The 246,319-nt window shown below is 43.8% G+C and overlaps 4 protein-coding genes and 1 pseudogene across 5 annotated transcripts; 1 reads left to right on the top strand and 4 right to left on the bottom strand.

Moving 5' to 3' along the window:
* Nucleotides 1-2,766: 2,766 nt before the first annotated feature.
* efl1 (elongation factor like GTPase 1) lies at nt 2,767-102,648 on the bottom strand. Its single transcript, XM_088991771.1, has 23 exons — nt 102,408-102,648; nt 102,201-102,299; nt 96,293-96,360; nt 93,747-93,831; nt 80,552-80,685; nt 77,907-78,044; nt 77,586-77,797; nt 72,128-72,251; nt 69,877-69,956; nt 68,823-68,959; nt 68,615-68,737; nt 66,781-66,880; nt 55,827-55,975; nt 52,446-52,600; nt 48,035-48,170; nt 34,005-34,136; nt 29,678-29,825; nt 18,406-18,535; nt 17,875-18,001; nt 13,412-13,616; nt 11,054-11,499; nt 10,763-10,947; nt 2,767-3,162 (listed from the first exon to the last, which is right to left on the bottom strand). The coding sequence occupies exons 2-23, from the start codon at nt 102,289-102,291 to the stop codon at nt 2,974-2,976; spliced, it is 3,294 nt and encodes a 1,097-aa protein (XP_088847897.1). The 5' UTR covers nt 102,292-102,299; nt 102,408-102,648; the 3' UTR covers nt 2,767-2,973.
* On the bottom strand, nt 82,113-85,120 carry LOC148900196 (uncharacterized). The gene is made up of 2 exons (XM_088993191.1): nt 83,471-85,120; nt 82,113-83,369 (listed from the first exon to the last, which is right to left on the bottom strand). The coding sequence occupies exons 1-2, from the start codon at nt 84,583-84,585 to the stop codon at nt 83,327-83,329; spliced, it is 1,158 nt and encodes a 385-aa protein (XP_088849317.1). The 5' UTR covers nt 84,586-85,120; the 3' UTR covers nt 82,113-83,326.
* Nucleotides 102,649-103,206: 558 nt separating the features above from the next.
* On the top strand, nt 103,207-133,573 carry spg21 (SPG21 abhydrolase domain containing, maspardin). Its single transcript, XM_088991767.1, has 9 exons — nt 103,207-103,329; nt 106,983-107,045; nt 109,992-110,153; nt 117,837-117,917; nt 118,354-118,499; nt 127,621-127,729; nt 127,795-127,902; nt 129,016-129,156; nt 133,034-133,573. Exons 1-9 carry the CDS (start codon nt 103,297-103,299, stop codon nt 133,139-133,141), a joined length of 951 nt encoding a protein of 316 aa, XP_088847893.1. The 5' UTR covers nt 103,207-103,296; the 3' UTR covers nt 133,142-133,573.
* Nucleotides 133,574-162,720: 29,147 nt separating this feature from the next.
* On the bottom strand, nt 162,721-223,523 carry shcbp1 (SHC SH2-domain binding protein 1). 2 transcript variants are annotated; one of them, XM_088991772.1, is made up of 13 exons: nt 222,827-223,518; nt 222,508-222,735; nt 200,443-200,558; nt 197,745-197,953; nt 194,052-194,147; nt 193,742-193,972; nt 193,479-193,656; nt 191,674-191,794; nt 190,226-190,357; nt 189,055-189,173; nt 182,447-182,548; nt 163,467-163,611; nt 162,721-163,055 (listed from the first exon to the last, which is right to left on the bottom strand). In XM_088991772.1, the coding sequence occupies exons 1-13, from the start codon at nt 222,981-222,983 to the stop codon at nt 162,739-162,741; spliced, it is 2,151 nt and encodes a 716-aa protein (XP_088847898.1). In that variant the 5' UTR covers nt 222,984-223,518; the 3' UTR covers nt 162,721-162,738. The 2 variants fall into 2 exon arrangements, with proteins under 2 accessions (XP_088847898.1, XP_088847899.1); XM_088991773.1 differs by lacking the exon at nt 182,447-182,548 and having other exon boundaries at nt 222,827-223,523.
* Nucleotides 223,524-225,521: 1,998 nt separating this feature from the next.
* Nucleotides 225,522-226,928, bottom strand: LOC148900199 (uncharacterized; annotated as a pseudogene).
* Nucleotides 226,929-246,319: the final 19,391 nt, after the last annotated feature.

Genomic DNA, 246,319 nt, shown 5'->3' on the forward strand with positions numbered 1-246,319 from the left:
ACGAGCGACTCTGTGCATCATTTGTCACGCTGAGGGGCATTACATTGGTGTCAGAAGCTCCGGATTTCCCCTAAAAAAAAATGTTCAGCAACTTTGCTACGGTAAAGGAGGAGGCCGTTCAGCACGGCGACCCGGCTGCTATAAAGGTAAAGAAAGAAGCAGCGCCATGCGTGATAGACATGCCAATGTCAAGTGGCACACAGCGAGGTCATGTTTATGATAATCATGTTGGCAATCCGTGCCGAAGTGAGCGCGAGCCCGCCATTACGGCACCACGCTGGGATGTAGCGGCCACAAGGGTTGACGAAAACATTGATGGCGGCGCCCTGGGGATGGCTTGGCCCCCCATGAAACCCCCCAAGTTCTCCGGGAAAGGAAGTTGGGAGGCTTATCGGGCCCAGTTCGCACTTTCATTAACTGACGAGGCTACTTCCTGTCTACTGCTGCTGAGCCCCGGAGAGAGACTCAATTACAGCGCGCTGGTGGGCACCTTACAGAGGCGTTTAATTTGAAGGACTCCTTGCGCTGCGAGCTAAAACAGCGTGATTGACATCCTGGGGAGCCGCTGCCTTGTCTTGCCCATGAGATCGAGAGCCTCGCCACTTCAAGTACTACCTGTGTGGCGTGCCCTTCACTATCAGAACAGATCACGCCGCACTGCAGTGGTTGATGTCGTTCAGGGAACCAGAAGGCCAAGTAGAACGGTGGCTCGAGGAGCTGCAAGCATTCCACTTCACTGTGGTGCATCGGGCTGGGGCTCAGCACGCTAATGCGGATGCCCTTTCCTGGCGGCCATGTTCCATTAGTGGCTGCAGCTATTGTGACCGGCGAGATGCTAGGGAGTTGGAGCTTTGCGGGGAAGTGGCTGCTGCTGTGCCGACATGCTGCACCCTAGAGGCTGTGGACACTGCAGAGTGGGCTTCAAAACAACAGGAGGACCACGATCTCAACCCCTTGCGGCAGTGGGTCCAGAGTGGCAGGAGGCCGCCCTGGGAAGGCGTGATGGGACTCTCTGTTGCTTCCAAAGGCCTTTGGAATAAGTTTGATGGGTTACGCATCAAGGACGGTGTGCTGCAGCGAGCCTGGAAAGAACCTGCCACCGGGGAAGAGAGATGGCAGGTGGTCGTGCCAAGAGCTCTCAGAGAGACGGTGCTGAGAGCATGTCATGGGGGCACCGGCTCGGGACACTTTGGCAGCACAAAGACCCTCCGACGGCTACGCCAAGGGTTCTATTGGGGGCAGCACCGACAGGACACAGACGACTTCTGTCGGCGCTGTGATGAGTGCGTGGCCTACAAAGGACCTCAAGCCCAATCGCACGCACCACTTCAGCAACAAAGGGTTGGTGCGCCCATGGAGAGAGTTGCTGTGGACATCATGGGCCCTTTCCCTGTGACAGACAGAGGGAATCGCTACGTGCTGTGTGCAATGGACTATTTTGAAGTGGCCAGAGGCATACGCACTGCCAGACCAAGAGGCGGAAACAGTAGCTGATGCGCCACTGGAGGGCATGTTCTGCCGGTTTGGAACTGCAGATATCATCCACAGTGACCAAGGCAGAAATTTTGAATCCAGGGTGTTCGCTGCTCTGTGTGAACGCCTTGACATGCAGAAGACCACCCCCTTGCATCCGCAGAGTGATGGACTTGTGGAACGATTCAACCGCACCATGCAACAGCAGCTCGCCATCCTCACCTCCACACACCAACGTGACTGGGACAGGCACATCCCACAGGTGCTGATGGCTTATCGATCAGCGGTTCAGAGTTCCACCAGCTGTACGCCTGCTCTGCTGATGCTGGGCCGGGAAATATGGACACCGGCAGAAATGGCGTTTGGAAGACCACCAGGCGGCCCAGAGGACCAGCCGGGGTTGGAGTATGCCCGTCGACTGCAGGATCGGCTGGAGGCAGCGCACGCATTCGCACTGGACCAGCTGGAGAAAGCCGGAGCACGCCAAAAGCGGAATTATGACGTGCGGAGCAAGGGCCGAGACTTCCGGGCCGGGGAACTAGTTTGGGTGTATACGCCCAAACTAGACAGCCACTGGGATGGCCCTTGTCGGGTACTTGAGCGGGTGGGGGAGGTTGTTCATCGGGTAGCGGTCCCCCCCAGGGGCAGGAAAGTTGCCCTACATCGGGACAGGTTGCCCCCCTACCGGGGCAGCGGTATTCCTGTATTTGAGGTGGGGTCTGCTTTGTCCACGTCAGGTAATCTGGTTAGCCCAGGTTCCCATCCCTCCTCCAGTTTTGCCCCAAGTCAGCCAGCGCAGGTGGGAACCGAGCCACAGCCAGGTTGACCACAGAGACGCAGACGAAGGCCACAGCGACTTGAGGACTTTTTTTGTTGACCCCTTGGGGCGAGGGTTTCATAAAGGGGAGGGTAGTGTAACGTTCAGTGCTTTGCTGTGCATGCTGTTATGCATGTTTGGGGGCTGGGCTTGTTGGAGTCGCGTGACGACACACACGGAGAGAAGGGAGGACCCGAGAACGGGGGTTGGACAGTATGCCTGAGCGAATGTCTGCGCGTGAGTTGTGGCGTAACAACAGCTGTTTACCTATTTCAACATCAACGGCACGTAAGTCAAGATCATCCAATCAAAATCGTACTTTCCAATACAAGCCAAAGCAGGAAATGAACAGCAATAAAGCTAGAATACATATATAGTTTCATCTGGTCATTTGGTCTGAAAAAGTCGGAAATCCGTCTTTCGGCGGAAAATTCTCATCCCTGAAAAAAACCACAAAAACGAAGAAATTGAAATTTAAAATAGTGAATGTATTTTTTATTCTATATTAGACAAAAACTAGTTGTTCAATAAAAAAAATACTGCTTCACTCAGGTGAAATCCAACATTTGTAATGTCATGCCTGACAACAGATTGGACAGGAACAGAACTCAAGTCAGACATATTTAGCATTTTGCTTCCTGTTGAATCTCATCTGTTGCAGCAGAAAGGACCATTTGCTTGGTCTATTTGTTTTTGCTTAGCGTTCGTTGTTTTTCTGCATGTTCAACTATCTTTTCCTCAACGTACAGGCCCTTTCGGCGGCGGACACCATTCATGTATTTGAGTGACTGGTTAGTGGAGTCGGCCTTTTCTCCGAAGTGCAGATATTCTTCCTCAGTGGTAGGAACCCAGTATGGATCGCTGCTGATCACCTGAGGAAGGCAGACAGATTGTGTGATTCTTCAAATACTTTTGGACGTGATCAGAATGTGATTCTTAAAAACAAAACAACAGAGCTTCCCAAACATAAATGAAGAGGTTTCTTCATTAATGTACTCGATCAATATGATGGCCTTCAGCAGAAAAAGAAAATCAGAATGCTAATTACAAGTTAAACGATTTCTCCGACAAGAGGTATTTGTCGCTTCCCAGCGTACATTCATACTTGCTGCGGTAAAGTCAAAAATATCCTGTTACCGTAAAGTGTCCTTGAGAGTTTTGAAAGGCGCTATACATGAAATGTATTGTTATTATTATTATTTCTCAAAGAAACACTTTCAAGCATGGGCTAGACCAGACATGGGCAAACTACGGCCCGCGGGCCACATACGGCCCGGTAGGCTTTTTAAGCCGAACTTGCCCAAATTATAGTAAAAACAGTGTCTGAAACTCATGACAAAAAGTTAGCAGACAAGAGGGCAGATAACTGAGTTATTATAGTTGCCTGCCCCATTTTTCACAACTTGAAGCACAACGAGACAACTAATCACATTAAAAAACATTGGCACAAAGAATAAAGTTTTTTTTAAAATCTAGAATGTACCTACGACAAATGCTACCTTGCTTAATTTACACGGTAAATGTGCATGGCTGTAGATTTTGCTGCAGTAGTCGATTGTCATTGTGGTGCACAATGCAACATTTGTATTGCTTCCTACGAGCCACTAAACCCCTTTCATAAGTCTCACGTACACTTTACAGTCACGGTTTAATGTAAATTTACGTTTTGTAGCGTCACATATGTTGTTAGCTTCTTTTGAATCTTTCTTCTGGGCTGAGGTTCTGTGCATCTATTTTGGAAAATGACATGCAATTGCACGACTTTATAACGCTTGCGAAAGTCCGGAAGAAAGAAGCAGGCTTCTGATTGGCCGCCGTGCCATGTATGCAAATTTCAAATGCAGGTAGCCTCTGTCTGTGTGCTCGGCGACGGTACACGTGTATTGTTTGCGCGTGAAGGTGAGGGCGTCAGTGGAGAGTTTGTTGAGCGCGCGTCAGGACAAACCATCTATGATTTGGCGGAATTTAACAGGAATTTAAAGTAGGTAATATTGAGCTTGAATATTTCGTTGTGTAATATGTTGTGAATGTTGAAAGTGATTCCATTTTTCAATAAATGTTGATTTCTTTAACTTTGTCCCTTCAATGAAAACTTATTTAAAACAGACGCAATCTTGATAAATCACAGTGCATATGTTATTTTAATCTATTTCCATTTCCTCCTCCAAGTATCTGCGAAATTGTATGTAAACGCCATATTCCTTGAGACAAATTTATTAACTGATCAGGGATATTTTTCACATTTGAAAGACAGTTAATACAGTTAAGACAGTTAGTTTGATCCTCTCCTCTTTCATCTAGAACTGCTTCATGTCATCACAAAGAGGGTACAGCAAGTATATATATATATATATATTGCGTGGCTGCCTCTCCCGGCCGCCCTCCACCTGCTGTGTCATTCTCTAATCACGGACACGGGGCATTTATACGGTTCGCGATCACCTTGCCAATGCCGGATGATTGACTCAACTCGCCACCGTGCCTTCCTTCGATATTTTCCCCGCGTCATCTTCCGGGATTGCGTAATTTTGCACCCTAGTGTGCCATTTGCTTTTTGGCGTAGTAAGTGGGTCGGATCACCGCCTTCTTACTCGCTGTGGTTTCTTTGATTTGTGAATAAACATCCTGCTTGGGTAGTACGTGTCTGCTTTGGGATCCCAAACATTCCACTCCGTTCCGACGAGTTAGCTGCCGTCACTCTCGCTCGGAACGTGACAGCTACGGATGACTGGCTACAGGATGTTCTTTTCTCTTAAAATATCTATCCAATAACACTTGCTCTCACGCCCACGGTCACATCACTTGATTTCACAGCCTCCTTATTCTTTAATATCGTACTGATCGTAGATTTCGCCATGCTGTATTCCCTCGCCAGATCAGACACTCGCGCACCTCCTTCATATTTTACAATTATTTCTTTCTTAAATGCAATAGTTGTATGCACTACTTTCTTTTGTCACTTTAAGCAGCACTTACTTTCTTTGGAGGCATGATTAGGGGATAAAACTCTTCGTACACCTATATTAAACACTAGAGCAAAACGCAGCACGTCCGCAAGCGACAACAGTTGGTCACGGAGAGAGCGATACACCCGTGCGCCGCTCAGCTCCCCACCCTCGCGTACGCACTCACGCGTCGTATTGGCCTTCGAACACCGATTGATGTTCGAACGCCGAAGCAAGAATATCTCGAATATTTTTGTTCGAACACCGATTTGTTCGAACAGTGAGGCGTTCGAGAACCGAGGTACCACTGTGTGTGTATATATATATATATATATATATATATATATATATATATATATATATATATATATATATATATATATATATATATATATATATCATCTCATCTTCCGTACCGCTTATTCCTCATTAGGGTCGCGGGGGTTGCTGGAGCCTATCTCAGCTGTCTTCGGGCACGAGGCAGGGGACACCCTGAATTGGTTGCCAGCCAATCGCAGGGCACACAAAGACATACAACAGTCACTCTGACACTCACACCTAGGGACAATTTGGAGTGGTCAATCTGCCTGCCATGCATGTTTTTTGGAGTGTGGGAGTAAACCGGAGGACCCGGAGAAAACCCACGCGGGTCCGGGGAGAACATGCAAACTCAACACAGGGAGGCCGGACCGGGATGTGAACCGGCGACCTCTGCACTGTGAAGCTGGTGTGCTAACCACTCGGCTACCGGGCTACCTTCATATATATATATATATATATATATATATATATATATATATATATATATATATATATATATATATATATATATATTCATATATATATATATATATATATATATATATATATATATATATATATATATTCCATATATATATACGCCATTCCAACAAGCCATCAACTACCAACACAAAGGTAAATAAAATGACTTTATTGTATAGTAGTTTATTCCTCATTACAAAACAATAGCACATTTATTATACATAAAATAAGGTATATTTTTGTGTATTTTTAAGGCTTATTTAGTAGAAAATTATTTTTCATGGGGACCTGAGAATGAATTATACTCATTCTAATGGCTTCCTATGGGAAATAAATGTTTGGAAGAAGAAGAAGAAGAGGTTCCGCCTAACACACTTTCTGGGAACCAATTGTGCTCGTGACCTCAGGTATCACTGTATATATATATATATATATATATATATATATATATATATATATATATATATGACCTCGTCAGATCAAAATGGCGCTTTCCGCATATATATATATATATATATATATATATATATATATATATATATATATATATATATATATATATATATATATATATATATATATATTGACCTCGTCAGATCAAAATGGCGCTTTCCGCCAACCGGCGTCAGGATTATCCAATCAACATGGCGCTTTCCGCCAACACATGCCGAAACAGGAAATGAAGAGCGAAGAAGCAAGAATACATACAGTGGGGCCTTGTTTTACGAACTTAATAGGTTCCCAGACAGAGTGTGTAAGGCGAAAAGTGTGTATCCCAAAAATTAATTTCCCATAGGAAACCATTAAAATGAGAATAATCCGTTCCAGGGTCTCCATAAAATATAATTTTCAACTAAATAAGCCTTAAAACTGCACACAACATACCTTAATCTATGTAAAATAAATGTGCTATTGTATTGAAATATATTGTAATGATAGAATGATAGAATATTGTAATGAAAGAAATACACGGCACTATATTATAAAGTCACTTTATTTACATTTGTGATGGTCGTTTATGGCTCTTAATTGACACCTGTTGCTTTCCGACCTGTAAGGTCTTACAAAACGGAGGAATCACATTTTCATTCATCATGTTGATGATTCTCATAGCCACAGTCTTTTCTGGATGGAACTGTTCAATAAAAGCCTGCACATCATTCCACTTAGCCAACATTGCCTTGATGCTCTCACTTGATGATGCAGCCATCTCCTTCTCCTCGCCCTCAGATGACAACTCCTGAATGGCTTGCTTCTGCTTGTCCTCTTGAAGGCAAATCAAATCCTCTGTGTTGAGGCCCTCATTATGGTCAGCAACAAGCTCCTTGATGTCATCTGCATCCACTTTGAGTCCAATGTTTTGTAAAATGGAAGCAATGCCGTCCAAAACAACAGTCATGAGGATCAAATCCTTCAAAGTCCCTCTCAAGGATGCATGCGGGCCACAAATTCTTCCATGCTGCTTTTAAGGATCGAAGGGTAACATCATGCCAAGCCTTTAGTCACGTGAAAGCATCGAGTAAATAATGCCTTTGTGTAAAGCTTTGTTGCGAAGGATGGTAGCAATGGTGGACTTAGCATATCAGTACCGGGCCGCTAAATCAAACAAACGCACACCTCGTTCGTGTTTCTCAATGATTGCCTTCTTCTCCTCGACTGTAATTTTGATTTGTGTTTTCTTTGGCTGAACACGAGCCTGTGGTGGGGTCTTTTTCGGTCCCATAACAGCAAAAGTATCTGTAAAAGACTCCTTGGAGGCGATCAACGTGTGTATTCAGAGAAAGGGGGTGTGGAAAGGTACGCCGGCTGGGGCGCTGTTCGGTCGTGTGCATTGGTGTTCTTCCACTGAAGATTACGCCGGTGGCGCGGCGCTCCGTGTGTATCCTGAAAAGTAGTGCTTAATCCAAGTCTGTGTAAGCTCTCAGTCGTACAGGAGTGGTCCATCGATGAGAAGGTTTATTCAGCCGTCATTTCTTCAGCTGTACATTTGTACAGATGACGGCTGAAGAAACCTTCTCATCGATGCTTAATCCAAGGTTGAATTTTCATATATTTCACGTTTGTAAACTGAAAATTTCGTAAGGTAAGGTGTTCGTAAACTGAGACCCCACTGTATTTAGATTAATCTGTTCATTTTGGTCTGAAAAAGACAGAAATCCACTGATCGGCGGAAAATTCTCATCCCTGTTATCACGTCCTAGATGCATCGCTTTCTTTTTTTTCCTGAAAAGTACTGCGGTCAGGGAAAAAAAATGCCAACATTGATCTATCCCATGATTTACAGAGATGTTGATTAGCTGTGTATCTTCTAAGCCCCACCCAGCACCCCCACGCCTCTGTATTATCACATGGGTTAATATTTGATCAGTCTTATCAAGTGCTTGCCTAGTTAGCAGACAACAACTAGGGCAGACAACTCTGAAAAGTTGCCTGCCCCATTTTTCACTACTTGAAACACAATAAGACGACTAATAGCAAAAAAAAAACTCCAAACATTGTTGTGAAGTATGAAGGATTTTTTTAATTAAGGAAGTACCTAACACAAATGCGCCTTTGCTTAATTTATGGTAAAGATCCCTTGTTGAAGATTTTGCTCCAGTTGTCGCTTGTCGTCATGGTGCACAATGCAATGTTTGCGTTGCGTTGTCTGCTAAAAGCCACGTGGACTCCTCTTCCTAAGTGCCTTTCAAAACTCTCAAGTACACTTTACAGTCACGGTATAATGTATGTTAACGTTTTGTAGCGTCATAAATTTTCTTAGCTTCTTTTGAAGCTTTCATCTGGGGCTGGGGTTCTGTGCATTTACTTTGGAAAATGATATTCAAATTCACGACCTTATAACGAACGTTTATTTGGCAATTTGCATACTCGGCACGGCAGCCAATCAGAAGCCTGTTTCATGCTTCGGACTATACCATGACAGTAAAATGTACTTGATAGTTTTAAAAGGCGCATAGAAAGAGGAGTCCACATGGCTTGTAGTGGTTTGCTTGTAGCTTTTGCTTCATTGAATAGTTTTGAAAGTTGTACGCCCGACGTAAAAGTTGTACGCCCCGGGCCTCCGGGCAGACGTTATTTCAAACACTGGTAATATATAAGAGAGCTATTCTAAACATTTGTTACCAAACCTCTCATTACAGTAACTTGAACTATAGTTAAATAAACAATAATTCCTTACTTTTTCATATGGTTTCGACAGTCATCACAGCCCTTCGAGGGAATGGTCAGGGCAGTGTGGCCCATGACAAAAATTACTTTTGACACTACAATTTTATAATAATAATACATTTCATTCAAGGTCACTTTACAGTCACAAGATAACGATTTTTCTGTGGGTGAGCAGCGGCAGCCACACAATCCAGCGTTCACTCAACCCGAAAGGAACTCAAATAGATAGAAAGCTTGCTAGCTAATAGATCGCAAATAATAACAACAATGATACATTGCCACATGCGCCAGCGTTTACAAATACAATATAATACATCCCTATTAGTTTACATAGCGCTTCAACAACAGCTAAAGCTGGAACAAAGCACAAACAAGGAAAAAAGGGAAATGCTGGACATCGCCAGAGGCCATGGCCAGCACTTTATCGGCACCCAAACAACCCAAAAAACAAACCCGAACAAATTTGAGAATGGTGCTCTAAATCATATTTTCAATTCCCGAATCAATTCGTCAATGGCAGTTGGCAGTGAATGAGTTAATGTTTTTTTTACACCTATGGAGTCAGAAATCAAGATCAATTCACAGGTTTCAAACCTATATGGGTTATACAACAGGTCAGACTGGGAAATATATCATCCACAACACGAACCACGAGCACTGGAGCCCCGCAGGGATGCATCCTCTCTCCATTGCTCTTCTCTCTCTACACGAATGACTGCACCTCAACGCACCCAGCTGTCAAATTCATAAAGTTCGCAGAGGACACCACGGTCATCGGTCTCATCAAAGACGGCGACGAGTCTGCGTACTGACAACAAGTGGAGCAGCTGGAGCTCTGGTGAAGCCGTCACAACCTGGAGCTGAACACGCTCAAGACAGTTGAGATGATCGTGGACTTCAGGAAACATCCATCACCACAGCTACCCCTCACACTATCCAACTGCCTTGTGTCAACCGTTGAGACCTTCAAGTTCTCCCAGGTCTCCCAGGACATGAAGTGGGAGGTCAACACCAACTCTGTCTTGAGAAAGGCCCAACAGAGAATGTACTTCCTGAGGCTGCTAAAGAAGCATGGCCTACCACAGGAGGTGCTGCAACATTTCTACACGGCTGTCATCGAATCCATCCTGTGTTCTTCCATCACTGTCTGGTTCGGGGCCGCCACAAAAATGGACAAAATCCGACTTCAACTGACAGTTAGGACGGCGGAAAAAATCATTGGCACCGCCCTACCCACTCTCAAGGACTTGCACACTGCAAGAATCCAAACTAGGGCGCGGAAAATCCTACTGGACCCTCCGCACCCTGCCCACCACCTTTTCCAGCTACTCCCCTCAGGCAGGCGCTACCGATCCATGCGCACCAAATCCAGCAGACATTTAAACAGCTTCTTCCCCCATTAACTCTTTGAACTCTTTCAACAGTAGCCAAAATGAAACTGTATAGTGCCACTTAGTAGTTTTGTTGACGACGATACTAGTGCAGCGTGTTCTACCGGAAACAAATTCCTTGTGTGTTCTACATACTTGGCAATAAAGATGATTCTGATTCTGTTATGGAGTTATTGAGTAATTACCTCCCAGTGACTGAAGACCATTTGTGGACTGGCAAGCCCACTGGTCCTCTTGCGAATTTCATCTGCAAAGCCAAAACTCTCAGCGACAGGCAGAACAGCCTTGACAATAAATATTTCCGTTCCTTCTTTCATTTCTTCATTGAGAATGCGGCCTTCTCGCTTTCCAAGAACACCATATACTCTGCCTGCATGTGGAGAAAACACAATAAAAAATGGTCTCAATACTTTTTGGTGTTTTTGTTTTAGGAGATCTCAGAGATCTTCAGGATTAAAGATTTACCAGTCTCTTACCCAGAACCTCTGCAGTGGTCATTATTTCACAGGTGTACATTGCAGCCATCAGTCTTTGGGGCTGAGCCTGGAAAGCGTGGCGGCATGCCTCTTTCATGGCAGCAATCAGCTGACCTGCAACAGGCCCGGAGCAGTCTGCAGAGGTGGCCTCAGCTCCCGAAGCCTCATGAAAACTGCCACTTTCCTCAAATATATTTTTACATGGTGAGTTTGAAGATGGTACATCCCATCTTTCAATGGAGAAGCAGACACCCATGAGCGGCTCTTCACACATCGGCCCTGACAGAGTTGCTAACTGGAAGCCACTGATGATGCTGTTGTCAAACTCTCGTGTCATTTTCGCCTGAGCTCCCTCTTGTCCAGGTGTATCTTCTTGACATAGACACTGCCAAAGAGATGGGCGATCATATTCCTCTATCTTGTTAAGCAGAATATTTGGCCCGCACCTGCAGCAAAAACACAATTCATAAGTTGAAAGCAACAAATGATTGCACGTGCACGTGTCAATCAGGCCTTCTTGAAGTTCTTTTCATCTCACTGAAGTTGTTTTGGAAAAATTATTTTGAAAAAAAATGTTAAAACAGTTTTTCTTTTTATGAATGACTGTGTTCATCTTATGCATTTTTCTTGAAATCAAGAAAGGGGCAAAGTATTTTTCATGGCACTGTATGTGCACATGTGCATGAAAATTAAGGTGACATTCAAGAGGGATGATTTCAAGTGTCCTTGTAAAAGTGCTTGAGTGACGGCGCACTTAACTAGTTCACTGCCATTCCTGAATTTATTCGGGAATTGATATATTCACAATATATCCACAAACGGCAATTGAGATCACAACTTGAGATTGATGAGGTACAACACAAATTCCAAGGTGAAGGGCCCCAGGTTGCCACATCAGAGGAAGAGGTTAGACCACAGATTGGGAGGCAAGCCCCAATGAATGACGAGATTGGGAAGCCAGCCGCCCCAATGAATGAAATGCTGAGCGAAGTAGCAACTGGCCTGAGAAATAAGATCATGGCAAGAATGAAAAATGGGCAACCAAGAAACCGATTACAAGGGCTATGTGAAGTACCACCTGAAAGTCTCATGGAAACTGTGAATGCAGCACTGAGAGCGATCCCGACCGGAACGATCACGGAAGCCAACAAAATAGTGCTTATTCTAAGTTTTAATTTTAAATCATAAATTTGACGGTCGTAAGGTGTTCGTAAGTAAGTAAGGAAACCATTGAAATGAGAATAATCCGTTCCCAAGACCCCATAATACAATTTTCTCCTTTCTAATACTCTAAGCCTTAAAACTACACAAAATATACCCTATTTTATGTATAATAAATGTGCTATGGTATTATAATTGAATAAATAAACTGTACTATATAATAAAGTCGTTTTATTTACCTTTGTGATGGTCGTTGATGGCTTGATGGAATGGAGTGGCCGGTTTCATCAGCATTAAACACTTGATGAGGAACGTAGCTTTCTTCTTTGACCATCTTGAGGAATGATCCCATGTAGGTGCTTTCTCTGCGATAATTTTACCTTGTTCCTCATTTTTGCTTTTTGCATTAAGTGTACAGTTGGATTGTGCGGGTTATTTATGGAGCCTGATTGATGGGATATTTTAACCTTGCAGTCGACACTCTGCCTTTGAACTATCAAAGTTGAAACAAGTCCAAATTTCACAGTTTTTTTATCCATTTTCTCACTCTCTCTCTGTCGTCCGCCTTTCTCTTTAATGTTTAACCCCACCCTTCACTGCTGCGTTCTTGACCAATCACATGACTCTAACCAAAGACTGGGGGCGGGGAATAGAGGTAAAAAAAAGTCAGCTGCCATATTCTTTTTGGAGAACGGCTTCTCTCTCTTTGTGCTTCACTCTGTCTCTGTCTGTAAACCCCAACTCCCCTCACTGCTGCATTCTTGACCAATGACGTGGCTTTAACAGAAGACTGGGGGCGGGGAATAGAGGACAAAACAGTTGGCTGCCATTTTCTGGTTAGGAGAACGGGCTCGTTCGCGAACGACACATCACACGTTGTGGCGCTCAGTGTGTATCCCGAAAAATAGTTCGTATGCCAAGGTAAAATATTCATAAATTTAACGTTCGTAAACCTAAAAGTCCGTAAGCCAAGGTGTTCGTAAACCGAGGTATCACTGTACTTGAATCGGAGTGAGATGTGTCATGTTTCTCTCTCTCACACACACTTCACCCAGCCACACACAGGCGCGCGCGCGCGCACACACACACACACACACACACACACACACACACACACACACACACACACACACACACACACACACACACACACACACACACACACACACGCACACACACACACACACACTTCCCAACCTGCGAGGGCCGAAAGCCCATATCTGCTCCACAGCATTCCTCCACTTCCTTCCTTTGAGCATGCTTTCCAGTTGGGTCTTGAGGTCAGCAATGGCTTCCAAGGTCTGAACACTAATGTCTAAATTCCTCCCCTCCCTCAAGGACATATTGACTTGTTCGAGAGTTCGAATGAGTGCTGAGCTTTTTTCCAGGAGACAAGTCACTTCTGAAAGAAATGATTTGTGTTAGTACTGCTTACTTAATGAGCTATGCAGCAGTGATGATCATGACAAAAAGTACCAGTACACTTAACTCTGTGTATGTTTTAGATTAGATGAGCCTTAATTTGTCTCACAGTGGAGAAATTTACATTCCACAGCAGCAAAAACAAAATACAGAAGCTGCTGTAAAGGCGGCCCCTCTCAAGGCGCAATCTTGAAAGTCAAAAACAAAAAACAAAATGACAAATAATGTGACACAACACAAAAGACAGACCGTCATTATATCTAAAGCACTTTCTGCACCTTCTTTGTTGCATGAAGAAGTTGTTAATCAAAGAGGAGAGTATCAAAGCCTCCTTTTCACCAGTGGATGAGGGAGCAAACATGAAGCTGTAGCATCCATTGATGAAAAGAGACTGTGGCGTCACACATGCACACCGCGGCGCTGTGGTGTGTATGCTTTTGAAGTGAGCCTTTCAACCCTTTCATGTTGATCTCCTTGATTTGCGTCTCAGCCTGACGCATTTCCTACGCATGAAAATGGTTAGAAAAGTAGCCGTTGCGGGACAGAAAGAATCAGAATCACAAAGACTGCCAAGGAATCACAGAGACTCGCAGAGACCTGCACAGGCAGGCCCGGCCCACGCCGGGTGTCGGAAGAAAGTTCACAGCACGACTTGCTCGACTCCACACCACGATCAAGCTGGGATACATCGGCGTGTCACCTGCCTGGGAGATCTGACAACGAACCTACTTACAAATTAAAGAGAAACATCAAACTCTAAGACTGTCTCACATCTCCCGTCCCACTTAAATCCACTTCAATTCCAAGTCGCGACAGTTCCACATACGCATCAGCGGACGGTTTGTGTGAACGCTGGCGTGTGTTGCTGCCGCTGCTCAGCCGCAGAAAAAAATATTCTGTGACTGTAAAGTGTCCTTGAGAGATTTGAAAGGCGCTTATAAATGAAATGTATTTTTATTATTATTATTATTATTACACAAAACAGCAATTAATTTAAATAAATCACATTGAACTCTTTAAAAACAGCCACTGTGTCTTTACAAATGAGGCAGGCGCCGTTGTTACGTATTTCAGACAAGAAATAGTCCCATTTTCATTGATCCTTTCATCCATTTTGTTGATTGTCGCCATTTTAGAAAATTAGGGGGCTTGTTCAGTCAATGGGTCATGTAATAATTTGCTGTTCTTAACACCTCGGACTTCAATTACAACACCCCAACCTGCCACCTTCAGAAGTTCTCTGACAACTCAGCTATTGTCAGCCTCATTACAGAGGGAGACGATAGGGAGTACAGGGGAATGACAAAGGACTTTGTGGACTGGTACCAGCAGAATCACCTCCAGATCAAAACCGGGAAAACCAAGGAGCTGGTAATCGATTTCTGCAGGAAACAAACCTCACCTGCACCGTTGAACATCCAGGGTTCGGACATTGAGAGGGTGACCTCCTCCAAGTACCTGGGTGTTAATCTCAACAATAAACTGGACTGGATAGCAAAAACGGATGCCATAATCAAAAAGGGGCAGAGTCTCCTCTTCCTACTCAGGAAACTGAAGACCTAAAGACTTTCTATGACTCGGTGGTCGCTTCAGTCATCCACTGACAGGAACAGGGACAGGGACAGGAAAAGACTAATGCGCCTGGTCAAGAGGGCCAGTTCTGTCCTGGGCTGCTCGCTGGACTCTCTGGAGGAAGTGGGCAACAGACGGACGCTTGCTAAACTAAAAGCTATGATGGACAGCCACTCCCACCCACCCAGACAGCACTGGGTAGTTCCTTCAGCCAGATACTGTTACACCCGCGCTGCAAGGATAGGTTACCGGCGGTCGTCCTACCGAGTGCTGTCAGGCTTCTCAATTCGCAATAATCACACTTGTACTGTAAATATGGGTTGATGCAATACAGCTACATATATCAATATTGCTCTCTTGATACTTGCACTATGCACAGTTTTTGTATGAAACGGTTTTGCACATTTACAGTATACATCTCAGTCTGCTGACATGTTCATTTTACTATGCTTAGAATATGTTGTTTTTCTATCCTTTCACCCCCTCCCCCCTTTCGAATTGCTGCTGTGGACTACAAATGTCCCCATTGTGGGACGAATAAAGGTTTTTTGATTTTGATTAATAGAGCTTGTATATGGGAGCGCTGAGCACACACGGGTAACAGTGCGATTGCCCAATGTATTATTAATGTTATTGAGTTTATGAGAGGCTGTGGGCCGGGAGAAAATTGACCACGGGCCGTATTTGGCCCCTGGGCCGGACTTTGGACACACATGACTGGGATTTGTAAAATATTGTGTTGTTTTGTTTTTTTACTGTTGTATTCTGTTTTCATATAGTTAAGACAAGCACTGACAGAGAGACAAAGACGGTAAGGACCTGCAGCAGGTTAGGGTGATTAAGGATAGAGATGGCAATGCATCACCAGGTGCCAGTCGTGTGATGGCAAGATGGAAACGAGTACTTTGAAGAACTGATGAATGAGAAAAATGAGAAGGAACAAAGAGTAGAATATGTGACTGTTGTGGAAAAATCGGGCATTCGGCATGAAACCGCCTGATTTTAACAGACGATATCTTCAGAACAAAATCACATAGAAATGAACTTTTTTGTTCTGATGAAAGAAGAGGGTCTAAAGGTTCGTAACGCAGCCTTAGGGGCGGTGCCGCACGCCCAAGCGCTGATGCCCACCCACCTTGGCTCTCGTCCTCTCCGGTGAACACCCCCCCTCCGATGCCATCACATGGTCGATTGGTGTCAGAGATTGAGATAGTGGCTGGCCGGTCAAACTTGTTCTATGTCTTGCTGGGCTGCTAGCGCGTTGCGGTGTCAGGCGTAGAATTAAGAGGGAAAAAAGGGTCTGGAGTCGTGGTCATTAGTACAGGTGGTCGTAAGTCACACTAATCGTAAGTTGAATGTGACCTGTAACTAATTTTCAAAGCGAAAGTCAAGAATATTGACCATTATTGTGGTTTGCATACGACACTTTCATACTTTCACTTTTACATACGACAATTTCGGTTCGGACTTTATATGGCACTTGACATGGTTGATTTCCTTTCACGGGGTGAATAAAATGATGTGGCAGGCCAGATTTGGCCCCCGTGCCTTGACTTTAGACACCTGTGGTGTACTCGCACATCACTAATGATAACCAATTTGTCAACCACAATGCCCAGGTACGAAATAGACAAAGAAACATGCAATTGGAATCTGGAACTTTGACGTGGGAGAAGCTGACTAAGTTAGAGATGAGCTATTCCAGGCGTGCCCATGACTTCGATCACAAGCAATCGTTAGGTCAATTTTGGGTCCCAAGTCAATCCAGAAGGGGATCGTGTTAACCTTAGGAAATACGGACGGGTGCCAAAAGGGTTGATCGCGGGAAGATGGTTGGGCTAAAAGTAGATCTTCGGCCCGAAAAGTTTGGGCATTGCTGGTCTATTCAAAAATTACATTTACAGGGCACAACACAAATGTAGTCAACATGTCTTTTGGGGTTCAGAGGTCACTCCTAAAGACTTTCTATGACTCTGTGGTGGCTTCAGCCATCCACTATGGAATTGTCTGCTGGTCAGGCAGCATCACCACCCGGGACAGGAAAAGACTGGAGCGCCTTGTCAAGAGGGCCAGTTCTGTCCTGGGATGATCGCTGGACTCTCTGGAGGAGGTGGGTAACAGACGGACGCTAGCTAAACTAAAATCTATGATGGACGGCCCCTCCCACTCCCTCCTGACAGCACTGGGTAGCTCCTTCAGCCAGAGACTATTACACCCGCGCTGCAAGAAGGAGAGGTATCGCCGCTCGTTCCTACCGACTGCTGTCAGGCTTTGCAATGCTCAATGATCACATGTGGAAGAAAAAAAAAACAGGACACTTGTAAATATGAGTTGATGCAATACAGCTACATATATCAGTATGCCTTTCTTGATATTTGCACTATGTACCCTTTTTTTACGAAACGATTTTGCACATTTACAGTCTACAGTTGACATTTTTATTTTACTATGCTTAGATTCCTTTCACCCCCCCCACCCCATCCCCTTTGAAATTGCTGCTGTGGACTGCAAATTTCCCCATTGTGGGACAAATAAAGGTTTTCTGATTCTGATTACAACAATTTGCTTCAGCATACTCTATGCGAAAAAGAAATCATGGTCTCCACTTTTTTGCCAATTCGTGAGGACTATGGAAAGTCAATAATTGGTGCACATTTCGGTCTTACCCTGTGGCAATGGGATAGCACGGACGCTGACAGTGGCAAGTTTATTTGGAGTGGTGAGTGTGACCAAACGGCCGCTGTCAACTTGAAGGGTCTCTGAAGAACGTCCATGAGAAGATTCATCTTTTACCTAACAAACATGGAAATGAAAACACACATGATGATTTGTGCATTTTTGATGCTGTCAGCACAACTTGTCTACAATTCTGATAATTATGGAATCACACTTTCATGAAAAAGCAAAAACTGTTCATGAGAAAATATAACACATGTAAGCAGGGTAGTTCCTTGTAATATTTCTCTGAGAATAGATTTGAATCAAATCCCCCTTTTCAATATTTTAAACATTTTTATAAACGGTTAGTTGTGAAAATGTCTAGTTTGAAAATCAACCGCAGATTGAATTGAGTTGATCAGTTTTCAACACTAGATGTCTGGCCCAAATAGTTAAAAGAAAAAACAATACCATGCCTCTTGGCAAGGTATCAAATGAGCCACGGCTCAGATCATGTCGAAGACCAGAGGTTCACCCACCTGGTGAATGACGGCCACTTTTTGCTGCTTGCCCAGATCTTCATTCACCATGTCTACTTTTGGAGGCCGCACGACTGTCTCCCGGAAAGGAATGATGGGCTCAGACGCGCTGATCTCAATTTTAGCAAACCTTTGAAAAACAAGTTCAAATCTTGTGATATCAATAGGCTAATTAACGCCAATCATGAAAGGTGATTATTTATTGCTGCATATGATTAGCCACCCAGATGAAAAGAGGAATGGCATTGTCAACTGATCAGCCCCAATTGTTAATTACGGAGGCAGGTAATGGGGGTGATGTGGCCACATAAAAAAAATATATGTAGTCCCAGTTTCTTTCATAACTTTGCTGCTGTGAAATGTAAATTTCTCCACTGCGAGACTAATAAAGGCAAATCCAATCCAATCCAATCCAGTTAAGACCCTCCCAGCGTTGTATTTGACATTTTAGATATATTTTTTATTAATTGAATAAAGTTCACAAAAATTACACAAGTAGCCATTTTGTTCAGATCCCCAGTTTTGAGTTTGCGCTGTACCCATACCGAGTGTATGTTTGGGAGGTGAGGGACTATGGGGTGCTCTTTAATGTACCTTATTTTCCGCACTATAAGGCGGAAAAAAGTCTTATTTTCTCAAAAGCTCACAGCGTACCTTAAAATCCCGTGCATCTTATGGATGGTCTTTACAGTAATATGTTGACCCCAAAATGGCTCCTACCTGGAGACATTGTTATACTGAGCTTTTGGCTCCGTGAACTTTGTCGCTGCTTTATTATAACTATATATACATGTTTTCTTGCAGTTCTGACTAAGGGGAGCTGTGATGTTGTTAATTAAAATGCACACTTTATTAATAGGTTCCACAGTCTTAATAAATACTGGGATTTCTTTGTCCGTCTCCGTGCCTTCTCTTGTTATGTTGGACTCGAGCAACGTTCAAAACAACTCAGAAAAACGTAAATTAACGATTACTTCATTGAAACGACGAAAACTGAAAAAAAAAAACCTACAAACAGAAAATCAAGTGATCACCTCAACTTGGTAGACATCAACATTAAATTTACTCGTGAGGACATTAAAGAGAACCAACTAGCCTTTTTGGATTGTAAAGTAATTATAAAAGAGGACAGAGCGCTCACAAACTGTGGGTACCCTCAGTGGTCATTTAACAAATGTCAGAAAGAAAGAATAGGGAATGAAACAAAAAATTCTGAAGATACAAAAATGAGTAGCAGTACCTTACATTGTAGGAGTTCTGAAAAACTACAAAGAGTCCTTTGGCAACAAAATGCCTACTTATTTCAAACCGATAAACACTTTAAGGCAAAAATTAGTGCATCCAAAAGATAGGCTGCCTAATGAAAAACAAAGTAATGTATTTTATTCAATACATTGTAAGAATGAAAATTGTAAAGAGCAGTACATTGGGGAGACTAAACACATTCTCAAAAAAAGACTATCAACATCGCAGGGATAATACTAGTGGGCCTCAATAGGCAGTACATATGCACCTAAAAGCTAGCAACCACTCATTTGACGACAATGAGGTTAAAATCTTAGCGAAAGAACATAGATGGTTTGAAAGGGGAGTAAAATAAGCGATATTCATAAAACAACTAAATGCTTCATTAAACCGGTTTGGTGGGGTGAGGTTCAATTTGGATCGTGGATACAATAGCCTGCTTAGGCAAAGTAATACTGATGAGGTGATACCGGTCGAAGTGGGGCAATCAGGCCAGTCGTTAGTCAGAATGACAGGAACTATCAGTGGAGCAGATGCAGGGAGTAGTCCTCTGCTCCCCCCAACCTGAGAGCAGGGACCTATCATAGCAGAGTACGGCACAACCATGTCTGGACAGTACGGATATATATATTTATATAGGGCTTAAACTACCAGTAAGACTTTAGTTTGCTGACGAAGTTTTTTGGATAAGAAGCGAAACGTCCGACACCTTCAAAGAAGTACAGATGACCACTGAAGAAACCTTTTCATCGATGAGGATTTCAGTAAAATGTATTCGACTGAACTGTCTCAAAAGTATTAGTTATTCCTTTGTTGTGCATTCACAACCGAGGAAATCATTAAATAAATTATGTATGTGGGGTGTAGAATTTCTTTTATGATTTCTTGGCTTGGGTTTCTGTTTTAATGCATTATTTTCAATTTTTGTTTCATTGAAGTAATAGTTAATTTAGGAATTGCATCACCGCAAATTTACTATTTATAAAAAGACCAAAGACTTCAGTGAGGCAATGGAAACAGACTTCCGGGGAGCTTCAAGCAAATTCTGGGGACCGCGCAGCCAGAGAACGCAGTGTTCTTGTCTCTCTCTTTCTCAAAGTGCCGCGCTTCTTAAGGACATACAATCGCTGCTGTGATTTATGGCACCACCCAAAATGACGGGTTGTGCCAAATCTTATGATATTCTTCCAACCAAATTTCCTCCAATGTCTCAAAATGGTTGTTTATTGTTGTATCCTGCACATATTTGACCATTCTCCTTGATGTTATGTTGGTTTGAAGTTCCTTTTCCCATTTTTCTTTTATGTACAGATTTGGAGAAGGGGCTCGTTGGCCTGGTGGCCGGGCTGACACTCATGGGGCCCGGCAAGGCTCAGCCCGAATAGATTACGTTCCCCTCCTTGAGGGGTCACCACCCATGGGAGGGGCCAAAGGGGTCGGGTGCATTGTCAGAATCAGAATCCTCTTTATTGCCAAGTATGTAGAACACACAAGGAATTTGTTTCCGGTAGAACACGCTGCACTAGTATCGTCGTCAAAAAAACAAACAAAAAAAAACTATACAGTTCCATTTTGGCTACTGTTGAAAGAGTTCAAAGAGTTAATGGCTTGGGGGAAGAAGCTGTTTAAATGTCTGCTGGATTTGGTGCGCATGGATCGGTAGCGCCTGCCTGAGGGGAGTAGCTGGAAGGGCGGTTCCAATGATTTTTTCCGCCGTCCTAACTGTCCGTTGAAGTCGGATTTTGTCCATTTTTGTGGCGGCCCCGAACCAGACAGTGATGGAAGAACACAGGATGGATTCGATGACAGCCGTGTAGAAATGTTGCAGCACATCCTGTGGTAGGCCATGCTTCTTTAGCAGCCTCAGGAAGTACATTCTCTGTTGGGCCTTTTTCAGGATAGAGTTGGTGTTGACCTCCCACTTCATGTCCTTGGAGACTGCGATTCCCAGGAACTTGAAGGTCTCAACGGTGACACAAGGCAGTTGGATAGTGTGAGGGGCAGCTGTGGTGATGGATGTTTCCTGAAGTCCATGATCATCTCAACTGTCTTGAGCGTGTTCAGCTCCAGGTTGTGACGGCTGCACCAGAGCTCCAGCTGCTCCACTTGTTGTCGGTACGCAGACTCGTCGCCGTCTTTGATGAGACCGATGACCGTGGTGTCGTCTGCGAACTTTATGAATTTGACAGCTGCGTGCGTTGAGGTGCAGTCGTTCGTGTAGAGAGAGAAGAGCAATGGAGAGAGGACGCCTCCCTGCGGGGCTCCAGTGCTCGTGGTTCGTGTTGTGGATGATATATTTCCCAGTCTGACCTGTTGTGTCCGTCCTGTCAGGAAGCTGAGGGTCCACTGGCAGATCGTGGGGGACACACCAAGCTGGAGAAGTTTGGGGATGAGGAGTTCTGGGATGATGGTGTTGAACGCAGAGCTGTAGTCCACAAACAGGATCCTTGCGTAGGTTCCTGTGTTGTCAAGGTGGTCGAGGATGTGGTGCAGTCCGATGTTGACTGCATCCTCCACAGACTTGTTTGCCCGGTAGGCAAACTGAAGAGGATCTAGCAGAGGTCCGGTGATGTTCTTTAGGTGGTTCAGCACGAGGCGTTCAAAGGACTTCATGACCACAGACGTCAGAGCAACAGGTCTATAGTCGTTCAATCTCGAGGGTGCTGGTTTCTTTGGAACTGGGACGATAGTAGACTGTTTGAAGCAGGATGGGACTTCACACTGCTGCAGGGATCTGTTGAAGATTTGTGTGAAGACCGGAGCCAGCTGGTCAGCGCAGACTCTCAGGCAGGATGGGGACACTCTGTCAGGTCCTGCAGCTTTCTTGATCTTCTGCTGCTTGAAGAGCCGTCTAACGTCCAGTTCGTGGATCTGTAGGGCAGAGGGCGGAGATACGGTAGTTTCTGGTATTGGTGGGCAGACCAGGGAAATGGGGGTGTCCTTTTCAAATCGGCAGAAGTATGTATTTAACTCATCAGCCATACCCTTGTTGTACACTGCTTGGGGGGAAGGTAAACGATAATTTGTTATTGCTTTCAGGCCATTCCACACCGATGCAGAGTCGTTAGCGGAGAACTGTTTGTTAAGCCTCTCCGCATAACTTTTCTTTGCGATGTTAATTTCCTTCGTCAGCCTGTTTCGGGCGAGTTTGTAAACTGCTCGATCGCCGCTTTTAAATGCGGACTCTTTCTCTTTCCTAATCTGCCTGAGTTTGGGAGTGAACCATGGCTTGTTGTTGTTGAATGAGCGGAAGGACTTTGTTGGTACACACATGTCCTCACAGAAACTGATGTATGATGTTACAGTGTCTGTGTATTCATCCAATGTGCCCGTTGAAGTTTCAAAGACGCTCCAATCAGTGCAGTCTAAGCATTCTTGTCACGATAACTTTGCTTCATCTGTCCATGTTTTAACTGTCTTGACTACCGGTTTTACACATTTGAGTTTCTGTTTGTATGTGGGAATTAAATGGGTTAAATAGTGGTCAGAAAGACCCAATGCTTCATGCGCAACAGACCTGTATGCGCCTTTGAGTGCTGTGTAACAATGATCTAGAATGTTTTCTCCTCTGGTGAAACAGTCAATATGCTGCTTATATTTGGGAAGTTCGCGGTTTAAACGTGTTTGATTAAAATCAGGGGTGATTCTGGATATTTTAGTTCGAGATGGTTTACATGGTCCGCTAGCGTTTGTATACACGCGTTAGCATTAGCTTGTGGCGCGATGTACACGGCAACGAGAATAAAGGAAGCGAACTCACGTGGCGAGTAGAATGGCTTGCAGTTGAGAGACAGCGATTCCAAACCAGGGCTGCAGTGTGCGTCGAGCATCGTGACATCGGTGCACCATTCTTCGTTGATGTAGAAGCATAGTCCACCGCCTTTGGATTTCCCCGATTGCTCCGTGTCACGGTCGGCCCGAAGGAGACAGAATCCGGGTAGGTGTAGCGCGGAATCCGGGTGGCGGTCACTGAGCCAGGTCTCAGTGAAGCACAGCGCAGCAGAGCGGGCAAACGTTTTATTGGTCTTTGTGAGAAGCAGAAGTCCGTCCATCTTGTTTGGTAGTGAGCGTAGATTAGCGAGGTGGATCGATGGGAGCGGTGTTCGAAATCCACGCTGCCGTAGCTTGACGAGCACGCCGGCTCGCTTCCCCCTCCGACGCCGGCGTCTCAAAGCTCCGTACAGAGCTGCTACGCCGCTCGCGAGCAGCCCCGAAAAACCTTGTAGATTTTGGTGGGTCGGTGAAAATAGTCCAAGAGTGGATTCCCCAATGCTCAGTAACTCTTCCCTCGTGTAACTGAGTCGCGTAGGATCGCAAAAAACAAATGCAAATGACAAAACCAGGAACAATACTAGGGAGCGTGTGACCGAGGCTGCCATCCGCGGCGCCATCTTGGAATGTCCAATGTGAGCTGGCGGCAGCCGAAAGCGGGGAGCCTGGTGGGCTGATCCTCGGCTGCAGAAGCCAGCTCTTGGGACGTGGAATGTCACCTCTCTTGCAGGGAAGGTGGTGTCCGAGGTAGAAAAGGTCCGACTAGATATAGTTGGACCTGCCTCCAGACATAGCCTAGGTTCTGGTACCAGCCCTCTCAAGAGGGGTTGGACACTCTTCCACACTGAAGTTGCCCACGGTGAGAGCCATAGAGCAGGTGTGGGCATTTTCATTGCACCCCGGCTCGCAGCCTGTACGTTGGGATTCACTCCGGTAGATGAGAGGGTTGCTTCCTCCCTGCCTTCGGGTGCGGTGGACGGGTCCTGACTGTTGTTTGTGCATATTTACCAAACAGCAGTTCAGTGATCCCATCCTTTTTGAGTCCTTAGAGGGTGTGCTGGAGAGCACTCCTACTGAGGACTCCCTTGTTCGGCTGGCTGATTTCAATGCTCATGTGGGCAATGACAGTGGGACCTGGAGGGGCGTGATTGGGAGGAACGGTCCACCCGATCAGAACCAGAGTGGTGTTCTGTTATTGGACTTCTGTGCATGACACGGACTGCCTGGAACAAACACTTTGTTCCGCATTTAGAATCGGAGATCGAGCACTTTACAAACACGCCCGAAACCGACTGACAAAGGAAATTAAAATCGCAAAGAAAAGTTATGCGGTCAGGCTTATCAAACACTTCTCTGCTAACGACTCCGTATCAGTGTGGAATGGCCTGAAAGCAATAACAAATTATCGTTTACCATCGACCCAAGTAGTGAACAACAAGGGTCTGGCTGATGAGCTAAACACATTGCTTTGCCGATTTGAAAAATACAGTAAAGTCTCGTTATATCGATATCGGTTATATCGATAGTACCGCTTATTACGATACTATTTTCATTTCCCTTGCACATTTCTAGTCTTTTTATGTATAATTAGTACCGTTTAGTACGATACCCGGTTATGACGATAATCCGGTTATTACGGTGCTCCTTTTCATCCCCCGCCGGCCATTTTTGTTGTTTATATCGATATATCCGTCGCGCCATTGGTCAACTTGGTCACGTGTCTTGTTACGTGAGCCGCCATCGGTCGCGCCATTGGTCGACTTGGTCACATGAGCCGCCATCGGTCGCGCTATTGGTCGACTTGGCCGTGTGACTTTGTCACGTGACACGCCATTGGTCGCGCCATTGGTCAACTTGGTCACGTGTCTTGGTTACGTGTCACGCCATCAGTCGCGCCATTGGTCGACTTGGTCAGGTGACTTGGTTACGTGCCCAGCACCCGTGTAGCAGAGCCATTTTCATTTTCAGACGCTAGCTCGTGTGTAGCAGACGAGATTGAAGTGTTTGTGTTAAAAGGTAAAAATGGGAAGCAGAAGAAGATTGATGACTTTTTTAAATTGTATACATAATACAGTAAGATGTAAGCGTTGCAGTTTCCCTGTTGTGTTATGTACATGCCCACTGTACTGTATATGAATGCAATCGTTTTTTGCAACAATGTTTCTTGTTTTGTCTGCTGAAGCGCGATGATTTTGAAAATTATTAACATTCCATACTGTGTATTAAAGGACAGCCGATGTCACTTTTTATTCAAATGCAAATAAAAATGACTTCACGCCAAGACGTCTTGCATTGCTTGTGAATCCAAACAATGGCTTCAGATTCGGATAATATGCTTTCTTGTTACACATCCAGTTATGAATATGTTTCAAATACACTGTAGTTCTGAAGATTAAAGCATACATGTTTACAATCATTAAAGAATTATATGTGCCATTTTGAGGCAACATTGGGGGAACATCTCCCAAAAAAAGGGAGCTAATGGCCAGCTCCGTTTCTTATATGGCGCTTGGCTGCCCTCTTTTGGCGGCTTTTGTTTAATGCAGTTCGGCGCAGGATCGGATATATCGATAGTCCCGGTTATATCGATATTTTTTTGGACTCCCTTGAATATCGATATAACGAGACTTTAGTGCACATCCTCATTTCCCACGCTTCCCAACATTACCACAAAATACCGTATCTCCGCCCTCTGCCCTACAGATCCACAAACTGGACGTGAGACGGCTCTTCAAGCAGCAGAAGATCAAGAAAGCTGCTAGACCTGACAGACTGTCCCCCTCCTGCCTGAAAAAGTATGTGCTGACCAGCTGGCTTCACACGAATCTTCAACATATCCCTGGAGCAGTGTGAAGTCCAATTCTGCTTCAAACAGTCTACCATCATCCCAGTTTCATAGAAACCAGCGCCATCAGGATGGAATGACTATAGACCTGTTGCTCTGACGTCTGTGGTCATGAAGTCCTTGAACGCCTCGTCCTGAACCACCTAAAGAACATCACCGGACCTCTTCTGGACCCTCTCTTCAGTTGCCTACCGGGCAAACAGGTCTGTGGAGGATGCAGTAAACGTCGGGCTGCACCACATCCTCGAGAACACAGGAACCCACGCAAGGATACTTTTGTGGATTTAAACTCTGCGTTCAACACCACCATCCCGGAACTCCTCATCCCCAAACTTCTCCAGCTTGGTGTGTGCCCTATGATCTGCCAGTGAATCCTCAGCTTCCTGACAGGAAGGACAGACCAGGTCAGGCTGGGGAAAATATCATCCTCCACACGCACCACGAGCACTGGAGCCCCACAGGGATGCATCCTCTCTCCATTGCTCTACTCTCTGTACACAAACAACTGGACCTCAACGCACCCAGCTGTCAAATTCATGAAGTTGACACCACGGTCATCAGTCTCATCAAAGATGGCGACTAGTCTGCGTACCGACAACAAGTGGAGCAGCGGGAGCTCTGGTGCTATCGTCACAACCTAGAGCTGAACACGCTCAAGACTTTAGAGATGATCGTGGACTTCAGGAAACATCCATCACCACGGCTGCCCCTCACACGATCCAACTGCCTCGTGTCAACTGTCAAGACCTTCAAGTTCCTGGGAATCAGTCTCCCAGGGCATGATGTGGGAGGTCAACACCAACTCCCTCCTGAAAAGGTCCAACAGAGGACGTACTTCCTGAGGTTGCTAAAAAGGCATTGGCCTGCCGCAGGAGATGCTACGACATTTCTACACGGCTGTCATCAAACCCATCCTGTGTTCTTCCATCACCGTTTGGTTCGGAGTCGCCACAACAATTGGCAAAATCCGACTTCAACGAACAATGGGGATGGCGGAAAAAAAATTTATTGGCACTGCCCTCCCCACTCTCAAGGACTTGCACACTGCAAGAATACAAACAAGGGCGGGGAAAATCCTACTGGACCCTACGCACCCTGCCCACCACCTTTTCCAGCTACTCCCCTTAGGCAGGCGATCCATGCGCATCAAATCCAGCAGACATTTAAACAGCTTCTTCTCCCAAGCCATAAAATCTCTCAACAGTAACTTAAATAGAACTGTATAGTGCCTCTATTTTTCTTACGATGATACTAGTGCAGCATTACGTCTGTGTAAGCTCTCAGTCGTACAGGAGTGGTCCATCGATGAGAAGGTTTCTTCAGCCGTCATCTGTACAAAAGTGAAGGTTTCGGACGTTTCGCCTCCTATCCAAGAGGCTTCGTCAGCGAACTAAAATCTGACTGGTCGTATATAAATGGGGCCGATACGACCAGTCAGACTTTAGTTCGCTGACGAAGCCTCTTGGATAGGAGGCGAAACGTCCGAAACCTTCACTTTTGTACAGATGACGGCTGAAGAAACCTTCTCATCGACTAGTGCAGCATGTTCTACCGGAGACAAATTCCTTGTGTGTTCTACATACTTTCCAATAAAGATGATTCTGATTCTGATTGCATGTCAATACAGAGAAACTGCTAACCTTTATGTGAAAAACCACAAAGGTAAATGAGAAAAGTGCGAAAAGACATTTACCTAGTATTTTCACACTGAGTATAAATAGAGAAATTATATTGTAATTAAATATACTGTTGAGATTGTCATTTTATAACATTTTTGGTCAGTGGTGCGCCGCAAAAAAAAAATCCAATGTAAAAAATGTGCCCTGGCTCAAAAAAGGTTGAAAAACACTGTTATAGAAAAATTATTTTAAATATATGTGCTCAGTGTTATTGTCCTAACTGCCATGGTCTGGCTCCACTGGTTTCTCCCAGAGCATGTCATCCTCGCTGACGTCCAGGGCAGTTGAGTTTATCGCGGGAGATACGTTCCAAAAATAGCAATAGGTGAAATCCGCGAAGTACAATGTAGTCAAAAAACCTTATTATTATTTTTTTCAGGAGTCTTTCTCGGAGAGAAGAACGTTGTTATCGGTAGTTGTTGGCACTCTCTTTTTTTGTCTTTCTTTTTTTGAGAATAGAGAACAGCTCATGGATCATTGTGCTCCATGAGCTGTTCTCTATTCTCATGGTGCTCATGGGAAAAATGTTTTTTTCTCCATTCTCAAAAACAAAAAAAAGACGAAAAAGAAAGAGTGACAACAACTACCGATGATAATACGTCTGTGTAAGCTCTCAGTCGTACAGGAGTGGTCCATCGATGAGAAGGTTTCTTCAGCCGTCATCTGTACAAAAGTGAAGGTTTCGGACGTTTCGCCTCCTATCCAAGAGGCTTCGTCAGCGAACTAAAGTCTGACTGGTCGTATCGGCCCCATTTATATATCCCTAATGTCCAGACATGGTGGCGCCGGACACAGCTATGATAGGTCCCTACTCTCAGGTTGGGAGGGGCGGGGGACCCCTCCCTGTGGACCCACTGATTGTACCTACATTCCTGACTAACGATTGGCCTATTACCCCCACTGCCCCCGGTATCACCTCATCAGCATAACGACCCTCATCAGCATTGCTGATGAGGTGATACCGGGGGCAGTGGGGGTAATAGGCCAATCGTTAGTCAGGAATGTAGGTACAATCAGTGGGTCCACAGGGAGGGGTCCCCCGCCCCTCCCAACCTGAGAGTAGGGACCTATCATAGCTGTGTCCGGCGCCACCATGTCTGGACATTAGGGATATATAAATGGGGCCGATACGACCAGTCAGACTTTAGTTCGCTGACGAAGCCTCTTGGATAGGAGGCGAAACGTCCGAAACCTTCACTTTTGTACAGATGACGGCTGAAGAAACCTTCTTACCGATGACAATGTTCTCTCGGAGAAACACTGCAAAAATAAAAACGAAAACAAAGTTTTTCCCCTGAAAAAAAATCTGTGATGCACTGAAGCCGTGATAAGTGAACCGCAAAGTCGCAAGGGATCACTGTATCACATTTTTAAAACCCGTGAACGATGCTCTTTGGGGAAACTGCCGGTTCACCTGGCCGATCTTCAATCCACTTCGCCCCAGATTGTTGGTACGTTTCTCAATGTTCTGTTAACTGTTCTATTATTTTCTTTTTTTTCTTGTCATTACTGTTTCATTTTTCTTCGTCGTGCTACCACTATTTAGATTTTTAGTTTTTTGTGACAGAGGTTTGCTTTGGCCTGGGGATATAAATTCAGATTTCGCTTCAATGATATCTGACAACATCTAGTGTCGTGAATGGGTATAACGTGTTATTTCAATGTGAAAATTAGTCTAACAGTCAGGCCAAGAAGATACTTTCTGATGACACCCAAACATTCTGACACTGACCGGTCTTTGAGGTCATCCAGGCAGCGTTGGAGATGAACTTCTCCAGCAGTGACCAAAACATGTTCGCCAGTCTCCTGGATAAGCACTTCGGCACACGGGTCTGCTTGGTTCAACAGACGCATCCCACGGACCAGTTTTGGCATCTCACCTGAGGCATAAATGGAATGTATTTATTTTATTTATTCTTCAAATATATATCAATATCTATATATCTATCTATATTTACATATCTATATATCTATATCTATATTATTCTCTATATATTGGGATTGGATTTGCCTTTATTAGTTTCGCAGTGGAAACATTTACACTTCACAGCAGCAAAGTTATGAAAGGAATCAAAGTAGAAAAACAAAATACATGAGCTGCTGGAAAGACAGCCACTCTCACGGCGCCGTCTTGAAGTCAAAAGAAAAAAAAAACTAAATAACAAATAACATGACAACACAAATCTCTCTCTCTCTCTCTCTCTCTCTCTATGTATATATATATATATATATATATATATATATATATATATATATATATATATATATATATATATATATATATATATATAAAATCTGCGTCTCACCCACCATGGGTGGTGTCTGTCCCTCATTTTAGCTCGGGTCCTCTACCAGAGGCCAGGAAGCTTGAGGGTTCTGCGCAGTATCCGTGCTGTTCCCAGCACTGCGCTTTTCTGGACCGAGATATTCGATGTTGTTCCTGGGATCTGTTGCAACCACTCGTCGAGTTTGGGGGTCACTGCCCCGAGTGCTCCGACCACCACAGGCACGACTGTCACCTTTACCTTCCAGGCTCTCTCCAGCTCCTCTCTGAGCCCTTGGTATTTCTCGATTTTCTCATGTTCCTTCTTTCTGATATTTCCATCACTCGGGACCGCTACATCCACGACAACGGCTTTCTTTTCCCCTTTATCTGTGACCACGATATCTGGTTGGTTGGCCATTACCATCTTGTCGGTCTGTATCTGGAAGTCCCACAGGATCTTTGCTCGGTCATTCTCCACCACCTTGGGAGGTGTTTCCCATTTTGACCTTGGGGTTTCCAGTCCATACTCCGCGCAGATGTTTCGGTAGACTATGCCAGCCACCTGGTTATGACGCTCCATGTAGGCCTTCCCTGCCAGCATCATACACCCTGCAGTTCCTGTGGGACTTCCAGATACAGACCGACAAGATGGTAATGGCCAACCAACCAGATATCGTGGTCATAGATAAAGGGGAAAAGAAAGCCGTTGTCGTGGATGTAGCGGTCCCGAGTGATGGAAACATCAGAAAGAAGGAACCTGAGAAAATCGAGAAATACCAAGGGCTTAGAGAGGAGCTGGAGAGAGCCTGGAAGGTAAAGGTGACAGTCGTGCCTGTGATGGTCGGAACACTCGGGGCAGTGACACACAAACTCGACGAGTGGTCGCAACAGATCCCGGGAACAACATCGGATATCTCGGTCCAGAAAAGTGCAGTGCTGGGAACAGCACGGATACTGCGCAGAATCCTCAAGCTTCCTGGCCTCTGGTAGAGGACCCGAGCTAAAGATGGGGGACAGACACCACCCATGATGGGTGAGACGAGGATTTTTGTTTTTTTGTTTTTATATACAGTAAAGTCTCGTTATATCGATATCGGATATATCGATAGTCCCGGTTATATCGATACTATGCACGCACGGAGAAAATTACATGCAAACAGGGTCGGATATATCGATAGTGCCGGTTATATCGATATTTTTTCGGACTCCCTTGAATATCGATATAACGAGACTTTACTGTATATATATATATATATATATATATATATATATATATATATATATATATATATATATATATATAAATAGAGAGAGCGAGAGAAAGAGACAGAGAGACAGAGAGAGACAGAATTCTTTTAGTACACATGAATTGAACATACGTACTTGGGTGTTTTGGTTCTATGGCGACTCTTACAATGGGGCATGCCTCAAAGTTGAGTGGGGTGAAGGGTGGGCAAGCAGGAGTTGTGGAAATCGTAGCTGACTTCAAAATAAAGTCTTCTAGACCTTTAATACCTAAAAAAAGCATGGGGTTAATTCTGAAACAAAGACATTAAAAAAAATGAATCCAGGAAAAACATTGCACTGGTGACTCATCTCGGAAACAATTGCCAGAAAGGGTTTCAAAATGTTAGAGATAGTTCTGCAGACCACGGGTGTCAAATTCATTGGTGTCAAATTTGTTAAGGGCCACATTGTAGTACTATTATGAATTTTGGGAAACATGATAAATATGTAATCCCCTCTCCATCTTACATACACAGCATACAACAATGAAAAATTAGTTTTCAAATCACAAGTCAAGAATCATTACTTTTATTGTGGTAATATTGGTTCCGATACCAGCAAGCATCATGTAACTTGATATGCTTCATTTGCTTATGCGGACCACAAGAAATTATCGGCGGAAGAAGAAATCCTGTAGATACTTGCAGACATTTAAAGTATTAAACTTTCCATCACAACGAGATTTTGTGTGTATGAATATTATATATACTGTTTATTTATCAGAATCATCTTTATTGGCCAAGTGTGTAGAACACACAAGGAATATGTCTTCAATAGAAGACCCTGCACTAGTATCAAGATCACAACCACATGACAAATAAGTATGGAGGGCACTAATAAAGGCTAATACAATATAATGTAATTACTTAATGTAAGTGGTACCTCTCAGGAAGAACTGAAGCAATGTGCAAGGTATCAAGCAGAGCTAAAGTAATAGCTGTACAGTAAGTGCAGAAAATCAGTGAAACATTTTAAAGTGATCAGTTGCCGTATTTGTAGTAAAACAAGTGTGCAATTATGCAGATGTCTATGAGCGCTTCAGAGTATCTAGTTCTGGAGATTATATAGGTAGATTTCAGATTGACATCATATACTATTCTGTCGTATAAACCTTGTGTCGGCCATTTTGAATGATTTTTGGTTTACAAAATTTTGGTGCACATTCCACCATGATGTCCCTGATCCACTGGTGAAGACGCTTTGATCCTCTCATCTTTCATTTGGGACTGCTTCGTGTAACAAAGAGGGTACAGAAAGTGCTTAAGAATGAATGACTCTCTGTGTCTTTGTGTTGTCTTGTTATTTGTTATGTAGTTTTTTTTTTTTGTTTTGTCTTTTGACTTCAAGACGGAGCTGCGAGAGTGGCTGCCTTTCCAGCAGCTCATGTATTTTGTTTTTCTACTTTCAATCCTTTCATCACTTTGCTGCTGTGAAATGTAAATTTCTCCACTGCGAGATTAATAAAGGCAAATCCAATCCAATTATATCCAATTGATGACCGTTTGATTTACGACCGTTTTGTCAGTCGGAAACCCGGTCGGAACTCAGATTTTACCTTTGTGTGTGTATATATATATATAAAAAAATCCTCGTCTAACCCCACATGGGTGGTGTCTGTCCCCCATTTTAGCTCGGGTCATCTACCAGAGGACAGAAATTGAGGATTCTGCGCAGTATCCGTGCTGATCCCAGCACAGCGTTTTTCTGGACCGAGATATCTGATGTTGTTCCCGGGATCTGTTGAGACCACTTGTCTAGTTTGGGGGTCACTGCCCCGAGTGCTACGACCACCACAAGAACGACTGTCACCTTTACCTTCCAGGCTCTCTCCAGCTCCTCTCTGAGCCCTTAGTATTTCTCGAGTTTCTCATGTTCCTTCTTTTTGATGTTTCCATCACAACGACTTTTCTTTACCCTTTATCGTTGACTATGATATCTGGTCGGTTGGCCATTACAATCTTGTCAGTCTATCTGGAAGTCCCACATGATTTTTGCTCGGTCATTCTCTACTACCTTCGGAGGTGTTTCCCATTTTGACCATGGGGTTTCCAGTCCATACTCCGCACATATGTTTCGGTAGACTATGCCACCCACCTGGTTATGGCGCTCCATGTAGGCTTTCCCTGCCAGCATCTTACACCCTGCAGTTACCCATGAAGGGTGAGACGAGGATTTTTGTTTTTTTGTTTTTATATACAGTAAAGTCTCGTTATATCGATATCGGATATATCGATAGTCCCGGTTATATCGATACTATTTCTATGCACGCACGGAGAAAATTACATGCAAACAGGGTCGGATATATCGATAGTGCCGGTTATATCGATATTTTTTCGGACTCCCTTGAATATCGATATAACGAGACTTTACTGTATATATATATATATATATATATATATATATATATATATATATAAATATATATAAATAGAGAGAGCGAGAGAAAGAGACAGAGAGACAGAGAGAGACAGAATTCTTTTAGTACACATGAATTGAACATACGTACTTGGGTGTTTTGGTTCTATGGCGACTCTTACAATGGGGCATGCCTCAAAGTTGAGTGGGGTGAAGGGTGGGCAAGCAGGAGTTGTGGAAATCGTAGCTGACTTCAAAATAAAGTCTTCTAGACCTTTAATACCTAAAAAAAGCATGGGGTTAATTCTGAAACAAAGACATTTAAAAAAATGAATCCAGGAAAAACATTGCACTGGTGACTCATCTCGGAAACAATTGCCAGAAAGGGTTTCAAAATGTTAGAGATAGTTCTGCAGACCACGGGTGTCAAATTCATTGGTGTCAAATTTGTTAAGGGCCACATTGTAGTACTATTATGAATTTTGGGAAACATGATAAATATGTAATCCCCTCTCCATCTTACATACACAGCATACAACAATGAAAAATTAGTTTTCAAATCACAAGTCAAGAATCATTACTTTTATTGTGGTAATATTGGTTCCGATACCAGCAAGCATCATGTAACTTGATATGCTTCATTTGCTTATGCGGACCACAAGAAATTATCGGGGGAAGAAGAAATCCTGTAGATACTTGCAGACATTTAAAGTATTAAACTTTCCATCACAACGAGATTTTGTGTGTATGAATATTATATATACTGTTTATTTATCAGAATCATCTTTATTGGCCAAGTGTGTAGAACACACAAGGAATATGTCTTCAATAGAAGACCCTGCACTAGTATCAAGATCACAACCACATGACAAATAAGTATGGAGGGCACTAATAAAGGCTAATACAATATAATGTAATTACTTAATGTAAGTGGTACCTCTCAGGAAGAACTGAAGCAATGTGCAAGGTATCAAGCAGAGCTAAAGTAATAGCTGTACAGTAAGTGCAGAAAATCAGTGAAACATTTTAAAGTGATCAGTTGCCGTATTTGTAGTAAAACAAGTGTGCAATTATGCAGATGTCTATGAGCGCTTCAGAGTATCTAGTTCTGGAGATTATATAGGTAGATTTCAGATTGACATCATATACTATTCTGTCGTATAAACCTTGTGTCGGCCATTTTGAATGATTTTTGGTTTACAAAATTTTGGTGCACATTCCACCATGATGTCCCTGATCCACTGGTGAAGACGCTTTGATCCTCTCATCTTTCATTTGGGACTGCTTCGTGTAACAAAGAGGGTACAGAAAGTGCTTAAGAATGAATGACTCTCTGTGTCTTTGTGTTGTCTTGTTATTTGTTATGTAGTTTTTTTTTTTGTTTTGTCTTTTGACTTCAAGACGGAGCTGCGAGAGTGGCTGCCTTTCCAGCAGCTCATGTATTTTGTTTTTCTACTTTCAATCCTTTCATCACTTTGCTGCTGTGAAATGTAAATTTCTCCACTGCGAGATTAATAAAGGCAAATCCAATCCAATTATATCCAATTGATGACCGTTTGATTTACGACCGTTTTGTCAGTCGGAAACCCGGTCGGAACTCAGATTTTACCTTTGTGTGTGTATATATATATATATAAAAATCCTCGTCTAACCCCACATGGGTGGTGTCTGTCCCCCATTTTAGCTCGGGTCATCTACCAGAGGACAGAAATTGAGGATTCTGCGCAGTATCCGTGCTGATCCCAGCACAGCGTTTTTCTGGACCGAGATATCTGATGTTGTTCCCGGGATCTGTTGAGACCACTTGTCTAGTTTGGGGGTCACTGCCCCGAGTGCTCCGACCACCACAAGAACGACTGTCACCTTTACCTTCCAGGCTCTCTCCAGCTCCTCTCTGAGCCCTTAGTATTTCTCGAGTTTCTCATGTTCCTTCTTTTTGATGTTTCCATCACAACGACTTTTCTTTACCCTTTATCGTTGACTATGATATCTGGTCGGTTGGCCATTACAATCTTGTCAGTCTATCTGGAAGTCCCACATGATTTTTGCTCGGTCATTCTCTACTACCTTCGGAGGTGTTTCCCATTTTGACCATGGGGTTTCCAGTCCATACTCCGCACATATGTTTCGGTAGACTATGCCACCCACCTGGTTATGGCGCTCCATGTAGGCTTTCCCTGCCAGCATCTTACACCCTGCAGTTATGTGTTGGATTGTCTCAGCTGCCTCTTTGCACAACCTACACCTTGGGTCTTGCCTGGTGTGGTATATCCGTGCCTCTATGGCTCTGGTGTTCAGGGCCTGCTCATGAGCAGCCAGGATTAGTGCCTCCGTGCTGTCCTTTAGGCCAGGCCCTGATAGGGCTTCTTGAGATCAGCAACTTCAGTTATGGTTCGGTGGTACATCCCGTGTAGGGTCTTTTCCTCCCATTATTGTCCCTCTTCCAGCACCTCATCCTCTGTTCCCCATTTTCTGAGACATTCTCTGAGTACATCATCCGTTGGAGCCTTCTCTTTGGTGTATTAATGGAGCTTGGATGTTTCATCCTGGACAGTGGATGTCACACTCACTAGTCCCCGGCCTTCTTCCTTACGGCTTGTGTACAGTCTCAGGGTGCTGGACTTGGGATGGAACCCTCCATGCATGGTGAGGAGTTTTCGGGTCTTAACATCCATGGTCTGAATCTCTTCCTTTGGCCACCTTATTATTCCTGCAGGGTATCTGATCACTGGCAGGGCATAGCTGTTTATTGCCCAGGTTTTGTTCTTGTCATTGAGCTTTGCTTCTCAGGACTTGCCTCACCCGCTGGAGGTATTTGGTCATAGCCGCTTTCCTTGTTGCTAGTTCGAGGTTGCCATTGGCCTGTGGTATACCGAGGTACTTGTAGCTGTTTTATATATCTACTATTGTTCCTTCAGGGAGTGAGACCCCTTCAGTGTCGACTACCTTGCCCCTCTTAGTCACCATCCGACTACATTTCTCCAGCCCGAAGTCACTGCTGTAGATCCTGTTTGTATGGATCAGGGAGTCTATGTCCCTTTCGCTCTTAGCATACAGCTTTATGTCATCCATGTAGAGGAGGTGACTGATTGTAGCTCCATTTCTGAGGTGGTATCCATAGCATGTCTTGGCGATTATTTGGCTGAGGGGGTTCAGTCCTATGCAGAACAGCAGTGGTGAGAGTGCATCACCTTGGTATATGCCACATTTGACTGGCTTGCCATTTGCTTCAAGTGTGGTTTCCCACATCATCATCGAGTTTGCAACGAAGGCTCTCAGGGTCCTGTTGACCTTATACAACTCCAAGCATTCAGTGATCCATGTGTGTGGCATCGAGGTATATGCTTTATTGCAATCAATCAATCAATCAATCAATCAATCAATCAATCAATCAATCAACATTCGACTGTCATCGCTGGACACCACAGGGGCCATTGTGCTTTTTTGCGCCTGTAATGGGCAGCATCTTCACAGCCCCGCTTTGTTCAGCGGAAGGTCGGTGCTGTTGGACAATCTGCGGCTGGATGGATAAATGGCTTGAGGAGCCCGCGATAAGAAGGAGCGCCGATGCGTATGTGGAACTGTCGCGGCTTGGAATGAAAGTGGATTTATGTGGGACAGGAGATGTGAAACAATCTCTTCGTCAATGGATGCTACAGCTGCGTGTTTGCTTTCAACATTTAGCTTGTAGTCGACGTGCACATTCCACCATGATGTCCCTGATCCACTGGTGAAGATACGCTTTGATCCTCTCCTCTTTCACGTGGAACTGCTTTGTGTAACAAATAGGGTACAGAAAGTGCTTTAGAATGAATGACTCTCTGTGTCTTTGTGTTGTCATGTTATTTGTTATTTAGTTTTTTTTTGTTCTTTTGACATCAAGACGGCGCCGCGAGAGTGGCTGCCTTTCCAGGAGCTCATGTATTTTGTTTTTCTATTTTCATTCCTTTCATAACTTTGCTGCTGTGAAATGTAAATTTCTCCATTGCGAGACTAATAAAGGCAAATCCAATCTAATCAATCAATCAATCAATCAATCAATCAATCCAATCTGGCAACCTGGGGGCCTTCACTTTGTAATTTGTGTTATGCCTCATCAATCTCAAGTTGTGATAGCAATTGCCGTTCGTGGATATTGGAACACTGAGCTACTAGTTGTTTCGTGGTGAACCATGACTGTGGGTTTTGAAGTAACCATTCAGCCCCCATTCTCTGCATGTAACCCCTCTGGACGGGGTTGCTTGAGTAGTAGCAGTAGCAGTAGCATTCCAACAGAGCCATGTTATCGCATCTCGTCCATCTCCGCTTTGATCCAGTAGCCCATTTTCATCAAGGTGCTCTGGTTCCCCAGCACCGGACGCAGACCTTATATATATATATATATATATAATAATAATAATAATAATACATTTAATTTACAAGCGCCTTTCTGAACACTCAAGGACACTTTACAACAAAGACAACACACAAAACAGTAAAATCATGCATAAAGCAATAAATAATAAAACAGCATAATAAATTAGACCATGTAAGCAAGTTTAAAGAGGTGGGTTTTCAGGTGAGATTTGAAAGTAGGAAGGGAGTCAATGTTGCGGATGTTGGGTGGAAGTGAGTTCCAGAGTTTAGGAGCGGAGCGGCTGAAAGCTCTGCACCCCATCGTTGTGAGACGGGCAGAGGGCGTGTAGAGGTGGAGGGAGGAAGAGGATCTGAGGGCCCGAGTAGGAACGGAGATTTGAATTAGGTCAGACAGATAGGGAGGGGCAAGGTTATGGATGGCTTTAAATGTAAACAGAAGTATCTTGAATTCAATACGGAGTTTAACAGGGAGCCAGTGGAGCTGTTGGAGGACAGGAGTGATGTGGTGAAATGAGGGGGTTTTTGTGATGATCCGGGCTGAGGAATTTTGGACTAGTTGGAGTTTATGGAGACATTTTTGATTGACCCCGAAAAGAAGTGAATTACAATAATCGATACTATATATATATATATATATAATTATCATATCATATCATATATATCTCATTTATGTGTGCCATTTCTGTATTTAACACACACATTGGGCGCACCGGCTGAAAGGACGCAAGTTTTATATACCGGTACATATCCTCTACTGCTATACGTACATCCGCCTCACAACAACACACAGGCATACAAGTATGCGTATTTAAAAAAACAGATCGGGAGCAAAACTGAGTTTGGTAGTGCTTTATTTATTAATTAAAAAGGAATAACATTTTGTAATCATCACTCAATATGCGTCGGCATGGTAAAAAGGAGCACATTACCGGTACCGACTTTTCCGAAAGTTCAAACCACCGTGCTAGCAGACACGTTAGCCCAAGCATCCACAATCCATTGGCAAACTGTGGCGCTTTTTGTTTGCCTTAAGAATGACGTCTGCTGGAAATGTCTCTTTAGGCAAAGTCTTTCTTTTAAAAAAATCACAATCGCCGCGAGTTTCCCTCCGTTAGCATGGCAGCCTTTTCGCCAGCTTTTCAGCATAATTCGCCGGCCGTCGCTACGGACCTCCTTGGAAATGTTCAATTTTGCTCTGCTCTGAGTGGGACGGTGACTGTCGAAACGCTCCTTCTGCTCGCTCTTAGCTCGCCGATCGATTGCTTGAAGCTTTCCTCCAACTCCAGCCACCTTGCCTTATGTCCGCGTATTATGTCACGGCGGCTCCATTCCCATGTTCCTCGGCGTAGTTGATAGCCTTCAGTTTAAATAAACTGAGCTTCATAATCATGTCTCATTGCCATTTTCAGGGTTGTTAAAACAGCAATGTTCTACATAAAGCACATACCTGTTCGTTTATACACAAACCATGCCCGCACACCCCCCTCGTTTTCTCTACACGTCCTCCTCATGGTGGTCTCTAACACGTCCGCACTACAGGGCGCACCGCACAGTTTGATAAAAATCTGAGACGTTTATATGCGCCTTATGGTCGTGAAAATACAGTATATAGGGAGGCGGGGAAGAAAAGAAGAGAGGACAGAGAGACATCTCAGTGTTTAAGTCCCCTGTATTTTCAGTCAACAATAAGTGATACATTGGCCACTTCCTGAGACAGATAAGAGTGATTTTTTGTCAAGAATCAACAAGTGGGACACAATCATGAAGTGGAACACAATTTATTGGATAATTTAAACTTTTTTTAACAAATAAAAAACTGATAAGTGGGGCGTGCAATATCAGAATATTATTCGCCCCCCTTGCGTTCATACTTTGTAGCGCCACATTTTGCTCCAATTACAGCTGCAAGTCGCTTGGGTTATGTTTCTATAAGTTTTGCATATCGAGAGACTGACACTCATGTCCATTCTTCCTTGTAAAACAGCTCGAGCTCAGTGAGGTTGGATGGAGAGTGTTTGTGAACAGCAGTCTTCAGCTCTTTCCACAGATTCTCAATTGGATTAAGGTCTGGACTTTGACTTGGCCATTTTAACACGGATGTGTTTATTTTTGAAACATTCCATTGTAGATTTAGCTCTATGTTTTGGATCATTGTCCTGTTGGAAAATATATCTCCGTCCCAGTCTCAGGTCTTGTGCAGATACCAACAGGTTTTCTTCCAGAATGTTCCTGTATTTGGCTCCATCCAACTTCCCGTCAATTTTAATCATCTTCCCAAACCATGATGCTGGCACCACCAAGTTTGACAGTGGGGATGGTGTGTTCAGGGTAATGAGCTATGTTGCTTTCACACCAAACATATCGTTTTGCATTGTGGCCAAAAAGTTCAATTTTGGTTTTATCTGACTAGAGTACCTTCGTCCACATGTTTGGTATGTCTCCCAGGTGGTTTGTGGCAAACTTTAAACGAGACTTATTGTGGATATCTTTGAGAAATGCCTTTCTTCTTGCCACTCTTCCATAAAGGCCAGATTTGTGCAGTGTACGACTGATTGTTGTCCTATGGATAGACTTTCCCACCTCAGCTGTAGATCTCGTCAGTTCATCCACAGCAGTCATTGGCCTCTTGGCTGCATATCTGATCAGTTCTTTTCCTTGTCTGAGAAGAAAGTTTGGAGGGACGGCCGTCTTGGTCGATTTGCTGTGGTCTGATGCTCCTTCCATTTCAATATGATGGCTTGCACAGTGCTCCTTGAAATGTTTAAAGCTTGGGAAATCTTTTTGTATCCAAATCCGGCTTTAAACTTCTCCACAACAGTATTTAGGATTTAGGAGCTGCCTGGTGTGTTCCTTGGTTTTCATGATGCTCTCTGCACGTCAGACAGAACTTTGAGACTATCACAGAGCAGGTGCATTTATAGAGACTTGGTTACACACACCGTCGCTACGGACCTCCTTGGAAATGTTCAATTTTGCTCTGCTCTGAGTGGGACGGTGACTGTCGAAACGCTCCTTCTGCTCGCTCTTAGCTCGCCGATCGATTGCTTGAAGCTTTCCTCCAACTCCGGCCACCTTGCCTTATGTCCGCGTATTATGTCACGGCGGCTCCATTCCCATGTTCCTCGGCGTAGTTGATAGCCTTCAGTTTAAATAAACTGAGCTTCATAATCATGTCTCATTGCCATTTTCAGGGTTGTTAAAACAGCAATGTTCTACATAAAGCACATACCTGTTCGTTTATACACAAACCACGCCCGCACACCCCCCTCGTTTTCTCTACACGTCCTCCTCATGGTGGTCTCTAACACGTCCGCACTACAGGGCGCACCGCACAGTTTGATAAAAATCTGAGACGTTTATATGCGCCTTATGGTCGTGAAAATACGGTATATAGGGAGGCGGGGAAGAAAAGAAGAGAGGACAGAGAGACATCTCAGTGTTTAAGTCCCCTGTATTTTCAGTCAACAATAAGTGATACATTGGCCACTTCCTGAGACAGATAAGAGTGTTTTATTTACTTTCCATCAACGCAACATTCATCATAACACTATGTTTCGAAGACTGGAGGCAAATAGATCATACTCTAAAAAACTTTTTCTGACCATTGCTGTCATGTAAAAACAGCTTGACTGTCATTTCACCACACTTGTTTGTTACATAAATATACAGTGCCTTGCAAAAGTATTCGGCCCCCTTGAGACTTGCAACCTTTCGCCACATTTCAGGCTTCAAAAAAAGATATATATATATTTTTTGTCAAGAATCAACAAGTGGGACACAATCATGAAGTGGAACACAATTTATTGGATAATTTAAACTTTTTTTAACAAATAAAAAACTGATATGTGGGGCGTGCAATATCAGAATATTATTCGCCCCCCTTGCGTTCATACTTTGTAGCGCCACATTTTGCTCCAATTACAGCTGCAAGTCGCTTGGGTTATGTTTCTATAAGTTTTGCATATCGAGAGACTGACACTCATGTCCATTCTTCCTTGTAAAACAGCTCGAGCTCAGTGAGGTTGGATGGAGAGTGTTTGTGAACAGCAGTCTTCAGCTCTTTCCACAGATTCTCAATTGGATTAAGGTCTGGACTTTGACTTGGCCATTTTAACACGGATGTGTTTATTTTTGAAACATTCCATTGTAGATTTAGCTCTATGTTTTGGATCATTGTCCTGTTGGAAAATATATCTCCGTCCCAGTCTCAGGTCTTGTGCAGATACCAACAGGTTTTCTTCCAGAATGTTCCTGTATTTGGCTCCATCCAACTTCCCGTCAATTTTAATCATCTTCCCAAACCATGATGCTGGCACCACCAAGTTTGACAGTGGGGATGGTGTGTTCAGGGTAATGAGCTATGTTGCTTTCACACCAAACATATCGTTTTGCATTGTGGCCAAAAAGTTCAATTTTGGTTTTATCTGACTAGAGTACCTTCGTCCACATGTTTGGTATGTCTCCCAGGTGGTTTGTGGCAAACTTTAAACGAGACTTATTGTGGATATCTTTGAGAAATGCCTTTCTTCTTGCCACTCTTCCATAAAGGCCAGATTTGTGCAGTGTACGACTGATTGTTGTCCTATGGATAGACTTTCCCACCTCAGCTGTAGATCTCGTCAGTTCATCCACAGCAGTCATTGGCCTCTTGGCTGCATATCTGATCAGTTCTTTTCCTTGTCTGAGAAGAAAGTTTGGAGGGACGGCCGTCTTGGTCGATTTGCTGTGGTCTGATGCTCCTTCCATTTCAATATGATGGCTTGCACAGTGCTCCTTGAAATGTTTAAAGCTTGGGAAATCTTTTTGTATCCAAATCCGGCTTTAAACTTCTCCACAACAGTATTTAGGATTTAGGAGCTGCCTGGTGTGTTCCTTGGTTTTCATGATGCTCTCTGCACGTCAGACAGAACTTTGAGACTATCACAGAGCAGGTGCATTTATAGAGACTTGGTTACACACAGGTGGAATCTTTTTATCATCACCAGTCACTTAGTACAACATTGGATCATTCAGAGATCCTAACTGAACTTCTGGAGTGAGTTTGCGGCACTGAAAGTACTTCCGGGTCAGTGACGTGCCGTCAGGGGGGACACAAGTGAGGCCGTGCCTCAACTGTCATCATGGAAATCTCAAATGAAAAAATAAATTAAACAGTTATAGTTATTTAGTGATTTGTACTTTAACGTTGTTTTCCATTTAACTTCTCCATTTTTTGATTTTTTTTTCAAAATTGCTGAATTTTCACATTTACCGTTGAAATACTAAGTAGAGACGAGCGGTGAGGCAGCAGCCGGCTGAGCCTCACCATGGATTGCACAATGACTATGCTAACTGCTAGCTTGCTCTGCCGTGACACCGCATTGCTGTCCCTCTGCATATCGCTATTAAAGTGTTCAAACACTTTTAGTATATGAACTAAATTTCTGCAGTTTAGCTGGTGTATATAATGTAGAGTCACTTTACATTATAAACACTACTACAGTGTTTATTTTATTTTCATCAAAACTGTGTGCATAGGTGAGGCACACAGTTCTCCTGCCTCATGACAGGGGACGCTGGTAATTACAGTCTTCTTGCGCCTCCTTGGCTGCAGAGTAATAGAATTAGTGAGAGCAAGCTACAGTAAACAGTTAGCAAATTAAGTGCAACCATCCCGTCATTTTTTCGTGTTGCTTGGCCTTATTTTCAGAATCGAGGATTACATCTCTAAATTGAATAAATAGAGAGACTTTTAAAGTTATCAATGCCTTTCTTCAGAAGGAGTGGCGCATGGACTTCATTTATAAGTAAAGGTAACACGATAATAAGGTTTTTTTTAATTCTTTTTTCTATGCTACAGTTTATAGAAAGAATGCTGACATGACATTTTAAACAAAACACGTTAACCGTTGCCAATCAAATGGTGGATAAGCTACTCTGTAGAGTTCATGTTTGTAAATCTGACTGTGATGACGTCAGTGCCTCACCAGCCATGAACATCACCTCGCGTCACTGTTCCAGGTTGAGTGAACGCTGGCGCGTGTGGCTGCCGCTGCTCACCCGCAGAAAAAATATCCTGTGACCGTAAAGTGTCCTTGAGAGTTTTGAAGGGTGCTTCTAATAATAATAATACATTTAATTTCAAGCGCCTTTGAAAGCACCCAAGGACACTTTACAATAAAAACAATAAAACAAAGCACATAACAATAAAACCATAATTAAAATGATACATAATAAAATAGCAGAATGAACTAGACATTGAAAGCAATTTTAAACAAATGGGTCTTGAGGTGGGACTTGAAAATAGGGAGGGAGTCAATATTACGGATGTTGGGTGGAAGTGAATTCCAGAGTTTGGGAGCAGAGCGGCTGAAAGCTCTGCATCCCATCGTGGTGAGACGGGCAGAGGGCACATAGAGGTGAAGGAAGAGGATCTGAGGGACCAAGAGGGAACAGAGATTTGAAGCAGGTCAGAAAGATAAGGAGGGGCAAGGTTATGGATGGCTTTGAATGTAAACAGAAGTATTTTGAATTCGATACGATGTTTAACAGGTAGCCAGTGGAGTTGCTGGAGGACAGGGGTGATGTGGTGAGAGGAGGGGGTTCTAGATGATACGGGTTGAAGAATTTTGGACAAGTTGGAGTTTATGGAGAAATTTCTGAGTGATACCGAAGAGAAGTGAGTTGCAATAATCGATGCGGGAGGTGACAAGACTGTGGATAAGGATAGCAGCGGAGTGAGGGGTGAGCGAGGGACGGAGACGGTCAATATGACGGAGGTGGAAATAAGCAGACCGAGTTATGTTATTAATATGGGACTGAAAAGATAGTGAGCTATCGAGGATGACACCCAGGCTCTTGACCTGAGGGGAGGGGGACACGGTTGATCTGTCAATGGTGAGAGAGAAGCTGTTAGTTTTGTGGAGGGTGGATTTGGTACAGACAAGGAGAAGTTCAGTTTTTTCACTGTTAAGCTTGAGAAAGGTGGAAGAGAGACGTCGGGTTTGCTGGAGAGGTAGAGTTGGGTGTCATCCGCGAAGCAGTGAAAGTGAATGCCAAACTTACGGAAAATATTGCCAAGAGGAAGTAGATAGATAATAAAGAGAAGTGGCCCCAGGACAGACCCTTGAGGCACACCAGAGGTCACAGGAGAGGACCGTGAGGTGAACGAGTTGATTTGGATGAATTGTGAGCGATCAGAGAGATAGGAATGAAACCAGCGGAGTGGGGTGTGGGTGATGCCTAGGGTGGAAAGTCTGTCGAGCAGGATATGGTGGGAAATGGTGTCAAAAGCTGAGGTCAGGTCGAGAAAGATGAGGATGGAGAGTGAACCGGCATCGGCTGCCATAAAAAGATCATTCGTGATTTTTATGAGAGCCGATTCAGTACTGTGGCGGGGGCGGAAACCAGACTGGAATTGTTCGTAGAGGTTATTGTGAGTGAGGTGTGAGTGAAGCTGGGACACAACTGTCTTTTCAAGAATTTTGGCGATGAATGGAAGGTGGGAAATTGGACGTAAGTTATTGAAATCGTTTGGGTCTGAGCCAGGTTTTTTCAGGATAGGAGTGACAGCTGCGGTTTTGAGTGGGATAGGAACAATTCCAGTTGATAATGAGGAGTGAATAATGGTAGAAATAAATGGGAGAAGAGAGGGTAGGCAGGACTTGATGAGGATAGTAGGGAGGGGGTCGAGTTGACAGGAGGAGTTATTGGATTTGATGATAATGTCGGAGATTATAGAGGGATTGGGGAGTTCAAAAGCGGAAAGTAGTTGGGAAGGAGTAGAAAGGCTGGGAGAGGGGGGGGGGGGGTACGGAGGACCCGAGGTGCTGATGGATGTTGTTGATCTTTTCACTAAAAAACACAAGGAGAGTGTTGCATGTCTCAGAGGAATAAAAGTGTGAGGGGAGAGAGATAGGAGGTTGTGTGATTTTGTGATAGAGGGAAAAGAGGACCCGTGAGTTTCCAGGATTAGAGTCAATGAGTCCAGAGTAATATTGCGATTTTGCACGTGCGATAGAGTCCTTGTAATGGGTGAGGTGAGTTGCGTACATGTCCTTGTGAGTAGTGAGCCCGGACTTCCTGTAAAGTCTTTCAAGTTGGCGAGTTTTTGTCTTGATGGAGCAGAGATGGGCGGTGAACTAGGGTGCGGACCGGGTAAATTGGACAGACCGGGACTTTACAGGAGCAAGGGCTTTGAGGATGTTCGTGAGGTCCGCGTTGTACCGGGAAACAAGTTCATCAGGGGATGCGTTGTAGTCCGGAGTCAGGGTGGCAACGTTGATGTCCTTGATGTTGCGATATGTGATGACACGGGGGGGAAGAGGGTGATGGAAACATTGAACGAAACCAGGAAATGGTCTGTTATAGGAAGTTCATTAGCCGTGCATTTTTTTGGGATAAGGCCAGACATGCAAATGAGGTCCTTTTATGTGGGTAGGAAAGTCCGAGAATTGATGCAGACCAAAGCTGTCAAGTGAGGAGGTGAAGTCTTTAGTGAGGGGAAGAGTGGAATTGTCCATGTGGATGTTGAAGTCGCCGAGAATAATTACATTAGGTGACAGGGTGGAGAGGTGTGTGAAGACATCAGAGAATTCTTTTAGAAAGTCACAATGTGGTTTTGGTGCACGGTATACAGTGGCAATGACAGTGGGTGAGGGTCCAGAAATTTTACATGCAAGGCATTCAAAAGATAGGGTTTCCTGGAGTGAAACTTGAAGGATTTTCCAGTTCTTGCGGTAAATTATCGCGAGACCACCTCCGCGGCCTGAGAGGCGGGGCTTAAAAATGTAAACAAAGCCTGGCGGAGTCGCGTCATTGAGCTCGGAGAAGTCTCCCGCCATTTGCCAAGTCTCATTTAAACAAAAAAAGTCAAGCTTACGGTCAATGAGAATGTCTTGGATAAGACACCCCTTTCCCGTAAGCGAGCGGACGTTGAGGAGGCCGAAGTTGACGCTGGTGGCGTCCCCACTACGAGGCGCATTAGCCGACCTAGCCAGGCCGACTAACATACGGTGATCGACCGAGCGGCTGCTCCTTCTGCGCGGCTGGCGGACGGATGACCACAGGGAGGTGATATCCTTGGAGCCATCGAGGTGAAAGCCTCGACGTGATCCGCGGTGGATATACCTCCGGGAAGGGCGACGAGCGATTTCCGGGAACCGGAGAATCGCTAGTGGCACGCTCGTCCATCGGGAGCGGAACTTCAGCAGCTCCGCCGCCGAGTACTGTAGCCGTCCAACAGGTCGATGGAGAAGCGACATGATATTCACCAGCAACACCGAGAGAGAGGCAACGGCCAGGTTAGCCCTCGACAGCGGGAACAGGTAGGTGGAGATGATAACGCGGCTTCGTCTGTGATCCGGATAAGCGACCGGAATCATGAGATGGATCGATGGCCAATGTTCGTTTGGTGATTGTCTGGCATTCCCAGAGGTTCGTGAACCATAAAAAAAGCTAAACAGAGGTTAAAAAGGCTAAAAGAAGGTAAAAACATTTGGCGGGAAAGCAGAAGCAGCCAAAGCGCGCCAGCGTACGCTCGTCCAAATTATAAATTAAATGTATTATTATTAATATTGCACGTCCCACTTTTCAGTTTTTTATTTGTTAAAAAAGTTTAAATAATCCAATAAATCTTCCACTTCATGATTGTGTCGCACTTGTTGATTCTTGACAAAAAAAATAATTGCATATCTTTATGTTTGAAGCCTGAACTGTGGTGAAAGGTATCACGACTCAAGAGGACCGAATACTTATGCAAGGCACTGTAAATAAGATGGTGTTTGCAATGTTTTGTACATGCATCATTAAACAGGTGATAAAAAGTAAAAGATTTGTCTACTGTACCAAGCACATTGCCAGAGGGCACTTCTTCTAGCTCTTCCAGTTCTCTGCCCATGAGCAGGTAAATGTTTTCAATGAAACAACAGGACAGATGAGGCACTTCGGGTAAACTGTCAGAAGGACTGCATTGCTCAGGCAGCTGAAAGACACAAGAGAAGGAAACAAGTACACAAACATGAGTTGTCAAGCAAAATCACTTGTCACTTCAGATTGTTTTTTTTTCCGCTGTGATTTTGTGTCTGTTTCCAAGTCGTTAAATGAATCATGTAAATGTATCCACTGCGAGACTAATAAAGGTAAATCCAATCCAATCATGACACACTTAGTTTTCTTTTCGACATTGCTGTAAAAAAAAAATTACAGTAAAGTCTCGTTATATCGATATTCAAAGGAGTCCGAAAAAATATCGATATAACCGGGACTATCGATATATCCGACCCTGTTTGCATGTAAATTTCTCCGTGCGTGCATAGAAATAGTATCGATATAACCGGGACTATCGATATATCCGATATCGATATAACGAGACTTTACTGTATCTAAATTTGGTTTAATTTTCCAAAGACAATCATCAGGTGTCTATCTCCTTTATCGACGGTTGTTCCAATGGTAACTTTTTACTCTTGTGTAGCTGCCCCAAGTAAAGCATTCACATGCACAGTTATTCCGGTGTAGCCCCTAAAAACAGTTTAAACCTGTGCGAATGTAATCCTGTTCAGGATGTGGCTTAAAAATTTGCCCCGGAGTAAATGTTTGTTTGCGGGGCAACAGCAATATAAAATGGTGAACGCTCCACGAGTCGACTCGCCACATGACAGGGTGCTACAGTTAGATAAAGTGGTTAATCGGCGTGCTAACCACTCAACTACCGGCGTGCATAATAATAATAATAATGACAATGATAATGATAATAATGATAATGATAATAAAGTAATCTCTTGCAACTTTGCGGTTCGATTATCGCGTCCCAGATATTTTTCGAACCTAAAAAAAAAAATAGCCCGCAAATGGCATCGAAAGTCACTACAGTACTTTAAAACTACAACAGTTCACAGCGAGTAGCATACAACATTCATTAGATTTACTGTTGTTATTTTGTCATTTATTCATCCAGTTTCAGGCGTTACTGTGCTGTAAATGCACAAAACTCAACATTAGTTCCGCAACCAAAACCAGCGGTTTAATTTGGCCTAACCTGACAATGAGTCGACGATAAATGTACCGCATTTTCTGCACAAAAGGCGCACCTAAGAGCTTTCAATTTTTTCAAAAGCTGACCATGCGCCTTATAATCAAGTGTGCCTTATATATGGATCAATATTGCAACAGGCCTCACAACTACGGCAAGCAGCCGATATTCCATTTTCCCCGTAGAAGTAGTGTGCAGTGCATGCTAGGATATATAAAACGGCATCAATAGATCATCCAAAGCTAAACTGCAAACTGCGTGGGAGCGGTGGATGCAGAAGGTGAACACACGTTCATCAAGACGGGGAGACAGCGCCGGATGATATACGCCACTATCGGCCAGTGGATCGTAAATGCCTGGGCTGGTAGGAAGGCAGGAATTGTCACTGAACTGCCAGACAACAACAGCGACACTGACTCCACGAATGACGACTTGGATGAGACGGAGCCAGGCGTGTTGGATGCTGCATTCGCTGAGCTGTTCATTTCGGACATGGAAGAATTCCAGGGATTCGTCGATGAGGATTGAATTGATCTTTACATGTTTCCTTTGTGTGTTTACAGTTCAACAAGTTTGGTCATATTGTGAATATGGACATTAACGCATGAACAACAGTTATTATGCTATTGCTTTAGAGTTATTATTGTTACTGCTTTGCACTATTAAGAGTGTTAGTATATAGTGATTGCGCTTACATTTAATTTACCGTAAGAGCATCAGAATGTTTTTTATGCTTACTGAATGGAGGAAAAGTTACCCTCCACTATGTGATATAAATGTTGCACTACATGTTAGTTTGCTGTTGTTAAAAGATAAACTGTGTCACGAAAATATGAGTACTTTACCTCGGAGAAAATAATAAAACAGTTGTTTATTCATTTTGGGAGTGAATGGAGTTGTCAGAAAGCTGATTTGTAATCTATTAATAAAGTTTGACTGACCTATCTGACTGTTTTGTTGACATTCCCTTTAGCGCAGCACGTCAAAGCAGCGTCTAGCACGGGATGCATAACGTAATGCGGTGTGCCTTATACAGTGATAGCTTGGCTTACGAACTTAATTGGTACCCAGACAGAGTGTGCAAGGCGAAAAGTGTGTATCCCAAAATTTAATTTGCCATACGCAACCATTAAAATGAGAATAATCCGTTCCCAGTTCCCCATAAAACAATTTTCTACTTTCTTATTTTCTAAGCTTTAAAACTACACAAAAGATACAGTATTGCATGTATAATAAACGTGGTATGGTATTATAATTAAATAAATAAACAGTACTGTATAATAAAGTTGTTTTATTTACCTTTGTGATGGTCATTGATGGCTTGATAAAATGAAGTGGCCGATTTCCTCAGCATTAAACGCTTGATGAGGAACGTCACCTTCTTCTTTTACCATCTTGAGGAATGATCCCTTGTAGGTGCTTTCTCTGCGATAATTTTATCTAGTTCCTTATCAATTGTGTTCTGTTTAGCTGGGTTGATAGCTTTTTGCATCAAGTGTACAGATGGCTTGTGCGGGTTGTTTGCGGAGCTTGATTGATGGCATATTTTAGCCTAGCAGCCTACACTCTGCCTTTGAACTATCAAAGTTGAAACTCTCTCAATGTTGTCTGCCTGTCTCTTTAATGTTTATACCAACTCCCCTCACTGCTGCGTTCTTGACCAATCACGTGGCTTTAACAGAAGACTGGGGGCGGAGAATAGAGGATTAAAAAAAGTCGGCAGCCATTTTCTTTTTGGAGAACGGCTTCTCTCTCTTTGTGCTTCACTCTGTCTCTGTCTGTAAACCCCAACTCCCCTCACTGCTGCAGTCTTGACCAATCACGTGGCTTTAACCGAAGACTGGGGGCGGGGAATAGAGGACAAAAACAGTTGGTTGCCATTTTATTGTTGGAACGGGCTCGTTCGCGAACGACACATCACGCATTGTGGCAGCTCCGTGTGTATCCCGAAAAATAGTTTGTATGCCAAGGTAATATTTTCATAAATTTAACGTTCGTAAGCCGAAAAGTTCATAAACCAAGGAGTTCGTAAACCGAGGTACCACTGTATATGGAAAAAAATGTATAATATGTTATTCATTGAAGGTGCGCCTTATAGTGCGGAAAATACAGTAAATACAATTTTCATTATTTTGCTTACTGTACATTAATTGCTTTGACTTTGTTTACATTGATGTGATGCCGCGCTGTCGAGCATCCTTCTCCAATATATTCACTCTCCTCTGGACATGTAAAGAACACTTTTGAAAAACCAGCTTAAGTTCCACATACTGTATGTCAGATATAAATCTTTTTGAAGAGTTTGATAAAATATGGCCTTGAGGAAAATGCGACACATTTTGAAAGTAAATTGAGAGTAACGGCCTTCTTGGTTGGTTCCATGTATGGCTCCAAGAGACTATTATTTGTTGTGGTGTTGTGGCTCCCAGCTTTCATCGACTCAGATGAAAAAAGAACTGCTTTGTTTAATATTTATTTGGGTCGTCAGTGAGGTTTTTCTTTTATTTTTGCACAGTGAATGCAAAATGATAACAACAACAACAATAATAATAATAATAATAATAATAATAATAATAATAATAATAATAATAATAATAATAATAATAATAATAATAATAATAATAATAATAATAGGGCGGCCCGGTAGCCGAGTGGTTAGCACACCGGCTTCACAGTGCAGAGGTCGCCGGTTCGCGTCCCGGTCCGGCCTTCCTGTGTGGAGTTTGCATGTTCTCCGCGGGCCCGTGTGGGTTTTCTCCGGGTCCTCCGGTTTCCTCCCACACTCCAAAAACATGCATGGCAGGCAGATTGACCACTCCAAATTGTCCCTAGGTGTGAGTGTGAGAGTGACTGTTGTATGTCTTTGTGTGCCCTGCGATTGGCTGGCAACCAACTCAGGGTGTCCCCCGCCTCGTGCCCGAAGACAGCTGAGATAGGCTTCAGCAACCCCCGCGACCCTAATGAGGAATAAGCGGTACGGAAAATGAGATGAGATAAAAATAATAATAATAACAACAATAATTAAAGTATTTTTTGCTATGTAAATTTCTCTACTGCGAGACTACTGCAAATCCAATCCAAATCCAATCCAATCCATGCCTGATGTGTGCGCACATTAAACATGCAAATCAAACCTGTGAAAATGGAGGACACTGATTTGTTGTGGTGACCCCTGAAGGGAAAAGCTGAAAGGAAAATGAGTTTTTTTATTAATATTTCGTTTACCATGCTCAGGCCCTGGGCAGGATCATACTTCGGTCCGAGGATGAATATTCTTTGTCCTTTCTTCACGACTCCACTGTATACCCTGGCAAATGCGATGAAGGTCTCTCCTTGCTCCTCTGCCTTGGAGTCTTTCAGGACCTGAGGTTCCATCTCGCCTGGTAAAAATTAGAAAACATATTCAAGGTTTTCCTCTGAAAGGATATATAACATTACTTTTTTTGTAAAATCAATCTTCAATCAGTGTGCGCAAATAAAATTCTGCAATACAAATCATGATGTTCCAGAAATCTGCTGAAGATGCTCGTCAGGCTGACAGAGAAAACACTTTTCGGCCGCTTGTATCCGAGATCTCGTTCTTTCGGTCATAACCCACAGCCCCCGACCATAGATGAGTGTTGGGACATAGATTAACCATTATATTGACAGTGTCGCCTTTTGGCTGAACTCCTTCTTCAGTCCGCATCACAGCAGACGCACGTCGATCGGTGCGACAGCTCCGCCCCTCCCTTCACGGAGTGTCCAAAACATGCGGCCGCAAATCTGATGATACAACAATGATCACACTGCGGCCAAGGGTGTCAAGGGTGCTAAGTGCTCATGTGCCTTTATGTTTGAACAAGGTGTTTGCTATAGACAATGAGTGTCGCGCACAGAAGTCCAATAACAAATCACCACTCGGCTTCTGATCGGGGGGGGGGGCGTTCGACCCAATCACGCCACTCCAAGTGTCAGTGTCATTGCCCACATGAGCAGTGAAATCACCCAGCAGAACAAGGGAGCTCCCAGCAGGATTACTCTCCAGCACACCCTACAAGGACTCCAAAAAGAATGGGTACACCGAACTGCTGTTTGGTGCATACGCACAAACAGTCAGAACCCGTTCCCCCAACCAAGGCCAAAGAGAAGAAACCCTCTCGTCTACCGGAGTGAATCCCAATGTACAAGTAGTGAGTCGGGGGGCAATGAGTATGCACACACATGCTCTACGCCTCACTCTGAGTACACGCTGTACTATATTCCTGAACTCATTTTTTTTTCTGCATGACCTCACTTCAACCTTTTTTGCATTACTACACTACGTCACTTTACACACGACACTACCTCACTTTACATTCACAATCTAAATGTATTGTCTGCTGTCAATTGTCTGTCTTTTTTAGTCACGTTATAAGTATATTGCACGATGGGTCCGAGAGGACAGTAATTTCATTTGTGCTGTATGTCATGCATATTAGCATATTTGACAATAAAGCTGACTTTAATAATATGACAATATAATGACAATAAAGCTGACAACTCCAGAGTGGAAGAGAGGCGAACCCCTCTTGAGAGGGGTGGTACCAGAAATCAGGCTGTGAGTGGAGGCAAGTCCGACTATATCTTGTCGGAGCTTTTGTACCTTGAATACCAGCTCGGGCTACTTCTCTGCAAAAGAGGTAACATTCCACGTCCCAAGAGGTTGCATCAGTAGCCGAGGATTGGACAGCCAGGGTCTCCACATTTGTCTGCCATCCAGCTCACATCGCACCCAACCCCTTTGGCCCCTTCCTTGGGTGGTGAGCCCTTGAGATGTGGCACCCACATTGCATCTTCAGACTAAGCCCGGCCGGGCCCCATGGGTGTAGGCCTGGCCACCAGGCGCTCGCCAATGAGCCCCATCTACGGGCCAGGCTCCAGGGAGGGATCCCGTCTAGGCAAGGGAAACTCGGTTCCATTTGTAGTTGTATTAATTTCATCCTGTCTACTAATATTGTAATGTCATGAGAGGCTAGCTCTCAGCGGGCAGGACAAAGAGCACAATGGGCGACAGGTTGAATGCAAACAAAGGTTTTAATAAAGGGTTTCAGGGGGAATTCACAAGCAACAAAGGCAACAATAGCGTCCTTTCCAATTCTTAAATCATAATAAAGTCTCTTCTGAGGTGAAACTGAAGACGGAGTTATTTTCCATGTGTTTCTAGGCCTCACCCCTCTTGATGTCCTTCCTAGGTAGCCTAGCCACCATTAGCAAGGTTCCAAATCCGGTGTTCCGTGCTCTGGTCCCAGCTGGCGACGAGTTTCATGCAGCAATCAGTTTCTCTGTGTTTCTCCACAGAGGACAACAATGGAGCTTGTCTCCCCGGCCGCACACTCAGAGGCTCTCTGGCCTTAAAGGCCATGCATGCCAATCAAGCCACGATCAGCCACAGGTGAGGGGTTTGGATTGCTGCCTTCCACCAGATGGGGCCAAAACTCTCTCTAGGTAAAGCCATCTTCGTGGAATGCATTTCCCCTCCAGGACGCAGACTCTCGTGACATCACAGTATCTAATTTAGAACAGATTCTTTACTGTTAAATAATCTGTTCTAAATTAAAATCGGTTCCATTTATGTTCGTTGTCACGAGGGCCCGTCTGAGCCACGGTTTGTCTGGGCCCCCATCTAGGATTTGTTTGCTATGAGTGACCCTGCAAGAGGCTTAAAGCCCCAGACTCCTAGTATCATCTGCGGTAAAGTGACGGTAATTTGAAAATACATTTCCGGCATCCGGAACCACTTTTGGTCACCAATGTGTTTCCACATGGACATCTGTAGCTTTAGATGGTCTTCTCCTGCATTAAAATGTTGATGAAGATGGATAGAGTTATTAAAATACGGTTTTAGATATTTCTGCCAAGATTGTAGATTTGAACCTAAGAATGTGCCCCACATGTTAAAACACAGGCAGGTACTTTGGTGGCCATATGCTACAGTTAACAACACCAGAGCTTTAAATTAATGTTTTTCAGTGAATGCATGCATTTGCAGGGGGCACACGTGTTCTACTGGATTGTCGTGACTGCTCATTGCGTCTTCAAGGCTCTACGGCTAATTTAGATTAGCACAACTTTCTGCTTGCGTCTCATTGCAAATTCATGAGCAGTGATCGGAATGAGTGTAAAGTCATGTGATTATTATGGCCACCTGTAGGCCATGACACTTGACCCAGAGAGAAACCGAACAGAGCACCATATTGGTTTGTATGAAAAGGTATTTGAAATAATTGTGAACTTTAAAAAGAGAATCATGTGACCAGACATCAACCATGGCAAAATTAAATGTTAAGTATGTATTAAATGTTATGTGTGTTATTAAACATATGTGTGTAGATATGTTCTTATCACTGTCAAACTATTTAATGGAGGGAAATACAATTTGAATTCTGTAAGTATGGGTAGATTGCTAAGGTAGTCGAGGGGATAATCAATTAATAAAAGTCAATTTCTAAAAATCTTGCATTTTCAAAATAATTATCAACAAACACCTGCATGGTCAACAATCATGAGAATGGTATGGACATTCCGAAAAAAAGTATACCACAGTAAGTGAAATGGAAAAGAATATAGATAAAGTGTCCAACTTGCCTTTGTATAGTGCTGCCTGAATATCCACAGGATTGTTCACTGAGTGGTTTTCCCGTCCTATGGTTGCAGTTTGTTCAGCTGCCTTCCTTTCAACATATCTTTGCTTTGCAAGTTCCCTGCGCTGGGAAATCTCTGCCTGAGTCAAGGGGCTAAATGGAGACAGAAACGGAGCATTCAAAGCCAAGTATAACAACAGTAAATATATTGTAATGTTCATTGCACCCATGTGTGTAAACTGCTTTTCCAATACATTGGAACCTCGATGAAACAGACGGAAGGAGGGGAGGATATGTCTATGAAAGCCATTTGATCTGTTTTTTTTTTTGAAGCGCATCTTTTCATAGCTGAGGTTCACTTTGTACAGTTTAACATTTTTGAGAAGATAAGAAAACCTTTGTCTCACAATGGACTCATTTGGAATATTGAGAGCAAAAAAATTGAGATAATTAATAACTCTTCTTTTCCTTTCGGCTTTTGCCCTCAGGGGTCGCCACAGCGAATCAATGTCCTCCATCTATCCCGGTTTTGTGCATCCTCTTCTCTCACACCAGCTACCTTCATGTCCTCTTTGACCACATCCATAAACCTCCTCTTCGGTCTTCCTCTCGGTCTCCTGCTTGGCAGTTCAAGGCTCAGCATCCTTTTCCCTATATAGTCTCTCTCCTCTGGACATGTCCAAACCATCTCAGTCTGGCCTCTCTGACTTTCTCTCCAAAGCCTCTAATATGAGTTGTCCCTCTAATGTACTCATTCCTGATCCTATCCAACCTGGTCACTCCCAAAGAAAACCTCAACATCTTCAGCTCTGCTACCTCCAGCTCTGCTTCCTGTCTTTTCTTGAGCGGCACTGTCTCCAGTCCAAAAATCATGGCTGTATACACTTGTATACACTCTGACCATGGTTGTATACACTTTTCGTTTCATCCTAGCTAAAACCCTCACAAGGGGTCCTCACTGCCAGCGTCATCCTACACACCACCAACCTATGCTGTCTGGCTACACTCTCACCAACCACTACTTTGCAGTCACTGATTTCCTTTAAATGGCGCCGTTGACACAAAATGTAGTCTACCTGTGTACTTCTGCCTCCACTCTTATAGGTCACCCTATGTTCCTGTCTCTTCTGAAAGAAAGTATTCACAATAGCCATTTGCATTCTCTTAGCAAAGTCAACCACCATCTGTCCTTCAGCGTTCCTCATCTGGAGTCCAAACCTGCCCATCACCTCCTCATCATCTTTGTTTCCTGCGCCAACATGTCCATTGAAGTCTCCACCAATTACAACTCTCTCACTTCTCGGGATGTTCTGTATGACTTCATCAAAGTCCAACCAAAACGTCTCCTTCTCTGCCAGCTCACATCCTACTTGTGGGGCATACCCACAAACAACATTGAACATCACACCTTCAATTTCTAGCTTCAGACTCATCATTCTATCTGATACTCTTTTTACTTCTAAGACATTCCTAACAAACTCCTTTAAGACAACCCCAACTCCATTTCTCTTTCTGTCTTCACCATGATAGAACAAATTAAACCCTGACCCTAAGCTTCTAGCCTTGCTCCCTTTCCACCTGGTCTCCTGGATACACAGTATGTCTACCTTCCTTCTCTGCATCATGTCAACCAGCTCTCGACCTTTACCTGTCATTGTTCATACATTCAAAGTTCCTACCTTAGTACTATACTCTTGGCGTTCCATTTCTCCCTTTTCCTCCGGGCACACCTCCCTCCTCTCCTTCTTCGACCAACAGTAGTCCATTCTCCACTGGCACCCTGAAGGTCAACAGTACCAATGGCGGCCGTTGTTAACCCGGGCCTCGACCGATCCAGTATGGGATTCATAGGTTGATTCGCATATTTGTTTTGGCAAAGTTTTTTACGTCGGATGCCCTTCCTGACACAACCCTCTGTATTTATCCGGGCTTGGCACCGGCACAATAACACACTGGCTTGTGCCCCCTTGTGGCTACATTGGAGATAATTAATAACTATAATACCTAAATAATGGAGTAGTCACAGCCAGTACAGAAAGAAAATAATCATAAATTCCTCTCAAAAATGCATTTTCGTGGGGGCTGCATATCACCCTATTCAGTCATGCTATGTCTGAATTAATCCAAGCTGTGACTGTAAATAAAAAGTGTGGTGTGATTTACTAGAGGGTCCCGTTAGCCAGGAAATAACTTGTGAAGAAAGAAATAATGTCATTAAACTGTCAAGTTTGTACCATGAATGTGTGGATTAATGATATCGGGTCAGAAATCGCTCTTTCACACCGCAGAGAAGATTGAAGAAAAGGATTGGGAAGCAATTCCGACCATTCGTAATTATGTAAATGTTTTCTTGAAAAGTTCGTCTTGTAAATAATAATAACACATTTCATTTATAAGCGCCTTTCAAAACTCTCAAGGACACTTTACTGTCACACAATAATTTTTATGCGGGTGAGCAGTGGCTGCCACACGCGCCAGCGTTCACTCAAACCGGAAGTAATATAAATACGAATAAAACTAAGTAAATAAACTGATGGAGAAATAATTAAATAAACAGTAAATACATAAATAAATACATAAAAATAATGAAAATAAACTAATAAACATAAATAAAAACTGCAGGTGAGCAGGGGAAGCCAGAGGGACCAGCGTTCACTCAACCCAGGAGTAACACACACACACACACACACACACACACACACACACACACACACACACACACACACACACACACACACACACACACACACACACACACACACACACACACACACACGCACACATGAGCGCACACGCACATGTGCACAAACACAGACACACATACACGCACGCACACGCACACACACACACACACACACACACACACACACACACACACACACACACACACACACACACACACACACACACACACACACACACACACACAACTGCCATAGATGGCTTTCACAGTAAATCTGCAACCAAATCCATTTCTTCTCCTCCTTCAGCTATTGTGGGTTGGCAAAACCACAATTAAATCAACACAACAATGTGTTTGCTAATGCAGCTGCAAATACAGTGAATTTGCAAATACATGTACAGTGAACTAGCTGTGGCCAGTATGCTCTTGTCTCGAGTGCTGGTAATACTATGATTGACTGGTGACTAGCCAATCATAGTTTGTGAAAACTCAAAATCTGATTGGTTAAAGAAACATACATTCATACAGTGGTTCTTAAACTAGGTTCGAAATGAACCCTAGGGGTTCGGTGAGTCAGTCTCAGGGGTTCGGTGGATCCTCCGCTCAATCGAGTTTGCATTGAAAGTGTCCTGCTCTGAAATTTCCTACCGGTTTGCTTTAAGGTCGCTGGTTTATGCTGTAGAGTGAGACCTCCCTAACAGACTGCTCCAACAGGGCTGTATAGGTGTCTGAGTGAGACTCCCTTCCTAAGATTTTAATCCATGCTAACTATGAGAGGCAAAAAAGAAAGTTGTCGGACAAATATGTAAAATATGGTGCAACAGCAACTCTTTCGAACAAAAACACTCAACATTTTGGATTCAACAAATGGAAAAGTATCGTTATTGCCAAGAAAACCCTGGATTTTTTGTTGCCACATAACTTTGCGAGCAATTATTTTCGAGGATGCGGGACATAAAAACTAAGAAAAGGAACAGACTTTACTCTAAAAATGACATGAGACACTTTGAAGCCACGCATATCTGAACTGGTCTCTCAAAGGCAACAGCATAAGTCACACTGATGTAAGTTGTTTTGAGTTCACGGACTATGTTGGTTTTGTTATTTGAACAAAGTGATATTAATGCACAATTCTTTTGGAGCACCGGTTAAAAAAAAAACAACAACATTTTATTTTTTTATTTAAGATGGGTTCGGTGAATGAACATGTGAAACTGGTGGGGTTTGGCGCCTCCAACAAGATTAAGAACCATTGCATTAGTTAAAGCAACAGAGTCATTGACACGGCATTTAATGCTCCAAGGCCCTCAGAACTGATTAAGAAGGCATCCAGGTAGATTTCTGAAAATGGTAACAAATGATGGCTGAAATGTGATTGGTTAAATATAAATATAAAATATGAAATATAATTAATCCGTCTGTGATTCCGATATATTTAGGCCAGCAGAGAAGGATTTAATGGCTCTGACGGCCCGCCACTGGCATTAAACAACAAAGCATTAAATTAAACAACAAAGCATTAAATCCATAGTTTTTCTGGTAATGGTGGTGGTGGGTGGGGGGGAGGTGACGTTTTTACAGAGACCCAATTAAGTTCAGGGACACCTTTTCACACTTCAAGAGTGGGAGATAAAAACGGTTTCAGGTTAAATATGAAACAATCTTGTATTGATTATGTTTGCTTTTATATGTTGTGATGTCACGAGAGACTCTTGGAAAAGAACTCCGTCTTCAGTTTTACCTCAGAAGAGACTTTATTTGGATTTAAGTATCAGAAGAGACTTTATTTGGATTTAAGTGTCAGAAGAGACTTTATTTTTGATGGGTATTGGAAGAGACACTATTCAAACCTTTGTTGCTTGTGAATTCCCCCTGGAACCCTTGATTAAAACCTTTTGTTTGTATCCAAACATGTCGTCCATTGCACTTCTTGTCCTGTCCCGATGAGAGCTAGCATCTCATGATACAACATATGGTGGAGGATGCGGGCACTGGACAAGCGTTAGTAAGTGCATGGACATTGATGGTTTGTGTGATGTTTTTTCTCAATTGAAAATATCCTCAATTACAAAAATGGAAGACATTTTGAAAACCCTGCTTGCAAGCCAGGAAGCCCAATATCGGGCCAATTTGGCTCTCCTGGAGGAGCAAAAGAGAGCCAATGAACTGAAGGCAGAGGAATTGCTCTTGCAGAAACAAATGGCCGCCAAGAATATTCCCCGGGTGAAGGCGGGTGATTTTTTAGCCAAGATGGGGGGGACGGATGATATTGAGGCGTACCTGCATACGTTTGAAGCAACCACCACTCGAGAAAAGTGGCCCAAGCAGCAGTGGGTGGGATTGCTTGCACCCTTCCTGACAGGGGAATCGCTGAATGCTGTCCTGGACTTGACCGCAGACAGAGCAGAAGACTACGACTATTTAAAAGCTGAAATTCTCAGCAGACATGGGCTCACCAAGTTCGGGATGGCCCAGCGCTTCCACACCTGGACTTTCCAGCCAGACCAACCTCCACGGGCACAGATGCACGAATTGGCCCGCATCGCACGGAAGTGGCTGGAACCGGAAAGGAGCACGGCAGCTGAGGTGGTCGAGGCCATTGTCGTGGATCGCTACTTACGAGCCCTGCCCTATGAGGCAAAAAGGATAATCAGTCAGCAGTCGCTGACTATTGCGTGTCAAACAGTGGCAGCGGTGGAGCAGTACCAGGCCACAGCGGAGATGCTGCGAACGACCAAGAGGGAAACCGGCAACACATCCCCATCCCGGACTGAAATGGCCCCCCCAAAGTTGCCCAAGCCCGCCAACACAGCCAAGATCGCTCCAGGTAGTGTCAGAAGTCCACCCAGGCAGTGGCGGACGCCCAGTGGCACCGAAACCAGACGATGCTACAGATGCGGAGAGACGGGACACATCTCATGGCAGTGTGGAAAACCAGCGGAAGAGTCCATGCCGACCGCTGACTCTTCCAGTGCCCACCCTGCTCACTGTGCCTCCCTCCTGGGGGGTAGTGAAAGCTCACTAACAAGACCCCCCACCTGTCCAGTGACGGTGAATCAACAGGATGTTGAAGCCCTGCTGGACTCCGAAAGCCTGGTCACCTTGGTGCGCCAAACGCTGGTGGATCCAACCAGTTTGTCTCCAGAGAAAACCCTTCCAGTCTCCTGCGTCCACAGAGACACCAGGGAGTACCACACTACTGAACTCACCATGACCACAACCAAGGGAATCATCCGCACGGTAGCCGGTGTGGTGGACTCTCTCCCTGTCCCCCTCCTGATTGGACGCGACTGCCCGGCCTTTCACCCACAGTGGAGAGAAACACAGGAAAGACTGGCCCGACTACCTCGGAAGGCGAGAGGTAAGACGCGTGTGGTGAATACCCAAGCCTACCCCTCTGATTCACTCTCCCCAGCCTGTGCCCTCCTAGGGACAGCACATGCACCACCAGAGACGGAGTCTGGCCCAGAGACCGCCGAGGAAACTCCAGCCCCAGAAAATCTCCCGGCTTCCAGTGGTGATGAGAACCCAGCGGCCCAGGAGCTGCCGCCTCTAACAGGCCGGTATGATACAGCCCAGTTACAGGATCCTACCCTTGCCAACGCCATGAAGAATGTGCAGGTCTTACAGGGTGTAGTACTGGGGGAAAGGACAAGCCCCACATACCCCCATTTTGCGGTTGACCGGGGGTTGTTATACCAGGTGACGAAGCAAAAGGATGAAGTACGTGAACAACTTCTTGTGCCACAACCACACCGAGCCACAGTACTGGACTTGGCACACACACCTGCTAGGGGGACACCTAGGGGTCGAAAAGACAAAAGAGAGAATCTTGCAACAGTTCTTCTGGCCAGGGGTGCACAAGGATGTGGAGAACTATTGTCGTTCTTGCCCCGAGTGCCAACAGGTGGCGCCAAAGCCCACATACAGAAACCCGCTCATTCCCTTACCCATCATTGAGACCCCTTTTCAGAGGCTTGGGCTGGACATAGTCGGACCTCTACCAAAAAGTGCTAGGGGACACCAGTATATTTTGGTGATGATGGATTATGCCACTCGGTTCCCAGAGGCTGTTCCCTTCAGAAAGGCTACCACAAAGCAGATTGCAAAGGAACTGTTTGCTCTCGCCAGCCGGGTAGGGATCCCGAAGGAGATACTGACCGACCAGGGAAGCCCCTTTATGTCTAAGGTCATGAAAGACCTGTGTGCCCTGCTCAAGGTCAAGCAACTGAGAACCTCCATCTACCACCCGCAGACAGATGGATTGGTAGAGCGATTCAACAAAACACTCAAGGCCATGATGAGGAAAGTTATCAAAGAAGATGGCCGAAACTGGGATCAACTGCTCCCATACTTGCTGTTTGCCGTGAGGGAGGTACCACAATCTTCTACCGGTTTCTCACCCTTTGAGTTGTTGTACTCTTACAGACCCCGGGGACTGCTGGATATCGCCAAAGAGGCTTGGGAAGAGCAGCCGTGCCGACAACGTACCCTCATCGAGCATGTGGGGGACATGCGGGAAAGGATGAAGGCCATGTATCCGATGTGCGAGAACACATGGAAGCGGCCCAACGACAGCAGCAAGCCTCCTACAATAGACCTGCCCAGCCTCGAGAGTTCAAGCCAGGGGACAGAGTGCTGGTCTTGGTACCAACCGTGGAGTGCAAGTTCCTGGCATCCTGGCAGGGGCCCTTTGAGGTCATCGAACGCGTGGGGGAGGTAAACTACAAGGTGAGGCAACCTGGTAAGAGGAAACCTGAGCAGATTTATCACGTTAACCTCCTAAAGAAATGGCATGCCAGAGAAGCGCTGTTTAGTTGCCTACCCCCCAGCAAGGCGAAGGAACCGGCCAGAGAAGACGTCCAGATGGGTCCAAATTTGTCCCCACACCAACGCCAGATGACCCTCGAATTGGTTGAGCGTAACCAAGACGTCTTCTCCTCCATACCTGGACACACTGACGTGGTGCAACACGAGATACGCACCACACCTGGAAAAACAGTCCACCAACGTCCATACCGGGTGCCGGAGGCCCGTAGGGCAGCTATTCAGGAGGAGATACGGAAGATGCTGGAACTTGGAGTAATTGAGGAGTCCCAAAGTGCCTGGGCACGTCCGATCGTGTTGGTTCCCAAGCCAGACGGGTCAATACGATTCTGCAATGACTATCGGAAGTTGAATGAGGTGTCTGAATTTGATGCGTATCCGATGCCTCGTGTTGACTCCCTGGGACAGGCACGCTTCATCACCACTCTCGACCTCACAAAGGGTTATTGGCAGGTGCCCCTGACCCCGGCATCAAAGGAGAAGACAGCCTTCGGCACACATGAGGGGCTCTACCAATACACCAGGCTCCCGTTTGGTCTCCATGGAGCACCCGCCACGTTTCAGCGCCTAATGGACCGGATTCTCACGATTCTCACAAGAAGCAGGTGAGGTCGTTCTTAGGAATGGCTGGCTACTATAGGCGCTTTATCGCTGACTTTGCTACTATAGCAGCCCCCATGACAGAATTGACAACAAAAAAACACTCCCGATTGGTGAAATGGAGCCCAGAGGCCGAAATGGCCTTCACCAATCTAAAACAGGCACTGTGTTCCAGTCCGATCCTGGTGGCACCAGACTTCAGCAAGGACTTCACGGTGCAAGCGGATGCATCAGAAGTTGGTCTGGGAGCTGTACTCTCGCAAGTACATGGAGGAGAGGAACATCCCATCCTGTACCTTAGCAGGAAGCTGTTGCCCAGGGAAAATAATTATTCCACAGTGGAGAAGGAGTGACTTGCCATTACATGGGCGCTGGAGTCATTGCGCTTCTATCTCCTGGGAAGACGTTTCACAGTGGTCTCTGATCATGCTCCTCTCTAATGGATGGCCAGGAACAAGGAGACCAACAGCAGAGTAACCAGGTGGTTCTTGAGTCTGCAGGCCTTTAACTTCTCTGCTGTCCACAGGGCTGGCAAGCGCCAAGGCAATGCGGATGCCCTCTCCCGAAGGGAGGCCTTCCTGGCCTGTTTCGCATCCTTCACCCCGCCGAGGACGTCGGTCTCAAGGGGGGGATGTGTGATGTCACGAGAGGCTGTGTCCTGGAGGGCAAATCCATCCCCCTAAGATGGCTCCACCCAGAGAGTCTTGGCCCCATCTGGTGGAAGGCAGCAATTAAAACCACACACCTGCAGCTGATCAGGGCTTGATTGGCAAGCAAGGCTCTTAAGGCAGAGAGCCTCTGAGTGTGGAGCTTGGGGAAAGACAAGCTCGATTGCTGTGCTCTGTGAAGAAGTTGATTGCTGCGTGGAACTCATTGCCAGTTGGGACCACACGACTGGACACTGGATTTGAACCTAGCTAAGGTGGCTAGGCTACATGAGGAGGACGTCAAGAGGGGTGAGGCCTAGAGACTCTTGGAAAAGAACTCCGTCTTCAGTTTTACCTCAGAAGAGACTTTATTTGGATTTAAGTATCAGAAGAGTTTTTATTTGGATTTAAATATCAGAAGATACTTTATTTGGTAAGTATTGGAAGAGACACTCTCTCATGATATCACAATGTAAAAGAAAATGCTTAAGTTACGGCACATTCTCCCTGTCATTTTTTTTCTCCCTGTCCCTCCTGGATGACCAAATTTCACACCGTAGCTCTAAGGGAGAGCCCGGACACCCAACGTGTGTAATTTCAGCCACTTGTGTACTGGATCTTGTTCTTTCAGTCACAAACCACAGCTTGTGACCATAGTGAAAGAATAAGAATAAGAATAAGAATAAGAATAAGAAATATATTACGAATAAGAATAAGAATACATTACATTTTAAGCGCCTTGCAAAGCTCTCAAGGACACATTGGACACATTACAGTCAGACAAGCATAGGTACTATAATAAATAAAATATAATCACAAATACAGTGCAATAAATAAAATACACTTATACATAGAAACAAGAGAGAGAGCTACACAGAAAATTAAATTTTAAATAGGTATATTTTGGGATGGGACTTGAAGGTGGGAAGAGAATCGATGTTACGAATGTTGGTAGGAAGTGAATTCCAAGGTTTGGGGGCAGAGGAGCTGAGGGAGGAAGAGGATCTGAGGGAACGAGAGCGAATAGAAATTTGAAGAAGGCCAGATAAGTATGGAGGGGGGGCAAGGTTATGGATACCTTTAAATGTATAGAGAAGACTTTTAAAGTTGATTCTACATTTGACCGGGAGCCAGTGGAGCTCTCGGAACGACGGGGGTGATGTGGTGAAAGAATGAGGTTGTGTAAATGATCCGAGCTGAAGAATTCTGGACGAGTTGATGTTTGTGGAGAAGTTTCTGAGGGACACCAAAGAGAAGCGAATTGCAATAGTCAATCCGGGAGGTGACAAGACTATGAACGAGAGTAGCAGTCGTGTGAGGAGTGAGAGACGGGCGAAGACGATTGATATTGCGGAAGTGGAAGTACGGAAACCTGTGCTTTGGGATTATGAAATGCCTTCTCCAAGTACTCAAAACATGTGTAACTGATTGGGTTAAGTGTCATAAACCCTCAAACACCCTGTCGAGGGTGGAGAGCTGTACCACTGCTCTATGGCCAGTGCAAAGGCCACATTGGCCCTCGTGAATCTGAGATTAGACTTTCTAATGGACCTCAACTACAGCACCTGGAGACATACCTTAGCGGTGAAGAGGAGAGGGTGTGATCCTCTCTACTTGGAACACAATGTCTGGTTTCCCTTATTAAAAAGGGAGACCACCATCACATATAGCATATAGCACAGTCACCATCCCTGATGACTACGTGATCTTGAGGTCTCTCAGCAAGGACAGCTACAGAAGATTCAGAGCCACCCAGAGCTCATCCACCTTCTTGGAGTTGCCACAGAGAAGCTTTTCAAACACCGTGGTAACCCCTCTTGACGTCCTCCTCATGTAGCCTAGCCACCTTAGCTAGGTTCAAATCCAGTGTCCAGTCGTGTGGTCCCAACTGGCAATGAGTTCCACGTGGTAACCCCACCGATTCGCACCAGGCCGAATGAAGGTCAGCAGCACTGCCTCCTCACAAAACCGAATTTTGAAGGTGCATTGGTCTCCTGAGATGCTGGATGATTGATTATATTCTTTTAAAGCCATCTACAATTTGTTTCCTTTTTTCATATTTCTTCACTTTTGGGTGGTGATTGTTGTCAGGTGATAGAAATTTGAAGGTTTAAAAAAGCAAAACTGTTTTCTTTTCCACATTGCATTGAAATGTGTTTGATAAAACAAAAATACAACTTCATATGCCAATTCAAACTTACCTTTGCTTGTTTTCTGGCAAAGCTTTTGTGTCCACAGCAAACATCTTGGATACAAAAACTATCACCGGAGCATTTTCATTGCTTGAGCACTGGAGAAACGCTGAAAAACACCCAAAGCATAAAAAATAAATATAAACAAATATACATACAGAGGCTTCAACAGAGGCCTGGTGAGAGGGTCGGGTTCACTAATTGGATTAGATTGGATTTACCTTTACTAGTCTCGAGGTGGAGAAATGTAAATTTCACAGCAGCAAAGTTATGAAAGGAAGATGAAAGTCATCTTTGTGAAATTTGTAATCCTAAAAGTTTCAGATATAAATTATAAAATCAACACGTTTTTCTCATTTCAATTCCTAGGATGACTTCAAACCATCTAAAATGATAAACCATCTTATCCAGGGCTTTTCAAGGACTTGAGTGGGGCTTTTCCAATTTACCACAAGTAAAGTTATCACAGCATATACTAGTAAATTACAGCCCCAGGCTTTGGAGAAGTGATATTTTCACATTTAAGCAGATAGCTTCAACAGTACAGATGGGCTCCATAAAAAGTCTCTCTCACAGCTGCAAATTAATTGTCATCATTCACAGCAGTCATTCAAGACATGGATTTGTGTGTGAATGTCACATGATTTTACTCGGATGTTGATATTTAAATGGGTTTCAGAATCAGAATCAGAAAACCTTTATTCGTCCCATTATGGGGAAATTTGTTAAACAAATAATAATAATCATAATACATTTCATTTATAAGCGCCTTTCAAAACTCCCAAGGACACCTTACAGTCACAGGGTATTTTATCTGTGGGTGAGCAGCGGCAGCCAGCCGCACGCGCCAGGGTTTACTCAACCCGGAAGTAACATAAATATGAATAAAACCAAGTAAATAAACTGATGGAGAAATAATTAAATAAATAGCAAATACATAAATAAATACATAAAAAAAAATAATGAAAATAAATAACATAAATAAAAACAAATGAATAAGTGGATACAATGAAGGAAAAATACATTAAAATAAATAAACTAATTGACAAATAAATAAATAAACAATAAATAAACAAATAGCAAAAAAAATACATAAACATAATGAATCAAGACAATAGAATACAGAGATGAAAATGGAAATTCTGGAAAAGGCTTGCACGTGAACGCATGTTCGCGGTGACACATGCGGAGTAGAGAGCAGCAAAGAAACGAGTGCGGAGGCGTGTTTCGCTCGAATGGTGTCGCTACAAGCAAAACAACTAACTCAAATGCATGTTTGTACAATGTTGTCAACTTACATCTGAATTAATTTTCATCAATGTTTCCTCAATTTTCCAGAGGCCCTTTCATGAAAATTTGATCAATCCAGAATTCCGTGAAAATCTGGATGAGTTTCATCACTGAATACAGCTGATTGAGTAATGTGTTGTTGATGGGATGGAGAAAGGCCTAAGACCATGCTTGCACCAATGGCATTCACAGCCAAATTGATGAGCACAGGGGGATGACACCAACTAAAAAAATGCATGAAAAGTCATGACTGTAGTTTCAATGTATCTATGCAGGGTTTCAATTGAGCTGAATTACTCATGATTTTTTTCACCGTCACATACTTTCTGTTCTGCGGTCAAACAATGGATCGACTATGAAATATAAAGGAAAACATGGCAAAGAGTACCAATGACCAATCACTTTCTTCAAGAAAATATCGTGCTGACTGCTGCTAATCTAAAACAGCCCCAAACAGACCCACCCACAAGCCCCAATAAAACTTTCTAGCAACACGGATGAGTAACACCTTGAGTGTGATGTTAAAAAAAAGAATAATAATGATGATCCATACCATTTTTCAGTTCCTGTGTCTGCTCAGGCAAGGTGTCAAATCGACGCACTCCAACACTCATCAACTTCTCCACTCGCCCTGCTGCTATGTGCAGTGGACTTGGAAGCTTATTACAGACCATTGCTACAGCAAATGTCAAAGAAAATCTCAACTAATATAATTTACAGGCTGAACACCAATGAGATCAATTATTCAGTACAAAGGATACATAGGACAGCCCGAGACACTGGTAACCACTGTCTGCATATAGCAGACAGAAGGACTTTAGGGTCAGAGTGCCGAGACTCCCTGCCCATCACCTTGACGTTGAGAGATGCCAGCACTTTCCCAACCTTCTCATTGTCTCTGTTCAAGAAAAGACTGAAAGCTAGGCATGGATAACATAATCTGTATAAAATGCAAATCCAAAGTAATTCAGGCCGGTTGATTTTAACTACAGTCAGCGTTTGAAATAACGTCTGCCCGAATGCCCGAGGCGTATAACTTTTACGCTGGGCAGAACCTCTCTGCTTGGGTGGCCGACAACTTTTTTCGGATGTTTTTTTTTTTTTTTTTTCAAATCAAATGTTTGCTTTATTCCGATTTCTAAATATTTGTTTGGTTTGAAATTTCAGAATTTTGGTTCGTTTGGCAATTTTTAATTTCGGTTTCGATAATTGACATACTCTGCAGCCAATCAGAAGCCTGCATCGAATAACTTTGTGTCCGGACTTTCCCAAGTGTTATCCGATCGTGTATTTGCATATCATTTCTAAAAGTAGAGGCACAGAGAACACAAGATAAGTGGTTAGGAATCAAGCCAAAACCTAAGCCCCAGAAGAGAGACTCAAAAGAAGCTCACAAAATTTATGACGCTACAAAACATAAACATACATTGAGAGCATCGTGGAAAGAGGAGTTTATGTGGCTTGCAGCAGACGACGCAATGCAAATATTGCACTGTGCAACCTGCCGGGAAATGTATGGACAAACGACAACTGGAGCAAAATCATCAGCAAGGGACAAATTAAGCAAGGGAGCATTTGTGGTAGGTACATCAATTACTTAATGTTAGTGTTGTTCTGTTATATATTCTGATGATCAATCCTTAATACTTTGCAACAATGTTTTTTGTTTTTTTTTTTAATTGGGATTAGTCGTTTATTGTGTTTCAAGTTGTGAAAAATCGGGCAGGCAACTTTTCAGAGTTGTCTGCCCTGCTGTCCTGTAACTTTTTGTCATGAGTTTCAGACACTGCTACAGTGTATATTTTTATGACGCACCTGTGAGTCACAACAGCATCATATAAATTCCAAATGTTGTCGAGGACAAGCTGCACAAAAAGTGGCTTCTTGCCTTTAACCTGCAAAAAAACAAGGGGATAGAAAATACATAAGGGCAATCATTCCCAACCGTTTTTTTCTGCCACAGACCGGTTTATAGTACTGCATGTTTTTGGAGACCAGCAACCATTTCGCAAATGGGTGGAGATGTACAGTATGTTACACTTTGAAATGTTATCACAATGGTATATTGCTGACATACATGACCCAAGTGTTTTCCATACCCCCTTTCCCTGAGTGCATACGTGGCATACGTGGTTGGCTATCAAGTGGATACTTTTGCTTTTTTGTGAGTGAAAAAGACCCCACCACAGGCTAGTGTTCAGCCGAAGAGGACAAAAAACAATTCCGGTCGAGCAGAAGAAGGAGATCATCGAGAAACACGAACGAGGTGTGCATTTGTGTGACTTAGTGTCACAGTACCAGGATGCTAAGTCGACCATTGCTACGTGTGGCTAAGGGTGTTTCTGTGTTGCCTAAGCAACGGTCTCAGGCAACAGAAGAGGTTGAAAAACTTCTGTTGATTTGGATTAACGAAAAGCAGCTTGCAGGGGGGACTGTGTTATTATCACCGAGCATTTTACTATGCTTTGAATATCTTGTTTTCTATCCTTTCACCGCCCCCGCCCCGTCCCCTTTCAAATTTCTGCTGTGGACTACAAATTTCCCCATTGTGGGACGAATAAAGGTTTTCTGATTCTGAGAAAGCACGGAATTATTACTCGGATATCATCAAGGGGCAACTACATCAACGTCCATCACAAAAGTAACTAAAATGACTTTATTATACGGGACAGTTTATTTCTTTAATTACAATACAATAGCACATTTATTATACATAAAATAAGGTATAGTTTGTGTAGTTTTAAGGCTTATTTCGTAGAAAATTCTGTTTTATGGTGACCTGGGAACAGATTATTCTAATTTGTAATGGTTTCTTATGGGAAATACATGTTTGGCAGACAAACTTTTTGTCTTACACACACTTCCTGGGAACAAATTAACTTCGTAACCTGAGGTATCACTGTACCTTCCTCTTGTGTGACCAACTCAGACCCTTCACATGCGAATGCAAAGATTGTGCGGGAGTGTTTGCATTTTTTAATATACTGTGATACCTTGGCTTACAAACTTAATTGGTTCCCAGAAAGTGTGTAAGGCTAAACAAGTGTATTCCAAACATTAATTTCGCATAGGAAACCATTAAAATGAGAATAATCTGTTCCCATGTCCCAATAAAACGCAGGGAGAGTCACATTCCATAAGGACTGTAGGAAGGAGGGTTAGCCTATGTTTCATCGGCTCGTGCCCAGGGACGGACTTCTCTTCCTGTGTAATGAAAGTCCGGTTCGGCATCTTTTTCTAAAAAAAGGCCGGCCGGTTTCATCAGCATTAAACACTTATGAGGAATGTAGCCTTCTTTTTCCACCATCTTGAGGAATTATTCCTTGTAAGATTTGGCAGCTTTATCATCAGAACTGGCTGCCTCACCATGACGAATGACACTGAATCCCTGTACGATGCTTAAAGTTCTTGAACCATCCGTGGCTAGCCTTGAAATCATCAATGGATGATGAGCCCTGGGTTGTACATCTGCGAAGTTGTGATATTACAACAGTAACAGATGCAGGCAAACACACTACAACTTCATTAATAGCTAGTTCCCTTGCTTGTCTTTTCTCTTCAAATTGTACAAATGGCATGTGCGGGTTATTTGTTGAGCCTGATTGGTGGTATATTTTAACCATGCAGTCTACACTCTGCCTTTGAACTTTCAATAAAGTTGAAACGAGTCCAAATTTCACTGTGCTTTCTATCAGTTTTCTCACCTTTTCAGATTTGTTTTTTCTTTGTATCAAGCTCTGTCATCTCCCTTTCCTGTTTCATGCGCTCAACCCCTATTTCTTCTTCTCACTGCTGCGTGTGTCCTGCTGTGTGTGTCCCCTCCCTCCTCTACCACAGATCTAGCCCTGTGATTGGCTAGCAACCAATTCAGGGTGTCCCCCGCCTAGTGCCCGAAGACGGCTGCGATGGATGGGCATCCCCCGCGACCCTAATGAGGATAAGCGGTCGGGAAAATTGATGGATGTTGTAAACCCATTTAAACCCATTTAAGAAGGAATATTTAATTGCCATTTTATAAATAATTGAAACTAAATAATAATTGAATGTTGTACCATCATTACATTACCTGAGCTCCCTTCATGATCTTCTTAGCTTTTGCATTGAGGTAGAAATCCCCCCAAAGGGTTTTGAGAAGCACCTGTGGATTAATTCCCATCCTCTCACTGTACATGTAGGCAAAATGTTGGATGCTGCAAAAACACAAAGAAATATTTGCAAGTCTCAAGTTAAAAGGGCCCTGGCTTATATACTCAGCAACAATATAGATATATACTCAACAACGATATGTAATATATTTTGAGTAGGGTCACTAATCTTCAGCACGTAAACGGTTACAGAGTATGTCTAAAATTTCATCTGTGAATAATGATAGGTATTAAACAGTAGAATGTAGAACTGTACATGTTTCTTAAATAGGACTTTTGACATTCATTGTGACTTAACATATCTTGGGAAATATTTATCATGTTTATTTGTTAGTTTTATGAATCTTGACTGAACAAATGACAGTTTTACATTTGAAGTGTAATCATTTACATCCCACAGCAGCAACGTACGACCTGAGATCAGGGCTCCAAATCTTTTTTGACGATGAGCGGAGTGGCCCCTCATGCGAAATTTAAGGGGCGTAAGTAGAAAATATAGGAACACAAACATTAAGTTGACTTCTTTTACTTTCGGATTTTCCGTTCAGGTTGCCACAGTGAATCAGTGTCCTCCATTTAACCCTGTTTTGTGCATCCTCTTCTCTCACACCAGCTACCATCATGTCATCAACATCCATAAACCTCCTCTTTAGTCTTCCTCTTGGTCTTCTGCCTAGCAGTTCAAAACTCAGCATCCTTCTCCCAATATATTCACTTTCTATATGTCACGATAAAAAATAGCCACCACCAGGAGTTTGTCACGTTTCGTCTAGGCCAGGGGTGGCCAACCAGTTAGAGACTAAGAGCCACATTTTTTACTATGTTACTGCAAAGAGCCACATCAAGATGGCGGTGCGTGAACACGCAGTGGCTCCCGTCTCTCTCCCGTCAAATTGGCGTTTTTGTGTTTATTATGTTTGTTAAAGTCATTATAAGTGCTTTGCACGCTGGGTCCGATTGCACAGTAATTTCATCTGTGCTGTATGCCATGCATATGAGCATATTCGACAACAACGCTGACTTTGATAAACATGGGCACACATGAACACTCCATCGCCCCATCCCTCACACACACAGACCTATGCTCAGACAGATTTATTATAAGTATCACCTTTTAAATACAAAATCAGCAAATATATTGGAAATTGACTCAGAGAGTACTAAAACCATAGGCAACAAAGAACACTGTCTTTCCACACACAAACTCAGTAAAACCAAGTCCACAAACAAAAATGTAATAATTGACAATAGTTTGCATGTTGCTTAGTGGGACTTCTGGCATTCTTTGTCTTGAACAATCCTCATTAAATCTGGCTTGCATTCTGTTGTTGCCACTCGAAGCAATTCTTTTACATGAGTGTCAGTCAGAACCGATCGATGCTTTGATTTCACATGTTTCAGGGTAGAAAACACAGACTCGCAGACGTATGTTGACCCAAACATTGACAGTATCTTAAGCGCAGCCGGTTTGACATTGGGGTATTTTTCCATTGGCACGCGTTTCCAGAACTCAACGGTCCCTTCCCTTAAAGCATATGTCAATTGATCTTCCTCACAAAGATCGATCATCTCTAACTCAGCCGCAGCTTCATCTGTGACTAGCGGGGCTTTCAAACAGTCCGTCTCCGCATTAAACGGGTCGACAAGGAACGTAATCTGCGGCCTTTTCAGTTGTAGATCACGGAATCGGGTCACAAAGTTTTCGTGCAATTTTCAACCAGTGTTGCATATCTGGCTCTTTTCTTATCCAGGGTATCGGTGGTGACTTGCCCGCTGGCTTTTAGCAGAGTGGAAAAATGTGTTAAATCTCCCTTTTGAATATGCGCCCTGAACAGCTTCAGTTTGTTGATAAACGCAAACACACTTTGCACCAAGTCAGGCATATTTTTTGACTTACCCTGCAGGGTAAGGTTCAGTTTGTCCAAGTGACACAGCATGTCGACCAAAAAAACCAGATCCATAATCCACTGGTGGTTGCTTTGTAAATTTTCGGGAAAAAATTATCTGCTTTTCAGTCTGAGTTTTTAAAGTGACCAACTTGTGCTTGCGAAGTTCAGTCCGTTTGGGGAATTATTGGTCGATGTTCGCGTGGAGTGAGCTGAAGTGGCGCTGAAGATTTGACGCTTTGAAATGCGCCAATGACGCCTGAAATATAAGGCAGAATGGCTTGCCCTTACGCTCAACAAAAAAATATAAACTCTCCCACTCTGTTAAAAACGTCCTGTGTTCGTCTTCATATTTTCGTTTTGCGGTGAATTTTTTCCCTGCCATTTTGAGAGCGAACTTGACGCAAATGAATTGTTTACGTCGTGAACAATTTGTGTAGAGTCTATGATTGGTTGGCTACCCGTGGTTTACGACATAAATGATTGATTTTCATCACACGCACATGCGTGTTAACGTCACATGGTCAGCTTGATACCGTAATTTCACGACTATCAGGTGCACTTAAAAGTCTTCACGATTCTCAGGTGCCCTTAAAAGTTGTACATTTTCTCCAAAATGTGCAGCGCGCGCTATGGTCATGAAATTACGGTACATAGAGGATGAATGGCAGCGCCAGAGCCTAACTTTTTTTACGCTTGTCATGTGGATGCCCCTTACGAGTCGGCCCCTTAAGAGCCGCATGAAATCAGCCAAAGAGCCGCATAAGGCTCGGGAGCCGCGGGTTGGCCGGGCCTGGTCTAGGCAAAGAAAGTCAAGCTTACGGTCTTTGAGGATGTCCTGGATTAGTTCCCCCTTCCCAGTAAGCGAGCGGATGTTTAGTAGGCCAAAGATGACAGCGGGGCCGTCCATCGTGGTGTAGCAGTTGTGAGAATTAGCCAACCTAGCAAGGCTGGCTAACGCGCTGTGATCCACAGATCGGCAGTTATTCCTGCGAGGCCAGCGGCGGGTTGACCGAAGGGAGGTGAAGTCCTTGGAGTAATCGAGGGGGAATCTCCAACGAGACCGATGATGGAATAAAATAAAAGCTTAGCAGAGCCTACAGAGGGTGGGTGACGATCGAAGAAGCGCACACGAAGTGGCTTCATGAAAACTATGCCCCCTGCCGGCAGTAAAACACAGTTCAAAGCGTCCAAGCGAACATCTCTGACACACTATCTCCAGTACAATCATCATTTCTGGTATAACCACAGTTTTATACAGCTTTTTGTTCATCCCAGCTGAACCTCTTCTAACACACGTCACACCAGGCATTTTTCTCCAGCCGTTCTAGCCTGTCTGTACACGCTTCTTCATCTCTTTTCCACACTCTCCATTGTTCTGGACAGTTGGAATGGATCTACCTTTATTAGTCTCGCAGTGGAGAAATTTACATTTCACAGCAGCAAAGTTATGAAAGGAAAATGAATGGAAAGAAGGAAGTCGAAAAACAAAATAGTTTCTCCTCCATCTGTTCCCTGCTCTCGCTACAGATCACAATGTCATCTGCAAACATCGTCCAAGGAGGTTCCTGTCTAACATTGTCTGTCAGCCTGTCCATCATCATAGCGAATAAGAAGGGGCTCAGAGTTGGGGCCCTGGTGAAGTCCCACCTCCACCTTGAATTCCTCCATCACCTCGACCCACACCTCACAATTGTCTTACAGTCATCATGCTTGTCCTGCACTGCTCTGAGATATTTCTCTGTCATTCCAGACTTCCTCATGCAATACCGCAGTTCTTCTCTGGGCACCCCATGATACGCTTTCTCCAGGTCTACAAAAACAATGCATTTCCCTCTGACCTTCTCTCTACTTCTTGGTCAGCATCCTTAAAGCAACCACCGCATCTGTTGTAATATTTTTGGGCATGAAACCAGACTGTTTTTCACAAATGCTCACTTCTGTTTTTAGTCTAGCTTCAACTACTCTTTCCCATAGCATTGTATGGCTCATCAACATTATTCCGCTGTAGTTACTACAACTCTGCACACCTCCCTTCTTAAAAATATTAAATTGACATGACAAGTAAATACTTACTCCCTTCCATTTTCACTACATTACAGATATATTTAGTCAAATAAATAAGGTAAAATGAATAAATTAATAAATCAACGTCAATGAAAAATGTACACATTTTAGGAGTAAACTGTAGTTCAAAAAGGTTGTGCACCAAGGTGCTGCCCCAAGACAAGTCTAATGTTGCAAGGCACAGGTTGGCAATTAATTTTTCAATGGGGCCAGGCGATAGACTAACTGATAAACTTGACAAGAGCCACACGAACTCAATAGTGAGTGATATTTATGAATTTCTAAAAAATGCATAAAACAATAAATTGTATTGTTTTAATGAGATGACACTAAAAATAAATTTTAAAAAATGAACAAAAGGTGAAATGTCTTTCCAAAGTCTCAGATGTTTTTAAGAACTGTATGTTTTTAAAGATTTTGAAAGCATACTTTACATTCAACACCTTTCCCCAAAACACATTTAGATGCTGCAGTGGCTCATAAAAACAAAGAAGGGTGCATTTCCGGAATAAAAACTCTACCTCCCTTTTATGAAAACGTTGGCCTTTAAGCAACTGTATTTTGATGATGCTGACTATGACAGTACTTGAAGATTTTTTTTTTTTATTTGGGGGGGGGGGGTGATACTTCCTCTAAATGGCTTCAGAACCACTAAGTTCTTTGAACGTGTCATGTAGTATCTATTAATTGCATGCTACATCACTAGTTCAGACATACTTCATGATATGATTGTCATGATTACTGCATTGTTACAGAGCGTACAACTGTCACATGCCATATAATGTAGTATATACTATTACCACCCAGGTGGAAAGAAGCATGATTTGAGAGGGCTTACTGTATGCTATACACATCATGTCCATCAACATTGACACATAAAAAACTGTTGTTGTGTGTCAATGTTTGAATAAAATCAAATTAAACTGTGTAGAAAATGCAGACCTGTGGGCTTCAGTATTTTTGTTGTTTTGGTAAATCAGCCACGGGATGGGGGGATTCAAAAGTTGTTTTGCACGACTTGCAGCGACTAACCGTTGCCAGCATATGTACACATTGCATCAGAAATGCCTTTTTTTTAAACATCAATTGTAATCAGTATTAGTAACCCAATTTAAATTGGCATTGGCGATGTAACAAACGAAGAGCACAGACACTGGTGGCGGCCTACACCATGGGCTATTAAGCACTGGTGTAAACCTGCAATTCAATCAGACCACAATATCGGACTCAATAAAGACCCAGTGGATCGGAGCATCCCTAATCATTATGCATCATACATTGACGATATGTGTTCAGATGACTTCTGATGAATTGAGCTGCTTCTTGATTTTTGCACAGGATAAAAAAATTAGGTCATGTAATTGCCACCCAAATATCCAAAATATATAATATACAAAAGGTTTTGTTGAAAATAGATCATCCTCACCTGAAGCCCCAACCATCAAGGGCACTGGCAAAGATCACATTTCCCTGGTCAGGAGAGAAGTACAGATGAGAGTCATCAACCTCCTCGAGGCCTGCACTCCAATCATAAACTTGCTCTCCATGTTGTGTCTCACTCCCTTGGTCCTCTTTCGTTTGCTCTACTTTCTCCTCCATTACACTGGATGTGAACAAAGTTCCTGTGACAGCATTCACCTAAAACAAAGAAATAAGCAAAAAAGTTGCATCATGGCATCACCGTTCTTAAACAAACATGATTTGAAAGGCCACAAAGGTATGGGTTAGAATATTGTTTGATCTTCACCTGTTCCAAGATCTTTTGTAAATGGTCATAAGCCTCCTGAGGGGTAAACTTCAGTTCCATGATGAGTCGGTCTATTTTATTAATAACCAGAACTACCCTGATGTTCTCCAACCAAGCTTGTCGAAGCACAACCTGTGTCTATTATGATAAACAGACGACACAAACACATTTTGAGAACTAGAAAAGTAAACACAAGCAATATATAAACAGTATCACATACCATACATTTTCATTTTTAAAAACCTTGTTTCTTTATTGTCCCACAATGGGGGATTTATTAATCTAAAGCAGAAAAATTTTAAGGGAAAAAAAGTACATGTGTATTTGCATGCACAAATATATTGCTGTTCATTACACCCACATTTTAAAAGTTTGCTGACTAATGTATAAAATGAAAAAAAAAATCATCATCTCACCCCTTACCCATTTCTCAAGCCCGAATGACATCCCGATGTCACTGCTGTAGATCCTGGCTGTGTGGATATGGGAGTCTATGTCCCTTGCGCTCTTTGCATATAGCTTTTGGTCATCCTACCATAGCTGTGTCCGGCGCCACCATGTCTGGACATTAGGAATATATAAATGGGGCCGATACGACCAGTCAGACTTTAGTTCGCTGACGAAGCCTCTTGGATAGGAGGCGAAACGTCCGAAACCTTCACTTTTGTACAGATGACGGCTGAAGAAACCTTCTCATCGATCACCTGGTTAATGTGATTTCTGCTCCTGCACCTCAGCGCATTTTTATGGTTTTGTCTTTGACAGTCTTCGCAGAGAGGGGCATGTCCCTGATTTTCTGCACAATTTCACTCTTGTTTTTAAAGTCTGTGAATAGATGTTCTGACATCTTAATGAATGATTCTTTTATATATTCTCCGTCTGTGAATGGCTTCCCGTGCCTGACTATTTCCTGAGCGGCCACAAAACTAGCATATGTAGCTGAATTTGTAGATTTCATCCACTTCATAAAATGATTTTTGCTCTGATCAGCCTTCCGCATCAGTTCCGAAACGGCTCTTTTTCTCTCATCTCCATCCGGATATTTTTGAGCAAAGGCTGTGTGTTTGTTCTGGAAATGACTTGCGACATTTGACGTTTTGTTGTTTGCTTCTCATTACATATTAAGCATACCGGTAAACCCGTCTCGTCAGCAGTGAAGGCGAACGAATCTGCCAACGTATCATTAAACGTTCTGTTTTCTTCTTCATCCAAAGTTGGCCTATCTGGGGGTCGAAAAATTCAAGAAATCATGCGCAATTTGGCGGTTGTAACCATACGTCCACTGTCGATGGCTATGACGTATATTATGAGCGACAAAAACATTGAATATGTTTTATTTTGTATTATTTATAATCACCATAATCTTCAAATTTAGAATTACATTTTAAAAACGAACAAACTAAAATAATATACATGAAATTAAATACTCAATATTTATTTTCTAAAGCCGCAGGGAGCCGCAGCAGGGGGGTGAAAGAGCCACATGCGGCTCCGGAGTCGCGGGTTGCTGACCCCTGGTATACACTGTACAGCACAGGTGTCAAAGTCAAGGCCCGCATCCTTTTTTTTGGCCCGCGAAAGCAAATCAAACTTGTTAAATTCCATGATGATTGCTAAAATCTGAGCCAAAATTTCATATTTTTGGATGTCAACCACAATAAAAGTCATTATTCTTGACTTCAGATTTGAAAACGAGTTATTCATTAATTTGCTGTGTGCTCTATATGTAATATTTGAAGGGATTTAAATATTCTAATGGGTTCCCCAAATTCATAACGGCCCTCGAGAGGAAACCATAACTACAATGTGGCCCGCGGCAAAAAATGACTTTGACACCCCTGCTGTACAGTGATCCCTCCCTACTTTGCGGTTCACTTATTGCGGCTTCAGTGCATCGCGTATTATTATTTTTTTTATTAATGGCATGCAAATGTGAAAACAAAGTAAAAGAAACAACACTGCAAACAAAGCAGAATAAAATCAAACACACTGGCTTTGAACAGCTCATGGCAGATTCTGCTTCTAGAAATCGGGCCATGTCGGTTTATAAAAAACGCTCAGTAGAAGTCATTTGAAGCCATTTTACAAATTATGGACACAACTTGTCCGGAGACGTCTTTTGTCCTTTAAACATACATTACATACAAAATGTAGCACTGAAGCAACTTATGAACGAATTCACCTCATGAACGTATCTAGTATGTATGGTGGGGAGCCTCTGTAAATTTGTATATTGAGCACTAAGAAAATGGATCCATTATTCCCTGTTGATGAGAGCATTAAATGGGAAAACATCCCTGATCCACCATCTCTTTCATTTAGAACTGCTTCATACACAAATAGGCTTCAGAACATGCTTAAGATTGAATGACTGCTTTTTGTGTTGTGTGTCATTATTTGTTATTTAGTTTTTGTTGTTGTTTTGACTTCAAGATGGCGGTGCGAGAGTGGCTGCCTTCTGTTACATTTCTCTTACTTTCATTACTTTGCTGTGAAAAGTACATTACTCCACTGTGAGACTAATAAAGGCTAATCCTAATCCTTAAAGGACAAAAAAAATAAAAGGAAATCTAGAACAGATAAAAAACCACTCCTTCCAAATCATCAAGGCCAAAAGTGAAAAAGGCAGATACCACAAAACATACCTGTGGGCAGACTCCCTCCACAGCATCAACAACAACAATGGCACCATCACACAAACGGACAGCAGTGGAAACCTCAGAGGAGAAGTCGACGTGCCCCGGTGAGTCAATCAAATTCAGTAAGAATTTTTTATCACCTGGAGAGGTGTGGGGGGAAAAGGCATTACAATCCAGTCACACACAATAAGATTTCAGTTTCAGGCAGTGTTTTATCCAAACGCAACGTGACTTTATTGGGGTGATGAGCCATAGACACATTTTTGTGTCTATTTGGATTTTTGTGGGACGAATAAAGGTTTTCTGATTCTGAAATAATGTGGAGACGTAGACATTTTTGTTGAAATAAAACTGGATGAAAATAGTGGGTTATTGTCAACAGACACCCCTCAATTTACGAACATTTGAGTTACCTATAACGGTATGTACGAACATTTCATGTCGAAAAATATTCGGACAGAGATGATTTAAGTTATAAGTTGATATAAGCTTTTTCCAGCTCTAGGTAAAATTAGCACAGAGAAAGCACGGCAACTTCACTTCGATATCGTCAAGAGGCAACCTGGAAGTTCGTCATCCATTGATGATTTCAAGGCTAGCCACGGATGGTTTGAGAACTTTAAGCGATTACATAGTATCATCCGTCATGGTGAGGCAGCCGGTTCTGACGATAAAGCTGCCGAAGCTTACAAGAAATCATTCCTTAAGATGGTGGAAGAAGAAGGCTACAATCCTCATCAAGTGTTTAATGCTGATGAAAGGCTTTTTTGTAAAAAGATGCCGAGCTGGACTTTCATTACATAGGAAGTAAAGTCCGTGCTTGGGCATAAGCCTATGAAAGATAGGCTAACCCTCCTTCCTACAGTCCTTATGGAATGTAACTTTCCCTCCCACCTCCGCCCACTCCATTCCATCAAGCCATCAACGACCGTCACAAAGGTAAATAAAAAGACTTTTTTATACACTACAGATTATTTTTCTAATTACAATACCATAACACATTTATTATACATAAAATAAGGTATATTTTGTGTAGTTTGAACGGATTATTCTCATTTTAATGGTTTCCTATGGGAAATTAATGTTTGGAATACACACCTTTCACCTTACACACACTTTATGGGAACCAATTAAGTTCGTAAGCCAATGTATTACTGTGTGTAGATATATATATATATATATATATATATATATATATATATATATATATATATATATATATATATATATATATATATATATATATATCCGCACCCTGCCCACCACCTTTTCCAGCTACTCCCCTCAGGCAGGCGCTACCGATCCATGCGCACCAAATCCAGCAGACATTTAAACAGCTTCTTCCCCCAAGCCATTAACTCTTTGAACTCTTTCAACAGTAGCCAAAATGGAACTGTATAGTGCCACTTAGCAGTTTTTTTTGACGACGATACTAGTGCAGCGTGTTCTACCGGAAACAAATTCCTTGTGTGTTCTACATACTTGGCAATAAAGATGATTCTGATTCTGATATATATATATATTGTGATATCATGAGAGGCTGGCTCTCATCGGGACAGGACAAGAAGTGCAATGGACGACAGGTTTGGATACAAACAAAGGTTTTAATCAAAGGTTTCAGGGGGGATTCACAAGCAACAAAGGTTTGAATAGTGTCTCTTCCAATACTTAAATCAAAATAAAGTCTCTTCTGAGGTAAAACTGAAGACGGAGTTCTTTTCCAAGAGTCTCTAGGCCTCACCCCTCTTGACGTCCTCCTCATGTAGCCTAGCCACCTTAGCAAGGTCCAAATCCAGTGTCCTGTCGTGTGGTCCCAACTGGCAATGAGTTCCACGCAGCAATCAACTTCTTCACAGAGCACAGCAATCGAGCTTGTCTTTCCCCAAGCTGCACACTCAGAGGCTCTCTGCCTTAAGAGCCTTGCCTGCCAATCCCGCCCTGATCAGCTGCAGGTGTGTGGTTTTAATTGCTGCCTTCCACCAGATGGGGCCAAGAATCTCTCTGGGTGGAGCCATCTTAGGGGGATGTATTTGCCCACACACAGCCTCTCGTGACATCACACATCCCCCCCTTGAGACCGACGTCCTCGGCGGGGTGAAGGATGTGAAACAGGCCAGGAAGGCCTCCCTTCGGGAGAGGGCATCCGCATTGCCAGTCCTGTGGACAACAGAGAAGTTAAAGGCCTGCAGACTCAAGAACCACCTGGTTACTCTGCTGTTGGTCTCCTTGTTCCGGGCCATCCATTGGAGAGGAGCATGATCAGAGACCACTGTGAAACGTCTTCCCAGGAGATAGAAGCGCAATGACTCCAGCGCCCATGTGATGGCAAGGCACTCCTTCTCTACTGTGGAATAGTTCTTTTCCCTGGGCAACAGCTTCCTGCTAAGGTACAGGATGGGATATTCCTCTCCTCCATGTACTTGCGAGAGTACAGCCCCCAGACCAACTTCTGATGCATCCGCTTGCACCATGAAGTCCTTGCTGAAGTCTGGTGCCACCAGGATCGGACTAAAACACAGTGCCTGTTTTAGATTGGCGAAGGCCATTTCGGCCTCTGGGCTCCATTTCGCCAATCGGGAGTGTTTTTTGGTCATCAATTCTGTCATGGGGGCTGCTATAGTAGCGAAGTCAGCGATAAAGCGTCTTTAGCAGCCAGCCATGCCTAAGAACGACCTCACCTGCTTCTTGGTAAGGGGTTGGGGCCAATCTTGTATAGCCCGTCGTTTTGCTTCTTGAGGCTTCACCAGCCCCCGTCCTATCGTGCAGCCCAGGTAGTTGGTTTCACCAAATGCCAACCTGCACTTTTTCGGGTTTGCTGTGGGACCTGCTTTTCAGAGGGTGTCAATCACAGTGTGCACTCGGGGTAAATGACTCTCCCAGTCAGGACTCTCTATGACAACATCATCCAAGTATGCTGCTGCGTACCTCTTGTGTGGGGTGAGAATCCAATCCATTAGGCGCTGAAACGTGGCTGGTGCTCCATGGAGACCAAACGGGAGCCTGGTGTATTGGTAGAGTCCCTCAGGTGTGGCGAAGGCTGTCTTCTCTTTTGATGTCGGGGTCAGGGGCACCTGCCAATATCCCTTTGTGAGGTCGAGAGTGGTGATGAAGCGTGCCTGTCCCAGGGAGTCAATGAGATCGTCAACACGAGGCATTGGATAAGCATCAAATTCGGACACCTCATTCAACTTCCGATAGTCATTACAGAATCGTATTGACCCGTCTGGCTTGGGGACCAACACGATCGGACTCGCCCACGCACTTTGGGACGCCTCGATTACTTCAAGTTCCAGCATCTTCCTGATCTCCTCCTTTATAGCTGTCTTACGGGCCTCTGGCACACGGTATGGACGCTGGTGTACTTTTTTTCCAGGCATGGTGCGTATCTCGTGTTGCACCACGTCTGTGTGTCCAGGTATGGAGGAGAAGACGTCTTGGTTACGCTCAACCAATTCGAGGGTCATCTGGCGTTGGTGTGGGGACAAATTTGGACCCATCTGGACGTCTTCTCTGGCCGGTTCCTTCGCCTCGCTGGGGGGTAGGCAACTAAACAGCGCCTCTCTGGCATGCCACTTCTTTAGGAGGTTAACGTGATAAATCTGCTCAAGTTTCCTCTTACCAGGTTGCCTCACCTTGTAGTTTACCTCCCCCACGCGTTCGATGACCTCAGAGGGCCCCTGCCAGGATGCCAGGAACTTGCACTCCACGGTTGGCACCAAGACCAGCACTCTGTCCCCTGGCTTGAACTCTCGAGGCTGGGCAGGTCTATTGTAGAAGGCTTGCTGCTGTCGTTGGGCCGCTTCCATGTGTTCTCGCACTATCGGGTAAATGGCCCTCATCCATTCCCGCATGTCCCCCACATGCTCGATGAGGGTACGTTGTCGGCACGGCTGCTCTTCCCAAGCCTCTTTGGCGATATCCAGCAGTCCCCGGGGTCTGTAAGAGTACAACAACTCAAAGGGTGAGTAACCGGCAAACAGCAAGTACGGGAGCAGTTGATCCCAGTTTCGGCCATCTTCTTTGATAACTTTCCTCATCATGGCCTAGAGTGTCTTGTTGAATCGTTCTACCAATCCATCTGTCTGTGGGTGGTAGATGGAGGTTCTCAGTTGCTTGACCTTGAGCAGGGCACACAGGTCCTTCATGACCTTGGACATACAGGGGCTTCCCTGATCGGTCAGTATCTCCTTTGGGATCCCTACCCGGCTGGCGAGAGTTCCTTTGCGATCTGCTTTGTGGTAGCCTTTCTGAGGGGAACAGCTTCTGGGAACCGAGTGGCATAATCCATCATAACAAAATATACTGGTGTCCCCTAGCACTTTTTGGTAGAGGTCCGACTATGTCCAGCCCAAGCCTGTGAAAAGGGGTCTCAATGATGGGTAAGGGAATGAGCGGGTTTCTGTATGTGGGCTTGGGCGCCACCTGTTGGCACTCGGGGCAAGAACGACAATAGTTCTCCACATCCTTGTGCACCCCTGGCCAGAAGAACCGTTGCAAGATTCTCTCTTTTGTCTTTTCGACCCCTAGGTGTCCCCCTAGCAGGTGTGTGTGTGCCAAGTCCAGTACTGTAGCTCGGTGTGGTTGTGGTACAAGAAGTTGTTCACGTACTTCATCATTTTGCTTCGTCATCTTGTATAATAGCCCCCGATCAACTGCAAAATGGGGGTATGTGGGGCTTGTCTTTTCCCCCAGTACTACACCCTGTAAAACCTGCACATTCTTCATGGCGTTGGCAAGGGTAGGATCCTGTAACTGGGCTGTACCATACCGGCCTGTTAGAGGAGGGAGCTTCTGAGTCCCTGGGTTCTCATCACTACTGGAAGCCGGGAGATTTTCTGGGGCTGGAGTTTCCTCGGCGGTCTCTGAGCCAGACTCCGTCTCCGGTGGTGCATCTGCTGTCCCTAGGAGAGCACAGGCTGGGGAGAGTGAATCAGAGGGGTAGGCTTGGGTATTCACTACACGCGTCTTACCTCTCCCCTTCCGAGGTAGTCGGGCCAGTCTTTCCTGTGTTTCTCTCCACAGTGGGTGAAAGGCCGGGCAGTCGCGTCCAATCAGGAGGGGGACAGGGAGAGAGTCAACCACACCGGCTACCGTGCGGATGATTCCCTTGGTTGTGGTCATGGTGAGTTCCGTAGTGTGGTACTCTCTGGTGTCTCCGTGGACGGAGGAGACTGGAAGGGTTTTCTCGGGAGACAACCTGGTTGGATCGACCAGCGTTTGGTGCACCAAGGTGACCAGGCTTCCGGAGTCCAGCAGGGCTTCAACATTCTGTTGATTCACTGTCACCGGACAGGTGGGGGGCCTTGTTAGTGAGCTGTCACTCCCCCCAGGAGGGAGGCATAATGAGCAGGGTGGGCATTGGAAGAGTCAACGGACGGCATGGACTCTTCCGTTGGTTTTCCACACTGCCATGAGATGTGTCCCGTCTCTCCGCATCTGTAGCATCCTCTGGTTTCTGTGCCACTGGGCGTCCGCCACTGCCTGGGTGGACCTCTGACACCACCTGGAGCAATCTTGGCTGTGTTGGCGGGCTTGGGCAACTTTGGGCGGGCCATTTCAGTCCGGGGTGGGGATGTGTTGCCGGTTTCCCTCTTGGTCGTTCGCAGCATCTTCGCTGTGGCCTGGTACTGCTCCACCGCTGCCACTGTTAGACACGCAGTAGTCAGCGACTGCTGACTGATTATCCTTTTCGCCTCATAGGGCAGGGCTCGTAAGTAGCGATCCACGACAATGGCCTCGACCACCTCAGCTGCCGTGCTCCTTTCCGGTTCCAGCCACTTCCGTGCGATGCGGGCCAATTCGTGCATCTGTGCCCGTGGAGGTTGGTCTGGCTGGAAAGTCCAGGTGTGGAAGCGCTGTGCCATCCCGAACTTGGTGAGCCCATGTCTGCTGAGAATTTCAGCTTTTAAATAGTCGTAGTCTTCTGCTCTGTCTGCGGTCAAGTCCAGGACAGCATTCAGCGATTCCCCTCTCAGGAAGGGTGCAAGCAATCCCATCCACTGCTGCTTGGGCCACGTTTCTCGAGTGGCTGTTGCTTCAAATGTATGCAGGTACGCCTCAATATCATCCGTCACCCCCATATTGGCTAAAAAATCCCCCGCCTTCACCCGGGGCATGTTCTTGGCGGCCATTTGTTTTTGCAAGAGAAATTCCTCTGCCTTCAGTTCATTGGCTCTCCTTTGCTCCTCCAGGAGAGCAAAACTGGCCTGATATTGGGCTTCTTGACTTGCAAGCAGGGTTTTCAAAATGTCCTTCATTTTTATTTTTTTGTTTTTTTTGTAATTGAGGATATTTTCAATTTAGAAAAACCATAACACAAACCATCGATGTCCATGCACTTACTAACGCTTGTCCAGTGCCCGCATCCTCCACCATATGTGATATATATCGCATCTCGTCCATCTCCGCTTTAGTTAGAAGACGGATGTTAAGACCCGAAAACTCCTCACCATGCACGGAGGGTTCCATCCCACGTCCAGCACCCTGAGACTGTACACAAGCCGTAAGGAAGGAGGCCGGGGACTAGTCAGTGTGAGAGCCACTGTCCAGGATGAAACATCCAAGCTCCATGAATACATCAAAGAGAAGGCTCCAATGGATGATGTACTCAGAGAATGTCTCAGACAATGGGGAACAGAGGATGAGGTGCTGGAAGAGGGACAATCATGGGAGGAAAAGCCCCTACACGGGATGTACCACCGAACCATAGCAGAAGTGGCTGATCTAAAGAAGTCCTATCAGTGGCTAGAGAGGGCTGGCCTAAAGGAGAGCACAGAGGCACTCATCCTCGCTGCCCAAGAGCAGGCCCTGAACACCAGAGCCATAGAGGCAGGGATATACCACACCAGACAAGACCGAAGGTGTAGTTTGTGCAAAGAGGCACCTGAGACAATCCAACACATAACTGCAGAGTGTAAGATGCTGGCAGGGAAAGCCTAGATGGAGCGCCATAACCAGGTGGCTGGCATAGTCTACCGAAACATCTGATTTTTTTTCACACTAGTCCACGTTGTCAGGATCTGTCTGTCAGTTTTGGTAAACAATTTCTCGCCGCTGGTCATGCAAACCTCCACTTTAAATGCAGGATTCACACGCAAAGTTAAATTCAACTTGCCTCTTACTTTGCACATATAGTCGCCCTGTCTCACTCTTACCTTTCCTAATCGAGCGCCTCTGGCGGCCATTAGGAAAAAAATGCATAAATTAGGCGCATCATTGCATAAACCGCAGGGTTGAAAGCTTGTGACAAAAGTCGCAATTTATAGTCCAGAAATTATAGTCCAGAAATTATAGTAGATCCAGACGACCATATCTAAAGCACTCGAAACTGCCAAACAAAGACTCCAGGCCATGTCCAGCCACCTACAGAGGTACACGAAAGAGAATCAGGCCAAACGAATAAATCGGTGTTCGCAGCAAAGCCTGCAAAAGTGTATGCTTAGTAACAGGGCTTAAAAATGTATTTGAATGGTGACGAAGAGATCAACGTCATCAAGGGGTCTCACTCCCCGAAGGAATAATAGCAGACTTTGAGAACAGCTACGAGTACCTCACCATACCACAATGGAAACCTCGAGCTGCAATAAGGAAAGCGGCAATGGCCAAATACCTCTAGCTGGTAAGGCAAGTCCAAAGAAGCCAGCTCAATGACAAGAACAAGAGGTGGGCAATAGACAGTGATGCCCTGCCAATGGGATTCAGACCACAGATGTTAAATCTCCTAACCATGCATGGAGGGTTCCATTCCAAATACAGCACCATGAAACTCTACACGAGCTGTAAGGAAGTAGGTCACGGACTCGTGAGTGTGAAAGCCACTGTCCAGGATGAAACATCCAACCTCCATGATTACGTCAAGGAGAAGGCTCCAACGGATGATGCACTCAGAGAATGTCTCAGACAATGGGTAATAAAGGATGAGGTGTTGGAAGATGGAGTCATGGAAGAACAAGCCCTTAACCCGTTTTTTTCCTCGATTATTTTTTTTCCAATTATCATGAAATTGAAATAATAGCCTCATTAGGATGTAATTAAACTAGTTATGAAGAAAAAACAATTTTATTCCGCGTCATTTCTGAGAAATACGGTGGTACCATATGGTACCACTAGGACAATATGAATACAAAAGTAATAGTTCTTAAAACAATATTAAATCCGTTGCAACCTTTAGTACAGTACAAAACATGAATAAAACATCTCAAAATACAAAATAAATAACATTATGATTATACTCCCAGCCTAAATATAAAAATGTTAAGGAATGTCATAATTTTTGAAACATTGGATGCACAATCCAACATCGCATTTGGAGCATTGTGAACGCACCCGTGACCCACATAATTCTCCCTGACATCTTCGTCTTACACCATCACAGGTCGGCTGTATGAAATGCGCTACTTGATCATAACGAGCCTCATTTGCACCAGGTTGAGAGGCAGACTTCTTGCCCGCAGATTTTGGGGTCTCTTGAAGTCATAATATACAGTAAAGTCTTGTTATATCGATATCGGTTATATCGATAGTACCGCTTATTACGATACTATTTTCATTTCCCTTGCACATTTCTAGTCTTTTTATGTATAATTAGTACCGTTTAGTACGATACCCGGTTATTACGATAATCCGGTTATTACGGTGCTCCTTTTCATCCCCCGCCGGCCATTTTTGTTGTTTATATCGATATATCCGTCGCGCCATTGGTCAACTTGGTCACGTGTCTTGTTACGTGAGCCGCCATCGGTCGCGCCATTGGTCGACTTGGTCACATGAGCCGCCATCGGTCGCGCTATTGGTCGACTTGGCCGTGTGAGTTTGTCACGTGACACGCCATCGGTCGCGCCATTGGTCAACTTGGTCACGTGTCTTGGTTACGTGTCACGCCATCAGTCGCGCCATTGGTCGACTTGGTCAGGTGACTTGGTTACGTGCCCAGCACCCGTGTAGCAGAGCCATTTTCATTTTCAGACGCTAGCTCGTGTGTAGCAGACGAGATTGAAGTGTTTGTGTTAAAAGGTAAAAATGGGAAGCAGAAGAAGATTGATGACTTTTTTAAATTGTATACATAATACAGTAAGATGTAAGCGTTGCAGTTTCCCTGTTGTGTTATGTACATGCCCACTGCACGGTATATGAATGCAATCGTTTTTTGCAACAATGTTTCTTGTTTTGTCTGCTGAAGCGCGATGATTTTGAAAATTATTAACATTCCATACTGTGTATTAAAGGACAGCCGATGTCACTTTTTATTCAAATGCAAATAAAAATGACTTCACGCCAAGACGTCTTGCATTGCTTGTGAATCCAAACAATGGCTTCAGATTCGGATAATATGCTTTCTTGTTACACATCCAGTTATGAATATGTTTCAAATACACTGTAGTTCTGAAGATTAAAGCATACATGTTTACAATCATTAAAGAATTATATGTGCCATTTTGAGGCAACATTGGGGGAACATCTCTCACCCAAAAAAGAGGGAGCTAATGGCCAGCTCCGTTTCTTATATGGCGCTTGGCTGCCCTCTTTTGGCGGCTTTTGTTTAATGCAGTTCGGCGCAGGATCGGATATATCGATAGTCCCGGTTATATCGATATTTTTTCGGACTCCCTTGAATATCGATATAACGAGACTTTACTGTATATATATATATATATATATATGATTTCAACAAAATTTCAGAATGTATTTAAAATAATTTGTGATAATACTCACTCTTAACATGAATGGTTTTCTGTTCCTCATGATTGGTAAAAATCCAGCCAATTATAATTACAAACAATTGTTTGCACAGTTGCTCTTGAGAGCTGCATGCTTTGAAATGGCTCCAAGTGACTTTGCTGACTTGTTCAAGTCAATGATTCGCTTTTTCAGAACCATGCTGAGCTCCTTTGACTTTCCCATTGTAGCGTTAGTGGGCGTTTGCATCCAATGAGCCCTATTTAAATGGCCTCAGAGAAGTCACCAGCCGGAGTCACTCATCATCACGCTCAAGAGGTTAAGAGGCCATGCTATGAAGCTCATTTTGCTGACACAACTTCATAAGTCACCAAAATTGATAATTCATGTTGCTGTATGTATATTTTCGACCCAGCAGATGTGATCACTTTTTCTGTAAAACCCATAATAAAGTCATAAAAGAACCAAACTTCATGAATGTTTTTGTGACAACAAAGTATCTGTACCAAATACTCTATGAGGGAAAAATCAGAGTTGTAGAAATAACTGGAAACTCTGAGAGAGTCATGACATTTTGTTCTTCACAAGTGTATGTAAAATTTTGACAAAAACTGTACCATATTTTCCTGTGTATAAACAGTGTCTGAAACTCATGACAAAAAAATAGTGGACACCCGGGCAGACAAGTCTGAAAAGTTGCCATTTTTCACAACTTAAAACACAAAGACGTCTAATGGCCAAAAACATTATACAAACAGTATGCAAATTTCTAAACGAATGTTTGTTTGCCAATTTGCATACTCGGCCCCGGCAGCCAATCAGAAGCCTGCTTCGGACTACACCATCACTGAAAACTGTACTTCAGAGTTTTGAAAGCCGCTGAGAAAGTGGAGTCTACGTGGCTTGTAGCGCTTTGTTTGTGACTTTTGCATTATTGAATAAAACAAACGGTTGCTTTGAAAAAAGTCACTTATTTTTTCTTGAAGAACTTGTCGGCCATCCGGGCCGAGAAGTTTTGAAAGTTGTCTGCCCAAATTAAAAGTTGTACGCCCCGGGCCACCGGGCAGACGCTATTTCAAACACTGGTATAAGGCGCACCCAAAAGCCTTGATTTTCTTCAAAAGATGACCCTGAGCCTGTAGAAGTAGTGCGTAACCTCAGCTTCTATTGTAGCGCCTTATAATGTGCATGGATGTCCATCCATCCATTTTCTGTGCCACTTGTTCCTAATTAGGGCCGCAGGGGGTGCTGGAGCCTATCCTAGCCGTCTTCGGGCACTAGGCGGGGGACACCCTGTATTGGTTGCCAGCCAATCGCAGGGCACACAAAGACAAACAACCTTATACACTAGAAAATACAGTATTTCAAAAGTATTTAAAAAGATAAAATAAAATAATACAATTAAAAAAGAAGGCAACTTTAAACCTAGGGTGGTGTGTGACATTTCATTACTGGAAATTGTTAGCAGTCTGCCATTGCAGCTTGTGATTAGAGCTTCTGGCGATAATATTTTGCAAAATTACTGTCATTATTAAAATTCTCATTTAATGTTTGCTTCATCTGCAGTTCATCAAGGGAACTGAGAAAGAATGGTAATGATGAATGCCTGAAAAACATTTTAAGCTGCGATAGTGATGTTCTTACACATAAGATGCGGCAGAATTACATCCCAAGCCTCCAAGTCACGTCTTTGTGATTTTGTTTTCACAAAGTTTGTATCAACTTGATTTTGCTGTTTTGTTAACGATCACGGGAGGTAGGTAGATTGAAAAGTAGACTTTCTGTCAATATAGATCAGGCACCACTTTTGTATGTTATGTAGCAAAGGGAAGAAGAACTGTGATAGTAATTAGACAAAGGCCAGCGGATTTTAAGTGGCTTTTAATCAGCCTAGCATTTTTTCTGAGCCCCTTCTTATTCGCTATGGTGATAGACAGGCTGACAGACGATGTTAGACAAGAATCTCCTTGGACCATGATGTTTGCAGATGACATTGTGATCTGTTGCGAGAAGACGGAATATATGTGTGTCAATGAGAGGGATCCAAGTGCAAGAGTGATGCTACAGGGAGAAGAGATAAAGAAGGTGGAGGATTTTAAGTACTTGGGGTCAACTGTCCAGAGCAATGGAGAGTGTGGAAAACAGGTGAAGAAGCGTGTCCAGGCAGGCTGGAACGGCTGGAGAAAAATGTCAGGTGTGATGTGTGATAGAAGGGTTTCAGCGAGGATGAAAGGAAAAGTGTATAAAATTGTGGTGAAACTAGCCATCATGTTTGGACTGGAGCCACTGAAGAAAAGAGAGGAAGCAGAGCTGGAGGTAGCAGAGCTGAAGATGTTGAGGTTCACTTTGGGAGTGACCAGGTTGGATAGGATCAGGAATGAGTACATCAGATGGACAACTCATATTAGAAGCTTTGGAGAGAAAGTCAGAGAGGCCAGACTGAGATGGTTTGGACATGTCCAGAGGAGAGAGTGTGACTAAATCGGAAGAAGGATGATGAGCTTTGAACTGCCAGGGAGGAGACCGAGGGGAAGACCGAAGAGGAGGTTTCTGGATGTTGTCAAAGAGGACATGGTGTGAGAGAAGAGGATGCACAAAACCACGTTAGATGGAGGACACTGATTCGCTCTGGCAACCCCTGAAGGGAAAAGCCGAAAGGAAAAGAAGAAGAATAATCAGCCTAGCGTTATCAGACCGATGAAAGTGATGTCACAGATAATTATTGGATATACCAAACAAGTGGCAGGGATGCCCATTTGCAAAATTGTTGTGCTCGCGGATTTTAAGTGGCGCTTAATCACCCCAGCTTTGTTTATCAGACCGATGAAAGTAATGTCACAGACAATTATTGGACATACCAAACAAGTGGCAGGGATACCCATTTGCAAAATTGTTGTTTTTAGCGACATAAAAGAGATTCTTGTAAACCCTTGCTTATGAAATCATTGAGAAAAGCCTGAGACCAGTCTCTATTTTTACTTGAATTTTAACTTCCTGAACAATGGCTGCATTGTTTAGAAGTGTTTGCTCATTTAATAGAAACTATTTAAGCAAATGTAAGAGAGAATATGACAGATGGATGGAAGGACTATTAATGGTAAAGATCCCGGAAAGAAACAAAATCTGAACCAGAAATCACTTAATTTCCACTGCATTTTATTTTTCTGTCCTTCAAAATTGGTTAGCAGCTTGTGAATAAAAGCCAAGTTGCATTTGCCTACCTAGAGATGATTTAAAAATGACTGATTGATTATTTATAGCCCATAGATGAGAATAATCAACAGTTGTTTTATTAGATTATTTGGGAGTATGTCTGCATTTTGAAGGTAATTAAGGTAATGTAGAATGAAGGTTACTTAAAATTTGACATTTGTTGTGTGAGATATAGATATAAGTATACAAGTGTGCGAAGTGAAAAATGAAGTCAGTGTGGTCAAGGTGCCAGAATTAAAACAATTCTCATAATTCGTCTACAATACTGGCACGATTTTTCACACCAGACTGATGTTGAATCCCTCTATCTTACCCTCTTGGAAATGGAGCGATATGGCGCTGGACTTCATGGTAATTCCTCTGATCTGTTCATCCTCTCTGCTGTCCAGATACCTTAGCTGCAAGATTAGCACCAGCCAGAACATGAAGAAACAGAAAGTCCATCAGTTTAAAGGCAACTGACATCCCTTTTTTGTTTCCTAACTGACATCAGAAAAAACGTTTTATAGCATCTAAAATACCCAAAACACGCAGGCTGATATGTTTAGTCAAATGCAAGGAAGTGGCCAGTTTCAGAAGGACCCGCCCCCTTGTTCGTGGCGTCACCCCAAGACATCTTGCCTTGCTGGAGAATCAAAAGAATGGCTTCAGATTCGGAGAATATGCTTTCTTGTTACTCATCCAGTTATGAATAGGATTCAAATAGTTCTGAAGAGGAAAGCATACATGTTTGCAATCAATTAAAGAATGTATTCTGTGCCATTTTGAGGCAATAGGGGGGGAAATGTAGCTCTAAAAAAAGAGGCAGAAAATGGCGACAAAGCTCCGTGTAAGGCAGGGGTCGGGAACCTATGGCTCGCGAGCCATATATGGCTCTTTTGATGATTGCATGTGGCTCGCCGATAAATATTACATATTATAATACATATTGTCGTTTTTTTCGTCGTTCATTTCCCGTTGGGGCTGCAGTTGGCGGAAAGTGCAATTTTGATTGGATGACACTGACCTAGAATGGCCGAAAGCGCCATGTTGATTGGATGATAGTGGCCGTCATGTTGAAATAGGTAAACGCTCCTTTAAATGAGCCCAACTTGTGCACTTCAGCGCGAATGCACCGGAGCATTAGAGGAGAGAAAATGTTCTGATTCTAATTTGCAATGAAACAATACCATTGATGAAACAGTCAAATGTCAGTGATATTTTAACAAACCCCATGTTAACGTTAGCATCGACATACTTCTTCGAGAAGTAGATTGCAGATAGCAAGTGTGGAAGCTTATGAGCCATGTGTAGGCTAGCTAGCAGTAACTTTGCCTCAGGACCGGCAAATTGAATTTCATTCCGATCGTTTTCTTGGATTTTTACCAAACACGAGGAACGGAAAAGCATCCATGTTAACGGTGAGTACTATCACAAAGTTATTTTAAATAATACATTCTGATATTTTGTAGCCGCGCGTGTGTGTGCGCGCGCGTGTGTGTGCGCGCGCGTGCGTGCGGCTCTCGCTGAAAAACATTTCTAAATATTTTACTTTTATGGCTCTCTTAGTCAAAAAGATTCCCGACCCATGGTGTAAGGACTTAATCAGCCCGTTTCCACAGGCTGATTAATTCCTTACACTGAGCTTTGTCGCCCTCTTCTGCCTCTTTTTGGTGCAACATGAAGTTTTCAGACCAAACAAGTACAGCAAAATGCATTGACGTGATGGAAGGACTGCGACAATGTGTCCTTTTTTCGGTCAGGGTCGTTCCTTCAGTTACGTAGGGTGAGGACTCGTCACCAACTCAAAAACAAGACTTCCGGAATATTCAGTGCTGGTCTTAAAACGTAATATATAGCTCTCGGCGGTGGGATCTATAAGTCAACTAATAAACAATATTTTTTTAAAAAGACTCCCATTTTTTGTCTTGAATGTTTACGCACACTGACCAACTGTACCATGTCAAAAAAGCTTCTCTTTGCATCATCTGGGGTGAAATCATTTGCTGGTGTATGAGAGATAATTGCCCAGAAGACCTGTGCAATATCATGAGGATTAAAATCAAGAGCTATTGCTATGAGTTTTCATAATAATAATAACTGAAACAAATTGAAGCATTAACACCCCCTCAATTTTTACATGAGTTTAAAAAGAATGTGATCTTTTTTAAAGAGTAAGCCTTGAGCTGATATTTTTGCTTAGTCCTTTGGAGTGTGGCTCTCAAGTGCAGCGAATACTTGTTTACTTCCTTTTTGAACCTTATATTTTATGAAACCGATCAACAGAGACCATATTACAGAGATTGTTTAAAAAGTCATATTATTTGCCATTTTGGGTTTTTTCCCAAGATGGTGGTGCGTGACCACGCAGCGACTCCTCTCGCTCCCTGCAAATTGCTGTTTTCGTGTTTATTATGTTTGTAAAAGTCATTATAGGTATAGAGGACAGTAATTTCATCTGTGCTGTATGTCATGCATATTAGCATATTTGACAATAAAGCTCACTTTGACTTTACATTGACTAACATGATACAGAGGCGAAAGTGAGAGAAGTCGATAAAATGGGAGCTTAACCGCACTTCACATTTTCAAATTCATGTTAACACGCCAAATTTTGGAAGAAGTGTAAGTCCCTACCACAGAAACCACCATGCTTGAAATTCAACATTTTGAGGGTAGTACGTAGTTGTAACAGATAGTGATTGTCAAAATTGATGATAGTTTTCCAGATATTTATGATTTTTTTAAAAAGTATTTAAAAAAAAATATCCGCACGAAGATGTTTTTGTCTTCATTGGAATTCCCCTCAGTATATGTTAATGAGAAAGTTACTGGAAGTAGAAATATAATATTTTAGAGTATATGCAGACAAAAACTTACCTTCCCTGCTTGGCGACTTGATATGATACCATTGCTTGCCACTAAGCAATCTGCAAGAGTAGTTTTACCTGCACAAACAAAAAATATTTTTAATACCACAACAATCTTAACATAGTTGGGTATTTCTTTTCCTTATCAAACCACTATTTCAGATTATGCCAAGAACATCTTTGGGAAAAGGTGGCGAGTTGACATTTTGCAAATGTATGACATATCATAATTGAGGATGTTATTTTAATTTTTTAAATCTCAGGAAATTGATAATCTTACAGTGCAATTATGCAAATAACTCTAGTCCTGATTTTGGGTCAACATATTTTGAGGAGGGCGGCCCGGTAGTCGAATGGACAGCACGTTGAGGCCGTGGGTTCAATCCCTGCTCTGGCCTCCCTGTGTGAAGTTTTCTCCGGGGTCTCCAGCTTCCTCCCACATTCCAAAAACATGCATGGCAGGCTTACTGACCCCTGGGTGAGAATGAATGGTTGTTTCTGTGCGCCCTGCAATTGGCACACAACCGATTCAGGGTGTCCCACGCCTACTGCCCGAAGACAGCTGGAGTGTATGCCAGCTGTCTTCAGGCAGTAGGCCCCCCTCGACCCTCGGAAGGAATATGTGGTTTGGAGATTAATAAATGAAGGACTGAAAGGATGGATGAATGGAGGAATGAAAATTAAAGAACTCTTGTGTGTGTGTGTGTGTGTGTGTGTGTGTGTGTGTGTGTGTGTGTGTGTGTGTGTGTGTGTGTGTGTGTGTGTGTGTGTGTGTGTGTGTGTGTGCGTGTTGTGATGTCACGAGAGGCTGGGTCCTGGAGGGGAAATATATTCCCCTAAGATGGCTTCACCCAGAGAGAGTTTTGGCCCCATCTGGTAGAAGGCAGCCACACCTGTGGCTGATCACGGCTTGATTGGCATGCAAGGATTTAAGGCCAGAGAGCCTCTGAGTGTGTGGCTGGGGGAGACAAGCTCCAATGTTGTCCTCTGTGGAGAAACACTGAGAAACTGATTGCTGCACGCAAGGCATTCAAATGAGAGAGTTTCCGTGACTGGCACTTGAATGACTTTCCAGATCTCGCGGTAAAATATCGCGAGACCGCCTCCACGGCCCGAGAGGCGGGGTTTTGAAAGGTAAACAAACCCTGGTGGTGTTGTGTCGTTCAACTCGGAAAAGTCACCCGCCGTTTGCCAGGTCTCATTCAAGCAGAAGAAGTCCAACTTACGGTCAGTAAGGATGTCTTGGATAAGACAACCCTTCCCCGTAAGCGAGCGGATGTTCAGGAGGCCGAAGGTGACGCTGATGGTGTCATTTTGAGGGGCATTGGCCGACCTAGCCAGGCCGGCTAACACACGGTGTTGCACGGAGCGGCTGTAACCTCTGCGTGGCCGGCGGAAAGATGACCACAGGGAGGTGAATCCTTGGAGGTCATCGAACGCATGGGGGAGGTAAACCACAAGGTGATGTAACCTGGTAAGAGGAAACCTGAGCAGATTTATCACGTTAACCTCCAAAAGAAATGGCATGCCAGAGAGGCGCTGTTCAATTGTCTCCCGCCCAGCGAGGCTAAGGAACCGGCAAGAGAAGAAGTTCAGATGGGTCCAAGTTTGTCCCCACACCAACGCCAGCTGACCCTCGAATTGGTCGAGCGTAACCGAGACGTCTTCTCCTCCATACCTGGGCACACAGAGGTGGTGCAACACGAGATACGCACCACAGCTGGAAAAACGGTACACCAGCGTCCATACCGTGTGCCGGAGGCCCGTAAGGCAGCTATTCAGGAGGGGATAAGTAAGATGCTGGAATTGGGGGTAATTGCGGAGTCCCAAAGCACCTGGGCAAGTCTGATTATGTTGGTTCCCAAGCCAGACGGGTCAATACGATTCTGTAATGACTATCGGAAGTTGAATGAGGTATCTGAATTTGATGCATATCCAATGCCTCATGTTAATGATCTTATCGACTCCCTGGGACAGGCCCGCTTCATAACCACTCTCGACCTCACAAAGTGTTATTGGTAGGTTACCCTGACACCGGCATCAAAGGAGAAGACAGCCTTCGCCACACCAGAGGGACTCTACCAGTACACAAGGCTCCCGTTTGGTCTCCATGGAGCACCCGCCACGTTTCAGCGCCTAATGGATCGGATTCTCACTCCCCACAAGAGGTACGCAGCAGCATACTTGGATGATGTTGTCATACAGAGTCCCAACTGGGAGAGTCACTTACCCCGAGTGCAAGCTGTGATTGACTCCCTCAGAAAAGCAGGTCTCACAGCAAACCCGAAAAACTGCAGGTTGGCAATTGGCAAGACCAACGACCTTGGCTAAACTATAGGTTCGGGGCCTGGTGAAGCCTCAAGAAGCAAAACTACGGGCCATACAAGATTGGCCCCAGCCCCTTTCCAAAAAGCAGGTGCGGTAGTTCTTAGGCCTGGCTGGCTACTATAGGCGATTTATCAGAATCAGAATCAGAATCATCTTTATTGCCAAGTATGTAGAACACACAAGGAATTTGTTTCCTTAGCAGAAAGCTGTTGCCCAGGGAAAAGAACTATTCCACAGTGGAAAAGGAGTATCTTGCCATTACATGGGCTTTGGAGTCATTGCGCTTCTATCTCCATGGAAGACGTTTTACGGTGGTCTCTGATCATGCTCCTCTACAATGGATGGCCAGAAACAGGGAGACCAACAGCAGAGTAACCAGGTGGTTTTTAAGTCTGCAGGCCTTTAACTTTTCTGTGGTCCACAGGGCTGGCAAGCGCCAAGGCAATGCGGATGCCTGTTTCGCATCCTTCACCCCGCCGAGGACGTCGGTCTCAAGGGGGGGGGGGGGGTGATGTCACGAGAGGCTGGGTCCTGGAGAGGAAATACATTCCCCTAAGATGGCTCCACCCAGAGAGAGTTTTGGCCCCATCTGGTAGAAGGTAGCAATCCACACACCACACCTGTGGCTGATCACGGCTTGATTGGCATGCAAGGCTTTAAGGCCAGAGATCTTCTGAGTGTGTGAGGCTGTGTTAGGGAGACAAGAACCATTGTTGTCCTCTGTGCAGAAACACTGAAAAACTGATTGGCCCCAGCCCCTTTCCAAAAAGCAGGTGCGGTAGTTCTTAGGCCTGGCTGGCTACTATAGGCGATTTATCAGAATCAGAATCAGAATCATCTTTATTGCCAAGTATGTAGAACACACAAGGAATTTCTTTCCTTAGCAGAAAGCTGTTGCCCAGGGAAAAGAACTATTCCACAGTGGAAAAGGAGTATCTTGCCATTACATGGGCTTTGGAGTCATTGCGCTTCTATCTCCATGGAAGACGTTTTACGGTGGTCTCTGATCATGCTCCTCTACAATGGATGGCCAGAAACAGGGAGACCAACAGCAGAGTAACCAGGTGGTTTTTAAGTCTGCAGGCCTTTAACTTTTCTGTGGTCCACAGGGCTGGCAAGCGCCAAGGCAATGCGGATGCCTGTTTCGCATCCTTCACCCCGCCGAGGACGTCGGTCTCAAGGGGGGGGGGGGGGGGGGGGTGTGATGTCACGAGAGGCTGGGTCCTGGAGAGGAAATACATTCCCCTAAGATGGCTCCACCCAGAGAGAGTTTTGGCCCCATCTGGTAGAAGGTAGCAATCCACACACCACACCTGTGGCTGATCACGGCTTGATTGGCATGCAAGGCTTTAAGGCCAGAGATCTTCTGAGTGTGTGAGGCTGTGTTAGGGAGACAAGAACCATTGTTGTCCTCTGTGCAGAAACACTGAAAAACTGATTGCGCCATTTCTAAATTTGTTCGGGTTTTGTTTTTTTCTTGCAAGGGGGTGCGTTTGAAGCTTTGGTCTGGCCTCTGGCAATGTTTTTCCCTCCCACAAGGGGGCAGGATTTGTCTTTTGCACAGGCAGCCCCACTTTAAATGCAGATAACTCTACAATCAACTCAGCTTGAAATATTTTTTCTTCTTCTGATGAAAGAAGAGTCTAAGGTTTCCTACAATACATTGAATGTTTATGTAGTCCTAAAACTCAATATTCTATGGGTCCTGTAATTTGAGTGAAAATGAAAAAAAAATCCCTGGCACTGGAGTGGAAACATTTGCACATCATCTGGCAGTGAATGAGTTAAATATCACAATATCATAGAAATTGCCCATGGAAAACCCATATCACATTTCGGATGTTTTCAACGGCGCAAGTGGAGACTAATGTAATAGTATGCCCACTTGTTATCTGTATGTTTTTCACTGAGCCGAAGAAAGGCCTTTGAGTTGAACACACATCACTTATGGTAACGAGACACATTCATCAATTAGTGGCAATAAGTACCTGTTTACTGCCAGAAGAGACCTAGGATGGGCTCCAGCAACCCTGGAAAACCCCATTGATGAATAAGCGGTTCTGAATATGAAATAATGTATTAATATTTTTTTAATTAATAGTGTAATGTGTCTTTGAGAGTTCGGAAAGGCGCTTGGAAGTTAAATGTATTATTATTTTTATTCATGTCTATGGTTGTTATTCACGTCTTTGAAGGCTGTGTTAGTTGAAAGAGCGTGACGTCACATAGAGAACGGAGCAAACGACAAGAACACTCTGGTACTCACGTCCTCCCAACATTTGTAACATAGATTCTCTTCCCACCTTTAAATCCCATCTCAAAACCCACCTATTTAAAATTGCATTTTCTGTGTAGCTCTTTCTCTTGTTCTACGTATAATTGTATTGATGGCGCCCGAGTAGGCAGCCTCAGCAAGTGCTCTCATGAGCCTTGCTTTTTTTGGTTGTTTTTGTCTTGTTTTGTGTTTTCTTTTGTCACTTTGTGTTGTTGTGCGTCGTGTGGAATGGATACAGATTGTTTTTCAGCATTTTTGACCACGACATTCATCAAGGAGGAGACTGTGTTGAGCGGTTGCGCCTTTTCGGCAGCATGGATATGCCAGTACTGTTTTTGAATGGGAGGAATGTCGGAGCCATTGTGCTTTTTTGCGCCTGTAATGGGCAGCATCTTCACAGCCCCGCTTTGTTCAGTGGAAGGTCAGTGCTGTTGGACAGTCTGCGGCTGGATGGATGCATGGCTTGAGGAACCCGCGATAAGAAGAAAGGAGCGTCAGCGGAACTGTTGCGGCTTGGAATTGAAGCAGATTTATGTGGAACAGGAGATGTGAGACAATCTCTTTTCGTCAATGGATGCTATAGCTGCGTGTTTGCTTTCAACATTTAGCTTGTAGTCGATGTGCACATTCCACCATGATGTCCCTGATCCACTGGTGGAAAGACGCTTTGATCCTCTCCTCTTTCATCTAGAACTGCTTCATGTCATCACAAAGAGGGTACAGCAAGTCCTGAAGAATGAATGTCTCTCTGTGTCTTTGTTTTGTCATATTGTCTCTATGCTGTCATATTATTTGTTATTTAGTTTTTTTTTGTTCTTTTGACATCAAGACGGCGCCCCGAGAGTGGCTGCCTTTCCAGCAGCTCATGTATTTTGTTTTTCTACTTTCATTCCTTTCATCACTTTGCTGCTGTGAAATGTAAATTTCTCCACTGTGAGACTAATAAAGGCAAATCCAATCCAATCCAATCCAATGCATATTATCATATTTGACAATAAAGCTGACTTTGACTTATTATAGTACCTATGCTTGTCTGTGACTGAAAAGTGTCCTTGAGAAATTTGAAAGGCGCTTAGAATAAAATGTATTCTGATTAATGACATGAACTTGGGCGTGAGTTGTGGCAAACAACAAATCCTGTATGTATGTGCTAACTGCAACGTTTTTTGTTTATTAAAAAACTGACCCTATATAACAGTGAATGTGCGTATGCTTCATCACGCTGAGTGGCATTACGATATTTTGATAATTCATTTGCTTAGTTCCCATTGTCAAACTCATTAAAATGCATGAAAATGCCAAGGAATAAACTGACCGTGGTCAACATGTGCCAAAATGCAAATGTTTCTAATATTGGCTGGATTTTTCTGCAGTTCAATGATCAAATCCAGACTGGGATGTCCCATTGCGAACCCTAAAACAAAAGATAATAACACAATGAGACCGACAATGACAATAGAGTACACCGAAGACACTACAGTGTTAAGAGAAAGGAAGCTGCCAATGTAGCACTTAAACACACCTTTGATTCTCCTCTGAATTGCCAGGCGCTGTAAAGTAAAATCGCGATCCGAGTAGATATATCAACGAGAAACAATCTAAAATTATCAAAAGACTTCAAATGATTCCTCACACCATTTCATGGATACACAGCAACATGCAGTAAATAATTTAGATAGCTGTAAAATAAGGCGAGACTGTATTGAAATTCACGTGGAGCGCCAGAATCCATGTTGATGTTCCGGGGGTAAAGACCTGGATGACGTTTGAGTTCATATTCTTCTTCTGTCTCATTTTAGGCAGCGTCAACTGTTCACGGCGCATTACTGCTCTGCCTGGTAATTTGCTTCAACTATGAGTCTAAAATGATCTTGAAATTGCAACACTGCCTTTGTCATCAGATGGTGGATCTCATTGTCAACGTATTATTTATTATTATGTATGTAATTATATTTATAATTAATTAATGCATTTAATAATTGTTTATTACTTATTAATTATTTATTTTATTCTATTTGTAATTCTATTTTATTTATTATAGTATCTATCCTGTCTCTGTCTGACTGTAAAGTGTCATTGAGAGCTTTGACAGGCGCTTAAAATAAAAGGTATTATTATTATTATTATTATTATTATTATTATTATTATTATTATTATTATTATTATTATTATTATTATATATTCTGAGAGAGAGAAAGAGAAAGAGAAGGGTGAGAGAGAAAGACAGCGAGAGAGGAGACAGACGTTCATGCTACACTTACATTGCAGGCCAAAAGGTGACGGTATTGTGAGTTTACCGTGGTTGGCAAGCGTCATTTACCTAAACGAAGAAAAGAGACACATTACGATATTGTTTGCGGAAGCTTTCGAATGTATGTCATGTGACGAAGTTGGCGACTAAATTGTTTAAAATGGATGCGTTCGCCAACACCCGCAACCAAATGGTAAATCAAGATACGTACAGTCGATACCCTTGTATTCCTGCATGTCACATTTGTTCAAGAGTAAATAAGTAACGATGTATAATGCTGTTAGTTAGCACAAAACTTAACTTATAAGAGTCGCTTTTTTGTATCTCTCATACCACGTATTCCACTTATTTTACATTAAGTAGCACAATTATTGTGAAGGGTGACTATATCTTTGCTCAACGAGAACATAAAGGCATCAAACGAGCGCATGTGATTTTTACCACATTTTAACACATGAAGTAAATTAATGCATGATCCCAGGCCTAATGATTTCACATTTTAACAAACCGTTTTGGGGATGGGAAACCACTGTTTTTTTTCATTTTGATAAATATTCCTAATCGAGAAGTCTAATACTGAAGTGAAAAACGTTTCAAGGGTAAATGTATGCAAACTGTCCATAAAAAATGAACATTACATCGGCAGCTATGTACTCCGGGTTTGCTCACAAAATAAATGGATCAACATATGTTGTTTAACACACATTGTACTTCAATTTACAATTCACACTTATTGTATTCAGTTTATTTTTGAGATACACAAATTGTGTCAAATGTTTATTCAATATCAATAAAATACTATGCCCACCAGGAACAGATACGGCCATCAGTAGCAGACACGTTACTTCAATCCTGAAATTCGAACAAAACTGAAAAGAAACCAAACGAATAAAATAGTTCCATAAATGCACCACATCATGAATTTGGCGTCATGCACTTAATTCAGAAACCACGCCATCAACTTGCCACATAGCATTTCTCTTGATTGAGTTGTCCAGTCTGAGACAGCTCACTTTTTCTCCCTTTTGATGTCCTTTGTTGTGTTGGCAGTGTTTTTTGGGGATCATTCTTGGATGATGACATTTTTCCAGATACGTTTTGATAAATTCTTCTGGAATTCTCAACTTCACTGTGATATTCATCTTTTGATACGAACCATCAAATTTTGTGCCATCTTTTAATGCTATGCAATAGATCCTTCTGAACAGGGAAAAAAAGGAATATTATGGTATGTCGTTATTTGGGTGTACGCTTCAAACCCATTGTTATTGTGTTAGGTCAGGCATGGGCAAACTACGGCCCGCGGGCCACATACGGCCCGTTAGGCTTTTTAATCCGGCCCGCCGAACTTGTCCAAATTATAGTAAAAACAGTGTCTGAAACTCGTGACAAAAAGGTAGCGGACAAAAGGGCAGACAACTCTGAAAAGTTGACTGCCCTGCTTTTCACAACTTAAAACACGATTAGACCAGCAATCACAAAAAAACAAACGTCACAAAGTATTAAGTTTTTTACATTAATTAAGGCTGTACCTAACACTAATGTTACCTTGCTCAATTTACGGTAAATGTACAAGGCTGCAGATTTCGCCGCCGTAGTCATTTGTCACCGTGGTTCACAATGCAATGTTTGCATCGCTTGCTACGAGCCACTAAGCCCCTTACATAACTCTCACGTACACTTTACAGTCACGGTTTGATATAAATGTACGTTTTGTGGCGTCACACATGTTGTTAGCTTCTTTTGAATCTTTCTTCTGGGCTGACTTTCTGTGCATCTATTTTGGAAAATGATATGCAAATGCACAACCTTAGAACGCTTGCGAAAGTCCGGAAGAAAGAAGCAGACTTCTGATTGGCTGCCGTGCCGAGTATGCAAATTTCAACTGCAGGTAGCCTATGTCTGTGTGCTTGGCCACGGCACACGTGTACTGTTTGCGCGTGAAGGTGACGGCGTCAGTGGAGAGTTTGTAGAGGCGCGGTCAAGACAAACCATCTATGATTTGGCGGAATTTAACACAAGTAGGTATTATTGAAGCTTGAAGATTTCGTTGTGTAATAATATGTTTTGAATGTTGAAAGTGATTCCATTTTTCAATAAATGTTGATTTCTTAACTTTGCCCCTTCGATTGAAACTGATGCAATCTTGATAAATCACAGTGCATATGTTATTTTAATCTATTTCCATTTCCTCCTCCCAGTATCTGCGAAATAGTCTGTAAATGCCATATCTTCCATATTGCTTGAGACAAATTTATTAATTGATCAGGGATATTTTTCACATTTGAAAGACAGTTAATAAATTGGGTTGTAGTGTTCTTACTGTGCTATGAGGTTTGTACACACTCCGTTTAAAGGACAACCGGCACCATTTTTTTTGTTTCCTACTGACATCAGAAAAACGTTTTATAGCATCTAAAATACCCAAAACACACAGGCTGATGTTTTTAGTCAAATGAAAAACACCAATAAAAATGACTTCAAAATGAATCCGGAAATGGCCAGTTTCAGAAGGTCCCACCCCCTTGTTCGTGATGTCACGCCAAGATGTCTTGCCTTGCTCGAGAATCAAAACAATGGCTTCAGATTCGGAGAAGATGCTTTCTTGTTACTCATCCAGTTATGAATAGGATTCAAATCGTTCTGAAGAGGAAAGCATAAATGTTTGCAATTGAATCAAGGAGTCCTCCCATTTCAATTCGAGCCGTCAATGACAGCAATGTAGCACCCAGAAAATGCAGAAGATGGCGCCCAAGCTCCGTTGGAAATGGGCTGATTTGTGTGCTGGGAATTTGTGTCAACTAGTATCAAATAGTAGTCTTGGTGCAACACACAATGATTCACCATCACGTTATTTATGTGTTTTCCTTCTAATTTTACCATCAACACGGATCAACATGAAGTACCGCAAAATGCATTGTGTGTCGCTTTCTCGGTCAGAGGCGTTCCAAACGTGACGTCACATGGGGATCGTCATCAACTCGAAAACAAGACTTCATGAATATTCAGCGCGCGTCTTAAAACGTAAACGATAGCTATATGCGGTGGAATCTTATTAAAATACGCTCAGTCGAAGTCATTTGAAGTGATTTTACAAATTATGGACATAACTTGTCCAGAGGCGTCGGTTGTCCTTTAATGCTTCAGGTTTAGTATTTCCGGCCCAAACACTCCCTCCAAATGCTCCTGGCCCGGCCGGCCCCTCTGTCAAATTTTAGAACCCATTGCGGCCCGCGAGTCAAAAAGTTTGCCCACCCCTGGGTTAGGTGCATTGTACACATGCATTGAAAAATGTGTTCATTTTCCATTGTGTAGACCTGGAATGCGGTTGTAGTTTTGCAATTTGTAGTTTTCAAGTTTTCATTTCTCAGGACACTCTGGAGGAGATAGGCAATTGGAGAACACAAGCTCAGATAGCAGCGATGATGGACTTATCCAAACTCCCCCCTTTTTAATATGGTTATTTTTAGATTTTGTATTTATTCATATACTTTTTGTCTTCTATCAGTGAAAAGGTTTCTTCAGCCGTCACATCATCTGTACTTCTTTGTCTATCTATCTATCTATCTATCTATCTATCTATCTATCTATCTATCTATCTATCTATCTATCTATCTATCTATCTATCTATCTATCTATCTATCTATCTATTTAGCTCTCTAGATCTCTAGCTCTCTAGCTCTCTCGCACTCTCGTTACCCCCTACCCCTATCTATCTCTCTCTTTCTCTCTATCTACCGTCTTCTACTTTATCCCTTTCATATTTTTGCTGCTAAAATTTGGAAATTTCTCTCATCTAAATCAAATAATGTTTTCTTATTTATTTCTCCTTAATATGTTCAACAGATGGAAGAAATCAAAGATTCTCCAGACTATAACTGGTTCAGAAGCACTGTTCCCCTAAAAAAAGTAAGTGTATACCTGTACTGCGTTTCAAATTATAATGCATATATGAATTATTCACCAAACACTGGAGTTTTTATAGATCTACAATTTTTTTTTTGTATTTCTTCTCTGTTTTAGTGAAATCAATCTCACATTTTTGACAGTTCATTTCCCAACCGTGGTTTATTAAAATGGAGTCATTCAAGGATTATAATCCACATGATTTAGCAAATCAGTTATTTTGCGTGATTAAGGAAAAAAAGATGAACTGTTAAGTGTCTGAATAGTTCAATGGCGTGTAAAATTGAAAATCATTATCTCTTGGTTGTCCATCAAGCCATTGATCAGAATCAGAATATGATGGTTCTTTATTCGTTTTATTCTTTTCTTATGTTTGCCCAATCCTCAAACATGACTGCACTGAATATGGGTAAACTTCCCAGGGGATGATTTTTTTTCTGTGCTTCAATGCTTTCATCATTTCTAATTACCTCTTTGTCTTAAAGTTGTTTCAGCACACGGGTTGACCGTGTGCTGGTCCTTTTGTTTTTGAAAGTTTTTTTCCTTTGTCTGGTGTATGGTAACTGCCACGAGACCTGAGACTTTCTCGTTGAGTAATTGTCTTAACTCATTCCTCCCGGCAAACGCCTACAGTCGTTGTGTTTTTACTTCTGCGTATCCCGAGTCACGCCTCCAGTCGGGTTGGACCAATAACAAATAATGCAGGATGCCGACGACTGGCAGGCTGTGAGTAGATGTTAAAAACACTGATTGGTCTTGGAAAGAATTTGGGTGAAAGAACATTGTCAATTTTTTTAGAGTTCCGGCTCAAGGGCATGCGCAAGGATTGGCAACAACAAAGCGTCACATTATCATGTTTTTTTGGGAATGCCCGGTCATCTCCAAATACTAGAAAGAAACAAGAATGACAGTGGGTAGGATTGTGGGAAAAGTGGTTCCTCCAACCTTTGAAGCCCTGTATCTGGGACTGGAATCTAATTTAATTATTAATTCTGCCCAGAAATACATATACAACATCGTGCTGTTAGCAAGCAGGAAAGCAATCACGAGGAGATGGCTAACAAAAGAACCCCCAACAGTCAAAGACTGGATTAAGGTGGGAGGTGAAATTTATGAAATGGAAAAGATTACATTCATTGTCCGAGGCAAGCGAGATAAATTTGAGAGACTATGGGATACCTGGGAAAATTTTACAGCAACCTAAGTGCTTATAACGATATTTAAGTTAACCTATGAACCCCAACTCAAGACCAAAATTGTTAATGATTGCTATTATAATTACTATTATTCATTATTTTCATTTGTATTGCTGTTATTTTTTTTCTTCTTTTCATTATTTGTTTACTTTTCTTTCTTATATGGCACAGTGAACAGGACATTGCATCAGCAGAATTGCAAGAAATGTAAAATGTCTATTGAGATGGTTATGTGATCTGTTTTGTTTTGATGTCTTGACCAGATGATGCTCAATGTGACCATGTTCTCCCTTTTCTAACTGTTCTAAAAAAATCAATTTAAAAAAAACTTGGTCGAGACTCATTCGTTTCCGGTCTTTCCCGAACATTTCAGCCAATAGAAACATAGTTTACACGTGTCTTGACCTTTGTATCTTCGGCAAAGTTCAGTGGTATAAATAGTACGAACGTCTGCAAATCGAACCAGATTTGGTAAGACCTGGAAACATTGCGTCCCATTTCTCGAGCGATAACGAGTCTGACTTTGATGGATTTACAGTGGATGATGTTCGAAAAGCTGAGGAAAACTGTGCTAAAATCAATATAGAACAGTCATTAAATGATTCTGATTTAGATATTAGCGAGTTGAGCAGTGAAGAAGACTATAACGACTCGTTGGAAAGCAATGGTGACGGCGATGTTGCAATAGAGTCCCGCAGAGGAGATGTGAGACAATCTCTTTTCGTCAATGGATGCTGCAGCTGCGTGTTTGCTTTCAACATTTAGCTTGTAGTGGACGTGCACATTCCACCATGATGTCCCTGATCCACTGGTGGAAAGACGCTTTGATCCCTCCTCTTTCATCTAGAACTGCTTCATGTCATCACAAAGAGGGTACAGCAAGTTTTGAAGGATGAATGTCTCTCTGTGTCTTTGTTTTGTCATAGTGTCTCTATGCTGTCATATTATTTGTTATTTAGTTTTTTTTTGTTCTTTTGACTTCAAGACGGCACCGCGAGAGTGGCTGCCTTTCCAGCAGCTCATGTATTTTGTTTTTCTACTTTCATCACTTTCATCACTTTGCTGCTGTGAAATGTAAATTTCTCCACTGTGAGACGAATAAAGGCATATCCAATCCAATCCAAACAGCTGACGGACGTAAACAAAAATGAGTTTGTACAAAGTGTTGGGCCTACTAGTGAATTAGGTAGTGATAAAATAGAATTACATTTTTTGAACAACTGTTTCCTGAAGAACTGTTTGACTACATCGCCACAGAAACGAACAATTACGCAAAGAGGATACAGGAGCAGAAGGGTTGCATGGATCCATACTGGACCGACACAACAGCACAGGAGATACGTGCATATTTCGCAGTGCAAATTATTATGGGGATAATTGTTGTACCCGACCAGGATACATTTTTCACCAAAGATCCATTACTCAAATCCACTGGAATAAGTGAACGCTTTACGCACAATCGGCTGGATGAATTAAATAGGTATTTCCACGTCGACGACATCAGCAACAATCCTGCGCGCGGACAGCTGTACTGGTCACTTGTATGAATGAAGAATATTTTCTTTACTGAACAGCAATTGTCATATCAGCAAAATAACATTTTATTTACTATATTAGGCTTCATTATATTATACTATATTTTATATTAGGCAATGTCGAAGATGAATATGGAACTGTTTCACACATTCAAGCATCATGCATCCGCAGATAATGATTTTTCTTCACTACCTTGTTGCTCTTTTTGTCTTTCCAGATTATTGTTGATGATGATGATAGCAAAGTGTGGTCCTTATATGACGCCGGCCCCAAGAGCATCAGGTGTCCCATCATGTTCCTTCCGCCTGTCAGTGGAACCGCAGAGGTGTTCTTCCAACAGATGTTGGCTTTGACGGGATGGGGCTACAGAGTTATATCTGTGAGTCAATTGTATTGAATTCGACAGAAATGTTTTACTCATGCTGTAATCACCTATTGAGAATGATTTTTTCCCCTTTGATTCATGAATGAGTGCACATATCAATACAGCGATACCTTGTCTTACGAACGCTTTAGCTAACGAACCTTTTGCCTTACGAACGTTACATTCACGAGAATATAATCTTGGCATATGAACTATTTTTCGGGAGACACGGAGCATCACAATGAGTGATGTGCCGTTCGCGAACGAGCCCGTTCTCCTAACAAGGAGCTAGAAATGGCAGCCGATTTTTTTTTTTTTTTTTTTTTTTTTTTGTCCTCTATTCCCCGCCCCCAGTCTTTGGTTAAAGCTGCATGTGATTGGTCAAGATCCGTGGTAGAGGAGGGAGGGGACACACGCAGCACTGAGGGCACAGAGCAGCACATAAAACAGGATAGGCAGAAAGACAGAGTAGCCAGAGACAGAGAGTGAGAAAATTGATAGAAAACACAGTCAAATTTGGACTTGTTTCAACTTTATTGATCATTCAAAGGCAGTGTATAGACTGCAAGGTTAAAATATCCCATCAATCAAGCTCCACAAATAACTCGAACAAGCCATCTGTACAATTTGAACAGAAAAGACAAGAGAACCAGCTATTAATGAAGTTTCTAGTGTGTCAGCCTGCATCTGTTACTGTTGCTGTTGCAATATCACAACTTCCAAGATGTACAACCTGGACCTCCTTGAGACATGTTATGCAAAAAGCTATCAACCCAGCTAAACAGAACACAATTGATGAGGAACTCGGTAAAAGTATCGCAGAGAAAGCATGGCAACTTCACTTGGATATCATCAAGAGGTAACCTGGAAGTGCGTCATCCATTGATGATTTCAAGGCTCGCCACGGACGGTTCGAGAACTTTAAGTGTCGTCGAGGCAGCCAGTTCTGACGATAAAGCTGCCAAAGCTTACAAGGAATCATTCCTCAAGATGGTGGAAGAAGAAGGCTACGTTCCTCATCAAATGTTTAATGCTGATGAAACCGGTCACTCCATTCCATCAAGCCATCAACGACCATCACAAAGGTAAATAAAACGACTTTATTACAAAGTGAAGTTTATTTCTTTAATATCATAGCACATTACATAGTGCATTCTGTGTAGTTTTAAGGCTTATTTAGTCAAACATTATGTTTTATGGGGACCTGGGAACAGATTATTCTCATTTTAATGGTTTCCTATGGGAAATTAATGTTTGGAATACACACCTTTTGCCTTACTCCCTCTTTCTGGGAACCAATTAAGTTCATAAGCCAAGGTATCACCGTATTCTGTTTAAAACATAATGACTCCTGGAATGATGGATTGTTCTTTCTCCTTCATGTTAATGCGAAAATCGAGCGCATGGTTCAGATTGTCTTTCTTCCTTCCATCTATTTCCTCTCTATCGCTCTCTCTCTCTCTCTCTCTCTCTTTCTCTCTCTCTCTCTCTCTCTCTCTCTCTCTCTCTCTCTCTCTCTCTCTCTCTCTCTCTCTCTCTCTCTCTCTCCCTATCTATCGCTCTCTATCTCTCTCTCTATCTCTCTCTATCTCTCTATATCTCTCTCTCTATATATATGTATATCTCTCTCACTACTGATGATGGGTCCCAAATTCACAACCTCCCATCCCTGAGGCACAGCTCCCAGACCACTCTCAACATCAAGGCTAATCTCATGTGAGGACCATCCATTGGCACAAATGGACAGAATAACATCACGTCCAGTGTTTCGTGATTCTTAGTATCTGGATGTTATCCAATGACTGCTGTGAAAGGACAGCTGACAACATAGGAAAGTCTGTGTGACAGCTTGGAAAGACCGCTGACAGGAAGGAATAGACCCCACTGGGGATGTCATGGGCTAGCTACCCATGGTGGCAGTCACCAACGCTGGTTCAGTTTGTTGGACCCGTTAAATGCTACAGAAAGAATACAGAGAAAGATACCCCTCGAGCCTGCGAGAGCGGGAGCGCAAGATGGCTCAACGACTGACAACACGGTTACCGACCCAGGAACGAACTTGAGTACGAGCAAGAACATGGCACATGAGACAACGGCATTAGGATACTCGCTCAAGGTGTGCGTCTGTGGCTGGGCAAAAGTAACATCAGCTATCGGGTTAAAGATCCACCAAGGGAAGAGACAGTGCTTGGGAAAGCAGAGACAAGGGCCTCGCATTGACCAATATTTCTTACGAAGTCAGACGTCAAATAAGTCGAGTGAAGCACAGCGACGGGACGACAACCAAAGTTCGCAGAGCGTCTACACCCCTGTCAAGGACGATGGTAATGCACTTACAGAACGAAAGGTGGAAGAGCCCACCCAACCACACAGTCCTCCCAAGGAGGACAAGATCAAAGGGCACAGACCAAGTGGCCAAAAGCTATCGAGTGGGAAACCGTCAATAACGATCTGACCAAAATCTTGGAACAACAAGTGGGCACAGCAGAGAAAAAGCTGGAAAATATTGGTGACATCATCTATCACTACGGGGAGGAGCGCTTTGGAGTGTACATCCGGAAAACCGCCAAAGCAAGATCACCACCAACCAAATCCAGGAGGCAGCAAGAGATAGACAGACTGGTCAGAGAAAGAAGGGACCTGCGAAAACAGTGGAAGAAGGCCTCTGATGCAGAGAAAGAAGGTCTCATACTGCTCCAAGGGGACATCAAATGCCGGTTGGCAACCTTACGAAGGGCAGAAAACTTCGCAAGAACAAGGAACACACAAGAACACGGTTCTATAAAAAAACCCTTCAAGTTTGTCAAAGACCTCTTCGCGAAGGACAAAAGCGGAATCCTGAAAACCTCCAAGCAGGAACTTGAAAAGCATCTGGAAAAGGTCCACCAGGACACAAAAAGGCAGGAAAAACTAGCTATCCCACATGACATCCCCCCTATTGAACCACCAGAATTCAACCTCAAGACTGGCCCTCCAAAATGGAAGGGAGTGGACAATACAGTACGGCGTGCAAGATCAGCCCCGGGGCAATATGGAGTTCCATATAAGCTCTACAAGAACGCACCAGATGTTCTGCGTTATCTTTGGAGACTCATGAGGATTGTGTGGCAGAAAGGGATAATACCAAAGGCATGGCGGAGGGCCGGAGGCGTACTAATTCCCAAGAAGAAGGATGCGGTAGACATCAGTCAATTCCGGCCAACTAGCCTTCTCAACGTTGAGGGGAAAATCTTCTTCAATGTTTTAGCACGGAGACTTTCCACCTACCTGGAGAAGAACAAGTACGTCGATACATCTGTACAGAAGGCTGGCATCCCTGGGTTCTCTGGTTGCTTGGAGCACACTAGTATGATCACCACCAAATCCAAGCGGCAAAGAAAGACAAGAGAGATGTTCATGTCATCTTCCTCGACCTGGCCAATGCCTTTGGCTCAGTTCCCCATAACCTTCTCTGGGAATCCTTCAACTTCTTCCATGTTAATGTAAGCAGTAATGGGTACATGTTCCATGTACCCATTACTGCCTTGGTAAAAGCCTACTTCGAAGACCTGCAACTCTGCTTCACAAAACCTGACTTCACAACATCATGGCAGCGTGTAGAAGTCGGCATCATGGCAGGTTGTACGATTTCACCCCTGGCCTTCACAATGGCCATGGAGGTCATCATCAGGGCCTCAAGGTGGGTGGTGGGAGGTGAGCGAACAAGGAATGGGATCCATCTCCCACCTATCCGGGCATACATAGATGACATGACCACCTTGACCACTACCGCAGCTTGCACCAGGCGGCTACTTGGAAAACGAATGGGCCCGGATGAAAATCAAGCCGAACAAGTCACGCAGCATCTCAATCGTCAAGGGACAGCTAAAAAATGTGAAGTTCTGCATTGGTGATGACACAATACCAACGGTGTCTGAGGAACCGGTCAAAAGCCTGGGCAGGTGGTACAATGCAAGCCTCAGAGACAAAGATCAAGTACAGCAACTAAAGCAGGACATCACCAATAGTCTTGAAAACATCAACAAGACTCAGCTGCCTGGAAAGCTCAAGTTCTGGTGTCTGCAGTTTGGACTTCTCCCTCGGGTAATGTGGCCACTCACAGTCTATGAGGTCCCACTCTAAACTGTGGAGAAGCTGGAGCGAGCCATCACTAGATATGTGAAAAACTGGCTTGGTGTTCCACGCTGTCTGTCCAACATCGGCCTTCATGGCAAAGGGGTCCTTGAGCTTCCAATCACAAGCCTCACCGAAGAGTACAGGTGCGCTAAAGTGAGACTTCAGATCACCCTCACAGACTCCAGAGACCGGAAGATCAGTCAAGCTCCCCCCCCCCCCCCCCAACTGGACGGAAATGGACGCCATCCATTGCAGTGCAGCAGGCCACAGCAGCCCTGGGGCACAGCGACATTGTGGGAAACGTTCAGCTTGGAAGAGGGGGGTTTGGCCTTACAAACAAACCTTCTTGGCGTAAGGCTTCAACATCGGAAAGAAGAAAAATGGCGACGGCAGAGGTGCACCACCAAGAGGAAGCTGAAAGAACTGCACAGGCTGTCTCTCTTTCCAAGCAGGGACAATGGATGAGGTAGGAAGGCCTGGAGAAGAGAAAGCTCAGCTGGAGGGATCTCTGGGAAATGGAGGCAAGCAACATCAGCTTCATCATCAGAGCTATCAATGATGTGCTCCCATCTCCAAAAAACCTCCACCAATGGTATGGCGAAGATCCAACCTGTGACCTCTGTCGAACTCCAGGAACTCTCAAACACATCCTGACCGGTTGTCAGACCAGCCTGACACAAGGCCGCTACACCTGGAGGCACAACCAGGTCCTGAAGAGTTTGGCAATTATCCTTGAGAGCAAGAGGAATACCATCAACTCCTTGTCCAACACAGCACCATTTGTTTTCATCCGAGAGGGACAGGAAAAGCCCAACCAACCTACTGCCAAACCAGAAGTTGGACAGCTATCCAGGGCCCGCGATTGGGAGATGCGGTTGACATTGGCCAGCAATTGGTTTTCCCAGCTGAGATTGCAGCCACCACCCTCAGACCAGACTTGGTGCTCTGGTCCCCTTCACTCAAGGCTGTCTACAGAACTCACAGTCCCGTGGGAGAACTCTGTTGAAGAGGCCTATGAGCGCAAGAAGCTGCGCTACACAGAACTCACAGTGGATGCGCAACAGCGGGGATTGCAAAACCAAGGCATATCCAATGGAAGTTGGATGCAGAGGGTTTGTGGCTTCCTCCACCATCAGGCTGCTAAAAGACCTGGGTATCCACGGACAGGCTCGGCGGCACACAGTTAGATCAGTCTCTGAAGCCGCAGAAAGAAGCAGCCAGTGGATCTGGATGAAGAGGAAGGACCCTTGTTGGGCTCATAGAACAGCAACCTAAGACACAACACCCCTCCCCCCCACCAGCTTCTCAACATCTGATTGGGCATGGGACACAAGCGCGGGCGTGATCAACCTGTCGCTGGCCACCATCGATGAGGGTGTCTAGTGATTAAAAGGCCGAAACACCCAATGATTCTTTGGCACACTACTGACGATGTGTCCCAAATCCACAAACTCCCATCCCTGAGGCACAGCTCCCACACCACTCTCAACATCGAGGCTAATCTCATGTGAGGACCATCCATTGGCACAAATGGACAGAATAACATCACGTCCAGTGTTTCATGATTCTCTTCTCTCTATCTCTCTCTATCTCCCTATCGATCTCTCTCTCTCTCTCTCTCTCTCTCTCTCTCTCTCTCTCTCTCTCTCTCTCTCTCTCTCTCTCTCTCTCTCTCTCTCTCTCTCTCTCTCTCTCTCTCTCTCTCTCTCTCTCTCTCTCTCTCTCTCTCTCTCTCTCTCTCTCTCTCTCTCTCTCTCTCTCTCTCTCTCTCTCTTTGTCTATCTCTCTCTATCTCTATCTCTCTATATATATATCTCTATCTATCTATCTATCTATCTATCTATCTATCTATCTATCTATCTATCTATCTATCTCTATCTATCTCTCTCCCTGTCTATCTCTCGATCTCTCTATCTCTATCTCTCTATCTCTCTCTATCTATCTCTATCTGTATCTCTCTCTCTCTCTCTCTCTCTCTCTCTCTCTCTCTCTCTCTCTCTATCTATCTCTCTCTCCCTAACTCTCTCTCTATCTCTATCTCTACCTCTCTACCTACCTATCTACCTCTCTACCTACCTATCTACCTCTCTATCTCTCTACCTCTCTAGCTCGCTACCTCTTTATCTCTATCTCTACCTCTATCTCTACCTCTTTCTATCTATCTATCTATCTATCTATCTATCTATCTATCTATCTATCTATCTATCTATCTATCTATCTATCTATCTATCTATCTATCTATCTATCTATCTATCTATCTATCTCTCTCTCTCTCTCTCTCTCTCTCTATTTCTCTATCTCTATCTCTCTCTATCAACCTCCCATCCCTGAGGCACAGCTCCCACACCACTCTCAACATCAAGGCTAATCTCATGTGAGGACCATCCATTGGCACAAATGGACAGAATAACATCACGTCCAGTGTTTCGTGATTCTCATTCTGATCCACCTATCCTCACATGGGTTGCGGGGATGCTGGAGCCTATCCCAGCCATCTTCATGCATTGACGGTGGACGCCTTGAACCGGTTGCCATCACACACAAATGATCAACCATCCATGCTCACACTTACACCTAGGGACAATTTGGTGTGTTCAAACACCAAACACAAGGACAACCGACATCACTTTTTTGTTTCCTTACTGAGATCAGAAAAATGTTTTATAGCATCTAAAATACCCAAAACACGCAGTATGATATTTTTAGTCAAATGCAAAACACCAATAAAAATGACTTAGAGTGTCTAAAAACAACTTCAATTTGAAACCGGAAGTGACCAGTTTCAAAAGGTCCCGCCCCCTTGTTCATGGTGTAATGCCAAGACGTCTTGCCTTGCTCGAGAATCAAAAAAATGGCTTCAGATTCAGAGAATATGCTTTCTTGTTACTGATCTATTTATGAATATGATTCAAATAGTTCTGAAGAGGAAGGCATACATGTTTGCAATCGATTAAAGAATTTATTCCGTGTCATTTTGAGGTATCTGGGGGGGAAATGTAGCACCCAAAAGAGGCAGAAGATGGCGACAAAGCTCAGTGGAAACGGGCTGATATTTCCTTAGAATTTTTGTCAGTGAATATCAAATAGATGCTCGGTGCAACACACAACGATTCACCAAAGCGTTATTTATGTTTTCCTTCTAATTTCGCCATCAACACGGATCAACACTCAGTCTTCAGACCAAACAAAGTACCGCAAAATGCATTGACGTGATGAAAGGACTGCTACAATGTGTCCTTTCTACGTCAGGGGCGTTCCTTCCGTGACGTGAGGACTCGTCACCAACTCAAAAACAAGACTTCCGGAATATTCAGCGCGAGTCTTAAAACGTAAAACATAGCTATATGCGGTGGAATCTTTGTAAAATACGCTCAGTAGAAGTCATTTGAAGCGATTTTACAAATTATGGACACAACTTGACCGGAGGCGTCGGTTGTCCTTTAAAGGACCGACGCCTCCGAACAAGTATATGTATATGATACTTGTCCATATTAAGCACTTTGTTTTAGTTTCTGTTGTTGTTAAATCATTGTATAAACTAATATATATATATATATATATATATATATATCTGTGTTTCAGCTTCAGTATCCGGTGTACTGGGATCTCATGGAGTTCTGTGATGGATTTCGGAAACTTCTCGATCATCTGCAGTTAGATAAAGTAAGATTCTGTTTCTTTCTTGGGCCCTTTAATCACGTTGTCTCCCACCAATGTGTATACTGTCATGAACCTTTTTTCCATGTTTACTTATTTGTGAGCTCTGCCATTTTTAAATTTTTGGTTAAAATGGGCGATTATGAATATGTTACTTTTTAGTTGCCTGTATATGCAAATACTTTTGTTTCATAGAGCGCCTGCCAAACCCCTGCCTGCAAATGAAATTATTGCGTTATTTGTGAGTTGACAAAAATTCCAGTAATCGAATCATGTACTACTTTCAATAAATCTGACCAAGTTCACAAATTGTAAAACCATGCAAACTTTTTAATGAAAAGTCAGTAAAAACCATAGCAAGATATAACCATTTGTATTTTGATTATTAAATACATACTTTTCTTTTTTAATCGAATGATAATTCTGTCTTGACCTGATCAAGGTTCATCTTTTTGGTGCATCCTTGGGTGGCTTCCTGGCCCAGAAGTTTGCAGAGGTCTCATGCATGTCCCCCAGGGTGCACTCTTTGATACTGTGTAATTCATTCAGCGATACTTCCATCTTCAACCAGACGTGGACCGCAAACAGGTTTTCCCTCAATATCTCTTGCTGATTGATAATGTAACATGTGATTCAGGGCGTACTCGCACTGGGCAAGCCGTGTAATAATTGAGACCTAGGTCAGCGCTCCCCAACATGTTTTTCCCCATAGACCGCTTAAATGTCTGACAATATTTTTAGGGACCGGATAAATACAAAAAAAATAATATGATATGACTTGGATGAAAACCATGCTCGTTTATGAATATAATAATAAACATGAATTCCGATTTATTTTCACCTAGTTTCAAACCACACAGTTGAAATTATAGAGTACCGTATTTTCCGCACTATAAGGCAGACTAAAAGCAAATTTCTCAAAAGCCGACCTCTGTGCGCCTTATATTCCAATGCAATTTATGAATAACTAGGGATCAATATTCAAATGTCTTCATGTAGTCTATGAAATGTTCTGTCACACCTGCTGCATTTGCAAACATGTTGCGCTCTCCACTATGGTAAGGGAGATACGATGTTGTGGGATCCAGAAAAAAAACCACAAGACAAGCGGTGAAATACGTCTTGACTCAACAGTGGTTTACTTCGAATGCCCAGATGTAATGCAAACGTATGCACACAACAACTTCCTGTCCAACAATCTAAATCGGTCCGACACGAAACACTAACCGAAGCAGGCGTTCCTTGTTTAAATAAAATTTTTCGATATATATCATTTGGAGCGGCCCGGTAGTCGAGTGGTTAGCACACCGGCTTGACAGTGCAGAGGTCGCCGGTTCGCGTCCCGGTAGTCGAGTGGTTAGCACACCGGCTTGACAGTGCAGAGGTCGCCGGTTCGCGTCCCGGTCCGGCCTCCCTGTGTGGAGTTTGCATGTTCTCCCCGGACCCGCGTTGGTTTTCTCCGGGTCCTCCGGTTTCCTCCCACACTCCAAAAACATGCATGGCAGGCAGATTGACCACTCCAAATTGTCCCTAGGTGTGAGTGTGAGAGTGACTGTTGTATGTCTTTGTGTGCCCTGCGATTGGCTGGCAACCAATTCAGGGTGTCCCCCGCCTTGTGCCCGAAGACAGCTGAGATAGGCTCCAGCAACCCCCACGACCCTAATGAGGAATAAGCGGTACGGAAAATGAGATGAGATATATATCATTTGTAAACCAATATAACTATGCGAATGTAACCAGAATACGAAATAAGATACTTTACAACCTGTCACATACTCCCCCTCAAAATAGATGTTGTCCCCAACATATATACTAGTAAATACCTAAATGGACGACATGCCCAAAACAATTACCCACGGTATTATGAACTGCATCCAAATATGAACTATAATAATGAACAGTTTACAGACTGGAACTCTTTTTATACATTCTGTTTACATTATAACAATCAACAGTTCACAGACTGGAACTCTTTTCATACATTCCGTTTTAATTATACTCATCAGGGCTCATCAGGGGTCTTCTTGCTTCCATCTCACTGTGCTATCAAACAGAAGTGTCGATTAACCATCTCTGTAGTACTCCGTGGCTTAATAGGGGTGTGCACCATGCATCCAAGGCATTGTCTGTTCACCATAACATGGTACTGTCCCTACATTGTAACAAGATGGCGAACCAAGGCTATCATATGTGCACACCTTGGGTCTCCTGTGTTCTCGTTGTGGCCGTTAATTTCCCCCAATATCAGAATTACTGGGGGGTGGCTGGGGAAAAGGGGGACACACCGTCACAGGTGGATCATTTTTCGGACCAATGTTGCCCTCTTGAGGTTGGTCAACTTCCGCAGCTCCCGGCTCTGTCCCCGGCTGTTCATTCCCCAGTTGATTGTCATCATGGTGGGTTGTCTCCACGAAGCTCACGTCCTGCAGTTCTGGTGAGTCTGGTCGGGCGCTCTGGCGATGCAACACTGGATAATACTCATCCTCCTCATCATCCTCTTCTGAATCCATCTCTGGCATCTTGTTCGGTCTTTGCCGAGTGGACTTTTTCTTTGACTGTGGCTGTAGTGAAGTCTCTAATGGCAAATGATCACATGGCATCAAGAGATTGCGGTGGAGTATCCTAGATCGGCCTTTCCCCCTCTCAGGTTCTAGCTCATAAACTGGAATGTCTTTGCTGACTTGACGAACCACTGTATGAACAACATCCTCCCAGTGGTTTCTCAGTTTGCCTGAACCTCCACGTGGGGTTAAGTTTCGAACTAGAACACGATCACCGGGCAACAGGGTAGAATACTTTAGTTTACTGTCATGTAGTCTCTTACTCCTGGCAGCAGCTTTGTTGTTATTTTCTTGCGTGAGGGCGCGGAAAATCCTACTGGACCCTCCGCACCCTGCCCACCACCTTTTCCAGCTACTCCTCTCAGGCAGGCGCGACCGATCCATGCGCACCAAATCCAGCAGACATTTAAACAGCTTCTTCCCCCAAGCCATTAACTCTTTGAACTCTTTGAACTCTTTCAACAGTAGCCAAAATGGAACTGTATAGTGCCACTTAGCAGTTTTTTTGATGACGATACTAGTGCAGCGTGTTCTACCGGAAACAAATTCCTTGTGTGTTCTACATACTTGGCAATAAAGATGATTCTGATTCTGATTCTGATCACATACGCTTCCTCCATACCCTGTTTCCATTTCTTCACATAGTCCTTCTGGTTGGTGTCACCCTGGTTAGAGTCTGGATTCAAACTAAACAATATATCACGTGGTGAACGTCCATAAAGTAAGTAAAAAGGTGAAAACCTTGTCACCTCACTTTTGGTACAGCTGTAAGCATAAACTAGTTTGTTTAGTGAGTCTTTCCAGTTACTCTTTTGTTTCTCTGTCAGTGTCTTTAACATCTGGATCAGTGTTCGATTAAATCGTTCAACCTGTCCATTTCCCTGTGGGTGGTAGGGGGTTGTCCTTGAACCCGCAACCATAGCATAGTCATTAAAGATTTTGTTTGCCATTGTTTTGACAGATTTGGACGTTGTAGCATAAACTTGAGCAAAACGTGTAAAATGGTCGACTAGCACAAGCACGTATTCATAACCACCCTTACATTTGTCAAAATGCAAAAAGTCAACAGAGACAAGTTCAAAAGGCTGAATAGTCACAATATTAGTGAGAGGGGCTCTGGTCTCACGGTTGGTCTTTTTGTGTTTTAGACACACACACACTCTCAGTACATAGTCCTCTATTTATTTTTGCATAAAGGGCCAGTAAAAACGATCCCTTACAAGGGAAAGAGTCCTTTCTACACCATGGTGGCCCATTTCATCATGCAGCTCTTTTAACACTGTCACCTTGTTTTTTTCAGGAAGCAGTAGTTGGGTTCTGTTTGCTGTTTTTCTGTACAAAACACCTCTGTCATTAAAGTGTAGCTTGTCCCATTCCCTCACAAGACAAACAACTTGAGGACAATGTGTTCTTAGTTCAGTACCTAGCGGTTTTGTCTCTGCCAGTTTGTATCTAATAATATGTCCTATAATGGGGTCAGTCTCTTGATCGAGCTTGATCTGTCCAACAGTCAATGGGGCTATCGGTGTGTTTAGTGACACCTCGGCACACGTAGCTGAGATTCCCATATACCAAGCTGCACTAGACTCGTTCTGTTGGTCAACTGCTTGGACGGCAGCACTCACAGCATCATATGACATTTCTTTTGTACATCCTTCCATATATGTTACCATATCAAGGGGCATCCTAGATAAACTGTCTGCATCAACATTTTCCTTACCAGGACCATATTTAACAGTAAAATGAAAATCAGAAAGTTCTGCGACCCACCTGCACCCAGTTGCATTTAACTTAGCTGTCGACAGTACATAAGTGAGTGGATTATTGTCACTAAACACAGTGAAGAATGGTGCACAGTACAAATAATCACGAAACTTGTCTGTGATCGCCCACTTAAGCGCCAAAAATTCCAACATGCCCGAATGCAAGTTATAATTCTTCTCAGCTGCAGTTAAAGTCCGAGAGCCATAGGCTATCACGCCATTTTGTCTTTGGTACGACACAGCACCTAAAGTTGGAGGCATCTGTTTGCAAAATGATAGGATGCGCGAAGTCAGGAAAACCTAAAACTGGTGGTTGAACTAAACAGTCTATTAGCTGCTCTAACACTGACTGATGCTCATCACTCCACTCAATACGTGTGTTGGAAGACACACTGTTATGTCTCACTTTCCATTTTATTCTTTGGTGCTGCTGAGTCTCAACATTCAGAGGGGCTTGAAGCAAATCATACAAGGGACTAGCAATACAAGAGAAATCTTTGATGTATTGCCTATAATAGCTTAATAGTCCCAAAATGGCTCAAAGCTCACCGACAGTGCCTGGCTGCCTGTTTTTCAGGGCACGCACTGCTGCTGTATCTCCCGGGTCCATTCTGCTCCCCTCAGCAGAGACAATCCTGCCGAGGTACCTCACTTCCGGCTTGAAGAGGTCACACTTTCTGGCTTTGAGTTTTATTCCATTTTCTCTGAGACGTCGCAAAACTCACCACGTCCTGTACCTGTGGGATGGGGTGCCGGTCAGGGTGTGTTTTCCGATTCAGCTCTCTGTAGTCAATACATCAGCGCAGTGTACCATCTTTTTTTCCTGACACAGACGACAGGGGATGAGTAGGAGGAAGTGGACTTTTCCACCCACCCCTGCGCTCTCAAGTCCTGTAAATAGTCTTTCACCTCTCCGTACAGTGGCTTTGGGACAGACATATGTCTTTGAAACGGGCTCAGTGTCTTTTAACAAAATGTCCATTTGTAGGTTTTCCACACACCCTATGTCGTCGTCCGATTTTGAAAATGATGCCGATTCCTCTCTCAACATCTGCTGAATGGTCTTTCTTTTATCTTCGTCCAGATGAGAAAGGTCAATTGGGGGGTCCCACTGCTCACTGAGAGGGATGGTGGTATCCTGGACATGGACCTCATTGACAACCGCTGAAGGAAGGTCTCTTTTAAATATGTTAGCTGGGTAGACAGACCCTACTGACTGCACTGTACCAATAATAGTCTTTATTGGCAACCTAATGTCATGGTTAGTAGGGTTCTGGACACTAACAACTATCCTAGGGATAGAACCTGCCTTTACTGAGACCAACGAGTCACAAAACTCGAGGCCATCTGGCCACTGTGGATTTTCACTTGGCTCAAAAACCAATGTAACACCTTCCTTAAAGGGCTTCGCCTGTACTTTGCATGGAATAAGAAGTGAGCTATGCCTAGCTATTATGAATCTCTCATTTGTTGTTTTTACACGGTACTCATGCGCTTGTCCCACACTAACTGCTTTTATGAAAGTGGCAGCTTTATTGCGCTTAAGGTGGGGAAAAGCTAGTCTAACCGATTTCAAGAGCTTTTCTGTATCCCGTGTTTGTGTCTCATTAGAGAGGCTATCTAACACAAGACGCTCAATGACATTAAACCCTATGATAGGACACTGTTGCTGGTCACCTTTTAGTACTAAAACTGGTACAAGTAGCCCTGGATCATTAGCACCAAGTTTAAATGGTATCTCAAGCCATCCTACATAAGGCATATCCGTTCCATTAGCTGCCACAATATTGAGAGTATTATCAGGGTCAATAAGCTCATTCACATTTTTCAATGACACGTCAGGTAAGTTCGTTTGTTTCCATAACTCATCTACAGCACACACCTGGGACCCCGAGTCCCAGAGTTCTTCAACCCTTTTGTTACCCAAAAAGCACCGAAAAAGACATTTCTTTCCCACTAACTCCCTGACCGAATGTAATTTGCCACAGTGTTTGTTATCTGTACGCTCGACAAATAACTGCTTATGTCTCTTCTGAACGGGGCCACATGTGTGGGGCTTATATTCCATTTTCATAGCACCACTGTAACACTGGGACCTATCTGTCTCTGTGGTCACATCATGTCCCACTGATGTAACCCTTTCTAGTTTAAAGCATGGTTCCTGGTTGAGTTCTGTGCTTTGCAGTCTGCTCTGAAATGTTTACTACTTCTATTACTTACTTGCTCTCTATTAGCTATTTATTAGCTATCCTTTAGCTAGCTGGCTAGCTATTAGCTGTCTAGCTAGTAGCTATCTGGCTAGCTATTGACTGTCTAGCTGGCTGGCTGTAAGCTGCCAAGCTTGCTAGCTGTTGGCTATTTGGCTATCTATTACCTATTTATTAGGTATCCATTAGCTAGCTAGCTAGCTTTCTATCTATTTGAGTTACTTCAGGGTTGAGTGAACTCTGGCGTCTGTGGCTGCCGCTGCTCACCCACAGAGAAACTTTATCCTGTGACTGTAAAGTTACCTTGAGCGTTTAAAAGGCGCTTAGAAACGAAATGTATTATTATTATTATTATTATTATATTTATTATTATTATTATTATTATTATTATTATTATTATTATTATGTGTACGCTCTCAGTCGTACAGGAGTGGTCCATCGATGAAAAGGTTTCTTCAGCCGTCCGTCATCTGTACTTCTTTGAAGGTGTCGGACGTTTCACTTCATATCCAAGACGCTTCGTCCGACACCTTCAAAGAAGTACAGATGACGGCTTAAGAAACCTTATTATTATAATGACACGAACAACATCTGATGTGTCCGCAACACTTTCTGGTCACTATGGTAGTGTTTATATGTCTGTGTAAGCTCTCAGTCGTACAGGAGTGGTCCATCGATGAGAAGGTTTCTTCAGCTGTCATCTGTACAAATTTGAAGGTTTCGGACGTTTCGCATCCTATCCAAGAGGCTTCGTCAGCGAACTAAAGTCTGACTGGTTGTATCGGCCCTGTTTATATATCCCTAATGTCCAGACATGGCGGCGCCGGACACAGCTATGATAGGTCCCTACTCTCAGGTTGTTGAGTCTCCCCAATCTACTGCTCTTTACAATTTTCATTCTTACAATGTATGGAACAAACTACATTACTTTGTTTTTCATTTGGTAGCCTATCTTTAGGATGCACTAATTTTAATCTATTGTAGGTATTGTTTTAGGAGTCACTGAGACATTTAAACCTTTGGTTAGTACCGCCTTTTCTGTCTCTGAGAGATCTCTGTCTGACAAATTTTTGATCCAATTCTCCCTTGAAATCTGCTCATTCCTAATTTTTCGCGTATTTACCAGTAGCTGAGATTGTTTCAGTAAAAGTAATTTTTGATACCTACAATACCTACAATAGATTAAAATTAGTGCATCCTAAAGATAGGCTACCAAATGAAAAACAAAGTAATGTAGTTTATTCCATACATTGTAAGAATGAAAATTGTACAGAGCAGTACATTGGGGAGACTCAACAAATTCTCAAAAAAATACTTTATCAACATCGCAGGGATAATACAAGTGGGCCTCAATCGGCAGTACATTTGCACCTAAAAGCTAGCAACCACTCATTTGACGACAATGAGGTTAAAATCTTAGCGAAAGAACATAGCTGGTTTGAAAGGGAGGTAAAAGAAGCGATTCTTATAAAACAACAAAATCCTTCATTAAACCGTTCTGGTGGGGTGAGGTTCAATTTGGATCGTTAATAGAATAGCCTGCTTAGGCAAAACAGGTTAGGCAACATTCGTAATGCTGATGAGGTGATACCGGTGGGAGTGGGGGAAATGGGCAAGTCGTTAGTCAGGAATGTAGGAACAATCAGTGGGGCCACAGGGAGTGGTCCTCTGCTCCCCCCAACCTCAGAGTAGGGACCTATCATAGCTGTGTCCGGCGCCGCCATGTCTGGACATTAGGGATATATAAACAGGGCCGATACGACCAGTCAGACTTTAGTTCGCTGACGAAGCCTCTTGGAAAGGAGGCGAAACGTCCGAAACCTTCAAATTTGTACAGATGACAGCTGAAGAAACCTTCTCATCGATAGTGTTTATATGTGCCTTCAAAATAAGATACACCGCAAATACAGAGTGCATGAAAAATAAGACTCATCATCGCCGCAAATTATGCGGAATGTGCGTGAAGCATGGAAATGTCCCTCTGAAATTAATCCACATTTTAGGGGGGCCTCCTGATACTGTCTATTAAATGCAGCCTTCTTTTTCTTGAAAGTTGAAGCCTCCTCTTCTGTCTCCTTTTCGCCTTCCCAAAGATTATTTGTTTGATACTCATTTTGCTAGGTTTAATTTTAGCAGTAACATGACAGAGAAGCGCGCCTTGACCTGCGTCAAGAGTGACACACTGTAGACCAGTTGTTCTTAACATGGGTGAGTCGGTCTCAGTGGTTCGGTGGATCCTCTGCCACAGAGGTCCACCCCTCAGTCTAGACTGCAGTTAGTAGGCAGAGTCATTGGAAGAAGGGTTCGGTAAATGAGTATATGAAACTGGTGGGGTTCGGTGCCTCCAACAAGATTAAGAACCACTGCTGTAGACCGATGTAACAAGGGAATATTTCCGATTCCAAAATAAATAAAATGTAAGTACTGTAATTGTTTTATTCTTCCTGTGCGGCTGCATACCCATGATCCTGGTATGGGTCTGCGGCCCAGGGGTTGTGGACGATTGCTTTAGGTGGCATTTCTAGAATCCACCTCATGCGAGGGCGGCCCAGTGGTTTATTGAATAGCACGGTGGACTCACAGTGCAGAGGTTCAGAGTTCAATTCTGGCTCCAATCTTTCTGTGTGGAGTCTGTTTGTTTCTCCCCACCTCTACATGGGATTTACCCATGTATTCTGGTTTCTTCGCACATTCTAAAACCATGTGTGGCAGGTTAATGGGACACTCTAAATTGTCCTTCGGTATGAGAGTGGGCACGGAGGGCTAGAAACCAAGTTTCAGTGTACTCACCTATTTCCCAAAGCCAGCTTGGATGGAGGGGAGCCCCGAAATCGGAACACTTCCAGAGCTCAGGCATTGTTGCGTGTGGTGAAACAGTGACAGCTGCACTGCACATGTGCACAGTGGGAATGTGTCCTAGAGTTGCTGCTAATTGTTGATTCGAGATTTGATGTAGCATACATAATGCCAAGTGGTGTGACACGGGGCCACGTGCCTTCACAGTGCACATTTTCCATGATTAGCACATCAACTTGTCTGCAAATGGGCAAAGGTTTAGACCGCAATGTGACGAACAGACTGGAGAGCTAGGCGGAATCTTGGCCAAATCCGACACGGCTCAAATATCCCGGTGCGAGTGTGCCATTAAAAACAAATTAATTTGATTGTTTTTGCTTAGTTTTTGGTTGATTCCAGCTTTCATGTTGAAGAAGATTGTTCTAGGGAACTTTGCAAAAGGACCCGTTGACCCGGAAATGGCTGGTGCGATTGACTTCATGGTTGATAGGGTAAGATACAATCTTTGGGCCTCGCTGATCTTCAATAAAAGTAATGTGTATTTTATGTACTGTAGCTGGAGAGCCTAAACCAAAGAGAGCTGGCATCCAGGTTAACACTAAATTGTCAGAACGCTTACGTGGAGCCACACAAGATCAAGGATGTTGCTGTGACGCTTATTGATGTAAGTGGGAATGCATGTGAATATGAAATACAGTGATACCTCGGCTCACGAATACCTTGGCTAACGAACTTATCAGCTTACAAACGTTAAATTCACGAGAATTTAATCTTGGTACACAAACGATTTTTCGGGATACACACGGAGCGGGACAATAAGTGGTGTGTCGTTCGCGAATGAGCCCCGTTCTAACAAGGAAATGGCAACCGACTTTTTTGTGTCCTCTATTCCCTGCCCCCAGTCTTCGATTACAGCCGCACGTGATTGGTCAAGAACACAGCAGTGAGGAGGGGAGGTTACAGAAACACAGAGCTGCAAATCAAAATAGAGAGGCAGACGACAGAGAGAGTGAGAAAATGGGTAGAAAACACAGTGAAATTTGGACTCGTTTCAACTTTATTGATAGTTCAAAGGCAGACTGCAAAGTTAAAATATCCCATCAATCAGGCTCCACAAATAACCCGCACAAGCCATCTGTACACTTGATGCAAAAAGCTATCACCCCAGCTAAATAGAACACAATTGATGAGGAACTAAGTAAAATTATCGAAGAGAAAGTACAGCAACTTCACTCGGATATCGTCAAGAGGCAACCTGGAAGTTTGTCATCCATTGATGATTTCAAGTCTGGCCAGGGATGGTTCGAGAACTTTAAGCGTTGTACAGGGATTCAGTGTCATTCGTCATGGTGAGGCAGCCAGTTCTGACAATAAAGCTGCCAAAGCTTACAAGGAATCATTCCTCAAGATGGCCACTCCATTCCATCAACCCATCAACGACCATCACAAAGGTAAATAAAATTACTTTATTATATAGTACAGTATATTTCGTTAATTACAATACCATAGCACATTTATTATACATCAAATAATGTATATTGTGTGTAGTTTTAAGGCTTAGAAAATTAGAAAGTAGAAAATTGTTTTATGGGGACCTGGGAATGGATTATTCTCATTTTAATAGTTTCCTATGGGAAATTAATGTTTGGGATACACACTTTTCGCCTTACACACACTCTGGGAACCAATTAAGTTCGTAAGCCAAGGTATCAGTGTACTGGACAATCCATATTAATTCCGACTGACAAGGTAAAGTGTTTCTTTTTCCACCACTTAGGTTTTTGATCACAGTGCGTTGTCTTTAGAAGCAAAGGAAGAGATGTATAAATTGTTTCCAAATGCTAAACGAGCTCATCTGAAAACTGGTGGAAACTTCCCTTACCTTTGCCGGAGTGCTGATGTGAACCTCTACATCCAGGTGCGGCGGCGTGAAAAGATGCCTTGTCGACACTTGATCATAATGTTGGTGGGACTGCCTGTCATTTGTAAACCAAACTGCGATGTGTCATTTGAATCTTTTTTTTTATTCCCCTTTCGGCGTTTCACTTCAGGGGTTGCTACAGCTAAACGGTGTCCTCCATCTAATCTGGTTTTGTGTGTCCTCTTCTCTCACACCAGCTACCTTCATGTCCTCTTTGACAGTATCCATAAATCTTCTCTTTGGTCTTCCTCTCGGTCTCCTGCCTGGCAGTCCAAGCCTAAGCATCCCTCTCCTGATATAGTCACTCTCTCCTCTGGACATGTCCAAACCATCCCAGTCTGGCTTCTCGGACTTTCTCTCCAAAGCCTCGAATATGAGTTGTCCCTCTGATATACTCATTCTGATCCTATCCAACCTGGTCACTTTCAAAGACAACCTCAACCTCTTCATTTCTGCTACCTTCAGCTCTGTTTCCTGTCTTTTCTTCAATGGCACTGTCTCCAGTCAAAATTTGATGGCTAGTCTCACCACGATTTTATACACCTTTCCTTTCATCCTAGCTGAAACCCTTCTATCACACATCACACCTGACATTTTTTTCCAGCCGTTCCAGCCTGCCTGGACACGCTTCTTCACCTCTTTTCCATACTCTCCATTTCTCTGGACAGTTGAGTACTTAAAGTACTTAAAATCTTCCGCCTTCTTCATCTCTTCTCCCTGTAGGCTGTACTAACCAAAGGTATACATTTCTCAGTGACTCCTAAAACGATATCTACAATAGACTACATCACAGCTACTGAATTAGAAACAACAAACTTCCGTATGCAGAGGAAGAGGATCGATGAAAAGGTTTCTTCAGCCGTCATCTGTAGTTCTTTGAAGGTGTCGGATGTTTCGCTTCTTATCCAAGATGCTTCGTCAGCGAACTAAAGTGATGAAGCATCTTGGATAAGAAGCGAAATGTCCGACACCTTCAAAGAAATACAGATGACGTAGAGTCAGAGGATCTACGCATAAAAATATCAGCCCTTCTCAGTCGTGCCAAACCACCTCCGTCCAACATAACATTGGAATAGAGAAAGGCGTTAACTACTCTACATATAGATAAAAATATTACTCTTTTGCCAGCAGACAAGGGTAAGTGCACAGTGCTTCTCAAAACATTGGATCATTGGATTATGAAGACAAAATAAATAGGTTAATCAGTGATTGTAACACTCATGAGCAACTAAAAAGGGACCCTTCCAATAGATACAAGAAAGAAATGATAGTCTCCAAAAGTTACAGAAAGGAAAACAGATGTATTTTAGATTATACCCGGGAGAATCCACGCCATGTATCTAAGGTTTCCCACTCAGACCCATTGTTTGTAGCATTGACTCCTCAACAGACAATGTAGCCAAATATTTTAAAACTATCTTAGCTTTGTTGGTTGGTAACACAGAATATCACGTAGAGAACACCACAGGGTTTGCAGAGAATATCAAAGACCTCAAATTGGAGCCTGAGGAAACATTGGCATCTTACGATGTGACTTCTCCCTTGACATCTGTCCCAACCCCAGCACGTCCTCACCACTGAGAATGCTGCCCAGCAGCATTCTCAGTGGTGAGGACGAGACTGCTGGCAGACTCTTCTCTGCATGAAACAACCAAATTTAAACCGGACCACATCTGCCAATTATTGGAAATTTGCCTTAATACTACATATTTTCAATTGAGGGAAACATTTTACAAACAAATTCATGGTTGTGCTATGGGCTCACCAATTTCACCCATAGTGGCTACTCTGTACATGGAAGAGATGGAGAAACAGGCCCTCACATCCTTCCCGGGGACAAAACCTTGGCACTGGTTTAGATATGTGGACGACACTTTCGTCATAATTAAAAAACAAGAAATTCAATCCTTCACAGATCACCTCAACTCGGTACACATCAATATTAAATTTACTCGCGTGGACATTAAGGAGAACCAACTCGCCTTTTTGGATTGTAAAGTAATTCTAAAAGAGGACAAAGCGCTAAAAACAGAAGTCTTTAGGAAGGCCATGCACACCAACCAATACTTACTTTTAGAATCTAACCACCCTCTACAACACAAACTAACGAGTTATCAGAACCCACCAGCATAAGGCTAAACTAATACCAACAGGCTTCGAAAGTAGAGAAATGGAGTTAAAACATATCAGGAGAGCACTCACAAACTGCGGTTACCCTCAGTGGTCTTTTAACAAATGTCAAAAGGAAATAATAGGGAATGAAACCAAAAATTCGGAAGATACTAAAAGGAGGGGAGTAGCAGTACTTTACATTGCAGGAGTTTCTGAAAAACTACATAGAGTCCTTTGGCAACACAAAATTCCTACTTATTTCAACCCGATAAACACTTTAAGGCAAAAATTAGTGCATCCAAAAGATAGGCTGCCAAATGAAAAACAAAGTCATGTTATTGAATACATTGTCAAAATGAAAATTGTAAAGAGCAATACATTGGGGAGACTAAACAAATTCTCAAAAAAAGACTATCAACATTGCAGGGATAATACTAGTGGGCCTTAATCGGCAGTACATATGCACCTAAAAGCTAGCAACCGGCCATTCGACGACAATGAGGTTAAAATTTTAGCGAAAGAAAATAGATGGTTTGAAAGGGGAGTAAAAGAAGCTCTTTTCATAAAACAGCAAAATCATTCACTAAATCGCCATGGTGAGGTTAAATTTGGATCGTTCGTACAACAGACTTCTTAGACAACCTAGGCTTAGTTATGCTGATAATGTGATACCGGAGCAAATGGGGCAATCAGGCCAGTCGTAGACCTCATACTCAGGCAGGACAATAGAAGTAATCAGTCAGGACAATAGAAGTAATCAGTGTAGCCGCAGGGAGTAGTCCTCTGCTCCCCCAACCTGAGAGCAGGGACCAATCATAGCAGAGTCTGGCACTGCCACATCTGGAGAGTAGGGATATGGGGCAGAAATTACCAGCAAAATACTTGTGTTCGCTGACGAAGCCTCTTGGATAAGAAGCAACATGCCCGACACCTTCAAAGAAGTACAGATGACGGCGGAAGAAACCTTTTCATCTTCTCCCTGTAGCATCACTCTTGTACTTGGGTCCTTCTCATTCATACATATATTCCGTCTTGCTGCGACTGATCTTCATTCCTCTCCTTTCCAGTGCATACCTCCACATCTGTAGTTTCTCCCCCACCTTTTCCCTGCTCTCACTACAGATCACTATGTCATCTGCAAACATCATGGTCCAAGGAGATTTGTGTCTAATATCGTCTGTCAGCCTGTCCATTACCATAGCGAATAAGAAGGGGCTCAGAGCTGACCCCTGGTGGAGTCCCACCTCCAACTTGAATTCCTCCGTCACACCGACAGCACACCTCACAACTGTCTTACAATCATGATACATGCACCACTCTGGCATCGTTTGAATCTAAAAGCCCCAAATCTAAAAACTCCCAAACAAACGCAGTGTCAAACAAAATAAAAACTGCCCTCAGAGCGAACAAAATAATTATTTGTTCCTCTGCCTAAAATCAATAGCCAATATAGAAATGCTGCTTGGAAACACATAGCTGCACCCGATTGCAACATTTGTTTGATGTTTGGAGTCTGACCGGGCCACTTTGTTACTTCATCGGATCAAATTTCTAGAAGCTGAAAATTGGCTTTGCACAACGTGGTAATGTACATTATTTGTAAACAGGATTTTATTTCACATGCCCACATTATTAGCCCTCCACATCAAGTCAATGAATGATGACATGGCATTATTACATCATTGTGGTTAGAAGAGCTTTTTTTCTTCTGGATCATTTTGATACTCATAATCATTACTGCCTATCATTCCTCGATTGATAGATTCATTTGCGGCAGTTCCACGGAACACGGTATGCTGCCATCAACCCGGAAATTGTGAGTGCTGAAGAGCTGGAGGTTCTGGAGTGCCACCTGAAAACGTGCCAATAATCGTTCAAGGAGCAGTGATGAACATTTTGAAGCTCTGCCAAAATATCACTGAAGCTTTTTTGACAAAAAATACCTTGATATAGTATTGTTTATTTTGTCTGTATAAAATGTCAGTTATCAAGAGCATTGAAATCCACAAATGTTAATTTGTGTGACTGGACTCTTTTTGGCTGTTGATGTTTCCTTTCACCCTGTATCCAAATGCTATAATTCAATTTGTTTGCTGCTAAGTTGCCACATGTACAATGCTATGAATGTGTTCCCCACTTGCTGGTGTTTATTTTTTGCAGACAGCTCTCCAAATCCTCACACATGTAGTCACAACCCCCACCCCAAAGTCAAGACAATTGTTCACTGCGCATTTTTTTTTTACAATTACTTATCTTTAGTTTTGATTTAATGATACACTGTCATATAAAATGGTTGAACAAACATGCCGTTTTCGGAGTCTTCTGAAATTTTGGAGGTCTGAGCACTCACAAAGACATTTGTCACACTTTGTTTAATTTATCGATTGGGGTAATTCATTTTCCTCCCAACACAATCCAATTAAACACAACATTTCTAATGGACGAGTTTAAATCAGGAGTTAGCCATACGTTATCACCGTTTTGGAAAACAGACTTCAATTTCACTCTTCACTCTCTGGCCTGATGACCAAAGCATTTGTTTGGAATTGCTTTGCTCCCACGACACGGTTGATGTACCGCGGGACAGGTTCAGGGAGTGGCTTGTGCGTGAAGTTCAGTTGGAAAAATATCTATTTTGAAATTTAAAAAATACGAGAAAATGTTTTGTGTAACTACTTTTTTGTCTCCATGACAATAAATACTGTGTTTTATTCCACATTTATGAGGGTGTACCAGTAGGTAAGGAGCTCACATGACTGACTCTACACAGGTCTATTTCAACTGCTAACAAGTGGATCTGAACTAGTGATGCGTCGTTCACGAACAAGCCGTTTCTTAAAAGTGAACTCTGAAGTGAACAAAGAAAGCCAGCTCCTAACAATGAGCCGGAAATGGGAGCCGACTTTTGTTTCCTCTATACCCCGCCCCTAGTCTTCGGTTAAAGCCGCACATGATGGGTCGGGATCTGTGGCAGAGGAGGGGCGGATTACAGACACGCAGCAGTGAGGAGAAGGAGGTGTTAGAGGAACAGCAGCACACAAAGTAGCACATGAAACAGGAAAGGGAGACGACAGAGCATGATAACAAAGAAAAAAAAGTGAAAAGGTAAAACGGACAGAGAACACAGTCAAATTTGGACTCGTGTCAACTTTATTGATAGTTCAAAGGCAGAGTGTAGACTGCAAGGCTAAAATATCCCATTAATCAGGCTCCACAAAACCTGCACAGGCACATAACCGCCCACCCATCAATACAATTTGAAGAGAAAAGACAAGCATGGGAACCAGCTAGTAATGAAGATTCTAGTGCAGACATGGGCAAACTACGGCCCGCGGGCCACATACGGCCCGTTAGGCTTTTTAATCCGGCCCGCCGAATTTGTCAATCCGGCCTGCCGAATTTGTCGAAATTATAGTAAAAACAGTGTCTGAAACTCGTGACAAAAAGGTAGCGGACAAAAGGGCAGACAACTCAGAAAAGTTAACTGCCCAGCTTTTCACAACTTCAAACACGATAAGACCAGCAATCACAAAAAAACAAATGTCACAAAGTAATAAGCTTTTTATATTAATTAAAGCTGTACCTACCACTAATGTTACCTTGCTTAATTTACGGTAAATGTCCAAGGCTGCAGATTGCGCTGCAGTAGTCATTTGTCACCATGGTGCACAATGCAATGTTTGCATTGCTTGCTATGAGCCACTAAGCCCCTTTCATAACTCTCACGTACACTTTACAGTCACGGTTTAATATAAATTTACGTTTTGTAGCGTCACACATGTTGTTAGCTTCTTTTGAATCTTTCTTCTGGGCTGAGGTTCTGTGCATCTAGTTTGGAAAATGAGATGCAAATGCACAACCTTATAACGCTTGCGAAAGTCCGGAAGAAAGAAGCAGACTTCTGATTGGCTGCCGTGCCGAGTATGCAAATTTCAACTGCAGGTAGCCTGTCTGTGTGCTTGGCGACGGTACACGTGTACTGTTTGTGCGTGAAGGCGAGGGCGTCCGTGGAGGGTTTGTAGAGGCGCGGTCAGGACAATCATCCACGATTTTGCGGAATTTAACAGAAGTAGGTATTATTGAGCTTGAATATTTCGTTGTGTAATAATATGTTTTGAATGTTGAAAGTGATTCCATTTTTCAATAAATGTTGATTTCTTAACTTTGCCCCTTCGATTGAAACTGATGCAATCTTGATAAATCACAGTGCATATGTTATTTTAATCTATTTCCATTTCCTCCTCCCAGTATCTGCGAAATAGTCTGAAAATGCCATATCTTGCATATTCCTTGAGACAAATTTATTAATTGATCAGGGATATTTTTCAAATTTGAAAGACAGTTAATAAATTGAGTTTTAGTGTTCTTACTGTGCTATGAGGTTTGTACACACTACGTTTAAAGGACAACCGGCACCATTTTTTTTGTTTCCTACTGACATCAGAAAAACGTTTTATAGCATCTAAAATACCGAAAACACGCAGGCTGATATTTTTAGTCAAATGAAAAACACCAATAAAAATGACTTCAAAATGAATCCGGAAATGGCCAGTTTCAGAAGGTCCCACCCACTTATTCGTGACGTCACGCCAAGATGTCTTGCCTTGCTCGAGAATCAAAACAATGGCTTCAGATTCGGAAAAGATCACTCATCCAGTTATGAATATGATTCAAATAGTGAAGTAATAAATGTTTGCAATTGATTCAAGGAGTCCTCCCATTTCAATTCGAGCCGTCAATGACAGCAATGTAGTACATGCAGAAGATGCGTTTGGAAATGGGCTGATTTGTGTCAACTAGTATCAAATAGTAGTCTTGGTGCAACACACAACGATTCACCATCACGTTATTTATGTGTTTTCCTTCTAATTTTGCCATCAACACGGATCAACACGAAGTTTTCAGACCAAACAAAGTACCGCAAAATGCACTGTGTGTCGCTTTCTCGGTCAGGGGCGGTCCAAACGTGACGTCACATGGGGATCGTCAACTCGAAAACAAGACTTCATGAATATTCAGTGCAAGTCTTAGAACGTAAACTATAGCTATATGCTGTGGAATCTTTGTAAAATACGCTCAGTCGAAGTCATTTGAAGTGATTTTACAAATTATGGACATAACTTGTCCGGAGGCGTCGGTTGTCCTTTAATGCTTTAGGTTTAGTATTTCTGGCCCAAACACTCCCTCCAAATGCTCCAAAATGCTGGCCCGGCCCCTCTGTCAAATTTTAGAACCCATTGCGGCCCGCGAGTCAAAAAGTTTGCCCACCCCTGTTCGAGTGTGTCTGCCTGCATCTGTTGGATTGGATTTGCCTTTATTAGTGTCGCAGTGGAGATATTTACATTTCACAGCAGCAAAGTGATGAAAGGAATGAAAGTAGAAAAACAATACATGAGCTGCTGGAAAGGCAGCCACTCTTGCGGCGCCGTCTTGTTGCTCCTGCAATATCACAACTTCCAAGATGTACAACCCAGAGCTCCACTTTATGCAAAAATCTATCAACCCAGCTACACAGAACACAATTGATGAAGAACTGGGTAAATTGATTGCAAGTGATTTTTCAGCCATTTTCAATTGTGGATGACAAAGAATTCAGAAAATATATTCATGCACTCAACCCAATGTATGCAATTCCAAGCAGGAAATGTCCCCATTGTTGGGCTATTAAAGGCTTTCTGATTCTGAAAACACTTTCTCAATACCAGAATTATATATGACAAAGAACATGCTGCAGTCCAAGAATGGGTCAAAAAAGCCACAGTAGTTTGTCTAACAACTGACTGCTGGACATCCCGAACCACGACATCCTACATGTCAGTTGCATGCCACTTTATTGAAAATTGCGTGGGTACCTGTCTTCTGGATTGTTTTCAATTTGATGAAAGACACATTTATTAGCAGATGAGCTGGGGAAGTACTGCAGGACCCATGCACGGTTTTGGAGCAGCATTTGAGCAGGTCACTGGAGCTCAGTGTAGACAGTCGTGATGGGTAGATGAGGCATCCTGTATCGTTTCGACACAGTGTTGACACTGTGTTTCTGAATACTGACACCTGGTGGACTTGCAGGAATCATTTGACAGGGTCATCTGACACTAATCTGTCAAACCAATGTTATCCAATTCCAGCGATTAGGCATTTGCATTCACATTATTTTTACATATACGTAATTTCATATCTTTCCCCCCGCCTTTGAGAAGATCCTCTCACAAGGCACTGAACAGGCCGGTGTGCACAACACTTGTGTGGCCAATATAAACAGGTGAGAGAACGTTGCCTCCCTCCAATGACTTCCAGTATAAGAGCGGATCTTCCGTGCGTGCAACGTGTCCTGCTGACATAGCGCTGCACCTCTGAGTGCGCATAAATAAATAAAAAATAAAGCAGTTGCTCTCGAAATGAAAATTGAATATTCTACACGTTATGATACGCATCGTGCATTATGGGCTTATTATGTTTAAATGTAGATCTACTTTTGGTTATTCAGCAGTCCTTAGTCTCTATTTCTTTTTCAATAGAGACTGTGCTTCACCAAACGTTGGGTGTGAGCACTGGTTTTGAAGTGATCCCCTGGATTGCTTTTTGGTTTTTCTATATATAGTTATTAAAAATATATATTTTTATTTTTTACTTTTCATAGCTTAATTTTTCACTTATTCTATCTTCCTTGTCTATTTGTTACTGTTCTCATCCCTATGTCCCTTTCCCTTCTCTCCCTAAATGCCAGGGGTTTAAGGAACACCTTGAAACGCAAAGGTGTATTTTTGTTTCTCAGAAAATTTAAGTGTGATTTCTTGTTTTTGCAAAAAGCTCATAGTACAACAAATGACGTCCGTCTCTGGAAAAGTCAATGGGGAAGAGACTTATGGGGCGCACACAGGTCGGAAAAAGCAGTCGGTGTCACAGTTCTACAAGAAAATTTCTCTGGGGAAATTATTGGTCTTCACAGTGACCCGGAAGGTCACTATATCATACTTATGTTGCCAATCTCTGATAAAAATGTTATCATGATTAATATATATGGGTACAATTCACATCCTAAAATATATTATTGTTAGAAGAAATTGATAAAAAATTTGAGTACTGGTTAAACAAATATCCAACTGCCTATTTAATTCTGGGTGCTGATTTTAATGTAGTTATGAATAACAAACTAGATCGACTTCCACCACCAAGTCAAGCAGTCTAATATATACCTCATCACCTTCATGGAGAAATACAACATATATGATGTTTTCAGAGAAAGGTTTCCCTCTCTAAAAACATATACTTGGCACTCTAAGGACCTTTCAAAACAGTCTAGACTGGATTACTGGTTGATATCTAAAACAATCTCTGCGGACCTCGTTGAAGTAGACTACCACCCAGCACCACTGTCTGATCATAAAATAATTACACTTAAGGTTACCTTGACACCAGTTATGAATATTCCTAAGGCTTTATGTTGGAAGCTGAACAATAGTTTGTTGATGAGGTAAAGGAAAATATAAACAGGTTAATAAAGTCTCATTGGGACAAAGCTTTTCTTCAAAACTCTTCTAAAGTACGAAATCGGTAAATACATGAGGAAATATAGCAGCAATTTAGCGAAACACAAAAGAGCGGAAGAGGACGATTTATGTGCTCAAATAATTTATCTTTCCAGTCCATCAGCAACCCTATCTGAGGATGATCACGCCAAGTTAGCAGACTACCAAAATAAACTTAATGGTATATACAGACGACGACCACAGGGTGCATTTATCAGATCCGGGAGGCGTTGGCTGGAAGAAGGGGAAAAATGCTCATCGTACTTCTTTAACTTGGAAAAATGTAAATCTAAAAAACAAACCATGGACACATTAAAAATGGAGAACAAAATTGTTTCAGACTACCACAAAATCTCTTTCTGGTCAAAATTCTATGGTAACCTATACACTTCTAACCATATGCAAGCAGAGCCAGAGCCAATTTTAGAATCCATTACGCCCAATAAAACTATTAACATTAATGACAAAAAAACGATGTGATCAACCAATCAATCTAATTGAAGTGCAGGATGCAATTAAGCAGCTCAAGATGAATAAATCTGGAAATGATGGGCTTACTTCAGAATTGTATAAAACCTTTTCTGACCTTTTGGCTCCTTTCCTGCTCAATGTTTTTTCTGAAAGCATCTCAAAAGGCTCCCTCCCCTGTTCACTCTCTCATTCCAAAACCAAAAAAAAAGACACATAATCTCTTGAAAACAGGCGCCCTATCTGCCTACTATATACAGACTATAAAGTTTTATCCTCCATCCTTGCAAACCGAATTAGAAAATCCTTACCGCATATAATTAGTGATTATTATCACTAAACGGAAGAATACTGCTAGCAAAAATTGAGGGAATCTCTCAGTTTGTATATCCTACAATGGCTTTAAATGTGGATCCATGTACATGTAAGACAATGGACAAAATAATGTATAACTTTGTATGGAAAAATAACACTCATTATATAAGAAACTCTCATATCCAGGACGCTAAAGGAGGGAGGCCTAAATTTTTTGGACTTTACTTCTCTAAACTAAACGTTTAAGATTAACTGGCTGCGTAATTATCTGTGTAGCCCCGATGCAATCTGGAATTTCATTCCAAAATCCATGTTTTCCCGACTTGGTGGTCTGTCTTTCTTGCTGAAATGTAATTATAAAGTTGAAAAATTGCCTGTTAACCTATCAAAATTCCATAAACAAGTTGTATTGGCCTGGTGCCTAATGTATAAGCATTCTTTCTCTCCACATTCATGTATGATCTGGAATAACATATTTTGTACAAAAACAAATCACTGTTTTTGTCGAGATGGATTGACTTGGGTATCATTTATGTGAAGCAACTTTTTAACACAAACAATGATTTAATGAACTATGCTGAGTTTCTCAATACGCATCAAATCCCTGTGACCCCTAAGGACTTTGCCATCGTTATGGATGCCATCCCAAGTGGTATCATAAGCCTGTTCAAGGGTCACTACGCTACTCCTGACAGACCAGCGCCAATTCCAGTGACAGAAACCGCCCTGGGGAAACTCTATTTCTCATCAATTGCTCGAAATCGGAACCGTGCAATTAGACATTTGTTTCAAAAATCTTTTGTGACGGTTCCCTGCATTGTTCATCACTGGGAAAAGATTTGGACCATTCCATATACATTTTTCATCACAAACAAACAAAGAGAAATAACCTACAAAGTTTTGCACCGTTGCTATCCTGTTAAACATAAGATACAGTCCTTACAGGATATATCTTGTACATTTTGTGAAGCTGAGCCTGAAACTGCAACTCACCTCTTCTGGGATTGTCCCGAACCTACTCGCTTCTGCAAACACTGTCAAATATGTTCAATGTAAAATCACTTCTCCGTTCATATTTCATTACAAAGACATGCTGTTCGGATATTACAACAAGACCAAATATAAATATTTTATTATTAATTTATTAGTTTTTCTTGCCAAACATAATATTCATAAATCTAAATTTTGTGGGAGGAAACCCCTATTTTTAATATTTCAAAATGAAATGAAACTATATCAGAAAACAATTCAGCCATCTGCCGACCCAAACGCAACATGATTTGTTGATGAAATATGGCACAGGATCAGAATCAGAATCAGAATCATCTTTATTGCCAAGTATGTAGAACACACAAGGAATTTGTTTCAGGTAGAACACGCTGCACTAGTATCGTTGTCAAAAAAAACTGCTAAGTGGCACTATACAGTTCCATTTGATGATGTGCTTGCCGAATCATCTGGTGTTCCCCCTCTCTTTTTTGTCAATTTCACTATGTTGTGCAGACTCAATAAAATGTTAAACCCCCTGGGACCCCCCCACTCTTCTATTTTTTACTTCTCTCCTCTTTTTTCTTTTTGGATAATGATTATCTGTCAGGAACTCTTATTTCCTGTGCGATCAGGTACTGTCTCTTATGCGATTATGTCAACTAATATATGTTACTGTCTCTTACGCGATTATGTCACCTAATGTATGTTGCCAACTGTTTACAAAATCTTAAGTATGCAGGAAGATTTGTTGAGACACACCTCTGATTTACTTCTAGAAGCTCCACGAGCTATTCAAAACCAGTGGTTTTGTTTACTTTTGTTGTGTTTTGTTTGCAGTGTTTGTTTGTTTGTTTCTATTATTTTGTTTGTTCTCATGCCATTTGAATTAAAAAAAAAAAAAACAGTGGTTCCGGTAGTGGTCACGTGACTTTCTTAGAGCGGTACGTGCACCGACACGGGATATTACCCTGGAAGCTCGGCACACGCATCGACGCCTGAGTGTCGCTGGACCCATCACTAGTAGACAGGTACAGTGGACAAATGTTATCACATTATGCTGTTATTATTATTCAATTACTATAATTTTTACTAGTTGGTATTATATTAGTTTTGAAAGGCGCTTATAAATGAAATGTATTATTATTATGGCATCACGAAAAGCAAATTAGTGACAGCTAATTAGTGACACCACAGGGAAAGTGAAAGTGGATACTCACTGTGCACAAATAAATGAAGCCATATAAATACAAATACATTATTTGATATAGTGTTTTTTTTTTTTACATGAGTAATTCAGTTGTTTTTTTTCTTAAATTAACTACCTAAAATTGTGTGAAAAACGAATATCCATTTGGGAGCCAAAAGAGCCAGATCTTTTTATTGAGCCGAGCCAAATGAACCGGCTCACTGAAAAGAGCCGAATTCCCATTACTAATCTGAACAAGCATTGGAAAGTGCGATTAGACAACCTGAAAGGACAACCGACGCCTGCGGACAAGTTGTGTCCATAATTTGTAACATCACTTCTAATGACTTCTACTGAGCGTATTTTACAGAGATTCCAGCTTGCTATATTTAGCTATATTTTACGTTTTAAGACTTGCGCTGAATATTCGGGAAGTCTTATTTTTGAGTTGGTTACAATTCCTGACGTCACATCACAGAGGGAACTGTCATGATCTGGTTGGCGACCAACGGGGGGGGCGCTGTCGGCCCCGCCTGCACCTGCACAGGTACTGGTTGTCCCGATCAGTGGCGGACTGCCACGTTCGGATTGGCGACCAACGGGTAGCGACGTCAGCCCTGCCTGCAGCCTCGCAGGTGCTGGTCGTTTTAATCAGTGACACTTAAAAGGACTCCCGGCACAACCGTCCGGTGTCGGTTCATTGTTTGTTGCATGCTTTGTCTGCAATTGCATGCATTGTATGCTGTGCATGTGTTTGTTTAACCTTGGCGGACTTTCACACTTGGTTTTCTTTTGATACTTTAGATTACAAAAAAAAGCACCAATTCACCACCAGATTTATATTGGCTAAAGAAAAGCAAGTGTTTGAGTAGAGGGAAAGAGGTATATTCTCATTTGGGAGTTACAGAGCAGATGTTGGAAAAATAAAAAGGACAACCGACGTCACTTTTTTGCTTCTCAACTGACACCAGAAAAACGTTTTATAGCATCTAAAATACCCAAAACACGTACTATGATATTTTTAGTCAAATGCAAAACACCAATAAAAATGACTTAAAGTGTCCAAAATCTGCAAAAAATTGAGCTGTGAATTGGGCATTTTCAGAAAGTCCCGCCCCCAGTTCGTGACGTCACGCCAAGACGTCTTGCATTGCTGGAGAATAAAAACAATGGCTTCAGATTCGGATAATGTGCTTTATTGTTACACATCCAGTTATGAATATGATTCAAATATTTCTGAAGAGGAAAGCATACATGTTTGCAATCGATTAAAGAATTTATTCCGTGTCATTTTGACGCAAACGGGCGGGGGGGAATGTCTCACGCAAAGAGAGGCAATAAAATGGGCACCGAGCTGTGAGGAATGTATGCGTCTTTTTTACGGTCAGGAGGCGGTCCTTTTCTGACGTCACGTGATGACTCGTCACCAACTCAAAAACAAGACTTCCTGAATGTTCAGAGTGAGTCTTAAAATGTAAAATCTAGGTATATGCCGTGGAATCTTATTAAAATACGCCCAGTAGAAGTCATTTGAAGCCATTTTACAAATTATGGACACAACTTGTCCAGAGGTTGTCCTTTAAAGCGTCCAAAATCTGCAAAGAATTGAGCTGCGCATTAGGGATTTTCAGAAAGTCCCGCCCCCAACATTGATTGGATTTGGATTGGATTGCAACATCGTTATCTCTCCTATTATTGTCAAGGCGTGTTTTTTTACAAGATGGCTTACCTTTGAACCTTCCTCCCTGATACTTAATTCTCAAATTGTAATCTATCTATCTATGCATCTCTCTCTCTCTCTCTGTGTGTGTGTGTGTGTGTGTGTGTGTGTGTGTATATATATATATATATATATATATATATATATATATATATATATATATATATATATATATATATATATATATATATAGCGGCTGGATAGCTCAGTTGATAAGGCATCGGTTTGGCATATGGGAGACGAGGGTTCGAATCCCACTTGTGGCAGAGAAAATGAGCAGAAATGAGCACAATGACATAATCCAGTGTGGGTCCTTGGGCAAGACCCTTCACGCTAATGGCTACCTCATACAATGATGAGAGACAATAAATGGAATGACATGCCGGCTCAGACGTCGCCCGGCCAAACAAGGTCTGCGTCAGGTGCTGGGGAACCAGAGCACCCTGATGAAAAATGGGCTACTGGATCAAAGCGGAGATGGGCGAGATGCGATAACATGGCTCTGTTGGAATGCTACTACTCAAGCAACCCTACTCAGAGGGGCTACATGCGGAGAATGGGGGCTGAATGGTTACTTCGAAACCCACAGTCACGGTTGACCACGAAACAACTAGTAGCTCAGTGTTCCAATATCCACAAACGGCAATTGCTATCACAACTTGAGATTGATGAGGTACAACACAAATTCCGAGGTGAAGGGCCCCAGGCTGCCACATCACAGGAAGAGGTTCAACCAGAGATTGGGAGGCAAGCCCCAATGAATAATGAGATTGGGAAGCCAGCCCCAATAAATGAAATGCTGAGCGAGGCAGCAAATGACCTGAGAGATAAGATCATGGCAAGAATGAAAACTGGGCAACGAAGGCACCGATTACAACGGCTATGTGAAGTACCACCCGAAAGTCTCATGGAAACTGTGAATGCAGCACTGAGAACGATCCCGACCGGAACAATCACGGAAACCAATGAGCTGATATACACCTCAGCATCAGTGATCCTAGACATGCTTGGCTACAAGAGCAACCATGAGAGCCACGAGATTCATTACCCACCATGGAAAAGACGGTTGGAGGCCAAGATCAAGGCGGCTCGGAAAGATGTGAGTCAATTGACGGAGACCCAGAGAGGTGTGAATAAAAGGCCAATACCTGATAACCATACCTGAAGCACTCGAAACTGCCAAACAAAGGCTCCAGGCCTTGGCCAGTCGCTTAAAGAGGTACACGAAAGAGAATGAGGCCAGAAGAATAAACAGGCTGTTCGCAACACAACCTGCGAAAGTGTACGCTCAGTGGCAGGGTTCTAACAGCAGAGCAGACCCTCCAAGGCTGGAAACTGAAAGATACTGGAAAGGCATATGGGAGAAGGAGGTCGCACATAACAGCAGTGCACAATGGCTGGTGACTCTGAAAGAGGAGCACAGCAACCTCCCTGAACAGAACCCAGTTACCATCACAGCGGCAGATATACAAGGAAGAGTCTCAGGTATGAAAAACTGGACGGCACCAGGCCCGGATATGGTCCACACCTACTGGCTAAAGAAACTCACAGCTCTCCACGAGCGCCTAGCAGCACAAATGAACCAGCTGCTGATGGATGGGACTCACCCAGGATGGCTAACCGAAGGGCGAACAATCCTGATCATGAAGGATTCCTCAAAGGGTGCAGTTCCTTCCAACTATCGGCCAATAACCTGTCTCTCCACAACATGGAAGCTCATGTCAGGCATCATTGCGGCTAAGATAAGTGGACACATGGATCAATACATGAGCAAAGCACAGAAAGGCATTAGTAGAGATACTAGAGGTGCCAAACATCAGCTGCTGGTTGACAGAACAGTCGCTCAAGACTGCAGGTCCCGACATACCAACCTGTGCACAGCCTGGATTGATTACAAGAAAGCATATGACTCGATGCCACACACATGGATCAATGAATGCTTGGGGTTGTATAAGGTCAACAGGACCCTGAGAGCCTTCGTTGCAAACTCGATGAGGATGTGGAAAACCACACTTGAAGCCAATGGCAAGCCACTAACGCAAGTGTCCATCAAATGTGGCATATACCAAGGTGATGCACTCTCCCCACTGCTGTTCTGCATAGGACTGAACCCCCTCAGCCAGATAATCGCCAAGACAGGCTATGGATTCCGCCTCAGAAATGGAGCTACGATCAGTCACCTCCTCTACATGGATGACATCAAGCTGTATACTAAGAGCGAACGGGACATAGACTCCCTGATCCACACAACCAGGATCTACAGCAGTGATATCGGAATGTCATTCGGGCTGGAGAAATGTAGTCGGATGGTGACTAAGAGGGGCAAGTTAGTCCACACTGAAGGGGTCTCACTCACTGAAGGAACAATAGCAGACATTGAAAACAGCTACAAGTACCTCGGTATACCACAGGCCAATGGCAACCTCGAATTAGCAACAAGGAAAGCGGCTACGACCAAATACCTCCAGCGGGTGAGGCAAGTCCTCAGAAGCCAGCTCAATGGCAAGAACAAGACCCGGGCAATAAACAGCTATGCCCTGCCAGTGATCAGATACCCTTCAGGAATAATAAGGTGGCCAAAGGAAGAGATTCAGACCACGGATGTTAAGACCCGAAAACTCCTCACCATGCACGGAGGGTTCCATCCCAAGTCCAGCACCCTGAGACTGTACACAAGCCGTAAGGAAGGAGGCCGGGGACGAGTGAGTGTGAGAGCCACTGTCCAGGATGAAACATCCAAGCTCCATGAATACATCAAAGAGAAGGCTGCAACGGATGATGTACTCAGAGAATGTCTCAGTCAATGGGGAACAGAGGATGAGGTGCTGGAAGAGGGACAATCATGGGAGGAAAAGCCCCTACACGGGATGTACCACCGAACCATAGCAGAAGTGGCTGATCTCAAGAAGTCCTATCAGTGGCTAGAGAGGGCTGGCCTAAAGGACAGCACAGAGGCACTCATCCTGGCTGCCCAAGAGCAGGCCCTGAACACCAGAGCCATAGAGGCAGGGATATACCACACCAGACAAGACCCAAGGTGTAGGTTGTGCAAAGAGGCACCTGAGACAATCCAACACGTAACTGCAGGGTGTAAGATGCTGGCAGGGAAAGCCTACATGGAGCGCCATAACCAGGTGGCTGGCATAGTCTACCGAAACATCTGTGCGGAGTATGGACTGGAAACCCCAAGGTCAAAATGGGAAACACCTCCCAAGGTGGTGGAGAATGACCGAGCAAAAATCCTGTGGGACTTCCAGATACAGACTGACAAGATGGTAATGGCCAACCAACCAGATATCGTGGTCATAGATAAAGGGCAAAGGAAAGCCGTTGTCGTGGATGTAGCGGTCCAGAGTGATGGGAACATCAGAAAGAAGGAACATGAGAAAATCGAGAAATACCAAGGGCTCAGAGAGGAGCTGGAGAGAGCCTGGAAGGTAAAGGTGACAGTCGTGCCTGTGGTGGTCGGAACACTTGGGGCAGTGACCCCCAAACTCGACGAGTGGTTGCAACAGATCCCGGGAACAACATCGGATATCTCGGTCCAGAAAAGCGCAGTGCTGGGAACAGCACGGATACTGCGCAGAACCCTCAAGCTTCCTGGCCTCTGGTAGAGGACCCGAGCTGAAATGGGGACAGACACCACCCAAGGTGGGTGAGACGAGGATTTTTTATTTTTATTTTTTATATATATATATATATATATATATATATACACACAAACACACACACACACACACTTTGATCCCTCGCTACTTCGCGGTTCACTTATCGCAGCTTTAGTGCATCGCAGATTATTTTCAGGGGAAACAAAACTTTTTTTATTAATGGCATGCAAATGTGCAAACAAACAAAGTAAAAGAAACAACACTACAAACAAAGCAGAATAAAATCAAACACACTGGCTTTGAACAGCTCATGGAGCATTCTGTTCTCTATTCTCAAATAAAAGAGAGTGCCAACAACTACCGATAATGATATTATCTCGGCTAAAGACTCCTTCAGTCGAAAAAGACGCTACAGCCAGGAGTCAGGACGAATAGGCGCGGCAGCAAAATATTGTTTTACAACACCGTTCCTTAAAAAAGAGGTTTTTATGTAGTTTTGCATTGTAAAAAAAAAAAAGATGACTACATTGTACCTCGCGGATTTGACCTATCGCGGGCTATCTTTGGAACGTATCTCCCGCAATAAACGAGGGTTCACTGAATATATATATATATATATATATATATATATATATATATATATATATATATATATAGAGAGAGAGAGAGAGAGAGAGAGAGAGAGAGAGAGAGAGAGAGAGAGAGAGAGAGAGAGAGAGAGAGAGAGAGCTGCTGTATAGCTCACCTGATAAGGCTTCAAGTCCTTGGGCAAGACCCTTCACGCTAATGCCTACCTCATACAATGATGAGAGACAATAAATCGAATGACATGCCGGCTCAGACGTCGCCCGGCCGAACAAGGTCTGTGTCAGGTGCTGGGGGATGCGATAACATGGCTCTGTTGGAATGCTATTACCCAAGCAACCCTCGTCAGAGGGGTTACATGCGGAGAATGGGGGCTGAATGGTTACTTCGAAACCCACAGTCACGGTTGACCACGAAACAACTAGTAGCTCAGTGTTCCAATATCCACAAACTGCAATTGCTATCACAACTTGAGATTGATGAGGTACAACACAAATTCCAAGGTGAAGGGCCCCAGGCTGCCACAGCAGAGGAAAAGGTTAGACCAGAGGTTGGGAGGCAAGCCCCAATGAATGATGAGATTGGGAAGCCAGCCACAATGAATGAAATGCTGAGCGAAGCAGCAACTGACCTGAGAGGCAAGAATCATGGCAAGAATGAAAACTGGGCAACCAAGAAATCGATTACAACGGCTATGTGAAGTACCACCTGAAAGTCTCATTGAAAATGTGAATGCAGCACTGAGAGCGATCCCGACCAGAACGATCACGGAAACCAATGAGCTTCAGCATCAGTGATCCTAGAGATGCTTGGCTACAAGAACAACCGTGAGAGCCAGGAGATTAGTTACCCACCGTGGACAAGACGTTTGGAGTCTCAGATCAAGGCGGCTCAGAAACATGTGAGTCAATTGATGGAGACAGAGAGAGGTGTGAATAAAAGGCCAATACCCAAGAGGTACATGCAGAACCATACCTGAAGCACTCGAAACTGCCAAACAAAGGCTCCAGGCCTTGTACAGTCACCTAAAGAGGTACACAAAAGAGAATGAGGCCAGAAGAATAAACAGGCTGTTCGCAACACAACCTGCAAAAGTGTACGCTCAGTGGCAAGGTTCTAACAGCAGAGCAGACCCTCCAAGGCTGAAAACTGAAAGATACTGGAAAGGCATATGGGAGAAGGAGGTCGCACATAACAGCAGTGCACAATCGCTGGTGACTGTGAAAGAGGAGCACAGCAACCTCCCTGAACAGAACCCAGTTACCATCACAGCGGCAGACATACAAGAAAGAGTCTCAGGTATGAAAAACTGGATGGCACCAGGCCCGGATATGGTCCACGCCTACTGGCAAAAGAAACTCACAGCACTCCACGAGCGCCGAGCAGCACAAATGAACCAGTTGCTGATGGATGGGACTCAGCCAGGATGGCCAACCAAAGGGCGAACAATCCTGATCATGAAGGATTCCTCAAAGGGTTCCTGTCTACCTGGCTCTCCACAACATGGAAGCTCATGTCAACTCCCTCAGCCAAATAATCGCCAAGACAGGCTATGGATACCGCCTCAGAAATGGAGCTACAATCAGTCACTTTTTCTACATGGATGACATAAAGCTGTATGCTAAGAGCGAAAGGGGCATAGACTCCCTGATCCACACAACCAGGATCTACAGCAGGGACATCGGGATGTCATTCGGGCTGGAGAAGTGTAGAAAAAAAAAAACAGTCGGATGGTGACTAAGTGGGGCAAGGTAGTCCACACTGAAGGGGTCTCACTCCCTGAAGGAACAATAGCAGACATTGGCAACCTCGAACTCGCAACAAGGAAAGCGGGTACGACCAAATACCTCCAGCGGGTGAGGCAAGTCCTGAGAAGCCAGCTCAATGGCAAGAAAAAGACCCGGGCAATAAACAGCTATGCCCTGCCAGTGATCAGATACCCTGCAAGAATAATAGGGTGGCCAAAGGAAGAGAATCAGACCACAGATGTTAAGACCCAAAAACTCCTCACCATGCATGGAGGGTTCCATCCCAAGTCCAGCACCCTGAGACTGTACACAAGCCGTAAGGAAGGAGGCCGGGGACTAGTGAGTGTGAGAGCCACTGTCCAGGATGAAACATCCAAGCTCAATGAATACATCAAAGAGAAGGCTCCAACGGATGATGTACTCAGAGAATTTCTCAGACAATGGGAAACAGAGGATGGGGTGCTGGAAGAGGGACAATCATGGGAGGAAAAGCCCCTACACGGGATGTACCACTGAACGATAACTGAAGTGGCTAATCTCAAGAAGTCCTATCAGTGGCAAGAGAGGGCTGGCCTATAGGACAGCACAGAGGCACTCATCCTGGCTGCTCAAGAGCAGGCCATGAACACTAGAGCCATAGAAGCAGGGATATACCACAACGGGCAAGACCCAAGGTGTAGGTTGTGCAAAGAGGCACCTGAGACAATCCAACACATAACTGCAGGGTGTAAGATGCTGGCAGGGAAAGCCTACATGGAGCGGCATAACCAGGTGGATGGCATAGTCTACCAAAACATCTGCGCGGAGTATGGACTGGAAACCCCAAGGTCAAAATGGGAAACACCTCCCAAGGTAGTAGAGAATGACCGAGCAAAGATCCTGTGGGACTTCCAGATACAGACTGACAAGATGGTAATGGCCAACCAACCAGATATCGTGGTAATAGATAAAGGGCAAAGGAAAGCCGTTGTCGTGGTTGTAGCGGCCCCGAGTGATGGAAACATCAGAAAGAAGGAACATGAGAAAAACGAGAAATACCAAGGGCTCAGAAAGGAGCTGGAGAGAGCCGGGAAGGTAAAGGTGACAGTCGTGCCTGTGGTGGTCGAGGCACTTGGGGCAGTGACCCCCAAACTAGACGAGTGGTTACAACAGATCCCGGGAACAACATCAGATATCTCGGTCCAGAAAAGCGCAATGCTGGGAACAGCACGGATACTGCGCAGAACCCTCAAGCTTCCTGGCCCGAGCTAAAAAAATGGGGGACAGACACCACCCATGGTGGGTGAGACGAGGATTATATATATATATATATATATATATATATATATATATATATATATATATATATATATATATATATATATATATATATACAGTAAAGTCTCGTTATATCGATATCGGTTATATCGATAGTACCGCTTATTACGATACTATTTTCATTTCCCTTGCACATTTCTAGTCTTTTTATGTATAATTAGTACCGTTTAGTACGATACCCGGTTATTACGATAATCCGGTTATTACGGTGCTCCTTTTCATCCCCCGCCGGCCATTTTGCTGTTTATATCGATACATCGGTCGCGCCATTGGTCGACTTGGTCACGTGTCTTGGTCACGTTGCACGCCATCGGTCGCGCCATTGGTTGACTTGGTCATGTGTCTTGGTTACGTGACACGCCATCGGTCGCGCCATTGGTCGACTTGGTCACGTGAGTTTGTTACGTGACCACCTCCCGTGTAGCAGAGCCATTTTCATTTTCAGACGCTAGCTCGTGTGTAGCAGACGAGATTGAAGTGTTTGTGTTAAAAGGTAAAAATGAGAGGCAGAAGAAGATTGATGACTTTTTAAAATTGTATACATAATACAGTAAGATGTAAGCGTTGCCGTTTCCCTGTTGTGTTATGTACATGCCCACTGTACTGTATATGAATGCAATCGTTTTTTGCAACAATGTTTCTTGTTTTGTCTGCTGAAGCGTGATTTTGAAAATTATTAACATTCCATACTGTGTATTAAAGGAAATCCGATGTCACTTTTTATTCAAATGCAAAACACCAATAAAAATGACTTCACGCCAAGACATCTTGCATTGCTTGTGAATCCAAACAATGGCTTCAGATTCGGTTAATATGCTTTCTTGTTACACATCCAGTTATGAATATGATTCAAATACACTGTAGTTCTGAAGATGATCTGATGATGTTTGCAATCATTGAAGAATTATATGTGCCATTTTGAGGCAACATTGGGGGAACATCTCTCACCCCCCCAAAAAAAGAGGCACAAAATGGGAGCTCATGCTCCGTTTCTTATATGGCGCTTGGCTGCCCTCTTTTGGCGGCTTTTGTTAATGCAGTTCGGCGCAGGATCGGATATATCGATAGTCCGGTTATATCGACATTTTTTTCCAACTCCCAAGAATATCGATATAACGAGACTTATATATATATATATATATATATATATATATATATATATATATATATATATATTCTAATCTTTGTTTACATTTAGGACTTCCTGATACGTCATATTCTCCCTTCCTTTACATGATGTCGCATCTACATTACATCACATCCTATAGCGTCACACCCTGTGCGCCATAAAAATGCTCTCCCATTCCATCTCTCGCGCTCTCTCCATGCTCTGCTGTCATCTGTTAAAATAATGTATTCCACACCTGGCTTCCCGCTGATTTTACCATCATCTGCCATCAATCCCGTAGATGCAATGAACCAGGGACGAACGATCAAAATAAACCCATTATTATTGTTGCCGAAAGACTTCGGGTCCTAGCTGATTGCTTCGGAAGGGGGGGAAGGAGTGGGCCCTGTGTTTCTCTTTTTCCTTCGAGTGGGCCGCCCCTTCCTTCTTGGTGTCCATCGCTCAGGATTGTTTTCACGGGTGAGTGGCACCGCTAGTATGCAGCTATGTTGAGTGAATCTGCTTTTCCTTTCGGCTTTTCCCTACAAGGGGTCGCCACAGCAAATCAGTGTCCTTCATCTTTAGAGGTTTGATCCGCATGTTTGTTTTGGCCAAGCTTTTGCGTCGGATGCCCTTCCTTACACAACCCTCAGCTATGTTGAGTGAATGTATTGTGGAATTCTTTCGGCCAAAAGTAGTTCTATTTACGGTTAATCTGCGTATCTTCGGCTAGTAATACGAATTACGTTGGCGTCAAAGCGGACCATCCTAATTCGAATCGATGCGTCGAGTTTTCACGCATGACTGATTGACGCCATTTCGGGTCAAGACAAAATCTGCTGCTGTACGCCCGGCTTCCGAACTGTAAGACCGCGGAAATTCCCGGGGGTGATTCTTCAGAAGGGATGAACTCCTGGAATTTTGCGTGCGAGGGCTGGTGAAAAGTGGATTTATTAATTTTGAACCGGACGATTGTGTTCTTTTTTTTAATTGCAGCTGCAATAGAGCGTGGATTACCGTAACATTAATGCATTCATCAACACTAATGCGTTGTCAGGACGGCTAGCCGTTGCTACGGGGCTTCCCAGGGAGTTTCATTGTCCGAGGACAGTTCGTGGGCAGGGGGGGTCGGCTGAAGGGGAGGGGGGGGGCATTTTGTAGGAGCTGTGTGTCTTTTGTGTATGTCCTTTTGTCTTCCCTTTTTGTGTGTGTCATTGTGTGTGTATGTGCGCGTTGTTTGAGCGTATACGTTGACAGCTGGGTGCCCTGGTGTACGATTTGCTGTAAAAAAGGGGCAGCGGGGAGAAGTGGGGGGCTGCCCAGAGAGAGCGGGCAGCCCAGCCCTCCTCCTCTTTCTCTGCCCTAAAGGAGTGGGGGCCATCCCCCCATTGTGGTGACTCCAGCTGTGCTTTGTACAATCTAGCAACATGGAGCACTCTGGGGAGACAGTCATTGCAACTTGAGTCAGCAAATCAATTCACCAAGTAATATTGACAGCGTCGGTTCAAGATTCACAAGAGCAAATCAGGACCTTCTGTACATTGTATCAATCTGATAATTTTCTGGGACGCCTGTAAATATGACCAACATGATGGAGTTGAAAACATTTTTTGGGGACATCTGGAAAATATGTTTTCAAGATTCACAGCCGCATTCTGGGATCGGCAAATTGATTCGTTCGCCGACTAGGTAAATCAGGGGTGTCCAAAGTCGGTCCTCGAGGGCCGCTGTCCTGCCTGTTTTCCAGCTCACCCAGGAGCAACGCACCTGATTCAAATGATCAGCTCATCAGCCAGCTCGGAAGCAGCATCAAAATGGTCCTGATGATTTGAATCAGGTGCATTGCTCCTGGGTGAGCTGGAAAACAGGCAGGACAGCGGTCCTCAAGGACCGACTTTGGACACCCCTGAGGTAAATAAACGGAAATAAAATTAATTTGGCAGTTGCGTTAACATTCACAAACGTACTATGCAAAAAAACATTGTTCCTGCCGCATGTAATTCTGCCGCCCAATTATCTTCTTTCACAAGATGAGAGGCTGCCTTGTCATTACAAGAGGACTTGACGGGGGTGCCATGCAGACAATTATCCTGTCCTATCGGGAAACCTGTCCAACCATGCCAGCTTGAAGTCTTCACGAATGACATACCACTGTTTTTCCCCATAGCACTTTGATGAATACCGTCCACTTGAAACAAAACCTAAATTAAATAGGCAGGCAAATTAGACTGAGTGAATAAATAAATAAGCCAACAATCAAATGAATAAATAGAGGCCGAACTTGAGTGAATTTGAAGGCAAAAGTAAAGTATTTTTGTTAGATTGGATAAAGTGTTCTCACTAAGAGAATTGACCACCTTGAAGTCAAGATTCCAATATTTTTGTCTGCGATCGGGACAAGTAATTTTGTGATGTGACTTCGGTCGACTACAAAATTAAATGAAAATGTGCGCTTGTATATGTCCATGTTTAGACCTTAGTGACCTTTTGATTAAAGCATTGCTGAATCAGGATTCAGGTTTATAATTATAGTTGAAAGAGTTATGTGCGATAAATGGACATGAACAGATTTTGATGTATAATTCCCCAAAAACTAAGGTCCTTTTATTGATAAGACAATTAAGGATATATATATATATATAATAAAATGTTCTAGGTTGATTTTGCTGGCCAGCTTAGAGAATAAGAATATATAAAATGGTTACCCGCAAGGTTAAAATGGAATTATATGTAATTGTGATGATGATTGCTGAATCATCAGATAGGGATGTTTTTAATTGTATAAAATGACAAAGTCGAAGAGACTTTATAAAATTATAGGATTAGTTTTGTTAGATTGAGCTAAATTTTGCTTCGTATATGGCTTGATTAAGCCATTTGAAAGAAGCCAGAGTTATTTACGATGCCTCTTATCAAGGTTTTTGTCAGCACAAAACTTCAAAGAGGGGTTTCACACCCGGAGGCAATTCTGGGGCCCCCGCCACATTCCACTGTTGACCTCTCGTAAATGACAGTTCAATTGGAAAAAGTAAATAGTCAGTAAATTAGGCTAAATGACAGGAACATTTATCTCGAATTGGATGAAATTGGTGAGGCAAATGTAACTAGATTCGCTGGTGATTAATTACTTAAGAGTTTCACCAGTTGATATCGTTGGACTTTTCATAAAAGGAAGGTTTATAGATTTATTAAAATAATGATTGTGACATGATCATTACACTTGTTTTGACCTGACAATTGTCATCCCCCTGAAGTCAAAGAACAGATGATTTGATTCATATAGACGATAAATTGAATTTGATCGGATTCACTTTTATTAGTTTCTAAGCGGAGAAATTAATTTGAGGAGGACAAGATTGATTTGCAAAATATGACTAAACTTTTTTTTTCATTATGCTTTTCATGCAGAAGATGTGAACCGCAACAATTCGCAAACAGAGCTGGGATGGTGGTTGAGAGATTGTTCAATTTGCAGGACGAATTGATGTACTGTGAGATGCACAAGCAACCACCCATCCTGTGATTTTCTAGGCGCAGATGCTGCTGAATAACAATTGTAGCATCCGAACTGCATTTTGATTCTTGATGTTTTTGGAAACAAAATTTAATCTCTGTTTTGTCATAGGAGATCCGACAAAGGAAAGCCGCAACGGCTGGTGTGATTGCACCTGCACATCTAGAGTTTGGCACACCCAACTGATGATTTGGGATCGATGACAAAGCCCCTATTGATAATGGTTTTGATTTCCAAAAGTATAATGTGTGGCATTTATTCAAATGCGTGACAATTTTTATTTCACACATATTTCTCATATAAATAAATAAATATTCAACGTTGGTGATGCGATGGCGGAAATCCAACGCTTATTAACACAGCCGCAAATGCTAAATTATATTCTGGCTGCCTTTGCGTACAGTGATGACATTTGTCAGTTCGAAAAGTAGTTTATAGTTACAACTAAAAAGGCAGGGTAACCTGTGAGATTAATTTGATTACGAATTACAATAATTATTATGAATTGAATGCAGTGCACATTAAAGTAATTGACTGCAGTGCACATTAAAGGAATTTATCACCGTTCATGTTGGTAAGAATAAAATTGACGGATAAGTAGAGTGGGTGCTGGTGTCAGTCAGAGATTCAGGCGGAATCAGATATTTATTGTATAGGGCTTTGACGCTAACCAGCTTCTTTCAGAATTGGGAGAAGGAGATTCTTCAGAAGAACTCCTTGTGCATCCGTGCCAGGGTGACCGGAGCTGGGTTGCGCGAATGGATGTCCGATGCAGAAGCGAAACTGACTGTCAACTGGTGCCCTTCGACTGAATGACAAAAGGCGAGTATGATGACCATTTACGCAGATTGCCATGTTTGCTGACCATGTGAACTCGTGCTAAAGACTTGTAGAAGGCTGTCCACCACCCATACAATTTGGCGACATGCGAGGACATCGTTCATCAAGAAGATTCCCGATGCACGTTACTGGAGCCGCGTCAACAGATCACACCCTCTTTCCCAGTCACCACCTCATCTGTATCACACCCTGGGGCCTGCTTGCGACAAATGCTACAAACAATTCCGTTCCTCCTCGTCGTCCTGGTGATCACCATCCAGGATGCCTTGAATATTTGGCTGTTGTAGCGAATGACATGACTTTAATTTGAGATTGTTTCCATTGCGATTGTTTTATTTCATGATTTTCTTTTTTTTCCTTTCTTCTTTCTGTTCACCTCCACCGATGTTAGATATGTTCGTCAGGGGGGGACATGTTGGGGTAATTCACTATACGAACATCTTTAAACATTGCTTTCTAATCTTTGTTTACGTTTTGGACTTCCTGATACGTCATATCCTGCCTTCTTTACATGATGTCAGATCTACATTACGTCACATCCTATCGCGCCACACCCTGTGCACCATAAAAATGCTCTCCCATTCCATCTCTCGCGCTCTCTCCATGCTCCCTCCTTAGCCGACACCGCAATGTCTCTGCTGTCATCAAGATTAAACTACCTTAATCTGTCCCACACCTGGCTTCCTGCTGATTTAACCATCATCTGCCATCAATGGCCGTAGAAGCAATGAACCAGGGATGAACAATCAAAATAAACCCATTTTATATATATATATATATATATATATATATATATATATATATATATATATATATAGAACTGCAGGGTGTAAGATGCTGGCAGGGAAAGCCTACATGGAGCGCCATAACCAGGTGGCTGGCATAGGCTACCGAAACATCTGTGCGGAGTATGGACTGGAAACCCCAAGGTCAAAATGGGAAACACCTCCCAAGGTGGTGGAAAATGACCGAGCAAAAATCCTGTGGGACTTCCAGATACAGACTGACAAGATGGTAATGGTCAACCAACCAGATATCGTGGTCATAGATAAAGGGGAAAGGAAAGCCGTAGTCGTGGATGTAGCGGTCCCGAGTGATGGGAACATCAGAAAGAAGGAACATGAGAAAATCGAGAAATACCAAGGGCTCAGAGAGGAGCTGGAGAGAGCCTGGAAGGTAAAGGTGACAGTCGTGCCTGTGGTGGTCGGAGCACTTGGGGCAGTGACCCCCAAACTCGACGAGTGGTTGCAACAGATCCCGGGAACAACATCGGATATCTCGGTCCAGAAAAGCGCAGTGCTGGGAACAGCACGGATACTGCGCAGAACCCTCAAGCTTCCTGGCCTCTGGTAGAGGACCCGAGCTGAAATGGGGACAGACACCACCCATGGTGGGTGAGACGAGGATTTTTTATTTTATATATATATATATATATATATATATATATATATATATATATATATATATATATATATATATATATATACACAGTAAAGTCTCGTTATATCGATATTCAAGGGAGTCCGAAAAAATATCGATATAACTGGGACTATCGATATATCCGACCCTGTTTGCATGTAATTTTTTCCGTGCGTGCATAGAAATAGTATCGATATAACCGGGACTATCGATATATCCGATATCGATATAACGAGACTTTACTGTATATATAATATGTCCAAAAAGTGCATGAAAGTATTAAACACATTTGTAGTTCAGAGTATGGAGTATGTGAACACAGTAGTCATCTATTTGCCTTTATTAGTATAAAAAAGTGCCAAAGTCACCCCTGCCATTACGTTTGAACTGGTTTCCCTCAAGTGAAACAAATATTTTGTGGGCAATCAGGTCTTGCATTGCAAGTGTACAGGATGTGTGTTTGTTCACACTTGGCTGACGGCAAAACTGCCAGTTCCTTCCAGAGTTTGCGTTACGGTCTTGGTCTGTATTCTCAGTCAACTTGGATGGAGCATCGTCTAAATTGCTCCCCGTTTCGCTTGGCGTGGTGACGGGCTCTCCGGCAACATCGCTTCGGATTCCGTCTCCGGTCATCTGTTCAACATTATTTGCAAGCTCATCTAGAAGAAACAGCAGCTTGATTAAAAATATGACGTTTCTGGCACCTCAATACTATAAACCACATATGTCAAATTGAAGGTCAGGGGGACAGATCCGGCCCACCACAAAACTGTGTGTGGCCCACAAAGGTAAATGTGTGTAGACTTCATGTTTATTGCTAAATTGTCTTCACTTAACATTGAAATGGTCAGTAAAAAATATTAGTTTTTCCTGGTTTCGTTCTAGTTTTAATGTATACCATACATATTTATTTCTGTATGTGATCAAACTGAGGCTATCATACACATATAGGGGTTCACAGTCACCTCAGAAGAAAAACAATGTGGCCTCAAACAAAAGTGAGTTTGACACTGATAAAAGTAAAAAAAAATGCTAATAGATGATAATAAAAAGTGCTTCAAATGCTTCACCTTTGAGAACACCTTTGTCAAGATGAATGTTCCTGTCTTGAGTCGGAGTGGGTTTCACAAGAATTACCCCATAACCTTCATTATTATGAATCACGTTGTTGTCCATTGTGATTGAAGGGATCCCCTCCCTCTCACCAATCAAGTCCTACAATCATGAACAGAGACATTAAAGAACTAAAGTTAGTGCGTGAAACCTATTTGGGCCTGCCTCTGAAAAGACAACCAACACCTCCAGACAAGTTGCGTCCATAATTTGTAAAATCACTTCAAATGACTTCTACTGACCGCATTTTACAAAGATTTTTTTTACAAAGATTCCACAAAGATTACACCTATTTATGAAGTCTTGTTTTCGAGTTGATGCAGATGCCAGAAGTGACGTTGCAGAGGGAACGCCCGTGACCGAGAAAGCGACACACAATGTATTTTGGTACTTTTTTGTGTCTGAAAACAATGTGTTGATCACAAAAGTAGAAGTAAAACTACCTAAATAAATACATACATTTCATTTTTTTTTTGTTCTTTTGACTTCAAGACGGCGCCGCGAGAGTGGCTGCCTTTCCAGCAGCTCCTGTATTTTGTTTTTCTACTTTGATTCCTTTCATCACTTTGCTGATGTGAAATGTAAATTTCTCCACTGTGAGACTACTAAAGGCAAATCCAATCAATAATGCGATGGCGAATCGTTGTGTGGCAGCCAATTACGGTAACACGCATAAAGAAGGTGTAAGTTTAAACAAATTCCCAGCGGATGTGACAGGTTGTAAAGTATCTTGTTTCATATTTTGGTTACATTCGCGTAGTTCTATTGGTTTACAAATGATATATATCGAAAATGTTTATTTAAACAAGGAATGCCTGCTTCGGTTAGTGTTTCGTGTCGGACCGATTTAGATCGTTGGACAGGAAATTGTTGTGCGCATACGTTTGCATTACATCTGGGCATTCTAAGTAAACCACTGTTGAGTCAAGACGTATCGCACTGCTTGTCTTGTGGTTTTTTTTCTGGATCCCACAACACCGTATCTCCCTTACCATAGTGGAGAGCGCAACATTTTGGAGGCACCGCTGGGATATTTGCGTTCGAGTGTTGTCGACTCGCCGTGGGTAGTAGCTTGCGCCGAATATCCCCAATCAATGAATTGTACAAGCAGCTCTCATCGGAAGTGCAGACTAATAAAGAGTCCCCGCAGAATTTTCTACTCCGTGCAATGGATCTCCGTCAAAGGATTCTTTTTGCATCTCAAGAGGCCGAATCAGGTTTGAAGTATGACCCTACATTGGTCCAGAGTTTATTCCTGCACACAGTTCTGACAGGGTTACAGAGTGACATGCAACCTTTCCTCCTGCTAACCACCACATCAGATGAAGTACTGTTAGAAAAATTAAACATAGCATTTGCAAATGAAAAGGAGCGACAGGAAAAAAAGAAAAATGCTGCTGCACGGGTGACAACGGTGAACACTGTCCAGTTAGATGACACACCAGCCCCGATTGGGAAGAAGACAGTATTAAAGCAGAATACTGTTACTGTGCCGAATGAACTCCTTTCAGAGATCAAAGAGATGAGGTCAGAGATGATGCTCTTAAAGGAGCTGCGAGCAGAAGTGTCCCAGATCAAAGAGACTATTCAGAAACCAACAGCCACTTCTCAGCCCACCAGTGGAGGACCTGAACGCCTGCCTGACCACTACCCTGAACAGATCGTCTCCACTCCACCTTCACCATATCAGTACCACCCAGCACCAAGTCCCAGGCCGATGAGGGGGGCAGCATAGTTCCAGCAGCGGTTCGCCCCTCAGCAGTACTTCATGCCCCATCGCAATCGGTTAGACTAGCTTTTCCCCACCTTAAGCGCAATGAAGCTGCCACTTTCATAAAAGCAGTTAGTGTGGGACAAGCGCATGAGTACCGTGTAAGAACAACAAATGAGAGATTCACCATAGCTAGGCATAGCTCACTTCTTATTCCATGCAAAGTACAGACTAAGCCCTTTAAGGAAGATGTTACATTGGTTTTTGAGCCAAGTGAAAACCCACAGTGGCCAGATGGCCTCGAGTTTTGTGACTCGTTGGTCTCAGTAAAGGCAGGTTCTATCCCTAGGATAGTTGTTAGTGTCCAGAACCCTACTAACCATGACATCAGGTTTCCAGTAAAGACTATTATTGGTACAGTGCAGTGAGTAGGGTCTGTCTACCCAGCTAACATATTTAAAAGAGACCTTCCTTCAGCGGTTGTGAATGAGGTCCATGTCCAGGATACCACCATCCCTCTCAGTGAGCAGTGGGACCCCCCAATTGACCTTTCTCACCTGGACGAAGATAAAAGAAAGACCGTTCAGCAGATGTTGAGACAGGAATCGGCATCATTTTGAAAATCGGACGACGACATAGGGTGTGTGGAAAACCTACAAATGGACATTTTGTTAAAAGACACTGAGCCCGTTTCAAAGACATGTATGTCTGTACCAAAGCCACTGTAGAGAGAGGTGAAAGACTATTTACAGGACTTGATAGCGCAGGGGTGGGTGGAAAAGTCCACTTCCTCCTACTCATCCCCTGTCGTCTGTGTCAGAAAAAAAGATGGTACACTGCGCTTATGTATTGACTACAGAGAGCTGATCTGAAAACACACCCTGACCGGCACCCCATCCCACGGGTACAGGACGTGGTGGGCAGCCTTGCGGGTAACACCATCTTCTCGCTGTTGGACCAAGGCAAAGCATTCCACCAGGGTATCATGTCCAAAGGGAGCCGACATCTGACCGCCTTCGTGACCCCTTGGGGCCTTTATGAATGGATTTGAAGCCCTTTTGGTCTCATGAATGCACCAGCAGCGTTCCAGCGGTGTATGGAACAATGTCTGGAGGGGTTACGGGACGAAATATGTGTCCCCTATCATGATGACATTCTTGTTTTCAGCGGGACATTTGACAACCACGTTGAGGACGTCAGGCGAGTGTTGCGACGTCTCAGGGAAAATGGAATAAAACTCAAATCCCGAAAGTGTGACCTCTTCAAGCCTGGAGTGAGGTACCTCGGCTGGATTGTCTCTGCTGAGGGGAGCAGAATGGACCTGGCAGATACAGCAGCAGTGCGTGCCCTGAAAAACAAGCAGCCAGGCACTGTCGGTGAGCTTCGAGCCATTTTGGGACTATTAAGCTATTATAGGCAATACATCAAAGATTTCTCTTGTATTGCTAGTCCCTTGTATGATTTGCTTAAAGACTCAGCAGCACCAAAGGGAAAGATAGAAAGTGAGACATAACAGTGTGTCTTCCAACACACGTATTGAGTGGAGTGATGAGCATCAGTCAGTGTTAGAGCAGCTAATAGACTGTTTAGTTCAACCAAAGGGGAAAGGAAAGCCGTAGTCGTGGATGTAGCGGTCCCGAGTGATGGGAACATCAGAAAGAAGGAACATGAGAAAATCGAGAAATACCAAGGGCTCAGAGAGGAGCTGGAGAGAGCCTGGAAGGTAAAGGTGACAGTCGTGCCTGTGGTGGTCGGAGCACTTGGGGCAGTGACCCCCAAACTCGACGAGTGGTTGCAACAGATCCCGGGAACAACATCGGATATCTCGGTCCAGAAAAGCGCAGTGCTGGGAACAGCACGGATACTGCGCAGAACCCTCAAGCTTCCTGGCCTCTGGTAGAGGACCCGAGCTGAAATGGGGACAGACACCACCCATGGTGGGTGAGACGAGGATTTTTTATTTTATATATATATATATATATATATATATATATATATATATATATATATATATATATATACACAGTAAAGTCTCGTTATATCGATATTCAAGGGAGTCCGAAAAAATATCGATATAACTGGGACTATCGATATATCCGACCCTGTTTGCATGTAATTTTTTCCGTGCGTGCATAGAAATAGTATCGATATAACCGGGACTATCGATATATCCGATATCGATATAACGAGACTTTACTGTATATATAATATGTCCAAAAAGTGCATGAAAGTATTAAACACATTTGTAGTTCAGAGTATGGAGTATGTGAACACAGTAGTCATCTATTTGCCTTTATTAGTATAAAAAAGTGCCAAAGTCACCCCTGCCATTACGTTTGAACTGGTTTCCCTCAAGTGAAACAAATATTTTGTGGGCAATCAGGTCTTGCATTGCAAGTGTACAGGATGTGTGTTTGTTCACACTTGGCTGACGGCAAAACTGCCAGTTCCTTCCAGAGTTTGCGTTACGGTCTTGGTCTGTATTCTCAGTCAACTTGGATGGAGCATCGTCTAAATTGCTCCCCGTTTCGCTTGGCGTGGTGACGGGCTCTCCGGCAACATCGCTTCGGATTCCGTCTCCGGTCATCTGTTCAACATTATTTGCAAGCTCATCTAGAAGAAACAGCAGCTTGATTAAAAATATGACGTTTCTGGCACCTCAATACTATAAACCACATATGTCAAATTGAAGGTCAGGGGGACAGATCCGGCCCACCACAAAACTGTGTGTGGCCCACAAAGGTAAATGTGTGTAGACTTCATGTTTATTGCTAAATTGTCTTCACTTAACATTGAAATGGTCAGTAAAAAATATTAGTTTTTCCTGGTTTCGTTCTAGTTTTAATGTATACCATACATATTTATTTCTGTATGTGATCAAACTGAGGCTATCATACACATATAGGGGTTCACAGTCACCTCAGAAGAAAAACAATGTGGCCTCAAACAAAAGTGAGTTTGACACTGATAAAAGTAAAAAAAAATGCTAATAGATGATAATAAAAAGTGCTTCAAATGCTTCACCTTTGAGAACACCTTTGTCAAGATGAATGTTCCTGTCTTGAGTCGGAGTGGGTTTCACAAGAATTACCCCATAACCTTCATTATTATGAATCACGTTGTTGTCCATTGTGATTGAAGGGATCCCCTCCCTCTCACCAATCAAGTCCTACAATCATGAACAGAGACATTAAAGAACTAAAGTTAGTGCGTGAAACCTATTTGGGCCTGCCTCTTAAAAGACAACCAACACCTCCAGACAAGTTGCGTCCATAATTTGTAAAATCACTTCAAATGACTTCTACTGACCGCATTTTACAAAGATTTTTTTTACAAAGATTTTTTTTACAAAGATTCCACAAAGATTACACCTATTTATGAAGTCTTGTTTTCGAGTTGATGCAGATGCCAGAAGTGACGTTGCAGAGGGAACGCCCGTGACCGAGAAAGCGACACACAATGTATTTTGGTACTTTTTTGTGTCTGAAAACAATGTGTTGATCACAAAAGTAGAAGTAAAACTACCTAAATAAATACATACATTTCATTTTTTTTTTGTTCTTTTGACTTCAAGACGGCGCCACGAGAGTGGCTGCCTTTCCAGCAGCTCCTGTATTTTGTTTTTCTACTTTGATTCCTTTCATCACTTTGCTGATGTGAAATGTAAATTTCTCCACTGTGAGACTACTAAAGGCAAATCCAATCAATAATGCGATGGCGAATCGTTGTGTGGCAGCCAATTACGGTAACACGCATAAAGAAGGTGTAAGTTTAAACAAATTCCCAGCGGATGTGACAGGTTGTAAAGTATCTTGTTTCATATTTTGGTTACATTCGCGTAGTTCTATTGGTTTACAAATGATATATATCGAAAATGTTTATTTAAACAAGGAATGCCTGCTTCGGTTAGTGTTTCGTGTCGGACCGATTTAGATCGTTGGACAGGAAATTGTTGTGCGCATACGTTTGCATTACATCTGGGCATTCTAAGTAAACCACTGTTGAGTCAAGACGTATCGCACTGCTTGTCTTGTGGTTTTTTTTCTGGATCCCACAACACCGTATCTCCCTTACCATAGTGGAGAGCGCAACATTTTGGAGGCACCGCTGGGATATTTGCGTTCGAGTGTTGTCGACTCGCCGTGGGTAGTAGCTTGCGCCGAATATCCCCAATCAATGAATTGTACAAGCAGCTCTCATCGGAAGTGCAGACTAATAAAGAGTCCCCGCAGAATTTTCTACTCCGTGCAATGGATCTCCGTCAAAGGATTCTTTTTGCATCTCAAGAGGCCGAATCAGGTTTGAAGTATGACCCTACATTGGTCCAGAGTTTATTCCTGCACACAGTTCTGACAGGGTTACAGAGTGACATGCAACCTTTCCTCCTGCTAACCACCACATCAGATGAAGTACTGTTAGAAAAATTAAACATAGCATTTGCAAATGAAAAGGAGCGACAGGAAAAAAAGAAAAATGCTGCTGCACGGGTGACAACGGTGAACACTGTCCAGTTAGATGACACACCAGCCCCGATTGGGAAGAAGACAGTATTAAAGCAGAATACTGTTACTGTGCCGAATGAACTCCTTTCAGAGATCAAAGAGATGAGGTCAGAGATGATGCTCTTAAAGGAGCTGCGAGCAGAAGTGTCCCAGATCAAAGAGACTATTCAGAAACCAACAGCCACTTCTCAGCCCACCAGCGGAGGACCTGAACGCCTGCCTGACCACTACCCTGAACAGATCGTCTCCACTCCACCTTCACCATATCAGTACCACCCAGCACCAAGTCCCAGGCCGATGAGGGGGGCAGCATAGTTCCAGCAGCGGTTCGCCCCTCAGCAGTACTTCATGCCCCATCGCAATCGGTTAGACTAGCTTTTCCCCACCTTAAGCGCAATGAAGCTGCCACTTTCATAAAAGCAGTTAGTGTGGGACAAGCGCATGAGTACCGTGTAAGAACAACAAATGAGAGATTCACCATAGCTAGGCATAGCTCACTTCTTATTCCATGCAAAGTACAGACTAAGCCCTTTAAGGAAGATGTTACATTGGTTTTTGAGCCAAGTGAAAACCCACAGTGGCCAGATGGCCTCGAGTTTTGTGACTCGTTGGTCTCAGTAAAGACAGGTTCTATCCCTAGGATAGTTGTTAGTGTCCAGAACCCTACTAACCATGACATGAGGTTTCCAGTAAAGACTATTATTGGTACAGTGCAGTGAGTAGGGTCTGTCTACCCAGCTAACATATTTAAAAGAGACCTTCCTTCAGCGGTTGTGAATGAGGTCCATGTCCAGGATACCACCATCCCTCTCAGTGAGCAGTGGGACCCCCCAATTGACCTTTCTCACCTGGACGAAGATAAAAGAAAGACCGTTCAGCAGATGTTGAGACAGGAATCGGCATCATTTTGAAAATCGGACGACGACATAGGGTGTGTGGAAAACCTACAAATGGACATTTTGTTAAAAGACACTGAGCCCGTTTCAAAGACATGTATGTCTGTACCAAAGCCACTGTAGAGAGAGGTGAAAGACTATTTACAGGACTTGATAGCGCAGGGGTGGGTGGAAAAGTCCACTTCCTCCTACTCATCCCACCAGTCTTAGGTTTTCCTGACTTCGCGCATCCATTCATTTTGCATACAGATGCCTCCAACCGGGGTTTAGGTGCTGTGTTGTACCAAAGACAAAATGGCAAACTTCGGGTGACAGCCTATGGCTCTCGGACTTTAACTGCAGCTGAGAAGAATTATTACTTACACTCGGGCAAGTTGGAATTTTTGGCGCTGAAGTGGGCGATCACAGACAAGTTCTGTGATTATTTGTACTATGCACCATTCTTCACTGTGTTTAGTGACAATAATCCACTCACCTATGTACTGTCGACTGCTAAGTTAAATGCAACTGGGTGCAGGTGGGTCGCAGAACTTTCTGACTTTAATTTTACTGTTAAATATCGTCCTGGTAAGGAAAATGTTGATGCAGACAGTTTATCTAGGATGCCCCTTGATACGGTAACATATATGGAAGGATGTACAAAAGAAATGTCATATGATGCTTTGAGTGCTGCCGTACAAGCAGTTGCCCAACAGAACGAGTCTAGTGCAGCTTGGTCTATGGGAATCTCAGCTACGTGTGCCGAGGTGTCACTAAACACACCGATCGCCCCATTGACTGTTGGACAGATCAAGCTAGATCAAGAGACTGTGCCTCGACTGGGATCACCACCTTATCGTGGTGAGGCACTTTGCGCGTCTCGGTGACCCCGAGAGCTATGTCGGCTGGAGTCTTGTACTCCTGGCAGGGTCACCCAAGCCGAACAGGTCGGAGGGTAGAGGCCAGACAAAGAGTGATCCCAAATCCGCACCCAGGGGTAGGCGTAGGCGGAGTCCAACAGATCGGACCACCGGCAGCCCCATGCAACCGCACTCACCTGAAGGTCGTCTCGAGTCTTCACTCTTGCCACTGGAATACAGTGAGTGCGGCCAAGTATGTGGGGGAAGGAATTGCGCGCCCCGTCCCTCACACTAAATCCACTAGTAGCGCAGGTTTCCGCTTCCACCATATAAGTCCACTGGCGATAGGATAAAGTGACGGGGGCAGGTCATGGATGTGACTGGAAGCTTCTAGCTTGAATCCTACACAGCGGCGGTACAGGATTGATGGTCGTTGCGAAGATGGGATGGAGCAACATTATCCTTCGGCAGCATCCTGTGCGTCTGAGCAGCCCTATTCAGGGTCCGCACTGCTCACCCCTTATAGGGGAAGGGTCTAGAAAAGGTGACCTAAACATTGCTTGTTCCACCACACCTGGGTGGCCCACCGCAGCCACCAAGGCATCCCCCCTCTGCGGTCGAAAACGAAATATAATCAAACCCATGACTATGAACCTGGCTTCCTGGAATGTTCGCACCCTCCTCGATGCTCGAGACGGGATGGAGAGACCTCGAAGACGAACTGCCCTCATCGCACATGAGCTAAGGAGGTACAACATCGATATTGGCGCACTCAGTGAGACTCGGTTCTCAGGCGAGGATTCACTCACAGAAGTTGGTGAAGGTTACACCTTCTTCTGGAAGGGTCTCCCAGAGAATGAGCGAAGACTCCATGGAGTTGGCTTTGCTGTGAAAAGCAGCTTACTCAGTAACATCCCCGAGTCCCCCCAAGGCATCAGTGAACGGCTTATGACCTGGCGTATTCCCCTGGTAAAAGGTCGCTTCGCAACTTTAATCAGCGCCTATGCTCCCACCTTGGATGCTGACGATAACACCAAAGATGCCTTCTACGAGTCCCTGGATGCTACCATATCCAAAATCCCTGCCTCTGATAAACTTGTTCTGATGGGTGACTTCAATGCCCGAGTAGGTACTGATGCCAGGCTCTGGAAACAAGTAATCGGAAGGCACGGGACGGGGAAAATAAACAGCAATGGCCTCCGACTCCTCACTCTGTGCTCTGAGCATCAGTTGATTGTAACTAACACCATCTTTCAGCTGAAAAAGAAATACATCACATCATGGATGCACCCCAGGTCCAAACATTGGCACTTACTGGACTACATCATCACAAGGCAACGAGACCAAAATGATGTCTGCATCACGCGGGCCATGCGTGGGGCTGAATGCTGGACTGATCATCGACTGATCAAGTCCAGGCTCAAGCTGAGAATTCGACCTCCTCGTAAGAAACAGCAGCCCCAAAGGCGTCTTAACACCAGGGCCCTGGAGTCCCCAGAATGTGCAGCCAGCTACCGCCACAAGCTGGCAGAGGGACTTGCCAGCCTGGACAACGACACCAGTAACGGTGACCTTGATGTTGAAAGCAGGTGGAAAAAATTGAGGACAACAATTCATCAAGCTGCCTCTGAGACCATCGGCTTCACTCAGAAACGTCATCAAGACTGGTTCGATAACAGCTCAGCTGCCATACAGGAGCTTCTGGAAGCCAAGCGCAAAGCCCATACCACACTTCTCTCCAACCCTCATTCTCCACTTCTCCTCTCTCACTACAAGGCCATCCGTGGTGAAACACAGAAACAGCTGAGGATGATGGAGAACAAGTGGTGGCTCAGCAAGGCCCAAGAAATCCAGAGGCATGCAGACAACAACAACACACACGCCTTCTATGATGCTGTAAAATCCCTGCACGGCCCACGAAGACAACACATTGTCCCAGTTAAATCTGCAGACGGTTCTGTACTACTGAAGGACAAACAGCTAATACTTGAGCGCTGGGCAGAGCACTTTGACTCCCTGCTCAACCAAGTAAACCCTTCAGACACATCTGTCCTTGACTCCCTCCCAGAGCTTCCAACAGTTCCCTCCCTTGATGAACCTCCTCAGTTCACAGAGGTCCTCTCTGCAATCCGGAGCCTTAAAAACAACAAAAGCCCTGGCCCTGATGGACTTCCAGCTGAGGTCTTCAAGAGCGGCGGTTATCTCCTGACACGGAAGCTTTACCACCTCATCTGCAACATCTGGCAAAACGGGACACTTCCTCAGGAATGGAAAGACAGCAACATTGTCACCATTTACAAAAGGAAGGGGGACAAGTCAGTCTGTGGCAACAGCCGTGGCATCTCCCTACTTTCTGTTGCTGGCAAGATTCTTGCAAAAGTAATGCTGTTCCGTCTTACATCGCACATTACCGAAGACATCCTCCCAGAGACACAATGCGGCTTCAGGAAGGATCGAAGCACTCTGGACATGATCTTCGCTGCGCGCCAAGTTCAGGAGAAATGCAAGGAACAAAATAAGGACCTCTATATCACCTTCATTGACCTTACAAAGGCATTTGACACAGTTAACCGTGACATTCTCTGGACCATACTGCAGAAATTTGGCGTCCCCTCCAAATTTCTTGGCATCCTAAAACAGTTCCACAGCGGCATGCAAGCAACTGTACTTGTTGGTGGCCAGCAATCTTCCCCGTTCCCTGTGGAAGTCGGGGTGAAGCAGGGCTGTGTACTGGCCCCTGCTATATTCAACCTGTTCCTGATGGCAGCTACGCTCCTCTTCCATAAGTCCATCCAGGAAGGTGGCGGCGTACAAATCCAATTCCGCCTGGATGGTAACCTGTTTAACATCAGACGCCTACAGGCCAAGACCAAGACCCTGATCAGCGGCATCCACGAGCTACAGTATGCAGATGATTGTGCTCTGCTGGCCCACAGCCCAGCTGCCATGCAAAATGCCCTTGATACCATGTCCTCCGTCTACCGATCACTCGGTCTCGTGATCAATGTAACCAAAACGGAGGTCATGGCAAAAGAGAGTTCTCCAACCCCAGCGTTCACCCTCAGTGGCACACCCCTCAAGGTTGTCCAACAATTCAGCTACCTCGGCAGCATTCTAACACCCTCCTGTCTAATTGATGATGACGTCCAGGCCCGCATCCATCAAGCCTCCAAAGCTTTTGGCAGATTGCGTACTCGTGTGTTCGAAAACAACCACTTAAGAACTCCAACAAAAGTCGCAGTCTACCAAGCAGTGTGTGTGTCCACGCTGCTATATGGCGCAGAAGCCTGGACCGTCTATCGACGCCATGTGAGACGCCTTGATGCATTCCACATCAGGTGCCTCACCTCATTATAGGACATATTATTAGATACAAACTGGCAGACGAAACCGCTAGGTACTGAACTAAGAAAGCATTGTCCTCAAGTTGTTTCTCTTGTGAGGGAATGGGACAAGCTACACTTTAATGACAGAGGTGTTTTGTACAGAAAAACGGCAAACAGAACCCAACTACTGCTTCCTGAAAAACACAAGATGACAGTGTTAAAAGAGCTGCATGATGAAATAGGCCACCATGGTGTAGAAAGGACTCTTTCCCTTGTAAGGGATCGTTTTTACTGGAATGTCTTTGCTGACTTGACGAACCACTGTCTAAACAACATTCTCCCAGTGGTTTCTCAGTTTGCCTGAACCTCCGCGTGGGGTTAAGTTTCGAACTAGAACACGATCACCGGGCAAAAGGGTAGAATACTTTAGTTTACTGTCATATAGTCTCTTACTCCTGGCAGCAGCTTTGTTGTTATTTTCTTGCGTGATCACATACGCCTCCTCCATACCCTGTTTCCACTTCTTCACATAGTCCTTCTGGTTGGTGTCACCCTGGTTAGAGTCTGGATTCAAACTAAACAACATATCAACTGGTAAACGTGGTGAACGTCCATAAAGTAAGTAAAAAGGTGAAAACCCTGTCACCTCACTTTTGGTACAGTTGTAAGCATAAACTAGTTTGTTTAGTGAGTCTTTCCAGTTACTCTTTTGTTTCTCTGTCAGTGTCGTTAACATCTAGATCAGTGTTCGATTAAATCGTTCAACCTGTCCATTTCCCTGTGGGTCGTAGGGGGTTGTCCTTGAACCCACAACCCCACAATATTCCTTCAGTTGAGCAAAAAGTTGATTTTCAAATTCACCACCCTGATCATGGTGAATTCGAAGGGGGAACCCAAACTTTAAAGCATCGTCATTAAAGATTTTGTTTGCCGCAGTTTTGCCAGATTTGGACGTTGTAGCATAAACTTGAGCGAAACGTGTAAAATGGTCTACTAGCACAAGCACGTATTCATAACCACCCTTACATTTGTCAAGATGCAAAAAGTCAACAGAGACAAGTTCAAAAGGCTGAGTAGTCACAATATTAGTGAGAGGGGCTCTGGTCTCACGGTTGGGCTTTTTGTGTTTTAGGCACACACACACTCTCAGTACATAGTACTCTATTTCTTTTTGCATAAAGCGCCAGTAAAAACGATCCCTTACAAGGGAAAGAGTCCTTTCTACACCATGGTGGCCCATTTCATCATGCAGCTCTTTTAACACTGTCACAGTGTGTTTTTCAGGAAGCAGTAGTTGGGTTCTGTTTGCCGTTTTCTGTACAAAACACCTCTGTCATTAAAGTGTAGCTTGTCCCATTCCCTCACAAGACAAACAATTTGAGGACAATGCTTTCTTAGTTCAGTACCTAGCGGTTTCGTCTCTGCCAGTTTGTATCTAATATGTCCTATAATGGGGTCAGTCTCTTGATCAAGCTTGATCTGTCCAACAGTCAATGGGGCTATCGGTGTGTTTAGTGACACCTCGGCACACGTAGCTGAGATTCCCATAGACCAAGCTGCACTAGACTCGTTCTGTTGGTCAACCGCTTGTACGGCAGCACTCACAGCATCATATGACATTTCTTTTGTACATCCTTCAATATATGTTACCATATCAAGGGGCATCCTAGATAAACTGTCTGCATCAACATCTTCCTTACCAGGACGATATTTGACAGTAAAATTAAAATCAGAAAGTTATGCGACCGACCTGCACCCAGTTGCATTTAACTTAGCAGTCGACAATACATAAGTGAGTGGATTATTGTCACTAAACACAGTGAAGAATGGTGCATAGTACAAATAATCATGAAACTTGTCTGTGATCGCCCACTTAAGCGCCAAAAATTCCAACTTGCCCGAGTGTAAATTATAATTCCTCTCAGCTGCTGTTAAAGTCTGAGAGCCATAGGCTATCACGCTAAGTTTGCCATTTTGTCTTTGGTACAACACGCACCTAAACCCCGGTTGGAGGCATCTCTAAGCAAAAGGAAAGGATGCGCGAAGTCAGGAAAACCTAAAACTGGTGGTTGAACTAAACAGTCTATTAGCTGCTCTAACACTGACTGATGCTCATCACTCCACTCAATACGTGTGTTGGAAGACACACTGTTATGTCTCACTTTCCATTTTTTTCTTTGGTGCTGCTGAGTCTCAACATTCAGAGGGGCTTTAAGCAAATCATACAAGGGACTAGCAATACAAGAGAAATCTTTGATGTATTGCCTATAATAGCTTAATAGTCCCAAAATGGCTCGAAGCTCACCGACAGTGCCTGGCTGCTGCTGTATCTGCCGGGTCCATTCTGCTCCCCTCAGCAGAGACAATCCTGCCGAGGTACCTCACTTCCGGCTTGAAGAGGTCACACTTTCGGGATTTGAGTTTTATTCCATTTTCCCTGAGACGTCGCAACACTCGCCTCACGTCCTCAACGTGGTTGTCAAATGTCCCGCTGAAAACAAGAATGTCATCAAGATAGGGGACACATATTTCGTCCCGTAACCCCTCCAGACATTGTTCCATACACCGCTGGAACGCTGCTGGTGCATTCATGAGTCCAAAAGGGATTCGAATCCATTCATAAAGGCCCCAAGGGGTCACGAAGGCGGTCAGGTGTTGGCTCCCTTTGGACATGAACCCCTGGTGGTATGCTCTGCCTTGGTCCAGCAGCGAGAAGATGGTGTTACCCCCAAGGCTGTTCACCACGTCCTGTACCCGTGGGATGGGGTGCCGGTCAGGGTGTGTTTTCCGATTCAGCTCTCTGTAGTCAATACATAAGCGCAGTGTACCATCCTTTTTCCTGACACAGACGACAGGGGATGAGTAGGAGGAAGTGGACTTTTCCACCCACCCCTGCGCTATCAAGTCCTGTAAATAGTCTTTCACCTCTCTGTACAGTGGCTTTGGGACAGACATATATGTCTTTGAAACGGGCTCAGTGTCTTTTAACAAAATGTCCATTTGTAGGTTTTCCACACACCGTATGTCGTCGTCCGATTTTGAAAATGATGCTGATTCCTCTCTCAACATCTGCTGAACGGTCTTTCTTTTATCTTCGTCCAGATGAGAAAGGTCAATTGGGGGGTCCCACTGCTCACTGAGAGGGATGGTGGTATCCTGGACATGGACCTCATTGACAACCGCTGAAGGAAGGTCTCTTTTAAATATGTTAGCTGGGTAGACAGACCCTACTGACTGCACTGTACCAATAATAGTCTTTACTGGAAACCTGATGTCATGGTTAGTAGGGTTCTGGACACTAACAACTATCCTAGGGATAGAACCTGCCTTTACTGAGACCAACGAGTCACAAAACTCGAGGCCATCTGGCCACTGTGGGTTTTCACTTGGCTCAAAAACCAATGTAACATCTTCCTTAAAGGGCTTAGTCTGTACTTTGCATGGAATAAGAAGTGAGCTATGCCTAGCTATGGTGAATCTCTCATTTGTTGTTCTTACATGGTACTCATGCGCTTGTCCCACACTAACTGCTTTTATGAAAGTGGCAGCTTCATTGCGCTTAAGGTGGGGAAAAGCTAGTCTAACCGATTTCAAGAGCTTTTCTGTATCCCGTGTTTGTGTCTCATTAGAGAGGCTATCTCACACAAGACGCTCAATGACATTAAACCCTATGATAGGACACTGCTGCTGGTCACCTTTTAGTACTAAAACTGGTACAAGTAGCCCTGGATCATTAGCACCAAGTTTAAATGGTATCTCAAGCCATCCTACATAAGGCATATCCGTTCCATTAGCTGCCACAATATTGAGAGTATTATCAGGGTCATTAAGCTCATTCACATTTTTCAATGACACGTCAGGTAAGTTTGTTTGTTTCCATAACTTATCTACAGCACACACCTGGGACCCCGAGTCCACATTTAAAACAGTGCTGACAATATTCTTCACCTGTCTGAATACAAGAATAACACCTGGGCTAAAGGCCGACGGGGCATGTAGAACTGCTGAGGGGCGAACCGCTGCTGGAACTGTGCTGCCCCCCCTGATCGGCCTGGGACCTGGTGCTGGGTGGTACTGCTGAAGAGCTGATGGGGAGTGCTGGGTGTAGTAGTGCCTGGCTGGTGGATCTACCTGATATGGTGAAGGTGGGGTGAAGGCGACCCGTTCAGGGTAGTGGTCAGGCAGGCGTTCAGGTCCTCCGCTGGTGGGCTGAGAAGTGGCTGTTGGTTTCTGAATAGTCTCTTTGATCTGGGACACTTCTGCTCGCAGCTCCTTTAAGAGCATCATCTCTGACCTCATCTCTTTGATCTCTGAAAGGAGTTCATTCGGCACAGTAACAGTATTCTGCTTTAAGACTGTCTTCTTCCCAATCAGGGCTGGTGTGTCATCTAACTGGACAGTGTTCACCGTTGTCACCCGTGCAGCAGCATTTTTCTTTTTTTCCCTGTCGCTCCTTTTCATTTGCACATGCCATGTTTAATTTTTCTAACAGTACTTCATCTGATGTGGTGGTTAGCAGGAGGAAAGGTTGCATGTCACTCTTTACATTGTCACTCTGGAACCCTGTGAGAACTGTGTGCAGGAATAAACTCTGGACCAATGTAGGATCATACTTCACCCCCGATTCAGCCTCTTGAGATGCAAAAAGAATCCTTTGACGAAGATCCATTGCACGGAGTATAAAGTTCTGTGGGGACTCTTTATTAGTCCGCACTTCCGATGAGAGCTGCTTGTACAATTCAGTGGCTCCTCTCTCCTGATAGTGAGATCGGAGAATCCTTCGTAAAGAAGGTAGGGTGAGGTTTTCTTTCCCTTCGAGGTACCTTGTCAACTGCAGACCTGGTGTTATGGCATGAACCACTGCATCGATGATCTTATTCCCCTGGTAGCCTTTACTGAGCCCACTTTCTATCTGTCTGACCAAATTAGGAAATGTGATTTTATCTTTTTGTCCGAGCTCACCTATTTGTCCAAATATTTTGAAATCTTTGCGCCAGGGGGTAGTGTCTGGAGGCACTATGCTTCTCTTTCGCACTGCATCTTCACCTTTTTCACTTGGTTTGGCTATTCCTAGTTCAAAATCTTTTATACTTTCAATCAAGTCCTTTACACGTAGCAAATCTGACATTCCTGCATCTTCTAGCTCTAATTCAGCTCTTTCAATGTAGTTTGACACAATATTAATTAGTTGGCCTCGAGTCTTTCCTGTAAGTTGCTCTCTTTTCAGTCCAGATATTTGGATTTCAGCACATAAGTCTGACAACTGTTGAAAATTCAGTCCAAATAACTTGCCTTTGATGTCCAACTGTAATTCCTCTAACTCCATTTTCGAGAGGGTAGACGCAGTTCAACTTCATAGTCTTCCCTAGTGCCCTCTAGTGGTGCCCTCTAGTGGTGGATGTACGCACAGAGATGCAACCGGTGCACATGTATAAAAAACCAGTAAACGGCGACGCCACTCCGACTGGGTTGATTGGGGATATTCGGCGGGAGCTTCTACCCACGGCGAGTAGACAACACTCGAACGCAAATATCCCAGCGGTGCCTCCAAAATGTTGCGCTCTCCACTATGGTAAGGGAGATACGGTGTTGTGGGATCCAGAAAAAAACCACAAGGCAAGCAGTGCGATACGTCTTGACTCAACAGTGGTTTACTTCGAATGACCAGATGTAATGCAAACGTATGCGCACAACAATTTCCTGTCCAACGATCTAAATCGGTCCGACACGAAACACTAACCGAAGCAGGCGTTCCTTGTTTAAATAAACATTTTCGATATATATCATTTGTAAACCAATAGAACTACGCAAATGTAACCAAAATATGAAATAAGATACTTTATAACCTGTCACACTTGTCATGTGGGCTGGTGTCCCAAAATGACTCCCTCTCACAGTCTGACAAAATTGACACGGCTCTTGTGTTGATTCCCATCAAATTGTGCCAGTGACATGCAGTATCCCCAATCAACCCAGTCGGAGTGGCGTCGCCGTTTACTGTTTTTTTCTACATGTGCACCGGTTGCATCTCTGTGCGTACATCCACCACTAGAGGGCACTGGAAGACTATGAAGTTGAACTGCGTCTACCCTCTCGAGAGGGAGTCATTTTGGGACACCAGCCCACATGACAAGTGTGACAGGTTGTAAAGTATCTTATTTCATATTTTGGTTACATTTGCGTAGTTCTATTGGTTTACAAATGATATATTTGTCAAAATGACTCCCTAATGCCCCTGAAGAGCCGCATGAAATCGGCCAAAGAGCCGAATGACGCTCGCGAGCCGCAGGTTTGCCAGGCCTGCAGTAGCATATATGCTTATACAGTTGGACTTTTGCTTACGAACTTCATTGGTTCCCAGACAGAGTGTGTAAGGTTAAAAGTGTGTATCCCAAAAATTAATTTCCCACAGGAAACCATTAAGATGAGAATAATCCGTTCCCAGGTCCCTTGTAGGTGCTTTCTCCGTGATAATTGTATCTAGTTCTTCATCAATTGTGATCTGTTTCGCTGGGTTGATAGCTTTTTGGATCAATTGTACAGATGACTTGTGCGGGTTATTTGTAGAGCCTGATTGATGGGATATTTTAACCTTCCAGTCTACACTGCTTTTGAACTATCAAAGTTGAAATGGGTCAAAATTTCACTGTTTTCTATCCATTTTCTAACCTTTTTTTGTTTTTTCTTTTCTTTTTCACTTTTGTTTTTTTGGTTTAAAACTCTGTCATCTCCCTTTCGTGTGTGTGTATTTTCTCTCACTCTGTCTGCCTGTCTCTAATGTCTAACCCCGCCCCCACCCCCACTGCTGGGTTCTTGACCAATCACGTGGCTTTAACCGAAGACTGGGGGCGGGGAATAGAGGACAAAAACAGTGGCCACCATTTTCTTGTTAGTAGAACGGGCTCGTTCGCGAACGACACGCCACCCATTGTGGCAGCTCCGTGTGTAACCCGAAAAAGTTTGTATGCCAAGGTAAAATTTTCATCAATGTAACGTTCGTAAACCGAAATGTTCGTAAGCCAAGGGGATCGTAAGCCGAGGTTTCACTGTATTTAGATTGTACATTTTAGACTGCATTCTGTACTGTGTAAGGTTCTTCTTCTGAAACGTGTATTTTTGTGCATGCAATGTTTTTTTTCTTTCTGCCATTCCCCACCCACCCCTTTCAATTTTGCTGCTGGAGATTGCAAATTTCCCCATTGACTATCAACTCATGAGCTGCCATTCATGAATTTATTGGGGAATTTAAAATGACTTAGAACGCCTTTCCCGAGTTTAGTTGGGTTTCGCTTTGTTTTGTGGCAGAGTGAAGATCAATTCCCGGTGCATTTTGTGTGTTAATTTGGGAACGATATGTAATGTATTTCCCTCCCACGAGGGGGCAACAGTTGCACATTGCTAAAAAAATATGGAGTCTCCAATCGGCCCGTGAAGAGCATGGAGGAGGTGTGTTCGTCACGATTATAAATAATCCATTTAATTTCTAAGCGCCTTTCAAAACTATAAGCAGTCTACGCTGACATAATATTGGACTGGCAGCATAGCTGCAACACGAAGTAAGGGTGATCTGTAGGGTGACTCGGAGCCAGTTCCGGATTCCTCCGATGAGTGGCTGCCGTCGAGCTCTGTGAGCTTCTGTGACGCGGAAGTATGACAGATCACCCACCAAGTCCAAGTGAGCATTCGCATGTTTTAGTTTGATTTTGTTTGCGAGGTGAATTCTTCTTGTAGTAATCTATTAGTTCAGATGTCCAAAAAGCCCAGTTTGCCGAGGTATGTACCGTTACGTTGATCCGGTGACATCACAAGCGCACGTGATGCTACTGTTATGTGTAAAACGCATTGTCGATGCCTTTTTTTCTCTCGTTGATGCTGTGAGATGAAAATGGCACAGTATGATTATGTTAATAAATATTTCTAGAGAGCCTGGTCCAAGTAGAGTATCCCCCTCAAACACGTACCCAACTACAGTAGGCATATGAACTATTTTTCGGGGTACACACCGAGCTGCCTCAATGAGTGATGTGTCGTTCGCGAACAAGCTTGTTCTAACAAGAAAATGTTAGGCGACTGTTTTTGTCCTCTATACCCCGCCCCCCAGTCTTCGGTTAAAGATTGGTCAAGAACGCAGCAGTGAGGGAGGGTGGGGTTTACAGTCAGAGAGAAATTGAAGAAATTCAAAATACCTCGATATACATTTAAAGCCATTAATTCCCTTGCACCCCCTATTTGTCTGACCTTCAAATTTCCATTCCCTGTTGGTCCCTCAGATCCTCATACTCCTTCCACCTTTGTGTGCCCTCCGCCCGTCTCACCACAATGGGGTGCAGAGCTTTCAGCCGCTCTGCTCCCAAACTCTGGAACTCACTTCCATCCAACATCCGTAATATTGACTCCCTACTGTAAAACCTCACCTCAAAACTCACCTGATAAAATTTACATTCATGTTCTAGTTTAATCAGCTATTTTATTATTTATCATTTTATTTATGGTTTCATTATTCTGTGTTCTTTTAATTGTAAAGTCTCCTTGGGTATTCAGAAAATGTAAATTAAATGTATTATTATTATTATTATTATTATTACTAAAGAAAAAATAGTATTAACAACATTGGTTTAGGTCTGTGTAAGCTCTCAGTCGTACAGGAGTGGTCCATCGATGAGAAGGTTTCTTCAGCCGTCATCTGTACTTTTTGAAGGTTTCGGACGTTTTGCCTCCTATCCAAGAGGCTTCGTCAGCGAACTAAAGTCTTACTGGTCGTATCGGCCCTATTTATATATCCCTAATGTCCAGAAATGGCGGCGCCGGACACAGCTATGATAAGTCCCTACACTCAGGTTGGGGGGAGCAGAGGACCACTCCTTGTGGCCCCACTGATTGTTTCTACATTCCTGAGTAACGACTGGCCTATTTGCCCCACTCCCACCGGTATCACCTCATCAGCATTACAAATGTTGCCGAACCTGTGTTGCTTAAACCAGACCGGTTTAATGAAGGAAGGCTATTGTATGAACGATCCAAATTGAACCTCACCCCACCACACCGGTTCAATGAAGGATTTAGTTGTTTTATGAGAATCACTTCTTTTACCCCCTTTCAAACCATCTATGGTCTTTCGCTAAGATTTTAACCTCATTGTCATCAAATGAGTAGTTGCTAGCTTTTAGGTGCAAATGTACTGCCGATTGAGGCCCACTAGTATTATCCCTGCGATGTTGATAGTCTTTGTTGAGTCTCCCCAATGTACTGCTCGTTACAATTTTCATTCATACAATGTATTGAATAAACTACATTACTTTGTTTTTCATTTGGTAGCCTATCATCCTATTCGCACTGGCTATGGCCATGCTGGTCAAGGCAGCTGAACCAGAATGCAGGGGCCCTCTTCGCAAGTCTGGAGTAAGGCAACCTCCCATCAGAGCCTTTATGGACGACCTCACAGTGACAACAACAGCTGTACCAGGAGCCAGGTGGATTCTCCAAGGGTTGCAGCGTATCATGGCGTGGGCACGCATGAGCTTCAAACCCGCAAAGTCCAGGTCCTTGGTTCTAAAGAGGGGGAAAGTCACAGACAAGTTCCGTTTCAGGCTGGGACACAACCAGATCCCCTCAGTGTCTGAGAAGCCAGTGAAGAGCCTTGGCAAGGTCTTCAACTGCAGCCTGAATGACACCGAGTCCATCAAAGCAACCAGCGCTGAACTGGAGGGCTGGTTAAAACAGTGGACAAGTCTGGGCTCCCGGGAAGATTCAAGGCCTGGGTCTACCAGCATGGGATCCTCCCAAGAATCATGTGGCCGCTGCTAATCTACGAGGTCCCCATGACCGTGGTGGAAGGTTATGAGCAAAGAGTGAGCAGCTATCTGCGCAGATGGCTGGGACTGCCCCGCAGCCTAAGTAGCATTGGGCTGTACGGGAAAACCAACAAGCTCAGGCTCCCCTTCAGCTCAGTCAGGGAGGAATTCATCGTAGCACGGGCACGGGAACATCTGCAGTACTCTGGATCCAGAGATGCCAAAGTGTCCGGGGCAGGGATCGTTGTGAGGACTGGGAGGAAATGGAGGGCAGCCGAGGCAGTTGAGCGTGCAGAAACTCGACTGAGGCACAGGACCATTGTTGGAGCAGTGGCGCAAGGTAGAGCTGGACTGGGGAGCCGAACAGCGACCCGCTATGACTCTGCCAGCGCGAGGGAGAGGCAGAGGCTGGTGCAGGAGGAGGTCCGAGCTGCAGTCGAGGAAGAACGAACCAGCAGAGCAGTGGCCATGCGGCAGTAGGGTGCCTGGATGAAGTGGGAGCAGGCGATGGAGCGCCGCGTCACCTGGAAGGACATCTGGTCATGGAACCCACAGAGGATCAAGTTCTTGATTCAGGGGGTGTACGATGTCCTTCCAAGCCCATCTAATCTGTGCACGTGGGGCACCACAGATACACCAGCATGCCCCCTGTGTTCCAAGGTTGGGACTCTGGAACACATCTTGAGCAGCTACCCCAAGGCCTTGGGTGAGGGTCGGTATCAGTGGAGGCACGACCAGGTCCTCAAATCCATCGCTGAAGCAATCAGCAAGGGGATTGCAGCAAGCCGTTACACCCGAGGCACTGCGAAGACCATTCACTTTGTTAAAGAAGGACAAAGGTTGAATACATCAAGCAACCGCTCTGCTGGTTTGCTCTCCACGGCCCGAGACTGGGTGATGACAGTTGACCTGGAAAGGCAAATGAAGTTTCCAGCACACATCACCCAGACCAGGTTGAGACCTGACATCATCTTGGTCTCTGAGGCCACAAAGCAACTCTTCTTGCTGGAGCTGACGGTTACCTGGGAGGAGAGGATGGAGGAGGCTCAGGAAAGGAAGAGGGAGAAGTACCAGGAGCTGGTGGAGGAATGTCGGAGGAACGGGTGGAGGTCGAGGTGTATGCCGGTGGAGGTGGGCAGTCGGGGATTTGCCAGCCACTCCCTGAGCAAAGCCTATGGCACACTGGGCATAACAGGTGCAAACCGCAGAAGAGCCATAGGCAACAACGTGGAGGCAGCAGAAAGAGCCACCAGATGGCTCTGGTTGAGGAGGGGAGAGCCGTGGGGGCAGTGGAGCAGTAGCATGCCACTTGGACACAGGCCGGGGCCTTGTAAACCCCGGTCGGGTCACCTGGAGGAGGGTGTCTGTTGAAAGACCCGAAACACCCAGTGATTCTAGGAATCAACACTGATGATGTGTCCAAGTTTGTGCATCAGCAGATGTACTGTTAACTGGATGCACTAATTTTTGCCTTAACGTGTTTATCAGTTTGAAATAAGTAGGAATTTTGTGTTGCCAAAGGACTCTGTAATTTTTCAGAAACTCCTGCAATGTAAGGTACTGCCTTCCTCTCCTTTTTGTATCTTGAGAATTTTTGGTTTTATTCCCTATTCTTTCTTTCTGACATTTGTTGAATGACCACTGAGGCTACCCACAGTTAGTGAGTGCTCTCCTGATATGTTTTGACTCCTTTTCTCTACCTTCAATGCCAGTTGGTATTAGTTTAGCCCTATGCTGGAGGGTTCTGATAACTCCTAGTTTGTGTTGTAAAGGGTGGTTAGAGTCAAAAAGTAAGTAATGGTCATTGCATTGCAGGAGTTGCTTAAAAATTACAAAGAGTCCTTTGGCAACACAAAATTCCTACTTATTTCAAACCGATAAACACGTTAAGGCAAAAATTAGTGCATCCAAAAGATAGGCTACCAAATGAAAAACAAAGTAATGTAGTTTATTCAATACATTGTATGAATGAAAATTGTAAAGAGCAGTACATTGGGGAGACTTAACAAATTCTCAAAAAAGACTATAACCATCGCAGGGATAATACTAGTGGGCCTCAATCGGCAGTACATTTGCACCTAAAAGCTAGCAACCACTCATTTGACGACAATGAGGTTAAAATCTTAGCGAAAGAACATAGATGGTTTGAAAGGGGGGTAAAAGAAGCGATTCTCATAAAACAACTAAATCCTTCATTGAACCGGTGTGGTGGGGTGAGGTTCAATTTGGATCGTTCATACAATAGCCTTCCTAAGCAACACAGGTTAGGCAACATTTGTAATGCTGATGAGGTGATACCGATGGGAGTGGGGAAAATAGGCCAGTCGTTCCTACATTCCTACAGGAATGTAGGAACAATCAGTGGGGCCACAAGGAGTGGTCCTCTGCTCCCGCCCAACCTGAGAGTAGGAACCTATCATAGCTGTGTCCGGCGCCGCCATGTCTGGACATTAGGGATATATAAATAGGACCGTTACGACCAGCAAGACTTTAGTTCGCTGACGAAGCCTCTTGGATAGGAGGCGAAACGTCCGACACCTTCAAAAAGTACAGCGGACGGTTGAAGAAACCTTCTCATCGAATATTGGTTTAGATTGTCACTGCCACCATTGTGGCAACAATTCACATGTTTAAATCGTTGTCCACCCACCATCGGTTCATTCATCTTGATGAGAATCCCATCCTTACAATGGTGGATGCCGTTGCCGACCAGAGTGCACACACCGCCAGGGTAAATCTCAACACCAGCCCCCTGCAGAGATCACACAGCATTGTCATGTGTTATTGTAAAATGACAATAACATTCTTCTTCTTTTCGTTTCGGCTTTTCCCCTCAGGCGTCGCCACAGCGAATCAATGTCCTCCATCTATCCCGGTTTTGTGAATCCTCTTCTCTCACACCAGCTACCTTCATGTCCTCTTTGACCACATCCATAAACCTCCTCTTCGATCTTCCTCTCGGTCTCCTGCCTGCCATTTGTAGGTCAATGTATTTTCAGATGGTAACAAGCTTGAGATAGTGATTTTTTTAAAGATCTTAGAGAGTGGCCAAAATGGCTTTACAAGTGGTTTTGTGCATTATTTTGTCTCACACCAGTTACCTTCATGTCCTCTTTGACAACATCCATAAACCTCCTCTCGGTTTCCTACCAGGCAGTCCAAGGCTCAGCATTCTTCTCCCGATATAATCACTGTCTCTCCTCTGAACATGTCCAAACCATCTCAGTCTGGCCTCTCTGACTTTCTCTCCAAAGCCTCTAATATGAGTTGTCCCTCTAATGTACTCATTCCTGATCCTATCCAACCTGGTCACTCCCAAAGAAAACCTCAACATATTCAGCTCTGCTACCTCCAGCTCTGCTTCCTGTCCTTTTCAGTGGCACTGTCTCCAGTCCAAACATCATGGCTGGTCGCACCACTGTTTTATACACTTTTCCTTTCATCCTAGTTGAAACCCTTCTATCACACATCACACCTGACATTTTTCTTCAGCCGCTCCAGCCTGCCTGGACACGTTTCTTCACCTCTTTTCCACACTCTCCATTGCTCTGGACAGTTGACCCAAGTACTTAAAATCTTCCACATTATTTCTTCTCCCTGTAGCATCACTCTTGCACTTGGATCCCTCTCTTTCGCACATATATTCCGTCTCACTGCGACTGACCTTCGTTCCTCTTCTTTACAGGGCATACCTCCACATCTCTAGTTTCTCCGCCACCTGTTCCCTGTTCTCGCTACAGATCACAATGTCATCTGCAAACATGATGGTCCAAGGAGATTCTTGTCTCACATCGTCTGTTAGCCTGTCCATCACCATCGCAAATAAGAAGGAGCTCAGAGCCGACCCCTGGTGGAGTCCCACCTCCACCTTGAATTCCTCCGTCACACCGACAGCACACATCACAACTGTCTTACAGTCATGATACATGTCTCTGACATACTTTTCTGTCACCCCAGACATCCTCATGCAATACCACAGCTCTTCTCTGGGCACCATGCCGTACGCTTTCCCAGATCTACAAAGATACAATGCAATTCCTTCCGACCTTCTCTGTACCTCTCAGCATTTTTAAAGCAAACACTGCATCTGTCGTACTGTTTTTTGGCATTATGCCATACTGCTGCTCACAAATGTTCACTTCTGCTCTTAGTCTTGCTTCAACTACTCTTTACCAGAGTTTCATTGTATGGCTCATCAACTTTATTCCTCTGTAGTTAGTACAACTCTGCACATCTCCTTTGTTCTTAAAAATGGGCACTGGGTAAACTGTCTCCATTCTTCAGGCATCTGTTCACCATCTAAGACAGGGGTCGGGAACCTTTTTGACTAAGAGAACCATAAAAGTAAAATAAGTATATAGAAATGTTTTTCAGTGAGAGCCACATGCACGTGCGTGCACACATACAAACATGCGCACACACACACACACACACACACACACACACACACACACACACACACACACACACACACACACACACACACACACACACACGCACGCACGGGCACGGGCACTTGTCAACAAAATATCAGAATGTATTATTTAAAATAACTTTGTGATAGTACTTACTGTTAACATGAATGGTTTTCCGTTCCTCGTGATTGGTAAAAATCCAGGCAAATGATCGGAATGAAATTCAACTTGCCGGTCCAGAGGCAAAGTTACTGCTAGCTAGCCTGCACACGGCTCATAAGCTTCCACACTTGCTATCTGCAATATACTTCTCGCAGAAGTATGTCGATGTTAACATTAACATGGGCCTTGTTAAAATGTCACTGACGTCGACGGTATTGTTTCATTGCAAATTAGAATCAGAACATTTTCTCTCCTCAAAGGCTAATGCTCCGGTGCATTCAAGCTGAAGTGCACTCGTTGGGCTCATTTAAAGGGGTGTTTACCTGTTTCAACATGACGGCCGGTATCATCCAATCAAAATGGCGCTTTCGGCCAAACTAGGTCAGTTTTATCCAATCAAAATGACGCTTTCCGCCAACTGCAGCTCCAACGGGAAATGAACGGCGAAAAAAGCGAGAATATATAGTTTTATTGGCGAGTCATATGCAATCATCAAAATAGCCATATATGGCTCGCGAGCCATAGGTTCCCGACCCTTGATCTAAGATCTTGTTGAATAACCCAGTCAGGAACCCCACTGCCACCTCTCCAAGACACTTCCATGCCTCGATTGGTAAATCATCAGGCCCGAGTGCCTTTCATACTCTTCAGCGACCTCCTCACTTCGTCCTTGGTAATGTTTGCTACGTCTTGGTCCACAACAGTCACGTCTTCTCCTCTTAGTTCCTTCTCATTTTCCTCATTCATCAATTCTTCAAAGTACTCTTTCCATCTTGCCATCACACTACTGGCACCTGTTAATACATTGCCATCTCTATCCTCAATCACCGGAACCTGCTGCAGGTCCTTACCATCTTTGTCTCCCTGTCTCGCCAGCTTGTAAAGATCAGTCTCACCTTCCTTGCTATCCAGCCGAGCATACAAGTCATCATAGGCCTCTTGTTTGGCCTTTGCCACCTTTACTTTAACCGTGCGCTGCATCTCCTTGTACTGCTGTCTACTCTCGTCCGTCCTTTCAGTGTCCCAATTCTTCTTTGATCACCTCTTTCTCTGTATACACTTCTGCACCTCCCCATTCCACCACCAAATCTCCTTCTTATCTACCTTTCTTCCACTCGATACACCACGTACTTTCCGACCTGTGTCTCTGATTATGTTTGCTGTAGTTTGCCAGTCATCCGGAAGGACGTATTTGCCCACCCAGTGCATGTCTTAGCTCCTACCTAAATGTCATGCAACACTCTTCCTTTTTCAACTTCCACCATTTTGTCCTCACTTCAGCCTTTGGTTTCTTCATCTTCCTCACTGCCAGCGTCATCCTACACACCACCAACCTATGCTGTCTGGTTACACTCTCACCAACCACTACTTTGCAGTCACTGATTTCCTTTAGATGGCGCCGTTGACACAAAATGTAGTCTACCTGTGTACTTCTGCCTCCACTCTTATAGGTCACCCTATGTTCCTGTCTCTTCTGAAAGAAAGTATTCACAATAGCCATTTCCATTCTCTTAGCAAAGTCAACCACCATCTGTCCTTCATCGTTCCTCATCTGGAGTCCAAACCTGCCCATTACCTCCTCATCATCTTTGTTTCCTGCGCCAACATGTCCATTGAAGTCTCCACCAATTACAACCCTCTCACTTCTCGGGATGTTCTGTATGACTTCATCAAAGTCCAACCAAAATTTCTCCTTCTCCGCCAGCTCACATCCTACTTGTGGGGCACACCCACAAACAACATTGAACATCACTCCTTCAATTTCTAGCTTCAGACTCATAATTCTATCTGATACTCTTTTTACTTCTAAGACATTCCTAACAAACTCCTCTTTTAAGATAACCCCAACTCCATTTCTCTTTCTGTCTTTGCCATGATAGAACAACTTAAACCCTGACCCTAAGCTTCTAGCCTTGCTCCCTTTCCACCTGGTCTCCTGGACACACAGTATGTCTACCTTCCTTCTCTGCATCATGTCAACCAGCTCTCGACCTTTACCTGTCATTGTTCCTACATTCAAAGTTCCGACTCTTAGTTCTATACTCTTGGCGTTCCATTTCTCTCTTTTCCTCCGGGCATACCTCCCTCCTCTCCTTCGACCAACAGTAGTCAATTTTCCACTGGCACCCTGAAGGTCAACAGCACCAATGGCGGCCATTGTTAACCCGGGCCTCGACCGATCCGGTATGGGATTCAGAGGTTTGATTCACATATTTGTTTTGGCAATTTTTTTTTTACGTCGGATGCCCTTCCTGACACAACCCTCTGTATTTATCCGGGCCTGGGACCGGCACAACAAGACACTGGCTTGTGTCCCCTTGTGGCGACATTAAAATGACACCAACTTTGAACTCAGTTATTCCTTAAAGGACAACCAACACCTCCTGACAAGTTGCGTCCATAATTTGTAAAATCACTTCAAATGACTTCTACTGACCGCATTTTATTCCACCGCAAATAGATATATTTTATGTTTTAAAAGACACGCTAAATATTCACGGAGACTTGTTTTCGAGTTGATGTCAATGCCAGAAGTGACATCACATTCGGTATGCCCCTGACCGAGAAAGCGACACACAATGCATTTTGGGTACTTTTTTCATCTGAAAACACCATGTAGATCGCGAAATTAGAAGGAAAACTACATAAATAACGTGATATTGTCCTGAAGAATTAATGTCTCTCTGTGTCTTTGTTTTGTCATATTGTCTCTATGCTGTCATATTATTTGTTATTTAGTTTTTTTTGTTCTTTTGACTTCAAGACGGCGCCCCGAGAGTGGCTGCCTTTCCAGCAGCTCATGTATTTTGTTTTTCTACTTTCATTCCTTTCATAACTTTGCTGCTGTGAAATGTAAATTTCTCCACTGTGAGACTAATAAAGGCAAATCCAATCCAATCCAATCCAATATTGAATTGTTTTCTGGCAACCAATAGAGGTAACACACAAAGAAGGTGTAAGTTTACACAAATTCCCAGCGTACCAATCAGCCATTTCCAACGGACCAGAGCAGTCGAGCACCAGCGGAGGCGAACAAGGAAGCTAACCAGGGTTAGGGATTCGGTGCTTGGATAGTGGAAGTTTGATGCATGTGTACTTATTTAGTCGCATTGCATGCCAACTATGAGCTCACCTGGTCAAAGAGAGCAATCGCCATATTAGTGGAGCAAACAGATCGGACCAACATCCCCTTTCCACCGTGTCATTTGTTATTCTTTAGCGCTGTCGATCTCTCTCTCGTCTCAACATCTCTGATGTTCGTGTGCTGCTGAAATTGTGCCGCTGTCTCTTTTGCGTGTGTGTGTGTGTAAAACCCACCCCTGTCTTCCAACATGGAAGACAGGGCGATTTAAGGCGGCTTTACGGCTCTTATAAGCAGCTCCATATACTGGAAGCCATCTTGTGCATTTTCTGGGCTGCTACATCAGAAGCCAGATCTCCACCGGTTTCATCGCTTGCAGACGGCTCGAATTGATACGTAAGGACTTCTTTAATCCATTGCAAACATTTATGCTTTCCTCTTCAGAACAATTTGAATCATATTTATAACTGGATGAGTAACAAGAAAGCATCTTCTCCGAATCTCAACTCTCTGAAGCCATTGTTTTGATTCTGGAGCAAGGCAGTGTGTGACCAATGGTGACGTCACAAACAAGGGGGCGGGACTTTCTGAATCCCCCTGCTTCGAGCTCACTTTAAAGGACAACCGACGTCACTTTTTTGATTTTTACCTGACATCAGAAAAACGTTTTATAGCATCTAAAATACCCAAAACACGCAGTATGATATTTTTAGTCAAATGCAAAACACCAATAAAAATGACTTACAGTGTCCAAAATCTGCAAAGAATTGAGCTGCGAATTGGGCATTTTCAAAAAGTCCCGTCCCCAGTTCCTGACGTCACGCCAAGACGTCTTGCATTGCTAGTGAATCAAAACAATGGCTTCAGATTCTGACAATATGCTTTCTTGTTACACATCCAGTTATGAATATGATTCAAATAGTTCTGAAGAGGAAAGCATACATGTTTGTAATCGATTAAAGAATTTATTTGTGCCATTTTGAGGCAACATTGGGGGGAAATCTTTCACCCAAAAAAAGAGGCACAAAATGGCGACCTCCTGTGGCCACCTCCGTTTCCACAGGCTGACAAATTCCTTATATGGCGCTTGGATGCCCTCTTCTGGCCTTCTGGCGGCTTTTGGGTGCAACACGAGGTCCCCAGACCAAACAAGTACAGCAAAATACATTGATGGAAGGACCGCGACAATGCGTCTTTTTTACGGTCAGGGACGATCCTTTAGTGATGTCACGTACGGACTCGTCACCAACTCAAAAACAAGACTTCCTGAATATTCAGCGAGAGTCTTAAAACGTAAAATATAGCTATATGCGGTGGAATCTTAGTCAGTCATTTGAAGCCATTTTACAAATTACGGACACAACTTGTCCGGAGACGTTGGTTGTCCTTTAAGTCATTTTTATTGGTGTCTTGCATTTGACTTCAATCAAATTCAAACACTTAAATTGGCTTTGAGATCGGTCATCGGGTGTCATTTAGAAGAACCAAGGTTATTTCTCTAATATTGGCCAAGCAATGGGAATTTTATAGTTTCAACAAGAGATGATAAAAAGAAAAACACGAAAAATATGGAATTGATCAGTGTCCGAAACAAATTACCTTGGATCCATATAGATCACACCTATTCAAAGTGAGATGGGCCGAGGTTTGGACAACTACTCCGGTGGTCTCACACTGGAGCACACAATTCTCCATCGATAGACTTCCCTTCTTCACACCTGGTCATCAAATAGTTCATGCATAATTAAGGACAATAATAATAATAATAATAATAATAATATAACAAAGAGGACACAGAAAATTGGTTAGGATTTAACAAGTGTTTGTCTTATGTGTTGTGTCATACTAATTTCTTATTTTCACTTGAAGATTGCATCGCAAAGTGGCTTGCCTCGGCAGCAGTCCCCATATTTTTTCTGCTTTCATTCGCAACTTTGCTGCTGTGAATTGGAAATATCTCCATTGTGAGACGGCCGGGGGGTCGGGCCGTGCGTCGGCATGGAGAGCGGGGTAAGACCAGAGAGGCCTACCGGTAGAACACCGGCGACCCAAACCAACGCCTGCCCAAATCAGGTCGTTTGCAAGTCATTTAGCACCGAGTCACTATTCAACATTTGGAATGGATTTCGACTGAGGACCATTTTCACTCAGGACCGGTCGGTCGGAACATGATCTTAAGTTGGATGTTTCCTTTCTATGTTTTACATTAAAAGATGAACTGTTATCTCAAGCGCCCTTGAGTTTTGAAAGGCGCTAAGAAATAAAATGTATTATTATCATTAAATACAGTAAAGTCTCGTTATATCGATATCGGATATATCGATAGTCCCGGTTATATCGATACTATTTCTATGCACGCACGGAGAAAATTACATGCAAACAGGGTCGGATATGTCGATAGTCCCGGTTATATCGATATTTTTTCGGACTCCTTTGAATATCGATATAACGAGACTTTACTGTATATGTATTGCTTCCATCACATTAACGATCAGAGCGGAGTCAATGTTGGGTTGTGATGCTGCTCTCACCTCACCTCACCACTTCCAACATATTTCCAGCCACACCAGCCACACATATTGTCTCAATATATTCCCATTTGTTGTATTTTTTTTCTGGGCCTGTGGAAGAAATCTGAAACTCTCAGGAGCCCGAATCAATTCCTATTGTATTGTGATAAACTGCAGAAAATGACCCTTATATTCATTGGCTATCACATTTAATTGATTTGTGGGGGGCTTAGGTATTCTTTTTAAAACTTTATACTCACCTATAATACCCTCAATTGCATCAAACTGAATCAACTTAATGTTGGACATTCTAACATCAGCTCCATTCGACACAATAAATGAATCTCCAGTATACTTCTTCTCGATCACCACCTCATCTGGGAGTCCAAATCCTGGGAAGCACAAGAATTAGGCAATGGCAACAGTGAAAGTATAGGCGCAATTTGAGACTAACCCATGTATGTACCGGTACAGTGCATCTGAAAAGGAGTAAACCACACTTTTGTTTGTTTTTTTGTTTTCCACATTTAGTGATTAGTGACAAATAGTGATTTTTTTAAAGATCTTTTGAGAGTGGCCAAAATGGCTTTACAAATGGTTTTGTGCATTCTTTTCTACCTTCATGTCCTCTTTGACAACATCCATAGACCTCCTCTCGGTTTCCTGCCAGGCAGTCCAAGGCTCCCCATCCTTCTCCGGATATAGTCACTCTCTCTCCTCTGGACATGTCCAAACCATCTCAGTCTGGCCTCTCTGACTTTCTCTCCAAAGTCTCGTGACATACTCATTCCTGATCCCATCCAACCTGGTCACTCCCAATACCTCAACATCTTCAGCTCTGCTACCTCAAGCTCTGCTTCCTGTCTTTTCTTCAGTGGCATTGTCTCCAGTCCAAATATTATGGCTGGTCTCACCACCGTTTTATACACCTTACCTTTCATCCTAGCTGAAACCCTTCTATCACACATCACACCTGACATTTTCCTCCAGCCGTTCCAGCCTGCCTGGACACGCTTCTTCATTTCTATTTTAATTTCTTTGTTGGCGCGAATACTTCTCCATACATTTTGACGCCATCTAATCCATTGCAGCATTTTAATCACTCTCTCTGTCATTTTCCACATGACGGAGCAGTCGAGTAAATGAGGCCCCATGATGCATTGGCCAAAAAGTGAACCATTTGGGTGGAAAAATTCATTGCTTCATGATGCATCATTGTCCCATCACTACTCTACCCACCTTCACGACACCTTAGGTCTGCTGACCAGACATTATTAGATGTGAAAAAAACTCATTGGAGGCTCGGAGGGGATCAAGCCTTTCCCATTGCTGGTCCCACTCTCTGGAATGACCTGCCACAGACTTGATCTGAGTTTCATTCGCTGGTGCTTTTTACTAAATTTGTGACCTGTATATGATACCTGTCCATGTTAAGAAACGCCCATTCAAACTTCATGTTTCAATGTTTGACTGAGATGTAAAATTTTGACTCACAAATTGCAATGCGAAATTACTTCTTATTGGATATCTGATTTAACCCCAGTCCCCGACAATACATTTGCAAAAAAAATGTAAACGATGGTGTGTGTGTGTGTGTGTGTGTAGAATTTGATATGTATGAGACTAGCTAAATGTGGAAAAAAGTCTTGCCAGATGCACTTTACATTTATCACTCTTGTTCTAACGTTGCTTAATGTATAGTGTATACCCTCAATGGTGATTGAGTCGGGAAGTAGGATAGGGCTGGCAACACTGTACACCCCAGGGAGAACGAAGACCATGTCACCCTCGTGGCACGAATCAACAGCAGACACTGGGTCTCTATAGAACTGCACACGCATGCACATGTGTAAACGTGAACACACACACAGACACACAGACAGAAATACACAGAAAACAACCAAGGCACTCAGCAACAGCTTTTGCATCAGGTAGAGGTAGTTCTCATTATCACATGATGTGTGCTTGATTTTGTGTCATTTTGTGCAAGTGGGTTAGTTGAATAATATAACTTCTAGAAAAAAGTAGAGGTTATTTGTTTGGACTTCCATCTTGGAGAGAGAAAGCAATCAAAGTGTCCATCGCGTTAACTCTCGTGCGACTGACTAACGGCTGCGCATGCTCTGGCCGTTGTAGCCAAGCATCCCTATTCGAGCAATCAAATATGATTGGCTCATATTACATATTTGTTTCATGCAGTATCCACTTATGGGACTGCTTACAAAGACAAAACACTGCTTCAAATTGGCTTCAAATACTTCATATTGCTTTATCATATTTCCCAGATAATAAATTACTTATTTTTATGGTTTGGATTAAGTGGCCATTCATGATCTGGAGCGATTTATGTGTGCACCATGCGTTGTGTTTATTATTTTACTTTAGGTTAACTGCTTTGTTATAGCTGCAGCGGTTGTGAAAGTGCTACATATAATTTTTGAACAATTTTTTGATGATGATACTAGTGCAGCGTGTTCTACCAGAAACAAATTCCTTGTGTGTTCTACATACTTGGCAATAAAGATGATTCTGATTCTGATACTGATTATATAGATCAGGAGGCATTGTATTGTAAATTATTGGAATATTATGTCATTTCTTGTGTTATTGTCACAATTAACCACAAGGCGCTGCAGGTCTGTTCTGATACATTAATACGTCTGACGTGAGCGACGTGAAAGAGGAAGCAACGACGCATCTTTAACCTACGTAGTTGGAGGGGTTGTTACACAGAGGTTGAAGACGTCATTGGATTTGGTGACTTGTAGTGAAATTGATGGTTTGGGAAACTCTGCATGGTTCGAAATGCGATAGTTAACTGAATAAATCTAAATGTTATGTGAACATAGAAGGCAGGTTCTCATTTTGTTATTTATGCCTCATGTAACATTAGCATATTGTACTCTTATTCACCCTGTTCTCTATTGTATTATTTTGAATTGCCCTTACATATGACATCTGTTATTTTGCTATGCTTAGAATATCTTGTTTTCTATCCTTTCACTCCCTCCACCCTATCCCTTTTTAAATTGCTGCTGTGGACTGCAAATTTCCCCATTGTTGGACGAATAAATGTTTTCTGATTCTGTTCTTGGTGTTGGATTTTAATTCTATAAAATTCCCCTAAAAATGCTACTGATATTCCAGTACGAATTACTTGTGTTTTTTTCTTCATTATGCATTTCATAGCTGGCGCTACATATAGTCCAAAGCGATTTATAATACGATAAATAGGGTTACGTAACAAGTTGTGCCTTAGAGTACAACTTGTTGTTATGAGTACAACAATTTGCTCCATGACCAGGCTTGCAACTCAAATCATTGGTATTGCAGTTGCTCTTTCCCTTCTGGAATGAATGTAAATGACATGATTTATTTACAGCCTCTCCATTCCCAAAATAAACAAGATCAATTTGTGTAATGTCACCCGCATCAGCATAATCTGGCGAGGTTTCATCAACATTCGCAAAACAAATGTTAAAATACGATTGTGCGGCACTGTCATGTGGTTACCTGGACTTCACTGTCATCTGACGAAAAGTGATTTTGAAGCTTGTCGTTGAGGAGGGATAGGAGCTGATTTGTGGTACAGGAGATTGTGACCACATGTGCAACCTTGGAGCCGGATTCTCTCAGCCCACGACTTTGGATGGACTGATGTCGGGGATTATCTCTGTAGCCCAGCACATACCTGTAGTTGAATAAGAGGTTATGGAATCAAAGAGGAGGGAGAGAGGATAATTGGAAAACCTTTCAAGTGGATTTTTTTGTCTTGCCGTAACAATGGGTTCTCAATGAGGTACAACTTCCTTTTGAATTCTTCCAGCTGCTCACAGAGCTTCAGGCCCTCCACCATGGATATATTATCCAGCTCTGAGTCAGAGTCACTGCTGAGGCTGTTGCGTAGCAGTGAAAACTTCTGAAAGCACTGTGTACATTTTTCCAACGTGAGCTTGTATTCTGCCACCAGACCTACTGGGACTCTTTCCTCCAAGATGTCATAGTGTCTGAAGTAAGAAAAACATTTAAAGCAGGTTCATAAATAGTATGACATTTTGTATCGTTGACATGACAGGCTTCCCTTACAATCTAAGGCGAGGCTCGACACAACGGACAAAGTAGTCATAGTCATCGTCTTCATTTTCATCATCCCACAGTCTCCAGACGTGCTTGTAGAAATATCTGAGAATACAGTGGCAAGCAAAGTATTTGCATGTACATATGCAATATTACATAAACAATATTAATAATGAAATCCCTAAATTCCTTGGCAACTGTAGATTTAGAAAATGTTGCTCAACACATTTTAAAAAGTACTGTTTTCCGGTGTATAAGGCGCACCGGAGCATAAGGCGCACCCCCACCAAATGGTGTATTTTCAAACTTTTTCCACAGGGATGATTCCGGGAAATTTAAAAAGGGGGCCAGTTGGTCCTCTAGTGTCTAAAAAGGGGGCCAAAATCTAAAATTGATCGGCCCGATTGAACTAGATTGCCGAAGTATCCAAAAACTGATTGAAATAAACCAAAATACATTCATTGGAGCATGATATTTCTAAATTGCAAATAAAATAACATTTGAGTAAAATCTATTTTTCTAATATATAGACAATTTTAATTTGAGTCAACTACAGTGGAACCTCGGTTTTCGAACGTCTCACAGTTCGAACAAATCAGAGTCCGAACAAAATATTAGAGAAATTCTTGCTTCGTAGTTCGAACACCAATCGGTGTTCGAACGCCAATACGACGCGTGAGTGCGTACGCGAGGGTGGGGTGCTGAGCAGCGTACGGGTGTATCGCTCTCTCTGTGACCAACTGTTGTCGCTTGCGGACGTGCTGCGTTTTGCTCTCGCGTTTAATTTTGGTGTACGAAGAGTTTTAGCCCCTAATCATGCCTCCAAAGAAAGTAAGTGCTGCTTCAAGTGAAAAAAGAAAAGTAGTGCGTACAACTATTGCATTTAAGAAAGAAATAATCGCAAAACATGAAGAAGTTGTGCGAGTGTCTAATCTGGCTGGGGAATACAGCATGGCGAAATCTACAATCAGTACGATATTAAAGAATAAGGAGGCTGTGAAATCTAGTGATGTGGCTGTGGGAGTGAGAGCAAGTGTCATTGGATAGATATTTGAAGAGAAAAGAACATCCTGTAGCCGAGTCATCCGTAGCTGTCACGTTCCGAGCGAGAGTGACGGCAGCTGACCCGTCGGAACGTAGTGGAATGTTTGGGATCCCAAAGCAGGCGGCAGAGACGTACTACCCAAGCAGGATGTTTATTCACAAATAAAAGAAAACACAGCGAGTAAGAAGGCAGGGGGTAATCCGACCGGCTTACTACGCCAAAAAGCAAATGGCACATGAGTGTGCAAAATTACGCAATCCCGGAAGATGACAAATTTACGGGACGCAGGGAAAATACCTCGGCGGCCGGGAAAGGCAACCCCGCCCCCCGCTGTCAACACGCACGAGACAGGAGCAAAGAGATTTGAACGTGTGAGCACCCCTCAGACAGAAGAGCTCCCCGAAGTTTTTATGGAAGGGGACTCCTTCCAAACAATAAATTTCCCTCCTCCGTCCACCTGCGCCTTCTGCTGACCACCACAAAAGTAAAAAATCCTATTCATAATTCTTTTCTTTCCGAATGTACAATCAGCCTGGGTTACATTTATGTTTATGTTATTTGTGTCTTTGCCATTTTGCTCAACATTTTCTGAGATATACATTGCTTTTTATTTGTTGGTCAGCATTTTAATGTGCAATTTCATGCATAAAATAATGTCTAAAATACTGTACTAAAAAAGGTAAACATTCAGGGTGTTGGAACGGATTTAAAACGATTTACATTATTTGTAATGGGAAAAATGGTCTCGGTGTTCGAACAGGGTTGTGGAACGGATTATGGTCGAGAACCGAGGTATCGCTGGACTTTCACACATAAAATAAACAAACGTTTCTATTTTCTTTCGTTACTACACAGTCGATTCTGTGCTATTTTGATATTCTACGGTATTACAGAGAAGACAAAGAGAACAGACTTGGCACAATATTTATAGTTAGTGTCAACTTCAACAAATTTCTTTGCTGTGTAGATTTCCAATGTGCTGCAACACACTGAAATAATTCCCATTATCGACGAAATTCGAATCATCAACAGCAGTTTGCTGAAACGAATTGTCACCACCCTCTGTTGTTTCTTAAACAAAACGAAAATACTGTGTTATTGCTTGTTCTTAATGTCTTTTAGAGTTTTACTCCTTTTCTCTCTCTCCATATTGCAACCAGCTATGTCGATGTCGTTCGATGAAAATACTGCAAGGCACCATGAGTAAATGCATTTTCGATTATCTCATTCGGCAATTTCCAGCGGATCACGACCAAATTTAAAACCTCTAAAGGAAAACGAACAGTTTTCAATGGCTGTTTGACTAAATGTGTTTCTTTAGCTATTTTAACAGACGCATGTCAAATGTGGCGCAGAGCATGGAGCAATATCAGAATAAGAATCATCTTTATTGGCAAGTATGTATAACACAAGGAATTTGTCTTCGGTAGAACACGTTGCACTAGTATCATCAAAAACTGGAGAAAAATGGAGGCACTACACAGTTCTATTTGGGTTACTGTTTAGAGTGTTAATGGCTTGGGGGAAAAAGTTGTTTAAATGTCTGCTGGATTTGGTGCGCATGGATCAATAGCGGCTGCCTGAGGGGAGTAGCTGGAAAAGGTGGTGGGCAGGGTGCAGAGGATCCAGTAGGATTTTGCGCGCCCTTGTTTGGATTTTTGCAGTGTACAAGTCCTCGAGAGTGAGTAGGGCGGTGCCAATATTTATTTTCCGCTGTCCTAACTGTCCGTTGAAGTCGGATTTTGTCCATTTTTGTGGCGGCTCCGAACAAAACGGTGATGGAAGAACATAGGATGGATTCGATGACAGCCATGGAGAAATGTCGCAGCACCTCCTGTGGCAGGCCATGCTTCATTAGCAGCCTCAGGATGTCCATCCTCTGTTGGGATTTTATCAGGATGGAGTTGGTGTTGACCTCCCACTTCATGTCCTGAGAGACTGTGATTCCCAGGAACTTGCAGGTCTCAATGGTTGACATGAGGCAGTTGGATAGTGTGAGGGGAAGCTGTGGTGATGGATGTTTCCTGAAGTCCACGATCATCTTGAGCGTGTTCAGCTCTAGGTTGTGACGGCAGCACCAATATGTGCTAATCGTAATAGATGTGCGCCGGTGCTGGCGCAGTAGAGTTACAAAGTTGCACCAGTGGCTGTCAAAATGCGTAAATGGCGCAAGGGCGCGGCCCAGATGTATCCCTGTTTCCATATATTAGGCGCGCCGGATTATAGGGCGCATCTTCAATTATTGAAAAACGTTTTTCTAATATATAAACATATGTTTTCCAAATACGAAGCACACCAAATAAGGCACTACAATCGAGGCTGGGGTTACGCACTGCTTCTTCAACAGGGAGAAATGGAGTCGGTTGCTGCTGACAGTATTTGCAAGACCCGTCGTGGCTCAATATAACTTCACAGATAAGGCACACCTGTGTATAAGGCGGAGTGTTTGAAGTCAATTAGGGCTTTTGGGCGCGCCTTACACCGGAAAATACGGTATTTGTCCGAAAATACTTTCTTCCAGTGCTGCTCAATTATCTTTATTATCCTCACCGCATTGAAAGAAGAACATTGTAGTGCATGTACATTAAACACTGTTCCCCACTCCTCAGCATTGTTTTAAACACATGGTTCAACACAGTAATTGGGTAAAGCCATACCTGAGATGCTCAATTCCCAAGGCGGTCTGGTCGTAGTCTCCTGACTCCTCATAGACAACCTTAAGCTCCATTAGGGGGACCTTGTGCTGGGTTGCCTCCAACAGCTCCATCACACCTTGCTCATTAAGTTCACAGTCCCTGACCTCACACTGCAGAGGAAGCACAGGCTTCACACAAGCCTTCAGATCGCTGACGTCCACATCACACACCTGAAATAATGTACATCTACTGGTTAGTTTGAATACACCTGTAATTAACCATGTAGTTTGAACCAGTGTGGGGTGGTGTATTGCCAAGGTGCAAGTGACGCAATGGAGTGTTTAAGTAATGCAACATAGAATTGTTTCGGTTTGTTCATCTCAAACTGTCATTTTTGATGGAAAAAGTTACATTAATGTAAGATAACAAAAAGTACCAAGAACTAAGCAGAGGCTTGGACGGGGTGGAGCCTTTTCTTTTGCTGGTCGCTCCCGTTGGAATGACATTCCACTGAACTTCAAACCCTCACACTGCCCACCTTTGACCCTGTAAGACCCATCAAAGAATAGCCAAAAAATTCTGATTTTCGGGATCTGACATGGTCATGGCTACAGATTCAGGCCAGAAAACAGTTTGCAATGCCTCTTTTATTTCTGAGCTGAGAGCAGTGGAGGACAAGGGGCTTCTCCTCCAACCAGCTTAGTCAACTAATGAATGAGTGAGCGAGACTGGACAGCCCACCTGGTTTCCAGACCTCCAGAGCCAAATACTTCATTGTGATTGGTTCGCTCAGCTACGCACACAACAAGTCAGTTTGTGTGTGTGAGCGAAGGAACAATCAGCCAGTTGATGTGCGCAGCTATGGCTCTAGTTCAAGCGTATGAGTTCGATGTAGAGGTGAAAACCGACTTTAGACCGGCTCGACTTAAGACCACCAGTACTTACGACCACGACCGCCAGACCCCATTTTTTTTTCATTTTAATGGTACGCTTGCCCCCGCAACACGCGAGCAGCCCGGGAACGCATACGACAATTGTGGCCAATTTGGATCGTTACTACAACCGACTTCTTAGGCAACATAGGCTTAGTCATGCTGATGAGGTGAGACCAGATCAAATGGTGCAATCAGGCCAGTCGTAGACCCCATACTCCGGCAGGACAATAGAAGTAATTAATCAGTGTAGCCGCAGAGAGTAGTCCTCTGCTCCCCCCAACCTGAGAGTAGGGACCAATCATAGCAGAGTCTGGCACCGCCACGTCTGGACAGTAGGGACATATATAGGGCCAAAACTACCAGTAAAAGGTTTTAGTTCGCTGACAAAGCCTCTTGGATAAGAAGTGAAACATCTATCTATCTATCTATCTATAGTATGTATGTTTGTATGTTGCATGCATGTATTTATTTTTTTCATCTATGCCTCTATGTATTTATTTATTCATTCATTCAATCATCCATCCAATCTATCCATCCACCCACCTATGTATCTATCTATCAACCCATCTATCTACACACCCCGGCATCTATCTATCTATCTATCGATCGAGGTTAATATGACAATATGTCAATGTGTTGTTTTTAAGCAATGTTTTTTATTGAATACTATGATATACCAAACTGTTTACTGCGGTTTATAAATTTTATATCTTTTAGTGACGTTTTTATCTTTTTATACGCATTTCATATTAGATTTATATTCCTGTATAGCTGTACTGTATGTGTAATGTATATCAAACTGTTTACTGTAGTTTATTTATATTTATGAATTAAATACCTTTTAGTGTTGTTTTTATCATTTTATTCTCACAAATATATTTACAAAAAAGCCAAAACCTACATCGTCCTGGTTTCCGATTGATGTTTAAAGGACAACCGACACCACTTTTTTGTTTCCTAACTGACATCAGAAAAACGTTTTATAGCATCTAAAATACCCAAAACACGCAGGATGATATTTTTTTGTCAAAAGCAAAACACAAATAAAAATGACTTAAAGTGTCCAAAAACTACTTCAAATTGAACCCAGAAGTGGCCAGTTTCAGAAGGTCCCGCCCCCTTGTTCGTGATGTCACGCCAAGGCTTCTTGCCTTGCTCGAGAATCAAAACAATGGCTTCAGATTCAGAGAAGATGCTTTCTTGTTACTAATCCAGTTATGAATATGATTCAAATAGTTCTGAAGAGGAAAGCATAAGTGTTCAGAATCGATTAAATAAGTTATTCCGTGTCATTTTGAGGCATCTGGACAGAAATGTGGCATGCAGAAAATGCAAAAGATGGCGCCAAAGCGCATATCAGCGCATATCAAATAGTTGTCTTGGTGCAACACACCACGATTCACCATCCCGTTATTTATGTGTTTTCCTTTATGTGTTTCGCCATCAACACGGATCAACACGAAGTTTTCAGACCAAACAAAGTACTGCAAAATGCATTGTGTGTCGCTTTCTCGGTCAGGGGTGTTCCCTCCGTGACGTGATGTCAGGAATCGTCATCAACTCAAAAACAAGACTTCCTGAATATTCAGCGCGAGTCTTAAAACGTAAAATATAGCTATATGCGGTGGAATCTTTGTAAAATACGCTCAGTAGAAGTCATTTGAAGCGATTTTACAAATTATGGACACAACTTGTCCGGAGGCGTCGGTTGTCCATTAAATATTGATCAAATAGAACATTCATTTTGACTTGCAAATAACAGAAAACTACAGGAAACATCTCACCTCGACCAGAACATCAAACAACTCCGCAGACCACAGAGCTTGCCAACCGAACGACTGCACCACTTTTTGCAAATAGTCAGCAGTAAAGGACTTGACCTCTGAAGGTTTGCAGTCACCTAACCGTGAACAAGAAAAAAGAAGGCTTAATGAACATGTACATAAAAGCAAAAACATGTAAAACCATAACTATATGCCGGAATATTCAAGAAAAAAATATTTGTTTGGAATAACATGCCACACTAAAATATAATGCTTGAAATCAATTGTCACTTGTTTGGTGGGCCACAAGTATGGCAAAATTGTTATTTGTTCCATTTTTTTGTCATGCTTCAAATATTGCATTTGTTAGTTATGGTTATGTAAGAGTTACACCATTTGCCACAATTTTGAATGATTTTTCAGTCATCAATATGTAAATATCATAATATTTTCAATTTAAACATAATATAGTATCATAGAAACTATGATGTAAATGCTTGAAAAAGCAACACAAAAATACAGTAAAGTCTCGTTATATCGATATTCTAGGGAGTTGGAAAAAAATATCGATATAACCGGACTATCGATATATCCGATCCTGCACCAAACCGCAATAAAAGTGGGCAATAAATGGGGGATCTTTGATATGGCATGTAATTTTCTCCTTGAGTTCATGTATTGCGTATTTAGCATGCTTTTATACTGTAGTGAAGTGAAAAATAAATGTATGCATTAAGAAAAACAACTTTTTAATGACTACAGTAAAGATTCGTGATATCGATATTCTCGGGAGTCGGAAAAAATATCGATATAACCGATCCGGCGCACATGTAATTTTCTCCTTGCGTTCATAGAAATAGTATCGTAATAAGCGGTACTATCAATATAACCGATATCGTTATGAGACTTTACTGTATTTCCTATCTAAAATTCAACCAATGCAAAATCCTCACGTTCTATACACACGAGAAACCACGAGCACTAGCATGTACAGCATGCGAGCGATAAAAAGATATCTGAATACAACACAATTAAATACATGTATGGAAAACAAAAACTGCAACGTCTACGTTGATAAAGTATTCTGCGGCACGTCGAATTCTTTCGCAATTCTTGTTGGATTCTCCTCCACAGCCACTATTGCTTTGTAATTTGTTCCGATATCACAATTCTTACGTTTCCCCATGGTTGAAATTGGTGTTGAACAACTTTATATAAGAAGACTACAGTATTTTTCAGATGCTATTGCAGCAGTAATGAAAGATGTGAGCTCTGCTACATGAAAGCTGGTCACGTGACCAACTGTGTTACAGATACAGATTACGCTAATGGTGGTACTGTATTGAAATACTTAAGCAAATATCAATTCAGCTTTAAATTGCTTTTGTATCGATATAAGCAGACCAAATTGGATGGCGGGAGATGAAGAGGGCATCGTAGTAACCTGATTATCGTAATGACCGGGTATCGTACTGACTGGAACTAATAATATCATAAAAGACTAAAACTTAGCCGGGAAATGAAAATGGTATCGTAATATGCAGTACTATCGATATAACCAATATCAATATAACGAGACTTTACTGTAAGTGTACAGATAAAGCACAAATTTTCAGAACAATAAAAATACCCTAAGAATCATGAAACACTGGACATGATATTATTCTGTCCATTTGTGCCAATGGATGGTCCTCACATGAGATTAGCCTTGATGTTGAGAGTGGGGTGGGAGCTGTGCCTCATGGATGAGAGGTTGTGAATTTGGGACATCGTAGATGACACACATTGTCTGTAGTGTGCCATCGTCAGTAGTGAGAGAGATATAGAGAGAGATGTAAAGATAGATAGAGAAAGACAGATAGAGAGATAGAGATCTAGAGATAGAGGTAGAGATAGAGAGAGGTAGAGAGATAGAGAGGGTAGAGGTAGAGATAGGGGTAGAGAGATAGAGAGGTAGGTAGAGAGGTAGGTAGAGATAGAGAGATAGAAATAGAGATAGAGATAGAGAGAGAGATAGAAATAGAGATAGAGATAAATAGAGATAGAGAGATAGAGATGTAGAGGTAGAGATAGAGAGAGAGAGAGAGATGAAGAGAGAGAGAGAGAGAGAGAGAGAGATTTAGAGGTAGAGAGATAGAGGGTAGAGATAGAGAGATAGATTTAGAGATAGAGAAAGAGAGAGATAGAGAAAGAGAAAGAGAGAGAGAGACAGATAGACTGGACAGATAGAAAGTTAGACAGACAGACAGACAGACAGACAGACAGACAGACAGACAGATAGAAAGAGATAGAGAGAGAGATAGATAGAAAGAGATAGAGAGATAGAGATAGAAAGAGATAGAAAGAGATAGATAGATAGATAGATAGATAGATAGATAGATAGATAGATAGATAGATAGATATCTATCTATAGGAGTCCGAAAAAATATCGATATAACCGGGACTATCGATATATCGAGACTTTACTGTATATATATATATATATATATATATATATATATATATATATATATATATATATATATATATATATAACCGGGACTATCGATATATCGAGACTTTACTGTATATATATATATGTGTATATATAGTCTATATATATATATATATATATAAAAAATAAAAAAAAATCCTCGTCTCACCCACCATGGGTGGTGTCTGTCCCCATTTCAGCTCGGGTCCTCTACCAGAGGCCAGGAAGCTTGAGGGTTCTGCGCAGTATCCGTGCTGTTCCCAGCACTGCGCTTTTCTGGACCGAGATATCCGATGTTGTTCCCGGGATCTGTTGCAACCACTCGTCGAGTTTGGGGGTCACTGCCCCAAGTGCTCCGACCACCACAGGCACGACTGTCACCTTTACCTTCCAGGCTTTCTCCAGCTCCTCTCTGAGCCCTTGGTATTTCTCGATTTTCTCATGTTCCTTCTTTCTGATGTTCCCATCACTCGGGACCGCTACATCCACGACAACGGCTTTCCTTTCCCCTTTATCTATGACCACGATATCTGGTTGGTTGGCCATTACCATCTTGTCAGTCTGTATCTGGAAGTCCCACAGGATTTTTGCTCGGTCATTCTCCACCACCTTGGGAGGTGTTTCCCATTTTGACCTTGGGGTTTCCAGTCCATACTCCGCACAGATGTTTCGGTAGACTATGCCAGCCACCTGGTTATGGCGCTCCATGTAGGCTTTCCCTGCCAGCATCTTACACCCTGCAGTTACGTGTTGGATTGTCTCAGGTGCCTCTTTGCACAACCTACACCTTGGGTCTTGTCTGGTGTGGTATATCCTTGCCTCTATGGCTCTGGTGTTCAGGGCCTGTTCTTGGGCAGCCAGGATGAGTGCCTCTGTGCTGTCCTTTAGGCCAGCCCTCTCTAGCCACTGATAGGACTTCTTGAGATCAGCCACTTCTGCTATGGTTCGGTGGTACATCCCGTGTCGGGGCTTTTCCTCCCATGATTGTCCCTCTTCCAGCACCTCATCCTCTGTTCCCCATTGACTGAGACATTCTCTGAGTACATCATCCGTTGGAGCCTTCTCTTTGATGTATTCATGGAGCTTGGATGTTTCATCCTGGACAGTGGCTCTCACACTCACTAGTCCCCGGCCTCCTTCCTTACGGCTTGTGTACAGTCTCAGGGTGCTGGACTTGGGATGGAACCCTCCGTGCATGGTGAGGAGTTTTCGGGTCTTAACATCTGTGGTCTGAATCTCTTCCTTTGGCCACCTTATTATTCCTGCAGGGTATCTGATCACTGGCAGGGCATAGCTGTTTATTGCCCGGGTCTTGTTCTTGCCATTGAGCTGGCTTCTGAGGACTTGCCTCACCCGCTGGAGGTATTTGGTCGTACCCGCTTTCCTTGTTGCTAATTCGAGGTTGCCATTGGCCTGTGGTATACCGAGGTACTTGTAGCTGTTTTCAATGTCTGCTATTGTTCCTTCAGGGAGTGAGACCCCTTCAGTGTGAACTACCTTGCCCCTCTTCGTCACCATCCGACTACATTTCTCCAGCCCGAATGACATTCCGATATCACTGCTGTAGATCCTGGTTGTGTGGATCAGGGAGTCTATGTCCCTTTCGCTCTTAGCATACAGCTTGATGTCATCCATGTAGAGGAGGTGACTGATCGTAGCTCCATTTCTGAGGCGGTATCCATAGCCTGTCTTGGCGATTATCTGGCTGAGGGGGTTCAGTCCTATGCAGAACAGCAGTGGGGAGAGTGCATCACCTTGGTATATGCCACATTTGATGGACACTTGCGTTAGTGGCTTGCCATTGGCTTCAAGTGTGGTTTTCCACATCCTCATCGAGTTTGCAACGAAGGCTCTCAGGGTCCTGTTGACCTTATACAACTCCAAGTGTCCATGTATGTGGCATCGAGTCATATGCTATATATATATATATATATATATATATATATATATATATATATATATTGTGATGTCACGAGAGGCTGTGTCCTGGAGGGCAAATAAATCCCCCTAAGATGGCTCCACCCAGAGAGAGTCTTGGCCCCACCTGGTGGAAGGCAGCAATTAAACCCACACACCTGCAGCTGATCAGCGCTTGATTGGAAAGCAGGGCTCTTAAGACAGAGAGCCTCTGAGTGTGCAGCTTGGGAAAAGACAAGCTCGATTGCTGTGCTCTGTGGAGAAGTTGACTGCTGCGTGGAACTCATTGCCAGTTGGGACCACACGACTGGACACTGGATATGAACCTAGCTAAGGAGGCTAGGCTACATGACGAGGACGTCAAGAGGGGTGAGGCCTAGAGACTCTTGTAAAGAACTCTGTCTTCAGTTTTACCTCAGAAGAGACTTTATTTGGATTTAAGTAGCAGAAGAGACTTTATTTTGATAAGTATTGGAAGAGACACTATTCAAACCTTTGTTGCTTGTGAATTCCCCCTGGAACCCTTGATTAAAACCTTTTGTTTGTATCCAAACCTGTCGTCCATTGCACTTCTTGTCCCGTCCCGCTGAGAGCTAGCCTCTCATGATATCACAATATATATATATATATATATATATATATATATATATATATATATATATATATATATATATATATATATATATATATATATATAGAGAGAGAGAGAGAGAGAGAGAGAGAGAGAGAGAGAGAGAGAGAGAGAGAGAGAGAGATCGTGAACCACTGGACGTGATGTTGGAGCTGTGCCTCAGGGATGGGAGGTTTTGAATTTGGGACAAATCATCAGTAGTGTGCCAAAGAATCATTGGGTGTTTCAGCCTTTTAATTACTAGACACCCTCATCGATGGTGGCCAGCGACAGGTTGATCACGCCTGCGCTTGTGTCCCATGCCCAATCAGATATTCAGAAGCTGGTAGGGGGGGGGGGGTCTTAGGTTGCTGACCTATGAGCCCAACAAGGGTCCTTCCTCTTCATCCAGAGCCAGTGGCTGCTTCTTTCTGCCGCTCCAGAGAGTGACCTAACTGTGTGCCGCAGAGCCTGTCCATGGATACCCAGGTCTTTTAGCAGCCTGATCCAACTTCAATTGGATATACCTTGGTTTTCCATCCCCGCTGTTGCGCATCCACTGCGAGTTCTGTGTAGCGCAGCTTCTTGCGCTCATAGGCCTCTTCAACAGAGTTTTCCCACGGGACTGTGAGTTCTGCGATGTAGACACCCTTGAGTGACGAGGACCAGAGCACCAAGTCTGGTCTGAGGGTGGTGGCTGCAATCTCCGCTGGGAAAACCAATTGCTGGCCAATGTCAACCCGCATCTCCCAATCGCAGGCCCCGGATAGCTGTCCAACTTCTGGTTTGGCAGTAGGATGGTTGGGCTTTTCCTGTCCCTCTCGGATGAAGGTCAATGGTGCTGTGCTGGACGTGGTGGCTCGCATTGGCAAGGAGTTGATGGTATTCCTCTTGCTCTCAAGGACAACTGCCAAACTCTTTAGGACCTGGTTGTGCCTCCAGGTGTAGCGGCCTTGTGTGAGGCTGGTCTTACAACCGGTCAGGATGTGTTTGAGAGTTCCTGGCGTTCAACAGAGGTCACAGGTTGGATCTTCGCCATACCATTGCTGGAGGTTTTTTGGAGATGGGAGCACGTCATTGATAGCTCTGATGATGAATCTGATGTTGCTTGCCTCCATTTTCCAGAGATCCTTCCAGCTGAGCCTTCTCTTCTCCAGGCCTTCCCACCTCATCCATTGTCCCTGCTTGGCAAGAGAGACAGCCCGTGCAGTTCTTTCAGCGTCCTCTTGGCGGCGCACCTCTGCTATCACCATTTTTCTTCTTTCCGATGTTGAAGCCTTACGCCAAGAAGGTTTGTTTGTAAGGCCAAACTCCCCTCTTCCGAGCTGAACGTGTCCCACAATGTCGCTGTGCCTTAGGGCTGCTGTGGCCTGCTGCACTGCAATGGATGGCGTCCATTTCCGTCCCGTTGATGGGGGGGTGCAGCTTGACTGATCTTCCGGTCTCTGGAGTCTGTGAGGGTCATCTGAAGTCTCACTTTAGCGCACTTGTACTCTACCTATCTAAAACAGTTTTTGATCCCAGAACTCTTGTCAATTAACCTCGCTCGATCTTCATACTTCTTTTCTAACACTTTCGCCATCGTACACAACGTGTCTCATGCGCCATTAACACCAGGGACCTGTCGAGTTACACGACAGATTGTGAAAAACGATGGGTAAGCATGTCGAGGCTGAAACTCGATTTACCGCTAATCCGATAGTGTTATTATACAGCATAACTCGCTTGTACAATCAAGTCATCCGCCGCGAACACATTTTAATGTTCATGTCACAGAACGGAAATGTTTACACTATGATGAGCTCAAATACAGTATATGATAGTTGTGCTTGCACTTAGATTCTAAGGTGGAGTCCCACCCTCCCACACACACGCGAACCGAGACTCCGCGGAAGGCGGGCGATTGAAACACTGCCCATACCCTGCCCACCCCCACCTCCGAAGTTTTCTTAATGGATTTGCACTTTTCTTTAGAATGATCATTTTGGCCTGAGAAAGTCGGAAATCTGCCGATCGGCAATAAATTCTCATCCCTGAGTCATGGCCAGGCCGCGGATGCCGTCAGGGGACACTCCCCCTGATCTCGTCGCAGCGGTCCCACGCACCCGCGTGCCGACGCCCAAGCACCTCGGCTCTAGTCCTGGCCGCACCCAGAACACTTCCCCCCTCCGGTGCCATCACATGGTCGATTGTTGACCGAGAGTGAGATGCTGCCTGGCCAAAATTGTCGTACGCGTTGCCGGTCTGCTAGGGCGTTGCGGTGCCAGGTGTAGAATTTAAATGAAAAAAAAAGGGTCTGGCGGGCTGGTGGCCACCATCCCCGATGAGCTGAGGAGGATAAACGTGGATATCGGACCAAAACGATCGCCACAGAAGGAGGAGAAAGTACCGACATGTTCTCCCATCCGTCATTATGGAATGTAGGATCACGACCGAACAAGATGGACGAGTTAGCGGCGCTAACGTAACACCAGACGGAGGCCAGCTTGCTACTCGTCATGGTGACATGTCTATCGACAATTACTCCAGACAGACAAGCTGAGTTGGAGGGATTCCAACTTGTATGGGCGGACAACAATGCATGGAGCGGTAAGCAGAAAGGAGGGGTAACTGCTGTGTTTGTGAACCACAAATGGTGCAATCCTGGGCACATCACGGTCAAAGAAAAACTCTGCACTCGGGACATTGAGCTGCTAGCCCTTAGCCTCCAGTCGCATTATCTGCTCACACGTCATAACTGTCACGGCGTACATTCGCCCCACAGCAAATGGGGGCACAGCCTCTGATGCCTTCATGACTGTCGTAAACAGGCTGCAAACCCAGTCCCTCAACGCCCGATTTATTATCTCTGGGGACTTCAACCATGTCTCTCTGCAATCCTCCCTTCCAACATTCACACAGTATGTAACCTGTGCGACCAGAGACAAAGACATCTTCGACTTGTTCTATTCAAATACTAAGGATGCGTACATACCCGACTCTCTCCCCCCTCTTGGAAGAGCAGACTACAATATGGTGTATCTCCAGCCTGTGTACAAACCCCTGGTGCACAAGCAACTAGCTGTGACACAACACAAACTGGTCCACAGAGGCTGAAAAGGACTGCTGGACTGGTTTGATTCAACCAGGTGGGGGCTCTTCACAGATTTATGGGAAGGACATTTAAAGAGAAAAACAAGGACTGGGCAGATGAACGAAACCACTTTTTCGACAGTTCACCCTCAACCACAACTCTGCCTCCTGGTTCCTGCCTTTCTGGCACAACCGTGCAGGTGAGGAACCAACTGAGGAGGATGAAAGCGAAAAAGGCAGCAGGTCCAGACAACATCAGTTTCCGACTCGTCAGAACCTGCTCCTATCAGGTGTGTGTCATTGTCCAGCACATGTTCAACCTGAGCCTGAAGCTGGGCAGAGTGCCACAGCTGTGGAAAACATCATGCCTGGTCCCAGTGCCCAAGATTGCCAACCAGAAGGAGCTAAACAGCTACAGAATGGTGGCGCTGACGTCTCACCTGATGAAGACGCTGGAGCTACAGTTTGTCGACCAGCCCAGCATCGGTGTGGATGCCATAATCTACCTCATCCACTCTGCGCTGCTACACCTGCAGAATGCTGGGCGCATGGTGAGGATTACATTCTTCGATTTCTGCAGCGCCTTTAACACCATTCAGCCCAATTTACTGGGGGACAAGCTGCGGCATAACAGAGTGGACCACTCCTTGACACTTTAGATTAGTTTGTGAGGACAAACCGGCCCCAGTACGCGAGGGCAAAGAACTTTGAGTCAGACAGGCTTCTTTGCAACATTGGAGCGAGGCAGGGGACAGTCCTGGCTCCATTCCTGTTCACCCTCTACACCTCGGACTTCAACTACAGCACTCCAACCTGCCACCTTCATAAGTTTTCTGATGACTGAGCCATTGTCGGCCTCATTACAGAGGGAGATGATTGGGAGTACAGGGGACTGACCAAGCACTTCGTGGAATGGTGCTAGCAGAATCACCTCCAGATCAACACTGCGAAAACCAAGGAGTTGGTTGTAGATTTCTGCAGGAAACAATCCTCACCTGCACCATTTAACAACCAGGGTATGGATATAGCGAGGGTTACTTTCTACAAGTACCTGGGTGTTATTCTCAACAATAAACTGGACTGGACTACAAACACGGATGTCCTTATCAAAAAGGGACAATTACCTCTTCCTACTCAGGAAACTGAACCTTTTGGGGTTCAGGGGTCACACCTGAAGACTTTCTATGACTGTGGTCGCTTCAACCATCCACTACGGAATTGTCTGCTGGTCAGGGACCATCATCACCCAGGACAGGAAAAGACTGGAGCGCGTGGTCAAGAGGGTCAGTTCTGCCCTGGGCTGCTCGCTGGACTCTCTGAAGTAGGTGGGCAACAGACGCACTCTAGCTCAACTAAAAGCTATGATGGACAGGCCCTCCCACACCTTCCTTTCCACCCTGACAGCACTGGGTAGCTACTTCAGCCAGAGAGTGTTACATCCGCGCTGCAAGAAGGAGAGGTACCAACGCTCGATCCTACCGACTGCTGTTAGGCTTCTTAATAATCCCGTGAAAAAAAAACCTGGACTCTTTCAATAGCACAGCCACGTTAAGTCGACTCAATACAATTACATGTATCAAATATGCATTTTTATACTTACACTATGTACAGTTCTTTATGAAACATTTTTGCAGTTATAAATTTCAGTCATCTGACATTTCTTTTATGCATAGAATACTTTGTTTTTTATCCTCCACCCACCACCACCTTCAAATTGCTGGTGTGGATTGCAAATTTCCCCAATGTGGGAGTAATAAAGGCTACGGTCACAGGGGGTGGTGGAGCCTATCCCAACTGTCTTCAGGCAAGAGGCGGGGGACACCGTGAAACGGTGCCTGCCAGTCACAAGGCACAAAGAGACCAACCACCATCTGCCCTCACATTCACATCGATGGACAATTTGGAGTGTTCACTCAGCCTGCCATGTACAGTACGTGATTAAGGATAGAGATGGCAATGTACTAACAGGTGCCAGTAGTGTGATGGCAAGATGGAAAGAGTACTTTGAAGAATTGATGAATGAGGAAAATGAGAAGGAACAAAGAGTAGAAGACGTGACTGTTGTGGACCAAGACGTAGCAAACATTAGCAAGGATGAAGTGAGGAGGGCGCTGAAGAGGATGAAGGGAGGAAAGGCACTCGGTCCTGATGATTTACCAATCGAGGTATGGAAGTGTCTTGGAGAGGTGGCGGTGGTGTTCCTGACCGGGTTATTCAACAAGATCTTAGATGGTGAACAGATGCCTGAAGAATGGAGACGAAGTGTACTCGTGCCCATTTTTAAGAACAAAGGAGATGTGCAGAGTTGTACTAACTGCAGAGGAATAAAGTTGATGAGCCATACAATGAAACTCTGGGAAAGAGTAGTTGAAGCTAGACTAAGAGCAGAAGTGAACATTTGTGAGCAGCAGTTTGGCTTCATGCCAAAAAAAGAGTACGACAGATTCAGTGTTTGCTTTAAGAATACTGATAGAGAAGTACAGAGAAGGTCAGAAGGAATTGCATTGTTTATTTGTAGATCTGGAGAAAGCATATGACAGGGTGCCCAGAGAAGAGTTGTGGTATTGCATCAGAAAGTCTGGAGTGACAGAAAAGTATGTCAGAGCGGTGCAAGACATGTATCATGACTGTAAGACAGTTGTGAGATGTGCTGTCGGTGTGACTGAGGAATTCAAGGTGGAGGTGGGACTCCATCAGGGGTCAGCTCTGAGTCCCTTCTTGTTTGCTATGGTGATGGACAGGCTGACAGACGATGTTAGACAAGAATCTCCTTGGACAATGATGTTTGCAGATGACATTGTGATCTGTAGCGAGAACAGGGAAGAGGTGGCAGAGAAACTAGAGGTGTAGAGGTGACGGAATATATGTGTGTGAATGAGAGGGATCCAAGTGCAAGAGTGATGCTACAGGGAGAAGAGATAAAGAGGGTGGAGGATTTTAAGTACTTGGGGTCAACTGTCCAGAGCAATGGAGAGTGTGGAAAAGAGGTGAAGAAGCGTGTCCAGGCAGGCTGGAGCGGCTGGAGAAAAATGTCGGGTGTGATGTGTGATAGAAGGGTTTCAGCTCGGATTAAAGGAAAAGTGTATAAAACAGTGGTGAGACCAGCCATGATATTTGGACTGGAGACAGTGCCACTGAAGAAAAGAGAGGAAGCAGAGCTGGAGGTAGCAGAGCTGAAGATGTTGAGGTTTTCTTTGGGAGTGATCAGGTTAGATAGGATCAGGAATGAGTACATTAGAGGGACAACTCATATTAGAGGCTTTGCAGAGAAAGTCAGAGAGGCCAGACTGAGATGGTTTGGACATGTCCAGAGGAGAGAGAATGAATATATCGGGAGAAGGATGCTGGATGGATGCCAGGCAGGAGACCGAGAGGAAGGCCGAAGAGGAGGTTTATGGATGTGGTCAAAGAGGACATGAAGGTAGCTGGTGTGAGAGAAGAGGATGCACAAAACCAGGATAGATGGAGGACATTGATTCGCTGTGCCGACCCGAGGGGAAAGCCGAAAGGAAAAGAAGAGGAGAAGATTCAGAATAATGCATTCAAACAGATCACCAACATTAACGCCTTCGCCAACTATTTTTTTTGTAAAAAAACATTCCTTTTTTACTATATTATCGATGTTCGAAATGGTATCGTTGATGCTGGATATGAAAACAAATTTCAAATCCTGCCCAGTTTGTTCAGCAAACGATTGGTCTCTACCAGAAAAGAGTCAATAATTGTTTTATCAAGACTGAATAATTCAAATGGACTCAGCTCTGATGGGTTTTCATTAATCGTTATTCCAGGATTTCCTGGGAAAGGATAAGCTCCTCTGTCAACTTGAGGCTTCTACAAGCTCCGCACACCCCACTCCTCTTCTCCACTTGTCGAGAAATAGTCATTGTCCGATGAACTGGCAGAGTTATCGGAAATATTCAAGCTTCTGAAGGAAGGTTCAGATTCACTATCATCCAATGAACTATACCAGAGGTAGGCAAACTACAGCCCGCGGGGCAGTCCCGGCCCGTTGGCCTTTTAAATCCGGCCTGCCAAAGGTTGTACACAACTGAGGTTTGATGTGATTGACTACATTCATTTAATTCATTTGGACTTGTAATGACAGGCATTTAAATGTCAGGTGTTACTTCAAGTTGCAGAAGACAGGGAGGCAGGGGGGGAGAGAGAGAGAGAGAGAGAGAGAGAGAGAGAGAGAGAGAGAGAGAGAGAGAGAGAGAGAGAGAGAGAGAGAGAGAGAGAGAGAGAGAGAGAGAGAGAGAGAGAGAGAGAGAGAGAGAGAGAGAGATCGAGGAAGAAAACTTTCCAAACTAGGTTTAAAAAATATATATGCATTAAAACGGTGACATGCAAGTGACTCTTGATTGCAGTGAATTTTACTGGAATTGCGAAGGTTTTTAATTGTGTGAATTTACATTAACATCATGTAGATCGTGGTATCCAAGCGAAGAACAGTAATTACGCGGAATGGGAAGTGAGATGTATCTGATTATTCAAAGCTGTTTACAAAGTATGAAACATTCAGGAGAGACTTTGAGTCGGATCATCTCAAATTTACGAAACTTTAACATACAAGGATGAGAATGGTTTGACTGTGATCATGTTAAAAACCATTGAAAACTGAAGCGTTCCGTGGTTGGCTTCAAATGTTTGTGTATGACATTAGCTGAGCAATGCTGTCATGTGTGGTGATGGCAGGGATCTATAGTTGGGCGTGGAAAGAAAACCACCAGATCTCTTACTCATCTCGTAGCAAATAGTCCAAATGATGTTATATTCTGTATAAATATTTTGTATAGACTTTTAGAAATGTGTACTGCACACTGCAGTTTTTGGGCAATATAACATTTTGTTGCTTGTGTTGTAGCACTTGTATGTCATGAATATACTTGGACGTTCATACCGGACATACACTGTACCGTTGTTTCACTGTTCTCATTAATAAAAGTATGTTACTACCTGAATGTTTTTTCTGATGATTTTTTATATGGACTCAAAAACACATGCAGTTTTTTTTTATATGTACCGTATCTTGTGCTGATGCAGCCTGCCGGTCAAATTTTTGGAATGAATGTGGCCCCCAAGCAAAAAACTTTGCTCATCCCTGAACTAGACATTTGCGTGTAACTGTAGGGGGTTAGAAACGACCTCTGTTATTGTATGTTAGTCGATTAGACTACCAAGTCAGGAGAGGGCGCTACGCGCCTGTGAATGGAACAGAGGAAGGCGATGTAGGCTCAGCTCACGCATGCGCAGTTGTCATAAATGCCGTTGTGTGAAGCTGATTAACACGGTTGTCTCGTGTCGTCTTTCCTCGTCGTTCACAGGTATTCAAAATAATAAGTGTTAGACATTCTCAAGATGTTAAAGTAATTGGGGACTTATTGGGCGATGCTAGATATGAAACCTTGTTTGTGGCTTTGATGAATATTTTGTGGCTTTGATGAATTTGGATTTTTGGATGTCAATTGTAGTTCCCAGTACAACACACACGAGCGGGCAGACGTGCATAAGCATGTGCGAATGTGGAGGATATATACAATGTATAGATGTTGAATGTATAGATCTACACATGAATGTATTCTGATATTGAAATTGCTGAATTGATGTTTTGATGAGTTGTCATAAATGCCGTTGTGTGAAGCTGATTAACACGGTTGTCTCGTGTCGTCTTTCCTCGTCGTTCACAGTGCTACCTGCCTGTGACGCGTTTGAACCGACTCAGGTACCCCCTAGGCCTGAGGCCGGTTACATAACGCTTGAAAATTGTACAAAAAAATGTATGCAAATGCGGATACAAACAACAGCGTTACGACGACGGCAAGTCAGAGGAAGTCTCTCCCCTGCCAATGCCCGAAGACGGCTGGGATAGGCTCCAGCACCTCCCGCGGCCTGAGTGAAGAATTAGTTGTGCGGAAGATGAATGGTGCTCCTGAGTTAACCCCTTCCCCGGCAGAAACAATTATACAGACGCGCCCCACCTTACGAACAAGTACACTTCGAGCGGTCATTTTTAAGGTGAATTTGTTAATAAGTTGCTTCAGTGCTGTATTTTGTATGGAATATATGTTTAAGTCAAACACTGAAAGGGGAAGTATAAAACACAGATGCTCTAACAGTCGTAAAATAAATTCATACCGACTGTAGGACGACGACCTATCCTTAGGTCTTCAGTAAGCCATTACTGAAGCTGCCGGCACATAATTCAGTAATTACGGGCCACCATGACTTTTTGTTATGCATCGCGTGCTCCTGGAGCATCAACTGGGAAGAGGGATTTTCTTCCCGCCCGCATACTCAACACAGCCAATAGTAAACAATCTTGACGCCTCCTCTGCAGAGTGTCAACTGGGGATATTCCATGTTGTCAATTGTAAACAAGCTTGGCGGATTGGGGCCTGAACTCGTTGGCAGCACGTCAGCATGTCATGCCATGCCACCATTGTGTGTCGCGAGCGGCGGTGCCGCCCCAGCTGTCAACTCGCACATGACAATTTTGCCGTCATTAGTTACGTGAAAGCATCGACTAAATAACACCTTTGTGTAAAGTTTACACAACACTGTAAAGCTTTTAGGCGAAGGATGGTGGCAATGGTGCAAATGAAGAATGTTACTCGCAGGGAAGTGACACACAGCGTGACGGATGTGTCAGGCTGAGATTCACATGACAGCCGCGGTGTGCACATGTGACGCCACAAACGCACACCTCGTTCATGTTTCTCACATCGAATAAATAACGCCTTTGTGTAAACTTTACACAAAGGCGTTATTTAGTCGATGCTTTCACGTGACTAATGACACGTTTTATTCCACGTCCGTGGAATCATCAGACTCGCGCCTTTTTTTTAAATAAAATTTCTGCCAGCACCTACGGGACTCGGAGTGGATGCAGATGACATTGAGGAGCTTGTTGCTGACCATAATGAGGTCCTCAACAGAGGAATTGATTTGTGCAGGCTTTTATTGAACAGTTCCATCCAGAAAAGGCTATGAGAATCATCAACATGATGAATGATAATGTGATGTCTCAGTTTCGTAAGACCTTACAAGTCAGAAAGCAGCAGGTGTCAATAAAGAGCCATCAACGACCATCACAAATGTAAATAAAGTGATATTATACAGTGCAGTGTATTTTTTTCATTACAATACAATAGCACATTTATTATACATAGAATAAGGTATGTTGTGTGTAGTTTTAAAGTTTATTTAGTTGAAAAGTATATTTTATGGAAACCTGGGAACAGATTATTCCCATTTTAATGGTTTCCTGTGGGAATTTTTTTGTGTGTTTTGGGTATTTTAGATGCTATAAAACATTTTTCTGATGTCAGTTAAACAAAAAAGTGACGTCGGTTGTCCTTTAAACATCAATCGGAAACCAGGACGATGTAGGTTTTGGCTTTTTTGTAAATATATTTGTAAATTTAAAAAATTAAAGGACAAGACACCTCCGGACAAGTTGTGTCCATAATTTGTAAAAAAAAAAAAAATCACTTCAAATGACTTCTACTGAGCGTATTTTACAAAGATTCCACCGCATACAGCTATATTTTACGTTTTCGAAGACTCGAGCTCAAATTCGGGAAGTCTTGTTTTCGAGATGACGATCCCCACGTGACGTCACGTTTGGAACGCCCATGACCGAGAAAGCGACACACAATGCATTTTGCGGTACTTTGTTTAGTCTGAAAACTTCGTGTTGATCCGTGTTGATGCCGAAATTAGAAGGAAAACACATAACGCGATGGTGAATCGTTGTGTGTTGCACCAAGACTACTATTTGATACAAGCTGACACAAATTCCCAGCAAACAAATCAGCCCATTTCCAATGGAGCTTGGGCGCCATCTTCTGCATTTTCTGGGTGCTACATTGCTGTCATTGATGGCTCGAATTGATATGAGAGGACTCCTTTAATCGATTGCAAACATTTATGCTTTTCTCTTCAGAACTATTTGAATCAGGGGTGGTCAATTAATTTTTATCAGGGGCCGCATGCGTCTGTGTAAGCTCTCAGTAGTACAGGAGTGGTCCATCGATGAGAAGGTTTCTTCAGCCGTCATCTGTACAAAAGTGAAACCTCACTTTTGTACAGATGACGGCTGAAGAAACCTTCTCATCCAGGGGCCGCATGAGAAACCTGAATTGTGTAAGAGGGCCACCAACTTCTTTCATTGTAAATTCTCAAATTAAATATTTTGAATAGCTGGTACTGATAATCAGAAGAATAAAGCACTCTGTAAATATGTATATTAGGTTATGTGAAATTGTGGTGTATTGGTTAAATTAGAAAAACAATTATTGAACCAGTGCAATTTATTTTTAACTTGTTAATCTCCACAAACAATAACTTGTAATGTTTTCCACCTCATGTTACCTCTTCAGTGAGAATAATCCAGTCTGTTCTGGGCTTGAACAAGGGCATTGAAATCTGGCGGAATGTCTGAAGTGGCTATCCGAAGGACAGCTGAGAGGTGGTCATCAGTCATAGAGGATCTGTGTTTGGATTTGTTGAACTTCATAACTGAGAATGTCTGTTCACAATGATAGGTAGATCCAAAGAGGACATAACTTGTCCTGACGGCTGCATCTCTGGGAGTGTGAAGTTTAGTGAAACATCCTTGTTGGGTTTGTAGTTTTGCAAGCAATGCATCAGACACCCTTGCACGCTCTTCACCAGACAGATTTCTGTATTTATATTCATGCTTGGTCGTGTAGTGGTGATTCAATTTATATTATTTAAACACAGCAACCTGTGTACCACAGATTAAGCACACTGCTTTACCTGTAATTTCTGTAAAGAAATATTTGACAGTCCATGTCTTGTTGAAAATACGGCATTCGTTATCAACTTTTCTTTTCTTGGGGTGTGCCGACATCTTGAGCCTTGAGGGTAACCTGGCGAACAGAATCGCCTTCACTCACTTCCGTGTATACACAAGACTCTCGCGTATATACACGTAAGACGTAGAGTCTACGTCGTGCATACGTAATGACCTAACGCTTTTCAAAATAAAAGTTAAATCATTTTTTTGTTTAATTTATGGCGTTTATGATTGGCCTCACGTGGGCCGGACAGGGACGTACAAAGGGCCGGATGTGGCCCGCGGGCCGTAATTCATAACTAGTAACAAGAAAGAATCTTCTCTGAATCTGAAGCCATTGTTTTGATTGTCGAGCAAGGCAAGCCAAGCCGTTGGTGTGACATCACGAACAAGGGGGCAGGACCTTCTGAAACTGGCCACTTGCGGGTTCAATCTGAAGTAGTTTTTGGACACTAAGTCCAAGATGGCGGCGCGTGCACACGCAGCGGCTCCTCTCTCTCCCGGCAAATTGTTTTTTTCGTGTTTATTATGTTTGTCTCACTCGTGTAAATGTCCGTCTCCGTCTGCCTCGCTACACCCAAGGCGTACCTACTCCCGTGAGGTTCTGCTCGACATTGGCAGTTCATTTTTAAAACCAAAACCAGCTGAAGCAGAAGTGCTACGCAAGCATGGATTGCTCAGAGTCGGCTCGTCCACTAACCCCCACTCTTCCACCGACCCCCACTGCTGTACCCAACCCAGAGTGGAGGCGCCACAAGCGCTGCATGAGGAAACAGAAGAGGGGAAAGCGTGGAGGTATCCGCATTAGGCTCGCAGCTAGCCCTCACCGGCCGTCCATCCCTACCATTACGCTGGCTAACGTGCGCTCGCTGGACAATAAAATGGACTACATCAGACTTCTCCGCTCAACTTCCAAGACCGTGGGTGAGTGTTGTGCCCTTGTGTTTGTGGAAACATGGCTGACCGACAGCATACCGGACAGTGCCATTCAGCTAGCCCAGCTAACTAGCTTCCGGGCAGACAGAGCGCTCATCGAGGGGGGGGAAGACTCGCGGCGGGGGACTCTGTGTCTACATCAGTGATGCCTGGTGCCGCAACGCTGTTGTGGTCTGCAAACACTGTTCACCACTGATGGAGCTTATGGTCATAAAATGTCGGCCATTCTACCTGCCGAGGGAATTTAGTGCCATACTGCTGGTAGCAGTTTACATCCCCCCGAGCTCAATTAACAACAGGAGCGCGGCATTGAATGAACTCTACCAACACATCAGCGAGCAACAGGCAGCCCACCCAGATGCTTTCCTTATCTTGGCTGGCGATTTCAACCATGCCAACCCGAAAAGCGTTTTTCCACAACTCCATGGACACATTAACTTTCCGACTAGAGGTAACAACATTCTGGACAATGTCTTCACCACACACAAAGGAGCCTACAAAGCCTACCCCCTCCCCCACCTAGGAGCTTCGGACCACTCCACTATTATGTTAATGCCCGCATACAGGCCACTTGTCAAAGTCGTCAAACCAGTCAAGAAGCAGATAAGGGTGTGGCCTGATGGGTCGTCAGAGGCACTCAAAGACTGCTTCTCCAACACTGACTGGAACATGTTCAGACAAGCGGCCACCTACAACAACAACACCGACCTCCAAGAATACACAGACTCCGTTACCTCCTACATGAGGAAGTGCATGGATGACGTGACTGTCACCAGATCTGTCACCATCCTGGCCAATCAGAAGCCATGGCTGACGGGTGAAGTCCAGAGGCTCCTTCGGGCTCGGAACGCTGCCTACAAAGCTGGCGATGAGCTGGGCCTGAGAACAGCCAGGGCCAACCTGTCACGTGGCATCAGGATGGCCAAGAGACAGCACTCCAGGAGGATCGCCAACCACTTCAGAGACAGCAGAGACACTAGGAACCTGTGGCGTGGGATACAGACCATCACAGACTACAAGCCCTCTCCACAGACCTGTGAGAACTCCACCACTCTGCTGAATCAGCTGAACGACTTCTTCGCCCGCTTCGAGGCAGACAACAGCACTCCAGCACAGAAGACCCCACCACCTCCCGGCGAACAGGTGCTGACACTGTCCCAGGACAGCGTGAGGCGATCCCTCAGAGGGACCAACCCATGAAAAACCCCGGGTCCCGACGGCATTCCTGGCCGTGACATCTTCAACACATCTCTGAGCCAGGCTGTTGTGCCCACTTGCCTCAAAGCCACCACCATTATCCCGGTCCCTAAGAAGTCGTCCCCCACCTGCCACAATGACTATCGCCCGGTCGCACTCACTCCCATCCTCATGAAGTGCTTCGAGCGGTTAGTTATGAACCACATCAAGGCTGCCCTCCCCCCCAGCCATGACCCCTTCCAGTTTGCCTATCGGCCCAACCGCTCGACCGATGATGCCATCTCCACTGCTCTCCACACAGCGCTCACCCACCTGGAGACCAGAGACTCCTACGTCAGAATGCTGTTCATCGACTTCAGCTCAGCATTCAACACAATCATCCCCCAACAGCTCACCGATAAACTGAGCAAACTGGGGATCAGCACCTCCCTGTGCAACTGGCTGCTGGACTTCCTGACGGGGAGACCACAGGCAGTCAGAGTTGGCGACAACACTTCCAGCACCATCACGCTGAACACAGGGGCCACCCAGGGGTGTGTGCTGAGCCCCCTCCTCTTCACTCTGCTCACGCACGACTGCTCACCATCATCACCCAGCTCCAACCTCTTCATAAAGTTTGCGGATGACACGACTGTGGTGGGCCTCATCAACAACGACGACGAGACAGCCTACAGGGACGAGGTCAGCCGCCTGGCCACGTGGTGCAAGGACAACAATCTCCGTCTGAATGTGGAGAAGACGAAGGAGATTGTTGTGGACTTCAGGAGAGTGCGCCCCCAGCATGCTCCACTAACCATAGACGGTGCTGCAGTGGAGAGAGTGAGCAGCACCGAGTTCCTGGGAGTGCACATATCCGAAGACCTGTCCTGGAGCCACAACACGGCATCAATCACCAAGAGATCCCACCAGCGCATGTACTTCCTCCGCAAGCTTAAAAGAGTTGGAGCCCCGACTCCCATCATGACCTCCTTCTACCGCGGTACCATCGAGAGCATCCTGACCAGCTGTATCACCGTGTGGTACGGCGCCTGCACCGTGTCCTGCCGTAAGACTCTGCAGCGTATCGTGAGGACAGCTGAGAAGATCATCGGTGTCTCTCTCCCCCCCCCTTCAGGACATCTACAACACCCGCCTCACCCGCAGAGCCATCAGGATCGCTGGCGATCCCACACACCCCTCCCACAGCCTCTTCCGCCTGCTGCCATCGGGTAGGAGACTGCAGAGTCTCCGAGCCAAGACCAGCAGGCTCAAGGACAGTTTCTGCCACCAGGCAGCCCGGAGACTCAACTCCCTCCCAGCCCTGCCCAGTCTGCCCCTTCCCACTGCCACACTCACCGAACTCTGAGTACACGCTACATGCTGTACGATCATCCTGAACTCTATTTTTTTGTTCTTTCTCATTTTTTTTCTGCAAGACCTCACTTCAATCCTTTCTTGTTGTTTGTTTTTGCAATTACGACATTACGTCACTTTATGTACGTCACTTCCTCACTTTACATATGTCACTACCTCACTTTCCAGACGACACTACCTCACTTTACATACAGAAATTATAAGTATTGTCTGTTGTCAATTGTATGTCTTTTAGCCACGTTACAAGTGCCTTGCATGTCTTGCACGCTGGGTCCGAGAGGACATTAATTTCATTTCTGCTGTATGTCATGCATATTAGCACGTTTGACAATAAAGCTGACTTTGACTTTGACTAAGTCATTTTTATTGGTGTTTTTCATTTGACTGAAAATATCAGCCTGTGTGTTTTGGGTATTTTAGATGTTATAAAACGTTTTTCTGATGTCAGTTAGGAAACAAAAAAAGTGTGTCGGTTGTTCTTTAATTTATTTGACTGTGCTTTCCGCTACCAACATTTTTAGACACAGTAAGCACACCGGTATTTCCTCGTTTACCACCTTAGTCCCAGAGAAGCCAAGAGCTACATATGCTTTGTCATGTTTTCTCGTCTTAGCTTTTGGGAGACTTTTATTTGCCTCTTTATCTCTGTCTCTCTCTGCCTACCGTCTCATCCCTATAAAATATATTTGCATGGTGTCACTTAAGGATTCTGCGACACTTAGTGTTTATACCTCATACTCATAGTGTGTGCTTTGTGCAAAGCATGGGTGCTCAATGCAAAGAAAATACTGAGCGAATGCTCCGTGTGCACTTTGCCAAAAAGAACGCAATTGCCCCTTAACGTAGTGGAGTTGCAATGGCACTTTTTTTCTACAGTAAAAAAACCTCACTATTAAAAAGAAATACAGTGAGACCTCAACTTACGAACTTAATTGGTTCCCAGTGTGTATCTCAAAAAAATTCCCATAGGAAACCATTAAAATGGGAATAATCCGTCCCAGGGTTTCCATAAAATATACTTTTCAACTAAATAAGCCTTAAAACTACACACAACATACCTTATTCTATGTATAATAAATGTGCTATTGTATTGTAATGAAAGAAATACACCGCATTGTATCATAAAGTCACTTTACATTTGTGATGGTCATTTATGGCTTGATGGAATGGCGTTGGAGGTCAAAGGACAAAGGGAATTGCTGTTTGCAAAGAGAGGCGCATTACATGACGACTGTAATTAAAGAAATAAACTGTGCTGTAAAATAAAGTTTTATTTACCTTTTTGATGGTCGTTGATGGCTTATGGAAGGAGAGTCACCTTCCATAAGGACTGTTGGTAACTTAACCTCTGGTGCTGTTCGGTCGTGTGCTTCCGCCGAAGATCACTCCGCCAGCCGTGGTGGATGTGTATTATGAAAATAGTGCTTATTATAGGGTGTAATTTTCATAAATTTGACGTTTGTAAGACAAAAAGTTTGTAAGTTGAGGTGTTTGTAAGTTGAGGTCTCACTGTACAAAACCATGTTCCCGAGGTTAAACACGCCCCCCTTTGACGGACCCTCGCGCCCTCCGAGAGGGAAGCACTGAATTAACCAGTTTGTCAATTGTTTTGACGTGGAATTTTGAGACATTTTATGAATAATTTGTTGAAAGGCGATCACACAATTCACACGGAGATATTTATTCGGCTGTTTTTATTCTTACCTAGAATGTAGTCCTGGTAGGCTTTGAACCTTTCATAAAAAAGAAGCTGGTCTGTTTGGAATGTGTCTGGTAAACTTGAATTAATTCCTCCGCTGTGCTCAGATCTCTGAAGTCTAGTTCCTGCCTTATCGACGTTCAAGTTGTCTGTGCCACTGTCGTTATTGTCGTTATTTTCATCTTTTTCTTCCTCACTGGAACAATTTGCTGTATCTTCATTTTCGAAGACAACTGCGGCATTGAAAAAAATATAATGGAAGAGCCGATGAAAAACCAATCGGTCATGTTATCAATGAAAACGAAGTCAAGACGGTGGACATACCTTGAAGTACATGCTGCATCCCGTGTTCCGTAATGTGACCAATGTCACCAATTTCATCTTTGAGTGGTGATTGTAAGTCTAAAACGACGACGTTTTTCTTCTTGCTTCGATCCAACATTCTTCCACCAGATTCATTATCATTTAATTCTTGCGCCATTGAAAGTTACCACTACACGGAACAAGATACTTAGGTTGAGATTGCTTTGCAAGTGAAAGGAACCAACGCCCACACAGACTAAATTTTTGAAATGTTCCCGGTTTGCAGCCAACGAGAAGGTCTGCGTTCACTGACGACTGTTCTATTATCACATTACTGCCACCTTCTGGATTGGAATGCGAAAGACGTGACGACTTTCCTTGTTTTGGGCTGGTATTTCATAGCAAGCTCAGCTAGTAGAACGAGTTTTGCAGTGAAAAGGTACATAAGCGTCACCGCCATATTGAACGTGAAAAGTCACATGGTCAGAAATGAAGTACGTACACTATCCGCAGCTTGCCTCTCAAACCCAGAACTCATTGGAAAACGACTAAGAAAACAACGTTTCTCATCAAATGTAGCACCATTTTGCCAATACAATGGAATGTCTTTGGGCTTCTGCTAATTAGTGATGTGTCGTTCGCGAACGAGATGGTTCTTAGAGTCGGCTCTCCGAAGAGAACGAAGAGAGCGGCGCCAAATAAGTAGCCGGAAATGGGAGAGGACTTTTGTTTCCTCAATTCCCAGTCCCTCGTCTTCGGTGAAAGTCGCGCGTCATTGGTCAAGATCCGTGGCAGAGAAGGTGGGGGGGTTCAAACACACGCAGCAGTGAGGAAAAGGAGGAGTTAAAGAAAAAAGTCAAAGTCATCTTTATTGTCAAATATGCTAATATGTATGACATACAGCACAGATGAAATTACTGTCCTCTCGGCAGCACACTGTGAGTAGAACATGAAACAGGAAAGGAAGACGTCAGAGAATGATAACAAAGAAAAAACAAAAGTGAAAAGGTGAGAAAATGGATAGAGAACACAGTGAAATTTGGACTTGTGTCAACTTTATTGATTGTTCAAAAGTAGAGTGTAGTGTAGTAGAGTGTAGTGGAGGAGAACAGAGACTGCAAGCTTAAAATATCCCATCAATCAGGCTCCACAAATAACCTGCACAGCCACATAATAACAGTCCATCCATCAGTACAGTTTGAAGAGAAAAGACAAGCATGGGAACCAGCTATTAATAAATTTCTAAATTTCTAGTGTGTCTGCCTGTCTGTTGCTGCTGCAATATCACAACTTCCAAGATGTCTGTGTAAGCTCTCAGTTGTACAGGAGTGGTCCATCGATGAGAAGGTTTCTTCAGCCGTCATCTGTACAAATTTAAAGGTTTCGGACGTTTCGCTTCCTATCCAAGAGGCTTTGTCAGCTAACTAAAGTCTGACTGGTCGTATCGGCCCTATTTCTATATCCCTAATGTCCAGACATGGCGGCGCCGGACACAGCTATGATAGGTCCCTACTCTCAGGTTGGGGGGAGCAGAGGACCACTCCCTGTGACTAACGACTGGCCTATTTGCCCCACTCCAACCGGTATCACCTCATCAGCATTACGAATATTGCCTAACCTATTTTTTTCCTAAGCAGGCTATTGTATGAACGATCAAAATTGAACCTCACCCCACCAGACCGGTTTATTGAAGGATTTTGTTGTTGTATAAGAATTGCTTCTTTTACCCCCCTTTCAAACCAACTATGTTCTTTCGCTAAGATTTGGATTGGATTGGATTGGATTTGCCTTTATTAGTCTCGCAGTGGAGAAATTTACATTTCACAGCAGCAAAGTTATGAAAGAAATGAAAGTAGAAAAGCAAAACATAGGAGCTGCTGGAAAGGCAGCCACTCACGCGGCGCCGTCTTGAAGTCAAAAGAACAAAAAAACAAAATAACAAATAACATGACAACACAAAGACACAGAGAGACATTCATTCTTAAGCACTTTCTGTACCCTCTTTGTTACATAAAGCAGTTCCAGATGAAAGAGGAGAGGATCAAAGCGTCTCTTCACCAGTGGATCAGGGACATCATGGTGGAATGTGCACATCGACTACAAGCTAAATGTTGAAAGCAAACACGCAGCTGTAGCATCCATTGACGAAAAGAGATTGTCTCACATCTCCTGTCCCCCATAAATCTGCTTCAATTCCATCCCGCGACAGTTCCATATACGCATCGGCGCTCTGCGCTGACGCTCCTTCCTTCTTATCGCGGGCTCCTCAAGCCATGTATCCAACCAGCCGCAGACTGTCCAACAGCACCAACCTTCCACCGAACAAAGCGGGGCTGTGAAGATGCTGCCCAGTACAGGCGCAAAAAAACACAATGGCCCTAGAGTTGTCAGTCGAATGGCACCGACATTCCTCCCTTTCAAAAACAGTACTGGCATATTCATGCTCAGCACAGTCTCCTCCTTGATGAATGTCGTGGTACTTTGTATTTTTTCCATTTAGATGATTTTGATGTTTTACGTTTTGTTCCTGCTGACTTTATTTTAATACAATTTGTCAAACAACCTCCTGCTCTCTCCTGCCTGCTTTTTGGGATCCGCACCCGCCATCACCACCCTGCAAACCGTGACAGATAGGAGGCGAAACGTCCGAAACCTTTAAATTTGTACAGATGACGGCTGAAGAAACCTTCTCATCGAATTTCCAAGATGTACAACCCAGAGCTCCTTGAGCCACGTTATGCCAAAATCTTTCAATCCAGCTAAACAGAGCACAATTGATGAGGAACTGGGTGAAATGATTGCAAGTGATTTTCAGCCATTTTCAATTGTGGATGACAAAGAATTCAGAAAATATACTCATGTTTTCAACCCAATGTATGCAATTCGAAGCATGAAAGTCTTTCTCATTCTGATTCTGAAAACACTTTCTCAAAGAATCATACCAGAATCATATATAACAAAGAACGTGCTGCGGTCCATCCTACATCAGAATCAGCATCAGAATCATCTTTATTGCCAAGTATGTATAACACACAAGGAATGTGTCTCCGGTAGAACACGCTGCACTAGTATCATTAAAAAATGGAGAACAACGGAGGCACTATACAGTTCTATTTGGGTTACTGTTTAGAGAGTTAATGGCTGCGGGGAATAAGTTGCTTAAATGTCTGCTGGATTTGGTGCGTATGGATTGGTAGCGCCTGCCTGAGGGGAGTAGCTGGAAAAGGTGGTGGGCATGGTGCTGAGGGTCCAGTAGGATTTTCCACGCCCTTGTTTGGATTCGTGCAGTGTGCAAGTCCTCGAGAGTGGGTAGGGCGGTGCCAATGATTTTTTTTTCGCTGTCCTAACTGTCCGTTGAAGTCGGATTTTGTCCGTTTTTGTGGCGGCTCCGAACCAAACGATGATGGAAAAACACAGGATGAATTCGATGAAAGCCGTGCAGAAATGTCGCAGCACCTCCTTTGGCAGGCCATGCTTCTTTAGCAGCGTCAGGAAGTACATCCTCTGTTGGGCCTTTCTCAGGATGGAGTTGGTGTTGACCTCTTACTTCATGTCCTGAGCGACTGTGATTCCCAGGAACTTGAAGGTCTCAACGGTTGACACGAGGCAGTTGGATAGTGTGAGGGACAGCTGTGGTGATGGATGTTTCCTGAAGTCCACAATCATCTCTACCGTCTTGAACGTGTTCAGCTCTAGGTTGTGCCGGCAGCACCAGAGCTCCAGCTGTTCCACTTGTTGTCGGGACGCAGACTGGTCGCCGTCTTTGATGAGACCGATGGCTGTGGTGTCGTCTGCAAACTTTATGAATTTGACAGTTGAGGTGCAGTCGTTTGTGTAGAGAGAGAAGAGCAATGGAGAGAGCTCCAGTGCTCGTGGTGCGCGTTGCGGATTATATTTTTCCCAGTCTGACCTGTTGTGTCCGTCCCGTCAGGAAGCTGAGGATCCATTGTCAGATCGTAGGGGACACACTTAGCTGGAGAAGTTTGGGGATGAGGAGTTCCGGGATGATGGTGTTGAACGCAGAGCTGAAGTCCACAAACAGGATCCTAGTGTAGGTTCCTGTGATGTCGAGGTGCTCGAGGACGTGGTGCAGCCCGATATTGACTGCATCCTCCACAGACATGTCAGTTATATGCCACTTTATTGAAAATTTCAACGTGGGCACCTGTCTGCTGGATTGTTTTGAGTTCAGTGAAAGACACATTTCTGAGACATTAGCCGAGGAGCTGTGGCAAAGGAGTGGGATGTGAAAAACAAAGTGGTTAGCTGTGTTAGCAACAATGCTAACATCACAAAAACAATTAAAAAGTTAGTGGATGCTCTATGTGCACATTTAAAAAAATATATTTTATATACTATATTTTTTCAGAATCAGAATCAGAATCATCTTTATTGCCAAGTATGTAGAACATACAAGGAATTTGTTTCCGGTAGAACACGCTGCACTAGTATCGTCGTCAAAAAAAACTGCTACATGGATAATTTGTTTTTTCACATATTTTTACATGATTTTTGGTAGTTAATTAATTTAAGCAACAAAAAAAAAACGAGGAGCTATTTGGGAGCCAAAAAGGCCTTTTTTTTAATGAGCCAAGCCAAAAAGGAGCTGAGATTCCCATCACTATTGCTAATCCCATAAAGTCACGCCATGGGCCTCTCTGGTGATTTGGAGTGGTTTAACATACAGTGATACCTCAGCTCACGAACTCAATTGGTTCCCAGAAAGTGTGTGTAAGACCAAAAGTTCGTCTACCAAACATTTATTTCCCATAAGAAACCATTAAAAATGAGAATAATCAGTTCCCAGCTCCCAATAAAACATAAGTTTCTCCTAAATAAGCCTTACAACTACAGAAAATATACATTATTTTATGTATAATAAATGTGCTATTGTATTTTAATTAAAGAAATAAACTGTACTATATAATAAAGTCGTTTTATTTACCTTTGTGATGGTCGTTGATGTAGTTGCCTCTTGATGATATCCGAGTGAAGTTGCCGTGCTTTCTTAGTGATAATACCCTCACTCACACTGTCCTCTGCTAGCGACTTTTCGTTAATGCAAATCAACAGAAGCTTTCAACCTCTTCTATTGCCTGAGACCACTGCTTAGACAACACAGAAACACCGTTAGCCACACGTAGTAATGGTCGAAATAGCGTACTGGTACTGTGATGTTAAGTCACACAAATGGTTACCTTGTTTGTGTTTTTCAATGATCGTCTTCTTCTGCTCGACCGTAATTTTCTTTTGTGTCCTCTTTGGCTTAACACTAGCCTGTGGTGGCGTCTTTTTCGGTCCCATAATAGCAAAAGTACTCCACTTGATAACAAACCACGTCTGCACTCAAAGAAAGGGGGTGACAAAAACTAGTCCGCCAGCCACCATGGCGCTGTTCAACCGTGTGGTTTGGTGTTCATCCACCCAAAACTTGTCTGCCAGCCACCGTGGCGCTGTGTGGTTTGGTTCATACGCCGAAAAGCAGTTCGTCAGCCAAGACTATATGGTCGCGAATTTAATGTCTGTGAGGCGAAAGGTTTGTGAGCTAAAGCGAGGTATCACTGTATTTGACTTCAAAAGTGTTCACCAATTGAAGTCTTCTTCTTCTTTTCCTTTCGGCTTTTCCCTTCAGGGGTCGCCACAGCGAATCAATGTCCTCCATCTATCCCGGTTTTGTGCATCCTCTTCTCTCACACCAGCTAATTTCATGTCCTCTTTGACCACATCCATAAACCTCCTCTTCGGTCTTCCTCTCGGTCTCCTGCCTGGCAGTTCAAGGCTCAGCATCCTTCTCCCGATATAGTCATTCTCTCTCCTCTGGACATGTCCAAACCATCTCAGTCTGGCCTCTCTGACTTTCTCTCCAAAGCCTCTAATATGAGTTGTCCCTCTAATGTGCTCATTCCTGATCCTATCCAACCTGGTCACAAAGAAAACCTCAACATCTTCAGCTCTTCTACCTCCAGCTCTGCTTCCTGTCTTTTCTTCAGTGTATATATATCGATATTCAAGGGAGTCCGAAAAAATATCGATATAACCGGGACTATCGATATATCCGACCCTGTTTGCATGTAATTTTCTCAGTGCGTGCATAGAAATAGTATCGATATAACCGGGACTATCGATATATCCGATATCGATATAACGAGACTTTACTGTATATATATATATATATATACCTGTGGTATACCAAGTACCTCGGTATACCACAGGCCAATGGCAACCTCGAACTAGCAACAAGGAAAGCGGCGACGACCAAATACCTCCAGCGAGTGAGGCAAGTGCTCAGAAGCCAGCTCAATGGCAAGAACAAGACCCGGGCAATAAACAGCTATGCCCTGCCAGTGATCAGATACCCTGCAGGAATAATAAGGTGGCCAAAGGAAGAGATTCAGACCATGGATGTTAAGACCCGAAAACTCCTCACCATGCACGGAGGGTTCCATCCCAAGTCCAGCACCCTGAGACTGTACACAAGCCGTAAGGAAGGAGGCCGGGGACTAGTGAGTGTGAGAGCCACTGTCCAGGATGAAACATCCAAGCTCCATGAATACATCAAAGAGAAGGCTCCAATGGATGATGTACTCAGAGAATGTCTCAGACAATGGGGAACAGAGCATGAGGTGATGGAAGAGGGACAATCATGGGAGGAAAAGCCCCTACACGGGATGTACCACCGAACCATAGCAGAAGTGGCTGATCTCAAAAAGTCCTATCAGTGGCTAGAGAGGGCTGGCCTAAAGGACAGCACAGAGGCACTCATCCTGGCTGCTCAAGAGCAGGCCCTGAACACCAGAGCCATCGAGGCAGGGATATACCACACCAGACAAGACCCAAGGTGTAGGTTGTGCAAAGAGGCACCTCAGACAATCCAACACATAACTGCAGGGTGTAAGATGCTGGCAGGGAAAGCCTACATGGAGCGCCATAACCAGGTGGCTGGCATAGTCTACCGAAACATCTGTGCGGAGTATGGACTGGAAACCCCAAGGTCAAAATGGGAAACACCTCCCAAGGTGGTGGAGAATGACCGAGCAAAGATCCTGTGGGACTTCCAGATACAGACCGACAAGATGGTAATGGCCAACCAACCAGATATCGTGGTCATAGATAAAGAGGAAAAGAAAGCCGTTGTCGTGGATGTAGCGGTCCCGAGTGATGGAAACATCAGAAAGAATGAACATGAGAAAATCGAGAAATACCAAGGGCTCAGAGAGGAGCTGGAGAGAGCCTGGAAGGTAAAGGTGACAGTCGTGCCTGTGGTGGTCGGAGCACTCGGTCGGGGCAGTGACCCCCAAACTCGACGAGTGGTTGCAACAGATCCCGGGAACAACATCAGATATCTCGGTCCAGAAAAGCGCAGTGCTGGGAACAGCATGGATACTGCGCAGAACCCTCAAGCTTCCTGGCCTCTGGTAGAGGACCCAAGCTAAAATGGGGGACAGACCACCCATGGTGGGTGAGACGTGGATTTTTTTTTTTTTATATATAAGGGCTTTATTGAGAAAAATAATTCTAACATAAAAATTACTTCAATCGCACAGCAGAACAAAATAACCACATACACTTCTGTGACTTCTATCTATGTTGGATAGAATCAGGAATGAGTACATTAGAGGGACAACTCATATTAGAGGCTTTGGAGACACACACATACAGGCACATAATGTTCCAAACCAACATAATGTTCCAATCCATTTAGACTCACAAGTTTCAAGGGCTTGCTAGAGCCTATCCCAGCTGTTTTCGGGCAATCAGCAGGAGACACCCTGAAACGGTTGCCAGCCAATCGCAGGGCACACAAAAAGTAACAACCATTCACGGCCACAATCACACCCACTTTGGAGTGCCGAATCAACCTGCCATGCATGTTTTTGGAATACGGGAGAAAACCAAAGTCACCGAAGAAAACCTATACAGGCACGGGGAACTCCACACATGGAGCTCAGGACATCTACACTGCGAGGTCCATGTGTGACCACCAAAATTCATCAGAGTAATTTGGGCACAAATACATTAAGGTAGTAGACCCAATATTGCCTAAGAAGAGAAACCAGGAAAAACGTCTCCTAACAAAAATCGCTGGCAAAAGACAAGGAGTGAGTCTCATGGTGACACAACCCAGCTCCAATTAAGCGAAAACAAACAAAACTGAGGACTAAAGGAACTAGAATGACTGTGATGAGGAAAGGGGCTACAGCAGCAAAAAAGAACTCCCAGCAATAACATTTATACCCCCATCCCCTCCAAAAAAGGACCAGGTCCGAACACAAATCGCGGGTTAAAAAAAACAGGAAAAACATTTTATTACAAAAAGCGCTGGCAAAAGACAAGGAATGATCTCATGGAGACACCTAAGGAAATATCCCTACTTCAATTCGGCGAAAAAGAAGACAAAAGCAATGAACTAAACTGGAAATTACTTCTAGAAAAACTGAGGAACTGGAACTAAAATGACAGTGATGAGACAAGGGCGCAACAGCAGCATACAAGGTCAACAACAATCTGACAACAAATGAATGTTTATCAGTCTTGAAATAGAAGTCTGACAAGATATGACATTATGTCTCGAGAACATGATGAAAACAATTACGTCAATCGTGGTTGTCTTCATTTATCATCCGCAGCAAACTTTATGAGATGAGATCGCTGTCGGAATTTTGTCCCACAGATTTCACTCTTTGTAGCTTGTGCTAAACAGATGCCGCAGGTGGCAGACCAGACAATAACATGTATAAGATGCTACATTTGAAACAGACCGAGCAAAATTAAATCCAAGAGTCAATGAAAAGTAATTAATTACGAGGTAGATGAAAGCAAATGATCAATAGTCCTGCCTTGCTAATCAATAAACTAACAACAACAAAGACTGTTAAAAAGTCTGAAAAAAGTCCAGGTATGCTGGTTAGCCTTCAGTCTACACTAAGCAATGATTTATTCTGACCCTCATCAAAATGCCAAACATAACAAAGTTAAAAGAAACATTATTTCCCTTTACTTCAATGGCGGTGACCATCCCACTGGGCCACTGGGCTGTTTATGTCATACAAACTCCGATAATCGGCAGATCAAAGCGAGAGGTTGTTAATAATTGATGGAGATAACAAGTTCAGCAACAAGCTCCAACTACTGCCTGCTAAACATGTTTTGGGTTCCAAATGCAGGAATCACAGTCTCCCTCAACTCGTCTCCATGGTGGCGAATAAACATCATCCTCATGAAAGGATTACTAGGAGCAATTTTCAGAGGGAAGGACGGTTGCTTCTCCTCCTTAAATTGCCTCTAGGTTTTGTTTTAATAATAATACATTTCGTTAAAAAGCACCTTTCAAAACTCTCAAGGACATTTATTGTTTCAATGCAACAGTGCACACTCATGAATCCGAGAATGGATTCGCATACATGCTACACACGCTACACATGCATAGTCCTCAAGCAGGTTTATCAACATAAAAACAAAGTACCCATAAACACTGAACGTAAAATACTAAATATAACATAACTTCTTCTTCGTTTCCTTTCGGCTTTTCCCTTCAAGGGGTCGCCACAGCAAATCAGTGTCCTCCATCTTTAGAGGTTTGATCCACATGTTTGTTTTGGCCAAGCTTTTATGTCGGATGCCCTTCCTGACACAACCCTCTGTATTTATCCGGGCTTGGGACCGGCACAAGAAGACTTATGTCCCTTTGTGGCTACAGAACAAGCAACTCACTCAGTAAAAGACTCCCAAACACAAAATGGTCATCGGCACATCAACATTCAAAGAAGCAAAAACTATACTCACCACCATAACACAAAACAGTTTTCCTGTGTATGCTTAGTTGTTTGAAGCAGTTGTACAGTCATACCTCAGTTTATGAATTTAATTGGTTCCCAGAAAGTTTGTGTAAGGCGTGTGTCTTCCAAACATTAATTTTCCATAAGAAACCATTAAAATGAGAATAATCCGTTGCCAGATCCCCATGAAACATAATTTTCTACTAAATAAGCCTTAAAACTACACAAAATATTCCTTATTTTAGGTATAATAAATGTGCTATTGTACTGTGATTAAATAAATAAACTGTACTGTATAATAAAGTCGTGTTATTTACCTTTGTAATGGTTGTTGATGGCATGATGGAATGGAGTGGGAGGAGGTGGGAGGGCGAAGTTACTGTTTGGAAGGAGAGTCACATTCCATAAGGACTGTAGGAAGAAGGGTTAGCCTATCTTTCATAGCTTTATGCCCAGGGATGGACTTCTCTTCCCTTGTAATGAAAGTGCGGCTGGGCATCTTTAAAAAAAAAAAGGCCGGTTTCATCAGCATGACAACACTTGATGAGGAAAAAGCCTTCTTCTTCCACCATCTTGAGGAATAATTCCTTGTAAGCTTCGGCAGCTTTATCGTCAGAACTGGCTGCCTCACCATGACGAATGATACTATGAATCCCAGTACGACACTTAAAGTTCTCGAACCATCCGTGGCTAGCCTTGAAATCATCAATGGATGACGAACTTTCAGGTTGCCTCTTGATGTTATCCGATTGAAGTTGCCGTGCTTTCTCTGCGATAATTCCTTCACTCTGTCATGATCTGGTCGGCGACCAACGGGGGGGCGCTGTTGGCCCCGCCTGCACCTGCACAGGTGCTGGTCGTCCCGATCAGATTGGCGACCAACGGGTAGCGACGTCAGCCCTGCCTGCAGCCTCGCAGGTGCTGGTCGTTTTAATCACTGACACTTAAAAGTACACCCGGCACGACCATCCGGTGTCGGTTCATTGTTTGCTGTATGTTTCCTGTATGCATTGTGTATGCATTGTAGGCTGTGCATGTGTTTGTTTAACCTTGGCGGACTTTTACACTTGGTTTTCTTTTGATACTTTTTTCTGTTCAGATCATTTTGATGTTTTACATTTTGTTCCTGCTGACCTTTAATTTAATACAATTTGTCAAACAACCTCCTGCTCCCTCCTGCCTGCTTTTTGGGATCCGCACCCACCATCACCACCTCGCAAAACCGTGACACACACAGGCTGTCCCCTACTAGGTGCTTTTCGTTAATCTAAATTAACAGACGTTTTTAAACTTCTTCTATTGCCTGAGACCGTTGCTTAGACAACACCGAAACACTCTTAGCAACACACGCACCTTTAATAGCTTCCGTGTTCCGATGGATGGTAGCAATGGTCGACTTAGCATACTGGTACTGGGAGGCGAAGTCACACAAACTCACACCTCGTTCGTGTTTCTCGATTAGCTCCTTATTCTGCTCAACCATAATTTTATAATAATAATAATAATAATAATTTCTTTTCTAAGCGCCTTTCAAAACTCTCAAGGACACTTTACAGTCACTGGATTTTTGTGTGTGGGTGAGCAGCGGCAGCCATTCGCACCAGTGTTCACTCTACCCGGAGGTAACACAGCAGAATAGTTGTGAAAGGAAGAGGAAAGGAAAGAAAAGTAGGATAACAAAATACAGGAGCTGCTGGAAAGGCAGCCACCCTCGCGGCGCCATCTTCAAGTCAAAAAAAGTAAATAACAAATAATATGACAACACAAAGACACCGAGAGTCATGCATTCTTCAGCACTTCCTGTACCCTCTTTGTGACATGAAGCAGTTCTAGATGAAAGAGGAGAGGATCAAGGCATCCTTTTCAGCAGTGGATCAGGGACGTCACGGTGGAATGTGCATGTCTACTACAAGCTAAATGTTGAAAGCAAACACGAAGCTGTAGCACCCATTGATGAAGAGAGATTGTCTCACATCTCTTGTCCCACATAAATCCACTTAAATTCCAAGCCGCCACAGTTCCACATATGCAATTTTGTTTTTTCTCCTCTTCGGCTGAACACTATCCTGTTGTGGGGTCTTTTTCGGTCCCATAATACCAAATGTATCCATAACACACCACATATGCCATGTATGCACTCAGAAAAGGGTGTATGGAAAAGTAGTCCGGGAGCCACAGTGGCGCTGTTCGGCCATGTGGTTTGGTCTTCTTCCACCGAAAACTAGTCCGCTAGCCATTGTGGTGCTCCGTGTGTTTCCCAAAAACTACTTCAAGATTATATTTTCGCGAATTTAATGTTCGGAAGGCGAAAGGTTCATTAGCTAAAGTGTTCGTAAGCCGAGGTATCACTGTATATGAAAGTGGATTAGGTATAGCCTTTGCACCCTAGTAGGGACATGTTCCCCTTCAAGAAGACCAGCATGTCAAAGCTGGCACGGGCCAGAGTGGTCGTCTTTGGCCGGAGGATCTCACTGGCTGTTGAAACGAAAATCTTCTCTCCACAGCAGCAGAGATAGTAAGTGGACTGCTCGCTGTGCACTGTTCGCAATTCAGTAACCGCAGTTGGGTGACCCCACAGTTGGATGTGTTTGAAGCATTGCAAGACAACTGTTGTCCTTGCAGATGTCACTCTAGTAATAATATCCATCCATTTTCCGTACCGCTTATTCCTCAGTAGGGTCGCGGGGGAGCCTATCCCAGATGTCTCCGGGCACAAGGCGGGGGACACCCAGAATTGGTTGCCAGCCAATCGCAGGGCACACAAAGACATATGACAGTCCCTGTCACACTTACACCTCGGGCCAGTTTTGAAGTGTTGAACCTGCCTGCCATGCATGTTTTTGGAATCTGGGAGGAAACCGGAGGACCCGGAGAAAACCCACGCGGGCCAGGGGAGAATATGCAAACACCGCACAGGGAGGCCGGACCGGGACGTGAACCGGCGTGAACTTTTTCCAACACTTCAACTCATTACAAATCCATGTGCACCGAATCCAGCAGACACTTAAAAGTTTCTTCCCTCTAGCCATTAACTCCCTAAACAGTAACCTAGATTTACTTGTATAGTGGCTCTTACAATTTTGCACAATCCTGTGGAACAGCATTGCCACGATAATCATTGTAGCTGAAGCTCTTTTCTAATTTGAACCATTGTCACATACATACTGTATATTCCACAGAACCAGATATCTGCATAATTGCAGATTGGATTGGATTGGATTGGATTTGCCTTTATTAGTCTCGCAGTGGAGAAATTTACATTTCACAGCAGCAAAGTTATGAAAGAAATGAAAGTAGAAAAGCAAAACACAGGAGCTGCTGGAAAGGCAGCCACTCTCGCGGCGCCGTCTTGAAGTCAAAAGAGCAAAAAAAACTAAATAACAAATAACATGACAACACAAAGACACAGAGAGACATTCATTCTTAAGCACTTTCTGTACCCTCTTTGTTACATAAAGCAGTTCCAGATGAAAGAGGAGAGGATCAAAGCGTCTCTTCACCAGTGGATCAGGGACATCATGGTGGAATGTGCACGTCGACTACAAGCTAAATGTTGAAAGCAAACACGCAGCTGTAGCATCCATTGACGAAAAGAGATTGTCTCACATCTCCTGTCCCCCATAAATCTGCTTCAATTCCATCCCGCGACAGTTCCATATACGCATCGGCGCTCTGCGCTGACGCTCCTTCCTTCTTATCGCGGGCTCCTCAAGCCATGTATCCATCCAGCCGCAGACTGTCCAACAGCACCAACCTTCCACTGAACAAAGCGGGTCTGTGAAGATGCTGCCCAGTACAGGCGCAAAAAAGCACAATGGCCCCAGAGCTGTCCAGCGATGACAGTCGAATGGCACCGACATTCCTCCCATTCAAAAACAGTACTGGCATATCCATGCTGCCGAAAAGGCGCAACCGCTCAACACAGTCTCCTCCTTGATGAATGTCGTAGTCAAAAATGCTGAAAAACAATCCGTATCCGTTCCACACGACGCACAACAACACAAAGTGACAAAAGAAAACACAAAAACAAGACAACAAAAAACAACAAAAAAAGCAAGGCTCATCAGAGCACTTGCTGACGGCTGCCTACTCGGGCGCCATCTTGGACTCCAATTGGACCAGATTGCATAAGTGTTCGACCGCAAACACTGCTACTGGCTACTTTATGACTTTCTGTGCTATCTGTACAACTGATAGTACTGTAATCTACCGCTGATTGTTTTAGCTCTGCTTGATACTTTGCACATTGTCTCACGGCTATCATTGGATCAGGTGTCGGGAACCGATGGCTCGCAAGCCATATATGGCTCTTTTGATGATTGTATCTGGCTCACCGATAAAACTAAATACACATTCTCACTTTTTCACTGCTCATTTCCTGTTTGGGCGGCAGTTGGCGGAAAGCGCAATTTTGATTGGATGATACTGACCTATGGCGAATAGGTCAGTGATGTCGACAGGTAAACAGGTAAACGCCGCCTTTGTGGAGAGAAAAAGTTCTGCCGTGATTGTAATTTGCAATGAAACAATACCACAAAAAAACTGTCAAATACCAGTGGCACTTTGACCAGTCCCATGCTAACGTTAGCATCAATATACTTCTGTGAGAGACAGCAGAAAGCAAGCGTGCAAGCTAATGAGCAGTGTGCAGGCTAGCAGTTGAGATGATCGTGGACTTCAGGAAACATCCATCACCACAGCTACCCCTCACACTATCCAACTGCCTGGTGTCAACCGTTGAGACCTTCAAGTTCCTGGGAATCACAGTCTCCCAGGACATGAAGTGGGAGGTCAACACCAACTCTATCCTGAAAAAGGCCCAACAGAGAATGTACTTCCTGAGGCTGCTAAAGAAGCATGGCCTGCCACATGAGGTGCTGCAACATTTCTACACGGCTGTCATCGAATCCATCCTGTGTTCTTCCATCACCGTTTGGTTCGGGGCCGCCACAAAAATAGACAAAATCCGGCTTCAACGGACAGTTAGGACGGGGGAAAAATCATTGGCACCGCCCTCCCCACTCTCGAGGACTTGCACACTGCAAGAATCCAAACTAGGGCACGGAAAATCCTACTGGACCCTCCGCATCCTGCCCACCACCTTTTCCAGCTACTCCCCTCAGGCAGGCGCTACCGATCCATGCGCACCAAATCCAGCAGACATTTAAACAGCTTCTTCCCCCAAGCCATTAACTCTTTGAACTCTTTGAACTCTTTCAACAGTAGCCAAAATGGAACTGTATAGTGCCACTTAGCAGTTTTTTTTGACGACAATACTAGTGCAGCGTGTTCTACCAGAAACAAATTCCTTGTGTGTTCTACATACTTGGCAATAAAGATGATTCTGATTCTGATTCTGATATGTGTGTGAATGAGAGTGATCCAAGTGCAAGAGTGATGCTACAGGGGAAAGAAATAAAGAAGGTGGAGGATTTTAAGTAGTGTCCTTCATCTAACCCTGTTTTGTGCATCTTCTTCTTTCACACCAGTTACCTTCATCTCCTTGTTGACAACATCCATAAACCTCTTCTGAGGCCTGCCTTTCGGTCAACTGCCTGGCAGTTCAAGGCTCAGCATCCTTCCCGATATAGTCACTCTCTCTCCTCTGGACATGTCCAAACCATCTCAGTCTGGCCTCTCTGACTTTCTCTCCAAAACCTCTAATATGAGTTGTCCCTCTGATATACTCATTCTGGATCCTATCCAACCTGGTCACTCCCAAGGAGAAAGCCCAACATCCTCATTTCTGCTACCTCCAGCTCTGCTTCCTGTCTTTTCTTCAGTGGCACTGTCTCCAGTCCAAACACGATGACTAGACTCACCACAATTTTATACAACTTTCCTTTAAATCCTGCTGAAACTCTCGTGTCACGCATCACACCTAACATTTTTCTCCAGTCGTTCTAGCCTCCCTGGGCACGCTTCTTCGCTTCTTTACCACACTCTCCATTGCTCTGGAGAGTTGACAACAAATACTTAATATCTTCCACCTTCTACATCTATTCTCCCTGGAACCTCACTCTTGGACTTGGGTCCCTCTCATTCACACACATATATTCCATCTTGCTGCCACCGAACTTCATTCCTCTCCTTTCCAGGGCAAACCTCCACCTCTCTAGTTTCTCATCCACCTGTTCCCTGCTCTCGCTACAGATCAATGTCATCAGCAAAAATCATCGTCCACGGAGATTCCTCTCTAACATCGTTTGACAGCCTGTCTGTCACGTTCCGGTTGGTGACCAACGGGTGGCACTGTCGAATCCGCCTGTAACTTCACTCTTATACTTGGGTCCCTCTCATTCACACACACATAATCCGTCTTGCTGCGACTGACCTTCACTCCTCTTCTTTCCAGGGCAAACCGCTCTAGGTTTTACTCCTCCTGTTCCCTGCTCTTGCTACAGATCACAATGTCATTTGCAAAAATCATCGTCTAAGGAGATTGCTGTCGAACATCGTCTGTCAGCCTGTCCATCACCATAGCAAATAAGAAGGTGAATTTGTCCGTAAGTTGCATTAGTGCTATATTTTGTATGGGATGTATGTTTGAAAGACAACCGACACCTCCCGACAAGTTCTGTCCATAATTTGTAAAATCACTTCAAATGATTTCTACTGACGGCATTTTCCAGAAATTCCACCGCATATAGCTATATTTTACGTTTTAAACATTGTGCTGAATATTCATGAAGTCTTGTTTTCGAGTTGATGCAGATGACAAAGTAACATCTTCGAGGGAACCTCCCTGATCGAGAAAGCGATACACAGTGCATTTTGGGTACTTTCGATTCGTCTGAAAACAATGTGTTGAGCCGTTTGGATATCCGCTGTCATCCTCTTAGCCTAACAATGCAAAGAAAGTTGCTTCCAGTGGGAAAAGAGACAATCGCCATATGCGTGGAGCAATTCGATTGGACAAACATCCAGCTGCTGTTGGCTCGAAGCAGTGGAGCACCAGCTGGAGGCAAATGAGGAGCTAACCGGGTTAGCGATTAGCCGCTTGGATAACTACTGTCATCCTCTCGTGTTGTTTCTGCTCCTCTTGAGGCTGATCCTCCAGCTTGTAAATGATTTGTTGAACGTATATAAGTAAAATGGAGCTCTTCCAAGCCAAAGATGATTACATTCTTCAGAACGGAGACCGAACTCTTGAGTGTAGCCAAAAGAACGCTTTGATGACAGTCAAAACTAGTGCGTATCATTCCGGCAGTCAGTCTTTTCTTTGAATCGAACCCGAATGCTTTTCTTGACCCCATTATTAAATTCTCGATTTAACGTGACTTGTGATTCACTAACATTTTCTTATTATTAACCCCATTGTAAAGAAGGCCATTCATGCGTAAGTTCGTCACTTGTCATCTTGAAAGTTTAAACAACTTTTTGCATGCACAACCATTAAAAAATCTGCATTGATGCTGACATTTTGTAGCTTATTTGTTATTCATGTGCTTGTATGCCACATATCACCGAAGTTGATGTTATATTGCTAATTCACAGAGCTTCATATATGCTTCATATGTCGTGTCCTTCACCAGTTTTGTCGCTTGCAACCCAGGCTCGAATTGATACGGAAGGACTTCTTTAATTGATCGCAAACACTTTTGATTTCCTCTTCAAAACCATTTGACTCATATTCATAACTGGATGAGTCAGAAGAAAGGATATTTTCTGAACTATCTGAAGCCATTTCAAAAAAGTGTCGATTGTCCTTTAAGTCAAAAACTGAACGGGGCAGTATAAAACACAGACGGTCTAACAGTCATAAAATAAATTTACACCTACTGTAGTGCGACAACATATATCGTTGGGTCTGCATAAAATTACCTTTTTGTTATGCATCACATCCTCCAGGAGCTTCAACTGGGAAGAAGGATTTCCTCCCCGCCCACATACTCTACAGCACAGGTGTAAAAGTCAAGGCCCGCGGGCCAAATTCGGCCCACCACATCATTTTTTTCGGCCCGCGAAAGCAAATCAAACTTGTTAAATTCCATGATGATTGCTAAAATCTGAGCCAAAATGTCATATTTTTGGATGTCAACCACAATAAAAGTCATTATTCTTGACTTCAGATTTGAAAACGAGTTATTCACGAATTTACTGTGTGCTCTATATGTAATATTTGAAGGGATTTAAACATCCTAATGGGTTCCCCAAATTCATAACGGCCCTCGAGAGGAAACCATAACTACAATGTGGCCCGCGGCAAAAATAACTTTGACACCCCTGCTCTACAGTGTGAGCAGGGGTGGCCAACCAGTCAGAGACTAAGAGCCACATTTTTTACTATGTTACTGCAACACATCATCGCCCATCCCTCACACACGCAGACCTCTGCTCAGCCATATTTATTATAAATATCACATTTTCAATACAAAATCAACAAATATATCAGAAATTGACTCCTAGAGTAGTAAAACCACAGGAACATTTCCAACAAAGAACATTATCTTACACACACAAACTTCGTTCAACCAAGTCCACAAACAAAAATATAATAATTTACGTGTTGTAATTAACGTGCATGTTGCTTAGTGGCTTGAACAATCCTCATTAAATCTGGCTTGCATTCTGTTGTTGCCACTCGAAGCAATTCTTTTACACAAGTGTCAGTCAAAACGGATTGATGCTTTGATTTCACGTTTCAGGGTAGAAAACACAGACTTGCAGACATATTAATGGGTCTATCGTGATCGTTCGTTCCTGGTTCATATCTTTTCACAGTGTTGATGGCAGATGTAGGGGGTTAGAAACGACCTCTGTTATTGTATGTTAGTCGATTAGCTAAGTCGATGGGCAACCGGGGAGACCTTCCATAGAGGAGGAAGAACGGTGCATAGCCAGTGGACTCATGTCTTGTACAGTTGTACGCATGAACTACATGAGGCAAATAGTCTTTCCACTCAGCTTTCCTTTCTTCTTGGAGAGTGCGTAGCATCTGTAACAATGTTCTATTCAGACGTTCTACAGGGTTGCTCTGCGGATGGTATGGGGTGGTTCGGGAATGCGCAATGCCAGACAACTGTTGAAGCCGCTGGAATAGACTGTTTTCAAACTTCCGACCTTGATCATGATGTAGTCTCTCTGGATAAGCGAACCGTGGAATAAAATCACTGTCTCGGCAAACTACAAATATGGCCGAAGCTGTAGTCCAAAGATGAGTGGCACCATTTTTCCCCCAGAGGAGAGAGCTGAAATGAAGGCAGGTGTGCCAGCATCTGAAAGCCATTCAGAAATCAAAGGCTCTCACCAGAAGCAACCACTCCTTAAAATAGTCAGTTGCAACACTGCTCAGGTTCGGTTCGGTTCAAGTACTGCTCTCGGAGTTTACCAAGACAGTAGAGTTCAACTGTGTAAAGACCAGGGTGGCTGACGGTGAGAGAACCTGATATTTTTACTGTTTATTTGATCATTTGATTTGATGGTTTAATGTCAAAACCAGCCTTTTAAGCCTTCAAATGTAAACCTAATTGCTGTTTGTGTTTTACCTTCTTCAAAGGTTTTTCACCTTGCAAACTTGCAAACTTGCAATCTTGAAATCAGCTTGCAATCTTCCAATTGTCTTTTCAATGAGAAAAGAGACAATTAAGTCCAAAATAAAAGAGGAAAAAGAAAGGAGAAATCTGTCTCATCATTGGAGTCAAAGAGTGAAGTCCCAGTGTCACCCCGGTCAAAACCCCTTTTCAAGTTAGGGGGAGAACTCAAAAAACATACAACAACATAACTTGACAGTGAAAAACCGGTCCCCCCACTGGACATCAGTGAAAAACCGGTCCCCCCACTGGACAACGGGAAAAAGAAGTTCTGGAAACCAGGATAGTCCAGGCCCCCTGACTAAAGATTAAACGGCTTAAATTCACCCAGTTCCCTCCAACTCCACCTGAATTGTGAGTATGGCCGACAAGAAGGCAGTTGACCAGATTAAGACTGAGAGGACAACTGCAAAAGCATCATTCACCCGCCTGGTTAACAACCTCACCAGGAACCATGATGACATGTCTGGATAGGAGCTCAGAGACAGTTTTAAGACGCTCATCGCAGCAGCTGACAAAGTTATGGAAGCCAATGACAAGGTAGAGGCCAAACTCCTGATACAGCTAAGAGATGGGGAAACAGAACTCACTGAAGTGCAGCAAGAAGATCTGGACAAAACTTCAATAGAATGTGTGTCAAAGCAGGCGGAGGTCAAAGGTTTACTTCAGAAGGTCCTGTGGAACAAGTTTGGAAAAAATGAAGTATCCATAGCTCTTCTGACAGCAGAGGAGGAGTGCAGACGCACCACTGCTGTGGACCCTGAGGATAGGAACCTGGATGGATACCAGTTCTTGCTGAACCACCTTGAAGGATTAATGAAGACTGCAAAAGAGGTACATAGCCGGTGGAGACAATGGATTCCTGAAGATTCAGTAGCTGAAATCCTGACAACCTTAAAAACCCTGGAAATTCAAGCCACCAAGCTTGTCTCCAAAAAGGCTGACTACATACAAGAGGGGGTAAAGGAAGAGGTCAGGAAGGAACCAATTGCATCCAGTCACCCCGTACCAGCCATCAAGTTGAAGCCAATAACCCTTCCTAAGTTCACCGGAATCAAACGTGACTTCTACAGGTGGAAAAAGGACTGGGAAGCGCTCCAAAGACAATGGGAGTCAACCGGTTCCAGGGAAGTGAAAAGGGCCCAATTGCTGGACAGTGTTGAGGACAAGATCAGGAAAGACATTTGTCTCACAACCCATATCACTGCTGATGACATCTTCCGTGTTCTGGGAAATCGCTATGGCAACCGGACGTCCATTGCTATAGAAATTGTGGAGGAGCTGCAGAGAATACAACCCGTCAAAAGCAACCAGCCACGAAGAGTAGTGGAGTTAATCCAAGCTGTGGAGAAAGCACTTCAAGATCTCAGTGAGCTCGGGGACACTGGCGCTATCAAAAACCCACTCGTGACCAGGTTGATTGAGGGGAAACTCCCAGCACCTCTCAGAAAGGAATGGCTCATCTATGCAGCAGATCCCAGGAATGCTGTAACTCCAGTCAACAGGTTTGACGGTTTGTTGGACTTCCTGAAAGGGCAAGAGAGTATTTATGAGCAGCTGGAACAATTGGATGAGGAACCAAATAAGAGGGAATCGAAGCCTGAGCCAAGATATGCCAGGATGAAATCCACCAGGGCATGTGATGACCGCAATGGCTGTGTTGTCTGCGGAGATGGGAAGCACAGGAAGAAACTATACTACTGCATGCAGTTCCGGGCTTGCAGCTTGCAGACAAGAAAGCTGCTGTTAAGAAGCTGGGAGCATGCAAAAGATGTCTTGATGTCCATACTGTCAGTTCAGACTGCAAAGATGACTTCCTATGCACCAACCAAGCCTGCAAGGATGAACATGCACCTGAGCATCATTTTTACCTCTGTCCGAACAAGAAAAGCAGCTCAGCACAGAAGAGGAGCAAACCTGGCTCCATGGATGGCAAAAGCAGGAGAACGTACACAGAGGAACAAGAAAACTTTGTCAAGAGGCTTTCCCCAGAACTGGCAAGGCAGTTTCATGATGCGTTCTCCAATGCTGCAGCCAAGATGTCAAACACAAAAGCCAAATCAGGACTTTTAGAAAGAAATGGATTGCAGGAACTGCCAGTGTTGATGATGTTATTGGAAGTCACCGCAAATGCTGGACAAAAGATTGGAACACTGATTGACCTGGCGTCTGACACCAATTACATCACCCACACGACTGCAGACAAACTGAACCTTAGAAGCGAAGATATCACTCTCATCGTACACGGTGTTGGAGGAATGAAGACCATTGTGGAGACAAAGGGGTACCTCTTGAAGATCAGAGTGAGGACTCCAAAAGGCACTCTTAGATCGCATCAATTGGTCTGTTATGGTCTGGACAATATTGCAGACATTCACAAAAGTGTTGACTCCAAACGGCTCCAGAAACTCTTTCCGGATGTCCCACCTGGAGCTCTGACAAGACCAGATGAAATCAATCTGCTTATAAGCCACAGAGAGGGCCAACTAGCACCTCAACGGATCAGAGTTATTGGAGACCTTGTGCTGTGGGACGGGCCATTGGGGATGACAGTCGGAGGCTCTCATCCTGGACTCTTTGAAGACCTTACTGTGTCCGCCCAAATGTCCAGGACTCACTTTGCAAGATCAATGAGGACTGCTGCGTTAAAGTACGAAGAACTCACTGGCCCAGCTAGAACAAACCCTCCCAACACTCATGTTCACGCCAAGCTCCAGAGGTCAAGCACCTACCGGGACTTCCTAGAGTGGTGGAAATGGGACAGTATTGGTGCAGCATGTGATCCAAAGTGTGGAGGATGCCGCTGTGGAAAATGTCAACCAGGCGGCAAAGAGATGACTCTCGCAGAGGAACGGGAACTTGAAGTAGTAAGGGACGGCCTCACCTATGTCACAGAGGACCACCACAGCGAAGAGCCACACTGGCATGCCAGGTATCTCTGGGTGGAGGACCCCATTTCCTTTCCAAACAACAGAAAAATGGTTGAGGCTACATTCCTGAGAACAGAAAAACAATTGGCCAAAAGACCGGAGTGGAAGGTGGCTTATGCTGCACAAGTCCATGATATGGTAAATAGAAAAGCAGCCCTCAAACTACTCAAAGGCACCATCACCAGTTGGGATGGACCAGTTTGGTATCTCAGTCACCTCATTGCTTCAAACCCACACTCGGTTACAACTCCAATAAGAATTGTCTGGAATAGCAGTCAAAGGTGCAGAGGTGTCAGCATGAATGACTTGCTGATGAAAGGCCCTGATGTCCTTAACCAGATTCGAGCTGTACTGCTCAGATTCAGATGTGGGGGTCATGCTGCCCTGGGAGACATAAAAAAGATGTATAACTCAGTCTGGCTGGAAGACCAAGAAGTGCAGATTCCTCTGGCGAGATACTGAGAATGAGGACCTGGGGGAATACGCGATCTCAAGAGTGAACATAGGAGACAAACCTGCAGGGTGCATGATGCAACTGGCAATGCGTGAAACTGCAAACCTCCCTCTCTTTTCCCACCTTGAAGAGGAACGTCTAGTGATTCATAACGACAGCTACGTTGACGACATCCTTACTTCACACAACAGCCTTGTCCAGCTAAACTCCATCACAGCCAATGTGGAGAGGATCCTGAAGGCCGGAGGTTTTGAGCTGAAGCCATGGGTCTTCTCTGGGCAAAGTGGGAGAAAGGAACGCTGTAATGAGGAAAGGACAAAGACCATCATCCTACCAAATCAGATGGGCAATGATGACAACAAAGCACTTGGTCTGGGCTACAGAGTTGAAGACGATAAGCTCCATGTCAGAATTGGAATCAAGTTCTCTAAGAGGAAACAAAAGATGCGGCTGGGTGAAGACCTTCTGAAAGACAAGATCAGAGCCATGACACCCAGCCCTTTGACGCGAAGAGAACTTCTCAGTCAAGTGTCAGGACTGCACGATCCAGTTGGCCTTGTGACCTACCAAGCAAAAGGGAGCTATTCTGGTTCGGAGGGGATTTCAAGAGGCAAAGGCTGAAAGCTGTCCAGTCAAAGACACATGGGACATTGCACTCTCAGATGGACTCAGAGATGATGCAATCGATCTATTCGAGGAGTACCAGCAACTCAGTACGCTCATGTTCACTAGGGCTCTAACTCCCAAATGCTTTATTATTGAACCACCCTCTGCGGTCACATTCTCTGATGGAAGTGAGCATGCTTATGGCGCAGTGATGT

This window comes from Hippocampus bargibanti, linkage group LG03 (genome assembly GCF_051943395.1).
Source record: "Hippocampus bargibanti isolate YZ-2025 linkage group LG03, ASM5194339v1, whole genome shotgun sequence".
NCBI classification, from domain to species: Eukaryota; Metazoa; Chordata; class Actinopteri; order Syngnathiformes; family Syngnathidae; genus Hippocampus; species Hippocampus bargibanti.

Bases quoted from the DNA above. Each gene is read 5' to 3' on its own strand.
- shcbp1 (XM_088991772.1), bottom strand. From the start codon at position 222,983: ATGGCGCAAGAATTAAATGATAATGAATCTGGTGGAAGAATGTTGGAT. The intron at 193,657-193,741 runs GCAAGACAAAAA...ATTCAACTACAG, and splicing joins ATTGAGAACCCATTGTTACG to GTATGTGCTGGGCTACAGAG. The intron at 163,056-163,466 runs GTGAAGCATTTG...TGTTTCTTCTAG, and splicing joins TGACAAAGGTGTTCTCAAAG to ATGAGCTTGCAAATAATGTT.
- spg21 (XM_088991767.1), top strand. From the start codon at position 103,297: ATGGATGCGTTCGCCAACACCCGCAACCAAATG. The intron at 107,046-109,991 runs GTAAGTGTATAC...TTGTCTTTCCAG, and splicing joins GCACTGTTCCCCTAAAAAAA to ATTATTGTTGATGATGATGA. The intron at 118,500-127,620 runs GTTTTCCCTCAA...GTTTTTGCTTAG, and splicing joins CAGACGTGGACCGCAAACAG to TTTTTGGTTGATTCCAGCTT.
- efl1 (XM_088991771.1), bottom strand. From the start codon at position 102,291: ATGGGACATCCCAGTCTGGATTTGATCATTGAACTGCAGAAAAATCCA. The intron at 80,686-93,746 runs GTAAGATAGAGG...ACACCTCTCCAG, and splicing joins ATCGCTCCATTTCCAAGAGG to GTGATAAAAAATTCTTACTG. The intron at 34,137-48,034 runs GTACAGTAGACA...TGCTTTTTTTAG, and splicing joins GCCCTCTGGCAATGTGCTTG to GTATTAAAGGTCTAGAAGAC.
- LOC148900196 (XM_088993191.1), bottom strand. From the start codon at position 84,585: ATGATGAGGAAAGTTATCAAAGAAGATGGCCGAAACTGGGATCAACTG. The intron at 83,370-83,470 runs GTACGCAGCAGC...TCTGAAAAGCAG, and splicing joins ATTCTCACCCCACACAAGAG to GTCCCACAGCAAACCCGAAA.